The following is a 285,771-nucleotide window of genomic DNA, read 5'->3' as shown; positions in this document are numbered from 1 at the left end:
GTTGGAGAAGAGTGTCTATGTGACAGATTGAGTGTGTTTGGGGGGTGGATAAGCAGAGAGAGAGAGAGATGCCTCATAGGTTCCTGTCCCATGTCACTGTGTGCTGAGGTGAGCACAGTTTCAGGGGTGGGAACATCAGCCCCCTGGGTCCAGTGATGCTCTTTTGTTCAGCCTGTGCTAAAGGATCTGTAGGTGGGACACAGATTGCAGAACAGCAGAGCAGACTCCTTTTTAAGCTGAGTGGTCGGTATGGCCCCCAATTGATGTAATATCCACATGGGCCTTGGCAGATCAGAAGTCCCCACCCTCAGGGAGAAGAGGGATTCGGGCAGCCCCAGCGTTGGGCATTGAATGTGGGGGACTGGGATGGGCTCAGGGCTGCAGGGCTGCAATGAGTTAGGGGCTTTGTGTAACAGGTCTCGCTGGTCTCAGCTGACCGAGTCCCATTCTCCTGCAGGCCACACGGGACACAAGGCAACCTCCCCAAACGGCAGAGACTACAGCAGGGTCCCAGGCCAGGTAAGGCATTTTCTATGCCCTCTCCTGAATCCCTCCTCTAGGAAAAGTTCCCCCTTCCAAGCCTGTCTGGAACAGGAGAGGGACTTTCTCTAGGATGCCCAGGGCTGGAGCCGCCTCAGCTCTGGGAGCAGCTATGCTGTCCTGGGTTTAGGAGTCCCCAGATCAGCCCCTCCACTGGGTCTCCTGCAGGACAGCTGCCTCTCCTCAACATACTCTGTGTACCCAGAGGTATAGAAGCTACACAGGTGTGGCCATGTTCAGTCCACAGTGAAGTGTTGCCTCAAGTAACACTGAATGTAAGTCCTGGGGTCCCACCCAGCTGTTTGGGCTCAAGCACCCAGGGAATGTCCATAGGTTGAGCTTGCTGAGGGTTTCAAGATGGTGAGGTTTCTGTGCGGCCATGCAGATTCGGTTTCGGGCTAGGGTTGCAGTTTGGGCTGTCCTCTGCCCCGTGCCCTGAGAGCCTCTCCTAGACTAGCCCTACCTGCTGGATTTTCCTCCCCAGGGCCAACAGAGTGCCAGCCCCTCTATGATCATTTATGTCTTGGAAGCAGGAACAGAGCTGCAGGTTTGCCTGGGAGCTGAGGGCCTGGTGCTGGCCCCACAGACAGCCCTGCAGCTCACGCTGGGCCGTGTGGTGGTCGTGGTGGTCCCTGAGCACGTCCTGACAGCAGCAGAGGGGCTCTGGTTCCCTGCCCAGGCCCGCTGGCTCCTGCTCACAGGTGCTGACCCCACCTGGGAGATCAGCGTGGAAGACGGGTCTGCCGTTCCCCAGGGAGTAGCCGCTGTGTGTGTCCCTCAGGAAGACAGGGTGGCTGGTGCTCCCCACAGCCCACAGCCATCTTTGAAATTCCCAGCCAATACAGCCCCAGGAGCCCGCTCCTCTGGCCACCCAAACACCTTCTTCCTCACCCCTTGCTACAGAGCTGCCGCCCCTCGGGGCTCCTCCCACATGCCCAAGCCTTACCCGGAGAGGCATCCTCTGCCAGCTGAGTTCCAGTTGAGTCTCCATGGCCTGGAACCCCTGGCCTGCTCTGCCCTCAGACCTCTGCCTCCCTCTCCCTCTCCCTCTCCCAGCCCAGGGCCCAGAGCCCCTCCCATCAAGGCCTGCCACAGGCCAGGCTGCAAGGGGCACAGACATGTCTTCCAACACTGATGCCCTGGGAGCCCTCAGGCCCCACACAAACTGCAGACAAGCTGACAGCAAGACCATGGATATCTGCCCCTTCCAGGATTGCCCCCTTCCTGACCTCACCCCCTGTTGATGAGGGGGACCTTCTGGGTTTGGTGGGCTGTGGAGAAATGCCATGTGCTCTCACATCTGCCTCATGCACTGGAGAAATAGAGGCAATGATGAATTTCAGGTGTCAATGATTTCCGGTGTCCTCAGCTGTCAATGGGATGAGAGTTTTGGTGACACCATTGTAATACCCAATTCCAATTGTAAATACCAGGTCACTGTGATGACAATCAAAATAGCAGCACTGTCAGTTCTTACACATCTTGCATTTATTGAAGGTAAATTTGGACAGTTTGGGATTGTCAGGTTAATCTGGGGCCTGTAACTCTTGTGAAACCTGTGTTCATACCTGGTGTGTTACATGAACTGAAGTTTCTTTTTTTTATTTTTTATTTTTTTAACTTTTATTTAATGAATATAGATTTCCAAAGTACAGCTTATGGACTACATTGGCATCCCACACCCCCCACCCCCGATAACTTCCTTCCCACCCGCAACCCTCCCCTTTCCCGCTCTCTCTCCCCTTCCATTCATATCAAGATTCATTTTCATTTTTCTATATATACAGAAGATCAGTTTAGTATACATTAAGTAAAGATTTCAACAGTTCACACCCACATAGAAACACAAAGTTAAATATACTGTTTGAGTACTCGTTAAAGCATTAAATCTCAATGTACAGCACATTGAGGACAGAGATCCTACATGAGGAGTAAGTGCACAGTGACTCCTGTTGTTGACTTTACAAATTGACTCTCCTGTTTATGGTATCAGTAATCTCCCTATGCTCCAGTCATGATGAACTGAAGTTTCTTGTGGAGTCCTTCTGCATGTGTGAAACACACCCTGGATTTAGAATTCAGAAGGAAGGACTTTGATCTGGATTATGTTTGATCTGGATTATGGGGCTCAATCCTTGGATTTCTTGGATTGAATAAAACTGCAAATAATCATGTCCATGTGTTTTGTATTTATTTTTTCTCTCTTAGAAATGCAGATCACCGAGAGAGAAGGAGAGACAGAGAAAGAGGAAGATTTCACATACATGAATCACTTCCTAAATGGCTGCAATATTTAGAGGCTGGACCAGACCGAAGACAGGAACCTTGAGTTTCATTTGGATCTCCCACAGAGGTGGCGGGGACACAAGCACCTGGGTGATCTTCCACTGCCTTCCCAGGAGTGTTTTCAGGAAGCTAGATCAGAAGTGCAGCAACCTGTGCTCTGAGGACACTCAGCTGGAATGCTGCAGCCATGTGGGTGGCAATGTATGCTGGGCTACCACACTGGCCCTCATGGATTTTGGTTCTTGTGTTCACTGTCACACACAATTTTCAAGGCATATTTTAGCAGTGCCAATGAGCAAGTCTGCAGGATGCCATCTCTACATTGAAAGGACTTAGAGGGCCTCAACCTGGATGCAAGGGTCCAAGCACTGGGGCCATCTTTCGTTGCTTTCCCAGGTGCATTAGCAGGAAGCTGGATGGGAAATGGAGCATTCAGAATCCAAACCCCTGCTCCAATGTGTGATGCTGGCATTGCACAAGGGCTGTTTAACAAGCTCTGACATGATGCTGGCTACAAATGTGTAGTATTTTCATACATGTGAGCGGTGCACAATGACCCAAACCTGCTAACAAGTATATCCATCACCAAAAATATTCATCCATTATGGGGCTGGCACTGTGGTGCAGTGCGTTAAATCCTGGACTGCAACACTGCACCCCATTGGGTGCCGATTTAAGTCCCAGCTGCTCCACTTCACTCCAGCTCTCTGCTATGGCCTAAGAAAGCAGTGGAGAATGGCCCAACTCCTTTTGCCCTTGCACCCATTGAGTGACCTGGAGGCAGCTCCTGGCTCCTGGCTTTGGATTAGCTCAACTCTGGCCAAGGTGGCCATTTGGGGAATGAACCAGCAGATGGTAGACCTTTCTGTGTCTGTGTCTCCCTCTCTCTGTAACTCTTTTAAATTAAATAAAATAAATCCTTAAAAACAATAGGTATATTTTTGGTCATTTTAACCCACAAACGTATGAGATGTTTTAAAGATGTTCATGGAAAATATGATTTATAAAGAAAACCAGCCTTTCAACATTTTTACCCATAGTATTTTAAATCCATTCTTCACTCACATTTTAAAGACCTTTGCAGAGAAATTGTGAATTAAAAATAACAAATAGGGACAAGTCTTTGGTGCTGCAGTTAAGAAGCCACTGTGACATGGACAGTGCTGTGGCATAGTGGGTAAATTCACTGCCTGCACTGCTGGCATCACATATGGGTACCAGTTCAAGTCCTGGAGGCTAACCTTCTGGTGCAGCTGTCTGCTATGGCCTGGGAATGCAGCAGATGGTGGCCTCAGTTCTTGAGCCTATAAACTCCTGTGAGAGACCTGGAGGAAGCACATGCCATTGAGGAGTGAACCAGCAGATGGATGATCTCTCTCTCTCTCTCTTTCTCTCTCTCTGTGGCAAACTATGTGTGTCTACCTCTCTATTTAATTCTGTCTGTCAAATAAATAAAATAAACCTTTAAAACAATAGGTATCATCTTTTGGTCATCTTATCCCAAAAATGTATGAGATGTATTCAAAATGTTCATGGAAAACAAGAAAAAACTATCCTTTCAACATTTTTACCCAAATCATGGATTTTTCAATCCATTCTTCACACACGTTTTTAAGGACCTTGGCACAGTAATTGTCATTAACTTTAGAAATAAGGACAAGTCTTTGGTGCTGTAGTTTAGAAGCCACTGTGATGGTGCCAGCGCTGTGGTGTAGCCGGTAAAGACACCACCTACAGTGCTGGCATCCCAAACGGGCACTGGTTCAAGTCCTGGCTGCTCCATTTCTGATCCAACTCTCTGCTATGGCCTGGAAAAGCAGTAGAAGATGACCCAAGCCCTTGGGCCCTTGCACCCATGTAGGAGACCTGGAAGAATCTTCAGGCTCCTGGCTTCAGATCTGCCCAGCACCTGCCATTGCAGCCATTTGTGGAGGGAACCGACAGAAGGAAGATCTCTCTCTCTCTCTCTGCCTCTCTGTTACTGTGTCTATAAATAAAATAAATAAATATTTTTTAAGATTTCTTTATTTTTACTTGAAAGTCAGAGTTACACAGAGAGAGGAGAGGCAGAGAGAGAGAGAGAGAGAGAGAGAGGTCTTCCATCCGATGGTTCACTCCCCAGTTAGCCACAATGGCCGGAACTGTGCCGATGCGAATCCAGGAGCCAGGAGCTTCTTCCAGGCTTCCCATGTGGGTGCAGGGGCCCAAGGACTTGGGCCATCTTCTACTGCTATCCCAGGCCATAGCAGAGAGCTGGATCAGAAGTGGAGCAGCTGGGATTAGAACTGGCACCTATATAGGATGCTGGTGTTTCAGGCCAGGGTGTTAACCCACTGTGCCACAGCACCAGCCCCTAAATAAATATTTTTTTTTAAAAAAATAAGCCACTTTGAATGTCTGTATCCAATATAGAAGGCCTGAGGTCTGGTACCAGCTCCGCTCCCAATTCCAGCTTCCTGCTGATGCGACCTTCAGAGATGAAAGTGGTAGTTGCATGGTTAGGTGCATGCCATGCCTGTGTGAGAGCTGCATTGGGTTACAGGCTTTGGAGTTGGTCCACACCCTGGTATGCTTGTTGTGGCCATCTCTCTTCCTGTTGCCCCCCCCATCCCTCTCATCATTTCTCTTTCAAATACATTTTTAAAAATAATGAGGGGCCAGCACTGTGGCGCAGAAGGGTTAACACCCTGGCTTCAAGCCACGGCATCCCATATGAGCTCTGGTTTGAGTCCCAGCTGCTGTGCTTCCAATCCAGCTCTCTGCTATGGCCTGGGAAAGCAGTAGAAGATGGCCCAAGTCCTTGGGGCCCTGCAACCACATGGGAGACCCAAAGGAAGCTCCTGGCTCCTGGCTTCGGATCGGCGCAGCTCTGGAAATTGTGGCCTATTGGGGAGTGAAACATCTGAGGGAAGACCTCTCTCTCTCTCTCTGCCTCTCCACTCTCTGTAACTATGACTTTAAATACATAAATAAATCTTCAAAACATGAGTAGAAATATACATACAGGAAATAAGAATAAAATGCAAACATAACCACATCTATATTTTTACAATTACAATTTCATCATGGTTATAAAAATACAGAATATTCACAAAGTTAATCCTTCATGAATGAATACGCAAAGTCTCAAGAAAAGGAAACATCATATTATTCAATCCTTATATGATGGGTAGTGGGGGGTTGAACAATGTACAGAGATGATGTCTTTAGGAGCCTTATTTATTTACTTATTAATTGAAAAAAATCATATTTACAGGGAGAGACAGAGAGAGCAAGCACAGTCTTCCATCTGCTGGTTCAATCCTCCAATGGCCTCAATGGCCGGGGCTTGGCCAGGCTGATGTCAGAAGCCTCAAACTCCATCCTGGTCTCCCACAGGGAAGGTGTAGGCTCAGGTACTTGGGACATTACTTGCTGCCTTCCAGGGCCAGTAGCAGAAACCTAGATGGAAAGTAGAGTAGCTGGGACTCAAGCCAGCACTCCAATAGAGAGTTGCAGTTTCACAAGTTGCAGCTTAGTGCACAGGGCCACATTGCTGGCCTTGTCTTTTCATTCCAAATAAAATGAACCATACTTTTCTTTTTAATTTTTATTCATCTGAGAGATAGAATTGCAGACACAGAAAGACAGACTGCTAAAAAGTTGATTTTTCAAAAAGAATCTTGCAAAGAATGTTACTCATACTTTGTAGGAACTCCTCATAGAAGTAGAGATAAAAGCATCACATTATGTCACTACCTTCCAGAGCCATTAGCAGAAACCTAGATGGGAAGTAGAGTAGCTAGCATTTGAGCCAACACTCCAATAGATAGTTTCAGTGTCACAAGTTGCAGTTTAGTGTGCAGGGTCACAATGCTGGCCTTGTCTTTACATTCCAAATAAAAGGAACCCTACTTTTTTTTTTTTTTACAGATTTATTCATCTGAGAGGTAGAATTGCAGACAGAGAGAGAGAGAGAGATAGACAGACTTAAAGGTCTTCCATCTGCTGGACAACTCGCCAGGTAGCCACAACAGCCAGAGCTGAGCCAATCCAAAGCCAGAAGATTCTTCCAGGTCTTCCATGGAGATGCAGGAGCCCGAGCACTAGGGCCATCTTCCACTGTTTTCCCATGTGATGAGCAGAGAGCTAGATTGGAAGTGGAGGAGCCAGGACATGAACTGGCACCCATGTGGGATGCCGGCACCACAGGTGGAGGCTTAGCCAACTATGCCACCATGCTGTCCCCAGGAACCCTACTCTTGACCCAGCGTCTGGATTGTATCATGCCACAATTCCATAGTCAATTTCTCTGATATGTGACTGTTCTCTGAATCACTGAGTACATGAGCCCGATGCTTAGGAGGAAGAAGAGGCTGACATTTTATGCACACTCATGGAAAAGTGTGCCCCCATCTTATTTGGTCATGGCCCATGCCAGACTCCAGCTGCATGCAACTATTTCTAGTTGGACTCTAGACTTCCTGTTTATGCAGCTTCCTCCTTTTAGGTTCTGATTTGTTCCCAAGTTTTGTGGAAAGCATGGGTCATGTTGAAATCTCATGCATTAGTTTCTTTTGACAATTTTCTTGTTTGCAGAACTGGATGTTCTAGCAGATGATATTGGCACATTCCCGGGAGTGATTTAATAATTCCAGAAAGGAGGGACATGTTTATCTGGGTTTCTTTAAGAAGATTTATTTTTTAATTTTTTTAAAGGCAGAATAATACAGAGAGGTGTAGGAGGAATATAGAGGGAAAGAATGAGGAAGGAGGAGAGGGAATGAGAGAGATAGAGAACGAGAGGTCTCCCATCCATTGGTTCACTCCCAAAGAGGCCACAACAGCTGGGGCTGGGCAAGGCTGAAGCCAAGAGCTAGGAGTTTCACCTGGGTTTCCCACATGTGTGCAAATAAAAGGAACCCTGCTTTTTTTTTTTATAAAGATTTATCCAGCTGAGAGACAGTATTACAGAGAGAGAGACTGACAGATTTAAAGGTCTTCCATCTACTGGTTCACTCCCCCAGCACTTGGGCTGTCTTCTGCTGTTTTCCCATGTGCATTAGCAGGGAATCTAGAAGAAGTGGATCAGCCAGTTCTTGAATCAGTGCCCATATGGACTGCCAGTGTCTCAGGCAGAGGCTTAAACTGCTACACCCAAACACCAGCCCCAGAAGGAATATGTTGACCACTTGATCCGCTAATCTCGGTGCTTCCTGGTGAGTTGGAAGACTTGCTCTCTTATCCAGAAAATATTTCATAGTAGTGATATTCACTTTAAGCTATACCATATTATTCCTTCCATGAAATAATTGCTTAGGAATGTTTACACTGCTAAAAAGTTGATTTTCAAAAAGAATCTTGCAAAAAATGTTACTCATAATTTGTAGGAACTCCTCAGAGAAGTAGAGATAAATACATCACATTATGTGAGTTTCTGATTAGAACTCCTACCTAATTGTCCAAACAGACCTCCTTGGGTTGTCCTTAAAGGAAAGAGTTTTTTTTGGGAAAAAAAGCTTTCCTTATTCATTTTTTATTTATTTGAGAGAGATCAAGATCCCACTTGCTGTTTCATCCCCCAAATGCATGCCATCATGGGGTTGGGCTAGGCCAGATCAAGCGCTGTGAACTCAGGCCTGGTCTACTGCCTAGGTGGCAGGGACCCACCTACTTGAGCCGACACCTGCTGCTTCCCAAGGTACAAGGACAGGGAGTAGAGCCTGAACTTGAACTCAGTTACTCCAGTATTGGAGTGTGCATATTAAGCATGCTCCACAACATCCAGCCCAGAAAAGACTGTAAAAGGGCAAATTCATGCCATTGAGAAATCCTGAGGGAGTATGAAGATGACCTTAAGTGAACTTATGTGGGAGTTGTGGACATCTTTTTGGGATTAGGTACCTGAGGGTGTGGGCCAGATGGTAGAAGGGTGGGTGTGAGCTTCTCTGTCTTTTTTGTTTGTTTGTTTCAAGATTTAACTATTGGGGCTGACACTGTAGGGTAGCGCGCTAAGCCTCCACCTGCAAGGTCGGCATCCCATATGGGTGCCGGTTCGAGTCCCGGCTGCTCCTATTCTGATCCAGCTCTCTGCTATGGTCTGGGAAATTACAGGAAGATGGCCCAAGTACTTGGGTCTCTGCTCATGCGGGAGGCCAAGAAGAGGCTTCTGGCTCTTAGTTTCAGATCAGCCCAGCTCCATATGTTGAGGCAATTTGGAGAGTGTGCCACCAGAAAGAGGAAAAATCTTTCTCTCTATCTCTCCCACACGCTGGATGTAACCTCACAAATAAATACATCAATCTAATTACAGAGAAATGGAGACAAAGAGAGAAAAAGAGATCAACCATCTGCAGGATCATGTCCAAAGAGATGAAATGGCCCAGGCTGAAGCCAGAAACCAGGAAGTCCATCTGGGTCTCCTTCATGGGTGCAGGGGCCCAAGGACTTGGGCTATCCTGTGCTGTTTTCTGAGGCACAGTAGCAGGGAGCTGCACAAGAAGTGGAACAGCCGGGACTAAAACCGGTGCCTATATGGAATGCCTGCACCACAGCCAGCAACATCATCTGTTGCACCAAAATTCCATCCACGAACTTCTAACTCATGGAGGTGGATACCACTACCTTGAGAATGTCCCTCCCTGTGTGTTCACTGTGACTTTGTCAAAAGGTGACATCTTCCAGCCAAAAATTTGCCTTTTCAAATGTCTGCTTGGGAAAGAAAATAAATACAACACACACACAACTCATTTTTCTGCTTAATTCAAGCCAAAGAATCCAAGTAGCATGATTAGAAACAAAGAAATCATGTAGTGAATATGTGAATAAATTTGTCCTTTTTTTTTCACAGGCAGAGAGGAGAGACAGAGAAAGAGACAGAGAGAAAGGTGTACCTTTTTCCATTGCTTCACCCTTCAATGGCTTCTGCAGCAGGCACGCTGCGACCGGTGCATCTGGCTGATCTGAAGACAGGAGCCACATGCTTGTCCTGGTCTACCATTCGAGTGCAGGGCCCAAGGACTTGGGGTCCTCCACTGCCTTTCTGAGACACAGCAGAGAGCATGACACGAAGAGGAGCAACCAGGATGAGAACCCGAGGTGCCAGTGACACAGGCAGAGGATTAGCCTAAGAACGGAGTGCTGCCCTCTCCTTTTTCTGAAATCTAAAGGCAGAGTGTATACCACAAAGAGTATGAATCTCCATATACCATTTGAATACCAAGGAGTATGGATACATTTCGTGAGTTACAAACAAGAGAATGATTGCATATGGGCAAACTGTCTCATGTAGCGGAACATTTCCTGCCATTGGAAAGTGGAGCAGCAGATGGAAGATCGCACACTCTCTCTCTCTCCCTACTCTATCTCCTTCTCCTCCCCCCACTCTCTCTCTCTGCACCTACCTTTCTCTATATCTGTCAAAGAAATAAAATCACTCTTTACAAACAATAGGTATCATTTTTTGGTCATCTGCAAGGCGCCTTTTGAAATGTATGCTTGGGAAAGAAAATAAATAGAACACACACAACTCATTTTTAAATCTTTAAAAAAAAAAAAAAGGCATCCCACCTGGCTCCTGGCTTCGGTTCGGCACATTACCAGGCCTAGCAGCCATCTGGGGAAGCGAACCAAAGGAGGGAGGACTTTTCTATTTCTCTCTCTCTGTCTCTGTCTGTCTACTCTCTCTCTCTCTCTCTCTCTGTGTGTGTGTGTGTGTGTGTGTGTGTGTGTGTGTGTGTGTCTATAAATCTATCTGTCAAATAAATAAACAAACTCCTCCGGGGGCCGGTGCTGTGGCATAGCGTGCAAAGCCGCCGCCTGCAGTGCCGGCTCCCATATGGGCGCCGGTTTGAGTCCTGGCAGCTCCATTCTGATGCAGCTCTCTGCCATGGCCAGGGCAGGGAATGCAGTACAGGATGGCCCAAATGCTTGGGCCCTGGCATCCCTGTGCGAGACCCAGGAAGGCTCCTGCCATTGGGGAGTAGACCAGCAGATGGAAGATTTTCTATCTCTCTCTCTCTGTCCCTCTCACCCTCTCTCACCCTCTCTCCCTCCCCCTCACTCTCTTTCTCTCTCTGCACCTACCTCTCTCTATGTCTGTCAAAGAAATAAAATCACTCTTTACAAATAATAGGTATCCTTCTGTGGTCATCTGCAAGGTGCCTTTTGAAATGTATGCTTGGGATAGAAAAGAAATAGAACACACACACAACTCATTTTTCTGTTGTATTCCAGCCAAAGTATCCAAGTAGCATCATGAGAAACTAAGACATCACACGTTGTGACTCTCTCCCCTTTTTCTGAATGCTCAACCCAGGGTGTAGATCACAAAGAGAGCACATCTCCATAGAACATTTGCATACCAAAATGTGTTGATAGGATTCACAAGAGTTCCAAACACGAGAATGATTGTCTATGGGCAAACTGTCTCATGGAGCGGAACATGGTCCAAGGACTGCGTAAGTCTCAGTTCTTGATGGTGGCTTTTCCACAGAGACAATGGCAGCGCACAAAATTCTCATCCAGATACAGCAGAGGAGACAATCCTCCCAGCGGGTCACAGTTGGTGAGTTCTCTCACTGTGGAGTGAACTTGGAGTCTCTTCTTTCAGCCACTAACAAGGCAAGTGCTAGGAGCCTTTCCACCATCTTCCCCAGCCAGCACAACGGGAGGGTCACTGGCAGCATTCCACCCCCACCCTCTCCCCCACCCCCACTCCAGCGAATCCGGAGCTCCACTTCTCCTCCAAGCATCTCCAGCTGGTGACAGTCTGGCGAGAGCCCACGGCATTTCTCCACAGCCCCCCACACCCACAGTGTCCCCCTCGTTCAGCGGGGCGTGAGGTCAGGGAGGCGGCAATCCCAGAAGGGGCAGGTGTCCATGGTCTTGCTGTCAGCTTGTCTGCAGTTTGTGTGGGGCCTGAGGGCTCCCGGGGGTGGGGGGCATCAGTGTTGGAAGAGACGTCTGCGCGCCTTGCAGCCTGGCCTGGGGCGGGCCTTGATGGGAGGGGCTCTGGGCCCTGGGCTGGGAGAGGGAGAGGGAGGCAGAGGTCTGAGGGCAGAGCAGGCCAGGGGTTCTAGGCCATGGAGACTCAACTGGAACTCAGCTGGCAGAGGATGCCTCTCCGGGGGAGGCTTGGGCATGTGGGAGGAGCCCCGAGGGGCGGCGGCTCTGTAGCTGTAGCGAGGGGTGAGGAAGAGGGTGTTTGGGTGGCCAGAGGAGCGGGCTCCTGGCGCTGCATTGGCTGGGCGTGCCGACGGTGGCTGGGGGCCGTGGGGAGCACCAGCCACCCTGTCTGCTCCCTGGGGAACGGCAGACCCGTCTTCCATGCTGATCTCCCAGGTGGGGTCAGCACCTGTGAGCAGGAGCCAGTGGGCCTGGGCAGGGAACCAGAGCCCCTCTGCTGCTGTCAGGACGTGCTCAGGGACCACCACGACCACCACACGGCCCAGCGTGAGCTGCAGGGCTGTCTGTGGGGCCAGCACCAGGCCCTCAGCTCCCAGGCGAAGCTGCAGCTCTGTTCCCGCTTCCAAGACCACCACAATCATCTGGGCGCTGGCACTCTGCGGGCCCTGGGGAGGAAAAGCCAGCAGTTAGGGCTTGTCGTGCAGTGGCTGGCAGGGCACAGGCCAGGGCACAGCCCCAACTGCAAACCCAGCCCCCAATCCAGCCCTGCATGGCCACCCAGAAACCTCACCGTCCTGACACCCTCAGCGAGCTCAACCAATGGACTTTCCCTACACCTTGGATCCCAACAAGTCACGTGGACCCCAAAACTTACCCTCGAGCTTCCACGGGGCACCGCTACAGCGTGGCATGGACACGGCCGCCATTCCTGGGCAGCTTCTGCACCTAGGGGAACACGGAGTGTGTTGAGGGGAGGCGGCTGTCCCGCAGGAGTCCCAGTGGAGGGGCATAGTTGCTCCCAGCCCGGAGGTGGCTGCAGGCCTGGGCATCCTAGAGAAAGTCCCTCCCCCGTTCCAGTCAGCCTTGGAAGGGGGAGCCTTTCCTAGTGGGGGCAGTCAGGTGAGAGCATAGAAAATGCCTTACCTGGCCTGGGACCCTGCTGCAGTCTCTGCCGTTTGGGGAGGTTGCCTTGTGTCCCGTGTGGCCTGCAGGAGAATGGGACTCGGTCAGCTGAGACCAGCGAGACCTGTTACACAAAGCCCCTAACTCATTGCAGCCCTGCAGCCCTGAGCCCATCCCAGTCCCCCACATTCAATGCCCAACGCTGGGGCTGCCCGAATCCCTCTTCTCCCCTGAGGGTGGGGACTTCTGACCTGCCAAGGCCCATGTGGATATTACAACATCAATTGGGGGCCATACCAACCACTCAGCTTAAAAAGGAGTCTGCTCTGCTGTTCTGCAATCAGGCTCCCACCTGCAGATCCTTTAGCACAGGCTGAACAAAAGAGCATCACTGGACCCAGGGGGCTGATGTTCCCACCCCTGAAACTGTGCTCACCTCAGCACACAGTGACATGGGACAGGAACCTACGAGGCATCTCTCTCTCTCTATCTCTCTCTCTCTCTCTCTCTCTCTCACACACACACACACACACACACACTCAATCTGTCACCTAGACACTCTCCTCCAACATACCTGCTGTCTCCAACAGGGCCGCTGGTCCCTTCCTGGCAGGAGTCACTGGGACTCCTTGGGCGCCGGCAGCCGCTCATGGTACAGATTCTCTGGTCTGTCTGTGCCAACCCCAGGCGATGTCTGCTTCCTGCAGATCTCCCGTTGGCTCCTGCTCTTTCTCTTCACCTGAGGCAGAGGGATCAGCCCCCCAGCTGGTACCCCAGGCAACTTGAGTGCTAGGGAGATGTTCCTGCGGCCTCACACCGGCAGGGCAGAGTGAGCTTGGACAGAGGGAGCTCCTGGGAACGCATCCAGGTGTGGGAGGCAGAGGTGGAGCCAGGGAGGAATGGTAGCCTTGGCTTCCTCCTGGTATTTAAAGCCTGCTGGGCTGGTGAGGGGCGGGGCTTGCTGAGCGGAACCCAGTCAATCGGGATAATCATAGGCTGGCAGTCTGTCTATCCAGGACAGTCAAAATCCAATAGAACCCTCCCTGATGAAAATCCCATCCAGGAAGAACTGCCTATGGGATGCAGTTGTGGTCAACAGGTCCTCTCACTCCTTGATGTGGTTATCTTTTTCCATGAGGCTTGTGTGATTTTACGGGAATGGATGTTTTAAAAGAACACTTTTATTTATTTTTATTGTATTTATGTTTTTGAAAGTCGGAGTTCCACAGAGGGAGCTGGAGAGGCAGAGACGGAGAAAAGTCTTCCATGCACCGGTTCGCTCCCCAGTGAATTGCAAAGCCATAGCTGCGCCGATCGAAGCCAGTAGCCAAGAACTTCGACTGGGTCTCCCCCATGGGCACACAGGCCCTAGGACTTGGGCCAGGTTCTCTGGCCTTCCCAGGCTCTAGCAAAGAGCTGGATCAGCAGTGGAGCAGCCAGGACTCAAACCAGCTTCCCCCTGGGATGCTGACACGGCAGGCGGTGGCTTGACCTGCTACACCACAGCCCCGGCCCCAGGATGGAATGTTTGAGATCAGTCTTTTCCCATCTTTACTACTGGTTTCCTTCCTTCTGTATTGATTGAGAAAGGCAGAGGGACAGTGTGAAAGGGAGACCCAAAGAGCCATCTTGCATCCACTGGCTCTTCCCACTGCTTTTCCAGGCGCATCAGGGAGCAGGATTGCAAGGGCAGCAGCTAGGACTCCAACCTGTGCCTCTATGGGATGTGGGCATTTCCACAGGTGGCTTCCTCCCCTGGGCCACAACAGCAGCACAGTTTCTCCTGTAGCCTATGAAAACCGATGCCCTATGCAAATTGGTGTGTCTGCAAACTTGCTATTGTTTTCCAGAGAGAAAATATGTTTCCCACCCAGATTTTTCCCTTGGCCTGTGGCTTCACCGCTGATGGGATTGTGACCGGGGAAAGTGACTGCATTTATCCCGGGAGCTGTGGAGTTCCTGATGAGTTGGTTGTGTACCGTCTTCCTCTCGAAAGATGAGCCAGACGGCAGAGCTGCAGCAGCATTGTCCAAGGATCCACAGGCTGTGTGCGCATCCCGCACTGAGGGCAGCCAGGCAAACCTTGTGACCATGGGAGAGAGAACCTGTGTCCTTCCATTCTGCAAGCCAGCCCTCCCTGGTGAGTAGAGAAGGATTGTGACTCCCCAGTGTCCACTGGTATACTTCTGCCTTCACTCACATTTCTCTCCATAACTGACAGGATGTTTTCCTTCAGATTCAGTGATCTATTTGGAAGGCTGGGTTACAGATGGGGTTGGGGGAGGGCTGGGGAGAAGCCCTCCCCCTGCTGGTTCACTCCAAACATGGCCACAACCTCAAACAGTATTATCTCATGGGTCTTCACTCCATGGTGTCGAGGGACAGGCAATGTCATCTACTCTTTGTCATGTGAACTTTCTTGGCGTCATAGACCAGATTGTGCTGACACATTTCTTAATTGATTTCAAAGAAAGAGGTACTGAGAGCAATTGGAAGAGCAAGCGTGACACCATCTTCCACCTCCCCTTCTCTCCTTCACTCTCTGTTACTCTGCTCTCCAAGAAAAGCAAACCCTGCAACACACAGCTTTGCTTTCTCATCCCCACAAACTGCCCGTGGTCCCCGTGCACCTGGCTCCAACCTTCTGGATGACAGTGGTGCCCAGTGGGAGGCAGCCTCACCCAGGAGAAGGGGAGGTGGAGGCAGCTAGGACCCCATCCACCGCTGGCGGGCTGCGTCTTCCACCTCACCTCGCTCTGCTTTGCCCACCATTGCAGCAATCTGGTGAGTGAACCAGCAGATGGAAGACCTACCACTTTGGAACTCTACATTTAAGATAAAAGAAATAAATCTTTAAAAAAAAAACAAAAGGCGTCCCACCTGGTCCTGGCTTCGGTTCGGCACATTTCCAGCCCTAGCAGCCATCTGGGGAAGCGAACCAAAGGAGGGAGGACATTTCTATTTGTCTCTCTCTTGTCTCTGTCTACTCTCTCTCTGTGTGTGTGTGTGTGTGTGTGTGTGTGTGTGTGTGTGTGTGTGTCTATAAATCTATCTGTCAAATCAATAAACAAACTCCTCCAGGGGCCGGTGCTGTGGCATAGCGTGCAAAGCCGCCGCCTGCAGTGCCGGCTCCCGTATGGGCGCCGGTTTGAGTCCTGGCAGCTCCATTCTGATGCAGCTCTCTGCCATGGCCAGGGCAGGGAATGCAGTACAGGATGGCCCAAATGCTTGGGCCCTGGCATCCCTGTGCGAGACCCAGGAAGGCTCCTGCCATTGGGGAGTAGACCAGCAGATGGAAGATTTTCTATCTCTCTCTCTCTGTCCCTCTCACCCTCTCTCACCCTCTCTCCCTCCCCCTCACTCTCTTTCTCTCTCTGCACCTACCTCTCTCTATGTCTGTCAAAGAAATAAAATCACTCTTTACAAACAATAGGTATCCTTCTGTGGTCATCTGCAAGGTGCCTTTTGAAATGTATGCTTGGGATAGAAAAGAAATAGAACACACACACAACTCATTTTTCTGTTGTATTCCAGCCAAAGTATCCAAGTAGCATCATGAGAAACTAAGACATCACACGTTGTGACTCTCTCCCCTTTTTCTGAATGCTCAACCCAGGGTGTAGATCACAAAGAGAGCACATCTCCATAGAACATTTGCATACCAAAATGTGTTGATAGGATTCACAAGAGTTCCAAACACGAGAATGATTGTCTATGGGCAAACTGTCTCATGGAGTGGAACATGGTCCAAGGACTGCGTAAGTCTCAGTTCTTGATGGTGGCTTTTCCACAGAGACAATGGCAGCGCACAAAATTCTCATCCAGATACAGCAGAGGAGACAATCCTCCCAGCGGGTCACAGTTGGTGAGTTCTCTCACTGTGGAGTGAACTTGGAGTCTCTTCTTTCAGCCACTAACAAGGCAAGTGCTAGGAGCCTTTCCACCATCTTCCCCAGCCAGCACAACGGGAGGGTCACTGGCAGCATTCCACCCCCACCCTCTCCCCCACCCCGCTCCAGCGAATCCGGAGCTCCACTTCTCCTCCAAGCATCTCCAGCTGGTGACAGTCTGGCGAGAGCCCACGGCATTTCTCCACAGCCCCCCACACCCACAGTGTCCCCCTCGTTCAGCGGGGCGTGAGGTCAGGGAGGCGGCAATCCCAGAAGGGGCAGGTGTCCATGGTCTTGCTGTCAGCTTGTCTGCAGTTTGTGTGGGGCCTGAGGGCTCCCGGGGGTGGGGGGCATCAGTGTTGGAAGAGACGTCTGCGCGCCTTGCAGCCTGGCCTGGGGCGGGCCTTGATGGGAGGGGCTCTGGGCCCTGGGCTGGGAGAGGGAGAGGGAGGCAGAGGTCTGAGGGCAGAGCAGGCCAGGGGTTCCAGGCCATGGAGACTCAACTGGAACTCAGCTGGCAGAGGATGCCTCTCCGGGGGAGGCTTGGGCATGTGGGAGGAGCCGCGAGGGGCGGCGGCTCTGTAGCTGTAGCGAGGGGTGAGGAAGAGGGTGTTTGGGTGGCCAGAGGAGCGGGCTCCTGGCGCTGCATTGGCTGGGCGTGCCGACGGTGGCTGGGGGCCGTGGGGAGCACCAGCCGCCCTGTCTGCTCCCTGGGGAACGGCAGACCCGTCTTCCATGCTGATCTCCCAGGTGGGGTCAGCACCTGTGAGCAGGAGCCAGCGGGCCTGGGCAGGGAACCAGAGCCCCTCTGCTGCTGTCAGGACGTGCTCAGGGACCACCACGACCACCACACGGCCCAGCGTGAGCTGCAGGGCTGTCTGTGGGGCCAGCACCAGGCCCTCAGCTCCCAGGCGAAGCTGCAGCTCTGTTCCCGCTTCCAAGACCACCACGATCATCTGGGCGCTGGCACTCTGCGGGCCCTGGGGAGGAAAAGCCAGCAGTTAGGGCTTGTCGTGCAGTGGCTGGCAGGGCACAGGCCAGGGCACAGCCCCAACTGCAAACCCAGCCCCCAATCCAGCCCTGCATGGCCACCCAGAAACCTCACCGTCCTGACACCCTCAGCGAGCTCAACCAATGGACTTTCCCTACACCTTGGATCCCAACAAGTCACGTGGACCCCAAAACTTACCCTCGAGCTTCCACGGGGCACCGCTACAGCGTGGCATGGACACGGCCGCCATTCCTGGGCAGCTTCTGCACCTAGGGGAACACGGAGTGTGTTGAGGGGAGGCGGCTGTCCCGCAGGAGTCCCAGTGGAGGGGCATAGTTGCTCCCAGCCCGGAGGTGGCTGCAGGCCTGGGCATCCTAGAGAAAGTCCCTCCCCCGTTCCAGTCAGCCTTGGAAGGCGGAGCCTTTCCTAGTGGGGGCAGTCAGGTGAGAGCATAGAAAATGCCTTACCTGGCCTGGGACCCTGCTGCAGTCTCTGCCGTTTGCGGAGGTTGCCTTGTGTCCCGTGTGGCCTGCAGGAGAATGGGACTCGGTCAGCTGAGACCAGCGAGACCTGTTACACAAAGCCCCTAACTCATTGCAGCCCTGCAGCCCTGAGCCCATCCCAGTCCCCCACATTCAATGCCCAACGCTGGGGCTGCTCGAATCCCTCTTCTCCCCTGAGGGTGGGGACTTCTGACCTGCCAAGGCCCATGTGGATATTACAACATCAATTGGGGGCCATACCAACCACTCAGCTTAAAAAGGAGTCTGCTCTGCTGTTCTGCAATCAGGCTCCCACCTGCAGATCCTTTAGCACAGGCTGAACAAAAGAGCATCACTGGACCCAGGGGGCTGATGTTCCCACCCCTGAAACTGTGCTCACCTCAGCACACAGTGACATGGGACAGGAACCTACGAGGCATCTCTCTCTCTCTCTCTCTCTCTCTCTCTCTCTCTCACACACACACACACACACACACACTCAATCTGTCACCTAGACACTCTCCTCCAACATACCTGCTGTCTCCAACAGGGCCGCTGGTCCCTTCCTGGCAGGAGTCACTGGGACTCCTTGGGCGCCGGCAGCCGCTCATGGTACAGATTCTCTGGTCTGTCTGTGCCAACCCCAGGCGATGTCTGCTTCCTGCAGATCTCCCGTTGGCTCCTGCTCTTTCTCTTCACCTGAGGCAGAGGGATCAGCCCCCCAGCTGGTACCCCAGGCAACTTGAGTGCTAGGGAGATGTTCCTGCGGCCTCACACCGGCAGGGCAGAGTGAGCTTGGACAGAGGGAGCTCCTGGGAACGCATCCAGGTGTGGGAGGCAGAGGTGGAGCCAGGGAGGAATGGTAGCCTTGGCTTCCTCCTGGTATTTAAAGCCTGCTGGGCTGGTGAGGGGCGGGGCTTGCTGAGCGGAACCCAGTCAATCGGGATAATCATAGGCTGGCAGTCTGTCTATCCAGGACAGTCAAAATCCAATAGAACCCTCCCTGATGAAAATCCCATCCAGGAAGAACTGCCTATGGGATGCAGTTGTGGTCAACAGGTCCTCTCACTCCTTGATGTGGTTATCTTTTTCCATGAGGCTTGTGTGATTTTACGGGAATGGATGTTTTAAAAGAACACTTTTATTTATTTTTATTGTATTTATGTTTTTGAAAGTCGGAGTTCCACAGAGGGAGCTGGAGAGGCAGAGACGGAGAAAAGTCTTCCATGCACCGGTTCGCTCCCCAGTGAATTGCAAAGCCATAGCTGCGCCGATCGAAGCCAGTAGCCAAGAACTTCGACTGGGTCTCCCCCATGGGTACACAGGCCCTAGGACTTGGGCCAGGCTCGCTGGCCTTCCCAGGCTCTAGCAAAGAGCTGGATCAGCAGTGGAGCAGCCAGGACTCAAACCAGCTTCCCCCTGGGATGCTGACACGGCAGGCGGTGGCTTGACCTGCTACACCACAGCCCCGGCCCCAGGATGGAATGTTTGAGATCAGTCTTTTCCCATCTTTACTACTGGTTTCCTTCCTTCTGTATTGATTGAGAAAGGCGGAGGGACAGTGTGAAAGGGAGACCCAAAGAGCCATCTTGCATCCACTGGCTCTTCCCACTGCTTTTCCAGGCGCATCAGGGAGCAGGATTGCAAGGGCAGCAGCCAGGACTCCAACCTGTGCCTCTATGGGATGTGGGCATCTCCACAGGTGGCTTCCTCCCCTGGGCCACAACAGCAGCACAGTTTCTCCTGTAGCCTATGAAAACCGATGCCCTATGCAAATTGGTGTGTCTGCAAACTTGCTATTGTTTTCCATAGAGAAAATATGTTTCCCACCCAGATTTTTCCCTTGGCCTGTGGCTTCACCGCTGATGGGATTGTGACCGGGGAAAGTGACTGCATTTATCCCGGGAGCTGTGGAGTTCCTGATGAGTTGGTTGTGTACTGTCTTCCTCTCGAAAGATGAGCCAGACGGCAGAGCTGCAGCAGCATTGTCCAAGGATCCACAGGCTGTGTGCGCATCCCGCACTGAGGGCAGCCAGGCAAACCTTGTGACCATGGGAGAGAGAACCTGTGTCCTTCCATTCTGCAAGCCAGCCCTCCCTGGTGAGTAGAGAAGGATTGTGACTCCCCAGTGTCCACTGGTATACTTCTGCCTTCACTCACATTTCTCTCCATAACTGACAGGATGTTTTCCTTAAGATTCAGTGATCTATTTGGAAGGCTGGGTTACAGATGGGGTGGGGGGAGGGCTGGGGAGAAGCCCTCCCCCTGCTGGTTCACTCCAAACATGGCCACAACCTCAAACAGTATTATCTCATGGATCTTCACTCCATGGTGTCGAGGGACAGGCAATGTCATCTACTCTTTGTCATGTGAACTTTCTTGGGGTCATAGACCAGATTGTGCTGACACATTTCTTAATTGATTTCAAAGAAAGAGGTACTGAGAGCAATTGGAAGAGCAAGCGTGACACCATCTTCCACCTCCCATTCTCTCCTTCACTCTCTGTTACTCTGCTCTCCAAGAAAAGCAAACCCTGCAACACACAGCTTTGCTTTCTCATCCCCACAAACTGCCCATGGTCCCCGTGCACGTGGCTCCAACCTTCTGGATGACAGTGGTGCCCAGTGGGAGGCAGCCTCACCCAGGAGAAGGAGAGGTGGAGGCAGCTGGGACCCCATCCACCGCTGTTGGGCTGTGTCTTCGACCTCACCTCGCTCTGCTTTGCCCACCATTGCAGCAATCTGGCGAGTGAACCAGCAGATGGAAGACCTACCACTTTGGAACTCTACATTTAAGATAATAGAAATAAACCTTTAAAAAAAAAACAAAAGGCGTCCCACCTGGTCCTGGCTTCGGTTTGGCACATTACCAGCCCTAGCAGCCATCTGGGGAAGCGAACCAAAGGAGGGAGGACTTTTCTATTTCTCTCTCTCTGTCTCTGTCTGTCTACTCTCTCTCTCTCTCTCTCTCTCTCTCTCTCTCTCACTCTCTGTGTGTGTGTGTGTGTGTGTCTATAAATCTATCTGTCAAATCAATAAACAAACTCCTCCGGGGGCCGGTGCTGTGGCATAGCGTGCAAAGCCGCCGCCTGCAGTGCCGGCTCCCGTATGGGCGCCGGTTTGAGTCCTGGCAGCTCCATTCTGATGCAGCTCTCTGCCATGGCCAGGGCAGGGAATGCAGTACAGGATGGCCCAAATGCTTGGGCCCTGGCATCCCTGTGCGAGACCCAGGAAGGCTCCTGCCATTGGGGAGTAGACCAGCAGATGGAAGATTTTCTATCTCTCTCTCTCTGTCCCTCTCACCCTCTCTCACCCTCTCTCCCTCTCCCTCACTCTCTTTCTCTCTCTGCACCTACCTCTCTCTATGTCTGTCAAAGAAATAAAATCACTCTTTACAAACAATAGGTATCCTTCTGTGGTCATCTGCAAGGTGCCTTTTGAAATGTATGCTTGGGATAGAAAAGAAATAGAACACACACACAACTCATTTTTCTGTTGTATTCCAGCCAAAGTATCCAAGTAGCATCCTGAGAAACTAAGGCATCACACGTTGTGACTCTCTCCCCTTTTTCTGAATGCTCAACCCAGGGTGTAGATCACAAAGAGAGCACATCTCCATAGAACATTTGCATACCAAAATGTGTTGATAGGATTCACAAGAGTTCCAAACACGAGAATGATTGTCTATGGGCAAACTGTCTCATGGAGCGGAACATGGTTCAAGGACTGCGTAAGTCTCAGTTCTTGATGGTGGCTTTTCCACAGAGACAATGGCAGCGCACAAAATTCTCATCCAGATACAGCAGAGGAGACAATCCTCCCAGCGGGTCACAGTTGGTGAGTTCTCTCACTGTGGAGTGAACTTGGAGTCTCTTCTTTCAGCCACTAACAAGGCAAGTGCTAGGAGCCTTTCCACCATCTTCCCCAGCCAGCACAACGGGAGGGTCACTGGCAGCATTCCACCCCCACCCTCTCCCCCACCCCCACTCCAGCGAATCCGGAGCTCCACTTCTCCTCCAAGCATCTCCAGCTGGTGACAGTCTGGCGAGAGCCCACGGCATTTCTCCACAGCCCCCCACACCCACAGTGTCCCCCTCGTTCAGCGGGGCGTGAGGTCAGGGAGGCGGCAATCCCAGAAGGGGCAGGTGTCCATGGTCTTGCTGTCAGCTTGTCTGCAGTTTGTGTGGGGCCTGAGGGCTCCCGGGGGTGGGGGGCATCAGTGTTGGAAGAGACGTCTGCGCGCCTTGCAGCCTGGCCTGGGGCGGGCCTTGATGGGAGGGGCTCTGGGCCCTGGGCTGGGAGAGGGAGAGGGAGGCAGAGGTCTGAGGGCAGAGCAGGCCAGGGGTTCCAGGCCATGGAGACTCAACTGGAACTCAGCTGGCAGAGGATGCCTCTCCGGGGGAGGCTTGGGCATGTGGGAGGAGCCGCGAGGGGCGGCGGCTCTGTAGCTGTAGCGAGGGGTGAGGAAGAGGGTGTTTGGGTGGCCAGAGGAGCGGGCTCCTGGCGCTGCATTGGCTGGGCGTGCCGACGGTGGCTGGGGGCCGTGGGGAGCACCAGCCGCCCTGTCTGCTCCCTGGGGAACGGCAGACCCGTCTTCCATGCTGATCTCCCAGGTGGGGTCAGCACCTGTGAGCAGGAGCCAGCGGGCCTGGGCAGGGAACCAGAGCCCCTCTGCTGCTGTCAGGACGTGCTCAGGGACCACCACGACCACCACACGGCCCAGCGTGAGCTGCAGGGCTGTCTGTGGGGCCAGCACCAGGCCCTCAGCTCCCAGGCGAAGCTGCAGCTCTGTTCCCACTTCCAAGACCACCACGATCATCTGGGCGCTGGCACTCTGCGGGCCCTGGGGAGGAAAAGCCAGCAGTTAGGGCTTGTCGTGCAGTGGCTGGCAGGGCACAGGCCAGGGCACAGCCCCAACTGCAAACCCAGCCCCCAATCCAGCCCTGCATGGCCACCCAGAAACCTCACCGTCCTGACACCCTCAGCGAGCTCAACCAATGGACTTTCCCTACACCTTGGATCCCAACAAGTCACGTGGACCCCAAAACTTACCCTCGAGCTTCCACGGGGCACCGCTACAGCGTGGCATGGACACGGCCGCCATTCCTGGGCAGCTTCTGCACCTAGGGGAACACGGAGTGTGTTGAGGGGAGGCGGCTGTCCCGCAGGAGTCCCAGTGGAGGGGCATAGTTGCTCCCAGCGCGGAGGTGGCTGCAGGCCTGGGCATCCTAGAGAAAGTCCCTCCCCCGTTCCAGTCAGCCTTGGAAGGGGGAGCCTTTCCTAGTGGGGGCAGTCAGGTGAGAGCATAGAAAATGCCTTACCTGGCCTGGGACCCTGCTGCAGTCTCTGCCGTTTGCGGAGGTTGCCTTGTGTCCCGTGTGGCCTGCAGGAGAATGGGACTCGGTCAGCTGAGACCAGCGAGACCTGTTACACAAAGCCCCTAACTCATTGCAGCCCTGCAGCCCTGAGCCCATCCCAGTCCCCCACATTCAATGCCCAACGCTGGGGCTGCCCGAATCCCTCTTCTCCCCTGAGGGTGGGGACTTCTGACCTGCCAAGGCCCATGTGGATATTACAACATCAATTGGGGGCCATACCAACCACTCAGCTTAAAAAGGAGTCTGCTCTGCTGTTCTGCAATCAGGCTCCCACCTGCAGATCCTTTAGCACAGGCTGAACAAAAGAGCATCACTGGACCCAGGGGGCTGATGTTCCCACCCCTGAAACTGTGCTCACCTCAGCACACAGTGACATGGGACAGGAACCTACGAGGCATCTCTCTCTCTCTCTCTCTCTCTCTCTCTCTCTCACACACACACACACACACACACACACACACTCAATCTGTCACCTAGACACTCTCCTCCAACATACCTGCTGTCTCCAACAGGGCCGCTGGTCCCTTCCTGGCAGGAGTCACTGGGACTCCTTGGGCGCCGGCAGCCGCTCATGGTACAGATTCTCTGGTCTGTCTGTGCCAACCCCAGGCGATGTCTGCTTCCTGCAGATCTCCCGTTGGCTCCTGCTCTTTCTCTTCACCTGAGGCAGAGGGATCAGCCCCCCAGCTGGTACCCCAGGCAACTTGAGTGCTAGGGAGATGTTCCTGCGGCCTCACACCGGCAGGGCAGAGTGAGCTTGGACAGAGGGAGCTCCTGGGAACGCATCCAGGTGTGGGAGGCAGAGGTGGAGCCAGGGAGGAATGGTAGCCTTGGCTTCCTCCTGGTATTTAAAGCCTGCTGGGCTGGTGAGGGGCGGGGCTTGCTGAGCGGAACCCAGTCAATCGGGATAATCATAGGCTGGCAGTCTGTCTATCCAGGACAGTCAAAATCCAATAGAACCCTCCCTGATGAAAATCCCATCCAGGAAGAACTGCCTATGGGATGCAGTTGTGGTCAACAGGTCCTCTCACTCCTTGATGTGGTTATCTTTTTCCATGAGGCTTGTGTGATTTTACGGGAATGGATGTTTTAAAAGAACACTTTTATTTATTTTTATTGTATTTATGTTTTTGAAAGTCGGAGTTCCACAGAGGGAGCTGGAGAGGCAGAGACGGAGAAAAGTCTTCCATGCACCGGTTCGCTCCCCAGTGAATTGCAAAGCCATAGCTGCGCCGATCGAAGCCAGTAGCCAAGAACTTTGACTGGGTCTCCCCCATGGGTACACAGGCCCTAGGACTTGGGCCAGGCTCGCTGGCCTTCCCAGGCTCTAGCAAAGAGCTGGATCAGCAGTGGAGCAGCCAGGACTCAAACCAGCTTCCCCCTGGGATGCTGACACGGCAGGCGGTGGCTTGACCTGCTACACCACAGCCCCGGCCCCAGGATGGAATGTTTGAGATCAGTCTTTTCCCATCTTTACTACTGGTTTCCTTCCTTCTGTATTGATTGAGAAAGGCGGAGGGACAGTGTGAAAGGGAGACCCAAAGAGCCATCTTGCATCCACTGGCTCTTCCCACTGCTTTTTCAGGCGCATCAGGGAGCAGGATTGCAAGGGCAGCAGCCAGGACTCCAACCTGTGCCTCTATGGGATGTGGGCATCTCCACAGGTGGCTTCCTCCCCTGGGCCACAACAGCAGCACAGTTTCTCCTGTAGCCTATGAAAACCGATGCCCTATGCAAATTGGTGTGTCTGCAAACTTGCTATTGTTTTCCAGAGAGAAAATATGTTTCCCACCCAGATTTTTCCCTTGGCCTGTGGCTTCACCGCTGATGGGATTGTGACCGGGGAAAGTGACTGCATTTATCCCGGGAGCTGTGGAGTTCCTGATGAGTTGGTTGTGTACTGTCTTCCTCTCGAAAGATGAGCCAGACGGCAGAGCTGCAGCAGCATTGTCCAAGGATCCACAGGCTGTGTGCGCATCCCGCACTGAGGGCAGCCAGGCAAACCTTGTGACCATGGGAGAGAGAACCTGTGTCCTTCCATTCTGCAAGCCAGCCCTCCCTGGTGAGTAGAGAAGGATTGTGACTCCCCAGTGTCCACTGGTATACTTCTGCCTTCACTCACATTTCTCTCCATAACTGACAGGATGTTTTCCTTAAGATTCAGTGATCTATTTGGAAGGCTGGGTTACAGATGGGGTGGGGGGAGGGCTGGGGAGAAGCCCTCCCCCTGCTGGTTCACTCCAAACATGGCCACAACCTCAAACAGTATTATCTCATGGGTCTTCACTCCATGGTGTCGAGGGACAGGCAATGTCATCTACTCTTTGTCATGTGAACTTTCTTGGGGTCATAGACCAGATTGTGCTGACACATTTCTTAATTGATTTCAAAGAAAGAGGTACTGAGAGCAATTGGAAGAGCAAGCGTGACACCATCTTCCACCTCCCCTTCTCTCCTTCACTCTCTGTTACTCTGCTCTCCAAGAAAAGCAAACCCTGCAACACACAGCTTTGCTTTCTCATCCCCACAAACTGCCCGTGGTCCCCGTGCACCTGGCTCCAACCTTCTGGATGACAGTGGTGCCCAGTGGGAGGCAGCCTCACCCAGGAGAAGGGGAGGTGGAGGCAGCTGGGACCCCATCCACCGCTGGCGGGCTGTGTCTTCGACCTCACCTCACTCTGCTTTGCCCACCATTGCAGCAATCTGGTGAGTGAACCAGCAGATGGAAGACCTACCACTTTGGAACTCTACATTTAAGATAAAAGAAATAAATCTTTAAAAAAAAAACAAAAGGCATCCCACCTGGCTCCTGGCTTCGGTTCGGCACATTACCAGGCCTAGCAGCCATCTGGGGAAGCGAACCAAAGGAGGGAGGACTTTTCTATTTGTCTCTCTCTGTCTCTGTCTGTCTACTCTCTCTCTCTCTCTCTCTCTCTCTCACTCTGTGTGTGTGTGTGTGTGTGTGTGTCTATAAATCTATCTGTCAAATCAATAAACAAACTCCTCCGGGGGCCGGTGCTGTGGCATAGCGTGCAAAGCCGCTGCCTGCAGTGCCGGCTCCCATATGGGCGCCGGTTTGAGTCCTGGCAGCTCCATTCTGATGCAGCTCTCTGCCATGGCCAGGGCAGGGAATGCAGTACAGGATGGCCCAAATGCTTGGGCCCTGGCATCCCTGTGCGAGACCCAGGAAGGCTCCTGCCATTGGGGAGTAGACCAGCAGATGGAAGATTTTCTATCTCTCTCTCTCTGTCCCTCTCACCCTCTCTCACCCTCTCTCCCTCCCCCTCACTCTCTTTCTCTCTCTGCACCTACCTCTCTCTATGTCTGTCAAAGAAATAAAATCACTCTTTACAAACAATAGGTATCCTTCTGTGGTCATCTGCAAGGTGCCTTTTGAAATGTATGCTTGGGATAGAAAAGAAATAGAACACACACACAACTCATTTTTCTGTTGTATTCCAGCCAAAGTATCCAAGTAGCATCATGAGAAACTAAGACATCACACGTTGTGACTCTCTCCCCTTTTTCTGAATGCTCAACCCAGGGTGTAGATCACAAAGAGAGCACATCTCCATAGAACATTTGCATACCAAAATGTGTTGATAGGATTCACAAGAGTTCCAAACACGAGAATGATTGTCTATGGGCAAACTGTCTCATGGAGCGGAACATGGTCCAAGGACTGCGTAAGTCTCAGTTCTTGATGGTGGCTTTTCCACAGAGACAATGGCAGCGCACAAAATTCTCATCCAGATACAGCAGAGGAGACAATCCTCCCAGCGGGTCACAGTTGGTGAGTTCTCTCACTGTGGAGTGAACTTGGAGTCTCTTCTTTCAGCCACTAACAAGGCAAGTGCTAGGAGCCTTTCCACCATCTTCCCCAGCCAGCACAACGGGAGGGTCACTGGCAGCATTCCACCCCCACCCTCTCCCCCACCCCCACTCCAGCGAATCCGGAGCTCCACTTCTCCTCCAAGCATCTCCAGCTGGTGACAGTCTGGCGAGAGCCCACGGCATTTCTCCACAGCCCCCCACACCCACAGTGTCCCCCTCGTTCAGCGGGGCGTGAGGTCAGGGAGGCGGCAATCCCAGAAGGGGCAGGTGTCCATGGTCTTGCTGTCAGCTTGTCTGCAGTTTGTGTGGGGCCTGAGGGCTCCCGGGGGTGGGGGGCATCAGTGTTGGAAGAGACGTCTGCGCGCCTTGCAGCCTGGCCTGGGGCGGGCCTTGATGGGAGGGGCTCTGGGCCCTGGGCTGGGAGAGGGAGAGGGAGGCAGAGGTCTGAGGGCAGAGCAGGCCAGGGGTTCCAGGCCATGGAGACTCAACTGGAACTCAGCTGGCAGAGGATGCCTCTCCGGGGGAGGCTTGGGCATGTGGGAGGAGCCGCGAGGGGCGGCGGCTCTGTAGCTGTAGCGAGGGGTGAGGAAGAGGGTGTTTGGGTGGCCAGAGGAGCGGGCTCCTGGCGCTGCATTGGCTGGGCGTGCCGACGGTGGCTGGGGGCCGTGGGGAGCACCAGCCGCCCTGTCTGCTCCCTGGGGAACGGCAGACCCGTCTTCCATGCTGATCTCCCAGGTGGGGTCAGCACCTGTGAGCAGGAGCCAGCGGGCCTGGGCAGGGAACCAGAGCCCCTCTGCTGCTGTCAGGACGTGCTCAGGGACCACCACGACCACCACACGGCCCAGCGTGAGCTGCAGGGCTGTCTGTGGGGCCAGCACCAGGCCCTCAGCTCCCAGGCGAAGCTGCAGCTCTGTTCCCGCTTCCAAGACCACCACGATCATCTGGGCGCTGGCACTCTGCGGGCCCTGGGGAGGAAAAGCCAGCAGTTAGGGCTTGTCGTGCAGTGGCTGGCAGGGCACAGGCCAGGGCACAGCCCCAACTGCAAACCCAGCCCCCAATCCAGCCCTGCATGGCCACCCAGAAACCTCACCGTCCTGACACCCTCAGCGAGCTCAACCAATGGACTTTCCCTACACCTTGGATCCCAACAAGTCACGTGGACCCCAAAACTTACCCTCGAGCTTCCACGGGGCACCGCTACAGCATGGCATGGACACGGCCGCCATTCCTGGGCAGCTTCTGCACCTAGGGGAACACGGAGTGTGTTGAGGGGAGGCGGCTGTCCCGCAGGAGTCCCAGTGGAGGGGCATAGTTGCTCCCAGCGCGGAGGTGGCTGCAGGCCTGGGCATCCTAGAGAAAGTCCCTCCCCCGTTCCAGTCAGCCTTGGAAGGGGGAGCCTTTCCTAGTGGGGGCAGTCAGGTGAGAGCATAGAAAATGCCTTACCTGGCCTGGGACCCTGCTGCAGTCTCTGCCGTTTGCGGAGGTTGCCTTGTGTCCCGTGTGGCCTGCAGGAGAATGGGACTCGGTCAGCTGAGACCAGCGAGACCTGTTACACAAAGCCCCTAACTCATTGCAGCCCTGCAGCCCTGAGCCCATCCCAGTCCCCCACATTCAATGCCCAACGCTGGGGCTGCCCGAATCCCTCTTCTCCCCTGAGGGTGGGGACTTCTGACCTGCCAAGGCCCATGTGGATATTACAACATCAATTGGGGGCCATACCAACCACTCAGCTTAAAAAGGAGTCTGCTCTGCTGTTCTGCAATCAGGCTCCCACCTGCAGATCCTTTAGCACAGGCTGAACAAAAGAGCATCACTGGACCCAGGGGGCTGATGTTCCCACCCCTGAAACTGTGCTCACCTCAGCACACACCGACATGGGACAGGAACCTACGAGGCATCTCTCTCTATCTCACTCTCTCTCTCTCTCTTTCTCTCTCTCTCTCACACACACACACACACACACTCAATCTGTCACCTAGACACTCTCCTCCAACATACCTGCTGTCTCCAACAGGGCCGCTGGTCCCTTCCTGGCAGGAGTCACTGGGACTCCTTGGGCGCCGGCAGCCGCTCATGGTACAGATTCTCTGGTCTGTCTGTGCCAACCCCAGGCGATGTCTGCTTCCTGCAGATCTCCCGTTGGCTCCTGCTCTTTCTCTTCACCTGAGGCAGAGGGATCAGCCCCCCAGCTGGTACCCCAGGCAACTTGAGTGCTAGGGAGATGTTCCTGCGGCCTCACACCGGCAGGGCAGAGTGAGCTTGGACAGAGGGAGCTCCTGGGAACGCATCCAGGTGTGGGAGGCAGAGGTGGAGCCAGGGAGGAATGGTAGCCTTGGCTTCCTCCTGGTATTTAAAGCCTGCTGGGCTGGTGAGGGGCGGGGCTTGCTGAGCGGAACCCAGTCAATCGGGATAATCATAGGCTGGCAGTCTGTCTATCCAGGACAGTCAAAATCCAATAGAACCCTCCCTGATGAAAATCCCATCCAGGAAGAACTGCCTATGGGATGCAGTTGTGGTCAACAGGTCCTCTCACTCCTTGATGTGGTTATCTTTTTCCATGAGGCTTGTGTGATTTTACGGGAATGGATGTTTTAAAAGAACACTTTTATTTATTTTTATTGTATTTATGTTTTTGAAAGTCGGAGTTCCACAGAGGGAGCTGGAGAGGCAGAGACGGAGAAAAGTCTTCCATGCACCGGTTCGCTCCCCAGTGAATTGCAAAGCCATAGCTGCGCCGATCGAAGCCAGTAGCCAAGAACTTTGACTGGGTCTCCCCCATGGGTACACAGGCCCTAGGACTTGGGCCAGGCTCGCTGGCCTTCCCAGGCTCTAGCAAAGAGCTGGATCAGCAGTGGAGCAGCCAGGACTCAAACCAGCTTCCCCCTGGGATGCTGACACGGCAGGCGGTGGCTTGACCTGCTACACCACAGCCCCGGCCCCAGGATGGAATGTTTGAGATCAGTCTTTTCCCATCTTTACTACTGGTTTCCTTCCTTCTGTATTGATTGAGAAAGGCGGAGGGACAGTGTGAAAGGGAGACCCAAAGAGCCATCTTGCATCCACTGGCTCTTCCCACTGCTTTTCCAGGCGCATCAGGGAGCAGGATTGCAAGGGCAGCAGCCAGGACTCCAACCTGTGCCTCTATGGGATGTGGGCATCTCCACAGGTGGCTTCCTCCCCTGGGCCACAACAGCAGCACAGTTTCTCCTGTAGCCTATGAAAACCGATGCCCTATGCAAATTGGTGTGTCTGCAAACTTGCTATTGTTTTCCATAGAGAAAATATGTTTCCCACCCAGATTTTTCCCTTGGCCTGTGGCTTCACCGCTGATGGGATTGTGACCGGGGAAAGTGACTGCATTTATCCCGGGAGCTGTGGAGTTCCTGATGAGTTGGTTGTGTACTGTCTTCCTCTCGAAAGATGAGCCAGACGGCAGAGCTGCAGCAGCATTGTCCAAGGATCCACAGGCTGTGTGCGCATCCCGCACTGAGGGCAGCCAGGCAAACCTTGTGACCATGGGAGAGAGAACCTGTGTCCTTCCATTCTGCAAGCCAGCCCTCCCTGGTGAGTAGAGAAGGATTGTGACTCCCCAGTGTCCACTGGTATACTTCTGCCTTCACTCACATTTCTCTCCATAACTGACAGGATGTTTTCCTTAAGATTCAGTGATCTATTTGGAAGGCTGGGTTACAGATGGGGTGGGGGGAGGGCTGGGGAGAAGCCCTCCCCGTGCTGGTTCACTCCAAACATGGCCACAACCTCAAACAGTATTATCTCATGGATCTTCACTCCATGGTGTCGAGGGACAGGCAATGTCATCTACTCTTTGTCATGTGAACTTTCTTGGGGTCATAGACCAGATTGTGCTGACACATTTCTTAATTGATTTCAAAGAAAGAGGTACTGAGAGCAATTGGAAGAGCAAGCGTGACACCATCTTCCACCTCCCCTTCTCTCCTTCACTCTCTGTTACTCTGCTCTCCAAGAAAAGCAAACCCTGCAACACACAGCTTTGCTTTCTCATCCCCACAAACTGCCCGTGGTCCCCGTGCACCTGGCTCCAACCTTCTGGATGACAGTGGTGCCCAGTGGGAGGCAGCCTCACCCAGGAGAAGGGGAGGTGGAGGCAGCTGGGACCCCATCCACCGCTGGCGGGCTGTGTCTTCGACCTCACCTCACTCTGCTTTGCCCACCATTGCAGCAATCTGGTGAGTGAACCAGCAGATGGAAGACCTACCACTTTGGAACTCTACATTTAAGATAAAAGAAATAAATCTTTAAAAAAAAAACAAAAGGCATCCCACCTGGCTCCTGGCTTCGGTTCGGCACATTACCAGGCCTAGCAGCCATCTGGGGAAGCGAACCAAAGGAGGGAGGACTTTTCTATTTCTCTCTCTCTGTCTCTGTCTGTCTACTCTCTCTCTCTCTCTCTCTGTGTGTGTGTGTGTGTGTGTGTGTGTGTGTGTCTATAAATCTATCTGTCAAATCAATAAACAAACTCCTCCGGGGGCCGGTGCTGTGGCATAGCGTGCAAAGCCGCTGCCTGCAGTGCCGGCTCCCATATGGGCGCCGGTTTGAGTCCTGGCAGCTCCATTCTGATGCAGCTCTCTGCCATGGCCAGGGCAGGGAATGCAGTACAGGATGGCCCAAATGCTTGGGCCCTGGCATCCCTGTGCGAGACCCAGGAAGGCTCCTGCCATTGGGGAGTAGACCAGCAGATGGAAGATTTTCTATCTCTCTCTCTCTGTCCCTCTCACCCTCTCTCACCCTCTCTCCCTCCCCCTCACTCTCTTTCTCTCTCTGCACCTACCTCTCTCTATGTCTGTCAAAGAAATAAAATCACTCTTTACAAACAATAGGTATCCTTCTGTGGTCATCTGCAAGGTGCCTTTTGAAATGTATGCTTGGGATAGAAAAGAAATAGAACACACACACAACTCATTTTTCTGTTGTATTCCAGCCAAAGTATCCAAGTAGCATCATGAGAAACTAAGACATCACACGTTGTGACTCTCTCCCCTTTTTCTGAATGCTCAACCCAGGGTGTAGATCACAAAGAGAGCACATCTCCATAGAACATTTGCATACCAAAATGTGTTGATAGGATTCACAAGAGTTCCAAACACGAGAATGATTGTCTATGGGCAAACTGTCTCATGGAGCGGAACATGGTCCAAGGACTGCGTAAGTCTCAGTTCTTGATGGTGGCTTTTCCACAGAGACAATGGCAGCGCACAAAATTCTCATCCAGATACAGCAGAGGAGACAATCCTCCCAGCGGGTCACAGTTGGTGAGTTCTCTCACTGTGGAGTGAACTTGGAGTCTCTTCTTTCAGCCACTAACAAGGCAAGTGCTAGGAGCCTTTCCACCATCTTCCCCAGCCAGCACAACGGGAGGGTCACTGGCAGCATTCCACCCCCACCCTCTCCCCCACCCCCACTCCAGCGAATCCGGAGCTCCACTTCTCCTCCAAGCATCTCCAGCTGGTGACAGTCTGGCGAGAGCCCACGGCATTTCTCCACAGCCCCCCACACCCACAGTGTCCCCCTCGTTCAGCGGGGCGTGAGGTCAGGGAGGCGGCAATCCCAGAAGGGGCAGGTGTCCATGGTCTTGCTGTCAGCTTGTCTGCAGTTTGTGTGGGGCCTGAGGGCTCCCGGGGGTGGGGGGCATCAGTGTTGGAAGAGACGTCTGCGCGCCTTGCAGCCTGGCCTGGGGCGGGCCTTGATGGGAGGGGCTCTGGGCCCTGGGCTGGGAGAGGGAGAGGGAGGCAGAGGTCTGAGGGCAGAGCAGGCCAGGGGTTCCAGGCCATGGAGACTCAACTGGAACTCAGCTGGCAGAGGATGCCTCTCCGGGGGAGGCTTGGGCATGTGGGAGGAGCCGCGAGGGGCGGCGGCTCTGTAGCTGTAGCGAGGGGTGAGGAAGAGGGTGTTTGGGTGGCCAGAGGAGCGGGCTCCTGGCGCTGCATTGGCTGGGCGTGCCGACGGTGGCTGGGGGCCGTGGGGAGCACCAGCCACCCTGTCTGCTCCCTGGGGAACGGCAGACCCGTCTTCCATGCTGATCTCCCAGGTGGGGTCAGCACCTGTGAGCAGGAGCCAGCGGGCCTGGGCAGGGAACCAGAGCCCCTCTGCTGCTGTCAGGACATGCTCAGGGACCACCACGACCACCACATGGCCCAGCGTGAGCTGCAGGGCTGTCTGTGGGGCCAGCACCAGGCCCTCAGCTCCCAGGCGAAGCTGCAGCTCTGTTCCCGCTTCCAAGACCACCACAATCATCTGGGCGCTGGCACTCTGCGGGCCCTGGGGAGGAAAAGCCAGCAGTTAGGGCTTGTCGTGCAGTGGCTGGCAGGGCACAGGCCAGGGCACAGCCCCAACTGCAAACCCAGCCCCCAATCCAGCCCTGCATGGCCACCCAGAAACCTCACCGTCCTGACACCCTCAGCGAGCTCAACCAATGGACTTTCCCTACACCTTGGATCCCAACAAGTCACGTGGATCCCAAAACTTACCCTCGAGCTTCCACGGGGCACCGCTACAGCATGGCATGGACACGGCCGCCATTCCTGGGCAGCTTCTGCACCTAGGGGAACACGGAGTGTGTTGAGGGGAGGCGGCTGTCCCGCAGGAGTCCCAGTGGAGGGGCATAGTTGCTCCCAGCGCGGAGGTGGCTGCAGGCCTGGGCATCCTAGAGAAAGTCCCTCCCCCGTTCCAGTCAGCCTTGGAAGGGGGAGCCTTTCCTAGTGGGGGCAGTCAGGTGAGAGCATAGAAAATGCCTTACCTGGCCTGGGACCCTGCTGCAGTCTCTGCCGTTTGCGGAGGTTGCCTTGTGTCCCGTGTGGCCTGCAGGAGAATGGGACTCGGTCAGCTGAGACCAGCGAGACCTGTTACACAAAGCCCCTAACTCATTGCAGCCCTGCAGCCCTGAGCCCATCCCAGTCCCCCACATTCAATGCCCAACGCTGGGGCTGCCCGAATCCCTCTTCTCCCCTGAGGGTGGGGACTTCTGACCTGCCAAGGCCCATGTGGATATTACAACATCAATTGGGGGCCATACCAACCACTCAGCTTAAAAAGGAGTCTGCTCTGCTGTTCTGCAATCAGGCTCCCACCTGCAGATCCTTTAGCACAGGCTGAACAAAAGAGCATCACTGGACCCAGGGGGCTGATGTTCCCACCCCTGAAACTGTGCTCACCTCAGCACACAGTGACATGGGACAGGAACCTACGAGGCATCTCTCTCTCTCTATCTCTCTCTCTCTCTCTCTCTCTCTCACACACACACACACACACACACACACACACTCAATCTGTCACCTAGACACTCTCCTCCAACATACCTGCTGTCTCCAACAGGGCCGCTGGTCCCTTCCTGGCAGGAGTCACTGGGACTCCTTGGGCGCCGGCAGCCGCTCATGGTACAGATTCTCTGGTCTGTCTGTGCCAACCCCAGGCGATGTCTGCTTCCTGCAGATCTCCCGTTGGCTCCTGCTCTTTCTCTTCACCTGAGGCAGAGGGATCAGCCCCCCAGCTGGTACCCCAGGCAACTTGAGTGCTAGGGAGATGTTCCTGCGGCCTCACACCGGCAGGGCAGAGTGAGCTTGGACAGAGGGAGCTCCTGGGAACGCATCCAGGTGTGGGAGGCAGAGGTGGAGCCAGGGAGGAATGGTAGCCTTGGCTTCCTCCTGGTATTTAAAGCCTGCTGGGCTGGTGAGGGGCGGGGCTTGCTGAGCGGAACCCAGTCAATCAGGATAATCATAGGCTGGCAGTCTGTCTATCCAGGACAGTCAAAATCCAATAGAACCCTCCCTGATGAAAATCCCATCCAGGAAGAACTGCCTATGGGATGCAGTTGTGGTCAACAGGTCCTCTCACTCCTTGATGTGGTTATCTTTTTCCATGAGGCTTGTGTGATTTTACGGGAATGGATGTTTTAAAAGAACACTTTTATTTATTTTTATTGTATTTATGTTTTTGAAAGTCGGAGTTCCACAGAGGGAGCTGGAGAGGCAGAGACGGAGAAAAGTCTTCCATGCACCGGTTCGCTCCCCAGTGAATTGCAAAGCCATAGCTGCGCCGATCGAAGCCAGTAGCCAAGAACTTCGACTGGGTCTCCCCCATGGGTACACAGGCCCTAGGACTTGGGCCAGGTTCTCTGGCCTTCCCAGGCTCTAGCAAAGAGCTGGATCAGCAGTGGAGCAGCCAGGACTCAAACCAGCTTCCCCCTGGGATGCTGACACGGCAGGCGGTGGCTTGACCTGCTACACCACAGCCCCGGCCCCAGGATGGAATGTTTGAGATCAGTCTTTTCCCATCTTTACTACTGGTTTCCTTCCTTCTGTATTGATTGAGAAAGGCAGAGGGACAGTGTGAAAGGGAGACCCAAAGAGCCATCTTGCATCCACTGGCTCTTCCCACTGCTTTTCCAGGCGCATCAGGGAGCAGGATTGCAAGGGCAGCAGCTAGGACTCCAACCTGTGCCTCTATGGGATGTGGGCATTTCCACAGGTGGCTTCCTCCCCTGGGCCACAACAGCAGCACAGTTTCTCCTGTAGCCTATGAAAACCGATGCCCTATGCAAATTGGTGTGTCTGCAAACTTGCTATTGTTTTCCAGAGAGAAAATATGTTTCCCACCCAGATTTTTCCCTTGGCCTGTGGCTTCACCGCTGATGGGATTGTGACCGGGGAAAGTGACTGCATTTATCCCGGGAGCTGTGGAGTTCCTGATGAGTTGGTTGTGTACTGTCTTCCTCTCGAAAGATGAGCCAGACGGCAGAGCTGCAGCAGCATTGTCCAAGGATCCACAGGCTGTGTGCGCATCCCGCACTGAGGGCAGCCAGGCAAACCTTGTGACCATGGGAGAGAGAACCTGTGTCCTTCCATTCTGCAAGCCAGCCCTCCCTGGTGAGTAGAGAAGGATTGTGACTCCCCAGTGTCCACTGGTATACTTCTGCCTTCACTCACATTTCTCTCCATAACTGACAGGATGTTTTCCTTAAGATTCAGTGATCTATTTGGAAGGCTGGGTTACAGATGGGGTTGGGGGAGGGCTGGGGAGAAGCCCTCCCCGTGCTGGTTCACTCCAAACATGGCCACAACCTCAAACAGTATTATCTCATGGGTCTTCACTCCATGGTGTCGAGGGACAGGCAATGTCATCTACTCTTTGTCATGTGAACTTTCTTGGGGTCATAGACCAGATTGTGCTGACACATTTCTTAATTGATTTCAAAGAAAGAGGTACTGAGAGCAATTGGAAGAGCAAGCGTGACACCATCTTCCACCTCCCCCTCTCTCCTTCACTCTCTGTTACTCTGCTCTCCAAGAAAAGCAAACCCTGCAACACACAGCTTTGCTTTCTCATCCCCACAAACTGCCCGTGGTCCCCGTGCACCTGGCTCCAACCTTCTGGATGACAGTGGTGCCCAGTGGGAGGCAGCCTCACCCAGGAGAAGGGGAGGTGGAGGCAGCTGGGACCCCATCCACCGCTGACGGGCTGCGTCTTCCACCTCACCTCGCTCTGCTTTGCCCACCATTGCAGCAATCTGGCGAGTGAACCAGCAGATGGAAGACCTACCACTTTGGAACTCTACATTTAAGATAAAAGAAATAAATCTTTAAAAAAAAAAACAAAAGGCGTCCCACCTGGCTCCTGGCTTCGGTTCGGCACATTACCAGCCCTAGCAGCCATCTGGGGAAGCGAACCAAAGGAGGGAGGACTTTTCCCTCTCTCTCTCTCTGTCTCTGTCTGTCTACTCTCTCTCTCTCTCTCTCTCTCTCTCTCTCTCTCTCTGTGTGTGTGTGTGTGCGTCTATAAATCTATCTGTCAAATCAATAAACAAACTCCTCCAGGGGCCGGTGCTGTGGCATAGCGTGCAAAGCCGCTGCCTGCAGTGCCGGCTCCCATATGGGCGCCGGTTTGAGTCCTGGCAGCTCCATTCTGATGCAGCTCTCTGCCATGGCCAGGGCAGGGAATGCAGTACAGGATGGCCCAAATGCTTGGGCCCTGGCATCCCTGTGCGAGACCCAGGAAGGCTCCTGCCATTGGGGAGTAGACCAGCAGATGGAAGATTTTCTATCTCTCTCTCTCTGTCCCTCTCACCCTCTCTCCCTCCCCCTCACTCTCTTTCTCTCTCTGCACCTACCTCTCTCTATGTCTGTCAAAGAAATAAAATCACTCTTTACAAACAATAGGTATCCTTCTGTGGTCATCTGCAAGGTGCCTTTTGAAATGTATGCTTGGGATAGAAAAGAAATAGAACACACACACAACTCATTTTTCTGTTGTATTCCAGCCAAAGTATCCAAGTAGCATCATGAGAAACTAAGACATCACACGTTGTGACTCTCTCCCCTTTTTCTGAATGCTCAACCCAGGGTGTAGATCACAAAGAGAGCACATCTCCATAGAACATTTGCATACCAAAATGTGTAGATAGGATTCACAAGAGTTCCAAACACGAGAATGATTGTCTATGGGCAAACTGTCTCATGGAGCGGAACATGGTCCAAGGACTGCGTAAGTCTCAGTTCTTGATGGTGGCTTTTCCACAGAGACAATGGCAGCGCACAAAATTCTCATCCAGATACAGCAGAGGAGACAATCCTCCCAGCGGGTCACAGTTGGTGAGTTCTCTCACTGTGGAGTGAACTTGGAGTCTCTTCTTTCAGCCACTAACAAGGCAAGTGCTAGGAGCCTTTCCACCATCTTCCCCAGCCAGCACAACGGGAGGGTCACTGGCAGCATTCCACCCCCACCCTCTCCCCCACCCCCACTCCAGCGAATCCGGAGCTCCACTTCTCCTCCAAGCATCTCCAGCTGGTGACAGTCTGGCGAGAGCCCACGGCATTTCTCCACAGCCCCCCACACCCACAGTGTCCCCCTCGTTCAGCGGGGCGTGAGGTCAGGGAGGCGGCAATCCCAGAAGGGGCAGGTGTCCATGGTCTTGCTGTCAGCTTGTCTGCAGTTTGTGTGGGGCCTGAGGGCTCCCGGGGGTGGGGGGCATCAGTGTTGGAAGAGACGTCTGCGCGCCTTGCAGCCTGGCCTGGGGCGGGCCTTGATGGGAGGGGCTCTGGGCCCTGGGCTGGGAGAGGGAGAGGGAGGCAGAGGTCTGAGGGCAGAGCAGGCCAGGGGTTCCAGGCCATGGAGACTCAACTGGAACTCAGCTGGCAGAGGATGCCTCTCCGGGGGAGGCTTGGGCATGTGGGAGGAGCCCCGAGGGGCGGCGGCTCTGTAGCTGTAGCGAGGGGTGAGGAAGAGGGTGTTTGGGTGGCCAGAGGAGCGGGCTCCTGGCGCTGCATTGGCTGGGCGTGCCGACGGTGGCTGGGGGCCGTGGGGAGCACCAGCCACCCTGTCTGCTCCCTGGGGAACGGCAGACCCGTCTTCCATGCTGATCTCCCAGGTGGGGTCAGCACCTGTGAGCAGGAGCCAGCGGGCCTGGGCAGGGAACCAGAGCCCCTCTGCTGCTGTCAGGACGTGCTCAGGGACCACCACGACCACCACACGGCCCAGCGTGAGCTGCAGGGCTGTCTGTGGGGCCAGCACCAGGCCCTCAGCTCCCAGGCGAAGCTGCAGCTCTGTTCCCGCTTCCAAGACCACCACGATCATCTGGGCGCTGGCACTCTGCGGGCCCTGGGGAGGAAAAGCCAGCAGTTAGGGCTTGTCGTGCAGTGGCTGGCAGGGCACAGGCCAGGGCACAGCCCCAACTGCAAACCCAGCCCCCAATCCAGCCCTGCATGGCCACCCAGAAACCTCACCGTCCTGACACCCTCAGCGAGCTCAACCAATGGACTTTCCCTACACCTTGGATCCCAACAAGTCACGTGGACCCCAAAACTTACCCTCGAGCTTCCACGGGGCACCGCTACAGCATGGCATGGACACGGCCGCCATTCCTGGGCAGCTTCTGCACCTAGGGGAACACGGAGTGTGTTGAGGGGAGGCGGCTGTCCCGCAGGAGTCCCAGTGGAGGGGCATAGTTGCTCCCAGCCCGGAGGTGGCTGCAGGCCTGGGCATCCTAGAGAAAGTCCCTCCCCCGTTCCAGTCAGCCTTGGAAGGGGGAGCCTTTCCTAGTGGGGGCAGTCAGGTGAGAGCATAGAAAATGCCTTACCTGGCCTGGGACCCTGCTGCAGTCTCTGCCGTTTGCGGAGGTTGCCTTGTGTCCCGTGTGGCCTGCAGGAGAATGGGACTCGGTCAGCTGAGACCAGCGAGACCTGTTACACAAAGCCCCTAACTCATTGCAGCCCTGCAGCCCTGAGCCCATCCCAGTCCCCCACATTCAATGCCCAACGCTGGGGCTGCCCGAATCCCTCTTCTCCCCTGAGGGTGGGGACTTCTGACCTGCCAAGGCCCATGTGGATATTACAACATCAATTGGGGGCCATACCAACCACTCAGCTTAAAAAGGAGTCTGCTCTGCTGTTCTGCAATCAGGCTCCCACCTGCAGATCCTTTAGCACAGGCTGAACAAAAGAGCATCACTGGACCCAGGGGGCTGATGTTCCCACCCCTGAAACTGTGCTCACCTCAGCACACAGTGACATGGGACAGGAACCTACGAGGCATCTCTCTCTCTCTATCTCTCTCTCTCTCTCTCTCTCTCTCACACACACACACACACACACACACACACACTCAATCTGTCACCTAGACACTCTCCTCCAACATACCTGCTGTCTCCAACAGGGCCGCTGGTCCCTTCCTGGCAGGAGTCACTGGGACTCCTTGGGCGCCGGCAGCCGCTCATGGTACAGATTCTCTGGTCTGTCTGTGCCAACCCCAGGCGATGTCTGCTTCCTGCAGATCTCCCGTTGGCTCCTGCTCTTTCTCTTCACCTGAGGCAGAGGGATCAGCCCCCCAGCTGGTACCCCAGGCAACTTGAGTGCTAGGGAGATGTTCCTGCGGCCTCACACCGGCAGGGCAGAGTGAGCTTGGACAGAGGGAGCTCCTGGGAACGCATCCAGGTGTGGGAGGCAGAGGTGGAGCCAGGGAGGAATGGTAGCCTTGGCTTCCTCCTGGTATTTAAAGCCTGCTGGGCTGGTGAGGGGCGGGGCTTGCTGAGCGGAACCCAGTCAATCGGGATAATCATAGGCTGGCAGTCTGTCTATCCAGGACAGTCAAAATCCAATAGAACCCTCCCTGATGAAAATCCCATCCAGGAAGAACTGCCTATGGGATGCAGTTGTGGTCAACAGGTCCTCTCACTCCTTGATGTGGTTATCTTTTTCCATGAGGCTTGTGTGATTTTACGGGAATGGATGTTTTAAAAGAACACTTTTATTTATTTTTATTGTATTTATGTTTTTGAAAGTCGGAGTTCCACAGAGGGAGCTGGAGAGGCAGAGACGGAGAAAAGTCTTCCATGCCCCGGTTCGCTCCCCAGTGAATTGCAAAGCCATAGCTGCGCCGATCGAAGCCAGTAGCCAAGAACTTCGACTGGGTCTCCCCCATGGGTACACAGGCCCTAGGACTTGGGCCAGGCTCGCTGGCCTTCCCAGGCTCTAGCAAAGAGCTGGATCAGCAGTGGAGCAGCCAGGACTCAAACCAGCTTCCCCCTGGGATGCTGACACGGCAGGCGGTGGCTTGACCTGCTACACCACAGCCCCGGCCCCAGGATGGAATGTTTGAGATCAGTCTTTTCCCATCTTTACTACTGGTTTCCTTCCTTCTGTATTGATTGAGAAAGGCGGAGGGACAGTGTGAAAGGGAGACCCAAAGAGCCATCTTGCATCCACTGGCTCTTCCCACTGCTTTTCCAGGCGCATCAGGGAGCAGGATTGCAAGGGCAGCAGCCAGGACTCCAACCTGTGCCTCTATGGGATGTGGGCATCTCCACAGGTGGCTTCCTCCCCTGGGCCACAACAGCAGCACAGTTTCTCCTGTAGCCTATGAAAACCGATGCCCTATGCAAATTGGTGTGTCTGCAAACTTGCTATTGTTTTCCATAGAGAAAATATGTTTCCCACCCAGATTTTTCCCTTGGCCTGTGGCTTCACCGCTGATGGGATTGTGACCGGGGAAAGTGACTGCATTTATCCCGGGAGCTGTGGAGTTCCTGATGAGTTGGTTGTGTACTGTCTTCCTCTCGAAAGATGAGCCAGACGGCAGAGCTGCAGCAGCATTGTCCAAGGATCCACAGGCTGTGTGCGCATCCTGCACTGAGGGCAGCCAGGCAAACCTTGTGACCATGGGAGAGAGAACCTGTGTCCTTCCATTCTGCAAGCCAGCCCTCCCTGGTGAGTAGAGAAGGATTGTGACTCCCCAGTGTCCACTGGTATACTTCTGCCTTCACTCACATTTCTCTCCATAACTGACAGGATGTTTTCCTTAAGATTCAGTGATCTATTTGGAAGGCTGGGTTACAGATGGGGTGGGGGGAGGGCTGGGGAGAAGCCCTCCCCCTGCTGGTTCACTCCAAACATGGCCACAACCTCAAACAGTATTAGCTCATGGGTCTTCACTCCATGGTGTCGAGGGACAGGCAATGTCATCTACTCTTTGTCATGTGAACTTTCTTGGCGTCATAGACCAGATTGTGCTGACACATTTCTTAATTGATTTCAAAGAAAGAGGTACTGAGAGCAATTGGAAGAGCAAGCGTGACACCATCTTCCACCTCCCATTCTCTCCTTCACTCTCTGTTACTCTGCTCTCCAAGAAAAGCAAACCCTGCAACACACAGCTTTGCTTTCTCATCCCCACAAACTGCCCATGGTCCCCGTGAACCTGGCTCCAACCTTCTGGATGACAGTGGTGCCCAGTGGGAGGCAGCCTCACCCAGGAGAAGGAGAGGTGGAGGCAGCTGGGACCCCATCCACCGCTGTTGGGCTGTGTCTTCGACCTCACCTCGCTCTGCTTTGCCCACCATTGCAGCAATCTGGCGAGTGAACCAGCAGATGGAAGACCTACCACTTTGGAACTCTACATTTAAGATAATAGAAATAAACCTTTAAAAAAAAAACAAAAGGCGTCCCACCTGGTCCTGGCTTCGGTTCGGCACATTACCAGCCCTAGCAGCCATCTGGGGAAGCGAACCAAAGGAGGGAGGACTTTTCTATTTCTCTCTCTCTGTCTCTGTCTGTCTACTCTCTCTCTCTCTCTCTCTCTCTCTGTGTGTGTGTGTGTGTGTGTGTGTGTCTATAAATCTATCTGTCAAATCAATAAACAAACTCCTCCGGGGGCCGGTGCTGTGGCATAGCGTGCAAAGCCGCCGCCTGCAGTGCCGGCTCCCGTATGGGCGCCGGTTTGAGTCCTGGCAGCTCCATTCTGATGCAGCTCTCTGCCATGGCCAGGGCAGGGAATGCAGTACAGGATGGCCCAAATGCTTGGGCCCTGGCATCCCTGTGCGAGACCCAGGAAGGCTCCTGCCATTGGGGAGTAGACCAGCAGATGGAAGATTTTCTATCTCTCTCTCTCTGTCCCTCTCACCCTCTCTCACCCTCTCTCCCTCTCCCTCACTCTCTTTCTCTCTCTGCACCTACCTCTCTCTATGTCTGTCAAAGAAATAAAATCACTCTTTACAAACAATAGGTATCCTTCTGTGGTCATCTGCAAGGTGCCTTTTGAAATGTATGCTTGGGATAGAAAAGAAATAGAACACACACACAACTCATTTTTCTGTTGTATTCCAGCCAAAGTATCCAAGTAGCATCCTGAGAAACTAAGGCATCACACGTTGTGACTCTCTCCCCTTTTTCTGAATGCTCAACCCAGGGTGTAGATCACAAAGAGAGCACATCTCCATAGAACATTTGCATACCAAAATGTGTTGATAGGATTCACAAGAGTTCCAAACACGAGAATGATTGTCTATGGGCAAACTGTCTCATGGAGCGGAACATGGTCCAAGGACTGCGTAAGTCTCAGTTCTTGATGGTGGCTTTTCCACAGAGACAATGGCAGCGCACAAAATTCTCATCCAGATACAGCACAGGAGACAATCCTCCCAGCGGGTCACAGTTGGTGAGTTCTCTCACTGTGGAGTGAACTTGGAGTCTCTTCTTTCAGCCACTAACAAGGCAAGTGCTAGGAGCCTTTCCACCATCTTCCCCAGCCAGCACAACGGGAGGGTCACTGGCAGCATTCCACCCCCACCCTCTCCCCCACCCCCACTCCAGCGAATCCGGAGCTCCACTTCTCCTCCAAGCATCTCCAGCTGGTGACAGTCTGGCGAGAGCCCACGGCATTTCTCCACAGCCCCCCACACCCACAGTGTCCCCCTCGTTCAGCGGGGCGTGAGGTCAGGGAGGCGGCAATCCCAGAAGGGGCAGGTGTCCATGGTCTTGCTGTCAGCTTGTCTGCAGTTTGTGTGGGGCCTGAGGGCTCCCGGGGGTGGGGGGCATCAGTGTTGGAAGAGACGTCTGCGCGCCTTGCAGCCTGGCCTGGGGCGGGCCTTGATGGGAGGGGCTCTGGGCCCTGGGCTGGGAGAGGGAGAGGGAGGCAGAGGTCTGAGGGCAGAGCAGGCCAGGGGTTCCAGGCCATGGAGACTCAACTGGAACTCAGCTGGCAGAGGATGCCTCTCCGGGGGAGGCTTGGGCATGTGGGAGGAGCCGCGAGGGGCGGCGGCTCTGTAGCTGTAGCGAGGGGTGAGGAAGAGGGTGTTTGGGTGGCCAGAGGAGCGGGCTCCTGGCGCTGCATTGGCTGGGCGTGCCGACGGTGGCTGGGGGCCGTGGGGAGCACCAGCCGCCCTGTCTGCTCCCTGGGGAACGGCAGACCCGTCTTCCATGCTGATCTCCCAGGTGGGGTCAGCACCTGTGAGCAGGAGCCAGCGGGCCTGGGCAGGGAACCAGAGCCCCTCTGCTGCTGTCAGGACGTGCTCAGGGACCACCACGACCACCACACGGCCCAGCGTGAGCTGCAGGGCTGTCTGTGGGGCCAGCACCAGGCCCTCAGCTCCCAGGCGAAGCTGCAGCTCTGTTCCCGCTTCCAAGACCACCACGATCATCTGGGCGCTGGCACTCTGCGGGCCCTGGGGAGGAAAAGCCAGCAGTTAGGGCTTGTCGTGCAGTGGCTGGCAGGGCACAGGCCAGGGCACAGCCCCAACTGCAAACCCAGCCCCCAATCCAGCCCTGCATGGCCACCCAGAAACCTCACCGTCCTGACACCCTCAGCGAGCTCAACCAATGGACTTTCCCTACACCTTGGATCCCAACAAGTCACGTGGACCCCAAAACTTACCCTCGAGCTTCCACGGGGCACCGCTACAGCATGGCATGGACACGGCCGCCATTCCTGGGCAGCTTCTGCACCTAGGGGAACACGGAGTGTGTTGAGGGGAGGCGGCTGTCCCGCAGGAGTCCCAGTGGAGGGGCATAGTTGCTCCCAGCGCGGAGGTGGCTGCAGGCCTGGGCATCCTAGAGAAAGTCCCTCCCCCGTTCCAGTCAGCCTTGGAAGGGGGAGCCTTTCCTAGTGGGGGCAGTCAGGTGAGAGCATAGAAAATGCCTTACCTGGCCTGGGACCCTGCTGCAGTCTCTGCCGTTTGGGGAGGTTGCCTTGTGTCCCGTGTGGCCTGCAGGAGAATGGGACTCGGTCAGCTGAGACCAGCGAGACCTGTTACACAAAGCCCCTAACTCATTGCAGCCCTGCAGCCCTGAGCCCATCCCAGTCCCCCACATTCAATGCCCAACGCTGGGGCTGCCCGAATCCCTCTTCTCCCCTGAGGGTGGGGACTTCTGACCTGCCAAGGCCCATGTGGATATTACAACATCAATTGGGGTCCATACCAACCACTCAGCTTAAAAAGGAGTCTGCTCTGCTGTTCTGCAATCAGGCTCCCACCTGCAGATCCTTTAGCACAGGCTGAACAAAAGAGCATCACTGGACCCAGGGGGCTGATGTTCCCACCCCTGAAACTGTGCTCACCTCAGCACACAGTGACATGGGACAGGAACCTACGAGGCATCTCTCTCTATCTCACTCTCTCTCTCTCTTTCTCTCTCTCTCACACACACACACACACACACACACTCAATCTGTCACCTAGACACTCTCCTCCAACATACCTGCTGTCTCCAACAGGGCCGCTGGTCCCTTCCTGGCAGGAGTCACTGGGACTCCTTGGGCGCCGGCAGCCGCTCATGGTACAGATTCTCTGGTCTGTCTGTGCCAACCCCAGGCGATGTCTGCTTCCTGCAGATCTCCCGTTGGCTCCTGCTCTTTCTCTTCACCTGAGGCAGAGGGATCAGCCCCCCAGCTGGTACCCCAGGCAACTTGAGTGCTAGGGAGATGTTCCTGCGGCCTCACACCGGCAGGGCAGAGTGAGCTTGGACAGAGGGAGCTCCTGGGAACGCATCCAGGTGTGGGAGGCAGAGGTGGAGCCAGGGAGGAATGGTAGCCTTGGCTTCCTCCTGGTATTTAAAGCCTGCTGGGCTGGTGAGGGGCGGGGCTTGCTGAGCGGAACCCAGTCAATCGGGATAATCATAGGCTGGCAGTCTGTCTATCCAGGACAGTCAAAATCCAATAGAACCCTCCCTGATGAAAATCCCATCCAGGAAGAACTGCCTATGGGATGCAGTTCTGGTCAACAGGTCCTCTCACTCCTTGATGTGGTTATCTTTTCCCATGAGGCTTGTGTGATTTTCCGGGAATGGATTTTTTAAAAGAACACTTTTATTTATTTTTATTGTATTTATGTTTTTGAAAGTCGGAGTTCCACAGAGGGAGCTGGAGAGGCAGAGACGGAGAAAAGTCTTCCATGCACCGGTTCGCTCCCCAGTGAATTGCAAAGCCATAGCTGCGGCGATCTGAAGCCAGTAGCCAAGAACTTTGACTGGGTCTCCCCCATGGGTACACAGGCCCTAGGACTTGAGCCAGGCTCGCTGGCCTTCCCAGGCTCTAGCAAAGAGCTGGATCAGCAGTGGAGCAGCCAGGACTCAAACCAGCTTCCCCCTGGGATGCTGACACGGCAGGCGGTGGCTTGACCTGCTACACCACAGCCCCGGCCCCAGGATGGAATGTTTGAGATCAGTCTTTTCCCATCCTTACTACTGGTTTCCTTCCTTCTGTATTGATTGAGAAAGGCGGAGGGACAGTGTGAAAGGGAGACCCAAAGAGCCATCTTGCATCCACTGGCTCTTCCCACTGCTTTTCCAGGCGCATCAGGGAGCAGGATTGCAAGGGCAGCAGCCAGGACTCCAACCTGTGCCTCTATGGGATGTGGGCATCTCCACAGGTGGCTTCCTCCCCTGGGCCACAACAGCAGCACAGTTTCTCCTGTAGCCTATGAAAACCGATGCCCTATGCAAATTGGTGTGTCTGCAAACTTGCTATTGTTTTCCATAGAGAAAATATGTTTCCCACCCAGATTTTTCCCTTGGCCTGTGGCTTCACCGCTGATGGGATTGTGACCGGGGAAAGTGACTGCATTTATCCCGGGAGCTGTGGAGTTCCTGATGAGTTGGTTGTGTACTGTCTTCCTCTCGAAAGATGAGCCAGACGGCAGAGCTGCAGCAGCATTGTCCAAGGATCCACAGGCTGTGTGCGCATCCCGCACTGAGGGCAGCCAGGCAAACCTTGTGACCATGGGAGAGAGAACCTGTGTCCTTCCATTCTGCAAGCCAGCCCTCCCTGGTGAGTAGAGAAGGATTGTGACTCCCCAGTGTCCACTGGTATACTTCTGCCTTCACTCACATTCTCTCCATAACTGACAGGATGTTTTCCTTAAGATTCAGTGATCTATTTGGAAGGCTGGGTTACAGATGGGGTGGGGGGAGGGCTGGGGAGAAGCCCTCCCCGTGCTGGTTCACTCCAAACATGGCCACAACCTCAAACAGTATTATCTCATGGATCTTCACTCCATGGTGTCGAGGGACAGGCAATGTCATCTACTCTTTGTCATGTGAACTTTCTTGGGGTCATAGACCAGATTGTGCTGACACATTTCTTAATTGATTTCAAAGAAAGAGGTACTGAGAGCAATTGGAAGAGCAAGCGTGACACCATCTTCCACCTCCCCTTCTCTCCTTCACTCTCTGTTACTCTGCTCTCCAAGAAAAGCAAACCCTGCAACACACAGCTTTGCTTTCTCATCCCCACAAACTGCCCGTGGTCCCCGTGCACCTGGCTCCAACCTTCTGGATGACAGTGGTGCCCAGTGGGAGGCAGCCTCACCCAGGAGAAGGAGAGGTGGAGGCAGCTGGGACCCCATCCACCGCTGGCGGGCTGTGTCTTCCACCTCACCTCGCTCTGCTTTGCCCACCATTGCAGCAATCTGGCGAGTGAACCAGCAGATGGAAGACCTACCACTTTGGAACTCTACATTTAAGATAAAAGAAATAAATCTTTAAAAAAAAAAACAAAAGGCGTCCCACCTGGCTCCTGGCTTCGGTTCGGCACATTACCAGGCCTAGCAGCCATCTGGGGAAGCGAACCAAAGGAGGGAGGACTTTTCTATTTCTCTCTCTCTGTCTCTGTCTGTCTACTCTCTCTCTCTCTCTCTCTCTCTCTCTCTCTCTCACTCTGTGTGTGTGTGTGTGTGTGTGTGTCTATAAATCTATCTGTCAAATCAATAAACAAACTCCTCCAGGGGCCGGTGCTGTGGCATAGCGTGCAAAGCCGCCGCCTGCAGTGCCGGCTCCCGTATGGGCGCCGGTTTGAGTCCTGGCAGCTCCATTCTGATGCAGCTCTCTGCCATGGCCAGGGCAGGGAATGCAGTACAGGATGGCCCAAATGCTTGGGCCCTGGCATCCCTGTGCGAGACCCAGGAAGGCTCCTGCCATTGGGGAGTAGACCAGCAGATGGAAGATTTTCTATCTCTCTCTCTCTGTCCCTCTCACCCTCTCTCACCCTCTCTCCCTCCCCCTCACTCTCTTTCTCTCTCTGCACCTACCTCTCTCTATGTCTGTCAAAGAAATAAAATCACTCTTTACAAACAATAGGTATCCTTCTGTGGTCATCTGCAAGGTGCCTTTTGAAATGTATGCTTGGGATAGAAAAGAAATAGAACACACACACAACTCATTTTTCTGTTGTATTCCAGCCAAAGTATCCAAGTAGCATCATGAGAAACTAAGACATCACACGTTGTGACTCTCTCCCCTTTTTCTGAATGCTCAACCCAGGGTGTAGATCACAAAGAGAGCACATCTCCATAGAACATTTGCATACCAAAATGTGTTGATAGGATTCACAAGAGTTCCAAACACGAGAATGATTGTCTATGGGCAAACTGTCTCATGGAGCGGAACATGGTCCAAGGACTGCGTAAGTCTCAGTTCTTGATGGTGGCTTTTCCACAGAGACAATGGCAGCACACAAAATTCTCATCCAGATACAGCAGAGGAGACAATCCTCCCAGCGGGTCACAGTTGGTGAGTTCTCTCACTGTGGAGTGAACTTGGAGTCTCTTCTTTCAGCCACTAACAAGGCAAGTGCTAGGAGCCTTTCCACCATCTTCCCCAGCCAGCACAATGGGAGGGTCACTGGCAGCATTCCACCCCACCCTCTCCCCCACCCCCGCCCTCTCCCCCACCCCTGCTCCAGCGAATCCGGAGCTCCACTTCTCCTCCAAGCATCTCCAGCTGGTGACAGTCTGGCGAGAGCCCACGGCATTTCTCCACAGCCCCCCACACCCACAGTGTCCCCCTCGTTCAGCGGGGCGTGAGGTCAGGGAGGCGGCAATCCCAGAAGGGGCAGGTGTCCATGGTCTTGCTGTCAGCTTGTCTGCAGTTTGTGTGGGGCCTGAGGGCTCCCGGGGGTGGGGGGCATCAGTGTTGGAAGAGACGTCTGCGCGCCTTGCAGCCTGGCCTGGGGCGGGCCTTGATGGGAGGGGCTCTGGGCCCTGGGCTGGGAGAGGGAGAGGGAGGCAGAGGTCTGAGGGCAGAGCAGGCCAGGGGTTCCAGGCCATGGAGACTCAACTGGAACTCAGCTGGCAGAGGATGCCTCTCCGGGGGAGGCTTGGGCATGTGGGAGGAGCCGCGAGGGGCGGCGGCTCTGTAGCTGTAGCGAGGGGTGAGGAAGAGGGTGTTTGGGTGGCCAGAGGAGCGGGCTCCTGGCGCTGCATTGGCTGGGCGTGCCGACGGTGGCTGGGGGCCGTGGGGAGCACCAGCCACCCTGTCTGCTCCCTGGGGAACGGCAGACCCGTCTTCCATGCTGATCTCCCAGGTGGGGTCAGCACCTGTGAGCAGGAGCCAGCGGGCCTGGGCAGGGAACCAGAGCCCCTCTGCTGCTGTCAGGACGTGCTCAGGGACCACCACGACCACCACACAGCCCAGCGTGAGCTGCAGGGCTGTCTGTGGGGCCAGCACCAGGCCCTCAGCTCCCAGGCGAAGCTGCAGCTCTGTTCCCGCTTCCAAGACCACCACGATCATCTGGGCGCTGGCACTCTGCGGGCCCTGGGGAGGAAAAGCCAGCAGTTAGGGCTTGTCGTGCAGTGGCTGGCAGGGCACAGGCCAGGGCACAGCCCCAACTGCAAACCCAGCCCCCAATCCAGCCCTGCATGGCCACCCAGAAACCTCACCGTCCTGACACCCTCAGCGAGCTCAACCAATGGACTCCCTACACCTTGGATCCCAACAAGTCACGTGGGCCCCAAAACTTACCCTCGAGCTTCCACGGGGCACCACTACAGCATGGCATGGACACGGCCGCCATTCCTGGGCAGCTTCTGCACCTAGGGGAACACGGAGTGTGTTGAGGGGAGGCAGCTGTCCCACAGGAGTCCCAGTGGAGGGGCATAGTTGCTCCCAGCGCGGAGGTGGCTGCAGGCCTGGGCATCCTAGAGAAAGTCCCTCCCCCGTTCCAGTCAGCCTTGGAAGGGGGAGCCTTTCCTAGTGGGGGAAGTCAGGTGAGAGCATAGAAAATGCCTTACCTGGCCTGGGACCCTGCTGCAGTCTCTGCCGTTTGGGGAGGTTGCCTTGTGTCCCGTGTGGCCTGCAGGAGAATGGGACTCGGTCAGCTGAGACCAGCGAGACCTGTTACACAAAGCCCCTAACTCATTGCAGCCCTGCAGCCCTGAGCCCATCCCAGTCCCCCACATTCAATGCCCAACGCTGGGGCTGCCCGAATCCCTCTTCTCCCCTGAGGGTGGGGACTTCTGATCTGCCGAGGCCCATGTGGATATTACAACATCAATTGGGGGCCATACCAACCACTCAGCTTAAAAAGGAGTCTGCTCTGCTGTTCTGCAATCAGGCTCCCACCTGCAGATCCTTTAGCACAGGCTGAACAAAAGAGCATCACTGGACCCAGGGGGCTGATGTTCCCACCCCTGAAACTGTGCTCACCTCAGCACACACCGACATGGGACAGGAACCTACGAGGCATCTCTCTCTATCTCACTCTCTCTCTCTCTTTCTCTCTCTCTCTCACACACACACACACACACACACACACTCAATCTGTCACCTAGACACTCTCCTCCAACATACCTGCTGTCTCCAACAGGGCCGCTGGTCCCTTCCTGGCAGGAGTCACTGGGACTCCTTGGGCGCCGGCAGCCGCTCATGGTACAGATTCTCTGGTCTGTCTGTGCCAACCCCAGGCGATGTCTGCTTCCTGCAGATCTCCTGTTGGCTCCTGCTCTTTCTCTTCACCTGAGGCAGAGAGATCAGCCCCCCAGCTGGTACCCCAGGCAACTTGAGTGCTAGGGAGATGTTCCTGCGGCCTCACACGGGCAGAGCAGAGTGAGCTTGGACAGAGGGAGCTCCTGGGAACGCATCCAGGTGTGGGAGGCAGAGGTGGAGCCAGGGAGGAATGGTAGCCTTGGCTTCCTCCTGGTATTTAAAGCCTGCTGGGCTGGTGAGGGGCGGGGCTTGCTGAGCGGAACCCAGTCAATCGGGATAATCATAGGCTAGCAGTCTGTCTATCCAGGACAGTCAAAATCCAATAGAACCCTCCCTGATGAAAATCCCATCCAGGAAGAACTGCCTATGGGATGCAGTTCTGGTCAACAGGTCCTCTCACTCCTTGATGTGGTTATCTTTTCCCATGAGGCTTGTGTGATTTTCCGGGAATGGATTTTTTAAAAGAACACTTTTATTTATTTTTATTGTATTTATGTTTTTGAAAGTCGGAGTTCCACAGAGGGAGCTGGAGAGGCAGAGACGGAGAAAAGTCTTCCATGCACCGGTTCGCTCCCCAGTGAATTGCAAAGCCATAGCTGCGGCAATCTGAAGCCAGTAGCCAAGAACTTTGACTGGGTCACCCCCATGGGTGCACAGGCCGTAGGACTTGAGCCAGGCTCGCTGGCCTTCCCAGGCTCTAGCAAAGAGCTGGATCAGCAGTGGAGCAGCCAGGACTCAAACCAGCTTCCCCCTGGGATGCTGACACGGCAGGCGGTGGCTTGACCTGCTACACCACAGCCCCGGCCCCAGGATGGAATGTTTGAGATCAGTCTTTTCCCATCCTTACTACTGGTTTCCTTCCTTCTGTATTGATTGAGAAAGGCGGAGGGACAGTGTGAAAGGGAGACCCAAAGAGCCATCTTGCATCCACTGGCTCTTCCCACTGCTTTTCCAGGCGCATCAGGGAGCAGGATTGCAAGGGCAGCAGCCAGGACTCCAACCTGTGCCTCTATGGGATGTGGGCATCTCCACAGGTGGCTTCCTCCCCTGGGCCACAACAGCAGCACAGTTTCTCCTGTAGCCTATGAAAACCGATGCCCTATGCAAATTGGTGTGTCTGCAAACTTGCTATTGTTTTCCATAGAGAAAATATGTTTCCCACCCAGATTTTTCCCTTGGCCTGTGGCTTCACCGCTGATGGGATTGTGACCGGGGAAAGTGACTGCATTTATCCCGGGAGCTGTGGAGTTCCTGATGAGTTGGTTGTGTACTGTCTTCCTCTCGAAAGATGAGCCAGACGGCAGAGCTGCAGCAGCATTGTCCAAGGATCCACAGGCTGTGTGCGCATCCCGCACTGAGGGCAGCCAGGCAAACCTTGTGACCATGGGAGAGAGAACCTGTGTCCTTCCATTCTGCAAGCCAGCCCTCCCTGGTGAGTAGAGAAGGATTGTGACTCCCCAGTGTCCACTGGTATACTTCTGCCTTCACTCACATTTCTCTCCATAACTGACAGGATGTTTTCCTTCAGATTCAGTGATCTATTTGGAAGGCTGGGCTACAGATGGGGTGGGGGGAGGGCTGGGGTGAAGCCCTCCCCCTGCTGGTTCACTCCAAACATGGCCACAACCTCAAACAGTATTATCTCATGGGTCTTCACTCCATGGTGTCGAGGGACAGGCAATGTCATCTACTCTTTGTCATGTGAACTTTCCTGGGGTCATAGACCAGATTGTGCTGACACATTTCTTAATTGATTTCAAAGAAAGAGGTACTGAGAGCAATTGGAAGAGCAAGCGTGACACCATCTTCCACCTCCCCCTCTCTCCTTCACTCTCTGTTACTCTGCTCTCCAAGAAAAGCAAACCCTGCAACACACAGCTTTGCTTTCTCATCCCCACAAACTGCCCGTGGTCCCCGTGCACCTGGCTCCAACCTTCTGGATGACAGTGGTGCCCAGTGGGAGGCAGCCTCACCCAGGAGAAGGGGAGGTGGAGGCAGCTGGGACCCCATCCACCGCTGGCGGGCTGCGTCTTCCACCTCACCTCGCTCTGCTTTGCCCACCATTGCAGCAATCTGGTGAGTGAACCAGCAGATGGAAGACCTACCACTTTGGAACTCTACATTTAAGATAAAAGAAATAAATCTTTAAAAAAAAAAAAAAAAGGCGTCCCACCTGGCTCCTGGCTTCGGTTCGGCACATTACCAGCCCTAGCAGCCATCTGGGGAAGCGAACCAAAGGAGGGAGGACTTTTCTATTTCTCTCTCTCTGTCTGTCTGTCTACTCTCTCTCTCTCTCTCTCTCTCTCTGTGTGTGTGTGTGTGTGTGTGTGTCTATAAATCTATCTGTCAAATCAATAAACAAACTCCTCCGGGGGCCGGTGCTGTGGCATAGCGTGCAAAGCCGCCGCCTGCAGTGCCGGCTCCCGTATGGGCACCGGTTTGAGTCCTGGCAGCTCCATTCTGATGCAGCTCTCTGCCATGGCCAGGGCAGGGAATGCAGTACAGGATGGCCCAAATGCTTGGGCCCTGGCATCCCTGTGCGAGACCCAGGAAGGCTCCTGCCATTGGGGAGTAGACCAGCAGATGGAAGATTTTCTATCTCTCTCTCTCTGTCCCTCTCACCCTCTCTCACCCTCTCTCCCTCTCCCTCACTCTCTTTCTCTCTCTGCACCTACCTCTCTCTATGTCTGTCAAAGAAATAAAATCACTCTTTACAAACAATGGGTATCCTTTTGTGGTCATCTGCAAGGTGCCTTTTGAAATGTATGCTTGGGATAGAAAAGAAATAGAACACACACACAACTCATTTTTCTGTTGTATTCCAGCCAAAGTATCCAAGTAGCATCCTGAGAAACTAAGACATCACACGTTGTGACTCTCTCCCCTTTTTCTGAATGCTCAATCCAGGGTGTAGATCACAAAGAGAGCACATCTCCATAGAACATTTGCATACCAAAATGTGTTGATAGGATTCACAAGAGTTCCAAACACGAGAATGATTGTCTATGGGCAAACTGTCTCATGGAGCGGAACATGGTCCAAGGACTGCGTAAGTCTCAGTTCTTGATGGTGGCTTTTCCACAGAGACAATGGCAGCGCACAAAATTCTCATCCAGATACAGCAGAGGAGACAATCCTCCCAGCGGGTCACAGTTGGTGAGTTCTCTCACTGTGGAGTGAACTTGGAGTCTCTTCTTTCAGCCACTAACAAGGCAAGTGCTAGGAGCCTTTCCACCATCATCCCCAGCCAGCACAACGGGAGGGTCACTGGCAGCATTCCACCCCCACCCTCTCCCCCACCCCGCTCCAGCGAATCCGGAGCTCCACTTCTCCTCCAAGCATCTCCAGCTGGTGACAGTCTGGCGAGAGCCCACGGCATTTCTCCACAGCCCCCCACACCCACAGTGTCCCCCTCGTTCAGCGGGGCGTGAGGTCAGGGAGGCGGCAATCCCAGAAGGGGCAGGTGTCCATGGTCTTGCTGTCAGCTTGTCTGCAGTTTGTGTGGGGCCTGAGGGCTCCCGGGGGTGGGGGGCATCAGTGTTGGAAGAGACGTCTGCGCGCCTTGCAGCCTGGCCTGGGGCGGGCCTTGATGGGAGGGGCTCTGGGCCCTGGGCTGGGAGAGGGAGAGGGAGGCAGAGGTCTGAGGGCAGAGCAGGCCAGGGGTTCCAGGCCATGGAGACTCAACTGGAACTCAGCTGGCAGAGGATGCCTCTCCGGGGGAGGCTTGGGCATGTGGGAGGAGCCGCGAGGGGCGGCGGCTCTGTAGCTGTAGCGAGGGGTGAGGAAGAGGGTGTTTGGGTGGCCAGAGGAGCGGGCTCCTGGCGCTGCATTGGCTGGGCGTGCCGACGGTGGCTGGGGGCCGTGGGGAGCACCAGCCGCCCTGTCTGCTCCCTGGGGAACGGCAGACCCGTCTTCCATGCTGATCTCCCAGGTGGGGTCAGCACCTGTGAGCAGGAGCCAGCGGGCCTGGGCAGGGAACCAGAGCCCCTCTGCTGCTGTCAGGACGTGCTCAGGGACCACCACGACCACCACACGGCCCAGCGTGAGCTGCAGGGCTGTCTGTGGGGCCAGCACCAGGCCCTCAGCTCCCAGGCGAAGCTGCAGCTCTGTTCCCGCTTCCAAGACCACCACGATCATCTGGGCGCTGGCACTCTGCGGGCCCTGGGGAGGAAAAGCCAGCAGTTAGGGCTTGTCGTGCAGTGGCTGGCAGGGCACAGGCCAGGGCACAGCCCCAACTGCAAACCCAGCCCCCAATCCAGCCCTGCATGGCCACCCAGAAACCTCACCGTCCTGACACCCTCAGCGAGCTCAACCAATGGACTTTCCCTACACCTTGGATCCCAACAAGTCACGTGGACCCCAAAACTTACCCTCGAGCTTCCACGGGGCACCGCTACAGCATGGCATGGACACGGCCGCCATTCCTGGGCAGCTTCCGCACCTAGGGGAACACGGAGTGTGTTGAGGGGAGGCGGCTGTCCCGCAGGAGTCCCAGTGGAGGGGCATAGTTGCTCCCAGCGCGGAGGTGGCTGCAGGCCTGGGCATCCTAGAGAAAGTCCCTCCCCCGTTCCAGTCAGCCTTGGAAGGGGGAGCCTTTCCTAGTGGGGGCAGTCAGGTGAGAGCATAGAAAATGCCTTACCTGGCCTGGGACCCTGCTGCAGTCTCTGCCATTTGGGGAGGTTGCCTTGTGTCCCTTGTGGCCTGCAGGAGAATGGGACTCGGTCAGCTGAGACCAGCGAGACCTGTTACACAAAGCCCCTAACTCATTGCAGCCCTGCAGCCCTGAGCCCATCCCAGTCCCCCACATTCAATGCCCAACGCTGGGGCTGCCCGAATCCCTCTTCTCCCCTGAGGGTGGGGACTTCTGACCTGCCAAGGCCCATGTGGATATTACAACATCAATTGGGGGCCATACCAACCACTCAGCTTAAAAAGGTGTCTGCTCTGCTGTTTTGCAGTCAGGGTCCCACCTGCAGATCCTTTAGCACAGGCTGAACAAAAGAGCATCACTGGACCCAGGGGGCTGATGTTCCCACCCCTGAAACTTTGCTCATCTCAGCACACACCGACATGGGACAGGAACCTACGAGGCATCTCTCTCTATCTCACTCTCTCTCTCTCTTTCTCTCTCTCTCACACACACACACACACACACACTCAATCTGTCACCTAGACACTCTCCTCCAACGTACCTGCTGTCTCCAACAGGGCCGCTGGTCCCTTCCTGGCAGGAGTCACTGGGACTCCTTGGGCGCCGGCAGCCGCTCATGGTACAGATTCTCTGGTCTGTCTGTGCCAACCCCAGGCGATGTCTGCTTCCTGCAGATCTCCCGTTGGCTCCTGCTCTTTCTCTTCACCTGAGGCAGAGAGATCAGCCCCCCAGCTGGTACCCCAGGCAACTTGAGTGCTAGGGAGATGTTCCTGCGGCCTCACACGGGCAGGGCAGAGTGAGCTTGGACAGAGGGAGCTCCTGGGAATGCATCCAGGTGTGGGAGGCAGAGGTGGAGCCAGGGAGGAATGGTAGCCTTGGCTTCCTCCTGGTATTTAAAGCCTGCTGGGCTGGTGAGGGGCGGGGCTTGCTGAGCGGAACCCAGTCAATCGGGATAATCATAGGCTGGCAGTCTGTCTATCCAGGACAGTCAAAATCCAATAGAACCCTCCCTGATGAAAATCCCATCCAGGAAGAACTGCCTATGGGATGCAGTTGTGGTCAACAGGTCCTCTCACTCCTTGATGTGGTTATCTTTTCCCATGAGGCTTGTGTGATTTTCCGGGAATGGATTTTTTAAAAGAACACTTTTATTTATTTTTATTGTATTTATGTTTTTGAAAGTCGGAGTTCCACAGAGGGAGCTGGAGAGGCAGAGACGGAGAAAAGTCTTCCATGCACCGGTTCGCTCCCCAGTGAATTGCAAAGCCATAGCTGCGCCGATCTGAAGCCAGTAGCCAAGAACTTCGACTGGGTCTCCCCCATGGGTACACAGGCCCTAGGACTTGAGCCAGGCTCGCTGGCCTTCCCAGGCTCTAGCAAAGAGCTGGATCAGCAGTGGAGCAGCCAGGACTCAAACCAGCTTCCCCCTGGGATGCTGACACGGCAGGCGGTGGCTTGACCTGCTACACCACAGCCCCAGCCCCAGGATGGAATGTTTGAGATCAGTCTTTTCCCATCTTTACTACTGGTTTCCTTCCTTCTGTATTGATTGAGAAAGGCGGAGGGACAGTGTGAAAGGGAGACCCAAAGAGCCATCTTGCATCCACTGGCTCTTCCCACTGCTTTTCCAGGCGCATCAGGGAGCAGGATTGCAAGGGCAGCAGCCAGGACTCCAACCTGTGCCTCTATGGGATGTGGGCATCTCCACAGGTGGCTTCCTCCCCTGTGCCGATCGAAGCCAGTAGCCAAGAACTGGGACCGGCGAGACCTGTTACACAAAGCCCCTAACTCATTGCAGCCCTGCAGCCCTGAGCACATCTCAGTCCCCCAGATTCAACGCCCAACACTGGGGCTGCCCGAATCCCTCTGTTCCTCTCAGGGTGGGGACTTCTGATCTGCGAAGACCCATGTGGATATTGCTACACAGAGACTAGTTCTCCCTGCAGAGGGCTGGCCCTGCAGACAGTATCTACCCCATGTTCTCCCCATTTCAGCTGACACTCTGGTCTCTAACTCTATGCTGAGGAGATCTTGACATGTCATCATCTCTGTATTTTCTTTGCCTACAACTCCAGCTCTTGCACACTTCACTGAATATGTCGGTCTGCAGCTACCAAATTTATCTGAGGATAAATGTCTACACAGAAAGTCTACCAATAGAGATACAACCAGACTCTAATGTTCAAACCAGAAAATACAGTGTCCTCATCTTGGTAAGTTCAAGGTTGTGTGTATGTGTTAAGTATCATTGTGACTGCAGGTGAGTGTATCTTTGTGCCTTTGTGTATTCTGTCCCTATTGGCAAATCTGACAAATGTATGGCAGAAAGGCAGATGAATGAAAGCAGAGGTCCTCACCCTTGTTCTGCCTTCCATAGAATTTTGTGTTTGCTCCCCAGCCTTTCAGAGGTAGAAGACAGGCATCAAGATTTTTGGGCTCACCCCATAAGCACATCCCCTGATCCAACTCCAGGGTCTTGGCATGGATGAATTTTGAGACCCAGGACCACTACTAACAATGTGCAGATGTGTCTGGAAAGGTGCCTAGGTATTCTGATGCATATACTACCTCATTCAACCTTGCTGCCTTGCTTATCATTCCTCCATCTTATATCTGAAATTAATTTCTTATCGGAAGACAAGAACCTCTATTTCACTTTGTCAGCCTTTGGGATGAGCTTCTTTCACTGCCCAATATTTTCATTTTTTACCCATGTTGTACTGTATCAGTGAGAAGTATACTTTTTTCAGAACATATACATGGACTTTTTGTATTAGTATATTTTTGGTTGCTTATAATAAGGTGGGAATTTTACAAGTATTTGTTCTTGAGTCTTTGATTTTTCTTCCAACTTTGTGCACAGTACAGAACTTAATAGATGACAGCTTCATATTTTGGAAAAATATTAAGGTACTCAATATTCAGCTGTTATCAGTGCTATAAATAACCCAGGGGTGAACAAATATACCCATCATAATGGCAAAGTATATCACTAGGGTAAAATGATTTTATTTTATTTTTTTAATTTTTATTTAATAAATATAAATTTCCAAGTACAACTTTTGGATTACAGTGGCATTCCCCCCTCATAACTTCCCTCCCACCCACAACCCTCCTGTCTCCCACTCCCTCTCCCATTCCATTCACATCAAGATTCATTTTACTACGCCATAAACAAGAGTGTCAATTTGTTAAGTCAACAACAGGAGTCACTGTGCACTTACTCCTCATGTGGGATCTCTGTCCTTAGTGTGCTGTACATTGAGATTTAATGCTATAACTAGTACTCAAACAGTATTTTACAATTTGTGTTTCTGTGTGGGTGCAAACAGTTGAAATCTTTACTTAATATATACTAAACTGCTTTTCTGTATATAAAGATAATTGAAAATGAATCTTGATGCATATGGAATGGGAGAGGGAGCGGGAGATGGGAGGGTTGCCGGTGGGAGAAGTTATGGGGGGGGAGACATTGTAATCCATAAGCTGTACTTTGGAAATTTATATTTATTAAATAAAAGTTTAAAAAAAGATGCATTTTCGATTATCTTTATATACAGAAGATCAATTTAGTACATATTAAGTAAAGATTTCAACAGTTTGCTCCCACACAGAAACACAAAGTGTAAAGTACTGTTTGAGTACTAGTTATAGCATTAATTCACATTGGACAACACATTAAGGACAGAGATCCTAAATGGGGAGTAAGTGCACAGTGACTCCTGTTGTTGACTTAACAATTGACACTCTAGTTTATAGTGTCAGTAATCACCCTAGGCTCTTGTCGTGCATTGCCAAGGCTATGGAAGCCTTTTGAGTTCGCCAACTCTGATCTTATTTACACAAGGTCATAGTCAAAGTGGAAGTTCTCTCCTCCCTTCAGAGGGAGGAGATGGAGGTTTGATGGCTCATTATTTCCACTGTGATCTCACTCGCTGAGATCTTCCATGTGGGTTTTTTTTTTTGTGGGGTTTTTTTGTTTGTTTGTTTGCTTTTTGTCAGAGTGTCTTGGCTTTCCATGCCTAAAATACTCTCATGGGCTCTTCAGCCAGATCCAAATGCCTTAAGGGCTGATTCTGAGGCCAGAGTGCTGTTTAGAACATCTGACATTTTTATGAGTCTGCTATGTATCCTGCTTCCCATGTTGGTTCATTCTAGTCTTTTTAATTCTATCAGTAATATTATCAGACACTAGTCTTAGTTATGTGATCCCTTTGACTCTTAATCCTATCATTATGATCAATTGTGAACTGAAACCGATCACTTTGAGTAGTGATATGGCACTGGTAAAGCAAAATGATTTTAAATAATTTAATTCACCACTCTTATCACTCAATTACTCAATGGATCCACAGCATAATTTTTGCACCAGATATATTTAGTGTCCCACAAGCGAGTCCTCTCTGTGATCAGAAATCCAATTCGGTTCAGGTGTGTATGGAAAAGGAACACTTGTTTATATGTTTATACCACAGGAAAAATTTTAGATTCATGTGGCAGGATAATATATACAATACAGTGTGACAAAATAGAAAAGTACCTTATATTAAAAATGAAACACTGCCATTTTGAAACTGAATATACTATATGAAGTAACAAAAGTTTTCTAAAAAAAAAAAAAGAGAAATGTATCCCTTTGTTATTTGATACCATAGCTTACATGTAGAATATATTTAAGACCTTGTATATCCATGTACATGGGACAAACACATTAATTAAATTAGTTGGAGGAATTAAAATCTGGGGAAAAGGCAAATAACCATATGTAAAAATTATCCTGGAAAGTTTCTTTCACCATCTAATTTCTCTTTTTATGTATAGTAATATTGATTGAAATGCTCTGTGTACCAAAGAATCCTTAGAAAAGAATGAATTATGGGGCTGGACTGTGGTGCAGTGGGTTAATGCCCTGGCCTGCAGCAGCAGCATCCCATATGGGTGCCAGTTTGAGATGTGGCTGCTCCACTTCCCATCCAGCTCTCTGCTGTGGCCTGGGAAAGCAGTGGAAGATGGCCCAGGTCCTTGGGCCCCTGCACCTGTGTGGGAGACCCAGAAGAAGCTCCTGGCTTCAGATCGGCACAGCTCCAGCTGTTGCAGCCAACTGGGTAGTGAACCATCGGATGAAAGACCTCTCTCTTTCTTTCTCTCTCTCTCTCTCTCTCTCTCTGCCTCTCCTCTCTGTGTAACTCTTTCAAAAAATAAGTAAATCTTAAAAAGGACTAAGAGTCAAAGGGAGCACATAAACAAGTCTAGTACCTGCTAATACTAACTGATAGAATAAACAAAGGGGAGAGTGATCCAACATGGGAAGTGAGATACTCAGCAGACTCATAGAATGGCAGATGTCCTAAATAGCACTCTGGCCTCAGAATCAGCCCTAAAGGCATTTGGATCTGGCTGAAAAGCCCATGAGAGTATTTCAGGCATGGAAAGCCAAGACACTCTGGCAAAAGATCTCTGTGAGTGAGATCCCAGTGGAAAGAACAGGTCTTCAAAGAAGGAGGTACCTTTCTCTGAAGGAAGGAGAGAACCTCCACTTTGACTATGACCTTGTCTAAACAAGATAAGAATCGGAGAACTCAGAGGGCTTCCATAGCCTTGGAAACTCATGACTGGAGCATAGGGAGACTACTGATGCTATAGACAGGAGTGTCAATTGGTAAAGTCAACAACAGGAGTCACTGTGCACTTACTCCTCATGTAGGATCTCTGTCCTTAATGTGCTGTGTATTGAGATTTAATGCTATAACGAGTACTCAAACAATATATTTCACTTTGTGTTTCTATGGGGGTGCAAACTGTTGAAATCTTTACTTAATGTATACTAAACTGATCCTCTGTAAAAAAAAAAAAAAGAAATTATCAACTCCCAACTTGACTCACACTGGGATTAAACATGACAATAGGTCTGATCTGATTTCATCATCATTTAAAAAAATCATCTATTATTTTTCACTTTATGTTTCTGTGTGAGAGAAAACTGTTGAAATCCTTACTTAATGTATACTAAGCTGATCTTCTGTATATTAAGATAATCGAAAATGAATCTTGATGTGAATGGAAGGGGAGAGGGAGTGGGAAAGGGGAGGGTAGTGGGTGGGAGGGACGGTATGTGGGGGAAGCCATTGTAATCCATAAATCGTACTTTGGAAATTTATATTCATTAAATAAAAGTTAAAAAAAAAGAAGTGAATTTGTCAAAAGGTTCCAACAATATATTCCTGATATACGCTATATTAAGCATCTTGTGACCCAGAAGACAAGGGTTAGCTAACACTATAGATAATTTCAAAACAATGGGAAGATTTGGAAGTTTTCTTTTTGGTCATACCCTGAACTTATAATACCAAAAGAAATCACATTCTCACAAAATAGTCCAATGGTAGAGACAGAAGAAAACCTGAGTAATATGTATACATGGAATTGCATTTATACATTTTTTGTAAGTTTGGGTCTACCAAGTAATACAAGGTGCCTATAAACAGAAATTGTGAATTCTGAAAAATCTATGATGGATTTGTAATTGTGGAACAAAAACACAACTTGAATTTCATTTTTTGAACTTAAATAGAATTATTTTAAAAAACTTAATCCTGTATGTACACAGTAGTGCAACCTACCCAAAAATCATACAAACATCTCCATCCATGTTTTGCTTATGTTATTGAAGTACTATAATTAGCTAACATAAAGTTGCAACAAAACCTCCGTGGGATGGGTTCTAGAACAGTCCATACCATAATCACCCTTGCAACTACTTCATACACTTTTCTTGATTGAGTTAAAGCAATTCCCAATTTGTTGAAAGGATGCATGGACAATCAATTTCTCATCATTTAAACTCATGAGATGGTGGCCACCAAAAACAAAAGACTAAGCTTCTACCAAAATGAAACCTTTAGGATAGGTTGGTTGAGGAAAAATAAGGACTACTGAGTACACATGCACCTCCCACCTCTCATTTGAGTGCTCTCTCTCTTTCCAATTATGCCTGTCCTACAGCTTCAGCAACTTCCAAGGAAAAGCAAATTTGCAAACAGTGCTGGGGATAACATATTCTTCCATGATTCAGGCACTGTATGACACACTGTGATATCCAGAGTGTGTGTATTTTCCTCTGGGTCTTGGGTTGTTGGCTAAAATTGGAGAGTTCCCCTGCCAAGAGTGTACATGAATAAGTCTTGGTCATCAATGCACAGATGATAGAATGGCCTCCTGCATTCAAGGATGTGTCATTCTATGAGAAGAATTAGAAACAGAGAGAGGTGGGAGGAGATGATATGTGAAATTTTAAATATGCATTGAATTCTCATTTCACATGTATGCATAAAATATGATGTTCCTCACACATGTCCTCAGCCACTGTCTTTCATATGTGCAAGTTTGTATCAGCAGCTGAGAGAACGGTAGGAGCAAAGTTAATACATGGAGAAAGAAGCAACTTAAGAAAACAGAAGCACAAACACACACACACATACACAGATGCTACATATATTTCTTTATACATTCTAAATCATTTAGTCATATATGGTGAGAATCTTTGCTGTATTTTGATATACTTCGAAATCAAGCAGATTACACAAGAAGTTGAGTAAAAGGATTAATTTTGTGGATGTGTCAGTAGGGGGATGAACTTCTGCCCTTCTCTGGATATGCTTACACATTGGCAAATCATGAAGCCCATTTCTCCATTAAAGTTCTGTAGGCCTGAGAGAGATATTAGACAAAGCCATGAAGAGACTTCCTAGGGTACACATAGGGTCATCAGTGGTGAATGTGACCTTTCACCTTCTCGATGAAGGATCATGTGAAATGATGAAACTGGATGTGTTTTTTTTTTTTAATTTGAACACTAATTCTTTCTACAATTGCCAAATCCCAAATTCCCATTACATCTACTGATGTAATGACCCTTGCCTCTGTGCACGCAGGTTACAGAATTCTTTTCCAGCAATGCCCTAGGGAGGAATGAGAGTCCAAATCATGTTTTTCCAAAGCTGTTTTTATGCTCATAGAGAGTGGCAGATGCATAGCCTCAGGACAAGGTGATGCCTACAGTTCCTGGATAGGGCAGAAGTGAAGCAATGAAAATCAGATCAGCTGATCTGATCACAGGGACATTAAGGCAAGGCCTCAACCCTGTGACTTCCTTTGAAATGTCTTCCTAGTGATTCTAGCTGTGTCTCTGTGTGACTCAGTAGATTAGCACACACTGTCTACTTGTTGAGAGCATACAGCAATACTGGGACCAGCTTTGCCCTACACAGAGATACCCCCCTGTAGGGAGCTGAGATAGCAGACATAATCCAGTCTGTTTTTTCCTAATATCAGTAGAGACTTGGGCTTTTAACTTTATGTTGGGTGGACTTGGCATGTTTTCTGTGATTTTTCTCAAACTACTCCTGAATCCTATATGCAGTTCACAAGACATCCCTCCCTTGATCTGTTATAATTTCATGAGTGTCTACAAAGATGGAGACTTGCTACTGGGTGGGTTTTCCACCCTTTACATCCTGGAACCAGAAACAGACATGGCCTGGTTACCTTTTTTATCAGGGCCAAAGTATAAAATGTCAGTTAATTGGTAAGTTCAACATTGAGTTATGTGTCAATTGTGGTTCAGACTGCAAGTGAGTGTGTGCTTGTATTGGTTAATCTGCTTGAGAATTCTAAAAAATGTACACAGAAGTTGCAGGAATGCAGATCAAAGAACTCTGGAGTTCCTTCCTTTCTTTTGCCTTTCACAACCTTCCCTTTCCATTTTATTTTGCTCTCCACTCTAGAAGAGAAGAGAGAGAGATGGACATATTTTATATCCACTCTATTAATCTGATATCCTAATCAGCCTCTGAGAATCTTGAAATGAGTGGACTAGTGGAACTCCAGCCCCCATCCTCGCCCCCACCCTTGTCTGCCACAGACAAAACCCATGGAATAGAGAATGGCCTGAGGTCAGTGTTAGGTCTAAGGCACTCACCCTGGGTGTCATTGCTAACAAATATGCCTCATGTAGAAGCTATTATTGTCTGAGATCCACCACCTGAAATAGAGCCTGTCCCCCCATACATTGCATTCTACCTACTGTTCAACTGGCAAACAATGTCCATCTCCATTCTATGCAGAAGAGAGTCAGTCATCATGTGTGTCCATCTCATGTCTCAGGAGTTACTGTGCCTAGATGTAGAAAAGTCCTATATGGGCACAGACTGCCAATTCTGTGTGTCATTAGACTTCCACATGATGCAATATGCCATGAAAGTATTTCCCCCTAACTGATGGACATTGTATTATGGCCACCAAGTGTCATTTTATATGCATAACTCATACTTGTTTACCCAATATTGAATATTTGGAATATCACTCATTTCTTGCTTCTCGATGTAATATATTAATGATCATTTTATTTGTATATTTCTCTGACTGAAATAATTGGGGCAAATTCTTGGATCATGAGGTATATTTCTTTATAAAGCTTGTGGTACTTCTTGACAAATTCTTGCTGATAAACCCACAGATTTCCATTACCCTCACAAATCCCCACACCCATTGTCAGTGTGTCCCCATACTCAGGCCTTCCTCCTGCCCAGCACACCCCCAGTTCACCTTGTGTCTCTGGGTCTGCTTGTTGTGGAGACTGCATATAAACTGATTCATAGCCTTTGTTATCATCTGTTGATTGGCACCTTTCACTGCACAATGCTTTCAAGTCTTTTCCATTTAATGGCTTGTATCAACCTGTAGCATAATTTTCTCATAATATTTTTAAAGATTTATTTATTTATTTGAAAGTCAGAGTTACACACAGAGAGAAGGAGAGGCAGAGAGAGAGAGAAAGAGAGAGAGAGAGAGAGAGAGAGAGAGAGAGGTCTTCCATCCATTGGTTCATTCCCCAGTTGGCTGCAATGGCCAGAGCTGTGCCAACCTGAAGCCAGGAGCCAGCATCCTCCTCAGGGTCTCCTACACAGGTGCAGAGGCCCAAGGACTTGGGCCATTTTCTATTGCTTTCCCAGGCATAACAGAGAGCTGAATTGGAAGTAGAGAAGCCAGGACCCGAACTGGCACCCATATGGGAAGACAGCACTGTAGGAGGTGGCTTTACCGGGTACGCCACACTATCGTCCCCCTTCTCATAATAACTTAATAGCTAGGTCTACATTTGCTATCCAGATGCTTGTGTTTACTTATTATTGATATAAAATTAGGAATATATGTTTTTCTTTGTTATCAAAATTCTATTCAGTTTTTTTAACTTACATAACTTATTTCACATGATTTATATCTCACAACTTGGAAAACCTAAACTTAATGAATTTTAGAATATACTGAACAAAATATCGGGTATTCATCAAATAATTTACCGAGTACCTCTCATGTGCCAAACTAAACATGCTATGCATGGTTATAGTACAAATCATGAAATCACTGGATGTCTACATGTGAGACAGATTTTTTTTATCTAAAATGATCACACATTCTGGTTTGCTTCATACAGCCAATTTATGCAAATAATCCTTGAGTATTCATTAATGTCATCCCATCTTGTTGTCAAAAGTGTACCAGCTTGGAATGTCAATTACATGGTCACTGTAGACTTAGAAGGAGTATGAGAAATGTTTACAGACAGGTAGGAGCTATAAATCCTGACTTTGCCTTCTATCTATTTATTACATCAAACCTTATATTCTTCATGTGCTAATTAAGAATATTACTACTACAAAACAAAATTCTTATTATGATAGCATTAAAGGTTTATAAAATTCTTGTCCACACTCCCTCAACTGTCCAGCATCCTTGTAGATGAAATGAAATTACTTAATATGTTTTTGTTAAGAATCCATGCTTTTCAATCTTCTGGATAGAAACTTCACCATTGGTGTTATCTTCAACTTAAATATTTGGCAAATTGACCAATGAAGCAATCAAAGATCTTGTTCTGCCTCCAGGCTCCAGAGATTGTAGAATCAATCTGCTTACTCAGAAGTGTACCTAGTCATTCTGATTTTTGGATATTATTTTTCTGGCATGTAAAATCTGCTCAATTAATGAAAGACACATGTAAAATAGTCTCAGGCATACACATTCTCAAAATAATTATCAAATAATAAACTGAACAGCAAAGATTTCAGAGGAAACAATTCAATAAAGAGAGAAATGTTCAGAAGCATATATCTGGAGATGAATGAAATTTAAGTGATCAGGTACCCTCATATTATTTGTTACACAGATGAAAAACCTCTAATGAGCATCATAGAAACTCCAAATTGGATGCCTAGGTAAAATCAAGGAGATACAGAATCAGATTGGGAAGGACACAGTGATGTCCTTGGGGGTGATGAGGCAAATAGTCATCCTATCACAGTGCCTAATGTCGTGCAAAGCAATCATCATCATTCTCTTTTCTCTGCAGTCTCCTCGGTCTTTGTGTAGCCAGAGGTGTGGACCAGGATTCAGGAAAATGACACAGGAAGGAAGACCTCTCTGCTGCTATACTTGTGTTATTTGTCCAGAGAGAGACATTTCCAATCATACAGGTAAAAACCCTAGAACTGATCTATGAGAATCCAGCCTCTGAACTATCTTTTGATAAAAAGGAAACCAAGAATATTTGCATTGGGATCAGAGTGCCCTATTGTTCTCCATGCACACCTTCACTCACTCTTTCCAAACCTTGTTGTATGCTCACTATCACCATCTCATTATGTATAAGCTGTTGTCTGACGGTGCTCATCCTCTCTAGCTCAACTCTGAAACTGATTCTATCTGGTGTCCTTCTTTCCCATCCAGTCCTGGAGGAGACTGTTTCAATCTGAGACCTAATGTCTAAACAAGAAATATAATATTTGTATTTGTTAAGGCTCACTTTGGATCTAAAGGGCTTGAAATCAAAACTTTTCCATACACAACTGATGAACAGGGCGCTACTTCACATGAATTGTGATAGGAATACTGTGTTATTTTCTGTGCTACATCTTTGACACTGTGCATGGTGTGCAGTACACATAACGAAGGCCACCACTTTGTCCTTTGGATGTATATACTAGAAGAAGAGGAAAATCAATGTGAAATGTAGAGACACAAAATCCTAAAAATGATACAACTTGGTAACCCCAAAAACCATTGCAAAAGGTCAACATTTAAGCAATGTTAAATATCAAAGCCAATCATTTTGAGAAATGTAAAAATGTACTAAGTCTCAATGATAAATAGTTCCACTGTTCAATGCAGAATAAATATGTTTATAATAATTTGAATTCTTCCAAAAGTATATTTAATTTCCATAATCTTAGCTCTAGAAATATTTTTATTGCAGTATCTTCAAATAAGGTCTATATAGTTTCCTTTATGAGGAAGATAACAAAAATGACTTCAAGTTTTGTTAAAATATTCAACATGCAGTAAGTTAGTGAAATATAGAAAACTAAAGTACCATGCATTGACCCATTGTACAATGTACACTTGCCTATGTGTGTCCAGTGCATCTCTGATACGGGTGCCAGAAGCACCTACATTCTATAAAAAGTAAAGGGTGCACGTTGAAAAGCATTGTAAGAGAGAATTCTTCAAATATTTACAGATGCTTATATTCTCTCTCTCTCTCTCTCTAAAATATGTTTATTTCTCTGTTTGAATGTCAGTTACAGAGAGAGGGAGAGCCTAACAGAGAGACAGAGAGAGAGAGAGAAGTGAAAGAGAAGATCTTCCATCAGGTAGATTCACTCCTAAGATAACTGCAATGGCTCAAACTGGGCCTGGACAAAGCCAGAAACCAGGAGCTGCTTCCAGGCATCGCAGAGGCCCAAGTATTTGGCCTTCCTATGATGGTTTCTCAGGCACATTGGCATGGAGTTGGTTTGGAAGGAGAGCAGCCAGGACATGAACTGGTGCCTGTATGGGATGCCATCATCCCAGGCTGTGGCTTTACCTCCTACATCTCAACTTCATTCCCTGAAGCTTGTATTCTTGCATGAACACCAAGGATAAAAACTGAGTAGGACTCTTACTGCAAGTGTAGCCCTACTATACCATTTTCTTGCTTTTTAAAAAAAATATTTATTTATTTTATTTGAAAATCAGAGATTCAGAGAACAGAGGGGAGAGAGAGAGAGAGAGAGAGAGAGAGAGAAAGTATGAATGTAATTGCTCATGCCCCCAATGAAATCAATGGCACTGGCTGGGCCAGGCAGAAGCCAGGAACCAGGAGCTTCATTTGAGTGTCCCACATGGGTTGGGGGTCCCAAGTACTTGGACCACCTTTTGATATGTTGTGTTGTTATCTTCATTTACTTTTTGATTTCTCTTTTGATTTCTTCTGTGACCCAGTGTTCATTCAGGAGCATGTTGTTCAGTCTCCATGTGTTTGCATATGCTCTCAGGATTGCTAATTTCCAGATTCATTCCACTGTGGTCTGAGAAGCTTCATGGTATGATTCTAATTCTTTTGAATTTGCTGAGACTTGCTTTATAGCCTAGTATGTGGTCAATCCTAGAGTAGGTTCTATGTACTCCTGAGAAGAATGTATATTCCTTAGGTGTAGGATGAAAAGTTCTGTAGATATCTGTTAGGTCCATTTGGTCTATAGTGTCGATTAAATATGCTGTTTCTTTGTTGATCATCTGTCTGGTTGATCTGTCTATTGCTGAATGTGGAGTACTGAAATCCCCCAATTCTATTGTATTGGAGTCTAAGTCTACCTTTAAGTTCCTTACCATATCTTTTAAATAAACCGGTGCCCTGTACTTAGGTGCATATACATTTATAACAGTTACATCTTCCTGTTGAATTGATCCCTTAGTCATTAAATAGTGCCCCTCTTTGTCTCTCTTAACAGTTTTTGTGTTAAAGTTTATTTTGTCTGATATTAAGATGGCTACGCCAGCTCTTTTTTGGTTTCTGTTGGCATGGCATATCTTTTTCCAACCTTTCACTTTTAGTCTGCATGCATCTTTGTTGGAAAGATGTGTTTCTTGTAGGCAGCAAATAGATGGGTTTTGTTCCTTAATCCATTCAGCCAGCCTGTGTCTTTTAATTGGAGAGTTGAGGCCATTTACATTCAATGTGACTCTTGATAAGTAGTGACTTTGCCCTGCCATTTGCCAAAGATATTTCTAATATATGCTTTGAACTTCTTGTGATCTTTTACTGTGAGGTTTTCTTCCTTCACCTTCTTTCATATTGATGGCTGTGTTTCTGTGTGTAACACATCTTTAAGCATCTTTTGCAGGGATGGATGTGTGTTGACAAATTCTTTCAATTTCTGTTTGCTCTGAAAGGTCTTTATTTCACCTTCACTCACCAATGAGAGCTTTGCAGAATATAATATTCTGTGAAATCAGTTTTTCTCTGAGCACCTGGGCTATGTCTCACCATTCCCTCCTAGCCTGTAGGGTTTCTGATGAGAAGTCTGCGTGAGTCTAATTGGAGATCATCTGAGAGTAATCTGACGTTTCTCTATTGCACATTTTAGAATCTTTTCTTTATGTTTCACTGTGGTGAGTTTGATTACAATGTGTCCTGATGAGGATTTCCTTTGCTCAGGTTTATCGGGGGTTCTATGTGCTTCCTGTACTTGGATGTCTCTTTCCTTCTCCAAACCCAGGAAGTTTTCTGCTGGTATCTCACTAAAAAGGCCTCCTGAACCTTTCTATCCCTCCATGCCTTCAGGAACTCTTAGAACTCAAATGTTGGGTTTTTTAATAGTATCCTGTAGATTCCCAACAATATTTTTTGATTCCTAAATTTCCTCTTCTTTTCTCTAGTTTGACTGTATACTTTCCTGTGCTCTGTCTTCTAAGTCCGATATTCTCTCTCCTGCCTCACTGATTCTGTTTCTAAGGCTCTCAAATGTGTTGTTTATTTGGTCTATTGAATTCTTCATTTCATTTTGGTTTCTCTTCAATATCTCAATTTCATGTTCTACTAAATTCCTCATTTCATTTTGATTCCTCCTTATGATTTCATTTTCACGAGAGAGATTTTCTGTCCTGTCCTGTATGGATTTCTGTAGTTCATGCATTTGTTTTTGAAAACTTCTAAATGTTCTTATCATAATTTTTTTGAATTCCATATCTTGTATTTCTTTGATCTCATCGTCTCCATAATCTTGTATTGGAGTGTCATGAAGTCTTCCTTGTTCTTGTTTCCTCAGTTTGTTGTTTGGCATTGTGGAGATATTCTTTGGTTTCTTCTTCTTTTTTTCTGTGGTGGCTTTTCTCATTATACTATGACTCTAGATTAAGTGGACTGTCTGCTTTTGGTGAATCTCCAGAGGTTTGTGGTGGGTGTGGCCAGAGAGCTCTATACAGTTCTTCAGGGTTAAGGCTGTGCCAAAGGAGACACACCCAGGTTTGGAGTGGTAACTCTCTCTCTCTCTTATCCAGAAGGGAAGTAATTCCACTCAGCTGAGCTCTTCTCCTCGATGGCAATCAGTGCCTGAGCACTAGTCACAGTGGGTATAATCTTCGTCTGCTCTGTCCCAAGGACCACACAAAGGATCTGTTCAGTCCTCAGTGTAAGCTCAGATTCCCCTGCAATGTCTCTCACTGGGTAGCCAAGGCCACTCGAGTTTGTGGCTTCTCCCAACGAGACTGTGGTGGAATGAGAAGGGCATGCCAAGATGGCTGCTGGGAAGTGAGTATCAGTTACTCAGGAATTGCTTAAAAACCCACCTGGCAATGGAGCCTGCCTGGCAGCAGGCTTTGATTGGATGGCTCTGGAAACCACATGGCAACAGAGCCTGCCTGGAACAGTCTGTGATTGGTTAGGGCATAAACCACCCCTTGACTGGATTGGCTGCCTTGGCTGCCTTGGCTGCTGTGCCAACTGAAATAAACAAGTCTGCAGGCTGCTCACCTCTGGCCTGCTTTCACCAGACTCCCGGGGTCTGTGTGGTGACTCCGCACCTCCTGAACCCACCACGCTCCTCCTCTCAGAACAAATCCACAGCAACATGAGACTACTCACATCTCAGCCACACTGTGAGTTCTCCCACACACTCTCAATTTTTTTTTCCACAGTCCCGGTTCATAAGCTCCACACATTCATTAAGTCTTAGTCTCCTGTTATTACTCCCAACCTGAGTTAGGTTTTTCTGCTTGCTTGAGGGTGGGTGCAGCCCTGAGTTGGTGCAGATGATATGTATGTCCAAAATGGTGCCTGCTCTATTGTCTTGCACACCTTTGTAAGGTGTGTGGAGAGAGAGAATCATGTCCGTACCATCCCTTTTACTTTTTTCTTTCCTCTAGTTAGGCTGGTGTACTTTCCCCCATGGGGATTCAAGCCTCATTCCCTCTAGGCTCTTCCTGCTACTTTTCTGCCAGTGTCTCGGGCTACTGTGGTTTTGCCTCACCTCTCTTTCCAGTGCTGGTGTGGAGGAGAAGATTCTCAGCAGCTGGGCTCCTGAGCCGTGGGCGCCCATGTCCTCCACGTAGATCTACCATGTCCCTCTAATTCTGGAAGGGTTTCCTCTGCAGTTGTTTTTCCCCTAACTCTTCTCTGAGACTTCACTATCTCCACTTTTATTAAACTATCTTTCTTGGGCCCTGCACCCACATGGGAGACCAGGAGGAAGCACCTGGTTCCTGGCTTTGGATTGGCACAGCACACTGTCTGTGGAGGCCAATTTGTGAGTGAACCAATGGAAGGAAGACCTTTCTCTCTGTCTCTCTCTCTCTCTCTCTCTCTCTCTCACTGTCTAACTCTGCCTGTCAAAAAAAAATTCTGCATCCATTGAGATGATCATCTCTTTTTTTTCCTTCATTCTGTTGATGTGATTTACTACAATATGTGATTTGTAAATGTTAAACCCAGTTGGCATTCCTGGGTTAAATCTCACTTCATCACAATGTATGGTATTTTGTTGTAGTGTTGAATTCACCTTGCTAACATTTTTTGGGAATTTTTGCACTTGTGTTTTTTTAAGTATATTGATCAGTTTTTTTTTTTTTTTTTCTGTTGTGTCTGTGTTTCATTTTGGTATCTGAGTGATGCTGGTAGAGTTCCATCCTTTAGAGAAGAATCAGAGTTATTTCTGTAGAATTCAGTTTTGAAGCCACTGGGCCCTGGATTTTTCTTCGATGGGATATTTCATTACTGCTTTAGTGTTATTAGGTTAGGTTTTATATATCTTCTTTCTTTAAAAAAATTATTTATTTGAAAGGCAGAGTTATAGAGAGGCAGAGGTAGAGGCAGAGACAGACAGAGAGGACTTTCATCTGTTGGTTCACTCCTCAGATGGCTGTGTCAATCCAAAGCCAGGGATAGGAGCTTCTTCTGGGTCTCCCACATGGGTGCAGGGGCCCAAGGACTTGGGCCATCTTCCACTGCTTTCCCAGGCCATAGCAGAGAGCTGGATCAGATGTGGAGCAGCCAGGACTAAAACCAGTGCCCATATGGGATGCTGACACTGCAGGCGGTGGCCTTACCCACTACACCACCATGCCAGCTACCTATATATCTTCTTGATGTAATTTTGACAAGTTGCATGTATCTAGGTTCCTTTCCATTTCTGCAAAGTTTTCTATTTTGCTTACATACAGTGGTTTGTAGTAGTTTCTTATGGTTCTCTGTGTTTCTGTGATTTCAGTTATGATGTTTCCACTTTCATCCCTAATTTTATTCAAGTTTTTCTTCTTTTTTCTTTGTTGTCCTGAGTAAAGTTTTGTCTATTTTGTTTATCTGTACATAGTACCAGTTTTTTGTTTTGTTGATCTTTTGCATTTTTTAATTTTAATTTTATTTATGTTTGTTCAGATCCCTTTCATTTCTCACCTCCTTCTAATTTGGAGTTTCATTTGTTCTTGCTTTTTTAAGTCCTTGAAAATGCATTGTTATACTGTTTTATCTGAAATATTTCTGTATTTTAGTGTATGCATTTATTTCTGAAATTTCTTAATTCTACTTTTGGTAGAATAGATAAATACACTTCACATGCTGTGTTTTCATTTTTTGTTTCAAGGAATTTTTAAAAACTATAGTTGATTTTTAGATTTAATAAATCTTAACAGTTTGCCAAATTCCTTTCATATGTAGATATTATATATGTACACATACTATATTTATAAAAACCAGTATATTAATATGACATGATGCAGGACTCATGACAATGATCATAAACTGAGGAAATAAGGGTATATTATATTGATGTTATAATTTAGTGAAGACAATATTTATAACTTTTATACACCAAACAATATGACATACATACATTTTTTATACTCTACACGTATTAACTTTCACATATGAGAGAATATGTGGTATTTCTCTTTCTGTGTCTAGCTTAGTCAGCCTATGAAAGAGATACATGAACTCTGTTTATTGAAGCACAATCCATAATAGTAACAATGAGTAAATGAAGAAAATGTTGAATATGTAAATTCTGAGACCTGATTGTCACCCAATATATGATTTATCCTGGACATTGCTTGGTGTGCTAATGAGGAGAATGTGTATTCTTGTGGTTTTTAATTAAAATGTTCTGTCAATGCCTGTGTTGTTCATTTGCTCCATGGTTTGGCTCTCTTATATACCTTTGTGGAGTTTCTGCATAGATAATGTGTCCATTAATGACAGTGAGATATTGAAGTGCATCACTATTATTGTATTGCAATCTATCTCTCCATTTATTTATAATAGTATTTGCTTTATATATTTGGGGTTTTGTATTATATATGTATATATATAGTTATGTCTTCTTTCTAAATGAATTCTCTTATTAATATATAATCTTCTTTGTTTCTTTTTTAATTTCTGGATTGAAATCTGTTTTTACCTGATATGAGTACATCTACTCCTGATCATTTTTTCTCTCTATTTGTATCTAATATCTTTTGCAACCCTTTACTCTCAGTGAATGTGTATCTTAACCTGTGAAGTGAGTTTTTTATGGATAATGTAGGCTTGGGTATAGTTTATTTTTTAAAAAAAAAAGATTTTATTTACTTATTTGAGAGGTAGAGTTAAAGACAGTGAGAGGAAGAGACAGGGAGAAAGGTCTTCCTTCTGTTGGTTCACTCCCCAAATGGCTTCAATAGCCGAGGCTGTGCTGATCCAAAGCCAGGATCCAGGAGCTTATTCCAGGTCTCCCACATGGGTGCAGGACCCAAGCACTTGGGACATCTTCTACTGCTTTCCCAGCAGGGAGCTGAATCGGAAGAGGAGCAGCTGGGACAACAATCAGCACCAATTTGGGATTCCAGAGCTTCAGGCCAGGGATTAACCCCACTGTGCCACAGCACCGGCCCACTATTATTAACTTTTGACAATTTGACTGCAACATTCCTTATGGAACATCTTTATTGGTTGAGTCTGTAAAGGGTTGAACGTCCGTTATCTCAATGTTCATATCTCTATCAAGAACTAAGAAGCTTTCAGTTATTATTGCAATCAGGAAGTTCTCCATAGCCTTTTCCTTCAATTATTCCTGTAACAACAAATGTTTGTTTACTTATTGATATGCCATATATCACACTGGTCTTTTCATAATTTTTACCAGACTGTATTATTCCAAAAATCTATTCTCAAGGACAGCAGTTTTTTTTTTCCCCTCTGTCTTGGTTTATCTGTTCTTGAAGCTCTAAACTGTATTTAATTCATTGATTTAATTTTAAATTGCTCCTCTTCCAGTCCATCTCTGATTCTGGTTCCAGAAAGTAAAGAGGGAAAAACCCACCCAGTACCAGGTCTCCATCTCTGAAGACACTTGGCTTCATGGAAATATAACAATTCCTGGGAGGTATTTCCTGCGAACTGTATGAAAAATTCAGGAGTAGGTTGAGAACCATCATAGAAAACAGCATGTCAAGTCAACCTACCATAAAGTTAAAGGCCCAAATCCCTGTTGATGTTAGGTGAAAATGGTCTGGATTATATCTGCTATCTCAGCTCCCTGCAGGGAGAATAGAGCTCTGTGTAGGGCACAGCTGATCCCAGTAGCTGTATGTTCTCAACCTGTGGACCGTGTGTGCTAGTCTATTGAGTCACACAGAGACACAGCTAGAATCACAAGGAAGACATTTCAAAGGGAGTCACAGGGCTGAGGCCTTGACTTAATGTGATTAGATCAGCTCTGGTTTCTATATATGTCCATTGCATCATTTCTGTCCCATCCGGGAACTCATGGCATCATCCCGCCCTGAGGCCAAGCACCTGCCACTCTCCATTAGGAGGAAAAACAGTTTTGGAAAAACATGCTTTGGACTCTCATTCCTCCCTAGGGCATTGCCAGGACAGAGCTCTGTAAATCTGCGTGCACAGGGGCCAAGAGTTGTTAGGTCAGTCAACTGTTTTGAGGGATTTGGCAATTGTAGAAATAATTAGTTTGGAGGTAAAAAAAATTCAATTTCATCATGTCACAAAATCCTTCATCAAGAAGGTGAAAGGTCATCTTCACCACTGATGACCCTATGTGTACCTCCAGGAAGTCTCTTCATGGCTGTGTCTAACATCTCTCCCAGTCCTGTAGTACTCTCATGGAGAAATAGGCTTCATAAATTGGAAATAGTATGTACATCCAGAGAAGGGCAGTAGTTTATCCATACACTTACCCTTTTACATCACTTTGTGTAATCTAATTGTCTTTGCAGTACATCAAAATACAGTAAAGATGCTCGCCATATATAATTAAGCCTTTCAGAATGTATACAGGAATATATATAGCATCTGTGTTTGTGTGTGTGTGTGTGTGTGTGCTTGTTTCTTCTTAATTTGCTCCTAACACATGTGTTAGCTTTGTTCCTAATATTCTCTCAGCTGCTGATAGAAAGCTGCACAATTGAAAGACACTTGCTGGTGACACGTGTGAGAAACATAGGTGTTTCAGAATTCACAATTTCTCCTTAAAGACACCTTGTGTTATCTGGTAGGCCCAAAGTTACAAAACGTTCACATTCTATAAATCTAAACATATGTATACATACTACTTATGTTATCTTCCATCTCTACCCTTGGACTATTGTATGAGACTGTGATTTTCCTTTGAAATTAAGGATCAGTGTGTGACCAAAAAGAAAGCTTCCAAATCTCCACAAAATATTGTAACTACTCATATTCTGAGCTAAACCTTATCTTCTGGGCTTATGATGCCTAATATAAGGCATATTAGGCATACATCTTTGAGACCCTTTGACAAATTCACTGTAAATTATTCCAAGTTACTAACTGTAAATAAGAACACAGACTACTTCAAGAACTCTAACTACAAGTAAAAAATGAAATTAGATGCTGAAATAAACTCTCTGAGATTTTTTTTACATACAGTTATTTGCCTTTTTCCTAGACTTTAATCTCTTCAACTAATTTAATCTATTTGTCCCATGAGTTAATAAATATAAGTGTGGGTTCAGATAATGTAATAGTAAAATCCACACAAATCCAGATATAATTCAGGAAGAAAAGGCATCCTCAGTATCCAGTGATATTGCTTTCAAGAGGAGAATAAGAGTTTCCTCTGCAAATGTGCACATGCTACACAGTGATGTAGAGTCTTGTTAATGTACACATTGTGGAAAAACACTTCTTCATGTGGGGAAGGTGTGGACCATGGCAGCAACGTGGGGCATGGTTGTGGATGAGGTCATCCCCATGCTGCACTCTGTCATTCTGAACATAGAGAAGATGACATTTCACATGCACATTGCTTTAAGGAGTGTTTTTTGTTCACAGAAGGAATGAAAATAGGCAAGATACCCAGAGGCTCTATGCTTGAAATTCCAAGTGAGGAAAGCATGAACATTCAATGCAGCATCATCAGGACAGTGGTCTTTCCCTCATTTTATCTCCATGTCTCTGGGGAGCACAGCCCCCTCTCTCAGCAACCACTGTTGTATATTTACTCTGAGACTAATATAAATCTTTACTGCATTGATGTCTTACAACTTTGGGGTTCATGTGTTACCAAAGCATGACCTGAGTTACCTTGGAATTAAAATCAATTTCTAGCCCAGAATCCTCCAGAGCTATGTTCTGTGTTTGGCAGTGATATGTGTGAAAGAATCTGGGATGGGTGTACTCATTAGCAAAGGCTTTAAATTGCTTCGGTATTTTATCATCATTCTGAATTATTTTTTGAAAGATTTTTATTTATTTATTTTAGAGATGGAGTTACAAACAGTGAGTGTGAAAGAATCTGGGATGGGTGTACTCATTAGCAAAGCCTTTAAATCGCTTCAGTATTTTATCATCATTCTGTATTATTTTTTGAAAGTTTTTATTTATTGATTTTAGAGATAGAGTTACAAACAGTGAGAGGGAGAGACAGAGAGAAAGGTCTTCCGTCCATTGGTTCACTCCCCAAATGGTCGCAATGGCTGGAGCTGTGCCTATCCAAAGCCAGGAGACAGAGCCTCTTCTGGTCTCCCACACAGGTGCGGTGCCAAGGACTTGAGTCATCCTCCACTGCTTTCCCAGGCCATAGCTGAGAGCTGGATTGGAAGAGGAGAAGCTGGGACTAGAACCAGCACCCATATGGGATGCCAGCACAGCAGGCAGAGGATCAACCCATTGTGCCGCAGTGCCGGCCTCATCATTCTTCATCTAAAGAACATAATTACCTACTTTTAGGAAACATTATTTAAATATTTAATATAAAATAAATAAATGAATTATGAAATGGATATTTAAGAAAATAGCAAAACATAAGAAATGTCATGAAAATTCATATCACATAGAATACTACTGTAATGGTTACACACTTAGAAGTTATATTGGCCTAGAATTTTAAAACTCAATTATGTTTATGTATGTGTTATGTTTGGATAACAGAGAGTTTTGTTTCTTCAGTATCTTCATTATTTTCAAAAACTTTTCACTTAGAAGTCACTTCTTTTGGGGAGTGTTTTTTTAGTTGTTTTAAGTTTTAGAAACTCACGTAAAACATGAATAAATAAAAACTGAAAGTTTTCACTAAAATAAACATTTATATTCACTGCATTTTCCTCAGAACCATTTGAAATATCCTGTGCACTCAAACAGTTGGAGGTACATACCCAAACATATATTTTTTTTTTTATTTTTTTGACAGGCAGAGTGGACAGTGAGAGAGAGAGACAAAGAGAAAGGTCTTCCTTTGCCGTTGGTTCACCCTCCAATGGCCGCCACAGCTGGCGCACTGCGGCCAGCACACCGCACCGATCCTGGCCTGGAAGAGGGGCAACCAGGACAGAATCCGGCACCCCGACAGGGACTAGAACCCGGTGTGCCTACGCCGCAAGGCGGAGGATTAGCCTAGTGAGCCGCGGCGCAGCCCCAAACATATATTTTTAAAAGAATAGTCAGGATAATCTGTTCATAACACTGGAAGTGTGGAAACAACACAAACCATCACCTGTGAATGATTCAATAAGTTGGATATGGCAGATCCATAAGATTGAATGTTCTACAGCTATAAAAATAATGAAAGAAACTGAAACACAGCAGACCATCAACTTATAAATAGCAATGTCATTTTATATGGTAGGGTTATCCCTGAAAATATGCATACTAATTAATTTCCTTTTTGTTTATCAGTTTAGATGCTATGAATGTTTATATTTGAAAACATGTCTCAGTTATACCTGCTTTATCTTGCTTTCCTGGAGGTTTTGAATTTATCCTTTTGTTGGTATAATTTAGTGGAATTTATTTCCCAAACACAAGAGTCAACTAATCCTTGAGCATTCTTCACTTTGGACACTGTATTGTTCACAAACATCTTAGTCAATAATTACTGTCTAGTTATTTGGACAGCATATCTTTATCACAACTATCGGTAGATTCCACGATTATAGGCATTATTCTGTAATTGTGTCCTCCCATCATTTGACTGCTTTCTCTTTTTGCCTTTGCTTAGTGTTCATATTCCAGGAGACAATGATGCTATTACTCCGGTGAAATTCACATACCCTGTGGGAACCACTGAAGTAATGTACAAGGATGTGGTGTTACAGTACTTTTACACTCAAATTCTACATCGACTTTTTATAAAGTATATTCACAGGGTTGTACAATTATCATGTCTGTGTAGATTGAAGCCTTTTGCATCATCCCATAATCAAAGCCTTTGTCCACTAAGCAGCCACTTGCAAACTTGCATGAACGTGGTTCATGCAACCATTCATCTCTTTAGTTGCTATGTGTTTACCTACTCTGGACAGTTCCTGGCATTGGAATGAGGTAATATGAGAACTCTTAGATCTAGCTTCTTTAACATGGCATTACATTTTCAATTTATCCAAATCATATCAGATATATGAAAATATTTCTAGACTGCCTTGTATTTTTTGAGAGGAAGAGAGAAAAACTGTGAGAAAGGGAGAGATGGTTGAGAAACAAACCTTTCAGTGCTTCACCTCACAATGCCTGCAGTGGCTGAGCCTGGATTGAAGACAGAGCAAGGAGCCAGGAAAAAAAATAACTGACAAGGATCCAATAGCTTGAGTTGTTACCACTCACTCAATGGGTTTATTTTTTTTTTGGGGGGGGGACTGGGGTCAGGAGTCAGAACCAAATTAGTAACCCAGATACTATTATGGAATGCAAGGTCATCTTAATTGCAAAGCCAAATGCCTAACCAACAATGGCTTTTAGTTTTGCTTATCTGACAAAGTTGAAAGGCTACTTCATCTTGGATTTTGCTTACAAAGGTAGAAATGTGAAGAAAATTTGAGAAAAATAATTTAGGGTCTCCTAAAACTGCTCTGATTCTTTAAAACTTTCAAAGAATTTTTATCAGGTTTTATGAGAATAACATAGCATTTGGGGGTAAAGATGCAGCCCAGGAGCCCTGCACTGGAGGCCAAGATGGAGAAGACATCCACGGCCACCATGACCTTCCCCTTGGTGCTGTGGTAGACAGGAAGGAAGGTCACCCAGACACTGCAGAACACCAGCATGCTGAATGTCAGGAACTTGGCTTCATTGAATGTGTCAGGCAGATTCCTGGCTAGGAAAGCCACAGTGAAGCTGGCCAGGGCCAAGGAACCCAGGTATCCCAGGACACAGTAGAAGGCAGTGACCGAGACCTTATTGCACACCAGGATGATGTGGCCAGGCTCAGAGTATGCATCTGTGTCAATAAAGGGAGGAGAACTTCCCAACCAGATGCCACAGAGAGCCAGTTGGATCAAGGAGCAGATGGGAATGATGAAGTTAGAAGCTCCTATTACCAGCAATCGCCTCATTGTTCTTCCAGGTTTCAGAGCTTTGAAGGCCAGAATCACAGTGATGGTCTTGGCCAGCACAGTGGAAACAGCCACTGTGAACACAAGGCCAAATGCTATTTGCTGGAGGAGGCAGGTGGCTGTGTTGGGACGGCCAATGAAGAGTAAGGAGCAGAGGAAGCACAGGAGGAGGGCGATGAGCAGGATGTAGCTGAGGGTCCTGTTATTGGCCTTGATGATGGGAGTGTCTTGGTGCTTCACAAAGACCCAGAGGACTGCAGCTGTGAGGACAGAGAAGCACAGAGCCATGCAGGCCAGAGCCATACCCAGAAATTCCTCAAAGCCTAAGAAGGTCACCAGTTTGGGGAGACAGTGGTTTCTCTCCAGGTTTGGGTACTCGTGATCTGCACTGGGGATGCATTGTTCTGCATCTGTGGGGAAAAGCAAGATTCACATTTCCATTTCACAATTTGCTCCTTTTCCCTGTTCAGGAAAAGGGTCCCTTTTTCAAAGTCATGGTGAGTCCATCCTGCTCTGACATATACCAAGAAACACTAAAGGATATTTCTGCACTCCTGACCCAGGGACAATGCTTGACTCCCATAGGAGAAACTGGTTCAAAGAAGCTCCTTTGCACGTGGGGCTCTGTGGTCTCATCCTGTCGCTCAGACTTTTTTTCAATGTTTTAATTTCTATAACATGGTGAATTTCCTGTAATTCATATGGGCTTGGATTCTTCCAAGCCCTCTTCTCTACAGTCCCCAGTGGCTTTCTCAGGAGAAGCCTTTGGTTCACATGGGTTAGAATATTTTTCTGGGGTCATCAGTGTTAAGGTTTTTCTCACTTATCCTCAAATGGAGATGACCTATATAAATCATGTGTCATTCCTGGGACCGCCATACATTTTTCTCTATTCTAATTCCTACATGGACTCGTCTTGTCAGTATTTCCATATAACTGTTGTGATACTGTGGTTGAATAGAATTGTAGCTGTTTGTCTTTATGAGGGTATATGGTAGTAAGTGGTATTTTCATCATGTTACTGAAAAACAACTAGGCACTCTTGTTAACCTGAAAGCATGGCTTGTTCTCCATTTTAGCTCTTGTGAACACCACATTGGACACCACATTGTCTCACTTGAAATAATGCACTTCTGCTGCTACAGCATGAAAGAAGTCATTAAGAACGGGCCAGTTGGTGAATATGTCTCTTTCAATCAAATGTCAAACAAACAAAAATAGGGCCAGTATTCTGGCAAAGCCACCACCGACAATGCCGGCATCTCTTATGGACATTGTTTTGTTTTCCAGTTGATCACTTCCCAATACAGGTCCCTGCTAATTACCTAGAAAGAACAGCAGAAGATGGCCCAAGCACTGGGGACCCCCACACCTATGTGGGAGACCCAGATGAGGCTCCTGGTTCCTGGATTCTGCCCCATCCAGCCTGGGCCATTGTTTCTATCTGGGGCCTGAGCAATTGGATTGAATCTTTCTCTCTCTCTCTCTCTCTCTCTCTCTCTCTCTCTCTCTCTCTCTCTTTCTCATTCTCTGTATCTCTGATTTTTAAATTAAATGAATAAATCTTTTTTAAAAAGCAAGAAAATGTTATTAGTATGGCTACACTTGTAGTAAGAGTCCTACTCAGTTTTTATCCTTAGTGCTCATGCAAGAATACAAGCTTCAGGACTGGAGTTGCCTGCAATGATGGCATCTGAACAGGTGCCTGTTCATGTCATGGCTGATCTACATCCAAACCATCTCCATGCCAATGTGCCTAGGAAACCAGCAGAGAAAGGCTCAAATTTGGGTCCTGTGCAAGACCTGGAAGAAGCTCCTGGTTTCTGGCTTTTGCCTGGCCCAGAACTGGCCATTGCAGCTATCTGGAGAGTGAATCTACCTGATGGAAGATTTTCTCTGTATCTTCTCTCCCTCTCTATTATGCTCTCCCTCTATCTGTAATGCTGATATTCAGACAAATAAATAAAGATGTTTTGTAAAAAAAAGAAATATAAATATTTTCAAAAATTTAGAGGAATTCTCTCTTTCAATTCTTTTCAATGTGTTCCCTTTACTTTTCATAGAATGTAGGTGCTTTCAGCACCTGTCTCAAAGATACCCCAGGAACACATAGGCAAGTGTACATTGTACAATGGGTACATGATACTTTAGTTTTCTTTCTTTCACTAACTTACTGCATGTTGAGTATTTTCACAGAAACTTGAAGTCATTTTTCTGTTATCTTTTTTTTTTTGACAGGCAGAGTGGACAGTGAGAGAGAGAGACAGAGAGAAAGGTCTTCCTTTGCCGTTGGTTCACCCTCCAATGGCCGCCGCGGCCAGCGCGCTGCGGCCGGCGCACCGCGCTGATCCGATGGCAGGAGCCAGGAGCCAGGTGCTTTTCCTGGTCTCCCATGGGGTGCAGGGCCCAAGCACCTGGGCCATCCTCCACTGCACTCCCTGGCCACAGCAGAGAGCTGGCCTGGAAGAGGGGCAACCGGGACAGAATCCGGCGCCCCGACCGGGACTAGAACCCGGTGTGCCTGCGCCGCTAGGCGGAGGATTAGCCTAGTGAGCTGCGGCGCCGGCTCTGTTATCTTTTTTTTGACAGGCAGAATTAGACAGTGAGAGAGAGACAGAGAGAAAGGTCTTCCTTTTTCCATTGGTTCACTCCCCAAGTGGCCACTGTGGCTGGCGTGCTGCGTCAATCTAAAGACAGGAGCCAGGTGCTTCTCCTTGTCTCCCATGCAGGTGCAGGGCCCAAGGACCTGGGCCATCCTCCACTGCCTCCCTGGGCCACAGCAGAGAGCTGGACTAGCAGAGGAGCGACTGGGACAGAATCCACACCCCAACCAGGACTAGAACCTGGTATGCTGGTGTCTCAGGTGGAGGATTAGCCTAGTGAGCCACGGTGCCAGCCTGTTATCTTCTTTATACTGGAAACTATATATAGCTTGTTTGAAGATACTGAAATAAAAATATTTATAAAGCTAAGATTATGTGAATTAAAACATCCTTTTTGAAGAATTCAAATTATTATAAAGATGTTTATTCTACATTGAACAGTGGAACTATTTACCAATGAGACTTAGTACATTTTTACATTTCTCAAAACAATTGGCTTTGATATTTTATTTGATACCTAACATTGCTTAAATATTTGCATTTTGCAAATGGTTTTGGAGTTAGCAAGTTGCATCATTTTTAGGATGCTGTGTCTATATTTCACCTTGTTTTTTCTCTTCTTCTAGCATATACATAAAAGACAAGCGGTGGCATTCATTATGTGTAGTGAACAGCATGCACAATGTCAAGGATGTAGCACAGACAGTCATATAATACTCCCATCACAATTCATATGAAGCAGCTCCCTTCTCGTCAGTTATGTATAAAAAAGTTTTGATTTTAAGCCTTCTAGATATCCAAATGGAGCATTAGGAAACACAAATATTATATTTCTTGTTTAGACCTTAGATCACAGATTGAGAAGGTCTCATCCTGCACTGGATGGGAAAGGACACCATATAGAATCAGTGTCAGAGCTGAGCTTGAGAGTTTGAGCACTGCAAGACAACAGCTTATACATAATGAGATGGTGATAGTGAGCATACAACAAGGGTATGGAAAGAGTGAGTGGAGGTTTGCATGAGACAATAGGGCACTCTGATCCCATTGCAAATATTCTTGGTTTCCTTTTTATCAAGAAATAGTTCATAGGCTGGAGTTCTCACAGGTAAGTCAAATGTTTTCTACCTGTATGATTGGAAATGTCTCTCTGGACAAGCAACACAAGTATAGCAGCAGGTATATTTTCCTTTCTGTGAATTTTCCTGAATCCTGGACCACACCTCTGGCTACACAAAGACTGAGGCATCTGTAGGGGAAAGAGAAGTGATGGTCATTGCTATGCACGACATTAGGCACTGTGATATGATGTCACTATTTGCCTCTTCATCCCAAGGTCATCACTATAACCTCACCAGTCTGTGTCTTGTCAATTTTATCCAAACATCAAATTCAAGTTTCTATGATGCTTAATCCAAGTTTGACAACGGCCTATCAAATATTATGAGGGCACCTGATGGGTTTAATTTTGATCATCATCAGATCTATGCTTCTGGACATTTGTCTCTTTATTGAATTGCTTCCTCTGAAATCTTTTAGTTTGGCTTTTTATGTGGTAAAATTATTCTCAGAATGTGTATGTCTGAGACTGTTTTACATGCCTCATTCCTTAATTGAGTAGAAGATTTTACATGCCAGAAAAAATATTCCAAAAAAAAAATGATGACTATGTACACTTCTGATTGTAACGACTCAGAAAAAGACAAGCCTATAAAGAAAAGATGAGCAAATATTATAAACTATGGATTGTGCATTGATCTACTTCTGGACTTCTAGACCCAGGGAGCGAATAAATTCCTGATACTATCATTGCATTTGTGGTATAACACACACTAGTTATAAAAATCACCCACAAAATTGTCTGGGGTATTTCAACAGCACAATGATGATAAAATTCAGAAGAAAAACTGAATTAATTGGCAAACACAATAAAAAAGGAAAATGGGGATGGTTTCTTCAAATAGTCAACTCATAATTTACTTGTGTTCATACTGCAGCAAACATAATTACGACTCTCACCAAAAGATTAAAATATCACCATGCTTATACATATATATCTAATACACGAAGTTTTTTCACCTTATATAAATAAAAAAGTTGAAATAAAATTTTAGAATTTGTGTAGACGTGTCTTTAGTAATTTTATGTCTATATATTGATCTCTATCTCTATTCCTTAACATTGCTCTTTCTAGTCACTCAACCTCAGGATACATAAATATGCCCAAAGTAAAAACAATAATACTAGTACAAATGTGCACTTCTAATACACACTGGCTCATATATGTGTAAGCAACACCATATCTTCTAAGCCAAAATGTGAAATGAGAGTTGAATGCTTATTTAAAATCTCACACATAATATCCTCTCAGATGCTATTCAGACGCTCTGTATGTATGCAACATTCCCATGGATCCACACCTCCATGAATGCTACAGGCCATTCTATCATCTCTTCATTGAGGACCAAATCATGCCCATATGCATTCTCAGAGGAAAACCCCCAGATTTTGATCAGCAACCGAAATCCAGCAGGAAAATTCACAATGTTGTGGATATCATAGTGTGCCATACGGTGTCTCATTTCATGGAAGGAAACGTCCTCCCCAGCACTGTTGGTAAATTGAATTTTCCTCAGAAGTGGATGAAGCTGGAGGGCAGGCACAATTGGAAAGAGGGAGAACATTCAGATTCAAGTTGTGAGTGCACATGCACTGAGAAATCCTTCTTTTCACTCCTCTCTATCCTCAGGGAGTCTATTTGGTTTAGGCTGATGTTTGTCTGAATGAACATCATATCATGGGTTCAAGTGTGGGGAATTCTGCCTCTCTCCTATTAAAATGATAGAGAGCATCTGAATCCAAACAGAAAAATCACAGAATGTGTTCCACAGGGTGGCTGACCATGAATAATTAGTCAGAGGTTTAGGAAAGCTCATCTTAGCTCTTCCATATGAGAACAATGTGGCTTTATATGTGAAATATCTTGATTGTTGTGATGGTTCCACACGGTAGTACATTCATGTGCACTTTTAAAAGTTTAACCCAGGACCGGCGCCACGGCTCACTAGGCTAATCCTCCGCCTTGCGGCGCCAGCACACCGGGTTCTCTTCCCGGTCGGGGTGCCAGATTCTGTCCTGGTTGCCCCTCTTCCAGGCCAGCTCTCTGCTGTGGCCCAGGAGTGCAGTGGAGGATGGCCCAAATGCTTGGGCCCTGAACCCCATGGGAGACCAGGAGAAGCACCTGGCTTCTGCCTTCAGATCAGCGTGGTGCGCCGGCTGCAGTGCACTGGCCACGGCGGCCATTGGAGGGTGAACCAACAGCAAAGGAAGACCTTTCTCTCTGTCTCTCTCTCTCACTGTCCACTCTGCCTGTCAAAAAAATAAAAATAAAAAATAAAATAAAATAAAAAGTTTAACCCATTCCCCAAAAAAGAATGAAATCCTCTCTTTGGCAAAATAATAGATTCAGCTGGATACCATTATGCATAATGAAATATACCCATTCCATAAAGAAAATATCATATAAGATTTTTGGTGATATGTACTGCATAATATAGAATGGAAGAAAAACCCATAATGTATAAAATAAAACTGGCATCTCAGAAATTGATTTGTTTTTATGGCCCTAGCTTAAATTCCTGTGGTGCAGTGATCTTTCTACATTTCACTTGTGGAACATTATGATTTGTGGGGTATTAAACCTAAAATTTAAAGCAAATTCAAATGATGTTATTGCAAAAATTAAAAGGAAAATGGAAAGGAAGCATGGGAGATTGAGAAAGCAAAGGAAGAAAGGATGGTTATCTTCTTAGAATTCTATCAATCGAATACATGAAATCTGTTCTTTTATAGCGAAATTTTTTTTTTAATTTAACAAAATTTTGGCTGACCTTGTGGTGCAGCAGGTGAAGCCACTTTCCACAGTTCCCTGCATCACTGTGAGTACCGGTTCAAATCTCAGCTGCTCTACTGCCAATTCAATTTTCTGCTAATGTGCCTGGGAAAGCAGCAGATGAGGGTCCCAGTGCTTGGGCCCCTGCAGTCACACTGGAGACATGATTGAAGCTCCTGCATCCTGACTTGGCCTGCCCTAGTCCAGGTCTTTGCAGCCATTGGTGAGTGAATCAGCAGATACAAGATCTGTCTCTCTCTCTGATTCTTTCTCACACAGTAACTCTGATTTTCAAATAATTTTTTTAAAGTTTAACAAAATAGAATGAAATATCAGTTGAATTCAATTAAATGAATTATATCCAAGCACAGTTTTTCTTAATACACATTTTCCCAAATCTGCTTGTACATTTCTAGCTGCCCCTGGTAGTTCTAAACTTATAAAGTTGTGATGCTGTGTATATGTAGTTTATTTGTGTAAAATTTTCACCTCAGGGAGAGCAACAGGATGGTGGAATAGGAAGGGAGCACACTGATAGTCTGTGAAGAGACAGTTTAATAAAAGTGGAGATATTGCAGGTTCAAGGAAGAGTAGGGGAAGAAACAGCAGAGGAAACTCTTCTGGAACTAGTGATTCATGGTGGGCCTGCGTGGAGGGCACGGGAGCCCACGGCTCGGGACACCAGTGGCAGAATCAATGCACCAGCACTGGAATGCGAGGTGAGCCGAACCTCAATAGCCTGAGACACCAATGGGAAAGTGGAAACAGGAGACTAGAGGGAATGAGGCTTGAAACCCTGTGGGGAAAAGTTCACCAGGCTAACTAGAAGAGAGAGGAAAAAAAAAAGTGACCGGTACGGACACGAGTTTCTCTCTCTCCACTCACCTCTCAAAGACGAGCAAGACAAAGAGCAGGTGCCATTTTGGACATATGTCATAAGCGGCTGGACCTCAGGACTGCACCCGCCCCCAGCCAAGCAAAAAAACCTGACTCAGGGAGGGGGTGAAATAACAGGAGATTAGGACCTAGTGAATGTGTGGTGCTAATGAAATGAGACTGTGAAAAAAGAGATGGTGGGGAAGAGAACTCACAGAATTGACATGAGTACTCTCCAGAGACACTACAATTTGGTAACCTTGGCAACCCAGTGGGAGGCTGCAGGAGAATTTGAGCCCACACTTAGGGCAGCACAGATTCCCTGTGTAGCCCTTGGGAAAGAGCTTCTGATCTCGGGCTCCTGTGGGTATATCATTCACCTGCTATCGACCTTCAATTCTGCTCAGCTCTGCAGAATTACTTCCCTTCTGAATCAAAAAAAAAAAAGCAAGAAAGAAAGAGAGAGAGAGAGAATTACCATGCCTAACCTGGGAGTGTCACCTTTGGCACACCCTTATCCCTGAGGAACCAAACAGAGCTCTCAGGCCACACCCATCTCAAGCCTCTAAGGCTCCATCAAAAGCAAACAGTCCACTTAATACAGTCACAGTATAACAAGAAAAAAACACCACAGTGAGGGAAGAATCCAAAAAATATCTTCACAATGCCAAGCAACAAATGCAGCAACTGAGGAAACAAGAACAAGGAAGACATTATGGAACCCCCAAATGAACAAGACATCCCAAACCAAGATTATGAAGGTGATGAGATAGAAGAAATGCAAGATATGGATTTCAAAAAATTTATGATAGGAAAAATTAGAAGTTTTCAAAAACAAATGCTTGAGCTACAGAAATCCTTACTGGACAGGATAGAAAATCTCATTCAAGAAAATGAAATTTTAAGGAGGAATCAAAATGAAATGCAGAAACTTGTAGAACAGGAAATTGTGATAGTGAGGAGAAATCAAAATGAAATGAAGAACTCAATAAATCAAATGACAAACACATTAGAGAGCCTTAAAAACAATCAGTGAAACAGAAGAGAGAATATCAGACTTAGAAGAAAGAGCACAGGAAAGTTTATAGTCTAACCAAAGAAAAGAAGAGGAAATTAGAAATCTAAAAAATATTGTGGGGAATCTACAGGATACTATTAAAAAACCCAAAATTTGGTTCTAGGAGTTCCTGAAGGCATGGAGAGAGAGAAAGGATTAGAAGGCCTTTTTAGTGAGATACTTGCATAGAACTTTCCGGGTTTGGAGAAGGACAGAGACATCCTAGTACAGGAAGCTCATAGAACCCCCAATAAACATGACCAAAAGAGATCCTCACCACGACAGGTTGTAATCAAACTCACCACAGTGAAACATAAAGAAAAGATCATAAATTGTGCAAGAGAGAAACATCAGATTACTCTGAGGATCTCCAATTAGATTCACAGCAGACTTTTCATCAGAAACCCTACAGGCTAGAGGGAATGGCGAGACATAGCCCAGGTACTAAGAGAGAAAAACTGCCAGCCCAGAATATTATATCCTGCAAAGCTCTCATTTGTGAATGAAGGTGAAATAAAGACCTTTCATAGCAAACAGAAATTGGAAGAATTTGTTGCCACTCGTCCAGCACTGCAAAAGATGCTTAAGGATGTGTTACACACAGAAACACAGACATCAATATGAAAGAAGGTAAAGAAAGGAAACCTCACAGCAAAAGATCACAGGGAATTCAAAGCATATATTAGAACTTATCTTTGGGAAAATGGCAGGGCAAAGTTACTACTTATCAATAGTTACAATGAACGTTAATGGCCTGAACTGTCCAGTTAAAAGACACTGATTGGCTAAATGGTTTAAGGTACAAAACTCATCTATTTGCTGCTTACAAGAAACACTTCTTTCCAACAAAGATGCATGCAACTGAAAGTGAAAGGTTGGAAAAAGATATACCATGCCAACAGAAATGAAAAAAAGAGAGGGCATAACCATCTTAATATTAGGCAAAATAAACTTTACCACAAAAACTGTTAAAAGAGACAAGGAGGGACACTATATAATCATTAAGGGATCAATTCAACAGGAAGATACAATGATTATCAATGTATATGCACCTAATTACATGGCACCAGTTTATTTAAAAGATTTGTTAAGGGACTTAAAGGGAGACTTAGACCCCAATACAATAGTATTGGGGGACTTCAATACTCCACTCTCAGAAATAGACAGATCAACAGGACAGAAGATCAACAAGGAGACAGTAGATTTAAATGACACTATATCCCAAATGAATCTAACAGATATCTACAGATTTTTCATCCTACACATAAAGAATTTGCATTCTTCTCAGCAGTACATGGAACCTACTCTAGGATTGAGCACATACTAGGCCATAAAGCAAGTCTCAGCAAATTCAAAAGAATTAGAATCCTACCATGCAGCTTCTCAGACCATAAAGGAATGAAGTTGGAAATTGGCAACTCAGGAATCCCTAGAGCATATGCAAACACATGGAGACTGAACAACATGCTCCTGAATTAACAATGGGTCCTAGAAGTAATCAAAAGAGAATTCAAAAAATTTCTGGAAGCAAATGATGATAACAACACAACATACCAAAACTTATGGGACACAGCAAAAGCAGTGTTGAGAAGAAATTTTATATCAATAGGTGCCTACATCAAGAAATTGGAAAGGTACCAAATAAATGAGCTTTCAATGCATCTCAAGGATATAGAAAATCTGCAGCAAACCACACCCAAATCTAGTAGGAGAAGATAAATAATTAAAATCAGAGAAGAAATCAACAGGATTGAATCCAAAAAAAATTACAAAAAATCATCGAAACAAGAAGCTGTTTTTTTGAAAAAATAAACAAAATTGACACCCCATTGGCCCTACTAACTAAAAAAAGAAGAGAAAAGACAAAAATCAATAAAATCAGAGATGAAAAAGGATATGTAACAACAAAACGCCACAGAAATAAAAAGAATCATCAGAAATTACTACAAGGACCTGTACGCCAGCAAACAGGAAAATCTATCAGAAATGGATAGATTCCTGGACACTTGCAATCTACCAAAATTGAACCAGGAAGACATCGAAAACCTAAACAGACCCATAACTGAGACAGAAATTGAAACAGTAATAAAGGCCCTCCCAACAAAGAAAAGCCCAGGACCAGATGGATTCACTGCTGAATTCTACCAGACATTTAAAGAACATCTAATTCCAATTTTTCTCAAACTATTCAGAAAAATCAAAAAAGAGGGAATCCTCCCAAATTCTTTCTATGAAGCCAGCATCACCATAATTCCTAAGCCGGAAAAAGATGCAGCATTGAAAGAGAATTACAGACCAATATCCCTGATGAACATTGATGCAAAAATCCTCGAAATATTCTGGCCAATAGAATGTAACAACACATTAGAAAGATCATCCACACAGACCAAGTGGGATTTATCCCTGGTATGCAGGGATGGTTCAATGTACGCAAAACAATCAATGTGATACACCACATTAACAGACTGCAAAAGAAAAACCATATGATTTTCTCAATAGACGCCGAGAAAGCATTTGATAAAATTCAACACCCTTTCATGATGAAAACTCTAAGCAAATTGGGTACAGAAGGAACATTCCTCAATATAATCAAAGCAATTTATGAAAGACATTCTTCTCAGATCTGGAAAAAATGATGCTGAAATTCACATGGAGACACAGGAGACCTCAAATAGCTAAAGTAATCTTGTGCAACAAAAGCAAAGCCGGAGGCATGGTACTGGTATATAAACAGATGGATAGACCAATGGAACAGAATAGAAACACCAGAAATCAATTCAAACATCCACAGCCAACTCATATTTGATCACGGATCTAAAACCAATCCCTGGAGTAACGACAGTCTATTCAGTAAATGGTGTTGGGAAAACTGGATTTCCACATGCAGAAGCATGAAGCAAGCCCCTATTTCACGTTACACAAAAATCCACTCAACATGGATTAAAGACTTAAATCTATGACCAGGCACCATCAGATTATTAGAGAACATTGGAGAAACCCTGAAAGATATAGGTACCGGCAAAGACTTCTTGGAAAAGACCCCAGAAGCACAGGTAGTCAGAGATGAAATTAACATTTGAGATTGAATCAAATTGAGAAGTTTTGGTACTTCAGAAGAAACAGTCAGGAAAGTGAAGAGGCAACTAACAAAATGGGAAAAAATATTTGCAAACTATGCAACAGATAAAGGGTTGATAACAAGAATGTACAAAGAAATCAAGAAACTCCACAACATCAAAACAAAAAACCCACTTAAGAGATGGACCAAGGACCTCAATAGACATTTTTCAAAAGAGGAAATCCAAATGGCCAACAGGCACATGAAAAAATGTTCAAGATCACTAGCAATCAGGGAAATGCAAATCAAAACCACAATGAGGTTTCACCTCACCCCAGTTAGAATGGCTCGAATTCAGAAATCTACCAACAATAGAGGCTGGAGAGGATGCGGGGGAAAAGGGACACTAACCCACTGTTGGTAGGAATGCAAACTGGTTAAGCCACTATGGAAGTCAATCTGGAGATTCCTCAGAAACCTGAATATAACCCTACCATACAACCCAGCCATCCCACTCCTTGGAATTTACCCAAAGTAAATTAAATTGGCAAACAAAAAAGCTGTCTGCACCTTAATGTTTATTGCAGCTCAATTCACAATAGCTAAGACCCAAATGCCCATCAACAGTAGACTGGATAAAGAAATTATGGGACATGTACTCTATAGAATACTATACAGCAGTAAAAAAACAATGAAACCCAGTCATTTGCAACAAAACGGAGGAATCTGGAAAACATCATGCTGAGTGAAATAAGCCAGTCTGAGAGGGACAAATATCATATGTTCTCCCTGATCAGCGACAACTGACTGAGCACAAAAGGGGAAACCTGTTGAAGTGAAATGGACACTATGAGAAACAGTGACTTGATCAGCCCTTGTCCTGACTGTTGATGTACAATGTAATACTTTATCCATTTTAGTATTTTTTTGTTCTAGTACTATTGGTTGAACTCTTAATTAACACACAATTATTCTTAGGTGTTTAAATTTAAATGAAAAGTGATCTCTGTTAAATATAACAGTGGGAATAAGAGAGGGAGGAGATGTACAATTTGGGACATACTCAATCAGACTTTCCCCAAATGCTGGAATTAGAAACGTGCCAGGGGATTCCAATACAATCCCATCAAGGTGGCATGTACCAATGCCACCTCACTAGTCCAAGTGATCAATTTCAGCTCACAATTGATCACACTGATAGGTCTAAGAGTTAAGGGATCACACAAACAAGACTAGTGTCTGCTAATACTAACTGATAGAATCAAAAAGGGAGAGAACGATCCATCATAAGAAGAGGGATACACAGCAGACTCATAGAATGGCTGATGTCCTAAACAGCACTCTGGCCTCAGAATCAGCCCTTAAGGCAGTCGGATCTGGCTGAAGAGCCCATGAGAGTATTTTAGGCATGGAAAGTCAAGACACCCTGGAAAAAAAAAAAGAAGACCTGAATGAATGATCTCTGTGAGTGATATCCCAGTGGAAAGAATGGGGCCATCAGAGAAGGAGGTACCTTTCTCTGAAGGGAGGAGAGAACTTCCACTTTGACTATGACCCTGTCTGAATAAGATCGAGGTCAGCAAACTCAAAAGGCTTCCATAGCCTTGGCAATTCATGACTAGAGCCTAGGGAGATTACTGATGCCATAAATAAGAGTGTCAAATTGTTAAGTCAACAACAGGAGTCACTGTGTACTTACTTCTCATGTGGGATCTGTCCTTAGTGTGTTGTCCAATGTGAAGTAATGCTATAACTAGTACTGAAACAGTATTTTACACTTTGTGTTTCTGTGTGGGTGCAAACTGATGAAATCTTTACTTAATATATACTAAATCGATCTTCTGTATATAAAGATGATTGAAAATGAATCTTGATGTGAATGGAATTAGATAGGGAGCAGGAGATAGGAGGGGTGTGAGTGGGAGGGAAGTTATGGGGGGAAAGCCATTGTAATCCATAAACTGTACTTTGGAAATTTACATTTACTAAATAAAAGTTAAAAAAAGAAAATAAAAAAAATTTCACCTCAGTAAAGTTTAACAATAATTTCCCATGACTTTTATTTCTTTCTCTGCACTGATATGCTGGGATGGGTCAAATTTGCAAATCAATCAATGTGATACACCACATTTTCAAACTGCAGAAGAAAAACCATATGATTATCTCAATAGATGCAGAGAAAGCATTTGATAAAATACAACACCCTTTTATGATGAAAACTCTAAGCAAAATGGCTATGGAAGGAACATTCCTCAATACAATCGAAGCAATTTATGAAAAACCCACGGCCAACATCCTATTGAATGGGGAAAAGTTGGAAACATTTCCAGTGAGATCTGGTACCAGACAGGGATGCCCACTCTCACCACTGCTATTCAATATAGTACTCAAAGTTTCAGCCAAAGCCATTAGGCAAGAAAAAGAAATTAAAGGGATACAAATTGGGAAGGAAGAACTCAAACTATCCCTCTTTGCAGATGATATGATTCTTTATTTAGGGGATCCAAAGAACTCTACTAAGAGACTCTTGGAACTCATAGAAGAGTTTGGCAAAGTAGCAGGATTGAAATCAATGTACAAAAATCAACAACCTTTGTATACACAGGCAATGCCACAGCTGAGAAAGAACTTCTAAGATAAATCCTATTCACAAGAGCTACAAAAACAATCAAAAACCTTGGAATAAACTCAACCAAGGATGTCAAAGATCTTTATGATGAGAATACAAAACCTTAAAGAAAGAAATAGAAGAGGATACCAAAAAATATAATAATATTCCATGCACATAGATTGGAATAATCAATATCATCAAAATGTCCATTCTCCCAAAAGCAATTTATACATTCAATGCAATACCAAACAAAATACCGAAGACCTTCTTCTCAGATCTGGAAAATCTGATGCTGAAATTCTTATGGAATCACAGGAGAACTTGAATAGCTAAAGCAATCTTGCACAACAAAAACAAAGCCAGAGGCATCACAATACCAGATTTCATGACATACTACAGGGCAGTTGTTATCAAAACAGCATGATACTGGGACAGAAACAGATGGATAGACCAATGGAACAGAATAGAAACACCAGAAATCAATCCAAACATCTACAGCCAACTTATATTTGATCAAGGATCTAAAACCAATTCCTGGAGCAAGGACAGTCTATTCAATAAATGGTGCTGGGAAAACTGGATTTCCATATACAGCGGCATGAAGCAAGACACCTACCTTACACCTTACACCTTACACAAAAATCCACTCAACATGGATTAAAGATCTGAATCTATGACCCAACACCATCAAATCATTAGAGAACATCAGAAAAACCCTGCAAGATATAGGCACAAGGAAAAATTTCTTGGAAAAATATTAGAGGCACAGGCAGTCAAAGCCAGAATTAATAGTTGTGATTACATCAAATTGAGAAGTCTCTGTACTGCAAAAGAAACAGGAAAGTGAAGAGGCAACAACAGAATGGGAACAATATTTGCAAATTATGCAACTGATAAAGTATTAATAACCAGAATCTACAAAGAGATTAAAAAAAAACTCCACAACAACAAAACAAACATCCCACTTAAGAGAAGGACCAAGGACCTGAATAGACATCTTTCAAAAGAAGAAATCCAAATGGTCAACAGACACATGAAAATATGTTCAGGATCACTAGCAATCAGGGAAATGCAAATCAAAACCACAATGAGGTTTCACCTCACCTCGGTTAGAATGGCTCACATACAGAAATCAACTAACAACAGATGCTGGTTAGGATGTGGGGAAAAAGGCACACTAACCCACTGTTAGTGGGAATGCAAACTGGGAAACTCACTATGAAACACAATTTGGAGAATCCTCAGAAACCTGAATACAGCCCTACCATATGACCCAGCTATTGCACTTTTTGGAATTTACCCAAAGGAAATTAAATTGGCAAATAAAAGAGATGTCTGCACCTCAATGTTTTTTGCAGCTCAAATCACAATAGCTAAAACCTGGAATCAACCTAAATGCCCATCAACAGGAGACTGGATAAGGAAATTATGGGATATGTACTCCATAGAATACTATACAGCAGTAAAAAAGAAATGAAATCTGGTTATTTGCAACAGAATGGAGGAATCTGGAAAACATCATACTGAGTGAAATAAGCCAGACCCAAAGGGACAAATATCATATGTTCTCCCTGATCAGTGACAACTAACTGAGCACCTAAAAGGAAACCTGTTGAAGTGAAATAGACACTATGAGGAACAATGACTTGATCAGCCCTTGTCCTGAAAGTCGAAGAACAACTTACTATTTTATTTATTTTAGAATTTTTTTCTACTTAATACCATTGGTTGAACACTTTAATTAACACAAAATTGTTCTTAGGCATTTAAATTTAATTGAAAAGTGATCCCTGTTAAATATAAGTGTGGGAATAAGAGAAGGAGGAGATGTACAGTGTGGCACATGCTCTTACCCCTAATGGTAGAGCTAGAAACATGCCAGGGGATTCCAATTCGATCCCATCAAGGTGACATGTACCAATGCCATCTCACTAGTCAAAGTGATCAGTTTTAGTTCATAATTAATCACAATGATAGGTTTAAGTGTCAAAGGGATCAGATAAACAAGAGTAGTGTCTGCTCATAATAACTGATAGAATTAAAAAGGAAAGAATGATCCAACATGGTAAGTGGGATACATAGCAGACTCATAGAATGGCAAATGTCCTAAATAGAACTCTGGCCTCAGAATTGGCACTTAAGGCATTCTGATCTGGCTAAAAAGCCCATGAGTGTATTTCAGGCATGGAAAGCCAAGATACTGTGCCAAAAAAAAAGACCTAAATGAAAGATCTCTTTGAGTGAGATCACAGTGGAAAGAATGGGGCCATCAAAGAAGGAGGTACCTTTCTCTGAAGGGAGGAGAGAACTTCCACTTTGATTATGGCCTTGTCTAAATAAGATTGGAATCTGTGAACTCAAGAGGCTTCCATATTCTTGCAGCTCATGAGAAGAGCCTTGGGTGATTACTAACGTCATAAATAAGAGTGTCAATTGTTAAATCAACAATGGGAGTCACTGTGCGTTTACTCCCCATGTAAGATCTCTGTCCTTCACTATGAGAAACAGTGATTTGATCAGCTCTTGTCCTGACTGTTGATGTACAATGTAATACTTTATCCATTTTAGTATTTTTTTGTTCTAGTACTATTTGGTTGAACTCTGTAATTAACACACAATTATTCTGAGGTGTTTAAATTTTAACTGAAAAGTGATCCCTGTTAAATATAACAATGGGAATAAGAGAGGGAGGAGATGTACAATTTGGGACATGCTCAATCGGACTTTCCCCAAATGGTGGAGTTAGAATCGTGCCAGGGGATTCCAATACAATCCCATCAAGGTGGCATGTACCAATGCCACCACACTAGTCCATGTGATCAATTTCAGCTCACAATTGATCACGCTGATAGGTCTAAGAGTTAAGGGATCACACAAACAAGACTAGTGTCTGCTAATACTAACTGATAGAATCAAAAAGGGAGAGAACAATCCATCATGGGAAGAGGGATACACAGCAGACTCATAGAATGGCTGATGTCCTAAACAGCACTCTGGCCTCAGAATCAGCCCTTAAGGCAGTCGGATCTGGCTGAAGAGCCCATGAGAGTATTTTAGGCATGGAAAGTCAAGACACCCTGGAAAAAAAAAAAGAAGACCTGAATGAATGATCTCTGTGAGTGATATCCCAGTGGAAAGAATGGGGCCATCAGAGAAGGAGGTACCTTTCTCTGAAGGGAGGAGAGAACTTCCACTTTGACTATGACCCTGTCTGAATAAGATCGAAGTCAGCAAACTCAAAAGGCTTCCATAGCCTTGGCAATTCATGACTAGAGCCTAGAGAGATTACTGACGCCATAAACACGAGTGTCAAATTGTTAAGTCAACAACAGGAGTCACTGTGTACTTACTTCTCATGTGGGATCTGTCCTTAGTGTGTTGTCCAATGTGAAGTAATGCTATAACTAGTACTGAAACAGTATTTTACACTTTGTGTTTCTGTGTGGGTGCAAACCGATGAAATCTTTACTTTATACTAAATTGATCTTCTGTATATAAAGATAATTGAAAATGAATCGTGATGTGAATGGTATGGGATAGGGAGCGGGAGATGGGAGGGGTGTGATTGGGAGGGAAATTATGGGGGGGGGGAAGCCATTGTATTCCACTAACTGTACTTTGGAAATATGTATTTAATAAATAAAAAATATATTTAAAATTTTTTTAAAAATTAAAAAAAATCTTTGTCCTTAATGTTTTTGTTAAACAAATTAATGGTAAAACTAGTATTCACATAGTACTTTATACTTTGTGTGTCTATGTAGGTGCAATCTGTTGAAATCTCTGCTTAATATATACTAAGTTGATTTTCTGTATATGAAGATAATTGAAATTGAATCTCAATGTAGAATTGGGGGAGTGCTGTGGCACAGAGGTTTAACGCCCTGGCCTGAAGCACTGGCATCCCATATGGGCACCTGTTCAAGACCCAGCTGCCTCACTTCCGATCCAGCTCTCTGCTATGGACTGGGAAAGCAGTAGAAGATGGCCTAAGTCCATGGGCTCCTGCACCCATGTGCGAGACGTGGAGGATGCTCCTGGCTCCTGGCTTCGGATCGGCATAGCTCTGGCCATTGCAGCCATTGGAGAGTGAACCATTGGATGCAAGACCTCTCTCTCTTTCTCTCTTTCTCTCTTTCTCCCTCTCTCCTCTTTCTCTCTCCTCTCTCTGTGTAACTCTGACTCTCAAATAAATAAATAAATCTTTCAAAAAAAATGAAGAATGGGATGGGAAAAGGAGTAGGAGATGGACGGTTTGCAGGTGGGAGGGTGGTTAAGGGGGGGGGGACTGCTATAATCCAAAAGTTGTACTTTTGAAATTTACATTTATTAAATAAAAATTTTCCAGGAAAAAAAGCTAATGAATAGAGATGGAAGTGGTACAGAGATGGCAACCCAAAGCATATATATAAATACCAAATGTGTTCCTTTATATATTCTAAAATGTTAGGTATATACAATCAGAATAATTATCATATTATGGTACACTATAATTCAAGAGATTATGATTGACACATTCATCCTTGTAGAGACTATACATATTTGCCTTTGTCCCTTTTATTCCATTCAAATTTCAACTGCCTCTTTATGGAGGATCTTAGCCAATGGCCATTATTTCATATTGTGTTTCCATAGTGGGACAATCCTAGGGAATTTTTCAAGTGTTTTCCATAACAACAGAGGTTGAATTCCTAATGCATAGTTAGTTCCTAAGTAGTGGAACCCTCACACCCCAAATTCGGAATCCTAGAAATGGATTAAACATGAACCATGTCCATGTGACTATATGTGTTCATGTGAATAATGTGATACCATTCATTTCTCTGTTGGCCTATATATTTTTGAGTAGTTACCCCAAGTATTGTGCCTACAATATGCTATCATTAGAATATTTTATATAGAATTTAAAGCTCCAGCTCAGACAAGGATGACAGCTTGCTAAAAACATTATCAGGCATACCTGTTGCCTGAATCATTGCCATGTTAGAGAGATATTGGATGAAGTCCAGGAGGCATGAGGCTCATCTGTCCACCTCCACAAATTCTAGACCCTTCATCTCTCAGTTACATGGTGGCCCTTGGAAGTAGGCCCCTTCCCCACCACTGTTGCTACCTACCATTCAAAGATTCCTCTAGAATTCCCCAAAATATCACATTCTTACCCACTACCTACCTGACCCCTTTTTCTTCCTGATCTGATGAAACTGTCAACCATGTGTCTTCTGTTCTATGACATGTTATTTCTTCAATTTCTAATTCTTCATGCATTTATTAAGTACTTTTCTCCTTTCTTTTTAAGTTGGTGTGTGAGTCTTGTAGAATGGAGGCTTATTTGTGAATTAGTGTAATTGGTTGCTACAAGATATATCATAGGTAAGGGGTACAACCTTGAAGAGCATGATCATGATGGGGAAACTAAACTCAATAAATTTAAGCAAGGAAGTGAAAGATATACAAACTAAAATCTTCATAAGATAAATGGATATACACACAAATAAATGCAAAGAAATATGATATTGTGTATTATAAGTATTAATAGTCTTCAAATATACATAATATCAAAAGGCATATAATAACTTAGTGCAAATCCTGTCAAAATCCCCATGTCATTATTCACAGAAGTAGAAAAGAACAAAGGTTACCAAGGCTGGGAGTTTCAATGCTCAGGAGAAGTTAGAGGAATAAAATTTCATTTAGACAAGACCAATGAGTTCAAGTGATGTGTTGCACATCATGGGGAGCCTGGGAACAGCATGCAGTTTACTTGCAAAAATGCTGAGGCACTTGACTTTAATGTGGTCAACCTAAAAAAATGAAGAGGATGTGAGGTAAAACACATGGCAAAGAGCCAGATGAATGCATCCACAATGTGTACAGCTATCAACACATTCACTCAGATCCATAAATCTAGAGGATTTAAAGTTAACAATTAAACAGGTAAGGAGATTATTAATTAAAAAGGTAGAGGAATCTGGTTGAGAATGTTTCCTGTAAAAAGTGAGAGAAAATAGACAGCCTTAGAAATCCATGTTTGATACAGAACAGAATTCCTTTCACTTGTCACATGGAAACCATACCAATGCTAAAGGCTTGTTAAATGGGGAGAACCTCAGGGAAGTGGGTAACTGGATTAATTGTGTGGAGGGCTATACATGGTGAGAGAATTGGTACCCTTTTCTGAATATGCCTGCTCATTCTTAATCACGAAGCCAATGTTCTCAGCAGAGTTTTGCAAACTTGAGAATGATATTAGACACAGCAATGAAGAGACTGGGTGGGGAGCACAGAGTCATCAATGATAGACATCAGCCCTTGACTTCTTTCCAACTCATATGTGGAATGATGCAACTGGACGTTTTGTTGATCCTAGCAGCAACTCTTTCTAAACTTGCCAAACACACCAAGAAGTCCACTGGAGTAACACTTAGCCCTTTGTGCACTGTCCAATCATTAGGTGGTCCCCAGTGCCTTGTTGGACCATGATGAAATCATACAAGGAGGAGAGGAATGAGAGTCCAAAACATGTTTTTCCAACGTGTTTTCCCCTAGAATGGAGGGTAACAGGTGCAGAGCCCCAGGGCAGGATGATTCCTTGAGTTTCTGTATGGGACACAGTGAAGCAAAGAAAAGGCTGAGCTGCCAGTGCTGTGCTGATCACATGGACACCAATGTCTCACTGCATGGATTTCTTTAGAAATGACTCCCTGTAGTTTCCAGTTGTGCCCCTTTCTGACTCACTAGACTGGCAGACAGCAATACTAGGATTCAGCAGTGCCCTGCACAGAGAGCAGTTCTCTGCAGGGGATTGAGCCTGCCAACACCTGCCAGCTCCTTGTTCCTTAATCTCAGCTGACATTTTGGGCTTCGTCTCTGAATTGTGAAAACCCTGGCAAGATGTTGTCTGTGAGTGTTCTGTGCCTACTCCTGCACACTATACACACTTCACAGGGAATGACCCACAGGGATTGCAATAATTACCTTAAGCCAAGTATCAACCAAGATGGAGACCTGATCCTGGGTGGTTTTTTCCCTCTCTACTACCCAGAACCAGAAAGCAAAAAGGTCCAGATGTCTTTTTTACATCGTCCCCAGTATAAAACTGTTGTATCTTGGTAAGTTCAAGATTGTGTGTATGCATTAAGTGTGGCTACCATTGAATGTGAGTGTGTGTTACTACTGTGTTTAATCCTTTCTGAGAATGCTAGAAGGTATGAAGAAAGTGCCAAAATGCCAATAAAGGAAGTTGCAGGTTCACTCCATTCTTGTACCTTCCATGCCTTGCTGTTCATTTTTCTATTTGCTTCTTGGTCCTTCAGGGACAGAGAAGTGACATCAATGATTATCTGCCCACTCCATTGGCTTAGATCTCTCAAATACAGCCCTCAGCATCTTGGAATGAGGCAGAATGTGGGGACTCCAATCCTACCTGCATGCATGGAGTGGGCACAGGTGTCCTGAGGCACTGAGACCCTGGTCTGTGGTCAGTGTTAAGATTAAGGGGTCACTCTGATTTCCAGTGCTGAAAAGAGCATTGTCACTATTGTACCCAATAGTGAATCCATGTGTATCTAAGATGTGCCACCATAAACAGACTTTGTCCCACCGCACATCATTAACTGAGCCCCTTCAGACTGCAGGCTTGAGTCCCTGAATGTAGCAAGATTAAAGGGATTTATCTTCCCCAAGACTTTCACTTGGATCCTGAAGGTTTTTCTCCAGGAACCACACAGAAACTGCATTAATTCTGGGCTTGACGCACCTGTGCAGCATGTGTTTTAGTAACTGTTAACATGGATGCCTGAAGAGGATTAGAAACAAGACATCCTGTCTCTGCACCCTTGTTGGTGGTGACAGTGGAGTGTGCTTCTGACTCACTGCAGAGAACCACATGCTCATGTGTTCAGAAGAGAGTGAGGCAGAGAGATGTTGGTTTAAATGGAGCATGTCTGTTCTTATCAGCACTTTTGGAATTTAATGCTTATCAACTCAGCAGGTTGCCATGCACTATGGGCAACTGCTAATGGGCTGGCGACCTCTGAGGCACAGTGTTAAAACATGTAGTCTCTCCTAGTCGGTGCCTTCACAGTGTTCTGTCCCTTCTCAATGTTTCATTAAATTTCTTTGTGCATTTTTAATTTCTATATTATTAGCGAAAATGCCTAATGGGATATTTATGGTAAACACTTTATGCATGTGAATCTTCTGGTTATGTGGCAGCTACTGATCATTTGTACTCTGTCAGATTTAGGGAGATAGGATGTGATTTTCTAAAGGTGAATTAATCTCTCATCTCAGGGACTCTGTGTGGGAGACAGTGAGGAGCTGCCTTGTTCATGATCTCAGGGTGAAAGGTCAGCCCATGCCACAAACTGGAGGCCAGGCTTTGCTCTCTGCCTTCTCTTCCCCAGGTAGAAAAGTGTCTGGCCACCCTAATTTGTGCAGGCCTTTAGCCCTCATGTGCTTGCCACACTCTAAAATTGCATTTGCTTCAATCTCCTTTAGTTAATATGGGCTCAGATGATTAATTTTTTGTGAAGTTTGACTTCAAGCTCCAGCTTCAATACTGTGATTGAACTTCCTTAAAGCTGATGGAAGTTATGTTGTTATTTGCCTGACAGGAGTTATTTTATGTGCATATCCCACATTTGTTTACCCAATATTTGGCCTTTGATTTGGCATTAATTTTGTGTGGCTGTAATACTCTAATGATCAGTTTTATTTAATAAACTGCATATTTCTCTGAGATGCTGGGGGTACATCATTAAATAATGAGATAAAGTCTTTTATCAAGATTTTTAAAAGAGTTACCAAATCATTGTTGATAAACATGTAGATGTTTATCACCTGCTCACAAATCCCTAACTCCTTTTCAGTGTCTCCACATCCTTCATTCCTTCTCCCCTACTGCGTACCACCCCTCTGTCTTGTGTCTCTGAGGGTCAGCCTATTACGGCCCCCTCATGTGAATTGATTCATATCCTTTGTGGTCTTTTGTGACTGACAAATTGCAGTGCACCATGTTTCCTGTTTTATTCATGTTGTGGCTTGCAGCAACATTTAGTATACATTTCTCAAAATATCTTTTTTAAGATTAATTTTATTTATTTGAGAGTCAGAGTTACTCAGAGAGAGGAGAGGCAGACAGTGAGAGAGGTCTTCCATCCACTGTTTCACTCCCCAATTGGCCACAATGGCCGGAGCTGCACCCAGCTGAAGCCAGGAGCAAGCAGCTTCTTTCCGATCTTCCCACATGGGAGCAGGAGCCAAAGATTTAGGCCATCTTCTATTGCTTTCCCAGGCTATAGCAGAGAGCTGGATCAGAAGTGGAGCGGCCAGGACTTGAATCAGTGCCCCTATGGGATGCTGGCATTGCAAGTGGCAGCTTTACCTGCTATGCCACAGTGCTGGCACCCAAAATATCATAATATCTAAGTCTGCCTTGGTGTCAGACATTCCTGTTTACTCAAAATAGTAACTCAGCATGCCAGGTCCTGAAATTAACAACTGACAACTTTGCCTTCAGCAAAAAAGAATTAAGCTAGTCAACTTTCAGCTGACAGCAAGTGTTATAAATAACCCAAGGTGAATGTAGTGTGCTCTTCACAGTGAAAAATTATTCTACTAAGGCCAAAAGATTAACAGAAAATGTTTATTCAATGAATTTATTTTGTAATTCAAACAAATAAATTTAAGCTATGGACACATGCCACTAGCATAAATTCTGTGCCAGGTCAACCTCAATTTTAAGAACTCCTCTATGTGATCTGAAAATCTCCTCAGATTAAGTGTGTATAGAATGTTGACTTATCAATAAGACAAAATTCAATTTCAAACTCCACAACATGTACAACACTGTGTGACCCAATAATTGGCAATCAGCAAAAATAAAGCACTGCCAATTAGAAACTTTTTGAATATGTATTATAATATTGAGGAAATGAAGAAATGACAAACTATTAGTTAAGCCCAACACAGAAACATAATATTCAGTGCAAAGCAACTAAAGGAATGATTGGATGAATATATTAAGTCCCATGCAACTTATTAACAGGTATGAATATTCTTAGCATTCAAATTCTGGAAGAAATGTAGTAAGTTATAAAAGTTCAAAAGAATTCCAAGGGAAGAAGAAAAAAAGAAACCCATAGTGAGAAAATAGACCATCCAATTTCTCATACACATGAAATGTGAGAGCTCTTAAATTCTAAGAAACTATTTTCACTCAAGATATATGCTGTAATTATAGAGTAAATTGAAATTATGTTATAGCAAAGATGAATAGAAAAAAGAGAAAGGAAGGAGGAAGAATTGAAGGAGAGAAGTGTGGTTATCTTCTTAGGACTGTATCTGGAATATATACAATCATATATCTTTGTATTAGTAACAAGTTTTTAAGAAGATATATAGAAAAAAGGATTGAACATACAAGTGTAAAATATGAAATGAAAAATATGAATTCAATAGAGAAAAAAATGGAAACTAAGGAAACATCCTAAATTATCTGAGTTCAGGAGAAAAATGTTTACATTTCAAGGAAAACAAAATGTTAAATCTGATTTGAGCAAAGCAAAACATTAGAATAGGAAATTAAAACAAGGACCAGGGACAAATGGCTCAGATGGACCTGGCCGAGGAGGAGAATGTTCTAAAACTTTAAACAACTGATGAGTCAGGTGGCATTCAGCCTACTCCAGAAATTACTGGAAACAGAAATGCTTGCTCCTGGGTGTTGTCGTTAGGTTGGAATGCATTGAAGCTTTCCTGAAGGGTTCATGAAGGTGAGTGTGATCATGGGCACAGTTTGCTTCAGAGGAGTCCAAGGGCCATTCTACAATCTTCTAGAGCCCTTGAAACCTCATTCGCATCTCCTTCTTTTTCCAAAGCTGAGGCACAACTGAGTGGAAGCCTGAGTCTGACCACTTCTGCTTCAGGGTGTGGCTGTGTTGTTGCTCTGAATTCCATGGTCTCACCCTCTCCTGGATGCTGCCCCTCTCTTTAGGTGGCTGTGGAAGAACTACCAATATGTGCTGGCCTTCCGTTTTGCCATCCAGGAGATCAATAAGGACTCCCAGCTCCTCCCCAACCTGACCCTTGGTTTCAAATTCTTCAATGCCTTTGCCAGTGAACAGTACACCTTACTGAGCATAGTATATTGGTTGATTGGGATTAATGTGCCTTTCCCTAACTACACCTGCCATACACAAGGGAGACACGTTGCTGTCATTGCTGGAACTACATCAGCATTGTCTGTTGAGTTTGGAACGCTTTTGGAGCTCTACAAAAACCCACAGGTAAATGAGCTGTGAATCTGGAGGGCAATAGTTAAATTTCCTCCAACACCATTCTCTCACCTCTGAAAAATGGAAATGGGGCAGCCGAGTATACATACCACACCATGGTATAGGAGAGATCCCATGGATTTCCTAAGGATGTGAGATTATTAACAGGGGAAGGAGAAGGGAGAAAGGGAAATAGCAGGGCCTGTTGACAGCCTTCTTAAGATTCCTGTCTAGGGCCTGTGTAACCATCTCCCACCTGCTGGAAGCATAGGCTGTCTAATAGTCTCACCTCTACACTTCATAATGTCCACAGCACACAGATGTTCCCCATCCAAGGACAGCACCATCTCAGGTGGCATCCAGAGACCTAGGACAGTTGGATATAGGGAATGCATCTGGGTCCCCTTTGGGAAAACAATGAGGGTAACAGACAGTGAAAAATATTTTTTAAAGACTTCTATATTTGTTTATCTAAAAGGCAAAGCAATGGAGAAAGATGGAAAGTCACATACACATACACATACACATACACATACACATACACATACACATGGCATTGGAGTGGATCTCTTAACCACAGGGTCACTCCCCAGATGCCCACAACAGCTAGATCTGAGCCAGCCAGCAGCCAGCAGCCAGGATTTCCCTCCTGTTATACCACATGGTAGAAAGGGGCCTAGTACTTTTGTTATACATTGCTGACTCCTCCAGTACAACAGCAGGCAAGTAGATCAAAAGCAGATTAACCAGGACTTGAACTGGCACTTAGAAGTGGGATGCTGGTATCATCATTGGTAGGCTAACACACAGTGCCACTATGCTGGCTCCACCATGGAGTGTTGAGACTCACATCTTGTTACACTGGAGCTCAATCGATCATGTTCCCAATGCTAATTAGTCACAAGCACACAGGTTGATTTTTCTCAGGATTCCCAGTGGCCATGCCATCTACAACTGTGCATATCAGAACTGTGGACATGGGTTTATTCCAATCTTTGGGAGACAGGGAAGTAGCCAGGCAGACAAGGAGCTCTAGTATAAACAACTCAGCTGATTTGCTTACCAAATGTCTGACATGGTGTTGGGCTTAGTCTACCATTGCACATGTGTAGAACCAGGAAGTCATTCCACATGAATGCCATGACCCAGTGAGTTGAGTCATTATCACTGCCTCCCCAGGTCTGTGTCAGTATCTCAAAAATACTTCCCCAGGGACCCACTATACAAGCAACAATCAGAACATGTGCCTGTCAAACATAGGCCATATGGTGAGCAGAGGATTCTGGATTGGAAAAAATATTTTGCCCCAAATTAAAAAAGGTTGGTGATTATATTCTTGGAGACAATGCAGGTTTCCTGTGGTAATCAATGCACTCCAAATACCAAGAGATCAACACAGTAGAGATTTCTGTCTCAGAGTTATCTACAATGGTGGCTGCTGGAGGAGGTGGCTCTACTCCACCAGTCACCCTGGGCAAGGATGGGTGAAGCAACATCCAAAGTTCCTTCTTCCTCAGGCCCCACTGCAGGACATGAAGAGCATACAGATACTGACAGATTTTCTTTAAAGCTATGAAGGAGGAGTCACATTTATTCACCTAAAGCAATGGGCATGCGAAGCATGGTCTTCTCTGTGGCCAGAGTAGCAAGATTTTTCATCTGTACTGCACTCTTTCTTTTCACACAATAGTAACCTACTTAAAGTTGACCTTGGGGAGAAATTCTTTTCACTCACTTCCAAGAGAGATAACACAAATCCTACAAAAGTTTGATCATGTTTTGCTTTGCTTTCAGCTCACCTATGGCCCTTTTGATCCCATGCTAAATGATAAAGATCAGTTTCCCTCACTCTATCAGATGGCAACCAGTGACAGCTCTTTGGGCCATGGAATGATCTACTTGTTGCTGCATTTTGGCTGGACTTGGGTGGTGCTCTTTGTGTCTGATGACATGAAAGGAGAGCAGTTCCTTCAGTATTTTGAAGCAGAGATGCTCAAGAAAGGTATCTGTGTGGCCTTTACAGTTAAGCTCCCTGTCACAAAGAAGTTGTATGGGTATGGTGATCTCACTTTCATGAGTAGCATCAGAGTTTCATCTGCAAATGTGCATATACTCTATGGTGATGTAAGAGGTCTCATCAGTGTGGACATTTCAGTGCAGTCCTTTGTAACCATCGGGAAAGTGTGGATCATGACATCAAAGTGGGATCTTGTTATGTCTGAGACAAACCACATGCTGCATTCTTTGCATGGAGGCTTCTCATTTTCACCCCACAAGGAAGAAATCCCTGGCCTCAAACATTTTGTCAAGATGGCAAACCCTTCCCACTACCCAGAAGACTTTTATTTCAGTAAATTATGGCTTTTCCATCTGCACTGCTCACTTGAAGGATCATTTTGTGGACATATTGGAAGCTGCCCACCAAATACCTCCTTAGAGTTTCTTCCAGGACATATTGACTTGCTGACCATATCTGACTCCAGCTATTTAGTCTACAATGCTGTCTACACAGTGGCCCACGTCCTCCATAAAATGATTTTGGAGAAAGTAGAAATGGGATCTCCAGGAGAAGCAATACAGCCTATGATTCTTCCCTGGCAGGTAAACCTCCCCTAAAACAGAACAGAAAGTTGCCACCTGATGGAATCTAGAGATGTTGTATTGAGATACAGCATCATGACCCTGCTATCTTCTCAAGGTCAGAGAGATTAGGTACATCAGAAGTTGGGTTCTTTCCATTGGTTATTGGTATATCTGTGATTGTTGGCTTTGGCTGGAAATTTCAATCTCTATGGATTTTGAATGGTTACTTTCTGAACAGAAATGGTATCAGAAAAGTTTGTAATGTAGGCTGAAATGCTGCAACACATGAGAAAATTTGACAGATAAAAAGTTGTCATGCCATAATATTCCTTGGAATTTATACAAAGCCAAAAAAAGACATATTGACAAATTATTTTTCATTTCTATAATTTTTTCATTTGTAAAATTTAACAATTTTGACATCCTGCCACATGTACATCAAAGGTACATATTTTATATATATCCATATCTACAGTTTTTTCTTGGAATAGGGATATTAATATCACAAGGAGAGTGATTGATGACAATGTTGCTAGTACAGGAAGATAAGGGTATATGTCATATACACCGTATGCTTCAGTGAAACAACATACCAAATGCTAGGATACCGTCACAATGTTTATACTCTGTATATTAACTTCCACAAATCAGAAAAACATATGATATTTGCCTTTCTGGGCCTGGAGAACTTCGCTCAGCATAGTGATCTTCAGTTCCATGTATTTTGTTGCAAATATCGTTCAAATCTGACAGCAGTTTAATTTGATTTATAATCCTGCATAACCTGTGGCCTAAGCCCTGGATGAGATAAGATACTTTTTGTGAAAACAGAAATGGATTTCACATAATATCCTAAACATGATAGGAAATGGATGGGAAATGAAGCATGTTAGACCAACTGTCCTTACAAACTCTGCAGCAATCAGGGAGCATGGACTGTAGTCCCGTTTCTTACATATGAGACTACTGAGGATGCACATGAGCACAGGATTTGCCTGCTCAGTCAGCTGAATATTTCTGGGTTTAACCCTGGCTTACATGAATCCATTCCCCACATATAGAATGTATTTAGAAAATTCTGTTTGCATGTGCAAAGGACAAATACGCTCATAAATTTGTAGGATATATTAAATAAGGGTGATGTGTAGAAAAAGTAAAATATTTATAAAAATTAGCATCAGAACATTTAGTTCATAATCAAATTGTATTTAAGCATTAGAAGTATGTTTTATAAACTACAGTATTAGAGTCAAACCTTGGGAAAGGAAGTTAATTTTTCAAGAAGGCTTCCATAGATATAATTAATGAATTATTTGTAAATTTTGTCCTCTACATTATTTAAGAATTAAGTGGTAAGCTGTCCCTTGACAATCAGGTCATGGAATCTTTGAGTCTTTTTTTTTTTTTTGACAGGCAGAGTGGACAGTGAAAGAGAGAGACAGAAAGAAAGGTCTTCCTTTGCCATTGGTTCACCCTCCAATGGCCGCCATGGCCGGCGTGCTACAGCCGGCGCACCACGCTGATCTGATGGCAGGAGCCAGGTGCTTCTCCTGGTCTCCCATGGGGTACAGGGCCCAAGCACTTGGGCCATCCCCCACTGCACTCCCTGGCCATAGCAGAGAGCTGGACTGGAAGAGGGGCAACCGGGACAGAATCCAGTGCCCCGACCAGGACTAGAACCTGGTGTGTTGGCGCCGCAAGGCGGAGGATTAGCCTAGTGAACCACGGCACCAGCCTAGGTCATGGACTCTTGAAGACATTGATTCTAAAAGTGCCATTGTTACTTTTTACCGTGTATATCCTCTTTGTTTTGTTCTGTTGGGTTTTTTTCTCTGTTTTCTATCTCTCTCCCATTTCTCTTCTTCATACTGATAACTCTAGGTTACACAGAGTTATATTTATTTTAAGGCAATTGGGAAAATATCCCAGATAAAAATAAGAGGGGAAATAAGAGATGGAGGAGGTAGTCTATAACTATAAAACAGTTTGGTTCTGCATACAGTCATACAGACTGAGCTCTAATAGTACAGCCTAAGAACTAGTCATGGGGCTCCAAAACCATAAGAATTGGTGGTACAAATGCCATCTTCACTGTTAAAATGGTCATATTAAATGTTAAAGGCAACAGATAGATCAGTCTAAGTTTAAAAAGGATGATATAATGATAAAAGTAACATCAAGTACCTGGGAAAATAATATAATTAAAAAAGGAAGGAAAGACCAACATGGGAAGCAGTCCACACAGCAGACTCCTAGAATAACATTTGCTATAAATAACACTCTAACCTCAGAATCAACCCTAAGGCTTCCTTGTTGGGCTAAAAGGCCTGCGAGATCATTTCAGGCATGGAAAGCCAAGACATTGTGACAAAAAAATATCCTACACAGAGGATCTCTGTGAGACCTCAGAGGACAGAAAGAGTCATCAAAGAAGGAGACACTCTTCTCTGAAGGGAGGAGAGAACATCCACTTTGCTTATGGCCATGTCCAAATACCGATGGAATCTATGGTCAAAAAAAAGTCTTCCATAACCTTGGGAACCCATGGTAAGAGCCTCAGATGATCGCTGATATCATAAAAAGAGTGTTAATTATTAAAGGAACAACAGTAGTCACTGTGACTTGCTCCCCATGTAGGACCTCTGTCCCTAATGAATGTTAATATGAGAATTGACCGCAAATTCTCTCCCTAAACTATACTCTATATGTTGTGTGTGTGCCTGGGTGCAAATTGTTAAAGTCTATGCTTAGCATGGTGTTGGTCCTCTGTTTATAAAGTCATACTAAAAATGAACCATAATGAAGAAGGAGATAGGAGAGGGAAAGGGAGGTGGGATGGTAGCTGGGGGGGAGGGGAGCTATGGGGGAAAGAACCACTATATTCATAAAGTTGTATCTATGTAAAAATGCACTCATTAGCCAGTGCTGTGGCTCACTAGGCTAATCCTCTGCCTGCGACACCGGCACTCTGGGTTCTAGTCCCAGTTGGGGCGCTGGATCTACCCCAGTTGCTCCTTTTCCAGTCCAGCTCTCTGCTGTGGACTGGGAAGGCAGTGGAGGATGGCCCAAGTGCTTGGGCCCTGCACCCACATAGGAGACCAGGAGGAAGCACCTGGGTGTCCTGGCTTTGGAGGGGCACAGCATGCTGGCCATAGCGGTCAATTGGGGGGTGAATTAATGGATAGGAAGACTTTCTCTCTGTCTCTCTCTCTCACTGTCTAACTCTGCTTGTCAAAAAAATGCATTCATTAAATAAAAATTAAAAAACTAAAAACACAATTAAGTGATAGTTGTTTAAAAATAACAACTTAGTTGTATCCCAGTACAGATGTGTTGTGATCTAGAAGGTTCAAGGTTAACACATACTATAAAAGCATAATAAGCTTTCATAGATTTGAAATTTTGTCTTTGGTCATACCATACTATCTGATATGTCAAAGATAGTCACAGTCATCACAATAAGTGACCCAAAGCCAAGGAGAGAAAGAACACCATGTTGTGTCATGTTCAACCAGTGTTAAGGTATAAGTATACCTTAAAAGGTATAATGTATATTGCTGATATACATAATATACATATCTTATAGATATGGACTTCTGAGGTATTACAGTGGCTTTGAGTCTCTTGATGGAAAATATATCTTATGAAACAATCATGAATTAATCTCTAATTTTTCCCCAACCAAAATACACTAATCATCAAATATTTTGAACCTTATGAAGAACTTATGTAGATACACACCTATAATATTCATAACAGCTATCAAGTTATTTCAGTAGCCATCCATGTGCTGCCCAACTGGTAACAGTAGAGTTAGCTTCCATAAAGCCCCAACCAATCTTTCATGGCCAAAGCTTCAATAGAGTCTGTGCTCCAGTAAACCTCTGGACCACTAACTTTTCTGATTGGGGACAATCACTCTTTGATGTTTTGTTGAGGGAGCAGAGGAATACCTTAACCCGGGAGATGTTTAAGCATCCAAAGAAAATTAATGTTCTACCAAATGGAAAAGCTGAATGCAAAAGACAACAAAGAGGGCTTGTTTAGAGCATCTGACTTCCTGCAACTAATTTGGATGTGCTGTCTATTTCCAATTATGCCTGTCCTCCAGCTCCATCAATTTCTGAGGAAAATCCAATTTACAAACAGCGCTGGAGATAAAGTATCCTTCCATGAAACAAGAAACCACATGGCACATTATGATATCCAGAACGTTGTGAATTTTCCTAGTGGTCTTCGTTTGCTTATTAAAATTGGAGAGTTTTCCTCCAAGAGTCCACATGAACAAAGCTTACTTGTCAATGAAGAGATGATAGAATGGCCTGTTGCATTCAAAGTGGTATGATTCTCTTTTGATACGAGATACCCACAGAGAGATCTGCCAATAATCTTGTGAAGAGGTTAAGTGTGAAGTGATCAGGTTCTTTTGTAATACATGGGAAATAGGTTGGGGAAACAGAAATGGCAATCGTAGGAATGCTGAAATGGATGTCTAGGTATTAGTCAAAGGTACAGGAGGAGGGGATATAGTCGTGACCTTCAATTGAAGGCCAAGGTGTTATGTAGTGAGGAGGGATCTACTGACACCCTTCACGGTGGCTGATAACATACCAAACCATGACCAGTGCTTCTCTTTTTTCTTCAGACCCCTCAATCTGTGTGTAGCCAGAGCTGTGGTCCAGGATTCAGGAAAATGTCACAGGAAGGAAGACCTATCTGCTGCTATACTTGTGTTTTGTGTCCAGAGAAAGAAATTGCCAATCAGACAGGTAGAAAATTTCCAATCCATATCTCTACTGTCCTAGTTATTTCTCCACAAAAGAGAAACCAAAGAGATTTGCAGTTAGTTCCTAGTGCATCATTGTTCTCTATGCACACATTTACTCATTCATTCAATATATCCATTTATGATCACTAAAGATAATTTATGTTTAAGTTCTTCTCTGGTGATGCTCATTCTAGTAACGTCAACTGTAGCACTGATTCTAAAAGATATCACACCATGTTAGATAAGTCATCATCTGAGATTTGCAGGTGGAACTTGCTATATTTCCAACTGAGAAATGTAGGATGTATAATCATCAAGGCTTTCTATTGGTGCCTGTAAACCTTGAAACCAATTCATCTTACAAACACATGATAAGCACAGAGCTAGTGCTTGTATGTCATCATGGAAATACTGTATTCCTCCCTGCACTGTCTTTAATATTTTCCATGGAATTAAGGATGTCTAGTACCACAGGTACATTTAGATTTATAGAATTTATTAAAGGAAAGAGTCAAGGTGAAGTATGAATATCACATCCTACTAAAATATACAGTTTGGTATGCTCATAAAAACTTTTGAACAAGACAAACATAAAAATAATTACCTATCAAAATACATGTACCAGGCCGGTGCCATGGCTCAATAGGCTAATCCTCCACCTAGCGGCACCAGCACACCGGGTTCTAGTCCCGGTCGGGGTGCCAGATTCTGTCCCGGTTGCCCCTCTTCCAGGCCAGCTCTCTGCTATGGCCCAAAAGTGCAGTGGAGGATGGCCCAAGTGCTTGGGCCCTGCACACCATGGGAGACCAGGAGAAGCACCTGGCTCCTGCCTTTGGATCAGCGTGGTGCACCGGCCACAGCGCGCCAGCTGTGGCGGCCATTGGAGGGTGAACCAACGGCAAAAGGAAGACCTTTCTCTCTATCTCTCTCTCTCACACACACTCTCCACTCTGCCTGCAAAAAAAAAAAAAATGTACCAAGAATGTAAAAAATATGCTATATCTCACTGAGAAATACTTCCATTTTTTTAAAATATGGGAAATAGACCTTGTAATGATTTGATTTCCTCCAAAAAGGCTTCTCAATTCCTATTGTGTTAGCATTAGCAACCATTTGGTTTTAATCATTTCCTAGAGGAAATAAATAGTTTTGGCCATGAAGAAGATAACAGAACAAAGAGCTAATCTGTGCACAAAGGTTTTGCAAAAATTCAATAACAAATAAAAAGAATTTAAAAACATATGCTGGAAGCATGTTGTACAACAATACTTTCTTGTATGTACAAACACTGTAGAAAGTATCTAAGATTGAAGCCAGAGCACCTGGTGTCCCCAAGAAGAGAAATGGGTACTTCAAGATAAGAATTCCAGGAAGATTGACTCTAAATTACATTAGGATCTTGTATGGTTGAAGAAGTGTCATCTAAAAAGCTAAATCAAACCCTCATAACAAGTGTAGCTAAACCCCAATACCATCTTCTGTATTTAACTGAAACAGAGATATGCCCATTCATTGACTTGTCTCTATGACTTATTTCTTGCTGCATTGGCAAGAAAATGTTATTTCAATAAATAGAGAAAACGTGGTATCCAGAGCTGAATTTTTTTTTTTTGACAGGCAGAGTGGACAGTGAGAGAGAGAGACAGAGAGAAAGGTCTTCCTTTTGCCGTTGGTTCACCCTCCAATGGCCGCCGCTGCAGCCGGCGCACCGCGCTGATCCGATGGCAGGAGCCAGGATCCAGGTGCTTTTCCTGGTCTCCCATGGGGTGCAGGGCCCAAGCACCTGGGCCATCCTCCACTGCACTCCCTGGCCATAGCAGAGAGCTGGCCTGGAAGAGGGGCAACCGGGACAGAATCCGGCACCCCAACCGGGACTAGAACCCGGTGTGCCGGCGCCGCAAGGTGGAGGATTAGCCTATTGAGCCACGGCGCCGGCTCCAGAGCTGAATTTGTTCCCCACCTTCCACAAGAACAATGGGGTAACAAGTTATGATTTCATAGAATGAGTGAAAAGTTCCAATACAAAATAAAAAATTTCTCAGAGTTTCAGAATGATATACTGCTATAAATGATCTGTGATTTCTTTACATTTAGCATGTATAAGTGAAACAGGCACTTTTATTTGGGTATTATTTATATCCATTTCCTACAATTCCCACTGATCTATAGTCTTATTACTTTTTACTTTTTGAACTCTTGATTCAGTGGAGTTTTAAGACTTTGACTTAATGTAAATTAAAAATATGCTATTTCAAAAATTAAAAAAGGAAGGAATGAAGGAAGGAAGAAAAAGGAAGGAAAGAAGAAGGGAAAAGAGAAAAAAGAAAGGAAGGGAGGTGGAATGGAGGAATAAATCATCTTAAAATTGTACCAGTGAATGGAATGGAATCTCTTCTGCTTCTATTAATATCACATTAACATGAGAATTGATGAGAATTGTATTATACTAATTATCATGCACTTGCTATGACCCTGAGAATGCAATGTATTAATTCATTTTGAAATTTATATTATATACTAACTTGAAAAATATCTAATTTCTCCATCAATAACTGGGTAAAATATCAATTACATCCAAATTTCTTTATTTTCAGAACACCTCTATTCAAATCCAAATGTTGTTTATTCAATAAAATGCACCTTAAGTTTCCATTAAAAATTGACAAAAGGATTCCCAAGGAAATGAAAATATAAAATGAGGAAAGATTGTTCTGCCAGATATCAAGTTAATAACTGTAGTATTGATGGCCGTAAGATTATCTTAGGAGTTTGGGGTTGTTTATTTCTGTGTCTGAGCTACAGAGATACAGGATGTGACATGAGGCTGACTTAGGGGATAGAACAGAGAAAGGCTGGGAAGCATCCATGCCCATGGGAACAGGACTGTGTCACAGGATAAGTCAACCTAGCCCCCATATGCTGAAGGTGTTGTTTGAATGAGTTTGTTCCAATCTGCAGATGGGCATCCTCCCTGGACAGCAATGCAGAAACTTGATCAGGTGTACCCTGCTATATATCACAAGCTCCCAGCAGCATTGCAGTTGACCATTTTCCACAACAGGAAGAAATCCAGAATTTCTACAAAGTAAACCTTCAGTTTTTCTCCTCCCTCAGATGCAAAGCAGTGCATCCCATGTGAAGATCATGAATACCCAAACCAGGATAGAAGTCGCTGCCTCCCTAAGTTGATGACATTCTTGGCCTTTGAGGAATCTCTGGGGATGGCTCTGGCCTGCATGGCTCTGTGCTTCTCTGTCCTCACAGCTGCGGTCCTCTGGGTCTTTGTGAAGCACCAAGACACTCCCATAGTCAAGGCCAATAACAGGACCCTCAGCTACATCCTGCTCATCACCCTCCTCCTGTGCTTCCTCTGCTCCTTACTCTTCATTGGCCGTCCCAACACAGCCACCTGCCTCCTCCGGCAAATAGCATTTGGCCTTGTGTTCACAGTGGCTGTTTCCACTGTGCTGGCCAAGACCATCACTGTGATTCTGGCCTTCAAGGTTACAAAACCTGGCAGAACTGTCAGGCGATTGTTGATATCAGGAGTTTCTAACTCTGTCATTCCCATCTGCTTCCTCCTCCAACTGATTCTCTGTAGCATCTGGCTGGGAATCTCTCCTCCCTTCATTGAGTTAGATACACACTCTGAGCCTGGCCACATCATCCTGGTGTGCAATAAGGGTTCGGTCACTGCCTTCTACTGTGTCCTGGGCTACCTGGGTTCCATGGCCCTGGCCAGCTTCACTGTGGCTTTTCTAGCCAGGAATCTGCCTGACACTTTCAATGAAGCTAAGTTCCTTACATTCAGCATGCTGGTGTTCTGCAGTGTCTGGGTGACCTTCCTTCCTGTCTACCACAGCACCAAGGGGAAGGTCATGGTGGCTGTGGAGGTCTTCTCCATCTTGGCCTCCAGTGCGGGGCTCCTGGGCTGCATCTTTGTCCCCAAGTGCTATGTTATTCTCATAAGACCTGAGATGAACTCTTTGAAAGGCTTAAAGAATAAAAGCAAGTTCTAAAGGATTCTAAAATTTTTCCACTTGTTTTGCTATCACATATTCAGAGTTTAGAACCATGAATCCAGACTGAAGTAGCAATCCAGAAATAATGAAGAAACTAAAGTTGATTTTTTTCCTTTAAAAACTATTTATGTATTGGACATACAGCCTAGCAGTCTGAGTGCATGGCATCAATTTCTGGCTCTGGCTTTGGCTCCTGACCTGGACTTCTGATTCCTGGGGACCCTGGAAGGCAGTGGTGAATCTTCACGTAACTTGGTCCTGTCCAACCATATGAAAATCTAGGGTCTGACTGACTGTTGTTGGTTGTAGCCTCATCCCAGGCACAGGCATAGGGGGTGTAGAGATGTGAGGCATTGAATGGGAGGTCTCTCTGTCTCTGTCACTAACCTTCTGTTTCTCTCCCTCTCAGAGTTAGTAATGGGAGTTTAGAGAAAATTTTTATATCGAGTAAAAATAAATTATGGTGTAAATGCCCATCAAGGCTACAACAACAATGCTATTTTATATTAAAAGGCTATCACTGAAATAGTTGAGATGAATTAATTTCTATTTATTTATCAGTGTATAGACAATGTAAGTGCTCATATATGTGAGGACATCTAATTAAACATGCTTTGCATTCTGTTTGCCCTGGCTACTGAATGCTTGTCATTTCTTTGTTGACATTGTGATTTTTTTTTTTTTTTTATGTTGTACTGATATTTTTTTTTTTTTTATCTTTTATTTAATGAATATAAATTTCCAAAGTACGACTCATGGGTTACAATGGCTTCCCCCCCCATACCGTCCCTCCCACCAACAACCCTCCCCTTTCCCACTCCCTCTCCCCTTCCATTCACATCAAGATTCATTTTCGATTATCTTAATATACAGAAGATCAGCTTAGTATACCTTAAGTAAGTATTTCAACAGTTTGCTCCCACACAGAAACATAAAGTGAAAAATAATAGATGATTTTTTTAAAATGATGATGAAATCAGATCAGACCTATTGTCATGTTTAATCCCAGTGAGAGTCAAGTTGGGAATTGAAAATTTCTTTCTTTTTTTTTTTTTTTTTTTTTTTTACAGAAGATCAGTTTAGTGTACATTAAGTAAAGATTTCAGTCGTTTGCACCCCCATAGAAACACAAAGTGAAATATACTGTTTGAGTACTCGTTATAGCATTAAGCCTCAGTGTACAGCACGTTAAGGACCGAGATCCTACATGAGGAGTAAGTGCACAGTGACTCCTGTTGTTGACTTTACCAATTGACACTCCTGTTTATGGCATCAGTAATTTCCCTATGCACCAGTTATGAGTTTCCAAGGCTATGGAAGCCCCTTGAGTTCTCCGACTCTTATCTTGTTTAGACACGGTCATAGTCAAAGTGGAGGTTCTCTCCTCCCTTCAGAGAAAGGCACCTCCCTCTTTGAAGACCTGTTCTTTCCACTGGGATCTCACTCACAGAGATCTTTTTGCCAGAGTGTCTTGGCTTTCCATGCCTGAAATACTCTCATGGGCTTTTCAGCCAGATCCGAGTGCCTTTAGGGCTGATTCTGAGGCCAGAGTGCTATTTAGGACATCCGCCATTCTATGAGTCTGCTGAGTATCTCACTTCCCATGTTGGATCACTCTCCCCTTTATTTATTCTATCGGTTGGTGTTAGCAGATACTAGACTTGTTTATGTGCTCCCTTTGACTCTTAGTCCTTTCATTATGATCAATTATGAACTGAAATTGATCACTTGGAGTAGTGAGATGGCATTGGCACATGCCACCTTGATGGGATTGAATTGGAATCCCCTGGTATGTTTCCAACTCTACCAATTGGGGCAAGTCAGCCCGAGCATGTCCCAAATTATACATCTCTTCCCTCTCTTATTCCCGCTCTTATGTTTAACAGGGATCACATTTCGGTTAATTTTCAACACTTAAGAATAACTGTGTGATAATTACAGAATTAAACCAGTCATATTAAGTAGAACAGACAAAAAAAAATACTATGAGGGATAATGTATTAAGTTGTCCATTAGCAGTCAGAGCTATGCTGATCAAGTCACCATTTCTCATAGTGTCCATTTCACTTCAGGAGGTTTCCTTTTTGGTGTTGAGTCAGTTGTCACCGATCAGGGAGAACATATGGTATTTGTCCCTTTGGGACTGGCTTACTTCACTCAGCATGATGTGTTCCAGATTCCTCCATTTTGTTGCAAATGACTGGATTTCATTGTTTCTTACTGCGGTATAGTACTCTAAAGAATACGGGAGGTGATTGGTCATGCAGTGTTCCTCTGTTGAGATACTGTGTTGTCCAAAAATATCTTAATAAATACTCATTGTTGAACTATTTTGAAGTGGTGCTTTTATAACACATATATGGAATATCCACTTACACATGGCACTGAATCAGTAACTGTATGTTCTTCCGCCAATATATTGTTTTTTTTTTTTATTTTTGTCTTTGCTTTAAATTTTCTTTTTCCAATTGCACATGGGACACAATGCTGTTTGGATTAACGTGAAATTCTCATAGCTAAGATGAACCAATTTTAAACTGGACAAGTCAAAAGCATTTAAGTGCATGCATATTCATATTGAACATTCAGATTATGCACAGTATGTTCACACATTCAGGCAGTAGTCTTCTCTAAGTGGATTGAAGGGTTTTCATCACCCTATAAAAATTTCTTTATGTAATAAGAAGTCACTTTCAAACTCATATCATGCAACCAATCATCTCCATATGTTTCTATGAATTCACATTTTATGAATAATTCTGACAAGTGGCAACAGTCAATATGTGGCTTAGGAGTCTTGGTTCAAACCCATACACATTGCACCATCATCACTTATTCCTTTTTCAAACTGTATAATTTTCCATCTCACAGATTTTTACCATTCTTTTTTGCAATTTTATTGTTTCATTTTTCTGCTCAACCTAATATTTTGTTATTTTTGAGATAACATAGTTTTAGTTTGCATTTGACTCAAAAGCTTAAAGCTCCACTAAATAAAGCGTTCAACAAGTACCAAGCAAGAAGACCATAGTTCTGCAGGAATATAGGCAGGGGCTATAAACAATAATCCAATGAAAAATGTTCAACTTCCCTCACATACAGCAAATTTTAAAATAGCCATAGAACATTCATAGTGTAGTAGTGTGTAGTTATTAATAATTTGTTCAACAAAGTTTAAAACAAAGGCAAAATACTATATTTGCAGCCAAAATGATATAAACAGACATATTTCTTTCCTTTATTTTTCTTCACAACCAAAATGAATTTTTTCTTAGATTTCCCCAGAACCCTTTTATTTAAGGTATCTAAACTTGACACATTTCATAAAAACAACTTTAGGAATGTTATGATTTTTCCCACGCTACCTGTCCTTGCACCTACACTTCTACTCTTCTTCCTCCTTCCTCTCCTATTCCCATTCTTATTTTACACTAAGATTTATTTTCAATTAACTTTATACACCTAAAATTAATTCTATATTAAGTAAGAGTTCAACAAATAGTATGAAAAAACAAACTGTTCCTCAACAATTGACACAAGGGCTGTCCAAAGTTATCGGATATCAAATTGCTATTTTAAATTTTCATCTTGTGACTATTTTAAAAATGCTAGCTACCACATTTAAGGGAGAATCTGTGTTATTTGTCTTTCTGTCTACCATATTTATTTTATCCAACAGCCCACAGCAGGACATTCATTTTTTTACACCTTGTTACAGGTATAAACTGGTCCTCCATAAAGTCTTCCATAGCGGCTTTATCAGCTTACATTCCCACCAACAGTGCATTAGGGTATGTTTTTCCCCACATCCTCACCAGCATTTCTTATATTTGAAAGTCAGATTACACAGAGAGAGGAGAGACAGAGAGAGAGAAAGGTCTTCCATCTACTGGTTCACTCACCAGTTGGCTGCAATGGCCAGAGCTGCATGGATCCAAAGCCATGAGCCAGGAGCTTCTTCTGGGTCTCCCACATGGGTGCAGGGCCCAAGGACTTGGGCCATCTTCCACTGCTTTCCCAGGCCATAGCAGAGAGCTGGATCGGAAGTGGAACAGCCAGGAGTCAAACTAGTGCCCAAGTGGGATGCCGACACTGCAGGTGGCAGCTTTATCAGCTACACCACCATGCCGACCTCAGGATTTGATTTTTGAAATCAATCTTTTCACATATTTACTGATTTACTTGCTTACTTATTTATTTAGAAAGGCATAGGGGCCGCGAACAAGAGAGACAGACCCAAAGAGCCATCTTGCATCAGCTGGTTCTTTCCACTGCTTTCCCAGACCCATCAGGAAGCAGGATTCAAAGTCTACCAGTTGGAACTCCAACCTGGCCCTCTATGGGATGTGGGCATTTCCAGAGGTGGCTTAATTCACTGGGCCACAGTACCAACACAGTTTCTACTTTAGCCTATTAAAACCAATGTCATATGCAAAATTATATATATGGAAACTTTCTAATTTTTACATACAGAAAATGCTTCCCGCATATATTTTCCCTTGGCCTGTGGCTTATCCACTGATGGGATTGTCTACTGGTGGAAGTCATTGCATTTTTCCCAGGATCCGTGGATTTCCCAATGAGTTGGTTGTCCACTGTCTTTCTCTATAAAGGACGAGCCAGAGGGCAAAGTTCCAGCATTTTCCAAGGATCCACAGGCTGTGCACATCCCACACTGAGGGCAGCCAGGCAAACCTTGTGACCATGGGAAAACCTGTATTGTTCTCATCTCCAAGCCAGCCCTCCCTAGTGAGTAGAGAAGTATTGTGAACGCAGAGTGTACACTGGTGTACTTTTTCCTTCACTGAAATTTCTCTGAGTAACTCACAGAATTTTTTCTTAAGATTTACTAATTTATTTGGAAGGCTGAGTTACTGGGTGGTGGGAGGGTAGAGAAGCCCTCCATCTGCTGGTTCACTCCAAACATGGCCACAACTTCAAACAGTATTATCTCCATGGTTTTGAGTGACAGTCAATGTCATCTACTCTTTGTTATGTGAACTTTCTTGGGATCAGAGACCAGATTGTTCTAAAACGTTTCTTAATTTATTTCAAAGAAAGAGTTACTGAGAGCAATTGTAAGAGCAAGCGAGAGACGTTCTTCTGGCCTCCCCTTCTCTCATTCACTCTCTGTCACTCTGCTATCAAATAAAAATTAACTCTAAAACACACAGCTTTTCCTTCTCATCCTCACAAACCGCTCATGCCCCAAACCTTCTGGATGTCAGTGGTGTACAGTGTAAGGCAGTTTCACCCGGAAGGGGAGGTGGAGGCAGCTGGGACCCCATCCATGGATGGCGGTCTGTGTCTTCCACTCTGCTCAAGTTTGGTTTTGCTTTTCAAGAGGAGGCTGAGAAGAACAATGATTCCTGAGACCTTTCGAAGGAAGCAAGAAGCGTATGTGATGAAGACCAAGCCGAGACCCGGCACAGGCTCCGCAATGCCGCTCAGACCAGCTGCGCCTTCCAGAGCCCGGTTACTCGAGTTACTGCCCTCTCGGGCAATGCATTCCAGCGCCGCCGGCCGAGGGGAACCTGGAAAAGCCCCAGCAGGTCTGTGCACTCAGGTGGCTGCAGGGCTCTGGGCCAGCAGCAGCGAGCGAGAGCCTTTACCCAGTTTGAATTTTGCAAATGCCTGGAAGATGACAGCACCGGCAATCCCAAGCAGATCCCCAGGTCCGGCTGGTGCTGTGGGTCTGCAGTCCAGGCCCACGCCCATGCCCACCCCTGGGCCAGCCTCGGAGATGACTTTGATGGTTCCACCCGCAGATCCAGGGGTTTCCTGGTCTTTCTACAGCCGGCAGGTAACTCCTACGGACATCCAAAGGAAGACAAGGAAAGTGAAGAAGCTGAGTAGGAGACTGGCTGAGGCCCTGAATGCAGACAAGATCATCAGAGAGGGAGAGAAGGCAGGGAGGGGAGACTGATGGGGCAGAAGCTGGAGAGAAGGAGCAGCCACGTGGTGCAGGCACTGTGGGGGCAAGGAACCCCCCCCCCAAGAAAGAGCTTTCCATGTAATGCCAGTCCCACCCTCTTCGCTGATCCTGTAATCCCCAACTGTTCTTTATGAAACTCTTTAGACTGAAACTGTGGAGTGCACCTCTTTTTATGAATGACAGGATAGGTTTCCCATGAGAAAGGAACTCTTTCAATAGTTCAGTTTTTCTTTACAGTGCCTTTTCTTTATTTTAATATCAAAGTCTACATGGATAATATAGCATGAGGGATTATATAGTATTTGATACAATTTTTTTTCTTACAATACATAATGTTCAAGGGTAAGATATCTGCTCCTATGAGATTTTCTTCATGTTATGGCCATTTGAGTCAGATTAAAACCCTGATTACTTTCCTGGTTCCTGGGTTCAGCCTTGCCCTACTTGGGCTTGGGGGCCATTTCGAGAGTGAATCAGCATATGGAAGATCTCCCTCTCTCCCCCTCTCCAATTAAATTATATATATATATATATGACTTTTTAAACAATTAGAGGTGAGAACAGGCAGCAGCCATAAAGCTCAACTTTGCCCTATTCAATGCAACCTCAATGTAAACTATTTTAACTGGTATTATCACAGTTGTTGACACGAGTGGCATTCAATGGATCTTCTTAAAAGTTCTTAAAAGAACTTACAGAATAAAGGTCCTCAAGAATTTTTTTGCAAAAAAAAATGTATTAAGGACATAGGTTATAACATGATTGTTTCATGCTGAAACAAGCTAATCAAAAATGACCAAATATTATTATACAATGTAGAGTAGGCCTAGATAACATGGTTTGACTGTATGTGTTTAGGGCCCTACTATTCATGGATAGCTTTGCAAGGATCTGGAACGGGCCATTCAGGGAATCACTTTTGTTGTTGCAGTTCCTACTATTAGATATGACTGGGAGTACTTGCTCAAATTCGCTTCCATGCATTTTGGGAGAATAATTTTACTTGCTCAGATCCCAGATTTTGTGTCTGTGCATAATTATTCCTTTCCCACTTATTTTTTCCACTCCCCTCTTACATCTCTTTCACTTTCAGTCCTTTCCCTAGCACCCCTCACCCTTTCCTCTGGGGCTATTCAGCCGGGAATACAGCAGATAAAAGGATTGTGTTGGGTCCAGGCAATTCAATGATTCAGTTTTGGGGGGAGATTTGTTGCTGGGCTCCTGACATTCCTATAATGGGAAATTTGGCATTATCTGTTGGCTTGTGAGAACCACTCTCGTCTTTCATGTTCTGAGACAACATCCCCTGGGGAAGGAGATACTTGGTTCATTGGGGCTCTGTTCATCCACTACAATGTGGGGAAAGTGATGTAGGATACTTGTACTGCAAGGAGAGGCTGCCTGCTGAGACTGATTATTCCTTGTGTTTGGGATAAGGGAAGTCTCACCGTGGGTGCAGTCATCTTATGCTGAGGGAGACCTGTGGAATTTGCATTCTGGGATCCCCTCATCTGTGATGAATGCTGCTGGCAGATGCTTCTATCAGCTCCAACTTTAACAATGGCATGAGAGGTAGTTTCCCACCATATGAAATGTTGTAGACCATGGCGGGCTACCTGTGGAGACTCTCGATTGTCTCAAAGGTGTCTAAGGTGTCACTGCTGGAAACATTAATACCTAGTCTTGGACAAAGGGAGGCAAGCTGGGACCTGCACTGAGGGACAGTGGTGTGGCATTTACTGGGTAGGGAATTGGGAGTTGCTTTTTCAGGATTTCCATCAAGTTGTGATACAGGGTATGACTTGAAACCTCCAACATGTGAACAAACCCCCATGACATAAGGGGTTAATTAGGGGACCTAAAGCTTTGGATCCTGTTTTCTCTCAGGTCTCCTATGTGACTGCAGGGGCCCAAGCACCTGAGTTATATCCTGCTGTTTCCCCAGGCTCCTTAGCAGGGAGATCTGAAGCTGAGCAGCCAGGTCTCAAACTGGCATCCAAATTGGATGCCAATGTCACAGGCAGCTATGACAATGCTGGTCCCTTCCATTTTTCAAATCTTGGGATGACAGAGGTCCCATCATCTCCAGTTCAGGGAGATGGCAGGTGGCAGGGGCGGTTATTGCATGGGGCCTCATTTACCTCTAGCCAATGAAAGCAGAAGGATCTCTAATAGCTTCTATTCTTTCTCTTGTTGTGGGGGACCAGCAGTCATTCTGGGTCTTGTCTACTTACCTGGTCTGGACTTGGTAGTCCACTGGATATGGGCTCTCCATTCTCTAGAGTTGAGGGGCAGCTGAGGAAGTCTCTTGTGATGCTACCCCCTTTCTAGTATTGCATATGACTACAGTGTTGGCTCAGATCCTCATCAACTCTTGTTTTGTAAGGATGAAAGTTTTGCTCGGACCCACTGTTTTGTATGAGGATGACAGTTGCTATCTGAGCTCCTGTGGCCTGTAATTATTTTTTGTTACTTATTTTTTATTTATTTATTTTTTGACAGGTAGAGTGGACAGTGAGAGAGGGAGAGAGAAAGGTCTTCCTTTTGCCGTTGGCTCACCCTCCAATGGCCGCCACGGCCGGCGCGCTGCAGCCGCCAAACCACACTGATCCGATGGCAGGAGCCAGGTACTTATCCTGGTCTCCCATGGGGTGCAGGGCCCAAGCACTTGGGCCATCCTCTACTGCACTCCCGGGCCACAGCAGAGAGCTGGACTGAAAGAGGAGCAACCGGGACAGAATCCGGCGCCCCGACTGGGACTAGAATCCAGTGTGCTGGCGCCGGAAGGCAGAGGATTAGCCTAGTGAGCCGCGGCGCCGGCCTAGTGGCCTGTAATTTTAAGGAGCTCGGTAGTCCCATGGAAGAACCTGTCAGCTCCACTGTTGGCTAGACCATGAGCCACTTGCTGGGATGATTATAATCTCTAGCCTTGTGGGAAGGACTGGAGATCTCCTGAAGTGCCTTCTGCCATCTCTGGTTTTGGAGGAAGTTTAATGTGGTTTTCAAGAGCATTTTATTTTGAAAAAGTAGATGTACATAAAAGTTGTAAAACTATACAGGGTTTATACAGTCAGTATTCATTTATATTTATTTGCATTTTATGTCTTCTGATTATCTAAATTCCTGGAGTTATATATCTCCACATTAAATCATCTTCCTGCAGCAGCCTGAAGAAATCTCTGTAGTGTTTCTTCTAGTGCAGTTACACTTTTCTGTGTTTCCAGCTTTTCAAAAAAGATAAAGACAGCTCTTCCATCCACTGGTTCACTCCACAAATGGCTGCAATGGCTGGAGCTGGGCCAATCCAAAGCCAGCAGCCAGGAGCTTCTTCTGGGTCTCCCACATGGGTGCAGGGGCCCAAGGACTTGGGTCATCTTCTATTGCTTTCCCAGGCCAAAGCAGACAGCTGGATCAGAGGCGGGGCAGCCAGGCCTGGGACTGGGACCCATTTTGTCTTCATTTTTGAGGAATATTTTCATCAGTTCTAAATTTTTAGGAAGTCACAGTGTCTCCTTGTCCTACGTTAACCCTTGAAAATTCAAATATCATAATCATCATCCAATGTCTTCTTACTTCCATAGGTCCTTTTGAAAGTCATCAATATTGTTGCTCCTTTAATAGAAATTGTCTTTTTTCTTTGGTTGCTTTGAGGACTTTCAGGTTGTCTTTGATTTTCTATGGTTTGTCCATATTTTCTCGATTTTCCTTAGTATTTTAATCATAGTCATTTCAAATTCATCATTACTTCTAACCACTATCCTTGTCTAACTCTAGCACCTGAATTTTCTCTGGGCCTATTTCTATTGATTTATATCTTTGTAATTGAGAACATCTTCTTGCCGCTTTGCCTGTCTAGCTGTTGTCTGTGCGCTGGATGTAGTAATAGTTACAGAGGGTCTTAACTATGTCATCTGCCACTAAATACTGAATTTTGTTATGACAGGCAGTTTAATACTAACAGATCACCCTCAGACTATGAAATTTAGGTTTTGTACCTTTTAGGGAAATATCCTTTCAGTTTTGCATTTACTCCTAAGATATAGTCCTTATTCTTAGTGTATGCTACTTACTCCCACAGTGGGACATTTCTAGGATTTTTATTATAATTGAGGTTCCCCTCTAGGTCATTCCACTTTGGATGAGTCCAAACTTCAACTCCCAGCATTTGTGACCTCTGAAAGTTCTGCACAACTCTTCAGCTTTCAATACTCCCTGCCAACTCTGCTAGCCTTCTTCCACAACTCCTTGCATGTCCTCCTTCATCTATGCAAGATTCCCATTTGATTGAGTTTCTTCACCTGATACTGTGATCTCTTCTCAGGTGAGGTAGAGTGTTTTCTTACTAACTCTTGGGAACACAATCTCTATAAAGGATTGAATCAAGATTGAATTGTGATAAACTAAAATAGAAGACAGTTGATCCTATGGGGAATTCTGGAAGTGGGGTGGCCCTTCAGGGAGGTTCCAAATTGAGACATGGAAACAGCCATAATCTGATTATCCTCCCCTCTCCAAATTAACCAGTCAGAGGAAGTGGAGTAGGGGCCACATTCTAAGATGAGGTACTTTCCTTTTGCCTAAAAGAATTCTCAGAGAGGATAACAACATGAGCCATTAGGAAATAATACTTCCAACAGCTGAAGGAATATCTTAGTCTTGCAGGATCTAGAAAACAAACTGCTATATCCACTATGGTCCACAATTTATGCCATTCACATGCACTTGCTTTTATTTTTTTTAAGATTAATGTTTTTATTTACTTGAAAGGCAGAGTTACAGAGACAGGGCAGATCTTCTGTCTACTGGGTCACTCTTCAAATGGCTGTAACAGCTGGGGCTGGGCCAGGCTGAAGCCAGGATCCGGGAGCTTTTTCTGGCTCTCCCACACAGGTACAGGGTCCCAAACACTTGGATCCTCCTCTGCTGTCTTCCCAGGTGCACTAGCAGAGAACTGGATTGGAAGTAGAGCAGCTGGGTCTCGAACTGGCACCTGCATGGGATATTGGCATCACAGATAGAGGCTTAACCTGCTATGGCACCACGCTGGCCCCATACTTGCTTCTTAAAGTGCCTGCACCCAGGGGCTGGTGTTGTGGCACAGCATCCCATACTTAGTCCTGGCTGCTCTGATTCTGACCCAGCTTCCTGCTAATGTACCTGGAAAGGCAGAAGCAGGTGGTCCAAGTGCTGGGATTCCTGCCACCCATGTGGGAAACCAGGATGGAGTTCCTTACTCCTGGCTTGACTGGCTCACGCCTGGCTGAGTATTTGGGGTGTGAATCAGCAAATGAAAGAGCCATATCTCTACCCCCCCTGCCTTTCACATATAAATTTTATATATATAATACTTGATATAAATAATATATATCATTATATATATAACTTGATATTCTACATATGTATGTGTGTGTGCGTGTGTGTATACATAAAGTGCCTGCTTTAAGATGGTCTTGAGAAACTCACAAGGTCAATGGAACAAATTAGATAGCTCCCTCCACCCCTAACAAACCAGTCTCAAATCTGCAATTGATATCATCACTACTCTCCTCTACTGCCCCATTCTAGATTCCCTTCACCCTTGACTGACACCTCTGGGGGCCTAGGTGACTTGGTGGAAGGGCCAATACAAACCCTCATACCCAAGGGTCTGGACACATGTTTATCAAGCCCTTCTCAGGACACAGCTGCTGCATTTATTTATCATCAAAATTAGGGAAAGAGTATCAGGAATATCAAGATACACACTTAGGAAAGAATATCTGTCAAATGTTCTCCTCCTGCTCTCAGTGTATTAACAGTAGCCCCACATCATCTAGATAAAACTAATTTCATGCTAGTATGGTCTCTTAGCTACAATGACAGCTTAAAGTTCAACAGAACTCTTGATCTGTTGCCTGGTGAAAGTGTTCCCCCTCTGGATCCAGAGATTTTAGGTCAATCATTATACTTTCCCCCCTACAGTCTCATTTCTCATCTTACATGAGAAACACTGGTGGCAGCAAACATTTTAGGTGTCATGTGGAAACATGAACAAACAGTAAACCAGCTGATAGAATTCCTCAGCAGGGATATGGAACTTTCCACCCAGGTGATGATTCTTAAGAATAGATTCTAGGCCGGCGCCATGGCTCACTAGGCTAATCCTCTGCCTGCAGCGCCAGCACCCCGGGGATCTAGTCCCAGTCCAGGCGCCAGATTCTGTCCCGGTTGCTCCTCCTTCAGTCCAGCTCTCTGCTGTGGCCCTGGAGTGTAGTAGAGGATGGCCCAGGTACTTAGGCCATGCACCCGCAAGGGAGACCAGGAGGAAGCACGACTCCTGGCTCCTGGCTTTGGATTGGCGCAGCGCACCGGCCGCAATGTAGTGGCCACTTGGGGGGTGAACCAACGGAAAAAGGAAGACCTTTCTCTCTGTCTCCCTCTCATTATCTAACTCTGCCTGTCAAAAAAAAAAAAATAAATAAATAAATAAATAAAAGAAAAAAAGAATAGATTCTAAGACTTAAAAGAGGTAGCTACTACTGGCTATCTTCAACTTGCCTATCAAGAATCCACCTTCTCTACCCTGCTATACCTAGAAAGGTTATCTGACATGAACGATGTCACCAACCCTCCTTGCCCATGGCTTCTGGTTGAGTTTGGCCAATGGGGAAGCCCAGGATGATATCAGAAGAATGAAGGAGGCCGGCGCCGCGGCTCACTAGACTAATCCTCCACCTTGCGGCGCCGGCTCACTGGGTTCTAGTCCCAGTTGGGGCGCCAGATTCTTTCCCGGTTGCCCCTCTTCCATGCCAGCTCTCTGCTGTGGCCCAGGAGTGCAATGGAGGATGGCCCAGCTCCTTGGGCCCCGCACCCCATAGGAGACCAGGAGAAGCACCTGGCTCCTGCCATCGGATCAGCGCAGTGCACCGGCCACAGCGCGCCGGCCGCAGCAGCCATTGGAGAGTGAACCAACGGCAAAGGAAGACCTTTCTCTCTGTCTCTCTCTCTCACTGTCCACTCTGACTGTGAAGAAGAGGAAGAAGAAGAGGAGGAAGAGGAGGAGGAGGAGGAGGAGGAGGAGGAGGAAGAGGAAGAGGAGGAGGAAGAAGGAGGAGGAGGAGGAGGAAGAAGAGTGAGGTCTGGCCCTATTTCCTGCAGAACCTAGGGCTGGATGCTACATAACCTCCTAAGCTCCTGGAATGCAACCCTCTCATCTCCTGATTTCAGTAGTTGTTTCTTCTCCGAACTCCTTTAGAGTTAAGCACACTACCAGAGCCCTGGCCTTCCAATACTGTACCACATTTTGGGGGGCTTCCCTGCATCCTGTCTGCACTCCCTTTTTGAAAACTTCACATGAACTGTCCTAGTAAGAGGATATCAACAGTTTCTTCCTAGGACTCTGACAGATCTGCCAACTCACTGAAAATTAAGTCCTTGCAATGATCTATAAAACCCAACAAGATCAGGACCATATCTCTAGTATGTTCTACCCCTCCCTACCTGTTCTACTCTAGTTATAGTGGCTTTCTGCTTTGGGCCTTTGCTACATAAATTCACATGGTTCATTGTCCCATTCAGGTTTCTGCTCAAATGCTCTTAAACTGAGATTTTTCCTTCCTATTCTATATAAAATTATGAGTTTCCAATCACCCTTAATTCTATGTAAATGCTTTCATTTTCTACAGAATATGTATTTTTTTAATTTCTCCATAATCTGTCCCACCTTCATTAGGATGAAGTACTTCAATGATGGGTCTTTGCTTCACATATAGAATGTATTTACTAATAGGAACAAATGGGTGTGTCTGGTATAAAAACTAGATATCAATTACTAGCCAATGAACTCAGGCAGGTAACTGAAGCACATCATACCTGTTTTATCATCCACAAGATGGGGATAATAAATGTACATATTATAATTATAAAAATAGTAATATAATTATACATAACAATTATAATGATAATGAGCACTCACTTATTAATAGTCATAAGGCATTCAGGAGAGTGCTTGTTACATGGGAAGTACTACATGAATGCTTAACTATCTATTATTAATGCATTATAATACTTTCACATGTAAAAATATGGTCCCTACACATAAAAAAACAAATCATATAATATCTAATCTGTATGCAGTTATAGCATATAAAATATGTAAATCAAAAATGACAGAATTACAGAAGGAACATTAATCCACAATCATAATGAAAGACTTTACAACACCTCTATTGATGAATAAAGAAAAAAAGCTGATGCACATACTATATTTGAAAACACATGCTAGGCCGGCGCAGCGGCTCACTAGGCTAATCCTCCACCTTGTGGTGCCGGCACACGGGGTTCTAGCCCCAGTCGGGGCACCGGAATCTGTCCCGGTTGCCCCTCTTCCAGGCCAGCTCTCTGCTGTGGCCAGGGAGTGCAGTGGAAGATGTCCTAAGTGCTTGGGCCATGCACCCCACGGGAGACCAGGATAAGCACCTGGCTCCTGCCATCAGATCAGCGTGGTGCGCCGGCTGCAGCGCGCCGGCCGTGGCGGCCATTGGAGGGTGAACCAACGGCAAAAGGAAGACCTTTCTCTCTCTCTCTCTCACTGTCCACTCTGCCTGTCAAAAAAAAAAAAAAAAAGAAAAAAAAAAGGAAACACATGCTAAGTCTAAATATTAGAGAATATGCATCATTTTCAGGGAAACATGAAACGGGTAAAACAAATAGGCTTACCAGACTCCATTTAGCTGGAAGTTACTAGAACATAACTTCAAAAACAAACAATGAATTACTTTGGCTTTAACTAGTTAAGTGTATTACTTTTAATTACATAAGAAATCTAACAAGCAATCTGGAACTGATACAGTCAATGAGAAGCCTCTGGGGAACTCAAATCATTGATTTTTTTTTTTTTTTCCTGCATCACGGTCAAAAATGGTTCTGCAGGTTCGAGACTGTGAGGCCACATTCAGATGAATGGAGAACAGAATAAGTGTGGTGTCCCCCCACTACTACCAATGACTCCAACCTGCTCCTCATGGCTACTAGAGTGGGACAAAGCCTCTGTTAGCTTTAGGAGAGCCTGGCAAATTGACTATTTTCAAAACTGCTCATGGACAACTAGAACAAAATGTTTTTCTTTGAATAAGTAAGCAGGGGAGGATGGAAATTGGGAAAGAAACTAACAGTATTTACCACACTAGAATAGAAAGAGGAAAAAAGAATATTAAGTTCACAGACTTCGGTAAAACACCATTAGACAAAAGCACTCAAGAGCTATTCAAAAATATTTGGGGGCCGTATTAATATTTTTAAAGAGCAAATTATAATAAATTTTCCAAAATCATGGACTTTAACTTGAGGCTAACTTAAGGCTAACTGAGGAAACAGTTACAGACACAACTGTTTACAGTTATGTAAAACAAAGATTGAAAATTAATGAACTAATGGTCCAACCAATAGATAAGACATTCACGCTTTTCAATCCCACTATAAGTTATTTTACAGCCACTCAAGGAAGAGTTGAGGGTGAGGCATCCTAACTCTGATTGCCAAAATACCTCGGGTTTTCCATGAGCAGGAGTTCCCATACCCACAACAAAAAGAGGACTCTCTTAAATTTTTCCAAAATTAATACATTCATGGGTTTTACATCCAGGGAGGATTTTCCTAATATTAGAGGCATCACTGAGAGATGGCTCTATTACTTTATTTTCACAAGTTTCTCTATGGTGTGTCTTTTCACAAGTGTCCTAACAAATATGAGGAAAGATTTTCAAATACTGATGGCACTCAATAGGGAACCTTGGCTAAATTCCATTACCCTGGGCCTAACCTAAAGATATGAATAAATGTGACAGATTTAAATCCACCCAACAGTCTGGGTCCATAGAGACTTGGTTTGGGTTCAAAAAATCTATTAAAGCTTGGTTTCCACCAGTAAGAACAAAGTTTAGCATTTGGGACCTAATATCTTTACCCAAAAAGTCTGCTTGCTAAAACATTATATTGCTCCAGCTCACTTGGCTAATCCTCCGCCTGCAGGCACCGGCACCCCGGGTTCTAGTCCCGGTTGGGGCGCCGGTTCTGTCCCAGTTGCTCCTCTTCCAGTCCAGCTCTCTGCTGTGGCCCGGGAAGGCAGTGGAGGATGGCCCAAGTGCTTGGGGCCTGCACCCGCAAGGGAGACCAGGAGGAAGCACCTATCTCCTTGCTTTGGATGGGCGCAGCGCACCAGCTGCAGCGTGCCGGCCATAGCGGCCATTTTGGGGGTGAACCATCAGATAGGAAGACCTGTCTCTGTCTAAATCTGTCAAAAAAAATTTTTTTTTAATTATATCGAGACCTGTTTGATTCCACTATCATATAGGAAAATGTTGACTATATCACACTCTGGGTTATGGACTAAAAGGGATTTTGGCTTCTCTATCTGTAGTTGGCAATTAACAGGATTTTTAATTAGGAATGTTCAATTAATGCAGTAGCTATCGTAGATCTGCTCTAACCCAGAGGTCTGCCCCCACCACACTGAATGATATCTTTGTGAGTCAACTGAAATGGCCTGGCTTATGCCAAGAGGAACCAGGGAAGCTTGGAGCTCCTTTGCTGAACGGGGTACAATTCTTTTCTCTACTGTAATATCCTCTGTGGGATATGTGTGTATGAACACATTTGTCTTAACCCTACTTCTTCAGAGTTTATCTCTAGGTCAGTCCTCCATCCCTGTGCCCATTATAACCAAGTTCTTCTGTCCCTTGCAGGTGCAGGTGCCAGCAAAGTTGGGAGGCTTTTTGGATGGTGTGGGCCACTTCTGTCATGGGAATTTAGAATTTTGCATGTCATTACTATCCATGATGAGGCTCTTTCTACATACCCAATCAATCCCTACTGGTATTCCCAAAACACTACTATTAACTCTTACTCTGTCTGCACCAGTACTATTGTCAATACATTAAATGATTCTCAAAAACTCACCATGGTCAGCCATGCTGTTCAGACATGTGTATATACATTGTTTTCAAAATATACTTTTAAAAATAAATATGTGTATACTTGCATGTTAAAAAGATTTTTATAAATTTAGAGAACATCTGAGGCTTTTCCCTACTCACTTTAGTAAGACTACCTCACCTGATCTTTTGCTCAGTAACAAGACCATTTATGCTGAAGGGTTTTCCACATTTCTTATGAGTGTTCCCTTTTAGGATTTCCCATGTGTCTTAATTGATGAGTGTCCCTGAAGGCTTTTGCATTCTGATCATCTTCATCAGGATTTTCCCTTAGTGTGAACTGCCATATGACTACTCCAAAACATCACAGAAGCCTTTCCTACAGTTATTCCATTCCTGTGGTTTTCCCAGCACATACTGCTGGGCACATTACAGTGAGAGTTTGTGCTGAAAGCTCTAGCGTGTAGACTATGCTCCCAAGGTTCCTCTTCAGAGTGAATTAGCAGGACAGCCACTGAATACTTGTTTAGTCACTAAAGGATGCACAGGTGCCAAAAGCTTTTCTTCATTAACTTCATGACAAGTTCCCCAGATGGTTTTCAGTGATGTATCTCCTGGTACTCATACATTGTGCAGTCTTCTGTCTTAGGACTGGACAATGAACAATAAAATCTGGAAGTGAAATCATGACCTTCTGAGGCTAAGACATGACAGACGATGTGGCTTCTGCACAGACCCTCTTTTGGATCACTCTGGGAGAAACTGCTGCCATGGTGTAGTCATTCAGCTCTATAAAGGTCTACAGGGTGAGGAACTGAGGGTCCTCTGCAAACAACCAGAGCTGACTCGCCAGGCATGTGAAGGGTGAAGGGTGAAGGGTGAAGGGTGAAGGGTGAAGGGTAAAGAAAGGAGCCATCTTGAAGTGGAGTCTTCATTGGTGAAGATTTGACGACTGCAACTCTGGCTGACATCTTGGGTACAAAGTCATCGAGATCCTGAGCCAGAACTGCAGTGCGAAGCTATTCCTGCATTCCTGATCTATGGATATTTTGACATAATGTCTGATGCCACAAATTTTTGGAGAGTAACTTGTCACGTACCAACAGGTGAACTCGCACATCGGGTGTGAGTTCTTTAAGAGTGTCTAAGGGATGAGATATCAATGAGTGCTTTCCCATAGAATACCCACAGTAGTTTATATCCACCTATTATGTATTCTCTTGTGCACAGACAGGTAAGAGTTACTTGTGAAAGACTTCCCACAATGATTACATTCATAGGGTTTTTCTCCAGTGTGCGTTCTCAAGTGTTTCTTAACAGCTGAGAGATTATTAAAGGCTTTCCCACAGTCACTGCATTCATAAGGTTTCTCTCCTGTATGTATCCTCTTGTGCACAGTTAGAGAAAAGCTACTACTGAAGGATTTTCCACACTCATTACATTCATAGGGTTTTTCTCCTGTATGAGTTCTCACGTGCTGTGTCAGATAGGAGCTCTTCCTAAAGGCTTTCCCACAATCATGGCACTCATAAGGTTTCTCACCTGTGTGGATGCTGTTGTGTCCGGTAAGGGAGGATCTTGTGCTAAAAGCCTTTCCACATTGGTTACATTCATGGTGATTCTCCCCAGTATGAATCCTCTTGTGGCTTTTGAGGTTACAACTAGTGCGGAAGACGTGGAAACACTGGTTACATTCATAGGGCTTTTCTCCAGTATGAATTCTCACGTGCAGTCGAAGGGATGAAGGATCACTGAATGCTTTCCCACAGTGATTGCATTCATAGGGTTTCTCCCCATTATGGATTCGCCTGTGAATAGTAAGGTAAGACCTACTACTGAAGGACTTTCCACACTGAGTACAGTCATAGGGTTTTTCTCCAGTATGAATTCTCTTGTGCTGAGTAAGGTTAGATTTTGTGCTGAAGACTTTAAAACACTGATTACATTCATTGAGCTTTGCTCCACGATGACTTCTTTCCTGTTAAAGAGATGCATGGTAACTATAACTTCTTAATGTTTTTAACATGGAATGTTGTGACATGAGTTCTCTCTCCTGGGAATTCTGTTCATTATTATAACTGATGCTTTGGATATTTTCATATGACTGTTGCCCAGAATACAGAATACAGACGTTTGAGAATGTTTGAGAATACAGACATTAAAAATGACAGATGCTTTGCCCCAAGTCCTTACAACATTCCCAAGCCATTTTCTGATAAAGTTATGGCCAATTTGTCTCAAACAGGCAATATCTGAGTCACATTTAAGGAAATACTTACTTGTGGAACTTTCAGTGAAGAAACAAATTTTTAGCTAATTTACAATTACAAATTTGTAGCTAACAATGGCTTCACAGTACTTTTTCAGGGACACTACTTTCTTTGAATTTTCCTATTGTAGAAAACCAGAAATTGATTGTTAGATAGTCTTACCATTTTTACACCTTTAGACTGTTCTTTTTTGAAAGCATGCTTCTTAGGAGTTAACCATTTGGTTTTCAGAACAGGCTCCAAATCTGGAAGAAATTGAAAAGAAATTCAGATTGAGAGAATAAACGGTGATGTGGACACACAAGTAGTGGCACGCTCTGAGGGATCATGGTTTTTGAGGAGGTCTGTTATGAAAATGACTTGGTTATAGAAATTTTAGGTATTCACTTTAAGAAAAAGGATTCTAGGAAACAGATTGATTGGATTGACAAAAGAAGGGATTATCAGGAATGCACTCAAGAAAGAAGTGGATTTAATATTAAAAAGATAACAGTTGCATCTTTGTTTTGCCCTTGGGGCCAGAGTAAAGTATGAGAAAAAGAATAAAGAATTAAAGAGGAAACAAAGAAAACTACACAAGGAAGCTGATGACACGTTCTTCTCCACCTTTTTTCGAAGAAGAGGGCACTTTACAAAGTTCCCTGGTGGACAGTAATTAATGCAATCCTTCTAATCCTCAAGTCACTGGCCAGAGTTGTTCCTCATAAGGGTGCATATCTACTTAGTGCTCACCTGGACAAGTGTCTGGGAAAAGGCTTCTCTCCTCCGGTATCAACCTGTCTTCTTGCTCCAAATGGGTTATCAGTTTGGGTTTATCAACATGGCATCCTATTCATGAAGAAAATACACATGTTATAGGAGTAGTGGGTGGGGGATAAGCAAGTCCATGAATCTGAAGTCAACACTTATGACAATGTGTGACTTCAGGAACAGTAAAATAATTATGCTTAAATTCTAATGGAGATAGTAACTCCCACAAGGAACAAAAATGCAAGCATCTTCAATTCAGCATTCAGGATAGCAGGGCAAAAATAGTCTTAGAGGCCGGCACCGCAGCTCACTTGGCTAATCCTCTGCCTGCAGCCCCGGCACACCGGGTTCTAGTCCTGGTTGGGGCACTGGATTCTGTCCTGGTTGCTCCTCTTCCAGTCCGGCTCTCTGCTGTGGCCCGGGAAGGCAGTGGAGGATGGCCCAAGTGCTTGGGCCCTGCACCCGCATAGGAGACCAGGAGGAAGCACCTGGCTCCTGGCTTTGGGTCGGCACAGTGCACTGGCCGTAGCGGCCATTGGGGGGTGAACCAATGGAAGGAAGACCTCTCTGTCTCTCTCTCTCTAACTCTGCCTGTCAAAAAATAACAAAAATAAAAAAATATAGTCCTAGAAGCCCATGTCTAAGTTCTACTACATGCTTCAAAAGACCCAAACCTTTTAACTTTGGAGACTATTAAGCAAGGGCAAGAAATAGATATTTAGTTCTTAAGGGTAGCTCCATGAGGGTGGGTCCCTGTCTGTCTCCACATGGGAGACTTGGATTGAGTTTCAGGCTACTGGCTTTGGCCTGGCCTAGCCCTGACTGTTGCAGGCTTTTGAGGAGTGAAGCAGCACACACACATGTACTTTCAAATGGAATGAAAATAAATAAATTTTTAAAAAAAGTAACAATTACAATGTAATTATGAAGTTAAAACAACGATAGAATTGCAGGGGAAAATGATAAAACTGAAGAGAAAAAATGATAGAATTGAAAACAGCTTGAGGCTAAAATAATAGCTTGAGGCTTTCAATAATGAACAGAACAACACATCAGATGATGGATAAGGAGGAAAAGGACTTAAACAAAACTAAACTAACTAGCCCTCACAGTTATCTAAAGAACACTCCATCCAACACAAAAACACATACTTATCCCAAACACAGCTGGAATATTCTCTAGGAGAAACCGTGTGTCAGACCACAAAACAAGCCTCTCTAAATTTAAAAACAATGAAACCACACAAAGTATTCTCCTAACTACAGTAGAATGTGATTAAACATGAGTAACAAAAGGATGTGTATTATTAAGATGACAAAATCACTAGAAACAATCTACAGAGATAATGCAATTGCTATTATAAATTCTATCAGGTACTTTACTCCAGAAATGGATGAGCTGTTCTTAAAATTAATGGATTTGCAAGTGATCCCAAATAGCAAAACAGTCTTGAAAAAAATAACAAAGTAGAAGCACTGACACTTCCTGATAGTAAAACTTACTATGAGGCAACAGTAATAAAGACAATGCGGTACTGATATGAGGCTAGACCTACAGAACAATGGAATAGAACTGAGAGTTTAGAAATAAACTCCAGTGTCTATGGTCAAGTAGTATTTATAAAGGTGCCAAAACCATTTGATGGAGAAAGAGCAGTCTCTTCCACAAAGATGTTGGGACAAACAGATATGCACAGGCAAAGGAATGAAGATGACCCTTCCTCCAGACTCCATGCAAAATCAACTTTAAGTGGCTCAAACACCTAAATGGAAGAGTTAAAATTATAAAAATTCTTGGAAGAAAATATGACCTTGGCTTTGGCAATGTTTTCTTGAGTATGACACCAAAAGCACAAACAGAAAAGATAGATAAATTGGACGGCATCAAAATTAAAACTTTTGAGTATCAAAGAATAGTAACAAGCAAATGAAAACACTCAAAAGTGGAGAATTTACAAATTTATTTCAGACAAGAGTATAATATTCACAACGTATACCAAGGTTTTACAATCTAAAACTGAAAACCAATCAAAAAATGGGCAAAGAACTTGAATAGACATTTCTCCAAAGAAGAAAAGAGCCAATAAGTGCATGAAAAGATGGTTGATGTTATTAGTCACTAGGGAAATGTGATCAAAATGGCATGATATCACTTCATACACATCAGGATGACAATGATCAAGGACAAGTGCTGGAGAAGCAGAGGAGAACACGGGATCCCTCACGTACTGGTGAGAGCATAAAAAGGCAGTTGTTGTGGCAAAGTCTGACAGTTCCTCAAAAAGCGAAACACAGAATTTCATATGGCCTAGCATTCTACTCCTAGGTAAATCCCATGAGAACTGAGAGTAGGTGTTCAAAAACTTGTTCACAAATACTCATAGCAATACTAGTCATCATTGCCAAAAAGTAGAAACAATGAGATGTTTTTCCACTGATGGATGGATAAACAAAACCTGGTATGTCCAGTGTAAGAAGGAATGAAGCAGTGGCACATGCTTCCAAAGAGTTAAACCTTGGAAACATTATACTACAGGAAAAAAGTCAGACAAGCAAGGACACATATTTATAATTCCCTTACAGGAAATGTTCTGAAGAGGCAAATCTGGAAAGACACAAAGCAGACTGGTAATTACTGGTGGCTGGTGGTGGGGCATGAAATGGGTACTTGGTGCTTAAAGGGGACAAGGTTTCTTTCAGGGGCTGTCTTAGTCTGGTTTCTGTCACTTTGGTGAGGACTTTCCAAGGAAAAGAAGCTTGTTCCTGCGGTTGGGAACTCCCAACAGCACATCAGTACCTGCAGGGGCCCCTGGCTGTGTCCCATTTGGTGGGGAAGCGCATGGTGGCCTCCCTTTCTAACAATCTGCTCTCTTGAGAATTAATCCAGTTACACAAGACATAAGCCACTGCCATGAGATGGGCGCCAACCCCTTCTAAAGGTGGTGCCCAACAATTTCACCATCTCCCACTGGCCCCACCCCTTAAACGTTCCCACATCAAAGCTGCTGCATTGAGGATCAAGCTCCTGGTACATAAATCTTTGGGAGACAAAACGTACCCAAGGCATGGCAGGGGTGACGAAACCGTGCTGAAACAACAGTGTTGCCCTCAAAGCTACTGCACGGTACACTTTAGGTGTTTAAATGATGACCTTCCTATTCTGTGAATTCTACCTCAATGAAAAAAAAAGAAAAGGAAAGGGGAAAGGGGGAAAGGGGGAAAGGGGGAAAGGGGGAAAGGGGGAAAGGGGGAAAGGGAAGGGAAGGGGGAAAGGGGGAAAGGGGGAAAGGGGGAAGGGGAAAGGGAAAGGGAAAGGAAGGAAAGGAAAGGAAAGGAAAGGAAAGAGAAAAGAAAAGAAAAGAAAAGAAAAGAAAAGAAAAGAAAAGAAAAGAAAAGAAAAGAAAAGAAAAGAAAAAGGAACGAGAGAGAGAGAGAGAGAGAGAGAAAGTCCTGCCGCCTGGGCCGTGCAGTCAATGCAGGAACGGTGTCTGGCTTACCGAGAGAGGCCAGGTTCTTGCGGTTCTCCAGCATCACGTCTCTGTACAGCATTCTCTGGGAAGGGTCCAGCAAGGCCCACTCCTCCTGGGAGAACTCCACAGCCACATCCTCAAAGGTCACCAGGTCCTAAACCATTGCAAACATGCAGCTTGGCCAAGGATCACCCCCTGCCCCCCCCCCCCCCCCCACAGCATGGACAGGAAGAGAGTGCAGGATGACTGGCAGCACCAGGGATGGGCCCTACAGGGCAGGGCAGGGGTGGCCCACAGCACAAAATGTGAGACCTCCTCTCATTGGCTCCTGGGTTCAGCTCTCAACCCTCACAGCTTGTCCCCTCAGGCCCACCCACCAAGGTCCCAGGACTGCTACACAGTGATTTTCCATCTCTACTCTGAGTGTGAGCTCCCGCAGTCTCATTTCCCTCAGTTCCCTGAACACAGACCTGGGACCCTGCAGAAGTCAAAGAGATCCTCAACAAATGAACAAATGATTTCCCCAGGGCCAGGAGAAATTGTTTGACTTCAGGACACAGTCACGGCTTTATGCAGCTTCTCTTCAACTCTCAGCAGCACGTGCTGTGCACAGGGACCCCAGAGGGAGCTCAGGTATTGCGATCAGTGTTGACGTGCACTACATGCTGTGGGCAGCACCCCACCCTCCATTGTTTGCCCAGAGATCCTGGGAGGCCCGAGGAATAATGGATTGGAAGAAGGAATGCCTGGCTCACCTGTAACCAGCCTGTCAGGGACTCATCAGCCAGCGCCTCCTCCGTGCACCCTCCCTGCTGAGAGACTGGGAACAGAAAAGTCCTAGCTGGAGAAGGCATGCATCCAAGAATTGAGGCTGCCCTGGGTTCTCACCCACAGATCTGATGCCTCAGCACCCAGCTGGGACTGGCCATATCCCATTGCACAAACAAACATCTACCCAGGCACCTCCCGACACACAAAGCACAGCCTTACACCCTACACAGCTGTCCTAAGGAGCCAGTGCACAGCCCTGTGTCAGCCAGGAGAGAAAACAGGACAGAGGCCCGACCTGACGAGATTATTTCCACTGCACAGTGAGAAAATCCAAGTTCTGGGGCCGTCACTGCTTTTACTGTGTTTGTAGAAACAATTAAAGGTACAGTTGCAAAGCTCCTGCACAGTCACAGCATGGGTAACAAATCCACCACCATCCCAACACCCGAGTCCCGAATCCCAGAGCTGTCCAGTCAGACACGAGGGACCTCGGGGCCCGTGGGGCTCTGCTCCTGCCTCACCTGTTCTGCCCAACCCTCTGTGGCTGTGTGGCCCCCTCCTTTGTATCCACTCTTGGTGGGGTTGGGTGCCTTTTAAGCCTGGACTCTGAGGGCTTCCAGGGCCCAAGGACTCACCACAAGCCGGGGACAGGACAACAGCGGCCATCTCGTGACCACGACAGCAATGCCTCCTGGGCATCAGGGTGGTGGGAGAACCAGGATCGTGTCCTCGTATCCCCACAGGGCACAGTGCTCTGGAACACGTGGGAAAACACGGAGTCTTGGTGGTCTCTCCCTAACTGGGCTGCTGAGAACAAGTCTGCCTCAGCTCAGCCCTCGTGCTCTCCCTCACACTGCAAGTTCTGTCTTTAACCCTGGGCATTTATTCTGCTCAGGAGGTAACCAGTCCAAAACTTCTCTTCCTGCATCCCCCGCAATAGGACCATGACATCACCACACGTGCACACCCATGCGCACACACACACACACACACTGTGAAAACCTGGGCCTCTCAGAGTCTCCCTGTATATTCTGCCCATCCGAGCTATGTCACAAACACACTCCTGGCTACAACCCCTCACTCCCTGGAGACTTTGGCTCCTGATTCCCATTATTTCCTTCAAGCTACGGTCCCACTTCACTCAGGGGATAGCTGAGACCTTCACAACGTAGAGATTCCTCAACTCCAGGGCCCTCAGTCCCTACACGTCTATGAGTTCTGCCCTGCTCTGCTGTCACTTGGTGGTGTTCTTCCACCTGGAACCCTGATTCAGAAATCTCTCTGAACTCAACCTCCCGCTCAACTTCTGTGTCCACTGCTGTTTTCTCACATATGTCTTCCAATCGCATCAAGGCCTCCAACCACCCTATCTTCTTGCTCTTTCTCTGCCCCCATCTCCTCACTGCATGTTAACCCAGTCCAGAGTCCAACATCCCTCATGTCAACAGATATCCTTATCCCCCATCCCCAACCTTCACTCCAGTCAAGATTCCAAGCCCCACCTGCCCCATGGCCTCATTTGGACAGAGCAGCCAGCATACAGGCTGTGACACTGTCACCTCTAGACACACAAGAACCCTTGACCCTGTAAGACAATTAATCCTACTAGATGACATGGCTCTCCAATCATTCTTCTCTGTTCACCTCCTTCCCTCCTCCCTCTAGGGTAACCAGCTTCCTAGAACATCCCTTGATGACCTGATTCTTCCCATCACACACAATGAACTGTGGCCGACCTGTGCAGAAGTGACAGAGGGTGACGTCCAAGGCCAGGTCCTGGAAGACTGCAGCTTCCACTTTGGTCTCCTGGATGCTTGCTCTAGGGGGACCCCACTGTCGTGTTGCAAATGCAGCCGTGCAGCCCCGAGGACAGGCCTAAGTGGAGAGGAGCAGAGGCCTCCCGCCAACAGCCAGAGCCCACTCGCCAGCCATGCCAGCGAATCCCCTGGAGGCGAATCCTCAAATAGCAGTTGGGCCTTCAGATGATGCAGCCCCAGCAGATAGCTTCTTGCAGCCTCCTCAAACTCCTAAGCCAGAACCTTCCAGCCAAGCCACTCCTAAATTCCTGAACCACACACAAAAAAAAAAAAGTGAGACAATCAATGATTATTTTGCCTTAAGTGACGAAGGCTTGACATCACATGCAAGGCAGAAACGGATTTCAAATGACGTCGCTTTCAGATGATCCTGCATCGTACTTCTCAGAGAAGCAAGTTGTCCCTAGCGGCCGGTCTCGCCCCCAGCACTCCCCCGTTCCCTGCCTTCTTCCCTACCTCCTGCCACAAACAAGGTGCTGTCTCCGGTTCTCAGCAGGGGCATGCTGGCAGCTCCATGCTCTGGCCTTCGTGCCTGCCCTGGGGGCTCTTCCTCTTGCATTCCAGCTTGGCCCGGTATCTGCAGCTGTGACTCAAATCTGTCCTTGCAGCCAGGTTTTCTTTCCACTCCCTGCCCCTGGCATCCCAGTCAAAGCTGTTGACCCTCTGACTTCCTCCCTCAGGGCCCACTCACACCTCGCACAGTACCAGCGGCTCCCACCACTACCATTTCAGGACAGCCCCCTCGGCAGAATCACCAATGACCTTACTCGCGGTAACAGAGATGGGGACCGAGGCCTCGCTGCTCCTATTTTCTACCTGCCCAACCAGCAAAGACAGCACTGGTCAGCTCACACACTGCTGGGACAGCTCCTACGGAAGGAGATGGCCAACACGGGGCAAAGCTGTAAAACTGCTCTTTCCGGGGCTGGCACCATGGCGCAGTAGGTTAATCCTCCGCCTGTGGTGCTGGCATCCCATATGGACGCCGGTTCTCGTCCCGGCTGCTCCTCTTCCTCTAGCTCACTGCTATGGCCTAAGAAAGCAGTAGAAGATCGCCCAAGTCCTTCGGCCCCTGCACCCACATGGGAGACCAGGAAGAAGTACCTGGCTCCTGGCTTTCAGATAGGCGCAGCTCCAGCTGTTGCGGCCATTTGGAGTGAACCAACGGAAGGAAGATCTTTCTCTCTGTCTCTCCCTCTCACTGTCTGTAACTCCACCTCTCAAATAAACAAAAATCTTTAAAAAAAAAAAAAAAAAAAAAAAAAGGTCAGCGCCGCTGCTCACTAGGCTAATCCTCCGCCTGCGGTGCCAGTACCCGGGGTTCTATCCCGGTTGGGGCGCCAGATTCTGTGCCGGCTATTCCTCTTCCAGTCCAGCTCTCTTCTGTGGCCCGGGAGTGCAGTGGAGGATGGCCCAGGTCCTTGGGCCCTGTACCTGCATGGGAGACCAGGAGGAAGCACCTGGCTCCTGGCTTCGGATTGGCGCAGCATGCTGCCCATAACGCACCAGCCGTAGTGGCCACTTGGGGGGTGAACCAACGGAAAAAGGAAGACCTTTCTCTCTGTCTCTCTCTCTCTCTCTCACCAATTCTGCCTGTCCAAAAAAAAAAAAAAAAAAAAAAAAAAAAAAAAACAAACCTGCTCTCTTCCTATCCATCCTGCCTCCAGGAATCTGTCTCAAAGGTACACAGACTACTCACAGACACATGTGAGAGTTTGCACTGTGGTCTCAGTTACAAAGGATTAAAAACAGCACAGATGCTCACCAGTAGGAGACTGGCTAAAGAAACTAATGTCTCCATCATGAAGAAGCATGCGGCCAGAAGAAAACAGCAATCAAAAAGAACAAGGTATCGACGAAGATTATTACCTCCAGTAAAGTCAAGTACATTAAGAGCAAGGCATAAGGCAGAGTACACGGAATGTTTCGACAAGGAGGGGTGCACTGAATACTGAAAGTGAGTTTGGGTCACGTGGGAGAATATGGTGGCAGACAGATGAGGAACTTCCTGCTCCCCTTAAAAGATGCTCCTGTTCTAATCCCCAGAGCCTGTGACTTGTCCCCTTACATGACTGAAGGGAGTTTGCAGAGGGGACAAAGAGAAGGCTCTTGACATGGGAGATCCTGAATGATACACAGGTGGGTGGCCTGACATCATCACTGGGGTCCCTCTAAGAGAGGCAGGAGGGTCAAGGTTAGAGAAGGAGGCACCAACGGAAGCAGCCATGTGTATGGTAGAGGAGACAGAGATGGAGAAGCACTGTAAGACACTGCCCTGCTGGTTTTGAAGACGCAGCCAAGGAATAAAGGCAGTGTCCCTGCGAAGAAAGGCGGAACAAAGATTTCCCATCACATCTTGGAGGGGCCCCAGCCCTGCTGACTCATTGTGGATTTCTAGCCTCCAGGGTTGTAACAGAATAGATGCGTGCTGTTTCAAGCCACTAGGTCTGCGGTCCTTGGTTAGGGCAACAACAGGAATCTAATGCTGCTTCTCATGTCAAATCTTCCCTGAGGCATCGGGTGAGGCCAGCCTATCCCTGCACCCGGTGCCAGAATTCCCAGCCCTCTGCAGGTGGGGGGGAGGGAAGGGCACCTCCTTTCTCCTCATCAGGGACCCCCATCTGCAGTTGAGCATATTTTAGTCACTGAGCCAAGGAGGGAGAGGAAGGGTGGGGCCCAGTCAGCTCACTGGGCAGGCAGACAGGATGCCTGGGACATTTCAGCTTCCATGTGTCCCTTCACGGTTGTCTAGGAGCTGGAATCTATTAGGGCAGGCAGTATCTCCTGCCCTGCCCTGGATAAGCTGGTGCTGGGAGAGGGTCACAGTGGATGCACCTCTTTATGCCAGCGCTGCCCAGTAGAACTTTGGGGGACAACAGAAATGTTCTGCTACTCTGCTCTGTCCACGCAGTAGTTGCTAACCAGCCACGTGTGGCTACTGTGCACTTGAAATGTGGCTAGGTTTCTTAATTGTTTCAGTTTTCACTAGATTAGTGGAAACAGCTCCATGCGGGTGCTGTAGTGACGGTGCAGCCCTGGGCACATTTCAGACTGATGTCCTTCAAGATACAGAGGAGGGGCCCCTGGGAGTGGCAGAGTTGGGGGAGGGGTTGCCTGCGGGTTCACAGAGCCAGGAGCAAAGTGTAAACTACCTGAGGAACACACACAGAAGTTACAGCACTTTCACAAGCCCTCAGTTCCAACATTTCTTTTTCCTACTTCTTTCCTCTCTACCACCACCACCCATGTCAGGGAACCATCATTTGACTCCTGAACTTCTCCCTAACACCTTCTGTCTTGTCTCTATAAGGTCTTCATTCTGAATTCTCAAGCCCACTTTCACCCACGAGCTTGGACCAGGTGCACATCGCTGCTTCTCCCCTCTCTTCAGTGTCCTCCCACGGGCCTTAGACCAAGTCCAAAGCCACGCCGGGCCTGCCTCTGCCTCCCTTTTCCCTCTGGAGTCTCAGCTTCAGCCACCTTGTCTCTCCCATTCATGTGGCACACCAGGTCCCTCCTGCTTGAGGGGCTATCCTCGAGTGCTCCGTGGACACGCCGCTCCAGCTAGTGACATCAGCTTCTGCTCTCCACCACCTATCAGTGCTTCCCTGTCCCCAGCTCCCACGTCACATGTGTCATTTATTGCTTGGAGCCATCTTCCCTGCTTGCTAGCAAGTACACTCCACGAAGGCAGGTCCAGTGTGTTTTAGTTCTCCAGGGTCCCCACATATCTGGCTCAGGACCCAGCTCATGGAGGTTGCATCCAGGTTTGCCTAGGGCTGTCCTGGTTTCAACAATGAATTTTCTGCATCCACTCTGGTCCTGAATTAAGCAGGACGGCTGCTCACCCTAAATTGCACACTCAAATACTATCTGTTTGCATGATAAGCAAACATTCCCCTCAAGAATGTTACAGGAAAGCTAGAGCAAAAAAGGTGCACACACACACACTCACACACAATTAACTGAACTCCACAATTAACATAAGATTACTTAGTATGAATTTCTGCAATATGAATCAACATATCACTAATACAAAGCAAAGAAGCAAAGTTGATTCCTATTAGGAGGCAAGGTCTAGAGGACTGTTTAGGAAGCTAGTGTCTCACGCTTCAGTCTATAGCTTGCTGCCTGATATTCTTCCAAATGATTTTAACTTTCACGAAGAAAAAAAAAAATCTACTTGCTCAAGACACAACCAGTTGCTGGCCAATGCAATCTTAAATTTCTGTTACTGCTACTGTCATCGTCACAGAGGCTGCCATATTGTAAAGCTTTGTGGAGGATCTGCAGGCCTTTAGAAAGTTGAGTCCAACAGGCCTGAAGCACATGGCTCAACAGCTCTGCTAGTCCTCCGCAGGAAGACTTAAAACAGCACGGACATTCGGGACTACTGCAAAGTCTTATGCTTCGCGATCTGAATAGTGTTTGTCCCATCTGAAGTTCATGCTGAAATTTAACCCCTACAATTACAAATGAAGAGGTGACGAGAACTCCACTCTCACGAATACATTACTTCTTTCGTGGGACTGACAGCTGAACAAGTTGTCTTGATGGTGGGTCTGCTATGAGAGACTGGTTGGGTTCCTGGAGCACTCTGCTCCCTGACTCTCTCCACATGAGGCCCTGCACTGCCTCAGGACCCCACCAGCAAAGAAGGCCAGCATCACAAGTGGCCCCTTGACTCTGGACCAGGACCATAAGCAAAAAAAAAAAAAAAAAATTCTTTCCTATAACTGGTCCAGTCTGTGGCATTGTGTCGTTAGCAACAGAAAACAGCCTTAGATGCTCTTATGTAAAACCCAGACATTTTCAGTACTATGGCAAGAGTATTTCCCTAAAGCTACACGTATTCATAGTTCTTTATGTCTCTGTTCCATTTGCATGGACTTGTATTTACTTAACGCCACACACATCACCATACACACCTTAGTATCTTTCCTCTGAACATAAGCCATCAAACAGGAACACGGCTCCCTACCATACCCCTCACACTTAGCCACTCCTTGTGGCTTACAACCTGAGCCAGAGAAAAGCCCATTCGCAGCTCTCCTACACAGAGGAGCCTCCTGAAGCCCCTGCTGATGTCATGATCCACGTGATACTCACCTGGCCACACAGGGATCCAGGATCAGTGAGCACAGGAGAACCTTGAGGGTAGGTTTCAGCACAAGTCTGAGCTGGAGGGATGCTTGTCTGGGAAAAAAAGAAGAAAAAAAAAAAGCAGCAGGATTGCTTTTGAAGTTTTGTGTAGGGAGCAATAGCTGTCCCTTTTTTTTTTTTTTTTAAGTACTTACAGATTTAGGGTGCAGTAAGGGCCCCGTCAGTTGGCTGCTGGATTTGCCTGACTGCTATCAGACACACCTGCTCCCTAAAACGGAAGACAGCAGCTTAACGCAGTGTGCACTGCGCTTACTCACGCGTTATTTAGGAGACTCAGGCTGAATTCTGAACAATTCCCGCGGTTTATTCGGAACGTCTTACTGGCGGGGCACAGCAAGCCGCGTCCCCGGCCACCACCTGCTGGGTGACAGTGGCGCGGTCTCCCCGTCCGCAATCGCCAACAACCAAAAATTTCTGCAGATGAGGCCGAAGGCTGCCCGGGGCGCAGAATCCCCCTACCCCCAACCCCTAATCCACCCGGAGAAGAGAGGGAGACGAGGGGAGCTTCCGGCGCGGGGCGGGGGGAAGAACAGCCCGAGATCTGAGCGGAGGAAAGGAGGCCCCCGGGAGGGTCAAAGCGAGGTTGGCCCCAGGCCCCTCCCAGGTCCCGGACCCCAACCCCACCCACCAACTCACCGAGTCCCTAGCGAAAAGCCAAACCCACGGACTCGCAGAGACGCCGGGACTGGCTGGCTCCCCAGCTCCGCCCCGGGCTTCCGCTTCCTGTCGTGGGCGGGCTGTCCCGTGCTTCCGCTTCCGGTCCCGGGCTGACGGCGGCGAAGAAGGGGGTGACTGACATTTCGGGGTTGAGGCGCTGGGCGGAGCGAGCAGGATGGGGGGAGCCGAAGTGTTCCTATTTGCTTGGTGAGTAGAGGCTCAGCCACTGGAGGTTGGGCTAGCCTTGGAGGCGGGAACAAAGCTGAGGAGCCGGGCTGCGAGCGGGGAACCGGGGCTGTGGGCGGAGGAACCAGTTCTGCGGGCGAGGATACGGCGGCCTGAAGAGCATTTGTCGGGTGTGGACTGTGGGAGGATCAGCAGCGCGGACGGGGCTTTGCTGGAAGCCCCGACCCTGCGGATAGCGGTCCAGCTGGAGCCCCGGACCATGCACACAGCAGGTGCTGCACGGACCGCCCAATCCACGCGCACGTCCCTGCAGCTTTCCTGAAGGAGATAGTGACGCAACGCTCTGACGTCACAGCTGGGGTGGGGGATAGCGGGGATTAGGTCATAGGTAGTGTGGTTCCCCCTTTTCCTGAAGAGCTCTCCACGACTCAGCACCCCCAGTGCGTCATACCGAGCTCTGTGTATACTGTGGTTTTCTTCCTAATAAGAACCTACCATAGAATTCAGTTTATGAATCATAGTAACAGATGAGCAGTAATAACCATAACAAGGTAGAACAACAATACATTGAAATAAAAGTTAGCTAAATGTGGTTTTTCTCAGTTACCATGGGGTGGGCATTTGTGCTACACAAAATGGCAATTTAAGATTTATGAGTTGGTTGTTTCTGGAATTATCTGAGAGTGTTTTCAGATGAGCATGGGGAAGGGTAGACTCTACTCAGGGTTACAGAGTCCAATATTCACACTCCCAAAATAGCACATGCGCGCAAATGTATGTTCTTACCTATCTACCTTTTCCCTCACCTTGAGTGTGTTGGTAAAATCCATCATCACCATGGCTCCTGATATGTGCATTTGTTTATTCCCACTGCTATAGAAGCTTCAAATAGAGTGGACTCAAAGTGTTTCACTGCTGTGTCCCCAGAAACAGTTCATGGAATATAAAGTGTTCAATAAATATGTATGAATCAAAAAAGGAATCTTCACTCCGGCCACTATCTCTCAGCTCTCTTGCCAAGAGCAAATATCGTCTTTATCCTTGCAGATATGCGTGCTTCTAAAAGTACAGGGATACTTCAAAAGGTTCACAGGAAATGGAATTAAAAGATGATTTTTGGTGTAAAAAGTGTTTTGAAATCCTGCACATGAACGGTCTTCCAAAAGTTCATGAAAAACACATATTGTGAAAAGCTACACCAGTTTCAATTTTTTTGGCACCAAAATAAATGTATTTTTTAATTCCATTTTCCATGTGTATATGTGGATACTTCTGAAGATTTGTGCTGCTTAGGGAATGATGCCTGGGAAACAAGTCAGACAGTAATTACATTGTCAATCCACGATTGGTTGAATCTGTGGCCACAGAAGGCTGATTGTGTTTGGGAATATACGTTATGGCATTTAAGAAATAGATACGGGAATCTGGGAGTGTGTGTGGTGATGGTGGGAGAGGGATTGGACAGAGTTCATTGCATCTTGCAGTTGGTGTTCAGGGAGGCGTCCTTTCATTGGGAAAATTTTTTTTTCTTTTTCTTTTTTTTTATATATATATATTTATTTGAAAGGCAGAGAGAGACAGAAAAGGAGAGAGGTCTTCCATCTACTGCTTCATTCCCCAAACGCTTACAGTGGACCAGGACTAAACTCTGAGTGTGGAACCCATTCTGGGTCTTACACATGGGTGGCAGGAACCCAAGTATTTGAGCCAACATGTGCTGGCTTGTAGGGTGTGCATTAGCAGGGAACTGGAATCAGGAGTGGAGCATGACTCGAACCCAAGCACTGAGACAGGGGATGCTCTTAACCACAGCATGAAATACCTGCTCTTCTCTGACTCCTTTCTCTGGGCTTTGCCTTGCACTGCCCAACAGGAGCATGTGTTAAGCACTCTGTATTATGGACATTGAGACTTTTTAGTAGCCTCATTAAGAGAACTGAAAGCAAATAGGTGAAACTAATCTCAAAAGTGTTTCATCCCAAGGCACTCTTCTTTGCGCCTGCAATCCATGTAAGAGTTGATGAGATATTTTACATTCTTTTTGTTTTTGTGCCACAAAACCAATTTTGTACTTTCCACTTAAAGCACATCCCCATTTGTGAGTTGTGTTTTATCCCATACACCTGCCCCATATTCAGAGTTTATCAAATTCACATATCCGGGTTGTTCCAAAAATAATGGGAAAGTGTTCCACTTAAAAGGCGTAGCAGAAGAATAATACAAGGTTCCTTTTGGGTCTGATGACAAAGGGGTCATTGTGACCCTATCCGAGGAAACAGGCATAGAATGGTGAAGGCAGGTGGAGGTTTAGAGTGGTGTCAGGAGCTGGCAGGAGGTGAGGCATCAGAGAAATAGGAAGCGGATGATCTTTTCTCAAAGGTTCACAGGTGAGGGGAAGACATAGAAAGTAACGGCTGAGGAGAGGTTGCAAGAAAGCCAGGCAAGGAGTTTCTGTGTAGTTAGGGAAAATCTGGAGGAAAAGAATTGAAGACACAGGGGCTGTACTGGAATATGGGGGACTTAAGGTTACTAAGCTGGAGGAAGGGAGGATTCTCAGGTCATCGTGAGAGGAGAAAAGCACTTCGAATGCAATTAGAGAACATTGTTCAGCAATGGAAACTTATCAGAGATATTTACCTAAAATGTCAGCTGATAATTAGCAGTTTCACTGAAATAGCAGGCACATTAGGGGAACTTGAGAGTCTATGTGAGGAAAAGAAGAAGGGGCGGCATTTTGCAACAGATCTTGGGGAAACTTGGAAAGTCAGTTTGCTAATACATGGAAAGGAAGAAAACTTTCCTGGTTGGTGCTGAGCATTCTGTATTCATGTTGGCATCAAAACACTTCAGAAGTTACCGTAAGAATGGCAGGAGCTGTGCCCTTGTCTCCACGGTTGAGGAACAACTTTTTTTTTTTTTCTGAGCAAATTGTTAAACTCTTTATTTAGTATAGAGTTGGTCTTCTGTGTATAAAGTTAATTGAAAATGGATCTTAGTGGAGAATGAGACTGGGGATGGGAGAGGGAGGAAAAGTGGGAGTATGGGTTTGGTGAGAAGAATCACTATATTCCTAAAGTTGTACTTGTGAAATGCATGGAGTTTCTATTCCTGAAATAAAAGATTTCTTTGGGGGCGGGGGGGTGGGAAAGAATGGCAGGATCTGTGGCATGGTAGGTAACAGGGATCTTCCAGGTCTGAAGTTTTACCAGACAGACATCATTTTAGATTGTAGGACTTTTATTAATTTTTTAAAGATTTATTTATTTATTTGAAAGACAGAGTTACAGAGAGACAGAGGCAGAGAGAGAGAGAGGTCTTCCATCTGCTGGTTCATTCCCCAGATGGCCGAAACAGCCAGAGCTGCGCTGATCCAAAGCCAGGAGCCAGGAGCTTCTTCCAGGTCTCCCATGTGGGTGCAGGGGCCCAAGGACCTGGGCCATCTCCTACTGCTTTCCCAGACACTGCAGACTGCAGCTTTACCCACTACACCACAGTGCCGGCTCCTATTATAAGAATTTTAGATCATTCTGAGGAATTATTGAGATCACAAACAGTGGAATCTAAGATAGGAGTAAGGGTGGGTAGGAAAAGGGAGGTTGGACAATGGATACTAAATACAGTCACACAGGGGGCACAAGCTCCGGTGTCCACAGCACAGTAGAGTGACTGTGGCTCACTATAATCTATAGAAGAGTGACCAGCACTGTGGTGTGGCTTGTAAAAGCTGCTGCCTACAGTGCTAATATCCCATATGGGCACCGGTTCAAGCCCCAGCTGCTCCACTTTTTTTTTTTTTTTTTGACAGGCAGAGTGGACAGTGAGAGAGAGAGAGACAGAGAGAAAGGTCTTCCTTTGCCATTGGTTCACCCTCCAATGGCCGCCGCAGCCGGCGTGCTGCGGCCAGCGCATTGCACTGATCCGAAGCCAGGAGCAAGGTGCTTCTCCTGGTCTCCCATGGGGCGCAGGGCCCAAGCACTTGGGCCATCCTCCACTGCACTCCCTGGCCACAGCAGAGAGCTGGCCTGGAAGAGGGGCAACCGGGACAGAATCCAGCGCCCCGACCAGGACTAGAACCTGGTGTGCCGGCACCGCTAGGCAGAGAATTAGCCAAGTGAGCCACGGCGCCGGCCGGCTGCTCCACTTCTTATCCAGCTCCCTGATAATAGCCTGGGAAAGCAGTGGAAGATGGTCCAAGTGCTTGGGCCCCTGCAACCACATGGGAGACCTGGAAGAAGCTCCTGGCTCTTGGCTTCTGATCAACTCAGCTCCAGCTGTTTGTGGCCATCTGGGGAGTGAACCAGTGGATGGAATACTTCTGTCTCTTGCAGCCTCTGCCTTTCTATAACTCTGCCTTCCAAATAAATAAATAAATCTTTAAAAAAAAACTAGAAGAGAGGAGCTCAAAGTTTCCCAACACAAGGAAACAGTGAATATCTAAGGAGATGGAAGTGAATGCCAGTTACCCCAATTGGATCATTACCCAGTATCTTCATGTCTCAAACGCTGTACTTTGTAAATATATAAATATATAGATACATAATGATAATTTTCAATTTATGAAAAGAGAGAGACCAATAAGGTGAAAATATGGTGATCTGGAGCCCCTTCTGTCCTGGAGGAACCTCGTGTGTGGGTGTTTGAATTAAAAATCTGCCAAGTCAACTTGTGACGAGTGAATACCTTTTCTGAAATATTTTATTTCACTTTAGAGCACGACCATTTGGGTTGGTGGATGTGGCTGGGACGTGAGGGTGACTCTCCAAGAGAGGGGCGATGGTCATTTCACACGGAGCTTTTGAAAACCAGGTCGGTGGTGAGCCAAGCATACAGGCAGATAACACAGACACATTACAGGAGTCTGGACCTGGGGGAAGACTGAGGACTGTGAATGTCAGGACTTGCACAGCTGAGAGTGGCAGAGACAAAGGGAGGACAACAGGAGCTCAGGCCAAGAGGGAGCCGTGCAGGGATGGTGGAGGAGAGCTTTGACCTTGAGCTTTCTGTCCTTGCTGTCAGACTTGAGGCTGTACCAGAGTGCAGGTCAGGCCTCTTCCCACGGGAGGAGAGCATGGATGCCTGTCTCTGACAGTTGTCTCCAAGACAATACAAGAAAAGCAGTCTTCTGTATATAAAGAGAATCAAAAATGAATCTTGATGTGAATGGAAGGGGAGAGGGAGTGGGAAAGGGGAGGTTGCGGGTGGGAGGGACGTTACGGGGGGGAAGTCATTGTAATCCATAAGCTGTACTTTGGAAATTTATATTCATTAAATAAAAGTTAAAAATAAAAAATATTTATTTATTTATTTATTTGAGAGGTAGAGTTACAGAGAGGTAGACAAAGAGAGAACGGTCTTCCATCTACTGGTTCACTCCCCAGATGGCCGCAATGGCTGAGGCTTAGCCAATCTGAAGCCAGGAGCCAAGATCTTCTTCCAGTCTCCCACATGGGTGCAGAGGCTCAAGGCCTTGGACTGTCTTTTACTGCTTTCCCGGCTGCATTAGCAGGGAGCTGGATCAGAGTGGAGCAGCCAGGACTTAAAACAGCGCCCATATGGGATGCCTGTACTGCAGGCTGGGGCTTTAACCTGCTGTTCCACAGTGCCAGCCCCAAAAGACAGTTTCCATGAACTTTTTAAATACCTCATCAGGCATGGATTTTAACATTCTTTGATTTAAAGTAAACTTATCTGTTTATATGAGAGGCAGAGAGAGAAAGAAAGAGAGCTCACATCCAGTGTTTTACTCCCCAAATACTTTCCAGGCCTGGGCCAAAGTCAGGGTCCAACCACTTGGGCCATCACTGCTGCCTCCCAGGGTCTGATTAGCAGGAAGTGGGGATCAGGAATGGAGCTAGAGCTCTAACCCAGGCACTCTGATGTGTCACTCAGGCATCTTAACCATTATCTTAACCACTAGGCTAAACGCCTGTCCCTACCCAAACTTATCTTCCAGTCCCCTTTTTCGTGAACTTTTGGAAGTACCCCGTTAGGTAATAGGTTGAAGTGAACTATGGTGTCCCCACCATGCTCTAGAGCATTAGAGAGTGCTCCTTTGTGTGTCTGTGGCTTTGTGCCTGTTATCCAAGCTCCCCCCAACTCCTGACAATTCCAAGCCTCTGGTCTTCACTCTTCTGCTTTCAGACTGACGTTTTGAGCTTCCTCTATGAGAGAGAACGTGTGGTATTTACAGTTGATCATCTTGATCCCATTTCACGATTTGTTTTTGTAGGGTAAAAGAAAAAGAAGTATTATGACCAAGACTTCACAGAGGAAGCCACGTGACTATATGAGCCAGTGCAAATCAAGGCCTGGCTTGGGTACCTCAATCCCCTTGAGGATGTCCAGTTACTTATTCAAGAAGCCAGTTACTAGAGTTTCAGCCCACCCTGGCAATGAGATTAGATACCACCAACGGGAGGAGAGCCTGGACAAGCCCCAGCAGGTCTGCTGGCAGAAGAGAGTGCAAGGACTGCAGGCCTACAGCAGTGAAGGTGAACTTCTGAGTACTTTGGATCTCACCAAAGCCTTGCAAAAGCTTGCATCGAATTGCACAGGTGCATCCCTGCCAGGGGCTCCTGCTGTACCTGCCCATGCCCCATGTTCACTTTCGTCAGAGGTGATCCCTAGGGCAGATCTGGGTCTCTCACAGCTCCTCTACAGGCAATTTCTGGTGAGTGAGGAAGATATTAGAATACAGGAAAAGAAAGTGAAGGCAGCAAGAGAGAGGCTGGCGATTGCTCTGATTTTAGACAGACTAGCTAGTGAAAGAGAGAAAGTGAGGGGGACGAGAGGAGAATACTGAAAAAGATTGAGGAAAAAAGAAAAAGAAGAAATGCAGATGGAATGGAGCTTGAACCCATGTTAACATCTTTGCAGTGGCCAAAAAATTTTTTTTGCTCTGAGCTGTTGAAACTTTCAAATGCACTGATGCTTATTTTTATTAAACTTCTTTGTGCGATGCAAGAGAATATGACCAGTGATTTCTTTCCGGGGGGAGGTACTGGGTTTCAGGTGAGGAAAGAAAGAGGATTGTTTTCTTTCTCATGTTGCACTCTCATCTTTGTTTGCTGTTCACATGATTTGTTTGTACTTTACTTAGTTTTATTTTTTAAAAAAGATTTATTCATTTATTTGAAAGAGTTAGAGAGAGGAGAGGCAGAGAGAGAGATCTTCCATCCAATGGTTCACTCCCCAGTTGGCCACAATGGCTGCAGCTGCACTGATCCGAAGCCAGGAGCCGGGAGCTTCTTTCGGGTCTCCCATGTGGGTGCAGGGGCCCAAGGACTTGGGCCATCTTCTTCTGCTTTCCCAGGCCATAGCAGAGAACTGGATCTGAAGTGGAGCAGCCAGGTCTTAAACCGGCGCCCATATGGAATGCTGATGCTTCAGGCCACGGCAGTAACCTGCTGCGCCACAGTGCTAGCCCCTTTATTTAGTTTTGAAATATGTTTCTGTACATTTATGGTATATGATGTGATTTGATACACACTCAAGGGTGCTTCAAAAAGTTCTTGGAAATTGAATTGAAGAGAACTGTCTTTTGGTGCAAAACGTTTTTGAAATCCAGATAATATTTAAAAGATCATGTGAAATGCATATTATGAAAAAAAAACTAGGTACACATCTCAAAATTATTCGCAGTAAAATATACTTACCTTTTAATTCCTTTTTCCATGAACTTTTTGAAGCACCCGTGTGTGTGTGTGTGTGTGTGTGTGTGCATGCGTGGTGAAATGACTTCTTCAGTCATGCAAATAAATGTTTCCACCACTTTATGTGGCCACATTTGACTCTGGTATACAATATTTAACATTGTTGATTCTAGCCCTGGTGTTGTATGTGAGATTCTGGGCTTACTCATCCCACATTACTGCAATTTTGTATCCTTTGATCCATATCTCCCCACTTCCATTCACCTCCACTCCTGATAACCACCACTCTGCTTTTCTATATATTTTGCTTTATTTAGGTTCTACATGTAAGTGAGATCTTGCAGGGTTTTTCTTTCTGTGTCGGGACCATTTTGTTGATTTTGAAATCTACAGGGAATTGCCAAAGTCATGGAATTAATTATTCAGTGCCTTGTTCCCACAGTCACAGGACAAAACTTACCTCACAGGATATGCTGTTAATTTTATGTTACGTTCCAGTAGATTTCAAAATAATACTGCTCCGAAGGATTTTTATTTCCATTTTCTCTAATAAGATCTCTATCCCCAGTTATTTTTGTTTTGATTGCCTGTTAGTTCAGAGTTGCATATAACAAGATACCAGACTTTCCTCGTTTGCTAGACCTATAAAGAAGACTTCAGAACATTTGTAGGACACAGAATTAAAAGAAAAACATTTTGGTTCAAAAAATTCTGAAGTTCGTGCACTTTTTTTCATGACACATACTTTCCATTAACTTTATGTGCATATGCACGGATGTCAAAAATTTTTGCACCAAAATAAACATCTTTTAATTCCATTTTCTGTGAATTGTTGGAAGTACCCTCCTATACTCCTATGTGTTTGAGTGCCATTTGGGCATAATGATTTCAGAGAGATTTTTTTCATTATTAATCTAACAATAAGCGTCTGCCTGCTGAAGCTGAACTGAAGTTTATTTTTCTGTTTGCCTGATTGCTTGTTATATAAAGGTACTTCCAAAAGTTGGTGGAAAATGGAATTTAAAGATAAGTTTATTTTGGTACAAAATGTTCTTGAAATTATCTGTATGAAGGTACCTCAAAAAGTTCATGGCAAATGCATCTTATAGAAAAACTAGGGGCCAGCGCAGTGGCACAGTAGGCAAGCATGTGCTTGTGGCACCAGCATCCCATATAGGCACCAACTTCTCCACTTCTGATCCAGCTCTCTGCTGTGGCCTAGGAAAGTGGCAGACAATGGCTGGAGTGCTTGGGCCTCTGCACCCATATGGGAGACCCAGAAGAAGCTCCTGGCTCCTGGCTTTGGATCAGCCCTGCTCCAGCTATTGTTGCTATTTGAGGAGTGAACCAGCAGATGGAAGACCTTTCTTTCTGTCTCTCCCTCTAACTCTACATCTCAAGTAAATAAATAAATTCTTTAAAAAAAAGAAAAAGTATGCATGGATTTCAAAATTATTTGCACCAAAATAAATTTTTAATTCCATTTTTCTATACCCCTTTGGAAGTACCCTCATATTATTTGAATCTGCTTCATAATTACCTACTTTTGTTTAATGGATTTATCAGATTCTGAGAGTGATGAATTTAAAAAAGATCTTTTTATGTCTTCCCTAAAACTGAATTATTTTAAAATTTCATCTTTTGTCCTTTAATGCTTGCCTGTAGTAGTCATGTGCAGTTTTAGTTCAAAATTGGTTTAATGTTGTCCTAAAACTAAAATAGTAGTTTAGATATAGTGATTTTTTTTTCCTCTTCTCATTACTCCTGCTGTTTCATTCCAGTTATGTTTTGGTGGTTTCACATTTGTTCCTCCTGATGGACATCCTTCACTGGTTCTTACACTTGTGAGAAATGACCCCATGGTATGTTTTCACAAGAGACTTAGCTTAGCCTTAGTGTAGCCTGTGATACTAGGCCTCAGTAGAAACTAGGATAGAATTGCAAAAAACCCCAAAGTAAGACAACTGCTGAGCCCTTGCTTTGCAAACCTTGTGCTACCAGTTCTTTGTAGCAATTCCATAATCTCCAGCCATAGAATGCTCATTGCAAAGTGCCCTCTGTTCCCAGAACTGTATGAGTTTTGCCGTTGCCAAAATGAAACTCTTCCCCTCTCCTGGCTTATCTGCCCAGCTTCATCCTCCCCAATTACCCAACCCTGCTTTAGGTGCCCTGTGGGACTTAGATTGTACCTCCCAAGTTACTCAACCAACAAGCAACAAGGAAAAAGAGATGCAGAGTGACAGGGACACAAGGGGCTGAGCATCCAAGGGTGGGACTTGCTTCCACCTGCTGGGAATCAGTAAGCGCCTCGCTTTCTGCTGCCTTCATGTTTCTGAGCCCATCCTTTTGTGGGTAGGTGGTATCAGGGGGGCTTATTTCCCACATGCCAAAGGCCTGCCAGAGGTGTACTTTGACGTGGTCTGTATGTCTGGTAGTGTGTTCTCCCTGACAATTTGGCTAGGTATATAGCCTGAGTTTTGTTCCAGTTATGTTGCATAGTTCCAGTTGTAAAATGGGAATCTCTCAAGGCTGGTGTCTTAGTCTGTTTTGTGCTTCTGTAACACACCAAATGGTAACTTGTAAAGAACGTAAATTTATTCTCTCACAGTTTGGGAAGCTGGAAAGCCCAATATCAGGGTGTTGACATTTCATGGGGGCTTTTTTGTATTCTCATGTGGTGGAAGGCAGAAAAGCAAGAGAGGAGGAATGCTGAGTCCTCGGATGGCAGAAGGATGGGAGAGGGATCCTACTTCCCTACACTAAAAAAAAAAAAAGAGAGATTAATGTATTTGAAAAGGCAGTGCAACAGGGAGAGAGAGAGAGAGAGAGAGAGAGAGAGAGAACTTCCATCCACTAGTCCACTCCCCAAATGGCTATGAAAGCCAGGTCTGTGCCAGGCCAAAGCCAGGAGCAAGGAGCTCCATCTGGATCTCCCAAACTTGGGCCATCTTCTGCTACCCCCCTCCCCTTCCGTCTCCCCCTCCCTTTCCCTGGGTAACTCTGACTTACAAATAAATAAATAAATCCTTAAAAAAAAAAAAGGAAGTAGAACAGCCAGGACCTGAGCCAGCCCTCCGATACAGGATGTCAGCATTACAAGTGTCAGTCGTATCCCAACACCTGTCCCCACCCACATATTTTTTATAGCAGCATCAACCTATTCATGAGGTCAGAGCTCTCTGTGGCCTAAATACCTCCTGTGCAGCCCCACTTCCCAGTGTTGTTGCAGTAGACATTAAGTTTCCAACAGCTGAATTTTGGAGTGGACACAAACCATAACAAAGCTGAGTGTAATTGAGGTAATACACACAGAGCTTGCCAACCATGGTGTTTAGCAGATGCTGGGTAGTCAGTAAGTGGTAGCTATTACAGATTGAGTATCGCATATCTGAAATGTTTGGGGTCAGAGATTTGGGGATTTGGGACTATTTGCATAGACTTTGTGGATCTTAGATGTTTTGGATTTCATGTTTCTGTATCAGGGAGACCCAACCTGTGTTACCAATCCTAATAATCTTCAGAGAGTACATTCTCAGAGAAAGACCACTGAAGACTGAAAATGTTAAATTCAGTCTGAATGTGCAGGAAGCACTACTGTAGTTTTAATCCCTTGCATGTCGGCACTTGGGATAGCCTGCAGATCACACAGAGATAATGTAAACCACGCCCACAAATCCTCCACAGGGCAGCAGTGCTGGCCTTACGCCTAGGCTTCTTGGCAGTAAGTGTCCAGTTGAATTCAGTGCACAGAAAGATGAAAAACAAAGACTAACTTTTATTCATCTTTATATCCAAAGCAGACATTATGCTTCTAGAATCTTGATATTACTTGGCTTCCTAAATGCCTCTCTTCATTTCAGCTCTCCAGTCCCAAAGCTGATTACAGAGCCATTTTTGAGCCACTTCTTGGTCTGTTTTTCATCTTGGAGAATCCATGGGGGTGGGTAAGGAGACATCCAGGAAAACTGATCCAGAAATCCTGGTGAACCTGAGCTTCAGAGAATGAAGGAAGACAAACTCAAGACTACGGGGACTACAGGAAGTAGGGAAATGGGGAGGAGCAGACATAGGTGTGATGGGGAGAATAGCAGGTATACAGTGGGTGAACAGGAGGGAAAACCTCATGGTGAAGTGGGATGTTGATTTTATGTGATGGCAATCCTGGCATCCCTGAAGGGTGACATGGTGTGAAACCGTAAAACACAACTGATAGTTGACTTCTGGGCTTAGTAAGGAAGGAAGGCTTTCCAACTTTCCTCGTAGTCTCTGCAAGCCAGTCAGGGGCCAAGTCAAGAAAGGCCCAGAGGCTGTGTCGCACCAGTGTGGTTTATTTCTGCTCCAGCCAAGCTCCTGTAGTTCCAGGAATTACTGCAGCTTCGTCAGGTCCAGCTGTGGCAGATAGTAGCCCAGGCGGCGGTGCTGGACCTCATAGTCTCCCTCCTTCCTCCGCAGGCGGGTGGCCACCTGTGCGTATAAGAAGCCATCAGAATGGACTGGTCAGCTGTCCAAGTGCAGGAGACCACAGGGGTGACAGCAGGGCCAGAGCCAGAGACCTGATGCCTCCCTGTGTCCTTCTCTCCTTTCCCCATGTGGTTTTCTCCCTTGGCCCTTCCCCTCATTTCACCTCTATCTGCTTCTGTCTCCACTTTCACTCCCCCCCCCCACTTTTTTTTGCCTAGCCCTCTCTGTCTCCCTCCTCAATCATTTCTTTATCAATATGTATCTTCTGTCTGCCTGTGTATCTACCATCTATCCATTAGTCATCTGTCATCTCTTATGATGTATCATTTCTGTTTTATTCATCTGTTATCTGTACGTATCTGTGGTCATCACCATCTATCATTTATCTACAGTTTCTCTATCTGTCATCTGTGTATCGTGTATTTGTCAAGCACCTATAATCATCTGTCGTCTATTCATCTATTGTCTTTTACCTTATTCTCTTGTTTATGTCTTCTGTTTTTTCTCTGTACAACTTGTAAATGGAATGATGCAGTATGCACCCTTTTTTGTCTGACTTGTTTCACTCAGCTTAATGATTTGTAATTTATGCATGTTGTTGTGTATATTAATAATCCTTCTGGAGGACAGGTGTTGTGGTGCAGTGGGTTAAGGAGCTGCTTAGAATGCTGACATCTTCTATCAGAGTGCTGGTTGGAGTCCTGGCTGCTCTGCTTCCATTCCATTTCCCTGCTGATGTGCCTGGGAAGGAAATAGATGATGACTCCAGTACTAGAATCTCTGTCACTCACATGGGAGACCCATATGGAATTCTGGGCTTCTGGCTTCAACCTGGCCAAGCTGTTGAGTACATTTGGGGAGCATACCTATGGACAGAAGATCTTTCTGTCTCTGTCTCTGTCTCTCTCTGTCTCTCTCTCTCTCTCTCTCTCTCTGTCTCTCTCTCTCTGTGTGTGTGTGTGTGTATGTGTGTGTGTGACTCAACCTTTCAAGTAAATTAATATTTTTTAAAAAATAACTCTTTCCTTTTTGTTGCTGAATACTATTCTGTTGTTGGGAAATGCTGGTTGATGGACTCTGGGATTATTTTCTGGTTTGGGTATTACAAACAAAGCTGTCCTGAACATTTGTGTACAAGTCCTTACATGGACACACATTCATATCTCTCTTAGATGGCTTACTATGGGTGGGTGGCTGGGTCATAAGGTAGACATGTAACTTTCAAAGAAATGGCCAAGCTATTTCCCACTGGCACTCTCAGTCGCCTTACATCTTCGTCAGCACTTGGTACAGTCATTGCTTTGACCTCAGCCATTCTTATGCATAGTGGTATCTGTGACTTCCACAATCGTGATGACTAATGATAAGATTTTGAGTTCTGTGTCACCACATGATGAATATAATTGAAACCAATGTCATGTATATTTCAAAAATTATCAAGAGTAGGTTTCAGATACTCCTACTACAAAAATAGATAAGCATGAGAGGTGATGGATTCTTTCATCAGCTTGATTTAGTCATCCTGTGATATATACCCAGAGCAAAGCATCACATTGAACTCTTTCTCTCTCTCGCTCTCTCTATATACACACACACATGTATTTATATCCACATTTATTATTTGTCAATTCAAATAAGGTTAAAAACTAAAATTAAAAATCTAAATCATGCACAGATGGAGAGAAGATATTTGCAAAATATCCCCAGCAGGGGCCGGTGCTATGGCACAGTAGGTTAATCCTTCGCCTGTGGCACCGACATCCCACGTGGGTGCCGTTTCTAGTCCCGGCTGCTCTTCTTCCAGTCCAGCTCTCTGCTGTGTTCTGGGAAAACAGCAGAAGATGGCCCAAGCACTTGGGCCCCTGCACCAGTGTGAGAGACCCAGAAGAAGCTCCTGGCTCCTGGCTTTGGATTGGCGCAGCTCTGGCCGTTGTGGCCATTTGGAAAGTGAACCAGCAGTTGGAAGACCTATATCTCTGTCTCTCCCTCTCACTGTCTGTAACTCTGCCTCTCAAATAAATAAATAAAATCTATTATATATATACGTATATATATACACACACATACATACAAGGGCACCTTAAAAGGTTTGTGAAAAAAATGGAATTAAAGATTATTTTAATATAAAAGAATTTTGAAGTCCACATTTGGGGTTTTCATAATATCCAATTTTCTTGAAAGTTTTTAATAATCCCCATATGCACAAATTTCAAAAAATTTACATGAAAATAAACTTATTTATTTGAAAAGCAAAGCAACAGAGAGAAGGGAAGAAGATGGGGCTAGAGAGAGTGTGAGAGAGAAATATGTCTCATTTGCTGGTGCACTCCTCAAATGGTCACCACACCCAGGTCTGGACCAGTAAGAAGCAAGGAGCCAGGAACTCCATCCAGGTCTCCTACATGGGTGGCAGTGGCCCAAGCACTTGGGTTGTCCTCTGCAACCTTCTAAGGTGCATTAGCAGAGACCTGGATCAGAGTGGAAAACCTGGGATTCCAGCATGGCCTGCTGGTGTCACAAGTGATATTTAACCTGCTTAGCCATAGAAATAATTCCATGTTTCCTTGAGCTTTTTGAAGTACCTTTGTAGACAGTCACCTGTTGCTAATGGACAGGGATCTGTTCTAAGAAGTGCCTCGTTGGGTGATTTCATCATTGTAGGAATGTCCTGAAGTGTACTTCAGCTAAGATGGCTACAGTGTCACAGGGTGATAGACCTCCTGCACCCAGCATGGTACATGTGGCTCTCCAGTGACCTCAGCACCATCTTGCAGTGCACAGCTGCATTAGAACTCCTGACAGCCCGCTAACAAGAAGACAAGGAAGCCTCTCCTGCTCACCAGAAAGCAGCAGACCAGGCATGTGATGAGTCCCAGGAATGCAGCCAGGCAGATGAGGATGATGGCCCAGAAGGGAAGGTCTGTGGAGAGACAAGGGCCGGGATGAGCCTCCACCTACCACCTCCCGTGCCTCCCTCTTGGACCCTGTGTAGCCCAAGGGTGGGTGTAGACTCAGGGAAGATATTGATCAACATCTCATGGTTCAGAAGCCCTTCAAGAGTGCCCTCCTCCCCACCCTAGCACAAACCAGAACACCTGCTGTCTCCCCATGGTGCCTCAACAGTCCTGGCCATGGGTTGGCCAGTTATCAATGTGACCTTCTGTGCTTGGTGCTCTTTGATGAGGCAAAGCATCAGGCTGCACCTTCTCTACCCAGGGCAGTGGTGGGGTTGATTTGAGCCTTACCTGAATTCCTAATCACAGCATCATTTCTGCTTGGAGAATACCCTGGAAATAAATGGGGTAGAGAGTCCATGCGAGTGAGTTTTTTATTCTTTCTTTAAGATGTTCATTTGCATATTTCATTTATTTGAAAGGCAGAGAGACAGAGCTAGACAGAGATCTTCCATCCCAAACACCCACAACAGCTGAGGCTGGGCCGGCTGAACCCAAGATCCAAGAACTCAATCCAGGTTCTCAAAGTAGATGACAGGAACCCAAATACTTGAGCCATGACCTACTCCCTCCCAGGCTGAACATTAGTGGGAAGACAAGAACTGGAGCAGAGGGCCTGCAGTCCAGGCACTGTGATATGGGATGCAGCTACTTGAACCAGCACCTGCTGCCTCCCAGGGTGTGCACTATCAGGGAGCTAGAATGGAGAAGCAAGTCAGGACTTGAACTCAGCCCTGTGATATGGGATGCAAGCATCCTAACTGGCATCTTAGCCACTAGACCAAACACCCATCCTTGATTTTCATTTTTTTAAAAGATTTGATGAAACAAGAAAAACAGGTGACATAGGCCATATGCAGATGTGGTCTACAAGACCTAATTTTTAAAAATTATTATTATCTGGCCCTTAATGGAAAAAAAAGTGTCTTCTCCCTGTTCTAGCACTATGTTGTGTAACAACGCAGAACCAAGGGCAATACCCATACCATGAGAGTGACACCCCATATGGGACCTTGTAGAGGTCTAGTTATTTCTTCAGTATGTGGTGGGTGTTTATTGTGGGTCAGGCAGAACACAGGGTTCCTGGAAAATGAGTAAACAAGCAGACAAAGCCACTGTCTCCTACTTCATTTCTGGTGCATAGTGTAACATACACAACCATTCTTTGGGGGAAATTTGGAAATGCAAGTCACTGGAGAGGCAGCTCTGGCTGCTTCTGTAGAGGATGGATACCACATGGCTTGGACTTGGAAGCCCTCATTGACCACCTCCCTGAGTGTCTTGCAGTGTATAAATTAAGAAGTCTGGAGAGGAGATGACCCTAGCCTGAGGTCACAGAGCAAGCCAGCAGAGAGTGAAAACCTCCCAGGTCTCTTCCTCAAGGGTGGTGAGGACCTGCGGGAACCACGCTGCCTCCTCCCAGGCTGAACAAGTCCAACGTGGATTCATTTCTGGACCTCCAGATTGCCTGGGAAGGAGTGGAGGTTGGAGCCTCCACTGCAGCCCTGATGACCACGGAGCCTTACCGTCCACAAGAATGCTGTCCCTGTCCAGGGTGAAGTTCTGCAACTGAGTACCATTCTTGGTCATCTGCACAAACTCCTCATAGATAATGACTCTGTCCAGTCTCCGAGCCAAAGATGAGAAGCCACACAAGGAGTCCACTTTGGTATGGTCGCTGTCGGGGACAGACCTGGAAGGGCACAAGGGGATAAGCAAAACTGATGCTCTGCTCTGATTCTATGTTTCCTGCTCCCAGGCCCTCTCCAGAGCTTTCTGCAGTATCTGAATTAAGCAAAAACGGTTATTAGCCTCGTGGTGTGATGGAACACTTAAAATGTGGCTAGGGTGGGTGAAGAATTTCTAGTTTAATTAATTAATAGCCAGGATGGGCATTCAGCTTAGCACTTCAGATGTCGCTTGGGACACCCACATCCCAGATAAAGTGTCTGGGTTTGAATGGTGGTCCTGCTCCTGATTCCAGCTTCCCGCTAACAACCCTGAAAGACAGTTCATGATGGCTGAACTGCTAGATGGACGCTCTCTCTGTGTCTCTGTCTGTGTTGTTCTGGCTTTCAAATAAATCTCTTTTTCAGAAAGAAAGGGGAAGGCTGATAAAGCAGCAGGTTATGCTGCCACCTGTAATGTCAGCATCCCATATGGATGCCAGTTTGAGTCCCAGCTGCTCCACTTCCAATCCAGCTCCCTTCTAATGCACCTGGGAAAGGAGCATAAGATGACCCAGGTGTTGAGCCCCTGACATTCACGAGGGAGACCAAGGTGGAGTTCCTGGCTCCTGACTTCTGCCTGGCCCAACACCAGTTCTTGTGGCCACCTGGAGTGTGAACCAGTGAATTGAAGACTGATCAATCTTTCTGTCTGTCTATAATCTCTCTGTCTCTCTCTTCCTCTGTCTCCCATTCCTCCTCTCTCTGCCTTCCAAATAAATAAATAAATAATTTTTTTAAAGAGAGAAAAGGTGAATTGAGGTGAGTTGGAGAGAATAATGGACTTAGTTGATTGTCAAGCAGATTCCCAAGACCACTTGTAATCAAGTGATTCTGGAATTGTGGTGGGGTGATTTCTTTCTAGGGTGGTGAAAAGGATCTAAAATTAGACCTGTCCCCCTGTCCAACTCTCTTCCCACCAAGCATTTTCTGAGTTGCACTCCCCAGTGAGTATACAGCCACATTTTGCTCTTCAAGGGTGATTGCATGGTGTCTGAATTACATCTCCTTGGCTGTTGTAAAATATAAATGAGCACGTGTGGTTCACAGTTCCCTTGCTGGATAGCACAATCCAGCTGCGGGATTCTAAGTCATCTGGTTCTAGCCCCCATGTTTGGTGGATTCTTATTTTGGATGCTGAGTTCTTTTTTATTATTCCAAAAGACTGTTTGATGTTTTGATTTCTTTTTTAAGATTTACTTATTTATTTGAAAGGGAGATGGAGAGGGAGGGGGAGGGGAGGGGGGAAGGGAGGAGTGAGAGATCTGGCATATACTGGTTTACTTCCCAAATGGGGCTGGGCCAGACTGAAGACAGGATCCAGGAGCTCCATCTGAGTGTCCCACAAGGGTGACAAGGGCTTAAGTACTTAAGGTGTCTCCTGATGCTTCTCAGGTACATTAGCAAGGAGCTGGATTAGAAGCAGTTTTGGGGCTGGCATTGTGGCATAGTGGGTTAAGCCACTGCCTACAATGCTGATATACCATGTGAGTGCCAGTTTGAGTCCCAGCTGCTCTGCTACCCATCCGGCTCCCTGCTAATAGCCTGGGAAAGCAGCGGAGAATGGTCCAAGTGCTTGGGCCTCTGCACCCATGTGGAAGATCTGTTTCCAGGTCTTCCTGGAAGAAGCTCGTAGTCCTGGCTGTTGCAGCCATTTGGAGAGTGAACCAGCAGATGGAAGATCATTCCCTCCCTCCCTCCCTCCCTTTGTCTCCTTCTCCCCTCCCACCCACCCTCTCTCTCTGTAATTCTGCCTTTCATATAAATAAATAAATAAATAAATCTTAAAAAGAAGAGTAACAGAGTACCCAGGACTGAACCAGCACTCTGATAGGGGGTAAGTGTGGCTTAACCTGCTGTGCTACAATGCCTGCTCCAGTAGCTGATTCCCTAAGTCAGCTCTGCATTCTAGACTGCACAGTGTCCAGCGTCAGAGACCTCCATGCCTGCTAGGGCTACACAAGCCCTCTTGTGTCCTAAGGTAGCAGGGCTCAATGGTTTAGGAAGAAGCTGGATTTTGGATGACAGCTATATATTCCCAGGGTTATCTTCCATAATAGTCAGGTACTGAGAAACTATTGCACCAAAATAAGTTTTAATTTTATCTCCATTTTCCATGAAGTTTTGGATTTATTTATTTTGGAAGGAGACACAGACATGCACACACATACACACCACACACACACACAGCTCCCGTCTATTGGTTCACTCCCCAAAGGCTCACAATGGACTGAGGCCAAAGCTGAGAGCTGGGAGTTCAGTCCAGGTCTTTTGTGTAGGTGGCAGGGTCCCAAGTACTTTGAGCCATCACCTGCTTCCTCTACAAGTGTTATCCAGGACTCAAGCCCAGGCACTCCATATGGCATGCAGGTATCATAACAAACATCTCAACTGTAAGGCCAAACACCTGTCTTTCCATCAACTTTTTGAAGTACTCTCCTCTTCAAAGGACAGCAGAAGTCCCCAGAACCATTAAGTCCTGAGTTGGAACTTACCGGAATGCTACAACTTGACATTCGGAAAAGTAACTCTTGACGCTGCTGTTTTGGAAGAGCTGGTTGAGCTGAAAGACAACGCAGTGTTTCTTAGGTCAGAACCCCAAGCCGGGTGGCAAAAGAAGTTAGAGCCGCTAAGCAGACATCTCTTATTTTTTTTTTTATTTTTCTTGTTTCAAAAGCACTAGCCCAGGTATGTGCAGCAGAGTGCATCCTGTTTCAGAGTATGACTTGGCTGTGTGACCCTGGGTCAGTCACCGACCCTCTGTGCCTGGTACTTAATGTGTAAATGGGAATAAAAACCTGTCTCTGTGAACTCTTCTAAAAGGTCATGTCTGAGTACTCAGTATGCTGAGGTCAGCCCCCACCTGGGAAGAGAATGGACACAACCCCATTCTCACCGCGTCCTCAATACTTCTTTTGTTCCACTGGTATTTGGCACTGCCTTCCTGGGCTATGTCTTGGGAGTAGAACAGGTTGGTGATGGTGAAATTCAGCTGGAATTGCTGGGAACTGGGACTTCTTGTTGGTTTTTCTGTAGGTAGATGAACTGCTGGCCTCACTTCTAGAAGTAAAAAAAAAAAAAAAAAAAATCCCATATCAAGGGAGGTTTCACGAGAGGTCATCCAAGCCAGCCTACTTATTCCTGGCAATGTGACCTGAGCTAGGTTTTTAAAGATGGGTTCCAGAAGGCCCCCATCTACCTGCCCACCTTGCAGTTAGCTACCAGTCCATGTGTCCAGCTCTTGCTTCCACCATGCATTATGAGAGTTCATTGCAACACAGAGAGGAGGAGGTAAGGTCTGTCTGGGCAGGTGCTGCTCACCCCAGTGGGCATCTGTCATACACCTCACACAACTCTTCTGAAACTTTAGATTGATGCTTTAGTTTCCTAGTGGGTCTTCCTGCCTCTGGCCTTCTTCCTTCCAACCCATCTTCTATACAGTGTCCAAAGGAAGATCTTTCTAAAGCAAAACTCCGAGAATTTGTGTCCCTCCTGAAGCCATTCCAGTACCTGCCTCTGTCCTTGGCTTTATCAGTCCCTTTCCACTAGCGAAGCCATTCTCCAACCACAGCAAGCCTCTTATGACTTCCCTGTGTATGCCACAGTCTTTCTGGAATCTTGGTTATAGATTCACGGAGCACATCCCCTGTCTTTGTCCCCTGGCTGGGTCCTGTCTCTCACCTTTGTTCATCACTCCCTACAGCAAACTTTCCAACACAGGGCTGTGTCTCTCCTTGGGCTTCCCAGAGTCTCTGGAAGTCCCTTCATTATAGCAGTGTCTGTTTACCTTCACTATGTATTTCTTGAATCTGCTTGGAAGGAAGTGGATACTACGGCAAGTGAAATGGTCCACATAAGGAAAAACAAATGTGTCACACTCACATAGAAGCCAAAAAAGTTTTTATGACAGTGGGAGGTAGAATAGAGGAGACTAGAGGCTGGGAGAGGGAGGTAAAAGGGGAGATAGAGGGAGTTTGGATAACGAGGCCTGAATCAGAGGCATCTAGTATTCTATAGCACAGCAAGGGTGACTACTGTTTAAAATAATCTATTATATGTTATCTAAAGAATTAGAAGAAAGGAGTTTGAAGGTTCCCAACACAAAGAAATGATCAATGTTTAAGAAAATGGAATTAAAAAGTACTCAGATTCGATCATTGCACATTACATGCATGTATTGAACTACCATATAGCCATACTCTACCCCATAATTGTGCATATTATGTTCTACTTTAAAAAAAAAAGCTATTTGGTGAATGAGTGAATGTATGACTCATAACTGGGAGACCTAAGCAAAGAACTCAGGATCCTCCACATCTGGGTTTGGAAAAATTTACCTGGAAAAAGAAATGACCATTGCCTTGAGTGTAATTGCTACATGTTCTCCTCCTGCTTCTCTTGGATGACCCATTGCCTGGGACATCAGCTTGGACCTGCAGAATGTCCCCTTCTCCCATCTCGAGCCGCTGCGCATTCCAACTCCAGCCTTCCTCAGAGCCCCCATCTCATCCAACCATGAACCCAGCCTCCCCACCTCATACCTGTCACATGCAGATCCATCAACTGGTAGGTGGCGCCCAGCCAGTAGGATGAGGCATTCGAGGTCTTTTCTAGAAAAACTTGCTTCACCAGGTTGGGGTCCAGATTGGAGGAGAACAGTGCTTTCATAGTGACCAACAGAGAGCCCGACCTAGTGACAGAGACCGTGGGGACTCAGCCAGCACTCAGCACTAGCAGTATCTCACATTGTTATCTTTAAAGAGCCAGAGACCTAGGGGAAGGCAGTAGGGGTTTGTCTAGCTACCTCCTTCCCCATTCTCAAGAATAGATCCTGACTAACGTGGGGAAAGCTTCCAGGAATTAGAGCTAGCAGCAATAACAGTTACAATAATGAACATGTGTTGAGCAGTTGCTGTGTATCAGGACCCCTCACCATCACTCTGGTGGTGAGTATTATTTTAAGTGTCCCTATACTATGGGGCCACCATTGTGGCACAGTGGGCTATGAGTGCCCATATGAATATGCCATATGAGTGCTGGTTCACATGTTGGCTGCTCTGCTTCCAATCCAGCTCCCTACTAATGAGACTGGGAAAGCAGTGGAAGATGCACTGAATACTTAGGCTTCTGTCTCCCAGGTTTAAGCCCCTGATGGAGTTCCAGGTTCTTGGCTTTGACTTAGCATAGCCGAACCCTGGCCGTTGTGGCCATTTGGGAATTGAACCAGCAGATGGAATAATCTCTCTCCCTCTGTCTCTCCCTCTCTCTGTACCTCTGTCTTTCAAGAAAATAAAATCTTTTTTAAAAATAATTCTTCCTATATTAAAGATGAAGTGAAGTTTGGACATATTCAAGGTCAGTTCTGTATCACAGAACCCCCTCCTCTTCCCCGGTACAGATGTCTTGGTCCCTTCAGAGACCTGGGCTCAATTCCCAACTTTAACAGTCCTTGGGAAACCCATTTTCCTTCTCTGAGCCTTGGTTTTCCCATTTGAACAATGGGGATGATTGTTGTGTCCCCCTCCCAGGGGCTATCGTGAGAATCCAGTGAGATGGTCATGCAGGGAAGTGTTCAGCAGATTGATGGCCCCAGTATTATTATTGGGCTGATATTTTGAGTTCTTCACATCAAAAAGTCTTTTCTAAGAATCCAGAAGCAAAGTAGGCAGTGGTAGGGTTTGCAGCCACATGAGGTGAGTCCCCTTCCACTACCCTTAAATCTATGGAAGTAAGATGGAGTAGCTGACAGGGATGTGGAGTGGGAGGAAGAATGGACACTATGTTGGAGACTTCCAGCTGATGGACATGTCACAGAAGCTCAGAGACACAGTTCACCAGCTCAGACAATGCTTCTGTGAAAGTGGATGGTACCAGGGCTGGCATTGTGGCACAGCAGGTTAAGCTACTGCCTGTGACATCAGCGTCCTATATGAGCGCCAGTTTGAATCCTGGCTGCTCCACTTCCAATCCTGCTCCTTACTAATGCACTCAGGAAAAAAAGCCAAAGTTGACCCAAGTGCTTGGGCCCCTGCCACCCAGTCATTTGGGAAGTGAACCAGCAGATGAAGATCTCTCCCTCTCTCTGCCACTCTTTGAAATAAATAAATAAATAAATAAATACAAATCTTTTTAAAAATGAATGGTTCCAAGATGAAATTGTTTTTGTTAGACCTGGACAAAATTTGGGCCAGGAAGTCATGAGGAGGGGCAGGCTCCTTCTTGCCTGCCTGAGATAAGCACTTTGTCAGGGTCTTTCTAGAGGCGCACTTACACTGCATGCTCTTCATGCCTTGCAGGTGTGCACAGAGCTGTGGGACAGAATTTGCCTTTAGCATTCCTCAAGACTGCAACAATTCAGACAGAGTACTGCCCACAGACCACTCAGCCAGCCATGGTACCTCCACCAGCGAGCTGAGGCCCCAGGCCTCCAAGACCAGCGAGCTCAAAATCCAAGAGGCTTACATAAAGCCTTTTCCTTTTTGCCTTTAAAGCTTTCTGTTTGAGGACAACATTGTGGCATACTGGGTAAAGCTGCTGTCTATGGCACTGGCATCCCATGTGAGTGCCAGTTCAAGTTCCAGCTGCTCCACTTCCTCTCCCTGATGGTGTACCTGGAAAAGCTGTGAAAGATGGCCCAAGTCTCTGGGCTCCTGCACCCAGGTGGGAGACCCAGAGAAGGCTCCTGGCTTGCTCCTGGTTTCAGATTGGCCCAGCTCCTGCTGTTGCGCCTATTTTGGGGGGTGAACCAGTGGATGGAAGCATGTGCTCTTGCTCTCTCGCTCTCTCTTTCTCTAACTCTGCCATAAAAACTAAGTAAATGAAAATTTTTTAAAAAACAGGAAAAAGAAAAATGTTCCCCTTGCCTCAACCTCCTTGGATATGCTCGTAGTTCACTATAGCTGTGTACTCCCCATGTAACGCTATTCCTTAAAAAAAAAAAAAAAAAAAAAAAGCCATTATTCTTTGAAGGTTCTCTGTGTTTTTCAGCCTGGCACTTCCAGCCTGCAGAACTCACGTTAAGTTGGTGACTAGGCATGAGTTGAACACGTCTCGTAGTTGACTCCCTGTGTAGAGTCTGGTGACCTAGAAGGATGACATGTAAGGAGAGTGCGTGAGATGGACAGTTCTTGCGGGTGGAAGGGCCTCTGGAGCCTGTAGAAAGGAACCCAGACACTGAAGCAAAAATAGAAAGCAAATCATGGCTCCATCCCTAACTTATTGTGTGACCTCAGGGACACTGGGCTCCTTTCTGAGCCTCAGTTTGGCCATTTGGGAACTGAGGAAGTCAACCCAGGCACCATCTGCAGAAGCTGAGAAAACCCAAAACATGCAGATAGAGAGAAGAATTGAAATAATCACTTGATACATATCACTATGGTTTGAGTTTGATCTGTCCCTTCTGAAAATTATGCTGGAGCTTAATTTCCATTGCAGAGTCTGAAGAGGAAGGGAACTCCTACTCTGACTGTAGTGAGCAAAGGTATAGTATTAGGAGGTGATTACAACTCAATAGGGTCATCAGGATGGATCCCCCACAAGTGGGTCCTGGTGGCCTTCTGAGAAGAGGGACAGAGACCAGGAGACACAGACACATGCACACTTCCTGTCTTTTGCCACATAATGTCCTGCATTGCCTCAGGACTCTGCCAGTCAGAAGGCCATCTCCAGACAGAACCCCTTGATCTTGGACTTGACCATGAATCAAAACAAGAGGCAGAAAGACAGAGACAGACAAAGAGCTCCCACCCTTTGGTTCACTCCCCAAATGCCAGGGAGTCAGGATCTCTGCCTGAGTCTCCCGTGTGCATGGCAGGGGGCCCCAGTTCTTGAGCTATCGCTGCCGCCTCCCGGGTGTGCACTAGCACGAAGCTGGGGTCAGGAACAAAGCTGGGACTTGAAGCCAGGCACTCTGATATGGGATGTGAGTGTCCCAACTAGCATCTTAACTTCTGCCCCAAATGCCTGCCCCCTCTCTTCTGCATAACTGATGGAATCTGTGGGATTGTGTTGCTGGCGACAGAAAATGGACTAGAAGAGTTGTGAGTCAGATGGGGCAGTGAGGGGCTGGGCAGAAGGCTGCACCTTGTCCTGGATGTCCGTCATCAGAGCAAGGTACTCCACAGAGCTGGGATCTGCCTTGCTGAGGTTCCAGTTGATTATGTGGAAATCAAGCTGGTACTCGCTCCAGATGGGTGCCACGTGCTGGGGTGCATAGCCTAGAACCACAGAGAGAAAGCAAAGACAGGAGCCAATCTTTCAGTTTTTGCACAGAGCCAGGATGGCCCAGGGAGGTCCCCTGCCTGCAGACAAACTCAGCCAAGATCAAGTCTGCTTGTTGGGGGTGGCAGGGGTTCCCAAACGGAAAGTCACTCTGAAGTGGAGGAAGGTGCAGTTTCCCAGGAGTTCTTCTGAATGGAGCTTTCTTTTTAAAAAATGTTGTGTATCAGTTTTAGTTATTTGAGAGACAGAGACAGACAGAAATCTCTCATCTGCTGGTTTACTCCCCAGATGCCTGCAGTGGCCAGGACTGCGCCAGGCTGAAGCTGGGAGCTGGGAAATCAATCCGCATCTCTCACATGGGTGACAGGGACCCAAATACTTGAGTCATCACCCCCTGTCTCCTAGGGTGCACATTAGCAGGAGTGGTGCATTCCAATATGGAATTGCCTGCAGTTTAACTGCCACCAACTAATCTTCAGTTGAATTAAATGTGGATTTTTCAGGGGCAGAAATTGTGCTTCTATCTCCATATGCAGCACAGAGCTTGGGGAAGCACAGTCAACCATATAGGAGTATGTGTTGAATGAATGAATGTGATGGTGATGGGGGGGGCGAGGCTGGGATGTTTATCTATCATTTGCTCATTAATTCACTCATTCACTCCATACTGTAATGTGCCAACATATTGAAAACCAGGACTAAATTGCCATACCCTACAGACCCAAATTTTGCAGAGCTCACATTTAAGAAATGATCAGATAAGTCAACAAGGAATTAGAGTAAAGTACTGGTCACTGATGCCCATCTAGGGACTACGGGGCCATGTACACAGGGTGTGCCACCCCGGGACTGACTGGCACTTGGTGCTATGTCATAGGGGTCTCCTCTGCTTTGCACAATGCCTTGACTGTATGCACGAGAGCAGTGCTGGGAAACCTTTCTTCTGCCCGGGACTATGTGGATATTTATAATGTCATTCACAGGCCACACAAAATTAATCACCTTACAAATTAGCCTGGTATAGATTTATTGAATTCCGAGTCCCTCCTGCAGTTGCCTTGGCAAGGCTGGACAAAAAGATTTTGAGGCCTTCTCTGGCCCATGGGCCAGATGTTCCCCACGCACACACTGGATGCTAGAGGCACTTCCCCCAATTGTGACCACTGACAATGTCTCCAGATAGTACCTAATGTTCCCTGGGGAGCAGAACTGCTCCCCCCTCCCCAGGCACAGAGCCCCAGCACACAGGGACCGTGTACAGAAGAACCCACGATTCTGTCCCAGAGGATCCCAAGGGCCAGGCATTTGAGTTTGAATTAAAATTCGTCATGGATGAGCCTGGAGGGCATTAGGCTAAGGGAAATACATCAGAGAAAGACAAATACTATGTGATTTCACTTACACACAGAATCTAACTTGTGGAAGTGAGTAGGATGGTGATTACCAGGAGCAGTGGTGGAAGAGAGAATGGGTAGATATCGGTCAAAGGGTACACGCTTCCAGTTATAATAATGAGCTGTGGGGATGTATCATAAGGCATAGTAACTGTCATCAATAACACTCCACAGGGAGCCTTCAAAAGTACATGGAAAAACCTATGCATGGATTTCAATATGGTTTTGGCACCCAAATAAACTTATCTTTTAATTCCATTTTTCCATGAATTTTTAAAAGTACTTTCATATAGGATGCTTGAAACTTTCTAAGGGAATAGACCTTAAATATTCTGTCTCTTACACATATACACACAGTAACTGTGTGAAGTTGTAGATGTATTAGCTGGCTAGGTTGTGATAATCATCTCACAAGATGTACCTATAGATAGGTGGATAGACAGACAAATGGATGAACAGATGGACAGAAGGGCCAAAGGATATATCACACTAGCACACTGTATATCTTAAATGTGTACAATTCTACCTGCCAGTTGTATCTTAACAAAGCTAGAAAAATCAGTGAAGGAGAAATAAAGAATTACAAAAATAAAATTCATGACATTAATGTGGTCAAAGAATCTCATGCTTATTTGCCTAAAATAATGGGAAGACCCTCCAGGGGTAGTGTGGAGAAAGGTGTCCCCTTGCCAACTCTGGGGCTGACTTTCTGGAGAGGAAAGGAAATGGAACAGGGACAAGTGATGGTCACTGTCAATCCAAGTTCAGCATCACCACTCACCATTGACAAATAGGCTGTCCTTGTCCAAGCTGTACAGGCCCAACTGGGTGACACCATGGGTCAGCTGGCTCAGCTCTCCATACAGCTGCTGCACATCCAGCACCAGGTGCGTGGGGTCAGGGCGATAGGTGCAGATGACATCCACGCTAGTGCCCACCCTGTCCTGCTCAGACCTAGGGAGAGAGGGATGAGGGGTCTCTAGAGAGGTTCTGAGACCTCTGGGGTTAGGGACCAGAAGTAAGGAGCAGCACATGGGAAAGAGAACAGACTGAGAAAGGAGCGGTCACAAAAAAGAGGGGGTGGGAGTTACCTGAGAGAGGTCAGTCTGCAGCCTGAGTAGGAGGGACCCAGGCTGCTGTTCTGGAACATGGATCCGAGCTGGGGAGAAAGCAGGAGGCGAGTAAGCAGGATGGAGGCACAGGATTTATCCCACCAGGAAATGCTGGGGCCAAGATCTCACCAGATACAGCAGGGTCCGCTCAGTGGAGTTGAGTGTGGCTGACCCGTTGCCCATGTCTGGTGAATAGTGGAGGTTGGAGATGGTGAAGTTGAGTGTGAAGGTCTTCAGGGTGTGCCCTGTGGCTGCAGGAAGGTAGGGAGAGATGGCCTGAGAGCAGGTCACAGTCCTGTTCCCATTAGCATCTGTCACCAGCAGCAGGCCCACAACCACCACCTGTTCTGTGGCCATCCAGGTCAGAAACTATGTAACTCCTCCCCTGTGAGTAGCACTCATCCCATCGAAGTGTTCTTCTCTCTTTGTCCCCGTCCCAGCCCAGGTGTTACCTTCTCTTACCTGTCCTAGCACCCCAGGACATTCGCTGGATGCCTGACCTAAAAGACGCTCCCTACACTGAACACTAGAAGAATCTTGCTGAAATGGAATTCTCATCAGGACTTGCACTCCGGTGCTGCCTGTAATTCCCTATGCCCTTCAGTGTTAACATGCAAGCCCCTTGGCTCGGCATTCAAGGCCCTTCCCAGCGTGGCTCCTGCTGGCCTTTCAGCCTTACTTGTCCATCCACACTGGAGTAAGCTTTATGCCTCATGCAAACCAACTCCTCTCCATTCTCCCACGTGCATTGTGCTATTTCTGGCCACTGAGCCTTTCCTCATGGAAACCTCTCTGCCGGGAACACCCATCATGCCCTGCTTGCCTGGACCATCCCTACCCATCTTTGAAAACTCAGTTTAGGTGATACTTCCTCCAGAAAGCCTTGTCTCCTCCATATTAAGCCAGGTGACTCTCCCCAAAAACACCTGCCATTGTTTTATAGTGGACTCCTTGTCTCACAATAGGGCAGAGATCTGATTGAATTGCTAATTGAATTGCTAATCCTTGTAAACAGGATCATCACTGTGACACCAGAATCCTCACTCCCTGGCTTCCCAGCTCTCATGTGACAATCAGCCGCTGGCGGTATGGGGCCGAGGAACTTCCCTTGGGGAGGAAACGGGGCCCCCAGATACCTGTGGTGGCTTCTGGCCACACAGATGTTGATGGAGAAGTCGGTAATGCAGTGGCTGGCTCAGGAGCTGTGGAAAGAGTTATCATCAGGGAGGGACCAAGCTCCCCCATAGTGGGAAAAGCCTGGACTTTTAACAGTGGTTGTCCATTCTGAGGCTACCATTCAGTTATATGCAGGTGGCATATAACTGAGAATGAGAAGAGACTATATGAGAGGGTGAGTGATCAAGCCAATGAATGAAATTAACCTGAGTGGGCGAGTGGGTGAGAGAGAGAAAGGCTGAATAAGGAGGAAAGATGAATGAACTGGCAGAAAAGCCAAAGGGATAAGTGCACAATGAGAAAGAAGAAATGGACAAGTGGAGGGTCAGAAGAGAAGGCAGGAAGAAAAAAAACGAGAAGGAAAAGTTGGAAAGATGGAAGGACAGAAGGAAGAAGGGACAGAGGGAAGGAGAAGAAGCAGGCGAGTGGGCAGGATGGCTGGATGGATGCATGGGCAGGTGGGTGCAAAGACCAAAGAAATGAAAGACAAGCAAGTGAGTAGGCAGGAGAATGAGTGGGCGGATGGATTATCAATGGAAGGAGAGAAGAAGAGAGGAGAAGCAGGTGAATGGGCAGAAGATGGGTGGACATACGTGTGGATGGATGGACAGAAGGAAGGATGAACAGGCACGTGCCTGGGCGGGAGAACGAGTGGACAGTAGAGAAATGGACAGGAGGGCGATATCTAAGATGATTGGAAGGGTGAAAGAAGGGATGGCTGGAAAGGTAGATGAGCGGATTGCTGGATGAGAATGGGAAACTTCAGCAGGCTCTCGAGTTCACAGCTTGACCACAACAACGCCCCTCCCAGAGACCCTGGAGCTTCTGCTCTTGGGAGGCATGGCCCACAGAGCTGTCATTGGACCCCAGTTCCTATCTCTACAGGGAACAATTATTCAAAGACCTTTCTTCAACCTAGAGGGGCAAGGCAAATTCAGAGCACCAATACCATGGTTACAGGTGACAGGCCAAGGACTCGGCCTTCTTCTTCCCTCTGAGACCTCGGCCCTACTCAGGAGACTGAGTTTGGGGAAAACTCCCTCTGTGAGTAAGGAGAAAGGCGCCAGGCCCGCAGAGGTTGAAATGGGCACAAGATTCAAAGACAACATACTTGTAGGAGGCTCATCTGGCCCACGTTCATTGTAACCTGCAAACAAATAGATGAGAGTCAGGGCAGGTAGAAGAACAGCCCTAGGTACTCCCTGCCTTTGTCCATGCAGTGCCCTGCCTGGATGATCTCCCTTCATGCACCTGGTGAAGATGTACTCACCATACAAGATTTGACTTAAATGTCACCTCTTCTCAAAAAAAAAAAAAAAAAAAAAAAAAAAAGATTTTTCTGATATTTCAGTTAGTACCCATTCTTCTCTGCCAGTGTCTCCAACATGCTCCCAACAAGAAGCCGCCATTACATTTGTATTCACATATCTATCCTCTCCATACCCATCCATCCACTCCACCATCTGCCTTTCTATCCTCCCTCTAATCTATCCCTCCATTCAGCAAACACTTACTGGAGGCTTACTATGAGGCACTCAAAAAGTTCAAGAGAAAATGGGTATAATAGATAGGTGTGTTAGGGACTAGCATTATGGCACAGTGGGTTAAGCCACCACCTGTAATGCTGGCATCCCATATGAGTGCCAGTTCAAGTTCTGGCTGCTCCACTTCCAATCCAGCTCCCTGCTAATGTGCCTAGGAAAGCAGTGGAAATGGCTGGAGTTCTTGGGTCCCTGCCACCCACATGTGAGACATGGATAGAGCTCCTGGCTCCTGGCTTTGGCCTTGCCCAGCCCTGGTTGTTGCAGCATTTTGTGGAGCGAACTAACCATTGGAAGATCTCTCTCTGTGCCTGTCCCTCTTTCTATATATAACTCGCCTTTCAAATAAATAAATAATGTTTTTAAAAATGGTTTCTTTGACATCAGTGCTGATGCACAGAAGGTTAACCTTCCGCCTCCAATGCTGGCATTCCATATAGGTGCCAATTCAAGTCCTGGCTGCTCCACTTCCGATCCAGCTCCTTGTTAATATGCCTTGGAAGGCAGTAGAAAATGACCCAAGTCCCTGGGCCCCTGCACACATGTGGGAGACCTGGAAAAAGCTCCTCGCTTTAGCCTGGCCCAACTCCAGCCATTGCAGCCATATGGGGTGTGAACTAGCAGATGGAACCTCGTTCTCTGTCTCTGTCTCTCTCTGTATAAATCCTTTTTTAAAAAAGGGTTTTGTTTAGGTGCAAAAAATGTTTGGTATCCATGCCTATGAGAGATCTTCAAAAAGTTCATGAAAATGCATGGTATGGAAAAAAAAACTGCATGGATTTCAACACTGTTTTTCCCCTAAACAAGCCTATTTTTAAATTCTACTTTCTATAAACTTTTTGAAGTCACTTCATAGTGCTGAACAGAACAATGCCTGCCCGCTCTGGCATTTACCTTAGAACAAAATGCACATAACCTATCTCTGTTCCTGGCACCTGGCTTATAGTGGATGCCTGATAGATGCGGAGCAAACCAACAAAACAAAGCACGGACACTGTGTGGTTGGCGAAGGGACCAATCCCAAACAGGCTCCTGCAATGTCCAAATCAAAGGGACCAGTGTCCAAATCAGGACATCAAGACCCAGACCCTGGGGGCCAGCACTGTGGCGTAGAAGGTTAAGCCTCTGCCTGCAGTGCTGGCATCCCATTTGGGCACTGGTTCAAGTCTTGGCTGTTCCACTTCCAATCCAGCTCCCTGCTAATGGGCCTGGGAAAGCAGCAGAAGATGACCCTAGTGCTTGGGCCCCTGTACCCACATGGGAGACCCAGAAGAAGCTCTAGATTCCTGGCTTTGGCCTGGCCCAGCCTTGGCCATTGCAGTCCTTTAAGGAGTGAACCAGTGGATGGAAGATTTCTCTCTCTGTGTCCTTCTCTCTCTGTATTTCTGACTTTCAACTGAATAAGTGAAATAAAAAAAAAGATCCAGACTGGCTGCAAACTTACAGTGGCAGGAACCATGCCTCAGTTTCCCTTTTTGCTGTAATAGAAGCCATGGAGGTCCAGGACATCTCCCTGTCTGCCTCCTGGGGCAGTGGTGATGACAGGCATCACACTGGTGCTGAGGGTGGAGAGGGTAGGGAAGCTCGATCCTCAGCTATTTCACAGCCTCGCCTCCTCTCGCAGAAGCCCACAGAGGGGACACCATCCTGAGGGCTGTCCCTTCCTAGTTGTCTAGGAGTTTATGCTGCCTGCCTGCCAGGGGACCCACCCAAGAGGGAAATGCACCCCTTGGCCAGGGTGGAAAGCAGGGAAGGGACACAGACGTATCCTCTCTCCCCAGGTTTCCCCCAGAAGCACTCCTCTGCCACCCATAGTCATAGAGTGAAGCCAGACATTGGGTGCCAGCACCCAGGACTCTACCTGGGTCTCACTGCCCTCCCTATACACTCACCGCAGGGAGCTGTCTTACCCATCTGGGTCTCAGTTTCCTTCATCTATGAGATGGGGTTAATCAAGTGTCACCCTCACAAGGAGGCCAAGGGGGAAGGGTTAGTGGTCTCCTGAGTCTCCTGCCTACAGAACCATACAGTGGACCCCCCTCATGGGCTGCTCACCGTCGATGTGCAGGCTGTCTTTGTCCAGGAAGTAAGGGCCCAGCTGGGTGATGCCTCGGGTCTGCCAGCTCAGCTCATGGAACACGCGCTTGGCAGACAACCGCGGGCTGCCAGGGGGCCAGCGGTAGGTACACAGGATGTCCACCTGTGTATGGGCATGGTTCTTCACAGACCTGGGGAGGGACAGGCACACCTTTGAGAGATATAGGCCACCTGGACAGGCCCTCATAGCCTCTACTGCAGCTCTGCTGAACCGTTCCTAGATTCCCCACCTGGCCATGCTCAGTCCCTCAGGATCTGTGCATCTGTGGTTACTTCTGCCTGGATGCCCCTCCCCTGCACTCCTATCCTGGGTTACTTCCTGGTCATCCTTTAGGTCTTAGCTTTGACAGTTCCTCCTCCTCCTCCTCCTCCTTCTTCCTGAACCTTCCCAGGCTGCCTCCGGTGCCTCCTCTGGATTTTCCCTAGTCCTACATAATTCCTCTGTCGTAGCACTGGGTGCCCTATTTGTAATCATAAATTATTTGTCCCTGTGGCTTCTAGAATGTGGCCTCCATGAAGGCAAGAGATGGACCTGCCCAGGTCACTGTTGACAGGTAGAAGCTCCAGTGCCTAATGCATTGACTACCCCTACACAAAAAGCAAAGTCCAAATGGATGAATGAACAAAATCTGTTCACATACATACAGATGGAGTATTATTCAGCCCTGAAAAGGAAGGAAATCCTGACACAACATGGATAATCCTTGAGGACATGTTAAGTGCCATAAGCCAGAAAAAAAATAATACAGTGCATGTTTGCATTTATAGGAGATTCCTAGAATCATCACTTTCATAGAGTGGTGGGCGCCAAGGCCGGGGAGAGGGGATGGGGAGTGCATGTTTATTGGGAAGATGAGAATGTTCTAGATATGGTTGGTGGTGTTGGTTGCATAACAGTGTGAAAATGTTTAATACTTCTGAGCTGTATACTTGGTTAAGATAGTAAAAAAGATTTAAGATTTATTTATTTGAAGAAGAAAGAGATTATCTTCCATCCCCTGATTTACTTCCAAAATGGCTGCAACAACCTGACTGATCCAGGTCAAAGCCAGGAGCCAGGAGCTTCATCTGGGTGCAGAGGCCCAAGCACTTGAGCCATCACCTGCTGCTTTCCCAGGCACATTAGCAGGGAGCTGGACCAGAAGCAGAGCAGCCAGGACTCATTGAACTGGTGCTCTGGGATAGGATGCAGCCATTTCAGGTGACAGCTTAGCTTGCTATGCCACAATGCTGGCCCTCAAGCTGATAAATTTTATGTTATATGTGTTTTTACCACAAATTTAATGAAATAAAAATCCTCCAAAAGTATACACAGTTAAGACTCTGTGGTTGTCTTGAATCTCATCTTCTCCCTCCTTCCCTCCTCTCCTCCGGTCACAGTGGCCTCTCTACTTCCCACTGAATATGCCAAGTTCATCCTCACCTTAGGACGGAGGTCAAAAGTCACCCTAGGGGACTGGCATTGTGGCATAGCGGATGAAGCTGCCATCTACAACACCAATATCCCATATGGGTGCGGGTTCAAGTCCCAGCTGCTCCATTTCTTATCCTGCTCCCTACTAATGCACCTGGGAAAGCAATGGAAGACGGCCCAAGTCTTTGAGTCCCTGCCACTCGTGCGGGAGTTTCAGGCTTGTAGCTTCAGCTTGAACCAGCCCTGGCTGTTGTGACCATTTGGGTAGTGAACCAGAGGATGGAAGATTGATTCTCTTTCTCTCTCTCTCTCTCTCTCTCTCTCCAACTCTGCCTTTTAAATAAATAAGTAAATCCAAAAAAAAAAAAAAAAAAAAACCCAGACAGTGGCAGTGGCAATGGCTTCACAACACTGTGAATGTCATTGATGATCAATGCCACTGGGTTACAAAACTCCTATCAATGGAGACTCCACTGTGTTACAGTGGGGAATGAAGATGATAAAATAAATGTCTTAAAATTAAAAAAAGAAGATGGGGTGAGCTTTTGGCCTAACAATTATGATACAGCTTTTTAAGACTTTTTAAAGATCCCATGTTGGAGAACCTGGGTTTGAGTCCCAGCTCCACTCCCAATTCAGCTTCCTGCTAATGCACACCCTGGGAGGCAGCAGCTGATAGCTCAGGTAATAGGGGTCCTATGCGAGAACTAGATGGTTTCCTGGCTCCCTGCTTTGGCCTGGCCCAGCTCTGGCTGTTGTGGGCATTTGGGGAATAAACCAGCAGATGGGAAATATCTCTGTTTCTCTCTGCTTTTAATACACACACACACACACATGAATTTTTAAAAATTGCATTGTCACAAAATAAAGAATTTAAATAAAACAACAAAGCAGTACAGCCCCGGGGACTTGGAAGTCCATGTCCTTTCTTGGTGGACTGTGGGTCGGGGAGGAGGTGGGGAGTGGGAGTCAATTCTCACCTTAGCATGATGACCCTGCAGCCAGCATATCGGGCACCCAGACTGCTCCTCTGGAACAAGGGGCTGAGCTGGAGAGGGCAGAGGGAACCAGTGTTGGTCAGGGTCAGGCAAGAGCCCCAGGATGGGCATGGAGGAGGTCCAGGGGAAGAGAGAAGCAGCATCTCACCAGGTGCTGCATGAGGGTGTCTGTGATGTTGAACTTGAGGGAGCCAGGGCGGCCCATGTTGGCAGAGTAGCGCAGGTTGTTGATGGTGAAGTTCAGCGTGAAGGGCTCCTCACTGACCTCATCAGCTAAGGAGGTGGGGGTTGGGGGGTAGGGAGGAGAGAGAGACACAGCTCACAGGACTGCTGGGGATGGGGGACAGCTTATGCCCCAGGGTGGGGCTCCCAAGGGCCTCCTGTATATCTCCCAAGAGATGCTAGGGTGCCTCGTCAAAGCAGACAAGTACAGCAGCCAAGGAGGCACCCTTAATGATTGGGGGACCAGTGGCCATTGCCATGCAGATACAGGGAGGGTGGGCACTGATGGTGTTGGTCTTACCAAGGAAGAAAGCCTCCTTATCATGAGGCTCCATCTCTCTCTCTGCCTCTCTCTCTCTCTCTTTCCCTGCCTCTCCATGAACCTCCCTTCCACTCTCTCCTCTGCCCTTGCCCCTGCAGCCAGGTGTGACAATCTGCTACACATTGGTTAGAGCAGCCACTATGCCGGTAGCCATAAGTAACCCCTCTGCACCCTGATTTACTCATCTGTAAAATGGGCTGTGACAGTGGCTCATTGTAGTGATTCCTTCCTCAGAGGCTGTTGTAAGGATTAAGCCAGTTAATCTCTGTAAAGTGTAGGAGCACTTCTGGGCACAGAGAAGACACTATGGAAGTGCTCATTATTCAAAATACACAAGTGCATGCCTTCTAGCCACTTACTGTGTGGAGCCTTGGAACAAATATGAGCTAATATTTAAGGCAGACCTTGGAAGGAATGTTTCCTTCTCTTCTCTCCCTCCCTGTGTTCTGTTCATCAACTTCTTTTTTCTTATCTTCCCCTTCTCTCTCCAATCATATGTACCCCTCCTACCCTCCCTCCATTCTGTCTTTCCATCCATCCTTTCCTTTCTTACCCACCCATCTATTCACTCATTGTCAATCCATCCACCCATTCATTCATCAGTCCATCCATCCATCCAGTCATTATCCACCCATTCACTAATGTATCCATTTATCCATGTAACCATCTTTCCTTTGTCCCTCATCCCCCCTTCTTCTGTGCCTGTTTCTGTCAATACTTCAATCTGTCCTTCTCCCAGCCAAGCCTTTCCTTGCTTCCTTCCTCAGTCTCTTTTTTTCACCCATCCATCATCTTAACCATCTTTCCTTCCTTTCTTCTGTTTATCCATTTTGTCTTCCTTCTTCCCTTATCCTTCTTCTCCTCCGTTCATCTCTTCTTCCTTCCACCCATTCACCCATCCTCCCTCCCTTCCTCCTTAGAGTCATTACATCTTCCATACACCTGTTCATCCTTCTTTTCTTTTATACCTGTTGAATCATACATACAAGGGCCCAGGAGACAGAGAGATAGGATGAACCAAAGATTCTCCTAGATATTTCCCTCACTAAGGGGACAGGAGATGAGTGAGAACCGCTGCTCCCCAACACAAAAGCGGGTACAGGACCCAGGAATACTCACTGCTGGTAGTTGGGGCCATGGCTCCATAGGTGTAATCTGCAGAGAAAAATGTGAGCAGGAGCTGAGTGACATCTGGGTAAACAAAAAGGATTAAAGATGAAGACAGGATTTGGGGACTTCTCTGGGAAAAGCAGGGGAGAGGAAGCATTGAAGGGATGTTTCTGAGGGAGGCAGCCAGGTGTTGACATTGGAGGTGGCTGGACCATGTCATTGTGCCCATGGTGCTTTTGATTCAACACAAGGAAGATTGAATCCAGACCCAGAGGAAGAAAACCATGGGTCAAAGGTCACTCTAGAGAGATGAAGACCTTGTTCATAGCTTCAGAAGACACAGGATTCCAAGCAGGAGAGAGCACGTGGCTGAAATATGCATAGCCCCTTACCATTGACATAGAGACTGTCCCTGTCCAGGGCAAAGGAGCCCAGCTGGGTGATGCCATAGGTCTCTCGGCTCAGCTCCCAGTACAGCTGCTCTCTGCGCAGTCCAGGGTTTAAGGGGTCAGAGTGGAAAGTGCAGACAAAGTTCACACCAGTGGCTGCTCCTCCCTTCTCAAGGCTGGGGAAGGAAGGACACAGGAATGTGGAACACTAGTAGGGGTCCTGAGCAGTCTGGGCGTGGAAAGCAAGAAAGTGGAAGGCAGTGGGCTGAAAGAGATGCTGATGGGGCTAGCTGTGCAGTCTGGAGGGGCTCTCCTAACTGTCTCTCGTTGCAAGGGAGATAGAAAACATTTACATTAGAATTTATAGAGAGGATGCGTGGTTTTCCCCTTTGTCTCATTTAAAACAGACTATGACCTGGATTCCAAACACTAAACACAGTGCCTCCTTCCTAAGCTACTGAATGCTCAAGTGTTTGCAACCCCTGCACAGGGAACAGGCATGAAGGAGTCATAGTGGGTGCTGGAATGTTGTCTACAGTGCCAGAGCCCCTGATGGCTGGTGTCTGGAGGTCCACCCAGCCCGATGGGTCAGTTCACTCTCTAGGGGTCTCACCTGAGAGCGGCCAGGCTGCAGCCAGTGTAGAAGGTGCCAACACTGGTCCTGTTGAATAAGGTCCTGAGCTGGTGGGAAAAGAGAGGGAGATGAATGAGGAGCACTGGAGGGCTGAGGGGTTAGGTGGGCAAGTGTGAGGCAGGGCTGGTGGTGGCCATCAGGATGTGGGATTCTTACCCGGTGCTGTAGGATCCTGTTGGTGGAGTTGAACTCTGAAGAACCTGAGTGCCCCATCTCCTCTGTGTAGTGCATGTTGGTGATGGTGAAGTTCAGGGTGAAGGGTACCAGGCTCAGGCCAGTGGCTGTGGTGGTAGAGAAGAAGAAAAGTGTCCAGTTTGGGCCATGATAACGACCCAGGTTTCCTCTGGTCCTAACCATCAGGCACCAGCTGTGAACTGAGTATAGCTATGAGCTGCAGGAGCTGAAGCAGAGAACATTCTGTAATTCCCAAGACATGAGACCCTTCATTCATTCAGGGGGCATTCATTGAGTACTTTATGTGTGCAAGGCTCTGTGCTGAGATCTGTGGGTCCACAGATGAATAGGACATAGTCTCCCAGTGTGTAGCCAGGGAAGTAACTAGACTATCGTGCTTTGGGGGAAGCTCAAGGTGTGGTACCATGCAAATTTAGGAGGGTCACCCACCAATGGATGAGGAGCGCTTCCCAGAGGAAGCGCCATTTCAGGGGTGACCAAAATCATGGGCAAGAGTTAAGCAAGTAGGGAGAAGAAACAGCCTGGACAAAAACCCAGCAGAAGGACAGAGCATGGTGCATGCAAGGAACAAGAAGTGCTTTTGTTATTGCCATTAGGAAGTGCAGAAAGTGAGAGGGCAGAAAGGGGAGGAGCAACTCTGCAGCACACAGATGTGAAAGGGACCTGTAGGCTGCATGGAGTCACCACAGGCTGGCAACAAGACAGGAATCACATGGACACATGAGCACTGGGAAGGGTGCTGTACATGGGTATGGGAATAGGTCAGCATGGAGACTGCTGCAGGAGTCCTAGCGACAAATGCTGTTGGCCCTAGTAAAGACTGAACAATGCAGATTCAGAGAAAGGAAGGGCTGCAGAGATAGCCTGGAGGGAGAAGAGATGAAATCTGGTGATGGAGGAATGCGGAAGGTGCACAAAGGAAGGGTCAGGATTGGCACATTGCCTGCGTCTTTGGTGATGACGGGAAGGAGCAAGTTTGGGAGACAGTGATGGCATCAGGGTCAAAGACCAAGGGGGCCTGAATGAGGCCCAGGAGGAGGAACGTGGACCAGGATTCAGGAAGTGCTGTGTGGTACAGGCTGGACCCAGATGGACCCTGAACTATGTTGGTCCCTGGAATCCACAGAAATGAATGAGTTCCTTGGAGAACATGGGTGAGCAATGAGAGAAGAAGTGATTGGGCACAAATAGTTTAGTAGTAAGTTATTTTGGCACCGATGGAGCCTGAGACTGTCCTACCTGTGGGCCTGGTTGGGGGAGATGGAACCAGAGACGATGACACGGAGGATACAATGGTTACAGCTGCTGAGGAGTTAAAAAAAAAAGTGTCATATCATTAAGGGAATGAGGATAGTGGTAATGGCTGTAGATATAAAAACCTTTCTATGCCCCCCCCTGCTTAGAATTAGGGCATCATATTCTGGTGTGTTTAGGGGAAGGGCAGGGTGGGAAACAGAAAGAGGGGTTGGATGATTGAGCAACTATTATTACTCAGTGGAAGAGAGGCGGTCACAGGGACACAGGGGTCTGGGATACTCACTCTTGGGAGTAGTGCTTGAGGTTGGATGGGTGTAACCTGAAAAGACAAGGAGAGCTGGTGAGGATGGGGGTAAGGGGAGATCTGCAATAAAGAGGCCACTTGGCCACTGGGCATTGGACCACTAGAGAAAGGGCCACTGGAGAGGGAGCCACTGGAGGGTGAGCCACTAGAGAGATGGTCTGTTGATGATGGGACCATCCCAGCTGTGGCTCATTAAAAGGAACACAGCGCCCCCGGCTGGCAGGCAGAGGACTTGCTCTGATATGGGGCCCAGGTGGAAATGAGACCTGAGTGCAGGGATCTTTTGCAGCAGTGCCAGCTCAGTGACAAGGAGATTTATTTATCACTGAGGTAGACACAGGCACCTCAGAGGCTTGGAAGGAAACACCCGAATTATGGACCTGGGACTCTGTCTCCCTGAACATGCCAGGGCATTTGGGGGGAAATAGGTCTCTATTCCTTTGAGGCCAGAGGCGGGCTGGGGTGGAGAATGGACACGATGCTCCCCTGGCCTCCTCCAGCCCTGGGGGCTGGGACTCAGGTGCAGGCAGTGTGCAGGCTTCAGAGACTTAGAAAGCCCGGATACTCACTGCTGGAGGTGGTGGCCTGGGTCTGATGGGTATACCCTGCACAGGGAGAGGGAGAAAGGGCTAGGGGAGTGAGGGATGAAAGAGAGAGAGAGGAAGAGAGAGAAAGAGAGAGAATGAATGTGGAGCCTGCTGAGCTGCAATCAAGGGTGACCATCCCTTACCGTTGACATAGAGACTGTCTTGGTCCAAGGCATAGGGCCCCAGCTGGGTGACGCCGTGGGTCAGTAGGTTCAGCTCCCAGTACAGCTGCTCTCTGTCCAGCCCAGGGTCTGTGGGGTGGGCTCGGTAGGTGCAGATGGCATCTACTCTGGTGGCTGTTCCATCCTTCTCAGGCCTGGGAAGAGGGAGTTATGGGGATGACAATGAATGGATTTGCCCAGGAAAGGAGTCCAAAGAGTTCTGGAGTCCGGGCAGGACGGAGCTGGCAGGAGTGACAAGGCCAGCAGAGAAGTGAGAAGCCAGACTTGGACTCGGGAGTGCACCAGCTTCTAGCCAGCCTGGTACTGAGCAGGGTTGTGGGTACCAGATTGTTTTTCTAAATATACATATATATATATATATAAAATTGCAAATAACTAAATCTGACTGAAACAAGCAAATAAGTAGATTCAGAGATCAAAGCAAGTGGAGAAAGCATGTTTGTTTTGAAAGACATCTTGGGGATAGAACTTAAAACCCAAAGGAGATGCACCCATTGGTACAAGGGCAACAGGGAGGAGATTCAGAAGGAAAGACCATGGGGCCAGCATTGGTGTAGCAGGATAAGCCACCACCTGGATTCCAGCATCCACTATGGGCGTCAGTTTGAGTCCCAGCTGCTTTTCTTCCTATCCAGCTTCCTGCTAATGGCCTGGGAAAGCAGCAGAAGATGACCCAAGTGCTTGGGCTCTTGCACCAATGTGGGAGCCCCAGAAGAAGCTCCTGGCTCTTCAGCCTGGCCAGCCCTGGCTGTTGGGACCATTTGGGGAGTGAACCAGCAAATGGAAGACATCTCTCTCTTTCTCTTTCTCTAATTGTGCCTTTCAAATAATTAAAAAAAAAAAAAAAAGATGGGAAGACCAGGGTAGGGCCCGTCCTGCTGTTGAACTCTGGTGGTCTGTGAGGGGAGTTAATATCAGGAGGTGAAAGCCCCTGGTTGCTGGAGCCAATGCCTCCTGAACTCCTTCTCTGCTGAGGACACTCATGGGGTGAGGGGTGAGGGAGGGAGGAAGCCAGCCAAAGTCCCTGGGACCTAGGGCCAGCAGGGCAACCCTGGCCAAGTATCCTAAGGCCTCACCTGAGCAAGGTCAGTCTGCAGCCAGAGTACAGGGAGCCGATGCTGGTGTTCCTGAACAAGGGCCCAAGCTGTGGAGGAGGGAGACAGAGATGGGCTGAGAATCAGGGCAAGGCAATCACCATCAGGCAGAGCGGACACCAGCAGTGTGCAAGAGGGCAGGGAGGCAGGGCCTGGCACCAGGACCCAGGACACCCACACAGGGTGGGAGAGGCAGGAAAAGGGCTGGAGGGTGAGTGGGCATGGCTCTCACCAGGCTCTGCAGGAACCTTGCTGTGGTGTTGAATTTCCAGGGGTCTGGAGGCTGCATGGCCTCTGTGTAGAGCAGGTTGGTGATGGTGAAGTTGAGAGTGAAGGCTACCAGGGCTGGTTCTGTGGCTGCAGCAGGGGAGGGAGAGGAGAGGCCGTGCTGAGTGAGGCCAGCTGCAGGCACAGGAGCAGGCAGGGACTAGTGCCCTAGGCCTGTGTCCATAGACTACCTCACTGGTGACCCTAGCAACAGCTGGGAGACCCAGTGCTGGAAACATGGGCTGTGGACACTAGGCCGTCACGTGCTGCCAGTGAAGGCAAGGATGGTTTGCAAGCTACCAAGCTCAGAAGGAGAGACTTTACAACCTAGCATGCCTGCTTAAAGGATGTCACTGAGTCGTCCACCCACCTTCCTCCTTCCATCCGCTCAACACTCTTTTAGCAGGCATTTCTCTGCTGCCAGAAGTGGCCAGGAAGACAGAGGTGGCTCACCCCCGACCCAATTCTTGCAACCACTGCCCTGTACCCCTGCAATTTTCCCCTGCCTGACTGTGGTGGGTGTGGACAGAGGGCTGTTGCTCCCTGAACACTCACCACTGGTGGTGCTGGTTGTAGTGTGATGAGTGTAACCTGCAGAGGAGAGAGAAAGAGAGAGATGGGGAGAGGAGGTGCTGGGAGGTCAGGAAGGCTTACAGGAGGCACAGAGGGGAGGCTGCAGCCTCTGCTGTACAACAGAGCACAGACAGCCACTGCTCACCATTGACATAGAGACTGTCCTGGTCCAGGGTGTAGTTGCCCAGACGGGTGACGCTGTGGGTCAGTCGGCTCAGCTCCCAGTACAGCCGCTCTCTGTCCAGCTTGGGGCCCGTGGGGTCAGGGCGGTAAGTGCAGACGGCGTCCACTTCTGTGGCTGCCCCGTCCTTCCTCGGCCTGGGGAGGACCAGTGAGCAGAGGACAATGCATGGGTTTCCCTAAGGTAGGGTCCTGGGATCCCAGGGCAGGGTGGGATGGATAAGAAGGCTGGCAAAGAGGTGAGCAGCCAGACCAAAGTGTCTGAATGCACCCACCTCTGGCCAGCCTGGGACAGCACACGGAGCTGCTGAGTGGGAGAACCGTGAGTATGCAGTGGGGCCAAAACCTAGATGCTGCAAAATGTGGGGACTGGAGAGCTCAGCCCAAGTCAGGGGGACAGCTGGACTTAGGGATCAGGGCAAGTGGAAAGGGCCCTTTTTGGTTTTGAGAGAATGCCTAGGAACAGCATTGAAAACCAACAAGAAATGCCCTTTGTGACCAAAGGGAGAGAGATAATGGGGAATTCAGAAAACATAAGCAGGGGTAAGAGTTCGGTGCTGTTGATGGAATTGCCTAATTTGAGGACAGCATGTCCTTTGGAAGAATAAGATCTCTTGGTCCTGCCACTGCCTCTTGAATTCCATTTCTGCTGGGGGCCAAGTCCTGAGCCTGCAAGCACCTGGGGCAGTCCTGACCTGCTCTCCTAAGGTCTCACCTGAGCAAGGTCAGTCTGAAACTGGAGTAGACGGGGCCAACACTGGTGTTCTTGAACAGTGGCCCGAGCTGCAGAGAAGAAGCACAGAGACTAGAGGGCCTGTGGCGCAGGCAAGGCAGTCACCATCACTGGCTGCCATCATCAGCTGGCTAAACAGAGGGAGAGTAGGCAGGCCTCGCACTGGGGACAGCGTCGGCCCCACAGGACAGAGCAGGAGTGAGCTTGCGCGGCTCTCACCAGGTGCTGCAGGAGCTTCTCTGTTCTTTGGAACTTCCAGGAGCCTGGAGGCTGCATGCCCTCTGCATAGTGCAGGTTGGTGATGGTGAAGTTGAGGGTGAACGGCACTAGGGGTGGCCCTGGGGCTGCAGCAGGGGAGGGAGAGGAGAGGCATGGGATGGATACAGGGGACAGACAGGGCCTGGGAACACAGGCCTGAGACAAGCGACCATCCCACTGGGAACCCTGGCCATGGTGGAAGGTCCTTAGGCCCTCATTCCCTTTACACCAGTCATGGATGTTAGACAATCAGTGGCTGTGGGTGAAAGGTGGGAACGATTTGGAAGCTACAGAGATTTGCAGGAAACACTTGACAATCTGAGATCTTATTGGCAGTGTTTCTATGGAACTGCTCCTCTACTTCCCCCATCCATCTTGGGTCCAGTCACCAGCGCAGAATAGACTGACAGCTTGTTCTGACTGTAATAACTTTGCCCTCCCTGACAGCTGCAGATGTGCTGTTGATGGATGCTGTTGCCCTGGATTTGGATCTGGTGTTCTGGGATCACAGAGTACTCACCCCTGGAGGTAGGTGCTGCAGCCTGATGGGTATAACCTGCAGGGAGGAGAGGGAAGAGGAGAAAGGAGGTGCTGGGAGGTGGGGAAGGCTTCAAGGAGGCTGGGAAGGGCCAAGCACAGACGGCCACTGCTCACCGTTGACGTAGAGACTGTCCTGGTCCAGGGTGTAGTTGCCCAGGCGGGTAACACCATGGGTCAGCCGGCTCAGCTCCCAGTACAGCTGCTCTCTGTCCAGCTTGGGGCCCATAAGGTCAGGGCGGTAGGTGCAGATGGCATCCACTTCTGTGGCTGCCCCATCCTTCCTGGGCCTGGGGAGGATGAGTGAGCAGATGATGATAAATGCATCCCCTGGCGTGGGGGATCCTGGAATTCCCAGGGCAGGACAGGAAGGGGCAGAGAAGGTCTGAGGTCTGGGAGAGAGAGAGCTAAGCAGACTGACTCTGGGGCTCCAAGTGCACTGACTTCTGGCCACACTGACACTGTGAGCAGAGACAGGGGTGGGAGAAATGTCAGCAAGTGATTGAGACAGAACCTGAGGGCTCAGGCATGAGGCCTGGAGAGCTCCTGCTTCAGCTTGTGAAGGGCCAGAACTGGAGACTAACACAAGTGGAGAAGGCAAGTTTGTCTTGAAAGAGTTCCTGCAGACAGAATCGAGAATCTAGAAGAGGTGCCTGTCTTGTTCGAAGAGAGGGAGAGGAATAAAGGACCATGGCAGGAGTCCCCTTCTGCTGATCTAAGCTGATGGAACCTGAGGACAATCCAGGGCCTTAGGAGGATTAGGAGACGCCATAGGCCTGGTTCCAGGTCCCCCTGAATTCCACCCACGCTGAGGATATTCACAGGGAAGGCAGGAAGGAAGCTAAGTTGACCCCTCAGTGGGCTGTTTAAATTCTCACCTGAGCAAAGTCAGTCTGCAGCCGGAGTACAGGGGGCCGATGCTGGTCTTCCTGAACAAGGGCCCAAGCTGTGGAGGAGGGAGACAGGGGAGATGCTCGAGAGTCAGAGGTCACCAGTGTGGGAGGCAGAGAGTAGCCAGGCAGCACTGGGCAGGGCAAGCATGCAGTGAGCAGTGCTGGCCCCGCTGGGTGGAGCATAGTGGGTGTATGTGGCCCTCACCAGGCGCTGCATGACCTTCTCTGTGGTGTTGAACTGCCAGGAGCCTGCGGGCTGCATGCCATCCGTGTACTGCAGGTTCATTATGGTGAAGCTGAGAGTAAATGGTACCAAGGGTGGTCCTGTGGCTACAGCAGGGGAAGAAGAGGAGAGACCACTCTCAGTGAGGCCAGGGACAAATACAGGGGCAGGCAGAGCCTGGGGCCATAGGCCTGAGACCAGGGTCCATCTTACTGGAGACCCTAGCAATGGCTGAGACTCCTTAGACCCTAATGCCAGAAACAACAGATATGGATGCAGGAGTGCCACACGCTGCAGGTGAAAGAGGGAATCATTTGGAAGCCACCAAGCTTTAAAGGAGACTGTTGACAAGCTGAGATTCCTGTTAGCAGTGTTTCTACCTGGCTCCATGCATTCACAGCCACCGACAGCCTGCACCCCCGACTCCTTCCCTCCCTACAGCTGCAGATGTGGCCCTGGATTTGGATCCGGTGTTCTGGGGTCACGGAGTACTCACCCCCGGGGATGGGTGCTGTGGCCTGGTGGGTGTAACCTGCAGGGAGGAGAGGGAAGAGAAGAAAGGAGGTGCTGGGAGGTGGGGAAGGCTTCAAGGAGCCTGGGAAGGGCCAAGCACAGACAGCCACTGCTCACCATTGATGTAGAGACTGTCCTGGTCCAGGGTGTAGTTGCCCAGGCGGGTGACACCACTGGTCAGCCGGCTCAGCTCCCAGTACAGCCGTTCTGCGTCTAGCTTGGAGCCTGTGCGGTCAGGGCGATAGGTGCAGACGGCATCCACCTCTGTGGCTGCCCCATCCTTCCTGGGCCTGGGGAGGATGAGTGAGCAGATGATGATAAATGCATCCCCTGGCGTGGGGGATCCTGGAATTCCCACGGCAGGACAGGAAGGGGCAGAGAAGGTGTGAGGCCTGGGAGAGAGCGAGCTAAGCAGACTGACTCTGGGGCTCCAAGTGCACCGACTTCTGGCCACGCTGACACTGTGAGCAGAGACAGGGGTGGGAGAGATGTCAGCAAGTGATTGAGACAGAACCTGAGGGCTCAGGCATGGGGCCTGGAGAGCTCCTGCTTCAGCTTGTGAAGGGCCAGAACTGGAGACTAACACAAGTGGAGAAGGCAAGTTTGTCTTGAAAGAGTTCCGAAAGAGTTCCTGCAGACAGAATTGAGAATCTAGAAGAGGTGCCTGTCTTGTTTGAAGGAAGGGAGAAAACCTGGAATTTAGAAGAGAGGACCAGGGTCGGGATCTGTCCTGCTCAGAGACTTGGAGAACCTGGGGGCACGAGGTAGGTTAGCAAGATAAGGGGATACCGTGGTCCTGGAGCCAGTACCTCCATAACTGCACCTGCTCCACTCATGAGGAGGGCGGGAAGGAAGCTGACCAAACCCCTTGGCTGAGTATCCTAAGGTCTCACCTGAGCAAGGTCAGTCTGCAACCAGAGTACACAGGGCCGATGCTGGTGTTCCTGAACAAGGGCCCAAGCTGTGAAGGAGGGGAGACAGGAGAGACGCTCTGAAAATCAGATCATCATGGGAGGGGGTGATCATCAGTGTGGGAGGCAGAGGGTAGCCAGGCAGCACTGGCAGGGCAAGGTGGTCCCCAGTGTGGGAGAGAAAGGGTAGGTAGGCAGGACAGACAGTAAGGGGCAGGGTGTGAGTCGGGGTGAGGCTGACACCAGTGGGTGGGAGGCAAGCATGGCTCTCACCAGGCCCTGCAGGACCTCCTCCGTGGTGTTGAACCTCCAGGAACCTAAAGACTGCATGCCGTCCGCATAGGGCAGGTTGGTGATGGTGAAGCTGAGGGTGAATGGCACCAGGGATGGTGCTGTGGCTGTAGCAGGGATGAGAAAGAACGATCAGACCTGGGACTGATGATAGGGCAGACCAAGCCTGGGGCTGTAGCCTGAGGCCAGGGACCACCTTACTGAAGACCCTAGCCAACGGCTGAAGGTCCTTAGGCCCTGATGCTAGAAACATCAATTTATGGACCCCAGATTATCACACACTGTGGACGACGGAGGAAATGATTTGGGAGCTATAAGCTTTGGACGAGACAGTTTACAACCTAAGATTCTGAGAATTTACATTGTGTTATTCGCCTGCCTTCATCTACCCAATCTCCTCGCGTCCAACATTCAGTGGCATTTCTCAGGGTCTAGCCAACAACACAGAAGTGATTGACAGATGGTTCTTACTGCACTGACTTCCCTGTATCCCTAGGACCTCCTCTCTGACAGCTGGAGGGGACACCTGCTTCCTTCTCTGGCAGAGGCAGCATCGTGGGGGTCACAGAATACTCACCCCCAGGGATGGGTGCTGCGGCCTTGTGGGTGTAACCTGCAGAGGGAGAGGGAAGGAGAGAGGAGGTGCTGGGAGGCAGGGAAGGCTTCAAGGAGGCTGGGAAGGGCCAAGCACAGACGGCCACTGCTCACCATTGACGTAGAGACTGTCCTGGTCTAGGGTGTAGTTGCCCAGCCGAGTGACACCATGAGTCAGCTGGCTCAGCTCCCAGTACAGCTGCTCTCTGTCCAGCTTGGGGCCCATAAGGTCTGGGCGGTAGGTGCAGACAGCATCTACCTCTGTGGCTGCCCCATTCTTCCTGGGCCTGGGGAGGACAGGAGAGGAGAGTCCTGAAGAGACTGGGGAAGGAGGCTGAGATCCCTGGGGTGAGACCCTTGGCAGAGAGAGAGTCTGCGAGGCCAAAGTCAAGATTCCACAGTGGCCGCCCCACCATTCCCAGGCCTGGGGATGGGAGGATCCAAGGAACTATCGGAGGAGGGTTCCTGAGAACACTATGGGGGTGTCATAGGGAAAGTTAGATTGTGTATGGTGCGGCTCTTTCTGCCTTATCCCCTTGTATGCATAAGAATTTCCAGCATGGCTAGCTGGGCCATCTTCTCCTGAGGTCTCACCTGAGCAAGGTCAGTCTACAGCCAGAGTAGAGCGAGCCAACAGTGCTGCTCTTGAACAAGGGCGACAGCTGTTGAAGTAGAAGAATAAGGCAGATGAGGGAAAGGTCTGAGTGGGTCAGGAGCGGGGCTGGCACCAGTGGGCGGGGCTAGCATCTGTAAGCAGGGCAGGAGGGAGGTGGGCGGGACTCCTACCAGGCGTTGGAGAACTTTTTCTATTTTGTTGAACTTCCCAGAGCCTGGAGGCTGCATGTCCTCCGTATAATTCAGGTTGTTGATGGTGAAGTTAAGAGTAAAGGGCGCCAGGGCAGGGCCAGCAGCTGTGTTCAGATTGGGAGAGGAAAAGTCACACCCTGAATCAGGACTGAGCTAGATCTGGGGGCAAGGGAACCGGGAAGACTCTGGACCCATCTCCCAGGGCATTCACATCTGGTACACGAGCTCAAAGTGCCTCTCCTAGGATGGGAAACGTTATCTTGAAAGACACTAATAATCGCAGTAATAATGAGGACAATGAAAAGAGTGCAGCAAGAGTAACAGCTGGCATTTCATAAGTGCTCTATGCTGTACCCAGCGGTAAACTCTCTCCATCCAAAGATGTGTCCTCCCCACGCTGACCACTTGCCTTGACCTGCCCGTGCATACTCTGTTTTGCCCTTCTCATTGCTTACCAGAGAGGCAAGGAGGTAGGAAGAAAGGAGACAAGGTGAGAAGGCGCCTACCTGTGGGGCTGAGGGAAGAGGCTGGAGCAGCTGAGGTTCCCAAAGAGAGGGCCACAGCAACTGAGGAAGAAGCATGAGAAGTGGGGGCGATGCAGCTTCACCAACTTGGAGGGGGATACAGGGAGTCTTGATGGAGGGGTGGGGGGTGTGAGTAACCAGCGCCTACCCCAGGCTTCCTGCCTCTGTGAAGCCCTGCACGTGGCAGGGTGTCACCAGGTGTCCCCATGTAGGGCTGGGGAGGCATGAGGTCATCTGAGGGTTGAACACTTACCACTGGGCACAGAAGTCAAGACTGGTCTGGTGTAACCTGCAGGAGTGAGGAAGAGTGAGGTGAGCTGTTCAGAGCTGGTAGGGACAGGGTCAAGGGGCTGGACCCTCGGTGGAAAGACAGCTACTATCAGAATGACTTAGAGGGGGCAGCCTTCAGTAGGAGATTGCTTCCTTTCCACATGGTGGCTAGCACCTCATACAACCTTTCTCTGCTCATGCATCTTTCTCTGGGTGATTTAGCTCATGACAGGAAATGGCAACTTCCAAAGGAAAAAAAGGGGGGCAGAAAGAACCCTATAAGCTGACAGATTTGATGAGTCCCCTAGTCAGAGCCCAGCAGCAACAGCAGGATGCACCTGGGTAGCAAGAGAACCCCCTTACACACACACACACACACAACCAACCATGGCCTGGGACACTCACCATTGATGTAGAGATGGTCCTTGTCCAGGATGTAGGAGCCAAGCTGGGTGACACCATGGGTCAGCCGGCTCAACTCCCAGTAGAGCTGTTCCCTGTCCAGCCCACGGCCTGCAGGGTCAGGACGGTGGGTGCAGATGGTGTCCACTCCAGTGGCGGTTCCACCTTTCTCAGGTCTAGGGAGGTAAGGACATAGGGATGAAGAGAGCATGGAGGAGCCTCCTTTGCTGGGACTTTGTTCCCTCGGCCCCTTGTATGTGGACACCTGTTAATCTGCCCTCCTGCAGGGGCCATCAACAAGAGAACAGGTGTCTTGGGGCCATGGAGGACCAGACTGCATGTTTGAAAGGCAGAGAAGTGTCTCTCTACACCTGTTTAAAGCTGTGCCACCTGTTGAATAATCCACTTGAGCTTCCCTGACCCTCAGCTCTCCCAGCTCTGCTGTGTGGAACAGTGCTGTCACCACTTGGGTGCAATGTCATGGGTTCACAAATAGTTGATAGCATACATTCAGTCCTGGTACCAGGTGCATTGTAGTCCCTTATTAATCCTTTGTTGAGGTACACAGGTATTTAGAGGGTACCCATAGTCCCTGGTGGGACTGGACCCCACCTCTGACTAGAAATCATTCAGCTCTTAGAGAGCTGACCCTGCTCAGTTTGTGAACCCGAGCATCTGAGCACGAGACACTGTGTAGCAGAGCCACGCTGCTCAGTGGGCACCCACCTCCTCCTTTACTGTCTCTAGGGTAGCAGGACAAATGAAAGCTGGAGGGATAACCAGGCAGGGGCGGGGCGGGGGAGGGACCAGCAGGTTGCACTGCCAGACAGCATTGCTGGAGACAAATGGAAGGTCCCTTGTATCTCAGCAGGATGGAAGTGACCTTGAGCCAGGCTGCTTCTAGCTGTGATCTCCTAGTTACCCTTGATAAAGGTGCAGGGTCAGCTGTCTTCCCTGGATGTTGCACAGGCTGGGAATGATCCTGGATTGACGACCTGCATCTTTCCTTGGAAGGCTATTAAGTGGACGTGGGTACCTCATAGGATGTGACACCTCTGGACTGCCTTTGGTGTGGTGACCCAGTTTTCTGGGGAGGAGGACTGCTACAGCAGCAGTGGTTCCTCTTTGGGACATGGGAGTTCCAAGCCAAGGTAACCCCTTCGCCAATCCATTGAGGCCTCAATCCCTTGCATATGAGGGAGGGGTCACATGAGATGTCAAAGAAAACAGCCCCAGGGCTTTCTGAAGAGGGCCTAGCTGACCACACTGTCCTGTCATGATCCTTATAAATGGAGGCCATGCGAGGCCTGGTCAGATCTTATGAATATGACTGTCTCACTGGATCTGGCATGATCTCAAGTCCCCCCTACCCAACCACTCCCTGTCACCCCAAGCAAGGCCAGGAGTAGGATCAGGCTAGTAAGGCCCCTGGATACAGCGTTTAAGGAAGGACTATCTCTCTCAGAGGTGTGCAGATGCAGGATTGGCAGCTGACAGTGAGACGTCCTTCAGTGCTGTGTCCTTGTCTCACCTACTCCAGGGCCTGGCCAGCCCCAGCAGCCCTCTCCTTCCCCCACTGCCCTCAGGCAGCACAGAGGGGAGGGCTCACCTCAGTGCTGTCAGTCTGCATCCAGTGTAAAGTGAACCCAGGCTGCTGCTGCTGAACAAGCGCTTGAGCTGAGGACAAAGCGTGTAAGAGAGAAAATGAATGTCAGAGTCAACCTAAGTTCTGATGTTCAATGGCACAGCAGGGCATCTATAACCTACAAAAGTTATGTATTTCAAAATAACTAGAGGAGCAGGGTTTGAAGGTGCCCAACCCATAGAAATGTCATATTCGAGGACATAGAAATGGTAGTCACCTTGATCTGATCATTGTGCCTTATATGCGCATATGGACTAATTACACAATATCCCATAAATAGCTACAAATATTATGTCAATCAAAAATAAAAATTAAGGGGTCGACCTGCGCCACAGCTCAATAGGCTAATCCTCCGCCTGTGGCGCCGGCACACCAGGTTCTAGTCCTGGTGAGGGTGCCAGATTCTATCCTGATTGCCTCTCTTCCAGTCTAGCTCTCTGCTGTGGCCTGGGAGTGCAGTGGAGGATGGCCCAAGTCCTTGGGCCCTGCACCTACATGGGAGACCAGGAGAAGCACCTGGCTCCTGGCTTCGGATCAGCGCAGTGCGCCGGCCGCAGTGTGCCAGCCGCAGCAGCCATTAGAGGGTAAACCAGTGGTAAAGGAAGACCTTTCTCTCTCTCTCTCACTGTCCACTCTGCCTGTCAAAAAAAAAAAATTAAGGGGCCAGTATTGTGGTGTTGGGGCTACTAGCTGTTGCCTGTGATGCCGGCATCCCGTATGGGTACCGGTTGGTGTCCCGGTTGCTTCATATCCAGTCCAGCTCCCTGCTAATGGGCTGGGAAATGCAGTTGGAGATGCCCCAAGTATTTGGGCCCCTGCCAGTCACGTGGGAGACCCAGATGAAGCTCCTGGCTCCGGACTTTGTTTTGGCCCAACCCCAGCCATTAAGCCATCTGGGGAGTGAACCAGTGAATAGAAGATCCCTCTCTCTGTAACTCTTGACTTTCAAATAAATAAAATGCACCTTTAAAAAATAAACTTTAAAAATTAGGAAAACACAGTGCTTTAAAAAAAAATCTATTGGGGTAGGCATTTGGTTAGGCAGTTAAGACACCACTTGGCATATACAAATGCCTACAACTGCCAGGGCTGGGCTAGACCAGAGCCAGGACCCAGGAACTCATTCTGCATCTCCCATGTGGGTGGCAGGAACCCAGCTACTTGAGACATCACCTGTTGCCTCCTGCAATCTGTGTTAGCAGAGAGCTGGAATCAGATGTGGAGCTGGAACTCAAGCCCAGCCCCACTAAAAGGGGATGGCAACGTCCCACCTGGCGTCGTAACTACTGTGCCAAATGCCCACTCCTGCCCCAAGGTTTGAACCTTTCCAGTCATCCGGAATTTTGCAGGGGGACCCAAAGAGGCTGGGGGAGAAAGTTGATAAAGAGGGATGGTAGCAGGGGGCTCCTACCAGGTGTTGTAGGATTGACTCTGTGGAGTTGAACTTCGCAGAGCCGGGCTGCATGTCTGTCACGTAGGGCATGTTTGTGATGGTGAAGTTGAGGGTAAAGGGCACCACGGCAGGGCTGGCAGCCGCAGCTGGGGAGGAAATGGTGGCCACCGTAGAAGCTGGCAGGAGAGAAAAAACAAGCGCCTGTGGTGAACACCACATCATCATGGAGATGGGATGTCCATGCCCAGGGCCAAAAGGGTATAGGTCCCTTTTTATTTTGAGGCTAGGGCTAGAGTAGGGGGTCTGGAGAGTGCATGCATAGGGTCTTGACCACTCATTGGAAAGAGCTGGGACTTATAGGGATGGCAGAGGTTTATGAACCCTCTAAACACTCACTCCTCAGGGTGGTGGCCAGGATCCGGTGGGTGTAACCTGCAGAGGCAAAGAAAGAACAGGTGAGGAGGGAGAGAGTCCCAGAAGTGGGACCATGGGCTTAACAGTACAGCAAAACACAAACGACTACTGCTCACCATTGACATACAGACTACCCTGATCCAAGGTGTAGGGGCCCAACTGAGTGACACCATGGGTCAGCTGGCTCAGCTCCCAGTACAGCCGCTCTCTGTCCAGCCCAGGGCCTGTGGGGTGGGAGTGGTAGGTGCAGACGGAATCCACGCCTGTAGCTGCCCCATCCTTCTCTGACCTGGGGAGGGCGTGAGAAGAGTTCACAATAAATAAATTGTCCTGGAAAGGGATCCCGAGATTCCCGGGGCAGGGCAGGAAGGAGCAGGCTCAGACTTTGTGACTGTACAGTCTCGGAGCCAGGCCAAGAATGCAAGAAAGGCTTATGGGAGGGAGGAAACTAATGAGTTATGGGGCTGCACCCTGCAGCTCATGGCATGGGACAGAGAGTTCAGGGTTCTGAGGTGAAGAGCTGGGATTGAGGATCAGCACAAGCAGAGAAGGCATATTCGTCTTAAAAGAAATGCATAGCCTGAAGGAAGGTGGGAATTTAGAAAGAATGACCAAGAAGAGGAGCCAGTTCTGCTGATGGACTGTGCAGAATTCAGACAGGTAGGGGTGGGGAGGTGGTAGCATCAGGAGACCCCTTGGTCCTGGATCCCACCTGGGCTGAGGACATTCCCCAGAAGGGTAGGAGCTCCTTAGGCCTGGGAGCACTTGAGGCAGCCCTGACCAAAGAGTCATCTGAGGTCTCACCTGAGCAAGGTCAGGCTGCAGGCAGAGTACAGGGGGCCAACACTGGTGTTCTTGAACAAGGGCCCAAGCTGTGGAAGAAAGGGAGGTGAAAATAGAAGCCTTAGGGGTTAGGGACAGGGGCAGCGTAAGGTGGATGTGGCTTTGGCATCAGTGGGCGGGCCTGGTTCCCTGAGTCTGCAGCAACAGAGATGGTGAGGGGTGGGAATTTTTCTTATGGGCATGGCATAAGTGAGGTGGGCAGGGCTTTCATTGAGGGGCAGGTTGCTGTGGGTGGGGCTCTCACCAGGCTCTGCAAGATCTTCTCCATCCTGTTAAAGCTCCAGGAGCCAGGGCGACTCAAGTCGACCTCATAGTGCAGGTTCGTGATGGTGAAGTTGAGTGTGAAGGGCACCAGGAAGGGTTCAGCTACTGCAATGGGGGTGGGAAGGAGACAAATTGTGTTAGCTTGTGGTGCACCTGAGCATGAGGGAGACCACATGAGTCTTCAAGCACTGTGGAGGGCCGCCCTCCAGGATGGGAAGAGACCCAGACGTCAGCATTAACGGAGGGCCCTGGGGACAAGTATGAAAGAGTGCGCTATGGAGGAAAAATGTTTGTGGAAAATGAAAAAAATCTGCAGGAAATGCAACTGAAAGATGGATATTCTGATGCAAAAATATGAAATCTGTACATATGAGGGGTTGTCCAAAAGTTCTTGGAAAAGGAATATTATGAAAATATTATGCATGGATTTCAAGAATTTTTGCACCAAAATAAACTTATCAGTGGATTTCATTTTTTCCATGAACATTGTAAAATCCCTTTATATGTCATTAGGCAGAAAACAAACATATCTAACCCTCAAGAAGCTAAAATTCCAGACAGACATTCTGATTTTTAGTTTTTTTTTCTTAACCTGAGTTGTTTTCTAAGATCTATATATTTATTGATTTTTAAAAATTATTTGGGGTGAGCATTTGGTGTGGCAGTCAAGTTGCTTCTCGGGATACCCACATCCCATGTCTGAGTGCCTGGATTCAAATCCTGGCTCCTCTACTTCCAATCCAGCTTCCTGCTAATACACACCCTGCGAGGAAGCAGGTGATGGCTCGAGTATACCTGGGTCTCTGCCACCCACGTAATGTCTTGAGACCCAGACTGAATTCCAGGCTCATGGCTTTAGGCCGAGCACAGCCCTGGATGCTGTGGGTATTTGAGGAGTGAGCCAGTGGATGGAAAATCTCTCCATCTCTCTGCCTTCCAAATCAAATGAAAACAAATAGTATTTTTATAAAATGTGTTCGTAGTCAAGAAAGGGAAGCAATGTGAGTGTCCATCCACTAATGAGTGGATAAAGAAAACATGATACATATACACAATGGAATACTATCCAGTTATTTTTAAAAGGCCAAAAGTTTGTCCTTTGCAGCAACATGGATGGAACTGGAGGCCATTAAGTGAAATGAACTAAGCCAGACAGAGAAAGACAAGTATCACACATGGATTGACTCATCTGTGAAGTCCAAATAAAAAGGTGATCCCACAGAAGTTAGAAGTGCACTGGGGGTGGCCAGAGGCCGAGGAGGGGAAGAATTAGTTCACAGGAACCAAGTGATAGAGAGGAGTAAGATGTTCTGGGGTTCCCCAGCACAGTAGGGTGACTGTAGAGAATGTCAGTGGACTGAATATTGCTCTATAAACAGACTGTAAGGCCATAGGCTGTTGAATTATTTTCACCATGAATACATGTAAAACATTGTAGGAGATGGACTTATATTCTCTGACTGGCCATTACACATGTATATTGAAACATCACATGGTAGCCCATAACTATAGACAACGTTTACTATCAGTTTAAACACATTTTAAGTGGAAATTTTTTATTTTTTTGAGGAAATGCTTACAGCGCACTCTGTGTCAGACTCCGTTCTAAATGTTCACTTACATTTAGCTCCTTGCTTTGGAGAAGGGTTGCCAGTAATAGTAATCCCCCGTGAAACCTGAGCAAAAGGGGACTCCAAGTTTGCCTCGAGGTACACAGTCCCTCAGTGGCAGAGCCTGATTCAAACCCAGGCTTTGTGTCTCCAGTGTCTGTGCTCCTAACCCTTCACCTAGGACCGTGGGCAGGTGCAGACTGCAGTGACCACCCGTTCTGACCTGAGTGGTCAGTGGTCAGAACACCAATGGGAGGCGCTAGCTGTGTCTCAGTAGAGACTTCCTGTAAGACAGCAATGATGCCGGCTCATCCTCAGAGCGGATGGGCGATGCAGAATTCCACTCTGGGTGTGTGGGAGGCCGAGAACGGGAAGCTGGGAGATGGTACTGTGGCACAGCAGGTTCAGCCACTTGTGATGCCAGCACCCCATATTGGAGTGGCCCTTGTAGTTGTAGTCCCAGCTACTCTGCTTCTGATCCAACTTCCTGCTGAAGTACCTGGGAAGGCAGTGGAAGGTGACCCAAGGACGAGGGCTCCTGCCACGCACATGGGAGACCAGGATGGACTTCATCTCTCCCCAGTGCTCTCTCCTTTCCTGTTTTCTGTTGCTCTGCCTTTCAAATACATAATAATTTTTTAAGAAAGGTCTTTGGCTCAACCAGATCCTGCCCAAGTCCCTGACCATGACTTGTAAGAGGACATTTGTCCAGGTGTACACATAGCTCATGCTGTTCTCTGCTTTGCTGAAAGTGAAAACTAAGTGCCAGAGAGGGGAAATGGCCCACACACCTGCAGAAACTCACCCCAGGGCCACCCTGAGGGTAATTCAGTACTGATCTGTAAAGTCCCATCTTCTTCACTGGGTGTCCATCAAATACCAGGGTCCTTTCTATTCCATTTACTTCTACTTTTCCATGGCCTTTTATATAGAAAAGGGCTTAGTAGATACAAGGGTACCTCAAAAAGTTTGTGGAATTTGAAGATTTAAGGAGACACAAGTTTACGGGGAGGCGTTTGGTCTACAGGTTAAGATGCCGGTTGAGACACCCACATCCCACACGGGAGTGCCTAAGTTCACGTCCCAGCTCTGCTTCTGATTCCAGCTTCCTGCTGATGACACCCTGGGAGGCAGCGGTGATCATTCAAATGGTTCAGTCCTTGCCCCTCACCGGAGACCTGGATTGAGTTCCTAGCTCCTGGCTTCCACTCAGCCCAGTCCTGGCTGTTGTGAATATTTGGAGAGTGAATCAGGAGATGACAGCTTTCTCCTTCAGTGTCTCTTTCTCTGTCTCTGACTCCCTGCCTCTCAAATGGAAAAGTAAAAGTTCATTTTGGTGGAAAAGAAGTTTGAAATCCATGTCCAGTCTTTTCATAACATGCATTTTCTGTGAACATATTTGCTGAATAAATGAATGAGGATTGAGGGCTCTGTGGGTCACACACCTCCCACTGGCCAAGGACACTTGAGCTTTGTAGGGAGGAGTCTCAGGGAGAAAGTTCCTACCTGTGGGGACTGGGATGGCAGCAGAAGTCACAGCAACTGGAAAGAAAACACAAGGAGCTGAAGATGGGAGGAGAGAGGACCTCCCCAGACAAGAAAGGGTCCATTGTGGGGCCTCACGACTGTTTTCCCTGTTCACCCTCCATCCTGTGCTGGGTGGTCTTCTCTGAGCTTGGGGATGAAGATGGGCAAAGACCAGGGCCAGCCTTGCTCCGTCCCTCCCTCAGGGCGTAGGGCAGGGGACAGTGGAGAAAACAGATGGGTCCCCAGGCACAGCAATGCCAGGACCCAAATTACTCACAGCCTGGAGTGGAAGCCAAGGTCCGTGGGGTAGAACCTGAAGAACAGAGAAGGAGAGGTGAAGACAGTGGGGACAGGAGATGGGGAAAGAGACAAGACCAAGGGACCCACTGGGTTTCTGTGGATCCAGTAGTTAGTCAGTGGGGCTTCAGTCAGTTTGTGGGAAAATGGAATTACAGGGCAAGTTTATTTTGGTGCCAGATAAAAATATGTGAAGTCCATGCTTATTTTTTTCATCAGACACATCTTCCATGAACTTTGAAGACCCCTAGTATCAAGAGTGGCCTCAAAACTCAGACACTGTACACAGACTGGAGCACAGGGAAGAATGTCTGTCTCGGTGATTTACAGCTCTCCCCTCTGCCACCTATTCAGCCTCTTCCCTGCCTCTCAGTGTCTCCTCTCTCATTCCTTCTCTGTTCCCTGTCCAGAGCTTCCCCGAGCCAGCTCCAGCCCTCTCCACCAGAGGGCTCCACCCAACTTGGTTGCTGATGCATTGTAGGCAGGGAGCATCCTTAAGTCCTGTCCAGATGTTCTTTCTTTCTGGACTTGGTTCTTCTCCCAGGAGCCTGGATCTGAGATTAACTAAAGTGACCTTCTGCATATTGGCCTAGTTTTGTACCAGACACAGGCTTAGGGTCCCTTGTCACAGTTTTAGGTCCTTTCTTCCTTGCACAAATATTTCTTGAGCACTAGCTCTCTGCAGGGCATCACCATATAGGCACATATATTTCTAGTTAAGAAAATAAAATTCATGTCAGCTATTTAAATAATAGGAATACACGGCTCAATAGGCTAATCCTCTGCCTGTGGCACCGACACCCAGGGTTCTAGCCCCGGTCTGGGAGCCGGATTCTGTCCTGGTTGCTCCTCTTCCAGTCCAGCTCTCTGCTGTGGCCCAGAAGTGCAGTGGAGGATGGCCCAAGTGCTTGGGCCCTGCACCTACATGGGAGACCAGGAGAAGCACCTGGCTCCTGGCTTAGGATCAGCGCGGTGCGCCGGCCGCAGCACACCGGCCGCAGCGGCCATTGGGAGGTGAACCAATGGAAAAAGGAAGACCTTTCTCTCTGTCTCTTTCTCACTGTCCACTCTGCCTGTCAAAAAAAAAAATACCCAAAAGGGTAACATCGAGCTTAGCAAAATCGGGAAGCCTTTTGTCCCATAGAGCTAAAGGGACGAAGAGACAAGGGAGTGGCACATGGGAGATGGCTCAGACCATGGAGGAGATGCAGTTCCTGAGGGGGGTGCTACATGAAGCAGAGAGAGAGGTGAAAAAATACCTGGTTTTTTCTCCCACTCTGCCCACCACTATTTCACCCATGCTGACTCCTGTTGTCTGAACCTAACAGGAAATTAGCAAGGAGATCTTGGAAAATGTAGTTTGCAGCCTTTCAACTCACAGAAGCCTTCTAGGAAAACCAGAGAACCTTCCACAGATGTGTAGAAGGGGACCTAAAGTCTTGTGACAATTGGTAGCAAGTTTTTGGGGGTGTTATGTTGGGGAAGATTCTGTAACGGTCTAGAATAAAAAAAAAAGTGGATGCTATTTTCAACTATGATGTCTGCCATGAAGGAGGAGGTGGCACAGATGTCATGTTGTTGTCCTAGAGTAGATATGACAGCATCATTAGTGATTCTAATGGGGGCAGGAAATGAATACATGCATTCATTATAAGAAAGGGTACTTCATTTCTCCATTTCCTGGGGGAAAGAAACCCAGTAGAGCTTCTTTTAGCTCTATTGTGCACAAAGCACTGAGTAGACAGTCGAGAGGTATGAAGGAGTGAGTTACAGTTGATCCATCCAGCAGGTTTACTCAGCACTAGGGTAAGCAGAAATAAATAAAATGCTCAAAAGCAGAGAAAATGCAAGAGCTTGCAATAGACTTATTTTTACATAAGCAACAGGATTTAAAAGGAGTGATAAATGAAAGGTTTCCATGTCTTACTTGCCTAAAATGAAAGCTCCAAGTGCATATTTGGCACTCAATAATGTGAGGTATTGTCTGTACTCTCCGTGGTAACAACTATCACCATCACATCATCATTTCCATCACTCACCACCACTGCAATGGCTTGGGTGTGTCTCCCAGAATTCATGTGTTGGATACTTAATCTCCAGAGTCATACATGAATGATATTTTCAGGTGGGTCTTTGGGAAGCAAATGGGTTGGATGAGGTCCTGAGTTTGCACTCACAGTTTTATTAGAAGAGGAAGCAAGAGAGACGCTAGTGCATTTGTTCTGTTTCTCTGTGTGGTGCCTCTCACCACCTTGGAACTCTAAAGAGAGTCCCCCACCAGAAAAAGGCCTTCACTGGCTGTGGCTGCTAGACCTTGGTCCTCCACAACCATGAGCTGAATAAACTCTTATCCTTTATAAGTGACCAAAACTGTGGAATTCAGTTATAACAACAGAAAGTGGACTAAGACGATCATTAGCAGCAGCAGCAGCAGCAGCAGCATGTTCATCATCATCATCACTATAACCACCTGATACCATCATTGTCATCACTATCACCACCTTCATCATCATCACTGTCACCACCTTCATCATCATCATCATCACTGTCACCACCTTTATCATCATCATGACCAGCAGTAGCAGCAGCATGATTATCCTCACCATCAACACCTTCATCATCATCAAAACCACTGCCACCCTCACAAGAATATAAGCTCTCTGGAGAGAGAGACTTTGTTTTGTCTCCCATGCTGCATCCCTAGGGCCCAGCCCAGAGTTGAAGGAAGGTTATTAGCTGACTCCTGATCACTGCATTTGCCATGACTTTGCACCTCTATCAAGTGAGTAGTATCATTGGGCGCCCTCTAAGTGGTGCCATGTTCCAGTACTGACCCATGGGCACAGAGAAAGAGGATGGAGTCCCAGGCATTCCCAGGTCCACTGTGGAGATCCCAGGAACTGAGGAGAAGCCCACATCATTGAAAGCATTGAGACACTCTCATGGCATAAATGCCAGAAGCAGGGACTGTTGTTGGAGCTTGCTGCACACAGGGACAGATCTGGGGCTCTCTGTGAGCTGGGGTACAGGGGAGGACTAATAACTTATGCCCTTGCAGTTCCTTTCCTGCTGGAGAGGACACAAGGGGTCAGCTCCTGTCCTACTTGGTGAGGGATGGAGAAGGGCACTGGGACATCAGTTGAATACTCACTGCTGGTGATGGTTGCAGAACTCCTGTGGGTGAAACCTGCGGTGAGAGGGAGGGAAGACAGTGAGTAATGGTTAAGGGAGAGGCAGGGGATGAATTAGGGGCCAGTGCTACCCTGGTGTGATGGAGGAGGTCTCACGAAGCAGAGGCTCCTGGGAATTCTCTCTGAGCATGCTCAGCCTGGGGAAGAAGACCCTGAGGATGAAGTCAGTCCAAGATGAGGAAGAAATCCTGAGGTCCAGACCCAAAGGAGCACACACAGAGCACATGGCAGAGCCTGCAACGGGCCAGCAGAGTGGAGGCTGCCTGGTGTGGGGGAAGAAGTTCTAACCACATCACAGCTACTCACCATCCACACAGAGACTGTCCCTGTCCAAGCTATAGGGTCCCAGACGAGTGGCGCCGTGGGTCAGCTGGCTCAGCTCCCAGTACAGCCGCTCTCTCTGCAGTCCCAAGCCTTTAGGGTCAGGGCGATGTTTGCAGATGGCGTCCACTCTGGTGGCTGCCCCATCCTTCTCAGACCTAGGCAAGAGCGTCACGTGCTTAGTGCAGCTGTCTCCAACCTTTCGTCTCCTTCTTTCCCTTTCTTTCCCTCTACTGTGAAAACTGGGAAGGTGGCAAGGAAGCTCACTGTTCTCCAGGGGTCCCCACCCTAAGCAAAGATGTGGGACCCAACATCAGCCCTCTGTGGTCTCTGAGCCTAGGTTCCCTGTCTGTGTCTGCTCTGTGAGGTTGTTACTTGGGCTGATGAGATAGCAGATACAAAGTGTACAAAACAGCGCCCAGGGTGGTAGTGATCTTGATTGCTGGTCTAGCTGCTGGTGCTCAGTGTCCACGGGCAGTAGTAGTTCCAAGTACTGACAGGGTCAGGGATCCCAGAGCTTTCAGGGCCCATCCGCCCACTGGGCTGTGTTTCCCTTGGGGAGGGTCTCACCTGAGTGATGCTAGCCTGCAGCCCGAGTAGAGGAATCCCAGGCTGCTATTCTTGAACAAGGGTTTGAGCTGTGAGGAAGGAGAGGGAGGAGAGAAAGGTGCATTAAGGGATGCATTGGTGGGATGGAAGGAACAGGAGTGTCATGGGCAGAGCTGTACCATGGGTTGTGGCCTGAGTGGGGTGGATGGGGCCCAGTTTTTGTGGTTGGGGTATCAGTGGGTGGGGCCTGGGCATGGCAGGAGAGGTTGGCATCAGTGGGTAGGGCTCTCACCAGACCCTGCAGGATGCTGTCCGTGCTGTTGAACTTCCAAGAGCCTGGGCGCTGCATGTCATGCTCATATTGCAGGTTGGTGATGGTGAAGTTGAGGGTGAAGGGCACCAGGAAGGGGACAGCCACTGCAGCAGGGGAGGGAGAAAAGGAGGCCGTGCCTGAGTCAGACCTGGACTGGGCTCTAAGTCAGCTTCTGAGGACCAAGGCAGAGGGTCTGTAGCAGGCAGACACTACCTTAGTTAGGACAGGAAGATGGAGAGTCAAGGAAAGAGCAAAGCAGGATGTGGTGAAATGTAAAATCCAGGCCTAGAAAGTGAAGGGACCCGAGCAGGTATATGGGCGGCCTTGGGTGACAGAGATGTGTTTCACTCTACTGAGGGCCCACATAAGCCTTGATGGGCTCGTGTTCAGAATGATTGGGGCAGTCTCGTAGTTTTGAGGACAAGTAAGGAAAAGAATATTCAATCTCATTCAACATTTAACAAATATTTAAAAAATAATAATAGCAGTGGCTGGCATTGTGGCGCAGTAGGTTGAGCTGCCACTTGCAATACAGGCATCAAAGTGTCATATATATCAGAGCATGGGTTCCAGTCCTGGTTCCTGCTCTTCTGATCCAGCACCCTGGTAATGTGCCTGGAAGGGCAGCAGAACATGGCCCAAGTACTTGGGCCCCTGCCACCCATGTGGGACATTCAGATACAAGATCTTTTTCTTTCTCTCTCTCCTTCTCTCTTTTGGTAACTCTACCTTTCAAATAAATAATCTTTTTTTAAAAAAATTTCAAATAGTAGTCCCTAGAGGGTTGCTCACCTACTCAACTTTACCCTTCCCCACCCACCCCAGAACTCCTAGCACTTGCCCTTAAATAAGGAGAGCACATGATACAACCAGTTACCATGGCTACCAACATGCCAGGGACCCAGATTCAGTTTCAAACCCCACCTCTCCCCCTCCACAGCTTTGTGATTGTGGACCTGTTCCCTGGTCCCACCTCAGTTTCTTCCACTGTAAAGTGGGGAGAATCACACTCTACAGGTTAAGTCAACATTCGAAGAGTTAACACATCTCAAGGGCATTGTGCTGAGTGAGAAAAGACAATCCTCAGATCCCATGTTGTGTGTTTCCATTTATAGAACATTCTGGAAATAAAACTACAGCAATGGTGAACAGATGAGTGGCTGCCTGGGGTTGGGCTGGATGGGTGTGGTCGTACAAGAGTAGCATGGGGAGACCTTGTGGGGATGGAAGCCTTCAGTGTTGTATCTGGATTGCAGTGGTGATGAAATAACATAAAACCACACACACACATACATACAAGGTGTATGTAAAACCAGTAATAACAGACTGAGCTTTGTGGATTTTAACAATATCAATTTCCTGATGTTGACATCATACTAACATTATTTATTCACTAAAAAATGAAAAGTTGAAAATAAAAACACAGGGCGGGTGTTTGGTGTAGCAGTTCAAATGCCTGCATCCCATATGGGAATGCCTGCATTCAAATCCTAGCCTCACTTCCAGTTCCAGCTTCCTGATAATGTGCACCCTGGGAGATAACAGTGATGGATCACTTGGGTTTCTGTCACCCTTCTGGGAGACCCTGAGTGAGTTTCTGGCTCCTGGCTTTGGCCTGACCCAGACCCAGCTCTTGTAGGTATATAGAGAGTAACCAGTAGGTGTGAAGTTTCTGTCTCTGCTTCTCTCTCTCTCTCTCCCTCTCTCTCTCTCTATGCCTTTCAAGTAAGTAAAAATTTTTTTAAATATTTATTTATTTGAAAGGCAGAGTGACAGAGAGAGGGAGAGAGACAGGGAGATTTCCCATCCACTGGTTCACTCACCAAATGCCCACAATGGCTGGGGTTGGGCCAGGCCAAAGCCAGGAACCCAGAGCTCCATATGCATCTCCCACGTGGGTGGTAGAGGCCTACATACTTGGTCCATGTTCCACTGCTTTCCCAGGCACATTAGCAGAGAGCTGGATTAGAAGCAGAAGAGCTGGGACTTGAACCGAAACTCTAATACAAGTTGTTGATATTGCAAGTGGCAGCTTAGCTCACTGTGCCCCAGCGCTGACCCAAAGTAAATTTTTAAAAATAAATGGATAGAGCACATGGCATGACACATAGTAAGTGCTGTAGAATGTGGTTCTCTTTTATTATCCTCGGTGGTGGTTGCCTGCCCCCTCTCAGTCTTTCCCTCTACCCTCTGAACTTGGTGAGGAGAAGGACTGTTTTGGACTTACTGAATACCCTGTCCCCTCTGCCCAGAACACAACAGGTGCCCCACAGAGATCTGCTTAGCTGGATTTATGTTCAAAACAACCACTTGGCAGATGAGTAAACTGAGGCAGTGAGGAGATGAGTGACTTTCCCAAGGTCAGCACAGCTGGAGGAACGGAGAGGTCACATCCCCTGCTCTTGAGGAGTCCAAAGCAGGGCAAGAGTGGCCTGACCCATGACAGCTCTAGGCTCCTTCACACTGGCTGGCTGGGTGCTAGTTTTGAGGCTGATGACCTTGACTTCCCAGGCGGAGCTGGGGAGAGAAGTCTCCTACCTGTGGAGCTGGTGATGTTGGTTGGCACCACTGGGGTCTTTGGGAGGAGTGTGGAGGTCACAGGAGCTGAGGAGAAATGGCCTGGAGTGAGAAAGGGTATTTGACATAGGGTGTAGGGTGTTCCATTTTTCCACAAACTTTCTGAAGTACCCTTGTATGTTCTAGAAACTTCTGACATGTTTATCTTCCCATGTAAATCACATGTTCCATTTCTCTGCCTTCTTTGAACAAGATTCCATTTTTCCTAAATTATATCTGTTGGCCAGGCCAAGGCTGGCCAGCTGTGGGCCACGGAGGGCTGAAGTTCTGCACAGCTTAGAGAGTGCGTCCCTACCTGCTAGGTATGGGACAGGAGTTATGGATAGTCCTGGAGAGACTGTGGAAGTTACCAGAACCGAGGAAAAGAACACAGGGGGATGATGAGGTCCCATCCTAAGGGAATGTGAGATGGAAACCGTTCCTTAGAATTTAGGCTCCTATCTTGACTCAGACCAAGACCTTGGGTGGGCCCTAGGGCTGCTCTGAGGCACAAAGTGAGGGGGTGTTGTCAGCTCCTCTTCCTAGGAATGCTCTCTGGGGAGGGACAAGTCCTAGGGACATGGAGGTCATCACAGCGTTGTCTACTCACTGCTGGTGGGAGGGGTCCAATACGGCCTGTTGTAACCTGCAGACAGAGAAGGAAGAGTCAGGAAGGAGAGTGAAGTTGGCCGGGAGAGGGTAGGAACTTCTGGGGGTTCATCAGCAGTCAGTGGCCACATTTTATTTGGCATCTATTAGCACCATCGGCATAATTATCACCAAAGCAAAAATAGCATCCGAGCTGCCTCTGTTTATCAGGAGCACAATAGGCACCAGCACTAATGCTAAGCACCTGCCTCTGTGAAGGGTTGTGCACTCTAACCCTTATGCAGATCTGTCCATCCAGAATGGTAGTTCTGTTTTTCTTAAGATGTTTATTTGAAAGAATGATGGAGAAAGAGAGAGAGAGAGAGAATCTTCCATCCACTGGTTCATTCCCCAAATGACTGCAACAGCCAGGGCTCGGCCAGGCCAAAGCTATGAGCTAGGAATTCCATCCAGGTCTCTCAGTCCAGAAGGTAATTTAATTTTATGTCTCCTTTCCTCAAATTTTATGAGAGTATGATTTTTTCCCCACTAGTTTAGTTGCTGGGTTTTTTTGTAATGGGAAATTTTGTAATTGGGAAATTTTGGGGAAAGGATGTTCTGGTGAAAGAGGGGAGAGACTTGGGGGCATGTGAATGGTATAACAAGTTGGCATCTGAAAGGAGATAGGGAAGAGAGAACTTCTCCTGAGTATTTTCCAGGCTGTGGGTTGCTTCTTGCCCGATGCTGTCATGAGAGATCCAAGTGTAGACTGGACCAAAGGAAGCCCTGGCCTAGATCCAGTTATGCCTGAATTGCCTCCTTTGCTCATCAGAACAATCCCATGTGGTATGTGTTTTCATTCCATTCTACAAATGGGACACCAAAGTCTAGAGAGGTTGTATAGTTCATTCAGGATCCCACAAATAGCCCACAGAAAGGTCCACATGGTTGGAGCTGGTGTTGAAGCACTGGGAGTTCAGCCCCTGCTTGGGACACTGGAGTGCCATATCAGAGTGCCAGGTGGAGTCCTGCTCTGCTTCCAATCCAGCTTCCTGCTAATGAGCCTGAAAAGCAGCAGATGATGGCTCAAGTGCATGGGCCCCTGCCACCCATGTGGGAGACCTGGATGGAGTTCTTGACTCCTGGCTCCTGGCTCCAGTCTGGCCCATCCCCTGGCTGTTGCAGTCATTTGGGAAGTGAAGCAGTAGATGGAAGATCTCTTTCTACCTATAATTTCTACCTATAATTTGCCTTTCAAATAAATGAATGAATCTTTAAAAAAAATTCTCATGATTCAACAAAATTCTAAATTGGTCTCAATCCTAGAACAAACCTCTAGACACAGCAGAGGATATCCTATTGATAATACAAGAAAATATATGTTTCTAACCAGATATAAAGGGAATTTCCAAGTAGACATAGAGGGGAAAGTAATGAGTTTGCCATTAAGTTGGATTGCTAGACTACAGCCTATCAGCAGCCCTCCCTGTCCTGAGGTTTGGGACTTGCTCTGGATGGTCTGCAGGGAGCCAGGAGTTTAGCAGTGTCTCCAATCTTTGATTGGCATCTCCATTCTGTCACCCATTATAATGGGCAGACACCAACAAATGACTTTCTCTCTGAATGGGTGATGGCTGTCTATAAAAATGAGCATCGTTGCCCACAGTTATGAGTGGAATTCATATGAGACAATGCAAACAAAAGTTCTTATCACACTCACTGGCACCCAGGAAGCTTTTGATACACATGAGCTGCTATTTGAGCTGTTATTCTTGATGGTAGCTTTGCTGGGAGGGGCCCTGAAGCTAACAGTGTTGTGTAAACAGTTGTCACTCATGGTGTGTTTGCAGAGGAAGGTGGTGTTTTACAAAGCCTGTATGGTGAAGCTGGCCATTGGGAATAGAATTTGCTATAGTTATTAGGAAGGAGAGAAAAGTGGAGTGAGGGCTGTTCTCTGCACCTGCTGCCCCTTGAGAGCATTCTAACCACAGGACACACCCCCATTCTTTCTCAGTTCTCTCCCTGTTCTTTCTTGGCCATGAAGTAGGACTATGGAGGAGAAGGAAACATTTCAACCCATGAGGCCAAAGGAGAAGGGAAATGAGCCTCCCTTGGTTTGTTAAGTTGGCTTGGTACCAGGACTGTGGGTTTGTGTGCAGCCATTTCTCAACCCTGGCGCTATTGACATTCTCATCTAGAAAATGCTTCATGGTGGCAAGTTTCCTGGTAGGTGGTGGAGTGTACAGCAGCAGCCATGACCTCTGCCTGCTAGATGCCATTAGACTCCATCCAGTCAAGACATGAAAATGTCTCCAGACATGGCCGAATGTCCCCTGGGAGGCAGATTTTCTCCTAGCTGAGAACTGGTGACATACAGAGATGTGGAGGTGTTATAGTGCAGACACTCACCATTGACATAGAGGCTGCTCCTGTCCAGGGTGAAGAGGCCCAGTTGGGTGATATCATGGGTCAGCTGGCTCAGCTCCTGGTACAGCTGCTCTCTGCGCAGACTGGGACCCGTGGGGTCAGGACGGTAGGTGCAGACAGCATCCACGCCAGTGGCTGCCCCATTCTTCTCAGGTCTAGAGTGACAGGAAGAATTAGATAACTCTGTTCAAATCCTTCCTTCAAACTGAGCTCATCCATCTCATCCTGGTTATGTGACATCTCTCTTTGATAGGTCTTGTCTGGCTTCTCCTGAAGGCCCCCTAACATACTGAAAAAGAGTGGATCCCTAGGGCCATCTTCTCAACCACCTCCTCTTTCATTCCCCAATCTTCTGGGTCAGTGGGTTCATAGTCATCAGCTCTACAACCATGAGACTCAGTGTCTTTCTCTGGACAAGACCTCTCTCCCGAGCTCTGTCTCATGCAACTAACAGCCTTGGGTTGTCCTCAAGAACCTTGGGTTCCATATATCCCAAATCAAGCTCATCCTCTTCCCCCATGAACACACAGCACACTGCTACTTCTCTCATGTTTCCATACCAGTGACCTAGGAGCCCCCTCGGACCTTCTGCCACCCTTTCTCCCCACATCCAAACTATTCCCAGGTCCAGTGCAGCTTCCTGGTGGCCTGCCCATCTATCCCATCCTCACACTGAGTTGTTCCTTTCTGCACCATTGTCAGGGCTCTGTTTGCAACAACCCCATGGCTGCCCACAGCTCTAATTATGACGAATATTTATGGAATACCAACTAGGTGCTCAGCTTTTTACATTTGCTATCCCATTTGAACAGCTCCAAGAGGTAGATGCTGGTTATTCCCATGTTGATGTTTAAAATTCTTCCTAAGTAACAGTTTTATCGAAATGTAATTTGGTGTTTTGATAGACAGAGATGTTGCAAAATAGCTCGCATCAAGCTCATGAACATTCGTATCCCCTCACAGAGTTACCCTGTGTGAGTGTTGGGGAGGTGTGAGAGCACGTGAGATTGCTCTCAGCAGATTTGAAGTCTACAGTACAATGTTATTAACTGCAGTTGTTTTATAGTCATAGCAGTGTTCAAGAACTTCCCACACATCACACAGCTAGTGTGGGATGCGAAGTAGAATGTGACCTCATTAATGTGTGACCAGTAGTGCTTAACCTTGTTTGCTATACAAAAGTCTATAGAAACTCCCTAGAATGGCTTTTAGCCCCAGTTCCAGCCTGAAATCTTGATGATACCCACCCAGGTTGGAATTCATCCTCTGCTCATGCAAGTATACTTCCATCCATCTTCTCAGCAGGCCCCAACACAACCTCCTTCCTGCCTGCGTTATATTCCCTCTCACTCACTCTACTCTGATTCTCTCATTCATTCCCTCCCTCCCTCCCTTTACCCTGCCCCTCCTCCTTTCCTCCCTTCCTTCCTCACTGCATTCCTTCCTTTCTTCATCTCCCACTCATTCTTCGTTCCGTTGCCATCTGTCCTACTCTACTCTCCAATTTCAAAGGATTTTTCTTGTGTATTGCTCACATCTGATGCACTCCTCCAGTGTGCCACCCCTGAAGCAACATCCTTGCCAGTATTTCCTGGATATTGTCTATTTAACCTCTATCCAACTCCACTAGGCAGAACCAAAATTCCTTTCCCTGGGCTCCCAGGGCCACTGTGCAGAGCTTAAAGGTCATGCTAACCTCGTTTATAATTATGGCTTCCCGTTCAGGTGGCTGCTGCCCTTTCTACCTGCTGGGCACCTTGAGGGAAGGGTGCTGTGCTTGACTTCCTCAGTGGCCTTAGCACAGGACATGGCCTGAGGCATCTCATTCCATTTGCAGTTAAGGGATCAGTGCTGCCTGCTCTGAACAATGAACCTGAGTGCTACAGGCCTCTGCTTATCCGAGCGGTTTAAGATCTTTGAAAGCTATTCTTTCAGGAAGCCTTCTCTGATGCTTTCAGCCAGAAGGGAGAACTTCCAAGTCTGATTTCCTGGATGGCTGCAGTCTTGAATGACCTTTGTTTCCTAGGAGTTATGCCTGGGCCCCCGGTTCCAGGTGAGCTTGTCTGTGACCGTGAAGCCCTATATGATGTGAAGGAATGAAGTCACACCTGAGCAAGGTCAGTCTGCAACCCGAGTAACTGGATCCAAGACTGGTGTTCTTGAACAAGGGCTCCAGCTATGAGGAAGGCAGGGAGAGGGGGATCAGCAGGTTAGGTCAGGGGAACTGGATGGGGAGCCAAGGCAGGCCAGTGTGGGCATTGGCAGGCTCTTACCAAGCGACTCAGGGCCTTCTCCGTGAAGTTGAAGTTCCAGGAGCCTGGGTGCCCCATATCTGGCGTATAATGCAGATTGGTGATTATGAAGTTGAGGGTGAATGGCATCAGGACTGGGCCCACAGCTGGAGGGAGAGGTGAAGGAGGTGGAGTCAGAAAGAGAAAGAGATGCTATGAGTCTTAGTCCTGAACTAAGGGACTACTACTGTCTCCCTGGTCATACTGTCCAGTGGGCCTGAGATATCCCATCTGGGCTATCCTTCAGCCATCCAGAGGGAGGGAAGGGGCCTCTGTGATGGACACTGTCTTCAGCTCAATTGGGAACCTCAGTCCCCTTATGTCAGAATGGCCAATGACTGATGAGTTGTAGCATTTTGTGGAGAAGAAGAAGGGCCAAGGTCTTTCCTGCTCAGGTCTTGGGGACCACAGACACTTGCAGGTAAGGAATGCAAATGAGATAGAATAGGGACTCGCTGTGTGCAAGAGAAATGCTACTTGATAGAAGGTGATCTCAGCAAAGGCATGCTGAGCTGAGATTGGCAGGAAGAAGGAACCAGGCACAGCTGAGTTCCAAGAACAGCAGGTGTGATGGTTCTGAGGGTGGAGGGATACTTGAGCCCCGTGGGAACAGAAATGAGACTGATGTGGCCAGAGAAGAAGGAAGCAAGACACAGAGTGTGCAGGTTGTGGCTGGGTGGGCACCAGGGTCCAGACCACACAGGAACTCTTCAGCTACTGACAAGAAGTTATGGGACTCAGAAATCCAATTTTTGGGTTTCTTTGAAAGACAGACAGATGATAGAGATTGTCCCTCAGTTGTTTCACTCTTCAAATGTCTGCAACAACTGGGGCCAGGCCAAACCAAAATCAAGAGCCTGGAGCTCAATTCCAGTCTCCCATGTGGTAGCAGGGACCACAGTACTGGAGCCATCACCTGCTGCCTCCCAGGGTGTGCATTAGCAGACACTGAAGTCAGGGTCAGAGCCAGGACTTGAACCCAGGCATTCCCATATGGGATGCAGGCATCCCAAGTGGCATCTTAACCACTGCACCAATATCCACCCCAGCAAACAGATTCTTACCTGTAGGTCTGGGAGTGGAGGTCACAGATGTTGGGGATTCTGGGGAAAATGTGGTCACAGGACCTGAAAGAAAATGTGACATAAATAAAGAGTCTGTGGCCCTATCAGGGAATAATGAGGACAGAGCTGTTGACGAGAACCTGCACCTCTGCCTTGGTGCAGACTTGATTGCTCTGGGTCCTGGCTGGGGCTGAGAGGGGACAGGCTGGGGAGGAGGGAGCCCCAGGGGTGCAGGGACTTCAGAGCCAGCATTACTCACGGCTCGTGGTGGGAGTCCTGTTCCGATGGTTATAACCTGCAGAGAGAGGTGGGCGGAGGGGGAGAAAGAGTGAGGTGATGGGAGGGAGCCAAGGAAGGGGTGTCATGGGAGAATGAGAACCACAAGTACATAGTTCTTCCCTAGTACTTTCTCTGAGATCCATCAATAATTAATAATGGCTGCTTTCAATCAGTTCATTGCCTCCTCCTGCAGTGCTATGTGACCTTCAGTCTCACATTGACCTTCAAAGACCCTGAGCCTTGTTTGTTTCTCTGTAATGTGTGTGTCTAATTATTGTTTACACATTGGCCATACAATATCTCAGATAATGTAATATATAACGTATGCTATTACAGCTGCTCACCGTTGATGTAGAGACTGTCCCTGTCCAGGGTGTAGGAGCCCAGGCGGGTAACACCACGGGTCAGCCGGCTCAGCTCCCAATACAGCCGCTCTCTGTCCAGTGTGGGGTCTGGGTGGAAGGTGCAGACGGCATCCATTCTGGTGCATGTGCCACCCTTTTCAGCCCTGCAGAGGAAGGGACACAGAGAGCTTGGGGATGCTAGACAACTCCATCCTCTGGTTGTGCCCTTTTTTTTTTTTTTTTTTTTTTTTACAGGCAGAGTTAGACAGTGAGAAAGAGAGAGACAGAGAGAAAGGTCTTCCTTTACCGTTGGTTCACCCTCCAATGGCTGCTGTGGCTGGTGCGCTGCGACCAGTGCACCACGCTGATCCAAAGCCAGGAGCCAGGTGCTTCTCCTGGTCTCCCATGCGGGTGCAGGGCCCAAGGACTTGGGCCATCCTCCACTGCACTCCCGGGCCACAGCAGAGAGCTGGCCTGGAAGAGGGACAACCGGGACAGAATCCAGCGTCCCGACCGGGACTAGAACCCAGTGTGCCAGTGCCACAGGTGGAGGAGCCTATTGAGCTGCAGCACCGGCTGTGCCTGTTTTTTATAAATATTTATTTATTTGAAAGAGAGAGAGAGAGAGAGAGAGAGACCTTCCTTCCTTCCACTGGTTCACTCCTCAAAAGGCCACAAGAGGAACTCTATCCAGGTCTCCCATATGGATGGGCAGGGACACAGCCACTTGGATCATCATCTGCTGCCTTCCCAGGTGCATTAGCAGGAAGATGGATCAGAAGCAGAGCAGCCAGACTGGAGCCAATGCTCTTTGCGGGATGCCAGCATCACAGGCAGAAGCTTAACCTGCAGTGCCACTCTGCCGGCCCCACCCACTGGCTGTCACTCTTCCCTGGGTTTCATCTCCTTCCTGTAACACATCTTCTGCTTCATTTGCATGTCTGGCCTCCTCTGCCCAGCCACACACATTGGATGGAGTGTTCTCCAGGGCTCCTCCTTAGTTTACTTTCTTATGTCTCCCATTTTCTCTTTTATATAAACAAATTTTTATTAATTTATTTGAAAGGAGAGAGAGAGACAGAGATCTCCCATCTACTGATCTACTGGTTCACTCTCCAAATTCCTGCAACCAGCCAGAGCTAGGCCAGGCCAAGTCAGGAGGCAGGAGCTCCATCCAGGTCTCCCACGTGGGTGGCGGGGGCCCAAGTACTTGAGCCTTCACCTGCTGCCTCCCAGGGTGTACATTAGCAGGGAGCTAGAATTGGAAACAGAGCTGGGACTCAAACCCTTAAGGTCCCCAAAATTCTCACAGGAATCTATCAGGTGAAATGTATTTTATAATAATATTGAGACATTATTTTCACTCTCATTCTCTCAGGAGTATATAGTGGAATTTTTTCCAGTGGCCGCACAAAGTGAAAATTTCTAACAGATGGAAGGCAGAAACAGATACCCAGCTCTTCTGCTAAGCCAGACATGAACAAGGTTTGTAAAAATGACCCAGTGCCTCTTTTCTACTTACTCCTTATATCTAGGGTGGGGATGGGGAGAAGAATATGGCCATTGCTCCTAAACTATCTGTGTTTATAATGATGTATTTATGTGTTACATAGTAAGTATGTTTATAAAGTGTTTTGTCAAAATTAATACAAATTTATATATATTTTAAATAATAAGTATAAAAATAATATAAAACAACCATCTTATAATATTTACATATAGCAGGCTTATTTTTCATTAACTAAGAATAAATCTAGAATTTCCCAGGTAGAAGTTTGAGTACAGTAAACGCTGGTACTCTTTGAAATTCTGAGTGTTTAAGAATGTAAAAGGTTCTCTATGTCTAAATCTCTCTGCCTTTCAAATAAATATAAATAAATAAATAGTTTTTAAAAAGAATGTAAAAGGCTGTTAGGAGGTAGAAGAGGGATGGTGTGCTCAGTGGCTACATAGCTGGGGCTGGGGCTGTAGTACAGAGGGTTAAGCTACTGCTTGCAGTGTGATGTCAGCATCCCATAATGGAGTACCAGTTCAAGTCTCAGCTGCTCTGCTTCTGGTCCAGCTCCCTGCTAATATGCTTGGGAAAGTAGCAGAAGATGGCCCAAGTATCACTCATATGGGAAACCAGGATGGAGTTCCTGGCTCCTGGCTTTAGCCTTGTCAGTCCTGACTATTGCCAGCATTTGGGGAGTGAACCAGTGGGGATGAATCTGCTTCTCACTCTCTTTTGCTCTCTGTCTTCCTCCCTCCCTTCCTCCCTCCCTACCTTCATTCTCTATCTCTCTGCCTTTTAAATAAATAAGTAAACATTTTTAAAGTGGGTGTACAAAGTTTCCATTATAAGATACAGAATACATTCTGCAGTCAATAGACAGCAGGATGACAATAGTTAACCCTGCTGCTTCCTTGTATCCTTGAGATTTGCTGAGGATAGATCTTAAACACTCTCAGTGCACACCCAAACCCAAGCGGTAACTTCCTAAGGGTAATCAACCTGCTGACGAGCTGGGCTGCGATGGCCATTTCGCAATGTCTGCCTCCTGCACCGAAACAGCAAGTCAGACAACTTCAGTATACACGGATTATGAACCTGTCCGTGATGGCGCAATCAAACCATTGGGAAGTTTGTTGACACAACGGTTTCCTGGCTACACGCTGGGGCTCTAGAACCCAGAACACTTTGGCTGAAATCATGGCTGCCCTCCAGCAAGAAGTGTGCTCATTCTGAGTCGCAGTCTTGTCATCTACAAGATGGGCTCGCCACAGTGTGGTTGTGGGAGTAAGTAGATGAAGACACGCAGGCCACTTGGATTATTGGGTGTCAAGAGATAAGAGCAATATTACTATTGATTGGGGCAGGTGCAATGGGTGGAGCTCAACTGCAGACAGCTGTGATCTACAGAAGTAGGCAAGAAATCTCTCCTTTGTGGAGTGATAGAAGACCCACCCCCCTGGCAGGGGGACCATCATTATCTGGGTGGAGTCTGGGTGGAGGACTCTACAGAGAAGCCACAGGGTCATGAAAGGTGTAAGGAAGAGGTGCTGAGCTCAGTGTCTCAGAGGGCACCAAGGGGATATAGGCAGAGAGATGAGAAGATGGACCATTTGTACAGAGAGTTTAGGTCCTTTTGAGCATCTTATAACTTGCAAAATTCCCTGTCGATGCTCAACATTGTGGTTAGCTTTTCCCTTTGGCTCTGTCAGGCTCCCCTTGGGAAGGCGTCTGTCACTTTTCAGAGAACAAACTTCAGATCTGCCATGTCCAGCATTTGTCCCCAGTGTGGTGGAGATGGGTCAGGGCAGGAAGGATGTCAGGAATTCTGGGAATATCATTGGCAAGGATGTTGCACCAGCTACTACTATGAGAGCTAGTTAACTGGGGGCTCACAACAGGCCACATACTGTGCGGAATGACACAACTTCAGGAGTGAGGAACGTTATTAGCATCATCTTATAGGCAGTGTGATAGAGCAACAGGGAGGCTATGTGTCTTGCCCAAGGTCACGCAGATAGCAAGTGGAAGAGCAGGGGTTCAAACCCAGGCACTTTGGGTCCAGTAGGCTATGCTGCCTCTTGGTGAAGGCCCAAGTAGATGAGGCTGCCTGGGGTGTTAGAGCCCAAGAAAGAACAGAATTGTGGTTGCTATAGGTGCCATGGAGGGCATCTTACCTGAGCCAGGTCAGCCTGCAACCAGCATAAAGGGAACCAACACTGCTGTTCTCAAACAAGACCTCCAGCTGGGAAGGAATAAGAGGCAGGTGAACAGGAAGGGTCAAAGCAGCAGGGTCTGGCAGGGTGGAGGCGAGGCATGCTTTGCTTGGGTGCTCTTACCAGTTGCTGCAGGGTCCTCTCAGTGGCATTGAATATTCCAGAGCCTGGGTGGCCCATGTCCTCCATGTAGTGCAGGTTAGTGATGGTGACGTTGACAGTGAAAGGTATCAAGGCAGGAACCCCAGCTGCAGTGGAGGTAAAAGGAGACCTATGCTGAGTCAGGTCCTGGACTGGGGGATGAGAGGAAAGGCTCTGAGGACACAATTTTATTTCAGTGCCCAGCTGGGACCCAGCCTATGTGTCCTACCTGAAATGCTGCATGGAGTAGTCACTACCCAACACCTTCCTGTGTACTGAGTGAGCACCTATCCTGTTTTGCTGGGGACCATGTGTGTCCAGCAGATGCAGACTTTGGACTTCAGAAATGAGTTGATTCTGGGCATACCAGGTTGAGGATACATCCCTTCTCTCTCCATGGCTTTTACTAGCTCAGCACACACCAGCACCTGCCCCTCTTTATCTTCGGGGAACTAACACACCCAGGGAGCATCCCTGCAGCAGTGGCTTATGGGATTGGTGGATGAATACCTCAGCTCCCTCACGCCTTGAATGGGGTGACTCCAAGGTGCTTCTTCTCTGTATTTTCCCAGGATCTCTCTTTGAGACAGTTAATTTCTGTTGGTTAAGCCACCAAGCTTGTGGCATATCTTGTTATGGCAGCCCTAGCAAATTAACACACCCTATGATCCAGAAATTTCTTTCCTAAGTGTATACCCAAAAGGGTTGGAAACGGGACTCCAACAGATACTGACACGCTGATGTTCATTGTAGCATTATTCATGATAATCAAAATATTCTCAATATCCATCAATACGTGAATGGATGGACAAAATGTATTCTATCCAGACAACAAAATAGAATTCATCCACAAAAAGGAATGGATTCCTAATACTCCAACATGGATGGACTTTGAGGCCATTATGCTAAATGAGATTCACCAGACACATAGGGGATGATTTCACTTATGTGAAACATCTACATCATGAAAATTCATAGAGCATTGATAGATTAGTGGTTAACAGTGGCTGGGAGGAATGGGGGACAAGAAATTATTGCTTAATGGGTTTCGTTAAGAATGGGTTTCATGGGAATTGTCACATTTTGGGAACAGATAGTAGAGATGGTTGCACTGTGAGTGTAACTAATGCCACTGGGTTGTATACCTCCAAGAGTTAAGAAGGCAAATTATATATTATATATTTTGCTACAATAAGGTTACTTATTTTTACTCATTCCTGCCATACTCTCACAGGCCCAGGTGGACATCCCAGACATGGTCACAGGGGCAAAGAGGTTTCCAACCAAGGTACTGAAGGGGGCTGCGGTCTCAGCCATGGTGGGGCTGAAACCTGTGGCAAGGCAAATTCATGATATCAACAGCTGCAGTTTTCAGGACAGTGGTTGGACTTGCTCCTTTGCTGTGACTGGTTGTGGGTGACATTGGGGTCTCTGTACCTGTGACCATCCTGGAACTATCTGGGAGTCCAACTGAAGCCATAAATGGTAAGGTTTCTGTTACAATTACAGTACTGAGCTCACCAGTCATTGTAGGAGTATTGGCAACCCCAGGGACACCAGTAAAGAGAGTTGGAATAGGACTACCTGTGCTGGCCTCTGTTGAAGGGCTGGTAACCCATAAGCCTGAGGTGTGTGACACACCATGGGAAACAGCTGAAGCTGGGATTGTTGTGCTGGTCTCTGTCCTGGGATGAGTGGCTAATGAGGCTGTTTCCATGGGAACAGCAGTTGAAAGATTCGAACCTAGACCAACTCTGCTGGTCTCCGTCACAGGCTGGCTGAAGAGAGATGTTGTCTTCGGCCCACCAAAGGATGCAGTCTGAGTTGGAAGAGCCGTACTAACTCCCATCCCAGTTCTGGTGGAGGGTGAGGCTGTGGTCTCCAATAAATGAGGAAAAACAGTTGAGGCTGAAGATTTGGTGCTTGACTCAGAACGTGGGTGGGTAACCAATGAGGCTGTGGCCTCTGGTTCACCAGGAAAGTAAGTCACAGTCGGAAGAATTGTACTCATCACTGCTCCAGAACCAATAACCTGGGAGGTCAGCACATCTTGTCCCCCTAGTGAGATGGTCCTTGTTGACACAACTGAACTGGCTTCCGCCCCACGACTGGTGGCCGATAGAGGTGTCATGTCTGATTCACCATGGGAAAAAGTTGGGATTACTCTGGAAACAGAAGCACGAGTCTGTGCAGGATGAGTGATCCATGAGGCAGTTGTCTCTGGCTCACCAGAGGAAGCAGTAAGAACTGGAACAGAACTGGTCTGTGATTCCAGATGGGTGACTAGTGCGGTTGTACTCTCTTTCTCAGCAGGAGAAAGAGTCAGAGTTACAGCAGTCATATTGCCATCTTTCCCAGAACTAGCAGTTCCTGATCCTGGTACACCAGGTGAAACTGTTCGAATTGAAATGGGTGAACTGGCTTCCACACCAGGACTGGTGCCCACAGAGTCTGTGGTGTCTGATTCACTGTGAGGAAAACTCAAGGTACTGGTCTCTGTAGGATGAGGGATCCATGAGGCTGTTACCTTTGACTCATGTGGGGACACAGTCCATGCTGGAGAAGTTGTGCTGGTGTCCATCCCAGAACTAGTGACCGGTGACATCAGCATATCTGGTACATCAGGTGAGATAGTTGATATGGGAATGGTTGAACCAGCTTCTGCTCTAGAACTGGTGGCCATTGAAGGTATGCCATATGATTCACCATGAGAAAAGCTTGAGATTGTCTTGGGGACATTTGGGCTGGTCTCTGCAGGATGGGTTACTGATAATACTGTTGTATCCTGGTCACTTGGAGAGACAGTTGAAGCAGCTGAACTGGCTTCTGGCCCAGGATGGGTGACCCATGAGGCTGTGGTCTCTTGCTGACCTGGGGACATCATCAGAGTTGGAAATGCACTGTGTTGTACTCCAGAACTTGTGACCTGTGAAGTCACTAACCCTGGTACACTAGGGGAAACAGTCAAAGTTGAAGCAGCTGAACTGGCTTCTGACCCAGGATGGGTGCCCCATGAGGCTGTTGTCTCTTGCTGACCTGGGGACATCATCAGAGTTGGAAATGCACTGTGTTGTACTCCAGAACTTGTGACCTGTGAAGTCACTAACCCTGGTACACTAGGGGAAACAGTCAAAGTTGAAGCCGCTGAACTGGCTTCTGACCCAGGATGGGTGCCCCATGAGGCTGTGGTCTCTTGAGGACCTGGGGACATCATCAGAGTTGGAAATGCACTGTGTTGTACTCCAGAACTAGTGGCCTGTGAAGTCACTAACCCTGATACACTAGAAGAAGCAGTCAAAGTTGAAGCCGCTGAACTGGCTTCTGACCCAGGATGGGTGCCCCATGAGGCTGTGGTCTCTTGTTGACCTGGGGACATCATCAGAGTTGGAAATGCACTGTGTTGTATTCCAGAACTAGTGACCTGTGAAGTCACTAACCCTGATACACTAGGAGAGACAGTCAAAGTTGAAGCAGCTGAACTGGCTTCTGACCCAGGATGGGTGCCCCATGAGGCTGTGGTCTCTTGTTGACCTGGGGACATCGTCAGAGTTGGAAATGCACTGTGTTGTACTCCAGAACTAGTGACCTGTGAAGTCACTAACCCTGGTACACTAGGAGAGACTGTCAAAGTTGAAGCAGCTGAACTGGCTTCTGACCCAGGATGGGTGCCCCATGAGGCTGTGGTCTCTTGTTGACCTGGGGACATCGTCAGAGTTGGAAATGCACTGTGTTGTACTCCAGAACTAGTGACCTGTGAAGTCACTAACCCTGGTACACTAGGGGAAACAGTCAAAGTTGAAGCAGCTGAACTGGCTTCTGACCCAGGATGGGTGCCCCATGAGGCTGTGGTCTCTTGTTGACCTGGGGACATCATCAGAGTTGGAAATGCACTGTGTTGTATTCCAGAACTAGTGACCTGTGAAGTCACTAACCCTGATACACTAGGAGAGACAGTCAAAGTTGAAGCAGCTGAACTGGCTTCTGACCCAGGATGGGTACCCCATGAGGCTGTGGTCTCTTGTTGACCTGGGGACATCGTCAGAGTTGGAAATGCACTGTGTTGTACTCCAGAACTTGTGACCTGTGAAGTCACTAACCCTGGTACACTAGGAGAGACTGTCAAAGTTGAAGCAGCTGAACTGGCTTCTGACCCAGGATGGGTGCCCCATGAGGCTGTGGTCTCTTGTTGACCTGGGGACATCATCAGAGTTGGAAATGCACTGTGTTGTACTCCAGAACTAGTGACCTGTGAAGTCACTAACCCTGGTACACTAGGGGAAACAGTCAAAGTTGAAGCCGCTGAACTGGCTTCTGACCCAGGATGGGTGCCCCATGAGGCTGTGGTCTCTTGTTGACCTGGGGACATCATCAGAGTTGGAAATGCACTGTGTTGTATTCCAGAACTAGTGACCTGTGAAGTCACTAACCCTGATACACTAGGAGAGACAGTCAAAGTTGAAGCCGCTGAACTGGCTTCTGACCCAGGATGGGTGCCCCATGAGGCTGTGGTCTCTTGTTGACCTGGGGACATCGTCAGAGTTGGAAATGCACTGTGTTGCACTCCAGAACTAGTGACCTGTGAAGTCACTAACCCTAATACACTAGGAGAGACTGTCGAAGCAGCTGAACTGGCTTCTGACCCAGGATAGGTGCCCCATGAGGCTGTGGTCTCTTGCTGACCTGGGGACATCATCAGAGTTGGAAATGCACTGTGTTGCACTCCAGAACTAGTGGCCAGTGAAGGGGAGACAGTCAAAGTTGGAATGTCTGAACTGGTCTGTACACCAGGATGGGTGACCCATGAGGCTGATGTTTCTGCTTCACCAGGAGAAAGCGTCAGAGTTGGAATTCTTGTACCAGTCACTTTCCTGGAGCTAGTTACCAATGAGTTCACCACTCCTGGTACTCCAGTAGAAATAGAAGTTGAGACAGCTGAACTGGCTTCTGTCCTAGGATTGGTGACCATCAAAGATGTGGTATCTGACCCACTATAGGAAAAACTGGGGATTGTTCTGGGTGCTGCTGCACCGACCTCTATAGGCTGAGTGACCAATGAGGATTTTGTATCTAGGCTACCAGGGGAAAAAGTCGAAGTGGGAATAGATGAACTGACATCTGTTTCAGGATGGGTGACCCAGGAGGCTGTGGTTTCCAGTCGATCCACAGAGACAGCCAGAGTTGGAAAAATAGAACCAGTCTTTGTCTTGAAACTAGTAACCGATGAGGTCACCATCCCTGATGGAGTGACTGTACTTGTCTGTGCCCCAGTGTGGGTAACCAATGAGTTTGTGGTCTGTGGTTCAGAAGGAGAAAGAGTCAGGGTTGCTTGAGTTGTGCTTGTATCCATCCCAGTACTTGTGACCAGTGAGGTTGCCATATCTGGTGTGCCAGGTGACACAGTTATAGTTGTCACAGCTGAACTGGCTTCTGTCCCATAATGGCTGACCCAGGAGGCTGTGGTATACAGTTGATTGGGGGAAGCAGTCAGAGTTGGAATGGTTTTACCTGTCTCTCTCTCAGGGCTAGTGGCCAGTGAGGTCACCATCCCTGATAAACCAGGTAAAACAGTTGGAACTGGAGCAGCTAAACTGACCTGTGCTCCAGGATGGGTGACTGATGAGGCTGTGGGTACAGCTTCAGAAGGAGAAAGGGTCAGTGGTACTGATGTTGTCCTGGTGTCTGTCCCAGAACTAGTGGTCTGTGAGCTGACCTCCCTTGGTCCACCAGGTGAGACAGTTGTAGTTGGAACATTTGACCTGGCTTCTGCCCCAAGACTGGTGGCCATTGATGGTGTGGCCTCAATGTTGTAAAAACCTGGGCTTGTCCTGGGTGTTGTTGGCCTGGACTCTACAGGATGAGTGACCCACGAAGTTGTCATCTCTGGACCATGTTGGGATTCAGTCATTGTCACAAAAGTTGTGCTGATGCTTGTCCTGGAATGAGGGACCAGTGATGTCAGATTTTCTGGCATACCAGGCAAGAGAGTTGTTTTTGGAAGTGCTGAACTCGCTGCTGTCCTGGGACTGGTGGCCATGGAGGGTGTGGTGTGTGATTTACTCTGAGAAAACTTGGGAGTTGTTCCAGACACAGGTGGCCTGGTCCCTGTAGGAAGGGTGGCCCAGGAGGCTGTTGAATCTGGCTCACCAGGGGAAACAGTCAGGGTTGGAAAAGCTGAGGTGGCCCTTGCCACAGTACTAGTATCCAGTGAGGTCAGCAACCCTGGCATACTGGGAGAGATAGCTGGAGCTGGAATGGAATGACTGGTCAGCACTCCAGGGTGAGTGGCCCATGAGGCTGTGGTCTCTGGTCCATCTGGGGAATCAGTAATTGGCATAACCATACTTGTGTCTGTCCCAGGACTGGTAGGCAGTGAGGTCACCACATCTGGTACCTCAGCAGAGGCTGAGGGGGTTAGAACAGCTGAACTGACCTCTGCGCCAGGATCGATGCTTGTTGAGGGTGTGGTATCTGATTCATTATAGGAGACACTCAGAGTTGTCTTGGAAAAATTTGAGATGGTATCTGCAGGATGGCTGACCCGTGAGGCTGTTGCAGCTGGCTCACCATGTGAAACAGTCAGAAATGTAACAGCTGGACTGGTCTCTGCCCCCAGACCAGGGACTGAAGAGACAGTGGTCTCTGGTGCACTACTGAAAACAGACGAGGTTGTCCCGGGCATGGCTGTGCTGGTCTCTGCCCCATGCCTGGTGGCAAGTGAGGCTGTCATCAGTGGGACGTCAGAGGACACTGCTGACATCGTAACAACCATTCCTGCTGTGCTTGCGCTGGACGTCTTCTCGGATGCCTTTGGGGCCGTCATTGTTCCCGAGGCAGGAGTAGAGACTGTTCTGGTCAGAGTGCCTGCTCCTTCCATCCCTTCTGTGGGTAGTCCTGTGAATTGGGGGATGGACAGAAAAACATAGACAAAACAATTACACGGAATGGACTGGCAACCACTATTTCTTCTCCACCAGAGGAAAGGCAGAGAAATGTCTCTGATACCATTGCTGGGAACGTGCCTACGAAGCTTCTGAAATAGGAACAGGGACTGTGACTGATGTCCCCCTGCCTTACCCATCTCACCGTGGACGAGGACTCCTCTAGTCCATTCCTGCTCCCACCTGTTGTCTTTTCTCGCAAGCCTTTGAGTCTTTGTTCAAGCTCCTCTCTTGCCCCAGCATGCCTATCCCTCTTCGGATTCCTTCAATCCTGCCCTTCTTCAACTCCCAGCCAAATCCACTTCACAAACCCATGTCAGCATTCCTCCCTCCCTGCTCCATGCAAAAGAACATCAGGAAGTTCAAGGAGGGGTGAGCATTTGGTGCAGCAGTTAAGCCCCCACTAACAATGCCTGGATCCCATATTGAAGTGCCTGGGTTTGAGTCCGACTCTATTCTAGCTTCCTGCTGATGCACACCTGGGAGGTAGTAAGTGATGGCTCAAGTAGTTGGGTTCCTGCCACCTACGTGGGAGACCTGGATTGAGTTCTCAGTTCCTGACTTTGGTCTGGCCCATCCTTTATTGGACACTGAGGGAGTGAATCAGAGAATGGAAGATTCCTTTCTCTCCCTCTTTCCCCTTTTCCCTCTCCCCTAAATATTTTTTGAGGAAAAAAAAAGACTGATAACTTGACCAGAGGTGTTTCTATCCAAAACTTGTATCTTGCAGAAGCCTCCAAAATGAGCTGGTAAATTAGTCTGGTCTCAGAACAACTTGGAAAGCAACCCAGTGGATAGGAGAGACTTGCCTTATTAGTGATAAGGAGAACCCTTTGCTGCACATACCTGCACTTATTAGACTTCCATCCAGAACAATAGTACCATGAATTGCTTCAGAGAAAAAGTTATGCTGTCAGATAACTGCGTTAGGCCCTGGGTTGAGCAGAGCTAAACTAATTCCTTTGCAGTAGGATGGCTCAGGGCCTCTACTATGCTGGCTCTAAGAAGGGGCAATAACTTGCTAAACTGTTTGACCACAAACTTTTGTCCTTTTATTAAAGGCCATCCATGCATTACCAAGGTCTCATGAATGCTGTTTTCTGCCCACTTTTATACTTCATACTTTGGCCACGGTGAATTACTTACACCTCCCAGATATCTCTGTGCCTGCACATGCTGCTCTGCCCTCTATCCGGAACGTCATCATCTCCTACTTTTGTCTTCTTGCTAAACTCCCATTCATCTTTTAAAAACCAGTTCAAGGACCACCTCCCCAATGAAGCCTTCCCTCTGTAGTTCCAATATGTCTTCATTGCATGCTTTCTTAAAACTTGTACTTATTATTTATTGGAAAGGCAGAGTGACAGAGAGATCCTCCATCTACTGGTTTACTCAACAAGTGCCTACAACAGCCAGGATCAGGCCAGGAAAACATTAGAAGCCAGGAATGCCATTAGTGTCACCCATGTGAGTGTCAGGGACCCAAGCACTTGGGCCATCATCTGCTGCCTCCCAGATGCATTAGCTGGGAGCTGGATTCGAAGAGGAGGTGGGACTCCACCCTAGGCACTCCCAAGTGGGATGCAGATGTTCCTAAGCCATGGCTTCACCTGCAGTGCCATGGTGCCTGCCCCATTACACACTTTTAAAGCTTTATCACGGGCCGGCACCACGGCTCACTAGGCTAATCCTCCGCCTGTGGCACTGGCACCCCGGGTTCTAGTCCTGCTTGATTCTGTCCCAGTTGCTCCTCTTCCAATCCAGCTCTCTGCTATAACCTGGGAATGCAGTGGAGGATGGCCCAGGTCCTTGAGCCCTGCACCCGCATGGGAGACCAGGAGGAAGCACCTGGCTCCTGGCTTCAGGTCGGCGCAGCACACCAGCGGCAACGTGCTGCCTGTAGCGGCCACTTGGGGGGTGAACCAAGGGAAGGAAGACCTTTCTCTCTGTCTCTCTCTTTCTCACTGTCTAACTCTGCCTGTCCAAAAAAAAAAAAAAAAGCTTTATCACAATTGTTTTGTTCCTTTGCTGTCTCTCCTCCTGAAATGAGCACTTCATGGGTTCATTACAGAGCAGTTTCATCTGTCTCTCAGATTATATCATAACCTCTGAGACATAGTTCATTACTAATCAACATCTTCAGAATTAAGTTAAAGTGAGTCAGATTTGCAGAGTTGACATATCTGATCTTGGAGTAAACTCACTCAGCATGCTACAAGGTAGCCTACACCTGGTAGGCATTAAATGAAGAAACCACTCAGGGAAACATACGACAGCAACATACAATTCTCTAAGAAGACAGTGTTTTATCTCTCTGGAAAAGGAAATACAGCTACAAGTAGGATTACTGGGAAGTAATCCAAATCAAAGCTACCTTTAGGATGAGAAGGTGATGTGGATGCCCTGGGGCCTTTGACTGCTCTTGTGACGCCTCCATGTGCCGCTCCACCGTGTTGCTTTGTGATGCGCTCCACAATGCCTTCAGTTCCTACAGATGAGGGTGGAGGAGAAAAACCAGGGTAACTCACCTTATCCAGAGGAGAGCACTGTCTAAATTATTTCACTTCATTGACCATACAACATCTTCTCAAGTCCACCTGCTTGGCCTTGAGCCATAAGTGGCTACACTGTCCCTGATCCATACTTCCTTTCACCTATCCCTGGATCAGACCACTTATTTTTCCATCTTCCCTTCCTTTTATCTCCTCCTAATGTTTCTCCTTCCTTTCACCTCTCCTCCCTTCCTCCCTGTTATCTCCCTTTTCTTAAGTATGGATTTAATCTCATCCTTCCTTCCATCTTTCTTTCCTTCAATCTTTCCTTTTCACCCTTCTCTCTTTTTTAAGTTTTATTTATTTATTTGAAAGGCAGGGTCACACACACACACACATGCACAGAGACAGAGAGAGAGGGGTGGGGGGAGAGGGAGAGAAATCTTCAATCCGCTGGTTCACTCCCCAAATGGCTGCAAAGGCTGGAGCTGAACCTATCTGAAGCCAGGACCTAGAAGCCTTTTCCAGGTCTTCCACATGAATACAGGGGCCCAAATACTTGGGCCATCTTCTGCTGCTTTCTCGGGTGCATTAGCAGGGAGCTTGATTAGAGGTAGATCAGCTGGGACTCGAACCAGTGCCCCTATGAGATGCTGGTGCTGCAGGCTGCAGCTTAACCCACTGCACCACAGCACCAGCCCCTTTCAGCCTTCTTTCTGCACATCCATCCTTCTTTCCATTCATCCATCTCTCTGTTCTTCCTTTCATCCTTCCATTCATCCAGACACACTTCTGCCTCACTTGTCACTTGGTTACTGCAAAACCATAACTCAACCACTAAGCCACATTTTAAGACTTGGATTAGTAGCCACCAACATGGTTTACTTCTTGCAAATTCTTTAAGTTTGTTAAGGAAGAGGCACCACATGAACCTCCTGTAGACACTGTCCAGGGAATCAGGTGCTGGAATAGTCTGAGCCCCTCTTTGCTCTTTTTTGTCCAAAATTTAAATTTGGGGCCAAATTCAGAGGAATGGAATCTCCAAGAGGTTTACTCCCTTAAGTACTGATAAGAAGCAGAGATTTCTCCACCTCTCTTAGTACCTGCCACATCCTTAGATAGTTTGCTTCCTCAATTTTCATTCTCCTTCTTCTTTCACTTATCTCTTGCTTTTGACCCTGTTCTCATTGCAGAAAAATGCTCAACTCAAAGGCACGGCAGGGTGGGGAGGAGGCTTTCTCTTGATTTTAGCTGTTGTCCCATCCCCTGCGTCTCACTCAGACTCCATTTGCTAGAATTCCTGAGGACCCCTACATTACCAAGGCAATGATTACCTCATTTCAGCTTGGCTCCTCTGTAGCATTTGAAAAGAATTACCACTTCTCCTTCCTACAACTCTCCCCTCCTATGGACTCTCTGATGTCAGAATCTTCTGCTTTCCCTGCTACCTGTCTAACCACTCCTGCTTAGGCTAATGGTGAACAGTACAAATCCCTATTGCCACAGAGTCTGAATTCTTACTCTAGTTCTGTCAGTTACTAGCTTTATGCCTTGAGCAAATCACTTAATTTCTGTGTGCCTCATTTTCCTCTCTGCCAAATAAGCTTATGATGATCCTTAGTTCAAATAGTGCTACCATGAGGATTGAATAACTTAATAAGACAATGTTTGACACAAAACAAGCAGCATCTAAGTATTTGCTGTTGTTATTGTCATAATCATTAATTGTCCTCTTAGGTTACTATATCATGGTTCTGTAATTACTCACCTACTTTCTAATTTATCTTTATTTCCCCTACACCTCATCCAGTACCTGGAACTGTAGTCAGATCAGCAGATGCTTGCTAAAAGAATTTATAATGTGAGACTGAACTCCTAATGAACTCCTTTTTACCTCTTAAGAAAGGGTCATGTCCTATGAGCCCTCAAAGGATAGGAATGTAGGAGCTATGGGCCCTTACTTGTTAACTGTGTTGAGAGTGGAGGCACCTGAAATGCCCTTGTCACTGTTCCAAAATCAACACTCAGTGTCGTGCTGGTATCCAAAATGGGTGATAAAGATGTCCCAGTTGGCTGGTTCCAAGTTACCAAATGACTGACTCCAGCCAACGGTCCTTCAGTGGCACTACTTTCTGTCCCAGGACTGGTATCTACCATATGTGAGGCGGCCGGAGAGGAACCAAACCCATGGGGAGTGGGGCTGGTCAAAGAGTCGGTAGTAGTGAAGGTAGGCGAGGGGAATGGTATTGAAGCTGGTGACAGTGAAGTCCCTGCAAAGGAGGACGCAGTAGCATCCCCAGGGCTTGCCCCAGTCCTAAAGGATGCACTGCCTGGAAAGGCGGCTGAGCTGGCTCTCGGAACTCGAGATGCAGCAAATGAAGTCATGGCCCCTGAGGGCAGCATATTAGTGCTCATGTGGTGAGCACTTTCTGCTACAGGCATGGTAAACTTGGGTCTTGGGGATGAGGTGACTCCAGTGGATTGCATAACAGATGCAGAGGCATAAGAGTGGGTCATTTTCTCCACTGGTGTGTCAGTATACTGTGAGGATGCAGCCTGCTGCTGTGGGATCAATGTTTTCACAGAAGAGGTGATGTCAGCCTTAGGACTCTGCACCAGGTGAGTGAAAACAGGAGATGAGGGGACATTTGAGGGTGTGGCCAACAGGGACGTGCTGGTTTCCTTTAATCCAGAAGTCGAATGGGAAAATGATTCTGCCTCAAGACTGGTAGCCTCCAAGTTCGGAGGCAATGATGAGTAAGTAGCCTTATCCATGGAGGAGTTGGCGCCCATTGGATCTGTGGCCTTGGATGACTCCGAGTGGGTTGGGGAAGAGGAATGTGGTTCATGTCCCAACGAGGTGGTCCCCACATTAGTCACTGCTGTGCCTGGAGGAGGACGAATTCCCTCTGTAACCGTGATGACTACAGAGGTGGTCAGTGTTTCAGCCAAGGTGCTGTACAGTTTTGGAGAGGGGCTGCTTCCAGTCTCTGGACCTGTGCTCCAAACGTCTGAGGTCTTCATCAGGCCAGAGGTGAGCAGTGAAACCACAGACCCAGGAGATGTGGAGAGACTCCCTGGTGACGCCAAGGAAAGAGGAGAAGTTGAGGTCATGGCAGAAGGTGCTGGGGGCTGTGCAGGGCTAGGTTCCTTCCCAGAGGAAGCACTCGTCAGTGACACTCTCTCAGGACTGCCACCTGGGAGCATGGTCACTTCTGAGTGTGGAAACCCCTCAGACACAGGCACGTGGGTCCCTGCCTGGGAGGCCATGGTTGATGTGGCCCCACTCTGCCTTGCAGCCTTGGGAGGACTTGTGTGGGTGGTGATGGCCATTTCTGTGATCTTCCCAGTGGAAGTGTCTGATGGCATCTTGGAGTGAGGGGGGCCAGAGACAGGTGTCCTAGCAGAGGAGGTGACATCTGTCATGGAGAACCCAGCGGTAGTGCCAGAAGGCTCTTCCCAGCTGACAGAGCCAACCTCCTCAGAGAGGATTGACTCCTGCAGTCCAGAAGCCATGGGGGAAGTTGGTTGCCTGGTGGCCCTGGTAATCTCAGAGGAGCCAGGCATTGTGGGAATGGAGGGGTCTGTAGTGGTGAAGTTAGTAACCGTCACAGATGTCAATTTGGATGCAACTGAGATGCCTGGAAAAGAGGAGACGGATTCCTGCCCAACAGAACTGGCCCGCACAGTGGTCACCACTGTCCCTGGGGAAGGATGTGCTGCCTTAGTGTCTGCAGTGGCTCCTAAGGTGCTGCTTCTGCTGGGAGCTGAACTGCTGCTAGGTGCAGGGCTTATGCCCAGTGCATCTGTGGTTTCCTCCAGTGTGGAAGACAGTGGTGACATCATGAGAGGAGAACGGGAGGGGCCACTTTCAGGGGAGGCAGCAGAAGCTGAGCTCATGGCAGGAAGAGGTGTCGGGGAGGAGGTAGAGATGCTGTTTCCCACAGGGAGACTGCTCATTCCTGACTTTGTCTGAGGACTGCTGCTCGTGTCAGCCTTAACCTCAGCACGGGGAAATCCCCGAGTCACAGTTGAGTGGGTCACTAGCCCCACGGTTCTGTGTGATGTGTCCCAGTGACGAGTGCCATAGGATGTCCCCATGGGTGGCCCAGTTTGGGTTGCGATGGTCACATCTGCAGATTCTGCCATGAGAAAGGGGGTGGAAAGCCTGGTGATCCTCCCAGCTGAGTGATGTGGTGACTCTGTGGGATGAGCAGGGCCTGGGTTGGGTGTTCTGCTCGAGGGGATGACCTCTGACCAGGAGATCTCAGTAGTGGCATGAGTGGACACTTCAGAAGGGTCAGAGCTCACCCCCTGGGAGGTGCTGGTCTCCCTCTGGCTTGAAGTCAGCAAGTAAGCCATCTCAGGAGAAGGGCTGGGCCCTGGAGTATCCCACAAGGTAGATGAGAAAACCTTTGAAGACGTGGCTCTGGACACCACTGAATCAGCCAGCTTGGAACCTCTGGTCCCCATGGTGGTCACCACTTTCCCCGTGGAAGGATTTGCTGCTTCAGTGTCTGCAGTGGCTTCATAAAAAGGCAGTATCTCCCTGGAGGTGCTCCTCGTGATTGGAGTTGAGCTGGTTTGTGGTCCTGGGCTTCTTGCTGACACATCTGTGGTTTTCACCTTCATAGAAGTGAGCTGTGAAGTAACAGAGGGAGAAGGACTCTCCTCTGCTAGTGAGGAGGAAGCAGACACAGGTGAACTCATGGCAGAGGTTGTTTCATCCACTGAGGGTGGGCTTGGCCTTGACGTACTCTTGGGGTTCCTGCTCAGAGGAGCGGTTGCCTCTGAATGGGGCAGACTCTGAGTCACAATTGAGGGGGCCCCCACCCATGAGGCTGAGGTTTCCTGGGTAAGGGTGGTCTGGGCTATATTCCCAGGATGACCTGACAGGGTGGCGATGGTCATGTCCACAGAATCTGTCATAACGGGAGAGCTGGAGAACCCAGAGAGCTTTCCAGGGGCCATATCAGGTGTTTGTGTAGACTGAGAAGGGTGGATGAGTGTTCTGCTAGAGGAGCTGACTTCTGTCCTGGGGCCCGGTGTCGTAGCACCAGTGGACACTTCCAGAAGGCCAGCGTTCATCTCTGCAGTGGAGCTGGTTTCCTCAGAGGCTCCCACCCCCTGCAGTCCGGTGGCCATGGAGGAACTTGGCTCTAGAAGAATCCTCAGAGTGTCTGAGAAGGCAGAAGTTGATGTGGAAACACTTTTACCTCCTATAGTAGAGGTGGAAACCTCAGGATATGTGACTTTGGGCTTCTCTGGGTCAGCTGGGCCAGCAAAAGGTGATTCACGTGCAGAACCCGTGGTCCCCACAGTGGCCGTGGATGTCCTCGTGGAAAGAGGTGCTGTTTCAGTGCCTGCAGCGGCTTCAGCAGTGGCCAGCAGCTCACCTGAGGTGCTCCTCACATGTGGAGTTGAACTGGTGTGTGGACCTGGGCTGGTACCCAACACGTATTTGGTTTTCACCTGGGAAGAAGCCGGAAGTGAAGCGATAGGAAACGAAGAGGAGGGGCTGTCCTCTGATGATGTAGAAGAAGCAGGGGAGTGTGAGGACGTGGCAGGGGAAGGCATCAGAGGAGAGGCAGGGTTGGGGTTGTCCACAGAGGGAGTGCTCATCCTTGCTGCTGTCTCTGGACCATTGTTCATGAGAGTGTGAGCTTCAGATTGGGCAGAGTTCCTGGTCACCGTCGAGGGGATCCTTGGCCAAGACATTTTGCTGGATGTGTTCCAGTCATGGGTACCATATGACGTACCCATGGGTGGGAGAGCCTGAGTGCTCCTAGCCACGTCTGCAGGTTTTGTCACAGCAAGGGATGTTGACAGCCGGGTGATTGTTCCAGTTGGTAGACCTAGTGACTTCACAGAATGAGCAGGATGTGGGGTAGATGTCTTGCTGGGGGACACGACTTCTGTCCCAGAGTCCTCAGTGGTAGCTACCATAAGCAAGCCAGAAATGCCAGTGCTTAACTGCACACTTGAGCTGATCGCCTCAGAGGTGCCTGTCTCCTTCAGTCCAGTAGTCAAGGAAGAATGTGGAAGGGTTTCTGGTTCAATGCTTGTGCTCAGATGGTTTGTGGTTTGCACCGGGTCAGATGTGATCAGTGGAGAAACGGTAACAGGAGAGGAGAAGCTACCCCCTGATAAGGTAGAAGAGAGAGGAAGTGGAGAGGTCACAGCAGGAAAAGATGGAAGGGAAGACACAGCAGAGCTTTCTTCCCCAGGGAGAGGACTTGAATCTGACATAGTCTCAGAACCCCTGCTCACAAGGGCAGTCACTTCCAAGAGGGGAAGCCCATGAGTCCCAGTCGAGGGGTTCTCTGCCCATGGCCTTGAGGTCGATGTCTGCCCAGTGAGCCTGCTCTGTGATGCATCCTCACCATGGCCTGACTGGATGGAGGCAGTCGTGTGGGCAGAGTCTGTCATGAGAGTGGAGTTGGAGAACCTGGAGATCTTTCCAGTGGTGATGTCTGCTGACCTTGGGGGTGGTGGAGTTGGGTGTGGGAGGGGTGCCCTCCCAGAGGAGAGGGTTTCTGTCCAGGACACCTCAGTGCTAGCACCACCGACCCCTTCCAAAGGGCTAGTGCTTGTCTCTGCTGTAGAGCTGGCCTCAGAGGTGCTGGTTGCTCTCAATGCCGTGGTCAAGGATGTTTGCCCTTGGTGTATCTTGGCAGTGTCAAAGAGGTCAGGGGTTGATGGGGGAATACGTGTATCCCCCAAGGGGGAGGCGGTCACCTCTGGAGATGTGGCTTTGGATGTCTCTGGGTCAGCTGGGACAGAGGAAGGGGGTTCTTGTCCGGGGCTAGTGGGCTCTGCTTTGGTGACTGCTGCATCTGAGGAGGCCAACGTATCAAATGAGGTACTACTCAGATTTAGAGACAAGCTGCTGTCTGGTTCCAGGCTTGAGTTCAAACCTTCTGTGGTCTTCGTCAGACCAGAGGCGAGCTGTGGAGAAACGGTTGGAAGAGAGGAGGAGCTGCTTTCTGGTAACATGGAGGAAGCAGGGGAAGGTGAGGTGTTGTCAGGGAAAATCAGGAGAGCAGAGACAGAGGATATCTCGTCCACAGAGGCCGTGCCTGCCCTGGACACATGCTCAGGACCCATGCTGAGAAGACGGGTCACCTGTGAGTGGTGAGACTCCATGGATGTGGTCCCTGCCTGCCATGTTGGGATTGATTTTTCCCCAGTGAGGGTCCCCTGTGTTGTCCCAGAAGAAGCTGTTTGGGTGGAGATGGTCATTTTGGCAAGTTGTGTCACGGCAGGGGACACAGAGAACCTGGAGACATCACTTGGGACAGTGTTTGGCGATTCTGTGGACAGAACTGGGCTGTGAGTGTGTGCCTGGGTGGAGGCGATGTCTTCCGTCCTGGACACTTCCGTGGTGGGGCCAGTGGACACTTCAGACACATCAGGGCTAGTCTCTGTGGCTGAGCTGCTGGTCTCCCTCCCACCTGTGGTCAGGAAGGAAGGTGGGCTGGCTTCCACGTCCAGTGTGGTGCTCAAGTCAGCTGTGGTCTTCTTGAGGCCGAGTGTGAGCCGTGAAGAAGCAGGAGTAGAAAACGAGGTGCTGGCCTCTGCCACTGTGGAGGATGCAGGAAGTGAGCTCATGGCAGGGGGAACCAGCAGGGAAGAGTCAGAAACTGTCTCATCCACAGCGGCTGGGCCAGGCCTTGACACACTCCCAGGACCCTTCCCCATAGGTGTGGTCACGTCTGAGTGAGGAAGACTCTGAGGCCCCGTGGTTCTGGTTGATGTGTCCCCACTGAGGGTCCTCTGTGTGGTAGCCTCATGGTGGTCTGACGGGGTGAAGACGACTTTGTCCACGGAGTCGGTTGTGACAGGGGAGCTGGAGAACCCAGCTGTCTTTCCAGTGGGGGTGTCTGGTGATTGTGGGGTTTGAGCTGACTGTGAGATGGGTGTCTTGCCAGGAGAGATGGCTTCTGCCAAGAACAGCTCAGTGGTAGCACCAATGGCCCCTTCATAAAGGCCAGTGCTGGTCTCTGCTGTTGAGTTGGTCCCCTCAGAGGTGCTACTGGCTCTGAGTCCAGTGGTCAGAGAGGATGCTGTTCCTCTCTGCACCCTCGTAGTGTCAGAGAATGCAGGGGTTGTTGGGGAAGTGCTTGTATCCCCAGAGGAAGGGGCAGTCACTGTATCACCAAGTACAGAGAAAGGCGATTCTTGTGCAGGACTGGTGGTCTCCACTGCAGTCACTGCTGGGTCAGAGGGAGGGTGAATGTTGTCCAACTCTGGGGTGACTTCAGAGGAGGCCGATACACTAACTGGGGCACTACTCAGTTTTGGAGATGGACTGGATTCTGGTTCTGGACTTGTGCTTACAGCTTCTGTGGTCTTCATCAACCTGGAGGTGAGCCATGGAGAAACGGTCATAGGGGAGGAGCCACTGGTGTCTGTGAATGTGGAGGAAACAGGAGAAGCTGGGGTCAGGACAGGCGACGACAGCATGGCAGAGACAGAGGATGTTTTGTCCACAGAGGCCATGCCTGCTCTGGACACATGCTCAGGACCCATGCTCAGAACACCCGTCTCTTCTGAGGGGTGAGTCTCCATGGATGTGGCCCCTGCCCACCATGTTGTAGATGACTTTTCCCCAGTGAGGGTGCCCTGTGTTGTGGCCATAGGATGACCCGTTTGGGCAGTGATGGTCATCTGTGCAGGTTCTGTCTTTGCCAAGGAGTCAGAAAACCTGGTCGTCTTTCCAGTGTGGAAATGTGTTGACTCTGTGGATTGATCTGGGCTGTGAGTGTGTGCCTGGCTGGAGGGGATGCCTTCCATCCTGGACACTTCCGTGGTGGCACCAGTGGACAATTCAGGCAGGTCAGGGCTGGTCTCTGTGGTTGAGCTGCTGGTCTCCCTCCTACCTGTGATCAGGAAGGAAGGTGGGCTGGCTTCCACATCACTCCCAGGACCCTTCCCCGTAGGCATGGTCACGTCTGAGTGAGGAAGACTCCGAGGCCCTGTTGAAGGGGTCCCCACCCATGTGGTTCCAGTTGATGTGTCCTCACTGGGGCTTCCCTGTATGGTAGCCCCACGAGAGCCTGGCTGGGTGAAGCTGTTTGTGTCCACAGACTCTGTCATGAGAGGAGAGCTGGAGAACCCAGAGGTCTTCCTAGTGGGGGTGTCAGCTGCCTGTGTGGTTAGCGATGGCTGCGAGACAGCTGTGCTTCCAGAAGCGGCTGTCCAGGACACCACAGTGGTGGCACCACTGGCCCCTTCATAAAGGGCAGCACTGGTCTCTGCTGTGGAGCTGGTCCCCTCAGAGGAGCTGGCTGCTCTCAGCCCAGTGGTCAGAGAGGAGGCTGAGCCTCTGTGTGTCCTTGTAGTGTCAAAGAAGTCAGGGGTTGATGGGAAAAACCTTGTGTCCCCCAAGGCGGAGGCGGCCACCTGTGGAGACGTGACTGTGGATGACTCTGGGTCAGCTGGGGCAGAGGAAAAGGGTCCTTGTCCAGGACTGGTGGGCTCCACTGTGGTCATTGTTGCATCTGATGAAGGAGGAATGTTCTCTGACTCTGGGATGGCTTCAAGGGAAGTCAATACATTAGCTGAGGCACTACTTGGATTTGGAGGTGGATTGGTTTCTGGCTCTGGGCTTGGGCTTAAAGCTTCTGTGGTCTTCCTCAGACCAGAGGTGAGCTGGGCAGAAGTGGCCAGAGGAGTGGAGGGAACAGGAGAAGCTGGGGTCATGGCAGGTGAAGACAGCAGGGCAGAGACAGAGCTTGTGTCCTCTACAGAGGCCGTGGCTGTCCTTGACACATTCTTAGGACCTGTGCTCAGGAGACCAGCCACCTCGGAGTGGTGAGTCTCCATCGACAGAGCCCCTGCATGCCGTGTTGTGGTCGGCTTTTCCCCAATGAGGGTACTTTGCATTGTTGTCCTGGGAGGTCTTTGTTGGTTGGTGATGGTCACGTATACAGGTTCTGTCATGTCCAGGGTGCTAGAGAATGTGGAGACCTTTCTACTGGGGGTTTGTGGTGACTCTGTGGGTGGAGCTGTTCGATGGATATGTACTTGTCTAGAAAGGACATCTGTCCTGGACACCTCGGTAGTAGCAGGAGCAGGTGATTCAGAAAGGCCAGTGCTGGTCTCTGCAGTTGAGCGGGTTGCCTCAGAGCTGCTGGTTTCTCTCGGTTCCGTCATCAGGAAAGGAGGTGGACTGGCTTCCATGTCCAGGCTGGTGGTCAAATCCTGTGTGTTCTTCTGCAGGCTGGATGTGAGCAGTGAAGGAGTGGGAGGAGAAAAAGAGGTCCTGTCCTCCACTAATGTGGAAGACACAGGAAGAGAGGTCTTGACATGGGAAGACAGCAGAGAGGAATCAGAAATTGTTTCCTCCACAGAAGGTGGGCTGGTCCTTGCCGCATTCTCAGGACCCGTGCTCCTAAGAGCAGTCGCCTCCAAGTGAGGAAGACTCTGAGTCCCCGCCCACGTGGCTGTGGCTGTGGTTGATGTGTCCCCACTGAGGGTCCTCTGTGTTGGCGCCATGCCATGCCCTGCCTGGACAGAGGAGGATTCCATCATGACAGAGGAGCTGGAGAACCCAGCCGTCTTCCCAGTGAGGCTGTCTGGTGACTGTGGGGTGTGAGTTGACTGCAGAATGGGTGTGCTGCCCAAAGAGATGGCTTCTGCCATGGACACTGCAGTTGTAGCACTTGTGGACCATCCATAAAGGCCAGTGCTGGTCTCTGCTGTTGAGCTGGTCCCTTCAGGGGTGCTGGTGGCTCTCCGTTCAGTGGGCAGAGAGGAGGTTGGCCCTCTGTGCATCCTTGTAGTGTTCAAAAAGGCATGGGTTGATAAGGAAATACTTGTATCCCCCAAGGTAGAGGCTACCTGTGGAGACGTGGCTGTGGATGACTCTGGGTCTGCTGGGGCAGAGGAAAGGGGTCCTTGTGCAGGACTGGTGGGCTCCACCGTGCTCGCTGCTGCCTCTGAGGAAGGGGGAACGTTCTCTGACTCTGGGGTGACTTCAGAGAAGGCCAGTGCACTAACAGCGGCACTGCTCAGATTTAGAGATGGACTGGATTCCGGGGACTGGCTTGTCTTCAAGACTTCTGTGGTCTTCCTCAGAGCGGAGGTGAGCTGGGAAGAAGCGGTGAGAGGAGAGGAGGGGCTGCCCTCGGGTAAGGTGGAGGGAACAGGAGGTGAGGCCGTGGCAGGGAGAGACTGCATGGTAAAGGCAGAGGTTGCTTCATCTACAGAGGCCGTGGTTGCCCTCAGCACATTCTCAGGGCCCATGCTCAGGAGATCGGTCACCTCTAGGCCACTCTGAGTCCCCACCAGCCACGCTGGGGTTTGCTTTCCTGCAGCGAGAGTGCTTGGTGCTGCAGTCCCGAGGTGAGTAATTTGAGTGGTGGTCGTCAGCTGTGCCTGTTCTGTTACAACAGGAGAGATAGGGAACCTTGTCATTTTTCCACTGTGGGTATCTGGAGACTCTGTAGATTGAGCAAGGCCAGAGGTGGGATTTCCCCCAGAGGAAATAGCTTCTGTCCTGGTGATCTCTGTAAAAGCTCCGGTGGGCACGTCAGAATGCCCAGCAGTTTTTCCTGCAGTGGAGATGGTAGTCCCAGTGGAGCTGGTCTCCATCGGTCCCCTAGTCTGGGATGAGGCTGGTGAAGTAGGCATCTTAATGTCAGAGAAGGCAGCCGTTCTGGTGGCAACACCTGTGTCTCCCAAGGTCGTGGCAGAAACCAGGGAGGATATGGCTCTGGATGCCTCTGAGTCAGGTGGGACAGAGGAACGTGCTTCAGCTCCAGGAATCCTGGATGCCACGAGGGTCATCCCTGGGTCAGAAGACAGAGGCGCTGTTGTGACCTCAGAGGTGGTAACAATTTCAGTTGAGGAGCTGCTGAGACCTGGAGGCTGACTTGTTACTGGTTTAAGGCTTGTAGTCAAGACATCTGTGGTCTTACCCAGATCCATTGTGAGCAATGAAGAAATGGTAACTGGAGAGAAGGGACTACTTTCTTTTGATGGGGAGGAGACATCAAGGGGTGAGGTCGTGGCAGGTGGAGACACTATGGGAGAGTCAGAGATGGTTTTGTGCACAGAGGGAAGGGTTGACCCAGATATGATGTCAGGACTGCTGCTTCTAAGAGTGCTCACCTCCGAGTGGGGCAGACTCTGGGTCATGGTCGAGGTGCTGCTTGCCCACCAGTTTGTGGTTGATGTGTCCCCAGGAAGAGTGCTCTGTGTCGTGTCTGTATGGCGAGCTGACTGGGGGGTGATAGTAATCTCTGAAGACCCCATCACGACCGGGGACTTAGAGAACCCAGAGATCTTTCCAGTGTGGGTGTGTGGTGACTCTGTAGACTGAGCTGGGCCGGGGATGGGCGCTTGGCTAGAGGAGATGGCTTCTGTCCCACGCACCTCAGCGGTAGCACCAGTGGACAGCTGAGAAATGTCAGTGCCGGTCTGTGCAGCTGAGCTGGTTGCCTCGGGGCTTCTGGCCTCCCTCAGTCTCACGGTCACTGAAGCAAGCTGACTGGCCGCTGTGCCCTGACTTGCGCTCAGGCCAGAGGTGAGCAGTGAAGAAGTGGTAAGAGATAAAGGGGAGCTGCCCTCTGCTTCAGCAGCAGCCAGAGGGGGTGAAGTCGCCACAGGGGAAGACAGCAGGAAAGGGGAAGAACTTGGTGTATCCCCAGAAGGTGGGTGAGTCCTCGACACAGGCTCGGGACCTGCACTCCTAAGAGCAGCCATCTCCGAGTGAGGAAGGCCCCGAGTCAGGGTCGTGGGGGTCTTCACCCACGTGGTTCTGGTTGCTTCGCTGCTGAGGGTCCTCTGTGTGGTAGCCCCATGAGGACCTGCCTGGAGGGAGATGGTCACACCCACAGTTTCTGTCGCAGCAGAAGAGCTGGAGGACACAGAGGCCTTCCTGGCAGTGATGATGCGTGATGATTGTGTACCTTGACCTTGCAGCACAGTCGTGCTGCCAGAAGAGATGACTTCTGTCCTGGGCACCTCCGTGGCAGCACCGGGGGCCCCTCCAGAAGGGCCAGCGCTGGTCTCTGCCATCGAGCCAGTTCCTTCGGAGACTGTGTTTGTCCTCAGTGCTGTGGTCAGGAAGGCTATTGGCCCCCTGTGCATTCCTGAAGATTCATAAAAGGCAGGGGTTGATAGGGAAATACTTGCATCCCCCATAGTGGGCAGAGTGACCTGTGGAGCTGTGGCTTTGGATGACTCTGGGTCAGCTGGACCAGAGGAAGGTGATTCTTGTCCAGGACTGGCGGTCTCCACTTTGGTCACTGTTGCGACTGAGGAAGGAAGAACTTTGTCTGAATCTGCCAACACATTAACTGAGGTGCTACTCAGATTTAGGGACAACACGGTCTCTGGTTGCTGGCTCGTGCTAAAGACTTCCGTGGTCTTTGTGAGACTCACGGTGAGCAGTGAAGAGATGGTTGGAAAAGACGAGGGGCTGCTTTCGGGTAACATGGAGGCAACAGGAGGTGCAGTCTCATCATGGAAGGATTTGTGGGCATCACCAGAGGCTGTTCTTGCCCATGAGACATGCTCAGGACTCCAGCTCACAAGAGTGGTCATTTCTGAGTTGGAAGGGCCATGAGTCACAGCCCTATGAGATCCTGCCGCTGAGTGTGTGGTTGACTTTTCCCCAGCTAGGGTGCTGTGTGTTGTACTTTCAGTGCGACCAGTTTGGGTGACATTGGTCACATCCCCAGTTTCTGTCACAGCAGGAGAGCTGGAGAACCTGGAGATCTTTCCAGTGGGGGTGTGTGCTGGCTCCAGGGGTTGAGTTGGGCTTGGGATGTGCACTTGGCTAGAAGAGAAGACTTCTGTCCCAATAACCTCAGTGGTGGCACCAGTGGGCAATTCTGAAAGGTCAGTGCTGGCCTCTGCAGTTGAACCAGTTGCATCAGAGCTGCTGGTCTCCCCCAGTCCCTTGGTCAGGAAAGAAGGTGGACTGGTCTTCTCTTCCGGGCTGGTGCTAAAATCTTCTGTGGTCTCCTTTGGGCCCGATGTGAGTAGTGAAGAAGTGGTAAGAGCAAGAGAGGGGCTGTCCTCCGCTAACGTGAACACAGCAGGTGAGGTCGTGGCAGAGGAAGACAGCAGGGAAGACTCAGAAGTTGTTTTAGCCATAGGGGTTGGGCGGGTCCTTGGTACATTCTCAGGACCCCTCCTCCTAAGAGCGGCGTTCTCTGTGTGAGGAAGACTCAGTGTCACAGTCAAAGGAGTCCCCAGCCCTGTGGTCCCAACTGATGTATCCTCAGTGAGTGTCCTCTGTGTTGTTGCCCCATGGTGACCCGACTGGGGAGAGACGCCCATGTCCCCAGGACCCACCGTGACCGAGGAGCTGGACAACCCAGAGGTCTTTCCAGTGGGGGTGGCTGGTGACTGCAGGATGTGAGCTGACTGTGGGGCAGGTGTGCTGCCAGAGTAGATAACTGGTGTCCTGGATACCTCAGTGGCAGCACCAGAGGCCCCTCCAGAAAAGCCAGTGCTTGCCTCTGCTGGGGAACTGGTCCCCTCAGAGTAGCTTGTAGTTCTCAATCCAGTGGACCTGGAAGAAGTTGGCTGTCTGTGAGTCCTTGCGGTATCAAAGAGGTCAGGGGTTGGTGGGGAAATACTTGTGTCCCCTGAGGTGGAGGCAGTCCCCTGTGGAGACGTGGCTGTGGATGACTCTGGGTCAGCTGGGGCAGAGGAAGGGGCCCCTTGTCCAGGACTGGGAGTCTCCACTGTGCTCGCTGCTGCCTCTGAGGAAGGGAGAATGTTCTCTGACTCTGGGGTGACTTCAGAGGAGTCCAGTACACTAACTGAGGTTCTACTCAACACTGGAGATGGACTTGTTTCTGGTGGGTGGATTGTGCTTAAAACACTTTCAGTCTTTATCCAACCTGCAGTAAGCAGTGAAGAAACGGTGAGAGGAGAGGAGGGGCTGCTCCCTGGTGACGCGGAGGAAGTGGGAGAAGGTGAGGCTGTGGCAGGTGCATAGGTCGCTTCGTTCATGGAGGCCATGCCTGATCTGGATGCAGTCTCAGGATGCGTGCTCAGATGACCAGTCACCTCTGAGTGGGGGAGGCGTTGAGTCCCCGTCAACAGAGTCGCTGCCTGCCATGCTGTGGCTGATGTGTCCCCAGTGAGGGTGCTCTTTGTCATAGTCCCAGGGGGGCCTGTCTGTGTGGCGATGGTCAGATCTGCAGATTTTGATACAGCAGAGGAGCTGGAGATCTTTCCAGCAGGGGTATCTGGTGATTCTGTGGATTGAGCAGAGCCCAAGATGGTGTTTCCTCCAGAGGAGGTGGCTTCTGTCCTGGAGCTGTCAGTGGTAGCAGCAGTGGGTACATCAGGAAGGCCAGTCACCTTCCCTGCATCAGACACTGTCGTCTCAGAGGGGCTGGTCTCCTTCAATCTGCTGGTCACGGAGGACGTTGGCTCCGTATGTGTCCTGTCAGAGTCAGATAAGGCCACCTTTGTGGTGGAAACATTTGTGTGCTCCATGGTGCCTTTGAAAACCTGTGAAGATGTGGTTGTGTTTTTCTCTGGGTCAGCCGGGACGGAGGAATACAATTCCTGTCCAGGACTGTTGGTGTCCACCGTGGGCAAGGCTCTTTCTGAAGACTGGTGAACCTTCTCTGCATCTGTGCTGTCTGCAGAAGTGGTGTGTGTTGCAGGTGATGTGGTAATCATATTTAGACGTGGCCTGGCTCCAGCGCCTGGACTTGGGTTCAAAATATCTGTGCCCTTTACCTTTTCAGAACTGAGCAGTGATGAAATGGTAGCCAGGGGAGTGGAGCTACTCTCTGGTGATATAGAGGAGAGAGGAGAAGTGGAGGACCCTTCATAGGAGGGTTTCCAGGAAACATCGAAGGCCATTTCATCCGCAGAGGGTGCACTTGTTCTTGACACATCCTCAGGACGCCTGCTCCTAACAGTGGCTGAGTGAGGAAGACTCTGAGTCATGCCTGAGGTGGTTCCCAGCCCTGCAGTTCTGAGTGACGGGCCCTCACGGTGGCCTGACTGGGTGGAGGTGGTTGTGTCTGCAGACTCCATCATGACAGTGGAGCTAGAGGACCCAGAGATGATGGTTCCAGTGGGGGCGTCTGGTGACTGTGGGTGCCGAGCTGGATGTGGGACGGCTGTCTTCCAAGAGGAGAGGGTTTCTGTCCGGGACACCGCAGTGGCAGCACCGGTGGCCCCTTCAGAAGGGCCAGCGCTGGCCTCTCTTACTGGGCTGCTTCCCTCAGAGGAGCTGGTTGCCCTCAGCCCAGTGGTCAGAGAGGAGGCTGACCCTCTGTGTGTCCTGGTAGTGTCAAAGAAATCAGGGGTTGATGGGAGAAACCTTGTGTCCCCCAAAAGGGAGGCAGCCACCTGTGGAGACGTGGCTGTGGATGACTCTGGGTCAGCTGGGGCAGAGGAAGGGGATCTTTGTCCAGCTCTAGTGGCCTCCACTGTGGTCGCTGCTGCCTCTGAGGAAGGGGGAACGTTCTCTGACTCTGGGGTGACTTCAGAGGAGGCCAGTGCGCTAACTGGGGCGCTACTCAGATTTAGAGATGGACTGGATTCTGGTTCCGGGCTTGGGCTTACAACTTCTGTGGTCCTCCCCAGAGCAGAGGTGTGCAGGGCAGAAGCTGTAAGAGGAGTGGTGGGGCTGCTCGCAGGTAACGTGGATGGAGCAGGAGAGGGTGAGGCCGCGGCAGGGAGCGACAGCAGGGCAGACACTGTGGTTGCCTCCTCCTCGGAGGCCCTGCTCACCCTCAGCACATTCCCGGGACTTGTGCCCAGGAGCCCTGTCACCTCTGAGTGGGGGAGACCCTGAGTCCCCACAGACGTGACCCCAGCCAGTTGTGCTGTTGTAAACATGCCCCTGGTGAGGGGCCTCTGTGTTGCAGTCCTGAAGTGACCTGAGCGGGTGGCAATGGTCAGGTCTGCAGTCTCAGTCGTGACAGGGTAGCCACGGAGCTCTGTGATCTTTCCCCTGGGGGGCTCTAGTGACTCTGTGGGCTCAGCAAGGCCCAAGGTGGGATTTCCAACAGAGAAGGCAGGTTCTGTCCTACAGGGCTCGTCAGTAGCACCAGCTGGCACGTCGACAGTGCCTGTGTCTGTCCCTGCTGTGGAGACCTCAGAGGCGCTGGTCTCCTTCAGTCTACCTGTCTCTGTGTACGTCCTGCTGGTGTCGGGTAAGGCTAGCACCGTGGTAAGCACACTGGCATCCCCCATGGTGGCATCAGAAACCCCTGAAGGTACAGCTGTGCTTGTCTCTGGGCCAGCTGGAACGGACAGATATGACTCCTGTCCAGGACTTGTGTGCCACGCAGCCGCAGCACTTTCTGAAGAACCGACTTTCTCTGTGTCTGTGGTGTCCGCAGAGGCGGGCTGTACTGTGAGTAGGGTGGCACTCAAGTTCAGAGACAACCCCATTGCAGCTGCAGAGCCTGTGGTCGGAACGTCGGTGCTCTTCAGCCTGCCAGGGGTGAGCAGTGAAGAAACAGTGCGGTGGGAAGGGCGGCTGCTCTTGGGAAGTACGGAGGCCACAGGAGGTGAGGTCCCATCATGCCATGTTCTGGGGGAAACGCCAGACGTTGTCGCCTCCACAGGGACCGTGCTTGCCCTGGACACGTTCTCGGGACTCCCGCGCATAAAGGTGTTCATTTCTGAGTTGGGAGTACTCTGAGTCTCGGCTGCATGAGGCTGTGCCCGAGAGCTGGTGGCTGACTTTCCCCCAGTGAGAGTGCTGTGTGTTGTGTCCTCAGCATGACTTGCCGGGGTGGCAGTGGTCATGTCTACAGATGCTCCAGTGGCAGGAGAGTTAGAGGCCCTGGAGGTGCTTCCCGGGTGGGTGTGTGGTGATGCTGTGGGCTGAACTGGGCTAGGGATGTGTGCTTGGCCCGAGTTGACTTCTGTCCTGGACACCACAGTGGTCGCACCAGCTGGCATTTCAGAAACGTCCCTGCTGGCCTGTGGAGCTGGGTTGCCTGCCTCAGAGCTGCTGGGCTCGCTCAGTCCCGTGGTCAGGAAGGAAGGCAGCCTGGTGTCCTCTTCCAGGCTGGTGCTTAAATCCTCCGTGGTTGTCTTCAGGCCAGGCGTGAGCAGCGAAGGAGTGGAAAGAAAAGAGGTGCTGTCCCCTGCTAAGGGAGAGAGTTCAGGGGGTGAGGTCACGGAAGCAAAGGTCAGCAGAGAGTCAGAAGTCGTTTTACCCAGAGAGGGTGGGCTTGTCCTTGACACGCCCCCAGGACCTGTCCCTTCTGAGCGAGGAGGACTCGCGGTCACGGCCGCAGTAGACCTTGTCCGTGACACTGTGGCTGACTTTGCTACAGACAGGGCGCTGTGTGTTATAGCCTTGAAATGTCCCGTTGGGGTGGTGATGCTCAGGCCTGCAGTTTCTATCAAGGCAGGGGAGTTAGACATCCTGGAGAGCTTTCCAGTGGGGAGTTGTGGTGACCCTGTGGGTGCAACAAAGCTTGGGATGTGTGCATGGCTAGAGGAGAAGACTTCCGCCCTGGGAGCCTCAGTGGCACCACCAGCAGGAAAGGCAAAAAGGTCACTGCTGGCCTCTGCACTTGAGCCGGTTGCCTCAGAGCTGCTGGCCCCTGTCACTCTCATGGTCAGCCAGAAGGGTGGGCTGGTTTTCTCTCCCGGGATGGTGGTCAGATCATCTGGGGTCCCCTTCAGGCCGGGCGTGAGCAGTGAAGTGGTGAGAGCCAAAGTGGGGCTGTCCTCTGCTAACGTGGACACGGCAGGTGAGGTCTTGGCCGAGGACGAGAGCAGGAAAGGCTCTGAAGCTGTTTTATCCACAGAGAGTGGCAGGGTCCTTGACACGTTCTCAGGCCCCATGCTCCCAAGAAAAGTGACCTCTGAGTGGGGAAGGTGCGGAGTCGCGGTGGAGGGGGTCTCGACCCACAAGGCCGTGTTGGAGGCATCGTGGGTTGCTGCCCCCTGATGACCAGCCTGGGTGGAGATGGTTGTGGGTGGAGATTGCATCATCACAGAGGAGCTAGAGAACCCAGAGATCTTCCCAGCTGCGCCATCTGCTGACCATGTGGGTTGAGTTGACTGTGGGTTGGGTGTCCTGCCAGAAGAGATGACCTCTGTCCTGGACACCACAGTGGCAGCACCGGTGGCCCCTTCAGAAGGGCCAGCGCTGGTCTCTGCTGCCGAGCTGGTTGCCTCAGGGGTGCTGGCTGCACTCCATCCGGCGGCCAGGGAAGGTGTTTGCCCTCCGTGCATCCTCTCCATGTCTGAGAAGTCGGGAGTTGATGGGGAAATACTTGTGTCCCCTGAGGCGGAGGCAGTCCCCTGTGGAGATGTGGCTGTGGATGACTCTGGGTCAGCTGGGGCAGAGGAAGGGGCCCCTTGTCCAGGTCTGGTGGGCTCCACTGTGCTCGCTGCTGCCTCTGAGGAAGGGGGAATGTTCTCTGACTCTGGGGTGACTTCAGAGGAGGCCAGTACACTAACTGAGGTGCTACTGAAATTTAGAGACAAGTTGGTTTCTGGTTCCAGGCTTGGGATTAAAGCTTCTGTGGTCTTCTTCAGACCAGAAGTGAGCTGGGCAGAAGTGGCCAGAGGAGAGGAGGGGCTGCTCACGGGTAGCATGGAGGGAGCAGGAGAAGGTGGGGTCACTGCAGGGGAGGACAGCAGGGCAGAGACAGAGGCTGCTTCCTCCACAGAGGCCGTGCCTGCCCTGGACACATGATCAGGGCCCTTGCTCAGGAGACCGGTCTCCTCTGGGTGGTCAGTCTCCATGGATGTGGTCCCTGCCCGCCACGCTGTGGTTGCCTTTTCCCCAGCAAAGATGCTCTGTGTTGTCGTCCTGGGAGGTCCTGTTTCAGTGCTGACAGTCACAGGTACAGATTCTGTAACTTGAGGGGACTTAGAGAACAAGGTCTCCCCAGTGTGAGTGCGGGGTGATTCTGTGGGTTGAGCTGGGCTAGCAATGTGTGCTTGGTTAGAGGAGGTGGCTTCCTTCCCAGACACCGCAGGGGTAGCAGTGGACAAGTCAGAAAGCTCAGCGCCAGTCTCTGGTGTGGAGCGGCTCTCCTTGGAGGACCTGGTTGCTCTCAGTCCACTGGTCAGGGCAGAGGCTGACTCTCTGTGTGTCCTTTCAGTGTCGGAAAGGTCGGGGATTAGTGGGAGAAACCTTGTGTCCCCCAAGGTGGAGGCGGCCTCCTGTGGGGATGTGGCTGTGGGTGACGCTGGGTCAGCTAGGGCAGAGGAAGGGGCCTCTTTTCCAGGTCTGGTGGTCTCCGCTGTGGTCGCCGATGCCTCTGGGGAAGAGGGAACGTTCTCTGACTCTGGGGTGACTTCAGAGGAGGCCAGCATGTTCATTGAAGTGCTACTCGGGTTTAGAGAAGGACTGGATAATGGTTGCCAGCTTGCGTTCAAAAGCTGCATGTGCCCCGTCAGACCAGAGGTGAGTTGTGCAGACTCAGTCGGAGAGGAGGGGGAGCTACTCTCTGATGGTGTAGAGGCAGCAGAAGGTGAGGCCGTGGCAGGGAAAGACAGGAGGGCAGAGCTGGAGGCTGCTTCCCCCACAGAAGCAGTGCGTGGTCTCAGTGCACCCTCAGGGCCCGTGCTTGGACGACCTGTCCGCTCCGAGGGCTGCGTCTCCATTGATGAGGTGGTCGCCTTTTCCCCAGGGAGGGTGCTCTGTGTTGGTGCTCCCAGGGTACTTGTTTTGGTGGTGATGGTCACGTGTGCAGAGCCTGTCATGACAGGATACTTGGAGAACCTGGAGATCTTTCCAGTGAGGGAGTGTGGTGAAACCGTGGATTGAGCTGGGCTAGAAGTGATGGCTTCCATCCTGGTCTCCTCAGTGGTAGCTCCAGCAGGCAATTCAGAAAGGGCAATGCTGGTCTCTGCATTTGATCTGGCTGCCTCAGGGCCACTGGTCTCCCTCACTCTGGTGATCATCTCCACTTCCACGCGTGTGCTCGAATCCTCTGTGGCCTTCTCCAGGCCAGCCATGGGCAGTGAAGGCATGGAAGGAGATAAGGAGGTGCCAGCCACTGCCAACATGGAGGAGGCAGGGAGTGAGGTCCCAGCAGGAGTGGACGGCTGGAGAGGGTCAGAGATTGTATCCACTGAGGGCTGGCGAGTCCTTGACACGTCCACAGGACCCCTGCCCCTAGGAGTGGTGACGTCCGAGTGAGGAAGACCCTGAGTCACACTCGAGGGGGTCCCCACCCGTGCTGTGTGCCCACAGAGATCCCTGCCGTGACCTGACTGAGTGGACATGGTCATGTCTGCAGACTCTGTCCTCACAGGGAAGCTGGAGACCCCAGAGGTCTTTCTAATGGCGACGTCTGGCCACTGTGTGTACTGAGTTGTGGGAGGGACAAAGGTGCTGCCAGAAGAGATGAGTTTGTTCCTGGCTACCTCCGTGGAGGCACCCGTGGCCCCTTCAGTAAGGCCAGTGCTGGTCTCTGCTGCCGAGCCGGTCGCCTCAGGGGTGCTGGCTGCTCTCCATCCAGTGGTCAGGGAAGGGGTTTGCCCTCCGTGCATCCTCTCCATATCTGAGAAGTCGGGAGTTGATGGGGAAATACTTGTGTCCCCCGAGGCGGAGGCAGCCCCCTGTGGAGACATGGCTGTGGATGACTCTGGGTCAGCTGGGGCAGAGGAAGGGGCCCCTTGTCCAGGTCTGGTGGGCTCCACTGTGCTCGCTGCTGCCTCTGAGGAAGGGGGAACATTCTCTGACACTGGGGTGACTTCAGAGGAGCCCAGTACACTAACTGAGGTGCTACTCAGATTTGGAGAAGGACTGGATTCTGGTTCTGGGCTTGCGCTCACAGCTTCCGTGGTCTTCACGAGACCAGTGGTGAGCCGAGGAGAAATAGTCACAGACGAAGGCGAAGGTGAGGTCGTGGTGGGGAGAGACACCAAGGCAGAGACAGAGGCCGTGCTCCGCCGTGACACATACTCAGGACTTGTGCCCAGAAGGCCTCCCATCTCTGAGTGGGGGAGACTCCGGATCCCCTCTGATGTGGTCCTTGTCCACCATGTTGTGGCTGCCGTGTCCCCAGTGAGCATGCTCTGTGTTGCGGTCCTGGGATGATCAGTCTGTGTGCTGACTGTCAGGCTCACAGATTCAGACAAGACAGGGGAACGGGAGAACCCAGCAGCAGTGTCTCCAGCAGGGGTATCTGCAGACCCTGTGGCTTGAGCGAGGCCAAGGAGGGAATTTCCCCCAGTGGAGACAACTTCTGTGCCTGAGACCACTGTGGTAGGACCACTGGGAATGTCAGCAAGGCCAGTGGCTGTCCCTATGGACATCTCAGGAGTGCTGGCATCCCTCAGTCTCCTAATTAGAGAGGAAGTTGGCTCTGTGCGTGTCTGCACAGTGTCAGGCAATGCACGCCCCACGGTAGAAACGCGTGTCTGTCTCATGGTGACATGGGAGACCTGTGACGATGTGCCTCTGCGAGTGTCTGGGCCAGCTGGGACAGAGGAGTATGCCTCCTGCCCAGGACTTGTAGGGTCCCGTGTGCTTGTGGCTGCTTCTGAGGATGGATGGACTCTCCGAGCATCTGTGACGTCTGCAGAGGTACTCAGTATTTCAAGTGAGGCAGTACTCACATTTAGAGGTGGCCTGGTTCCAGCTCCTGAGCTTGTGCTCAGAGCGTCCGTGGTCTTCACCCCACCAGATGTGAGCAGTGAAGAAATGGTATCATGTGATGAGCGGCTACCCTCTGGTGTTATGAAGGTGGCAGGAGAAGATGAGGCTGCACTGTAGAACGGTTTCCAGGATCCATCAGAGGCTGTTTCGCCCACAGGGGTTGAACGTGCCCTTGATGCCTGCTCAGGATTCTGCCTCGTTGGAGTGGTCGTTTCCGAGTCAGGACTCTGAGTCTCACCCATAGGGAACTGTTGCCATGGGGCTGTGGTTGATGTTTCCCCAGTGATGGTGCTGGGTGTCACACCCTCGGAGTGCCCAGACCTGGCAGGAATGGTCACGTCTGCAGGTTCTGTCGTGACAGAGGAGCTAAAGAATCCAGACGTCTTTCTAGTGGTGGTGTCTGGTGACTGTGGGGTTCCAGCTGGCTGTCGGGCAGGTGTCTCACCAGAAGAGAGGACTTCTGTCCAGGACACCACAGTGGTAGCACGAGAAAGGCCAGTGCTTGTCCCTACTGTGGAGCTGGTCCCCCCAGAGAGGCTGGTTGCTGTCAGTCCAGTGGTCAGGGAGGATGCTGGCCCTCTGTGTGTCCTTGCAGTATCAAAGAGGTCAGGGGTTGATGGGGAAATACTTGTGTCCCCTAAGGCAGAGGCGGCCACCTGTGGAGACGTGGCTGTGGATGACTCTAGGTCAGCTGGAGCAGAGGAAGTGGGTCCTTGTGCAGCACTGGTGGTCTCCACCATGCTTGCTGCTACTTCTGAGGTAGGAGGAACATTCTCTGACTCTGGGGTGACTTCAGAAGAGACCCATACACTAACTGGGATGCTACTCAGATGTGGAGATGGACTGGATTCTGGTTCTGGGCTTGGGCTTAAAACTTCTGTGGTCTTCATGAGAACAGGGGTAGGCTGGGCAGAAGTGGCCAGAGGAGAGGAAGGGCTGCTCACGGGTAGCATGGAGGGAGCAGGAGAAGGTGAGGTCACCACAGGGGAGGACAGCAGGGCAGAGACAGAGGCTGCTTCCTCCACAGAGGCCGTGCCTGCCCTGGACACATGCTCAGGGCCCGTGCTCAGGAGACCGGTCTCCTCTGGGTGGTCAGTCTCCATGGATGTGGTCCCTGCCTGCCGTGTTGAGGGCGACATTCCCCCAGTGAGCATGCCCTGAATTGCTGTCCCCAGAGCACTTGTTTGCGTAGAGATGGTCACCTGCACAGATTCTGTCACGACAGGGGACTTAGAGAACAGGGAGATCTTCCCTGTGTGAGTGCGTGGTGACTCTGTGAACTGACCTGGGCTAGCAATGTGTGTGTGGCTGGAAGAGATGCCTTCCGTCCGGAACACCGCAGTGGTAGCAGCAGTGGGCAATGCAGAGAGGTCCGTGCTGACCTCTGCAGTCCAGCTACTGGTCTCTGAGCTGCCAGTCTCCCTCAGTCCTGTGGTTAGAAAGGAAGGTGATCTGGTTTCCTCTTCCAAGCTGGTGCTCAGATCCTCCGTGATCTTCTTCAGGCCGGACGAGAGCAGTGACAGAGTGGGGAGAGAGAAAGAGGTGCTGTCCTCTGCTAAGGTGGAGGACGCAGGATGTGGGATCGTGGAAGGGGAAGCCAGCACGGAGGAACCAGAAGTTGTTTCATCCATAGAGGCTGGGAGAGTCCTTGACACATTCTCAGGACCTATGTTTCCAAGAGTGGTGACCTCTGATTGAAGCAGCCTCGGAGTCACAGCTGAGGGGGCTCCCACCTGTGCAGTTCTGGTTAGTGTGTCCCCAGTGAGGGTCCTCTGTGGTGTGGCTCCACCATGACCTGACTTGGTGATGGTCATGCCCACAGATGCTGCCATGACAGAGGAACCGGAGAACCCAGAGGTCACTCCAGTGGGGGTGCCTGGTGACTGTAGGGTTCCGCCTGGCTGTGGTGCGGGTGTCTTTCCAGAAGAGATGACTTCCGCCCTGGACACTGTAGTGGCAACACCAGTGGCCCCTTCAGAAGGGCCAGAGCTGGCCTCTCTTGCTGGGCTGCTTCCCTCAGAGGAGCTGGTTGCCCTCAGCCCAGTGGTCAGAGAGGAGGCTGACCCTCTGTGTGTCCTGGTAGTGTCAAAGAAGTCAGGGGTTGATGGGAGAAACCTTGTGTCCCCCAAGGGGGAGGCAGTCACGTGTGGAGACGTGGCTGTGGATGACTCTGGGTCAGCTGGGGCAGAGGAAGGGGATCCTTGTGCAGGACTGGTGGTCTCCACTGTGGTCGCTGCTGCCTCTGAGGAAGGGAGAATGTTCTCTGACTCTGGCATGACTTCAGAGGAGGCCAGTGCACCAACTGGGGTGCCACTCAGATTTAGAGATGGACTGGATTCTGGTTCTAGGCTTGGGCTTAAAACTTCTGTGGTCTTCATGAGAACAGAGGTAAGCTGGGCAGAAGTGGCCAGAGGAGAGGAGGGGCTGCTGACGGGTAGTGTGGAGGGAGCAGGAGAAGGAGAAGGTGGGGTCACCGCAGGGGAGGACAGCAGGGCAGAGACAGAGGCTGCTTCCTCCACAGAGGCCGTGCCTGCCCTGGACACATGCTCAGGGCCCGTGCTCAGGAGACCAGTCTCCTCTGGGTGGTTAGTCTCCATGGATGTGGTCCCTGCCTGCCATGCTGTGGTTGCCTTTTCCCCAGGGAGCGTACTGGGTGTGGTAGCCTCAGGATGTCCCGAGTAGGTGGCCACGGTCACATCTGCGGATTCTCTCCTGGCTGGGGAATCGGAGAACCTGGAGAGCTTTACAGGGGGGCTGTGGGGTGGCTCTGTGGATTGGGTCGGGGTAGCATTGAGTGCTTTGCTGAAGGAGATGACCCCTGTCCTGGAGTCCCCAGCAGAAGCACTGGCAGGCAGCTCAGAAAGGCCGGCGCCCGATCCTGCAGTTGAAGCGGTCTCTTTAGATGCTTTGGTCTCCAGAAACCCACTTGTCAGGGAGGAAGCTTGTCCAGTGTGAGGAGGAGATTCCCTGGAAACACTTGCATCCCCTGTGGGGACTGTGGAAACCCCCAGTGGTGTGACCTTGCGTGTCTCCAAGCCCGGTGCAGTGGAGGAATGTGGCGCCTGCGCGGAGCTTTTGGTCCCCAGATCGGTCACCTCCGTCCTCTCAGAAGGATGCACTCTTTCAGTGTTGGCAGCAGCTTTGCAAGTGACCAGAATCTCCCCCGAGGTGCTCCTGGTATTTGGAGTTGTTCTGGTCCTCGGTGTGGGACTTGTGTGCAGCACCTCCGTGCTGAGCAGTGAGGGCACAGGCAGAGAAGTGGTGCAGCTACTCCCTGATAATGTGGAGTAAAGAGGGGAGGCGGGGGTTACTGCAGGTTGAGGGACCAGGGGAAGGAGGACTTGTCCATGACACGTCTTCAGGAGCTTTGCCCAAAAGTGTGGTCATCTCTCAGGAAACTCTCAGAGCCAGCGAGATCCCTGCCCAGGAGGCTGTGGCTCCCATTTCCCACACAGACTCACCATGCAGCCCCGCATGACCTGCCTGCGCCACAGCGTCCAAAGAAGTCATCAAGAAATACTGTTTTCCTCCTGCACCTCCTTCTGCTCTTTCCCATTTCTCATCTGGGTTGCGAAGGGGTAAACTTCAACTGAGAAGGACTGAATTTGTGCCCCAGGCCTCTGGAAGCACCACCCAGCTCTGCAACTCTCATAGAAAGAAATGGCCTGCCGATCGCCAGTTCCACCAAAATATACACGTTACGCTTCAGCTACAGGAAATACTCAATATTCTGCAACTTTCACTGGACACAGTGTGGCCACCCTGCTACCTCCCACTCAGCTAGTCACACAGAGCAGCCCAAGTCCCGTGGACACAGCTCAGTCCAGTGGACTCAACCAGGTCTTGGGCCATCAGGGCTTCCCCTAAGTGCAGAGAAGCCAGCACCTGAACCTCTGAGATTTCAGTTACAAATCAGAGTCTAAGGCCATGATCTAACAACACTGCGTGTCTCCACTTACTCTTTTATAAAGCCAAGGACACAGAGTGACAGAAACGACCCCTTTCCCACTTGTCTGCCTGCCCCTCTGCCCCCTGCTTCAGCTCACCCACTTGAGGCTCTTCACCATCAGAAACTGTGTCGAGGTCAATGACTTGGGGAGAATACAGCAGAGCCTGGGACCTCTCCCACATCCATTTCAACACAGGCCGCACCCTCAGGGTCCAGGGCAGTTGGTGCCATGCATCCCTGGACGGTCAGTGGCATGGGAGTGACTGCCATGGGCACACCAGTCCTCACCAGCACAGGGGCTGGGCAGGGCTCTCTCTCAACTCTTGCCACAGTACAGGACCCCTCCTGAAGCAACTCTGACAAGTGCCCAGGCCCTCTGCACTAGGAGAGACTGCACCATCTCCAGGAGAGAAAGGAGTGGGGCCTGGGTCTCAGCCACACCCATCCCCCCGCCTTCCTTGTTCTCAGAGGAGAGTTCCCGGTGTCCCCCCCACACTGTGGGCTTCCTAGAATCCACTGTAGATGAGCTCAGAACAGCCCTCAGGCAGGAGAGCTTTATTTGAGTCTGTCTGCAGTCTGGTTGTATCATTTACTAAAGTTAGATCAAGTCAAATAGATTTGATCTATTCCTGTGCTTATGAGGGGACTTCAGGAAGTCCCTGGGGAAATGGATCGGAATGATGTTTATTCTGATGCAGAAACTGTTTAAAATCCATGCAGTTTTTTCATACTGTACATGCCCCATGAGTCCTTGAAGACCCTCAGCCACATGCACCCTAAAAACGTTTGCACCAAAATTTGCTTTTCTTTTAACTCTGTTTCCCACAAGCTGTTAACAAATGTTTATCTATGCACTTAAAGCAAGAGACAGAGACAAGATGGATGGACGGACGGACAGAGAGATCTTCCATCTGCTGGGCTCCCTCTCTAAATGCCTGTGACAAAACAGTAAAACTAAAATAAACAAAGTGACATCAAACACAGTGACAGGTGTCTTTGAACCCTCCTTGTAAATAGCCTGACTTCCTGTCAGGATGAATTAGTAACCGCCCATCTTATATTAAGTTTTGAAAAAAAATGACTGAGCCTGGGTATATTTTTTCAAGACATTCTTCTGCCAGTTGGCTAAAAGTTAATTCATTTATCAAAACTACAAAAATACTTAACTCATACAAACCATGCTGCTGGATGCATTCATATAGAATGGTATCAGATTTTTTCATAATAAAATACATGTGAAAAGAAAAATAAATAAAAAATGGCTGCAACAGCCAGGATTGGGCCAGGCCTAACCTGGGAGCCAGGGCTTCAATCCAGGTCTCCCCTATGAGTAGCAGGGGCCCACACATCTGAGCTATCACCTGTTGCCTCCCAGGGTGTGCCTAGCAAGAAGCTGGAATTGGAAGCAGAGAGAGGTCTCACACCCAGGCACTGCAATATGAAATGCAGGAACCCCCATGGTGTCTTCATTGCTCTGCCAAACACCTGCCTTCTACGAGCTTTTTAAAGTATTCTCCTACAGCTACAGGTTTTGTTTTTGTTTTTGTTTTTTAAGAGATTGATTTATGTATTTGAAAAGCAGCATTACAGAGAGAGAGGGAAAGACAGAGAGATCTTCCATTGCTGCTTCACTCCTTAGATGGCTGCAATGGCTCAGGGTTGGGCCAGGCAGAAGCCAGGAGTCAGGAACTTAATCTGGGTCCCCCATGTGGGTGGCAAAGGCCCAAGCACTTGGGCCATATTCCACTGCTTTCCCAGGCACATTAGCAGGGAGCTGGATCAGAAGTGAAGCAGCCAGGACTAGAACCAGCACCCATATGGGATGCTGGCATTGCAGGCAGCAGCTTTACCTGCTACACCCCAGCGGCGGCGCAGCTACAGTTCTTAGAAGGAGTCAGTCCAACATAACAGGAATTCTCATTATTACAACTGAGTGACCTATGGCTATGAGATGAATACATGGAAGGAAACTTGTCTGTGGACAAGGCAGACTGGGACATCAAGAGCAATTTCTATGGGACTATTCACTGTCCCTGAGACCCTGACAGCAACAGTTGTCATCTTTAGGGGTAAAGGAATCCTTTCAAAACAGAATCCAGTGTCTAGGCTGACGCTAGAGCCACAGGAACCTCAAAACATACCATAGGGAGTCAATATGTAATGTTCAGAGGAAGCAGCCAGGAAGGCAGAGACATAGCAAGGGCTATGTCCAATGAGGCACTTTTCCCTCTCTTTGTAGTTAGTTCCTCAGACAAAAGAAAGGATAGAAGACATGGATGGGGGTACGTTTTGGTACCCATGGGTGAGCATTTGGCTTAGCAGTTAAGCCACCAGTTGGGATCCACCAGCCTGCATCCCATATCAGAATGCCAGCTCCAGCTCCCTCTAATGCAGACCCCAGGAGTCAGCGGTGATGGCTTAAACACTTGGGTCCCTGCCATCCACGTGGGAGATCTGGATGGAGTTCCTGGCTTTAGCCCCAGCTCAGTCCCAACCACTCTGGGCATTTAGAGAGTAAACCAGTAGACTGAAGTGCGCGTTCTCTCTCTCTCTTGTAAATAAAATTAAACACACACACACACACACACACACACACACATTTCTGGTACCCAGGTTCCTGATGGCCAGATGTTTCCCTCACATCTCAATGGCAGCTCGAGTTTGTGTCCATGGCGGGGGGTGGGGGGGCCTCTAAATCCTCCCCTGGGACTGGTCTTGACCCAAGAAAAGTGGGGGCTTGGTTTCCTTACCCTGGGGTGATGTCCTCTACAGTCTTGTTTTCCCAGTTCCCAGACCCATCCAGGCATCTCCAGCCACAGTGATTAACTACCATCACTGAAGCACTGAACTAGACATGTGCTACAAGTGGCCTTCGAACACTCCTGGAAAACGTATATGATGAAAAAACAATGCATGGGTTTCCAAAGTTTTTTGCACCAAAATAAATCTACGGTTGAATTACATTTTCCAGCAGTGTTTCTGAAGAACCTGCGTACATGCAGAGACGCATACACACACACACACACACACACACACATCCATGCACATGCTGTCATGTTTATTCACAAAGAGTTGTGCACTCAAAATGCATATACTTAGAGTCTCACATGTATCCACAGACTCACACACATTCACACTTTCAGCTACTCACAAAGCACCCACAGACACACAGACACGCTAACACTCAGACTCCCCACAGTCAGACTCCCCACACTCACACGCACTGGGCAGGGACTCAAGTCCTAGAGCTCTGGGCTTCATCCTAGATCTGCCTCAACTCCCTTCTTAAAGCCTGTTTCCCCACATGAAAGGCAGAATACTAAATACACAACAAAGCAGGATACACATGCCCAGTTGGTGCCACGAGGTTTAACAGATGAGTTAGCTGTGAATGCAGAGCAACGGCTCCCCACCCTTGCAAGTCACAGCTTCACTGACCTGCCCCGCCCCACACTCACGCACCCCTGATTCCCCACCCTGTGTCTTTTCTCCTTGTCGCCGTCTCAGTACTGCCTGGTGTGCGCAGCACCACCACGGTTTTTGCTGTGTCTGCCTTCACGGAATGCCAGCTCAGCAGAGGTCTTCGTGCACAGCCAGAACCCCAGTGCCCAGAACACTGCTTGGCACGTGGTAGCTACTCAATAACTATTCCCTGGGCAAATAAATGTCTTCCAGGGGACTTCAGAAAGTTCACAGAAAAAAAAAAAACAGAATGAACAATAAGTTTACTTTGGGAGTGGGTATTTAGTTTAACAGTTGGGACACCTACATCCCATGGCTCCTGACTCCAGCTTCCTGCTGGAGGTGGCAGTGATGGCTCAAGTAGTTGGGTTCCTGACACCCATGTTGGACATTTAGGTTGCATCTTCTGCTTCCTGGCCCTGGCACTCAGCCCAGTCTCCTGTTGCAGGCCTTTGGGGAGGGAACAACCAGTAGATGGCAGCTAAGTGTATGTGTGTGTGTGTGTGTGTGTGTAGGTATGTGTGTCTCAAATAACTTCTAAAAGATAACTTGATTTTGGTACAAAAAGATCTTGAAATTCATTCATTTTTTCCATAGCACGCATTTTCCATGAAGTTTTAGAGGGCCCTTTGTATGCATGGATTTCAAGACTTTTTGCAGCAAAACAAGCTTTTTAAAAATTTTATTTAATTTTCTTTGAAAGGCAGAGAGACACAAAAAAGGCAGAGATAGATAGAAATTTTCCATCTACTCGTTCATTCCCCAGATGCTTTTAACAACCTGGGCTGGGCCAGGCCAAAGCTGAGGGCAGGTCATCCCATCCAGATCTGTCCTATAGGTGGCAGAGACCCAAGGACACTCACCTGCTGTCTCCCAGGGTGTGCACAAGTAGGGAGCTGGATGAGGAACAGGGACTTGAATACAGGCCCTCGGGAACAGGATGTGGGCATCCCAAACAGTATCTTAGCCATGGCATCAAAATAAGTTTATGCTTTTAGTTTTGTTTTCCCATGAACTTTTTGGAGTACCCTCCTAAGTACAGTAAGCATTCAGTACACAGGGGAGGGCCCATCCTGACAGAGTAGAAGGGCACAGGGCCCTTTCAGCATGAGGAAAAGGAGGACCCACACACACAGGAGGTGGAGATTCCTCCTTGTGCGGGGGTGAGAGAGGAGGTGCTTCTCCCGTCTCCTGGGGAAGGCAAGGACAGCTCTAGAACCCAGGCACAGAGGAAGAGGGAAGCACCCTCTAATGTGGCTTTGCTTCTCTTTGTTTTTAATATTTATTTTTTGTTTTATTTAGAAGGCTCAGAGGGACCGACGCCATGGCTCAATAGGCTAATCCTCCACCTGCGGTGCCAGCACACTGGGTTCTAGTCCCGGTCAGGGCGCCGAATTCTGTCCCGGTTGCCTCTCTTCCAGGCCAGCTCTCTGCTGTGGCCCGGAAGCGCAGTGGGGGATGGCCCAGGTGCTTGGGCCCTGCACCCGCATGGGAGACCAGGAGAAGCACCTGGCTCCTGGCTTTGGATCAGCGCAGTGCACCGGCCGCAGCGTGCCGGCCGCAGCAGCCACTGGAGGGTGAACCAATGGCAAAGGAAGACCTTTCTCTCTATCTCTCTCACTGTCCACTCTGCCTGTCAAAAAAAAAAAAAAAAAGAAGAAGGCACAGAGGGAGAGACAGACAGACACAGACAGAGAGAGAGACAGAGAGAGAGAGATCTCTTCCATCCACTGGTTTACTTCCCAAATGGCTACAATGGCCAGGGATGAACCAGGTCAAAGCTGGGAACCTAGACTCCATCCAGTCTCCCATGTGAGTGCAGGAGCCCAAGTACTTGGGCCATCCTCTGCTGCTTTCCCAGGTGCATTAACATGGAGCTAGATCAGAAGTGGAGCAGCCAGGACTTGAGCAGGCACTGATATGGGTTTCTGGTGTCACAGGCAACAGCTTAACCCACTGCACCCCAACGCCAACCCCCTGTGTGGGTCTGATGAGATGGAGATGCTGCTCACTTGCTGCCTTAGAATATGGAATCAACCGAGGTGTCCATCATCAGATGAATGGATAAAGAAAACTGGCGTCTATAAACAATAGAATATTATTCAGCTATTAAAAAAAGAATGAAATCCCATCATTTGCAGCAAAGTGGATGGAACTGGAGGGCATCACGTTGAGTGAAATAAGCTGAACTCAGAAAGACAAATGCTGCGTGTTCTATCTTCTATGTGGAGAATAAAATTAAACAAACGAACAAAACACCTCACTCTGAACACGGAATATTCATTACTAGAGTCTGGGAGGGAAAAGGGGGTTTTGGTTGTTAAAAAAAAATAGGGGAATCTGGTGTGGGTCATTAACTGTGTCAAAGATGTTAATAGGAGGTGTTTACAGGGGAGACGCTTACTAAGCACACACAGAGCTAAACTCAGTAATCCTCTTAGGTATGTGGGAATTCTCACGAGTTTTGTTTTATAAACTTACAACTATTCTGAAATAAAATGGATTTTAAAGAAGAAGTAGAGGCTGGCACTGTGGCCTAGTAGGCTAAGCCTCAGCCTGCAGCGCCAGCATCCCATATGGGCATCAGTTCAAGTCCTGGCTGCTCCACTTCCGATCCTGCTCTCTGCTATGGCCTGGGAAAGCAGTAGAAGATGGCCCAAGTGCTTGGGCTCCTGCAGTCATGTGGAAGACCCAGAAGAATCTTCTGGCTTTGGATCTGCCCAGCTCCAGCTGTTGAAGCCATTTGGGGAGTGAATTAGCCGATGTCAGACCTTTCTCTCTGTCTTTCCCTCTCTATGTCTGTAACTCTACCTTTCAAATTAATAAATAAATCTTTAAAAAAAATAATCAATGACCCAAGGTGACTCAGAAAACTGAAAATACTATGATATGCAGCCCTCCCATACCTGCAGATATGAAATCTATTTCTCAAAGAGACATCTATACTCCTGTGTGCACTGAAGCCTTATTCACAATAGCCAAGACATGGAAACAGACAGAGTGTCTGCTTATGGAGAGATGGGAAGAGAAAACGTGCAGATGCACAGTGGCGTACCAGTCAGCCTCCTCAAAGGAGGAAATCCAGTTGTTCCAAACAGCAGGGATAGACCCGGAGGACACCATGCTAAGTAAGATAAGCAGGCACAGGGACACACACACACTGCACAATCTCACTCCCGTGTGAAATCGAAACATGCCACACTCCTTGCAGTCGGTGTTGCTGTGCTGCGGGTTAAGCTGCTGTGTGTGACACCTGCATCCCACGTCAGATCCCATCCCCGCTTTGGATCCAGCTTCCTGGGCACCCTGGGAGGCAGCAGTGATGGGCCAAGTACTTGGGTTCCTGCCACCCACGTGGGAGACCTAAATGGAGTCTCCATGCTTCTGGCTTCAGCCTAACCCAGCTCTGGCTGTTGTGGGCATTTGGGTGGTGAACCAGTAGATGGAAGATCTCTCTATCCCTCTCCTGCCTTGCAAATAATAATAACAAATCAACTTAAAATATAAAATATTCAAACTCCCAATAGCAGAGAGTAGAACAGTGGTGGCTAGGGGCTACAGGGCAGTGGGAGAAAATAAGGAAATATTGGTCAAATGTATCAAGTTTCAGTTCTGCAGGATGAATAGGGTCTTGGGGCTTCACACACAGCATGAAGCCCAGGTTGTGATACTCTGCTATGTACTCAGCTTGCTAAAGGAGGCAATTTTTTCTAAAGGTTTGTTTATGTATTTGGGAGGCAGAGTTACAGACAGACGGAGAGACACAGAGTGAGGTCATCTATCTGCTGGTTCACTCCACAAATAGCTGCAATGGCCAGAGCTGGGCCAATCTGAAGCCAAGAGCCAGGAGATTCTTCCAGGTCTTCCACGTGGGTACAGGGACCCAAGGACTTGGGCCATCTTCTGCTCCTTTCCCAGGCCATCAGCAGGGAGCTGGATTGGAAACAGAGCAGTTAGGACTCAAATGAGAGCCCATATGGGATACTGGCACTGCATGCAGCGGCTTAGCCTACTATGCTACAGCGCTAGCCCCAAAGAGTCATTCCTGCACATTGTCACCACACAGCAAAAGGTAGCCATGGGAGGCAGTGGACGTGTTAATTACTTCACAATGTACACACCTGTCACAGTGTGCCATGTGTGTTATGTATGAACATGTACAATTCTTACTTGTCCAGTAGACCTCCATAAAGCCAGACAAAAAGTAGCCCAGGAGCAGGGAACCGGCCTAGTAGTTAGGATGCTGGTTGGGGGCCCATATCCAACGTCAGAACGCCTGGCTTCATCTCAGCTCCACTCCAAACTCCAGCCTCCTGCTAATGCACACCCTGGAAGGCAGCAGGGGATGGCTCAAGTCACTGAGTTCCTGTCAGCCACTCAGCCTGGCTCTGGTTGCCGCCTGCCTGGGGCTGTTGCGGGCATCTGGGAAGTGAGCCATCAGATGGGGGTTCTGTCTGTCTGTCTGTCTGTCTTTATCTACCTGTGTGTATGTGTGCATCTCTGCTTCCCAGTTTTTTTTTTTTTTTAAGTTCATTCATGTACCATTTACTGCAGACAACTGCTATGTGCCAGGTACTGATTGGGCTGCAGAGAATAAGGGAAAGAGCATAGGAGGTGACCAAATTGCCCCCCGAGCGCCTGTGACATTCTCACATCCCAGGAACTCCCACACTGAGACCAGGATGGCTGGTCACCCTCCTGGGACACCCGTCTGGCCCTGGCATTTGCCCCCACAGCTCTGGGCCTGGGATGAGTTTAGGCTCCTGAGGGCAGTTCTGAGCTATAGGCGTGAGGGGCTCCAGAGAGCTGGGAGGTGAGGGGGAGCCCTGCACAGTGGCAGTGGGATGCAGAACCCAGTGCCAGGAGTCAGAGAGGCTGGGTTAGCGGCCCAGCCCCAGGGGTGGTCACTGGGTGAAGTGGTTGAGATGCCCACATCTCACATCTGAGCGCCACTCCTCGCTCTAGCTTCCTATGAAGGCAGAGAGCAAGGGAGGGCTCAAGCAGATGGGTCCCTGTCACTCCTGTGGGAGGCCTAGATGGAGCTCCTGGCTCATGGCTGCAGCCTGGCCCAGTCCCCAGCTATTGTAGGCATTTAGGGAGTGAATTATCAGCAGCTCCCTCTCTCTCTCTCGCTCTCGCTCTTGCTCTCCCTTTAAAATACGTAAAAATTTTATACACAGGTGTTTTTTGTTGGTTTGTTTTTTAAAAGATTTATTTATTTGTTTGAAAAGCAGAGTTACAGAGAGGCAGAAAGAGAGAGGTCTTCCATCCACTGGATCACTCCCCAGATTGCCGCAACGGCCAGAGCTACGCTGATCTGAAGCCAGGAGCTAGGAGGTTCTTCCAAGTCTCCCATGTGGGTACAGGGGCCCAAGGATTTGGGCCATCTTCCACTGTTTTCCCAGGCCATAACAGAGACCTGGTTTGGAAGTAGAGCAGCCGGGACTCAAACTGGCACCCATATGGGATGCTGGCCCTGCAGGCCTCAGCTTTACCTGCCATGCCACAGCACCAGCCCCTATACACAAGTTTTAAAGCCCAGCTCCATCCTGCCTGCCTTCCTGGGGTCCTTCCTCTTTGTCTGTCCTCCGACCTGTAAAGCAGGCACGGTCATCTGGACCTCAGAGCCTGTGGTCAGCAATAGTGCTTTCTTGCGGGAGTCCCTGAGTCAAGCAAAAGAAATTAAAATCTATGTATCATAGGGGTCTTCAAAAAATTCATGGAAATGCATATATATATACACACACACACACACACACAAATAAGAATAAGCTGTGTTTTTCCTATACATATGAGGATATGTGAAGAGGTTCACATGGAATTTTGGTGCAAAATATTTTGAAATCAATGCAGTATTTTGTAATACACATTTTTCTCTTTTTAAAAAATTTGTATTTAGGGACCAGTGCTGTGGCGTAGCGGGTAGAAACTCTGCCTGCAGTGCTGGCATCCCATTTGGATGCCTGTTCTAGTCCCAGCTACTCCATTTCCCATCCAGCTCTCTGCTATGGCCTGGGAAAGCAGTGGAAAGTGGCACAAGTACTTGGGCCCCTGAACCTGCGTGGGAGACCTGGGGGAAGCTCCTGGCCCCTGGCTTTGGATCAGCTCAGCTCTGGCCATTGCAGCATCTGGGGAGTGAACCAGTGGATGGAAAACCTCTTTCTCTCGCTCATTCACTTGCTCTCGCTCTCTCTCTTTCTGCTTATGCCTCTCTCTAAATCTGCCTTTTAAATAAACAAATAGATCTTTAAAAAAAAAAAAAACTGTGTATATTTGTGAGAGAGATAGAGTTCTCATCTATAATACTCATTTTCATGAACTTTAAAAAAAAAAACTCTTACATTTTTTAAAAATTTACTTAAAAGAGAGACAAAGGCAGACAGATATCCTACTCACTGGTTCACTTCCCAAATTCCCACAACCTCTGGGACTGAGCCAGTCAAAGCCAGGAGCCAGGAACTGCATCCAGGTCTCCCACGTGGGTGACAGTGACCCAAGGACTTGAGCCATCACTGCTGCTGCCCAGAGTGCCCATTAGCAGAGAGCTGGCGTCAGGAGAGAAGCCAAGACTGAAACCAGGGGCCAGCACTGTGGCATAGCGGGTAAAGCTATTGCCTGCAGTGCCAGCATCCAATTTAGGTACCCGTTTGATTCCCAGATGTTCCACTGCCAATCCAGCTCCCTGCTAATGCACCTGGGAAAGCAGCAAGAGATGGCCCAAGTGTTTGGGCCCCTGTACCCTCGTGGGAGACCTGGGAGAAGCTCCCGGCTCCTGGCTTTGGCCTGGCCTTGGCCATTGTGGCCATTTGGGGAGTGAACCCTTGGATGGAAGACCTCTCTCTGTGTCTATCTCTGTAACTCTGCCTTTTAAATAAATAAAATAAATATTTAAAAAGAAAATTTAAATACCTGCAGAAGAGGGTCTTCAAGAAGTTCATGGAAAAATGTGGATTGTGGGGGAAAGATACACATGGAGGAACAAATTATGTTTTTTTCTAGACATACAAGGGGCTTCAAAGAAAGTTCATGGATAATGCGATTCAAAGATATCTACTTTGAAATGTGTACTTTGTAATCCTATGAATGTCTCTTTTTAAAATTCTTACTTCAGAGGCAGAGAGAAAACTCCCATCCATACCATGTGTATTTCAAGAGCTGTCATATGCCTGGATTTCAAAGTTTCTCTACCAGAGTAAACATCTTTTAACTCCATTCCGCACAAGCTTTCCAAAGCGCCCTCCTCCTTGTCTGTGATGCAGCCCATTGTATAAACAAGGCACAGTGAGAGACTGAAAACAAAGCTGATAAACGAGAGCAGTGACGTCAGTGGCTAGATGGCGCAGTAGCCCACCTGTCCCGAGGCAGCGTGTGGGGAACTGATAGGCAGGCTCCAGCTTGGAGGTGCTGGACAAAGGCAGGGGTCCCATTCCCGGGAGGGCAGAGCCAGGCAGAGCCAGACCTCAGCCTGCCACTCACAGTGACGCACAATCTGAAACCTACGGATTGTTGACTTCTGGAATTTTCCACGTTCCCTTTTCATTATCAGGGGTACCGGAAACCTCAGGGGGCGGGGGGAGCCGTGGGGAGGGGTCTCCACCGAGCATGCTGCGCTCCTCCGTGTGTTCACAGAGGTGTTTGCCAAGGAGAACTGCACCAGACACCGGCAGGACGGGTGCCATCACCCGCCTCACTGTCTTCCTGAGGCTCCCAGGAGCTGGGCTTCCACCCTTGCTCTGCGGCTTCACACAGAAGGCTCCAACTCCCTGGCCTCAGTGTCCTCTATGAAACCTGAGGTCCAGGTGCCACCGGCTGGAGCAAGATGACGCAGAGAACACCCAGGCTCACGGTGAGTGAGCAGCACAAAGACAGGAGAGAAGGGGCCCAGGGCAGGGGGTAGCAGGCAGTCCCAGCTCTGGACTACCTGCCTGTCTAACTACCCATCTGCCAGTCAGTCGATGTAGCTGAGACAAGAGAGCACCCATCTACTGATTCACTCCCCAGGTGCCCACAATAAACAGGCCTGGCCAGGCTGAAGCCAGGAGTGGGAACTCCATCTAGGTGTGTTGTGTGAGTGGCAGGGGCCGAAGTCCTGGTGAGCTGTCCACCTGCTGCCTCCCAGGGTCACATCAGCAGGAAGCTGGAGTCAGGAGTGGAGCCGGGACTCGAACCCAGGTCCTCCAAGGTGAGACCAGACAGCCTCACTGCTGCCTACAGCTCTGGCATTTACCTTTAAAGCCTTGCTCTTTGGGGAGGTAGAAACTCAGAGAAGTGAAGTGCCTGGCCCAAAGACACACAGCGCATCCATCAACAGCAGACTGAGTTTTCTGCCTAGGAATTAAGGGAGTTCCCAGGTATTTTATGTCAGAAATCCTATGTCAGGGAAGCCGTTGGGAGGGCCTGGGGTGGCCGGAAGGGTTGTCCCTGGCCCTGTGGGAAGGAGGAGCATCAGCCCAGGCCACTGGACCTCCCTGGGCCAGGAACCCCCAGCATCCGCTCCTGAGTAGACCACGAGGACAAAAGCAGTTAACCAGTCTGTGTCTGTGATGACTGGACAATTTGGGACCGCCTGCCATTCAGCCCATTGTGTGGCCTCGGTGACAATGGCCTCCAACCGCAAAGCTCTGGCAGCCCAGAGTCTTGATGACTCAAGACTGGGGGTACTGGGGCACCTTCTCCAGTTCCTCGGGGCCCAGGAGGGGCAAGGTGGTGGTCGCGCCCACCTCGGGCTGCACACTGCCCCACCCCTGTGCCTTGTGGCCTGTGTTTCCAGGCTAAGCCAGGAAGAGCCACAGTCCTTCCTTCCTCCTCCTCCTCCCCCCCCTCCCCCCCCCCGCCTCCCCCTCCTCCTCCTCCTCCTCCAACAAGTAAATAAACAGAAACCCCAGCCCCGGTACAGCACAGCACGCATGCCTTTTCCACAAGCTCCAGGTTGTCTTGGGCACTGGAGGGTTTTGTCTGCCTGCACAGTCCACTTCCCTGGGCAGCATGAAACATTAGTGGGACTGGGCAGCCCTGGGCCCAAGTGTAGAGGACCTGCACCTTCCAGAGAGCCTGGTGCCCCCTCCTCAACAACGTCCACCTCCCCCAAGTGGACCCCAGCCTTCCCGTGAGGCCGGGGGTCTGCCTCTGGGCAGCAAGGCCCATGCTGACCCCTACCCCCACCAAGAGACCCACAGACCAGAAAGGCCTTCCCTTGGATCCAGGGATGAACGCACCTCTTCTCTCCTTCCCAGGCTGCCTTGCTGCCTCTGCACCTCCCCGAACAGCCCCCGAGGCTCAGCATATACACTCACCCATACTCAGCTGCCCATGTGCACCTGGTGCTTCCTGCCCCCCAGCCCCTGCCCTCCCAGCTCTCTTGCCACAGACGCCTTTCCACAGAACCGTGCCCGCTGAATTCCTGGCCAGCCCCTGAGCCCCTATGCAGTTTATGCAAAGTGTGTCTCCCCACCCCCCGACCCTCAGCTTCCTGTTCCTTTAGCTATCGCTCAGCCTCACACCCTGTCTTACCGGCCTTCTGTCTCGCCCACCTGTGGGGCTAGGACCTGTTCCTCTTCCCACCCTACCCTTCCACCCAAGAGCTGGGCATGGAGATGTCAGTGAATACCCCCAAGGGAATGAGGGTGTGAGTGAGTCGCCCAAGTCCATGCAGAAAGAGAGGCGTCCAGGGGTCACCTGGGACAGAGAGAAGAAGACCTCCGGAATGCCACCCACGGGCACACGGGAGGCCTGAGGCACCTGTGCTATCCCGCCCTCTCCTCCTCACCTGGCCCCGGCCCAGCCCCGCTTACCTGGCCTGCAGGTGACAAGGAGGCTCACAGCCAGAACAATCAGGTGCCCATGCCAGTGCCCCGGGTGTGCAGGCTCCTCCTGGCCCATCCTCCTGCCCTCTGGGGCTGTGTTCCTCACCCCCGGGGCGAGTCCCTGCGACTGAACCCAGCCCAGCCTGGCCCCAGCTCCAGGCAGAGCAGTGAGGACACACCTTATCAATTTCCCAAGAGGGGCAGGGCCTGCCCTAGGGGAAAGCAGTGGGTGCCACCTCTGCCGCCCAGGTCAGCCTGCATTATTCAGTGGCCGTGTGGTGACTAACACCTGCAGGCTCACATGTTCCAGGAGGAGGGGGTCCACAGACCCCTCCCTGGACAACAGTTGGCTCCATACGAACCCCTGTCCAGGCAACAGCTGGCTCCCAGGTCAGTTGCCAAACTAAGACCCCCACAGGGACCCAGGGAGGTCGCAGTCCTAGGTACAAATCTACCTCCATTCTCCTAAGCCCCCAGCTTCTACCTGACACCCTCATCTCGGGCTGGCACCACCAGACTGGAGCTGGGTGGATCCTTCCTGGGAGAGGCCCTGCTGCCTCTGGCAGGTCTGGAACGCGTAGGAGTGCAAGGAAGGCTGCGTTTCCCCATGGCAGCTCCTGCCCACCCAGGGGAGCTGAGGGCTGGGCTTATCATACCCGCCAGGGCCCCCTCCAGAGCCCCCCATAGGCCTCCACTTGAAGCCCAGTATGGGGGCTTCAAGCCCTCACCGCCTAGCAACACCCTTCAGATGCCCTCACTGTGGCAGAAAGGGAGACCAAGGGCTAGAACAGGTGAAGAGGGGCTTCGGGGGGTTCTGCATCCTCCTTGCAAACCCCACAACCTCCATGGGCTGATCACCCACACCTGGACATTGTAGCAGCTGCCCCAGAGGTGGGTCCCCCCCACCCTGCCAGCTGCTCAGAGCAACCCTTTCTGAGGACCCTGCCCCTCCGTGGCCCCCACATTTCTCCCTGGTGTGGGTTCTCAGGAGACAACACCCCACAACCATCATGTGTCCAGATGCTAAGAGATGAACTGGGTTTGTCATCTCCTATCTCCAACAGGATGCAGGTGCAGGTGCCTGGGGTACAAGTGACTGCAGATTCAGACCTCAGAGTGCACGGCACAGGGCCTCACATCTCTCCCCTCCTACCTCCTGTACCTGGAGCCAAACCCCAGGGACCCATGGCCCCAGGAAAGCTGATCAGCAACTGCTCCACACAATTTCCTGGTAACTGACTCCTGCTCACCCTCAGCACACACACGCCTTGAGCCTCCACCAGACTCTGGGCTTGCAGCCTGGTCGAGGTGGTCTCATGAACAAGAACATGTGATAGGACTGGAGTGCAGAGGTCAGTGGGAGACACCACACCCAGCCTGGGAGGGGGTGGGGAATTGGGGAAGGCTTCCTGGAGGAGATGTCACAATCAACAAACTGAAGCCTGGGGGGGCGGGGGCCGGGCAGTGGCAATGGAGTGTGGGAAAGAGAGTCACGGGGAGAAGACGGTGGCTGGAGACATCAGAGAGAAAGGAAGGAGGAAGGCGAGGATGGCCTTCATCTAAACCCTGACCTCCAAGTTTTCCACCAAGGCACTGTTCCTGTTCCTGGAGGAACAGAGACCAAGCCAGTAGGTCTTCTGCGTGGTCACTGTGTTTGTCTCCCCACTTCACAGGTGAGAAAACTGAGGCCCCTACACACACACACACACACACACACACACTCTCTCTCTCTCTCTCTCTCCCTCCCTCCCCCCACCCCAGGCACCTTCAAGATCAATCACAGTGCTGGAACTGGGCCCTAGGCCTCTGGACTCCCTATCCAGTGCTCATCCCACATAAGCATTTCAAGTTGTCTTTCTCCAAGGCACAGCAGTAAGCATCCCCAAGTGTCCATCAGTCCATGAGGACTGCCCTCTGCCCTTACAAGAGGCCCTGGGTCCATGCACCTGCTATGTGAGTCGGGCATGGTCTCCAGCCATCACCAAGCTAGACTTTTTACTGCACAGGTAGCTGTGGTGAATGGCTCCATTGCACAGATGAGAAAGCTGAGGCCAAGGATGTGCCCGAAGTCACCTAGCTAGAACAGACAGAGGTGGGCTGTAAGCTTGATGTTTCTCGCTGCTATATCGATGCCTCCCCAGGGGACATCCTGTGACAGCAAGGGGCAGGGCACTGGGCTGGTGGCCGCCAGGGTACCAGACAATGCTGCGTGTCCCCCAAAGGTTCGTGCATTGGAAACGTAATCCCCAAATTCCTGTGTCAGTGGTATTGGGAGGTGACAAGGATGAGATGAGTTCATGTGGGTAGAAACCCCAGGATGCATCTGTGGCTTTATGAGGTGAGGAAGAGGGGCTGCAGCACAGATTCATGTCCCAGCTGTCCCACTTCCTTCCAATCCAGCTCCCTGCTATGGCCTGGAAAGGCAGCAGAACATAGCCCAAGTGCTTGGGCCCCTGCACCCACATGGGAGCCCCGGGTGCAGTTCCAGGCTCCTGGCTTCAGGCTGGCCCAGCCCTAACTGTTGCAGGCATTTGGGAAATGAACCAGTGGATGAAAGATTCGTCCCCCCCGCCCCTCCTTCCCTCCATTTCTCTCTCTCTCTCCCTCTCTCCTTCTCTCCCTCCCTCTCTCTCTTCTCTTTCTTCTCTCTCCTCTCCTCTTCTCTCTTCTCTCTCTCTCTTTTTGAGAAGCAGAGGGTGGGGGGAGACCCAGGGAGAGGCCCCCAACATAGAGGTGAAGAGAGCCCCAGAGAAGCTGTGCGTCCTCTCAAACGGAATTTTCCACGCAGGAAAAAAAAAGAATGAAGCCGGACAGTCAGGCTTAGAGGTCAAGAGGGAGTGACGGGGATCTGCCTTCAGATCCCCATGGCAACGGCAACAACAACAACGCTGGTATCTCCAGAGCACGCAGTGAATGCAGGGCATCAAGGAAACAGAAGAGCGCCAGGGGGCTAAGAGCACCAGCCTTGAACCCCAGCATCCAGGGATGACCTTTGGAGCCACGCCCCTCTCAGAACTTCACGACTCAACTTCGCATTCCGCGGGGTAGCTGTGTGAGGCGGTACTTTCACGACCCCATTTGACAGTGGGGCAAAGTGAGACATGCGGAAGTCGCCCAAGACGGCACAGCTGGGCACTGCAGGTTTGCTTTCATCATGCATTCTCAAGTGCAGGTGGGACAAGTGACCAGGGACAGGCAGCAGGACGGTGCCCCGGGGGCTGGGGGGCACCATCTGGGAGGTGGGGGCTAAAGGAAACGTCTGGATCTCAGGGAGGGCATCACTCCCAGGGACATCTGGCAAGACCTGGAGATGACGCAGCCGGGGTGAGCACAGCTGTTGGCACCTTGAGGCTGGGGCCAGGGTGGAGGTTCAGTATCCTGCAGTGCACGGCACAGCCCCTCAGCCGGCCCCCGAAACACAGGTGGTGCAGCCTGTCCCAGAGGAAGGGCAGGCTCTACACCCTGAGCTGCACCGCGGCCACGCCTGTGCCATCTTCCAATAAAAAGGGTTCTAGAGTCAACTCCTCGGGCCGGTGTCACACAGCGGGTTAAGCCTGCTATGCCAGCATCCCATATAGGATTCATGCAGGTTCTAGTCCCGGCTGCTCTACTTCTGACCCAGCTCCCTGCTAACGTGCCTGGGAAAGCAGCAGGCAATGGCCCAAGTCCTTGGACCCCTGAACCCACGTGGGAGACCTGGAAGAAGCTCCTAGCTCCCAGCTTCAGCCTGATCCAGTTGTGTCCATTTGGGGAGTGAGCCAGCGGATGGGAGGTCCCTCTGTTCCTCTCTCTTCCCATCTCTCCCTCTCTGTGTCACTCTGCCTCTCAAATCAATAAAGCAAACTTAAAAAATAAAACTAACTTTAACAAACATTTGCAGTTGGCAGAGTGCAGTTTTTCACCTGAGAGGTGCATCCTTTGTCACCTTGCTCCATGCCGTTCTCTACACATCACCTGCTCACTGCTCCCCAGTGACCACAGTGCATTTGGAGTAAAACCCAGACCCTTGCCAGGACCTTCAGAGTCCTGGATGGGGATGTGACTCCAGCCGCCTATTGGCCGGGCTCTCCCTGCTGTCCTCAGTGGACCCTGCACACTCGTAGGCAGGCTCCCCCCACCTTTGCACACACTGTGCCTCCCACCTGGCTGTCACAGCAGTTCCTGCTCGCTCCTCAGGCCCACCTCAGGGCCTTTGCACGTGTTGTTCCTTCCACCTGCCCAGGTCTCTGCTGGCTGCTTCCTGTCCCACTCAAATCAGAGATCTGCCCTCAGCACGCACTGAACTGCACTGCCCTCTCTATCACTCGTCACTCTGTTGTCCTTATTCCCTCCCCAGTACTTGTCAATTTTCTGTGTTTCTAATGTTTTTATTTTTTACTTTTTTACTTATTTATTTAAAAGACAGAGAGGGAGGGAGGGAGAGAGAGAGAGAAAATTCTCCCACCTGCTTGTTCACTCCCCAAATGCCCTCAACAGCCAGAGCCAGGAACTCCATCCGGGTCTCCCGCATGGGTGGCAGAGACCCAAGTCCTAGGGCCATCACCTGCTGCCTCCCTGGGCACTCATTTGGGGAGTGAGCCAGCAGAGGGAAGATCTTTCTCTTTCTCTCTCTCTTTCTCTCTAACTCTGCCTTTCAAATAAATAATTTAATCTTAAAAAAAAAAAAAAAAAGCCAAGCTGGGACCTGACTTGGTACTCAGACATCCCCATGCCTCTCCCTTTCCAGTTATTTTATCCATCATGTGGCCTGCCTGACTCCCTCTACGCCTGGGGGCACAGCAGGGGCTATGCCCACTTCAGACCTGGCTCAGCCTCGGCACAGGCCCTCAAAACACTAGTCAAATGATACAAACAAAACAAAAGTCCTAGGACTTCCTCAGGGCAGTTGGTTCTGGGTACTTGAGCTTTGGGGGGTGAGGTGGAAACGGGGGGCATGCTCAGGGAGGTGCCATCCTGCCTCCCCCTCCTTTTCAGAACCTTCCGGGTGATTCAGGACTCTGTTCACACCCTCCTCTGTCCACCCTGACATTTCACACATCACCTGCCACCCCTCCACCCTTTCCAAGTCCCACCCCCCCCAACCTCTCAAAAATGTAGAAACAGCCAGCCTCACCTCTGCTCCGGATTCTTCAGGGCCAGCTCATCACCCCAGGATCAGGTGGGACTCTCCAGCCTGGGCCCACCCCATCTGGGACCTGCCCATGGACGAGCTGGGCCTCACCTGCAGGCCTTTGCCTGGCTCTGCCCCACGCCAAGGCCTGCCCTCTCTCCTTCCCTACACCCCTTCACTCTCCTCCAAAGGCCTGGCTGCCCTGTGCCCCATCCTCCAGGCCTCCCTCGGACACAGCACACAGCCGCCCTCCCCGTGTCCAGAGCCCCTTTGTAACCATCTCCCACGCCATCATGACACACTCCAGGTTGGTGAAGATCACACAGGCTACCTAGCACACAGCAGGCACGCACTGGGCTCAGCAGTTAAGTCACCACTCGGGATGTCCACATCCTTTATCCAAGTGCCTGCTTCCAGTCCCAGCTCCCTGCTAATGCACACCCTGGGAGGCGGCAGGTGACAGCTCAAGTAGTGGGGTCCCTGCCATGTATGTGGGAGATCTGGATGGAGTTCTGGGCTTCTGGCTTTGGCCTGGCCCAGCCTGGATATTGCAGGCATTTGGGGAGTGAACCAGCAAATGGACTCACTCTCTCTCTCTCTCTCTTTCTTTCTTTCTTTCTGCAGGGACCCAAGCACTTGAGCTGCCCTCTCAGGTCTGCCTCAGCAGCAAGCCGGATTGGAAGCAGGAGAGCATGAACTTGAACCTGCATTCTGATACACAGTGTGGACACACCCGAGAGGCAGCTTCATTCCCTGCAGCACACTCACAGCCCCAGTGGTGGCTCAGCACCGTCCTGTGAGCTTAGGTGGAGGTGGGAAAATTGGGGATGGGACACGGAGGCCAACAGTTATCCTCATTGGTCTCTGGCTTTGAATTTCCTGAATGTGTTGGGTTTTGGGGTTTTTTTTTAGGACTTACTTACTTATCCAGAGGGAGAGGGAGAAAGAGGGAGAGAGGAGAGGAAACGTCCACCCTCTGGTGCCTTCCCCAAATGCCCACAACAGCCAGGGCTGAGCTAAGCCAAAGCCAGGAGCCAAGAGCTCCATCCAGGTCTCTGAGTACCTAGGCCATCTTCTGCTGCCTTCCCAGGTGCATCAGCAGGAAGCTGGATTGGAAGTAGAGCAGCCAGGACTTAGACCCACACTCCAGTATGGGATGCCGGTATCATGAGTAGTGGCTTACGCTGCTCTCATGGATTTCCTGGCTTTGGATCCAGCTGGGATGGAACCACACAGCTCGCACCACTGACCCTCAGCAGCCTCATCTGCACCTCAGAGCACTGAATGAGGTGGCAAACCCTGCACGCGGGGCCAGCCCCAGCCCCCCAGGAGGCTTACTGAAGCCTATAGCACACCTTGGCAGCCGGGGCTTTCCTGGGCTGGGCTGGCCACACCGGGACACTTCCTTGCCAGCGGCTCCTGTGGACACTTGAGATTAACAGCCCATTGTTGTGGTGTCACCCGAGCCGGCTGGCTTCCACAGGTGTGCCCAGGAGACCATGAGGACCAGCCGGGCATGCTGTCCTAGTGGAAGCAGCGGGGACTTTCCCCTCCCCGAGGTCTCTGCGAGGGCAGGTCAGGGGGAGGTCCACGCTGACCCCTTCCTGGCCAGCTGGCAAAAACGGGACAGTTGTGGGTGTCTGTGGCACCAGTTCCTGTCTGTCTGCTCTGTTTTCCAGTTCAAAGAGCAAGTGTAGCTGTCTCATTGTCACCAGCTTCCCCCACTCATTCACTCTCTCGTTTGGCAAATATTTACCGAACACCTGCCATGTGGCAATGTGTGTGCCCAGCACAAAGGATGCACACAGAGCAGTGAGGTCTAGGCCTCCTGCCTCTGCAGAAGAATGAATCTGCCCAGAACTGGGTGAGCAAGGGACAGGGGGCAGCTCCAGACAGAAGGCTTCTCTGCAGAGGTGAGCTTTGAGCCAAGACTGGAATGACAAGAGGGTTCCCATGCCGAGAAAGGCGCGGCAGGCCCATGGTGTAGTGTGTGCACAAGCTCTGAGGAGCGGGCGGGGTGTGGTGCCGTGGGTGAAGCGGCCCCTCAGAATGCTGGCTTTGAGCTTCTGCTCCTCTGCTTCTGACCCAGCTCCGTGCTAACGTGCCTGGGAAGGCAGCAGGTGATGGCCCGAGGACCTGAGTCCCTGCCACCCACATGGGAGACCCAGATGGGATTTCCAGCTTCTGATTCTCAGCCTCAGCACCAGCCCTGGCTGTCACGGGCATTGCAGGGAATGAAACAGGGGATGCGAGGGCTCTCTCCCCACCTTTCCACCTGTCAAAATTAATTCACTAATTCAAAGTGTTTTGGGTGCAAGAAACTTTCAGAAAGCCATGCCTACTTCTGTCTCTGTGCCTTTTCCACATATTTCTCAAAGGCCTCATCTACGCCCAGATTTTTAAAAAAATGCACCAAAATAAACAACTTTTCTTTCCATTTACTACGCACTTCTTGAAGGACCTTTGTATTTTAAAATCAGTGAAGCAGGAAGGGGCAGAGAGGATGGGAAGAAAAAAATGTGAAGAAGGGGGAGGAGGAAGGGCAGAGGGGAGGAAGAGAAGAGGAAGAAAGGAAGAAAGAGCTGGAAAGAAAGACAGGGGCAAGGCACCCCTGGGACCCTTGTGCCTTCCTCACACCTGCTTTGCCGGTGGGCTCCTGAAGACAGCTTAAATGGCAGGTACTGGTGTGGGCCTGTGGCACCGGCATCCCATATCTGAGCGCCAGTGCAAGTCCTGGCTGCTCCGCTTCCCATGCAGCTCCCTGCTAATTATCCTGGGAAAGCAGCAGAGTATGACCCAAGTGCTTGGGTCCCCGCCACATATGTGGGAGGCCCGGATGGAGTTCCTGGCTCTTGGCACTGACCGTCCAAGCCATTTGGGGAATCAGCCAGCAGATGGAAGATCTCTTTCTCCTTCCCTCTATGTCACTCTACCTTTCACATAAATATACCTTTATAAAATAAAAACAGTGGCAGGTACTGAGAGAGACACCCCACACCAGCATGAGCGATGCCTGCGTGCAATAGAACTCAAGGGGGCTCTGCAGTATTTATTGCCAACACTGACAGGAGTTGTCATGCAGACTGGAGGAGAAGCAGGGCCAGTGCTAGCATCTGCCGGCGGCTCAACAAGGGCCACTTTCCATGTTTCATCTTGAAGCTCCTAGAACTGGGCTGTGTACTTTGCCTGTCCCCTGTCTCATCATTACTGGGACAACTTGTTTAAGACCCGTCTCCACAGAGCTGTGTGAGGCTGGGACCAATTTGGCTAAACCCCAACCCTACCTCCTGGCATTCATCACAGCCTCAACGTCCCTGAAACCAAAGGATAAACGCTCAAAGCGTACATGCGAAGTGTGCTTAAAAATGACAGCTTCAGGGGAGGGCATCTGGCACACCAGTGAAGATACCCGTTGGGGATGCCGGCATCCCATATTAGAGCGCCTGGGTTTAAGTTCGCACTCAGCTTCCTTCCAATGCACACTCTGGGAGGCAGCAGTGTTTGAATCCCTGCCACCCACATGGGAGACTCAGATGGAGTTCCAGCTCCTGGCTGGGTTTGGCCCAGCCCTGGCTTTTGTGGGCATTCCAAGAGATAAGAAATCTGATTCTGACTCTGTCTTGCCGTGTCTGACTATCTGTGTCTCTGTCTTGCAAATAAGTAAAATAAATTAATAATTTTTAATAGGCAGGGCCTAGTGAAAAGTCCTTGGCTCTCTGAAGGCACTGCCCTTGGAAGGGAACACTGGCTTCCTGGAGTGAGTTCTGGGGAGGGCAGACTGTCAGTGCAAAAGCTGACCTCTGACCCCAAGTCTCTCTCGGCTTCCTGTCTGCCGACGTGGTCACGTCCTGCCGCACACACACTCTTCGCCATCTGCTGCGGGGCCCTTGCAAGAGCCAGCACCACACTGTTTGGACTTGCAGCCTCCGAAACCATGAGCGAAGCGAACCTCTCTGCTCTATGAAGTTAGCCTGCCTTGGGTATTTCATTACAGCCACAAACAGCTGACGAATCTACCCTGCTGCCCCAGCAGCAGCCCATGACATCTCCTGTTCACCGCGTCCCTCGACCACACCAAGAGGCCACAGCGGATGCTCAGCCAATGCCACCTCGGCCGACGCCACCCCAGCCTGTGCAGATGCATGTCTTGACGTCCTTGGAACTACACAACAGCCAGGCAGACGCGGCTGCACATCCACCCCATCCTGAAGCAATGTGTGCCTGTCCTTGTGCACAGTGTATACACGCAATGCTTACCTGCCAATTTAAAAACTAAGTTAAAAAAAATAATTTCAAGAACCTCAGAAAACCAAAGACAATAAATCAACTCAAGGTCTCGTCAGAAGATTAAAAAGGCAAGGACTTACCATGCCTGGTCCTGCTGCGGGGGCCTGGCCAGCACCTCAGCCCTGAGCGTGGAAGGTACGGCGGGGCAGGGAGCGAGTGAGGCACCTGGGGCCCGGGGCCTCCTGGGGCCCACTCCTGGCCTCTGGTGCCTTTTCTCCAGGAGCTCATAGGATGGTCCAGACCCACGGGCGACATTGAGGGGATTGGGCTGGCCTCTGCTCCTCTGACTGGTCTTCTCTTCTTCAGCTGTCTCCTGGCATCCAGAGAAGAGTCACTGGTGTTCCCAGCTCTGGATGGTGGGCGTGTCCCTGGGGAGATGGGCACATCAAGGTGCAACCCCTCTGCAGAAGGCTGATACACAGGCACATGCTGAGCACCCAGAATTCCTGGGGCTGCAACCAGGCTTCGCAGAGCTCCGGGATCTGAGTGCGTAGCTGCCCCTGGGGAGAAGAGGGAGGGGAGAAGGACCAGTGTTAAGGCTTGAGGAAGTTTGCAAATCCTGAGCCCCAAGTGCACTCCAGGGGGAAGCAACCTTCTGGAAACCATCCCTGGCCAGCAGGTGTCCTTGGTTACAAAAGACTTTTGCATACAAAGGACAAGTCCAGTCCTAACCAGCCCAGTTCTAGGAGCTGTAAGATGAAACATGGAAAGTGGCCCTGTTGAGCCGCCGTCAGATGCCAGCACTGGCCCTGCTTCTCCTCCAGTCTGCATGACAACTCCTGTCAGTGTTGGCAATAAATACTGCAGAGCCCCCTTGAGTTGTAATGCACGCAGGCATCGCTCGTTAAGACACAGACTGGTACAGTGGGTCCTGCCGGGACTCTTTCCATCTAACAAGCTCCCGATCAGTGAGGCCACTCCATGGACCTTGCAGAGTTCTAAAGCATGTGCGTGAGCCTGAAATAGGCGTTCAGTGACCATGTGCTGGGTGGATGGACGTGTGGGTGGATAGATGGGAGGATGAGGGGAGGAAGGAAGGAAAGAAGGAAAAATGTATAGACAGATGAGTGGTCGAGTGGAACGTTGGATGGATGGTGAGATGAATGGATGGACAGATGGGTGGATAAACAGATAGAGGGAAGGAAGGGAGGAAAGAAAGATGGGTGGATGGATGGATGGATAGATGATGGACAGGTGGGTAGATGGATGGATAGATGGGTGGCTGGCTGGCTGGATGGATGGATGGACAGATGGGTAGATGGATGGAGAGGGATAGCTGGGTAGATGGATGGATACATAGGTGAACAGATAGAAGAGATGGATGATGGATGGATGGATGGATGGATACATAGGTGAACAGATAGAAGAGATGGATGATGGATGGATGGATGGATGGATGGGTGGGTGGATGGATACATAGGGAACAGATAGAAGAGATGGATGATGGATGGATGGATGGGTGGGTGGGTGGGTGGATGGATACATAGGAAACAGATGGAAGAGATGGATGGATGGATGGACGTACGGACAAACGGACGGATGGATGGATAGATGAATGGATGGGGTGGATGAGTGGATGAGTGGATGAGTGCATGGATTAGCAGAATCTACAGGGACACCCTAAAAGCAGCATCCAAAACTAAACTCATCAGCATCTCCCCCAGCCCTGCACTTCCTCCTCCATCTCAATGCAGGCCCACTGCTCTCCTTGTCAGATCCTTCAGCCTCGCACCTGGGGTCGCGCCAGAGTACTTACCTTCCCTCTTCCTCCAATCACCTTATAGGAATATTTTATTTTATTATTATTTTTTTGACAGGCAGAGTGGACAGTGAGAGAGAGAGACAGAGAGAAAGGTCTTCCTTTTGCCGTTGGTTCACCCTCCAATGGCCGCCGCGGCCGGCTAATCCTCTGCCTTGTGGCGCCGGCACACCGGGTTCTAGTCCCAGTCGGGGTGCCAGATTCTGTCCCGGTTGCCCCTCTTGCAGGCCAGCTCTCTGCTGTGGCCAGGGAGTGCAGTGGAGGATGGTCCAAGTGCTTGGGCCCTGCACCCCATGGGAGACCAGGATAAGTACCTGGCTCCTGCCATCAGATCAGTGCGGTGCACCCGCCGCAGCGCGCCAGCCGCGGCGGCCATTGGAGGGTGAACCAATGGCAAAGGAAGACCTTTCTCTCTGTCTCTCTCTCTCTCTCACTGTCCACTCTGCTTGTCAAAAAAAAAAAAAAAGAGAGAGAGAGAGAGAGAGAGAGAGAGATGGTATGCATACGTATCTGCATTAAATCTTTGAAATCAGGTGTATTTTGCACATTTAGTACTTTTCCATCTGAACTAGTCATGTTTCAAGTGCTAAGTAACCACATGTGATTAGTGGTCACTGTACTAGACAGTGCAGATTTATTTTTTATACTATACTGTTAATATTTTTCCTCAAACTGATTTACTTTTGTCGCTCCCCCTCTTCGCGGAGGAACGACACAGGACCCTGTGCTGTTCTTTTGTCTGCTCGGCCCTTCCCGGGTTTGCTGCTGGTTCTTCCCGGGTTGGCTACCATCCCTTCCACCTCCGTGGAGGGGCGGGCCCCCCTGCCACTTTCCCCACTTCTGCGGGGGAGCGGCACACTGCCAGCCGGCTCTCTCGGGGGCTGCTCAGGTGTTCCTTCAGATAGATGTTCCTGGTGCATGTTGTCTCTCTCCTCCTTTATAGTCCTCTTCCACCAATCCGAACTCTGCTACCCACACGCTGAGTACGCTGCTCTCCTCCAATCAGGAGCAGGTCCTGCTGTTTATTGGTTGAACTGGAGGCAGCTGTGTAGAAGCTGCTTCCTCCCTTCTCAGCGCCATATTGTGGGAGAGCAGATGCATAGAATAAGTCTTAATTCCAGTAACTTAGTCTATTCCGAGTTGCTCCCCACAACTTTTTCTACTTCAACACATGAATATTAAAAAGCAAATCTCCTGGGGTGGGTGTTTGGTGTAGCAATCAAGAT

The 285,771-nt window shown here is 48.6% G+C and overlaps 4 protein-coding genes and 1 long non-coding RNA gene across 14 annotated transcripts; 3 read left to right on the top strand and 2 right to left on the bottom strand.

Moving 5' to 3' along the window:
- Nucleotides 1–101,754: 101,754 nt before the first annotated feature.
- Nucleotides 101,755–117,452, top strand: LOC100338629 (vomeronasal type-2 receptor 116-like). Its single transcript, XM_070059356.1, has 6 exons — nucleotides 101,755–101,915; nucleotides 105,803–106,094; nucleotides 107,877–108,683; nucleotides 112,777–113,004; nucleotides 113,311–113,434; nucleotides 116,548–117,452. Exons 1-6 carry the CDS (start codon nucleotides 101,755–101,757, stop codon nucleotides 117,450–117,452), a joined length of 2,517 nt encoding a protein of 838 aa, XP_069915457.1.
- Nucleotides 117,453–126,386: 8,934 nt separating this feature from the next.
- On the bottom strand, nucleotides 126,387–149,650 carry ZNF558 (zinc finger protein 558). 2 transcript variants are annotated; one of them, XM_051838280.2, is made up of 10 exons: nucleotides 149,177–149,650; nucleotides 148,675–148,748; nucleotides 148,487–148,573; nucleotides 143,297–143,625; nucleotides 142,196–142,314; nucleotides 141,545–141,609; nucleotides 140,817–140,943; nucleotides 137,303–137,398; nucleotides 136,733–136,815; nucleotides 126,387–136,278 (listed from the first exon to the last, which is right to left on the bottom strand). In XM_051838280.2, exons 5-10 carry the CDS (start codon nucleotides 142,257–142,259, stop codon nucleotides 135,496–135,498), a joined length of 1,218 nt encoding a protein of 405 aa, XP_051694240.2. In that variant the 5' UTR covers nucleotides 142,260–142,314; nucleotides 143,297–143,625; nucleotides 148,487–148,573; nucleotides 148,675–148,748; nucleotides 149,177–149,650; the 3' UTR covers nucleotides 126,387–135,495. The 2 variants fall into 2 exon arrangements, with proteins under 2 accessions (XP_051694240.2, XP_051694241.2); XM_051838281.2 differs by lacking the exon at nucleotides 149,177–149,650 and adding an exon at nucleotides 148,862–149,126.
- MBD3L1 (methyl-CpG binding domain protein 3 like 1) lies at nucleotides 149,138–266,433 on the top strand. 3 transcript variants are annotated; one of them, XR_011382918.1, is made up of 4 exons: nucleotides 149,138–149,404; nucleotides 192,884–192,964; nucleotides 221,696–223,096; nucleotides 259,570–266,433. XR_011382918.1 is itself a non-coding variant. In XM_008250860.4 (2 exons), exon 2 carries the CDS (start codon nucleotides 155,634–155,636, stop codon nucleotides 156,183–156,185), a length of 552 nt encoding a protein of 183 aa, XP_008249082.2. In that variant the 5' UTR covers nucleotides 149,206–149,404; nucleotides 155,613–155,633; the 3' UTR covers nucleotides 156,186–156,346. The 3 variants fall into 3 exon arrangements, 2 of the variants coding, with proteins under 2 accessions (XP_008249082.2, XP_008249081.2); XM_008250860.4 differs by lacking the exons at nucleotides 192,884–192,964; nucleotides 221,696–223,096; nucleotides 259,570–266,433 and adding an exon at nucleotides 155,613–156,346 and having other exon boundaries at nucleotides 149,206–149,404; XM_008250859.4 differs by lacking the exons at nucleotides 149,138–149,404; nucleotides 192,884–192,964; nucleotides 221,696–223,096; nucleotides 259,570–266,433 and adding exons at nucleotides 151,401–151,770; nucleotides 155,613–156,346.
- LOC100352724 (mucin-16) lies at nucleotides 160,791–273,609 on the bottom strand. Of its 7 annotated transcripts, none has more exons than XM_070059235.1 (71): nucleotides 273,378–273,609; nucleotides 235,558–259,449; nucleotides 233,479–233,592; nucleotides 225,751–231,057; nucleotides 224,149–224,273; nucleotides 223,987–224,054; nucleotides 220,318–220,481; nucleotides 219,954–219,989; nucleotides 219,695–219,757; nucleotides 218,613–218,737; nucleotides 218,448–218,515; nucleotides 216,322–216,494; nucleotides 213,935–213,970; nucleotides 213,307–213,372; nucleotides 210,748–210,872; nucleotides 210,477–210,544; nucleotides 209,892–210,064; nucleotides 209,546–209,581; nucleotides 206,375–206,410; nucleotides 206,077–206,112; nucleotides 202,941–203,065; nucleotides 202,658–202,725; nucleotides 201,970–202,142; nucleotides 201,836–201,871; nucleotides 201,458–201,615; nucleotides 200,011–200,078; nucleotides 198,405–198,577; nucleotides 197,983–198,018; nucleotides 197,712–197,771; nucleotides 197,185–197,309; nucleotides 196,993–197,060; nucleotides 196,513–196,685; nucleotides 196,382–196,417; nucleotides 195,787–195,911; nucleotides 195,496–195,563; nucleotides 194,720–194,892; nucleotides 194,586–194,621; nucleotides 194,072–194,196; nucleotides 193,852–193,919; nucleotides 193,091–193,263; nucleotides 192,957–192,992; nucleotides 192,398–192,522; nucleotides 192,161–192,228; nucleotides 191,411–191,583; nucleotides 191,248–191,283; nucleotides 190,658–190,782; nucleotides 190,408–190,475; nucleotides 189,293–189,465; nucleotides 188,542–188,577; nucleotides 188,241–188,306; nucleotides 186,963–187,087; nucleotides 186,786–186,853; nucleotides 186,176–186,348; nucleotides 185,793–185,828; nucleotides 184,278–184,402; nucleotides 184,112–184,179; nucleotides 181,676–181,848; nucleotides 179,191–179,226; nucleotides 178,040–178,105; nucleotides 177,033–177,154; nucleotides 176,883–176,950; nucleotides 176,573–176,745; nucleotides 174,260–174,393; nucleotides 173,193–173,260; nucleotides 170,719–170,867; nucleotides 169,074–169,237; nucleotides 168,673–168,740; nucleotides 165,977–166,143; nucleotides 164,742–164,783; nucleotides 164,337–164,416; nucleotides 160,791–161,499 (listed from the first exon to the last, which is right to left on the bottom strand). In XM_070059235.1, the coding sequence occupies exons 1-71, from the start codon at nucleotides 273,463–273,465 to the stop codon at nucleotides 161,401–161,403; spliced, it is 35,976 nt and encodes an 11,991-aa protein (XP_069915336.1). In that variant the 5' UTR covers nucleotides 273,466–273,609; the 3' UTR covers nucleotides 160,791–161,400. The 7 variants fall into 7 exon arrangements, 5 of the variants coding, with proteins under 5 accessions (XP_069915336.1, XP_069915337.1, XP_069915339.1 ...); XM_070059236.1 differs by having other exon boundaries at nucleotides 188,241–188,303; XM_070059238.1 differs by lacking the exon at nucleotides 197,712–197,771.
- A 210-nt stretch (nucleotides 273,610–273,819) lies between these two features.
- On the top strand, nucleotides 273,820–280,943 carry LOC127488545 (uncharacterized). The gene is made up of 2 exons (XR_007916291.2): nucleotides 273,820–276,530; nucleotides 279,124–280,943. It is a non-coding gene; the product is annotated as an uncharacterized lncRNA (long non-coding RNA).
- The last annotated feature ends 4,828 nt before the right edge of the window (nucleotides 280,944–285,771 follow it).

The sequence above is a fragment of the Oryctolagus cuniculus genome, chromosome 16 (assembly GCF_964237555.1).
Source record: "Oryctolagus cuniculus chromosome 16, mOryCun1.1, whole genome shotgun sequence".
NCBI classification, from domain to species: Eukaryota; Metazoa; Chordata; class Mammalia; order Lagomorpha; family Leporidae; genus Oryctolagus; species Oryctolagus cuniculus.
This window is presented reverse-complemented; position numbering and strand designations above follow the sequence as displayed.

What these genes read in the sequence shown, in the direction of transcription:
- LOC100338629 (XM_070059356.1), top strand. Translation starts at nt 101,755, where the DNA reads ATGACCCACAGGGATTGCAATAATTACCTTAAGCCAAGTATCAACCAA. An exon ending in CTATGATTCTTCCCTGGCAG is followed by an intron (nt 108,684 to 112,776) that starts GTAAACCTCCCC and finishes CCTGTCCTCCAG; the next exon opens with CTCCATCAATTTCTGAGGAA. An exon ending in AGAAATTGCCAATCAGACAG is followed by an intron (nt 113,435 to 116,547) that starts GTAGAAAATTTC and finishes CTCCTCCCTCAG; the next exon opens with ATGCAAAGCAGTGCATCCCA.
- ZNF558 (XM_051838280.2), bottom strand. Translation starts at nt 142,259, where the DNA reads ATGCCCAGGAGGCATTGCTGTCGTGGTCACGAGATGGCCGCTGTTGTC. An exon ending in CAAGAACCTGGCCTCTCTCG is followed by an intron (nt 137,399 to 140,816) that starts GTAAGCCAGACA and finishes CTTCATGAATAG; the next exon opens with GATGCCATGTTGATAAACCC. An exon ending in AGTCTAAAGGTGTAAAAATG is followed by an intron (nt 136,279 to 136,732) that starts GTAAGACTATCT and finishes TCTCTTTAACAG; the next exon opens with GAAAGAAGTCATCGTGGAGC.
- MBD3L1 (XM_008250860.4), top strand. Translation starts at nt 155,634, where the DNA reads ATGACCAAGACTTCACAGAGGAAGCCACGTGACTATATGAGCCAGTGC.
- LOC100352724 (XM_070059235.1), bottom strand. Translation starts at nt 273,465, where the DNA reads ATGGGCCAGGAGGAGCCTGCACACCCGGGGCACTGGCATGGGCACCTG. An exon ending in TGCAGACTGACCTTGCTCAG is followed by an intron (nt 216,495 to 218,447) that starts GTGTGACTTCAT and finishes CTGTCACTCTAG; the next exon opens with ACCTGAGAAGAATGGGGCAG. An exon ending in TGCAGACTGACAGCACTGAG is followed by an intron (nt 198,578 to 200,010) that starts GTGAGCCCTCCC and finishes TTACCTCCCTAG; the next exon opens with ACCTGAGAAAGGTGGAACCG.